Source organism: Schistocerca piceifrons, chromosome 3 (assembly GCF_021461385.2).
Source record: "Schistocerca piceifrons isolate TAMUIC-IGC-003096 chromosome 3, iqSchPice1.1, whole genome shotgun sequence".
NCBI classification, from domain to species: Eukaryota; Metazoa; Arthropoda; class Insecta; order Orthoptera; family Acrididae; genus Schistocerca; species Schistocerca piceifrons.
In genome coordinates this window covers 790,305,689-790,594,046 of record NC_060140.1, presented here as the reverse complement: position 1 = coordinate 790,594,046, position 288,358 = coordinate 790,305,689, and the positions used below count along the sequence as shown (strand labels likewise).

General features: G+C 40.2%; 1 protein-coding gene across 1 annotated transcript; it reads right to left on the bottom strand.

The window, feature by feature from the left end:
* Nucleotides 1–95,249: 95,249 nt before the first annotated feature.
* Nucleotides 95,250–233,287, bottom strand: LOC124788278 (rac GTPase-activating protein 1). The gene is made up of 12 exons (XM_047255505.1): nt 233,143–233,287; nt 232,857–233,059; nt 210,415–210,601; nt 207,218–207,381; nt 194,462–194,657; nt 165,153–165,330; nt 159,242–159,368; nt 116,160–116,306; nt 111,392–111,642; nt 111,025–111,157; nt 106,493–106,674; nt 95,250–96,570 (listed from the first exon to the last, which is right to left on the bottom strand). The coding sequence occupies exons 1-12, from the start codon at nt 233,246–233,248 to the stop codon at nt 96,519–96,521; spliced, it is 1,926 nt and encodes a 641-aa protein (XP_047111461.1). The 5' UTR covers nt 233,249–233,287; the 3' UTR covers nt 95,250–96,518.
* Nucleotides 233,288–288,358: the final 55,071 nt, after the last annotated feature.

Below are 288,358 nucleotides of genomic sequence, written 5' to 3'. Positions count from 1 at the left end.
CGGGCCGAAGATAGTAAACCTCCCCTTAAGGAAAACTTTTGAAACTGAGCGTGATGGCTATAGACCAACAGTGAGAGCAACTACGTCCACATTCTTATCGTAATTGGCAGTTCTCAGTAGATGCATATTGTTGGATTCATTGTGAACCAATAGTATTACAGCACAAAACCAGAAAAGAGAAGAGATGCATTTCAGATGGGGTGATACGTGATGCTTAAAATTAACTGAAACAAGAAATGAAGATGTTCTTCTCGAGTCGTTGAGGATGGAAGTTTTTTGGAAAAAACCGGCTAGAAGAAAGAATAGAATAGTAGGACATCCACACCTACATCCATAGTCTGTAAATCGTTGTGAAGTGTATGGCACAGGGTACTTCCCATTGCACTACGTATTAGGATATCTTCCCATTGCATTCGATTGTAGAGAGCGAGAAGGATGAGAGCTTTAAACGCCTGTGTGCTTGCCATAATTCGTATGAAATTGTCTCCGCGATTTCCTCGCGGTTGACAGGCTGTAAGTCTTCAAGCAACTACCAGTACAGGTATTTCACCATTTTCGTGCTGCTCTGTCATGGTTCAGGCAAACCCGTGACCAAAAGAGCTGTTCATTTTTGTACACATTTTACGACTCATGTTTGTCCTATTTGGTACAGGTCATACACATTTGAGCAATATTGTAAAATGGGATGCATGAGTATTTTGTAAATAATCTTCTTTGTATTTTCCCAGTATCTTGTCAACGAATCGAACCCTGTCATTCGCTTTACTTAGAACTGAGTCTGTTTTCAGACATCAGGGTATACCTTACGCTACACTACAAGGCACTGTAGACGACTTATATTGGAATATACACAATCATTTTTGTGCCTAGTGCGAGAGGGAGCTATTACGCATCTGTCAATTAACAACTAGTGATTTTTTACTATCACTCAGCTTTTTGGAGTGAATATGTCCACTAAACATTTTGAAAATGCAGAAAACACTGAATGTCAAAGATTATAATTTTTTTAAAGAAATAAAATAGTTATGATATTATATCTGTGTTGCAAATGAACAATTCGAAGCGTAATGATCAGATGTTACGAAAAAATTTTGAAAATACGACTAATTCGACAAACATTAAATCTGCTCAGAGTATTCATTGTTTCATGTACTGTTTGCCGGTGTTAAACATTCATGAAACGTATGGTAATATGGTCGAATGAAAGACACCATGAACTACGCATCTTGCAATATCAGGGCTGCAACGTTGCTTCCTTTGGGAAAAAAATGGTAGTAGCTCACACAGCACTGTTAAGGTCTAAGAAGGTACAGCTTTAGAATGTCCTCAGTCTATAGAACTTTGAGTAATTTACTTTTTTCTCATTCTTCCAGTTTTCATGTGGGTTTTTGTAGAATAAGACATTTCTTTGCATTTCGGGTCTTCCCAACATTGACTGAGGTATTTATTTCCATTCCGTATTCATATGACAATTAACTTCATGTTTTCTAATATTCGAAGATTGTAATGTCCATTTCCCTGTCGTATGACTCCAAAATAAAGATGAAATCACGAATATTGCACATTTTGTCATTACAGAAAATGAAATAATAAAATAGTAATATATAACACATAATCTCACCAACTCGATGTGAGTCTTAGTGATGATAAATATTTGATTCTATGACCTGCCAGCTAACTCCTAACATACACAAATTTAATGGAATGCCTGTAAGTTAAAAAGAGAGACGCAGAGGTGTTTCACGTTCTCAGTTGTTGGGATGTATAGGCGTGTTGATATTTCTACCAAATAAGTAATTCCATATGTAGGAATAAAAGTCCATCAAAGAAAGCTGATGAAGAGAAAACATTTGATGTAATAACTCAGATTTCATCAAGAATGTGACTGAGTCTGTAACTTCCCAGCTCTTGATTTGCTCATGAAACTAATACAGTTACCTCATCACTATTACGTAGCTAAGTGTATGTTTCCGCACACAATGGGATTTTGTACACATTGCATATTGTAACGCCGGAAATGCATATACTCCCATTTCCATCTATTGCACTATACATTTTTTCCTTATTTTGTTACCTCAAGATATGACATTTCTGTGTCTTTATAAGTTGTAATTGTTTTACTATTTGTATATATATATATATATATATATATTTATATATTTATGCATTTATGTCGATGTATAATTGGTTTGTTTTGTAAATATTATTTGTATTTTTACATTGGGTCTGGCCTAAGGGAAACTATACCATCGAACGATTACATCGATAGGTTGTGTGGAGAATCGAAGTGTTTAGGATCTTTGGTAGTGTTAACTCTGCTGCGTGGAGCGCGGGCAGAGAGAGTCTGGCTGGAGTAGTGCAGTTGAGCAGGTGTGTTGTGTGACGCTCCCGCGAGTTGCCGCGCTTTCGGGGTTTGGCAGCATGTAATTGTGCTCGACTTGCTATGATAGTTTCTGACACGGTGTTGCGGACGGGAAGCATTAGCTGGCGCACATCAAGAGCCCGTTTCGCCTGGTGACCATGTCGAGAAGGAGGCGCGCCAACATCCAGCTTCTGCAACAGCGACTGCCGACAATGAGTGACTGTCGCCACCTCCTCGATCTACATCTACATCTACGTCCATACTCCGCAAGCCACCTGACGGTGTGTGGCGGAGGGTACCTTCAGTACCTCTATCGGTTCTCCCTTCTATTCCAGTCTCGTATTGTTCGTGGAAGGAAGGACTGTCGGTATGCCTCTGTGTGGGCTCTAATCTCTCTGGTTTTATCCTCATGGTCTCTTCGCGAGATATACGTAGGAGGGAGCAATATACTGCTTGACTCTTCGGTGAAGGTATGTTCTCGAAACTTCAATAAAAGCCCGTACCGAGCTACTGAGCGTCTCTCCTGCAGAGTCTTCCACTGGAGTTTATCTATCATCTCCGTAACGCTTTCGCGATTACTAAATGATCCTGTAACGAAGCGCGCTGCTCTCCGTTGGATCTTCTCTATCTCTTCTATCAACCCTATCTGGTACGGATCCCACACTGCTGAGCAGTATTCAAGCAGTGGGCGAACAAGCGTACTGTAACCTACTTCCTTTGTTTTCGGATTGCATTTCCTTAGGATTCTTCCAATGAATCTCAGTCTGGCATCTGCTTTACCGACGATCAACATTATATGATCATTCCATTTTAAATCACTCCTAATGCGTACTCCCAGATAATTTATGGTATTAACTGCTTCCAGTTGCTGACCTGCTATTTTGTAGCTAAATGATAAAGGATCTATCTTTCTGTATATTCGCAGCACATTACACTTGTCTACATTGAGATTCAATTGCCATTCCCTGCACCATGCGTCAATTCGCTGCAGATCCTCCTGCATTACAATACAATTTTCCATTGTTACAACCTCTCGGTACACCACAGCATCATCTGCAAATAGCCTCAGTGAACTTCCGATGTCATCCACCAGGTCATTTATGTATATTGTGAATAGCAACGGTCCTATCGACGGCTTCAAACCTTCAATCAACCAACAAGGAAGACTGGAAGCACGTAAAGTTTTAGAACTGTATGGCAGACCTCAGCTTTTAAAACTATTGCATCACAAAAATACAGCAACTTAGCATGAACCTTTGTTGCTCATTTCCCCAATTGCATTACCAAGTAGGGCCCCTTCCTTTTCTGGAATGAATTTAGATTACACAAGCACAAATTAAGAGTGCGAGTTTTGTTAGCATATTTTAGCTTACCTGTGACTGCAGCTCAGCTTGGTACATACTAAATGTTAATATTGTTAATTGTCCAGAATCATTTAATTCAAGTTCAAAGTTAAATCTCTTATTTCTAAATTGCGTAGATTTAAGTAGCTTTTGAAATGATTGTTGAGGTAGCCCAAGACTAACCTTATTTTATTGAATTTCGTAATGTTTCAGAAACAAAGTTCACTGTTAATTTCAGTCACTAAATTAACTTTCAATTTTCCGGTTTTATTAATTCTTTTCCTAAATTAAGTCAGAGTGACCGAGCGAGGTGGCGCAGTGGTTAGACACTGGACTCGCATTCGGGAGAACGACGGTTCAATCCCGCGTCCGGCCATCCTGATTTAGGTTTTCCGTGATTTCCCTAAATCGCTCCAGGCAAATGCCGGGATGGTTCCTTTCAAAGGGCATGGTCGACTTCCTTCCCCGACCTTCCCTAATCCGATGAGACCGATGACCTCGCTGTCTGGTCTCCTTCCCCGAAACAACCAACCTACCTAAGTCAGAGTGTAGCGAAATTTATTACTTCTGACAAACATTCAGTTTTCACACAACACGTGTCAACCTTCAGTTGCCACGCTGTAACCTCCCCACACAAAAAATAATTTTAAATATTATTTGGTTAATGATTCTAATTTTTGTGTAACCTCACAAAAAAACTTAATTAATAATAATAATAATATGATTCTAATTTTTTGTGTAACCTCTGAACAAAATTGGTTCCCATTTAATGTACCCACAAAATTCTTTTCTCATTTAATATAAGCTCGAAACAGAAAAATTCCTAAACCTCGTAATAAAAAATAAATTCAGTAACCTGGTAAAATTTGGACGACAGCAGCGCTGCGTCATGGCCCTGTAAGATCATTCTGAATAAAAAGCAAAAATTCTCACCTCGATAAAGTCGGCAACTATCTGCTCTTACAATAGCTCTTTTCCGGCACAGCTATATGCAATGTTGGCCTATACATTTGTTATTTATGAAAGGAAGCAAATGATTTTTCTTTTGCAATAATCGGAATGATCATGCATTAAAAAAAATATTAAATTCTTTAAATTGAAGTGAATGCTTGTTAAAAATTAGACAAAGATTATTATTAGGACATTTTAAAAGATTTACATGTGAGTTTACATAATATTACTAGATATGCGCGAGGCTGCTTTTTTACCTTATACAATAATACTCAGGCTCCGGCATCGCTGCACCGCCACCGGCCCAGCCAACATGATACACCAGACAGGACTGACAAGCGCAGACAGGCTACTGCTCGGTAGCAACAACTTACTACTACTGCTACACAGTTCGTACTGCAGTCAACACTGCTCTTTGGTCTCAGATTCTCTTATAGCTTACATATCGCAGGCAGCACATACCTCTTACATAACCCTCCACTGGGGGGCCAAAAATTTGGCAGCAATGGTGAGTCAATTGGACTTGGCATGAGCAATAAATTTTTCTAAAATCTACTTAATTAACTAAGTTGACAGTCACAGAGTATATACATATATATAAGTACAGAACATAAAATGAAATAGAGTGCACATGCACTGAGTACAGAACATATCAAGAAATCACAAAATATATACGCAATTTTTCTTAATTAACTAAGTTTACAGTCACAGAGTATATACATATATATAAGTGCAGAACATAAAATGAAATAGAGTACACATGCACTGAGTACAGAACATATCAAGCAATGACAAAATGTATACGCAATGAGTACAAATCATATTAACAAATGACATAAAGGGCATACACACTGTAGTACAGAACATATCAAGCAATGACAAAATGTATATGCAGTGAGTACAAAACATATTAACAAATGACATAAAGTGCATACGCACTGTAGTATTTTTTGTTACCATTCTACTAGAACTAGGATAGGAAATGGAAGGATTGCATCATGGTTGTAGCACATTAGGTTGCACATAGCTGCACTGAGAGTCCATATCTTTCTACAGAAGCACAACACCAAGTGAGACAATCTGAAGTTCTCTTCCCTAAAGTATTAATCAGTATAGCCAAGACACTGAAATGTCGTATTAATATTCCATGTTATCATTTTGGTAGTACATTAGGTACACCAAACAGTGGAACCATAGTAGCATCTCCATTGTTCAAGGTGGTGGACACGATGATGTGTCAACACCACACTCATTCACCAACGTAGAATTAGTGCAGAAACCAAATATAGTGCTCCATGATCATAAGGATAGACAGGACAAACGTATATTGCAGTAATTTCTGGTAATTAGGTCAGAAGGTGAAGTACATTAAGTCTAATGCTAGTCATCATTGAGAATTACACTAATCTATCAACCAATTTGACTAATTGTTGGCACTCATCGCCAAGTTACTGAACACTTCTGTACTATGTATGAAGTATTACAGAATAATGTTCATAAATCATCATTCAAAGCAAGAGTTAATTAATTACATACCATTTACATAATTCATCTAGTTATAGTAATCATTGGCACTCATTGGCCAGTTACAAATCATCAGAAGTCATCATTCAAAACAGGAGCTAATTATGGCATAGTATTAACATAATTCACCTAGTTATTGTAATCATTGGCACTCATTGGCCAGTTACAAACCATCAGAAGTCATCATTCAAAACAGGAGCTAATGAATGACATAGTATTAACGTAATTCACCTAGTTATAGTAATCATTGGCACTCATTGGACAGCTACAAACCATCAGAAGTCATCATTCAAAACAAGAGCTAATTATGGAATAGTATTAACATAATTCACCTAGTTATAGTAATCATTGGCACTCATGGGCCAGTTACAAGCCATCAGAAGTCATCATTCAAAACAGGAGTTAATGAATGTAGCATCAAGTTATTGGTATTCATATATATAATAGCATGTAGGTGACATAATACAAAATTAAAATAAGAAACAGGGCACTCATTGGCCAGTTACTAAACATATAGCAAGTATTGAATAGTACAAAACATTTTTTATCATTCAAGTGACATACGACATATTTAAAATAATTATTGGCACTCACTGGCCAGTTACAAAGTATTCTTATATTTTTATAAAACCTTATTCAGTATTATTCAGAAGTTATCATTCAAAATGAGAGTTAATTATTGGCATAGCATTTATAGAGTATAACAAAAATATTATTTACAGAAATTATTGGCATAGTATTTATGCATTATTACAAAGCATAATTCAGTATTACTTAGAACTCATCATTCAAGTGACATAGGACATATTGAAAAAGTAACACACTGTCTATTACTCAAGGTCTGTGATTAGAAAACAGCATTCAGTATTACTCAGAACTGATCATTCCAGTGACATAGGACATACTGAAAATATAACATACTGTAACTATTATTCAAGGTCTGTGACTAGAAAACATCATTCAGTATTACTCAGAACGCTCTTAAACTGGTAGCATTATTTGGGACTGGTAATACATTTTTTTTTTTTTTTTTTTTTTTTTGCTAGCAATGCATTGCATTGGGATCGATAATTAATTGCTGGGGGATGAAAATATTTGCTTTTGACTTATTGCTGCAAATGAGGATAGGTAACGTCATTCGTCATGAGTCAGCTGTAGCAAGGTTATGAAACAAGTAGAGTATATGTGATTACATTCATGAATGACACACACAAATGGGTAAAAAATGCAAGTACTAGAACAGGTTTAACGATTAACTGCTTATAGCATATTAATTTCGTGAATAGTTCTCCTAGAAAAAATACAAAATGGATTATTAAGCTGAAAGAAGAAACGCATATTATGCTGAAAAGTAGTGAACTTCGAATTAACAGGTAATGAAATGTGTACTCAATACATATGTACTCTAGCTGTCCTTTCCAAAACCTTCAGTCATTGTACCATACGACATAAGACATACTGTCAAAACGAACTGCAACAAGTACTTAAATAACTACATAGCATTTCTTAACTAACAGTAAATATATAAACTTCATCATTATTCTCATCTGCAAAGAAAAACTTAAAAGTGGTGCGTTTAGTGGCCATATAAAATTTATCACTATCATCACCTGTTAACAAAAACTTCATTATTCATATCACCATAACTTCATTATTATCATCACCTGCAAAGAAAAACTTCATTATTCATATTACCATATTCTTCATCACTATTCATCATCATTCATTTATCATCTGCAAAAAGACACTTCATTATTCATTATTCATATTACCATTTACTTCATATAACCTTTCATAGTATAGAGTTTCTTATTTCTAGCATAATTCATCACTAAAACTAAGATGTGTAGTTCTGTTTGACAGCCTGCATCAGTCGCCTCGTATTCTGAAAGAAAAAATTAGTTAAGACTGCTATCATACGATGTGTATAGTATATTCATGTTAATGTTTGTTAATTCTGATCCATTTACTCTTCGTGACGAGGTATTGCATCTTCTTTCGTTCATTCCGAAGGTGAAATTCCCATTTCATAATAATCCACTGTGGTTTGTTTCATTTATTTCTTTTACACGTTATTGCTTTCTGAAAATGATGAACAATGATTGTCTTGCATTTAAATCAAATACCCATTAAATAAAAACTGGTTTCTAGTGATATAATTAAGCATACAGCATAGCATGACGGAAAACGTAATATGTCAAAAACACAGACAGTGTGCAGGTGCAAAAATGTACACAGAGCATCATAATGTAGTAGCAAAAAAATGTAAAATAGTCACGATGTTGAGATATCATAAGGCAAAAATGTCAACGTCAACTGGTGTTTGTTATATCTTAAAGATTTCATTGTGCATTCAAAGAAACAGGAAAACAATTGTACATGCATAAAAAATGGAAAATGTGCACGGTCTGATATATAACGACAAGAAATGACTTTCTTTGTGTTCAGCTTGTATGTTGTGTAGTTGATAGAGGCGAGAGTTGAAGACTTTAATGGAGAGAGAATTTGATAAAATTAACATGTCACTAGATAGAATTGCATAATTGTTCATAAAATAATTAAGTTTATCTGGAAAACGTGCACGGTCTTATGTGTAACGACAAGAAAAGCGACCTGCTAACCTTACCTTGCCGGGCACTTGCCAAGAAAAAAATATAATAATCAACAGTAAGTAGTCACATTAATATAATTGCATAAGTGGTCACAAAATGTGTAAGTTTATCTGGAAAAAAGTGCACAGTCTTATGTGTAACGACAAGAAAAGCGACCTGCTAACCTTACCTTGCCGGGCACTTGCGAAGAAAAAAATATAATAATCAACAGTAAGTAGTCACATTAATATAATTGCATAAGTGGTCATAAAATGTGTAAGTTTATCTGGAAAAATGTGCACGGTCTGATGTGTAATGACAAGAAAAGCGACCTGCTAATCTTACCTAGCCGGGCACTTGCCAAGAAAAAAATATAATAATCATCAGTAAGTAATCACATAGATATAATTGCATAAGTGGTCATGAAATGTGTAAGTTTATCTGGATAAATGTGCACGGTCTGATGTGTAACGACAAGAAAAGCGACCTGCTAACCTTACCTTGCCGGGCATTTGCCAAGAAAAAATATGATAATCATCAGTAAGTGTTCATATTAATATAATTGTATAAGTGGTCATATAAAAATCAGGAAATGGCATTACAGTGTGATAAATCATAAAGTATGTTCATTCAATAAAGGGTTTAATATTGGAGACATGGTGATTGCCTTTACTTTTTCTGGTTCTCAGAGTTTCGACATGTACTACATTGGGGTGAGGAATGCTGCGAATTCTATATGGACCTGCGTATAGAAGCTCAAATTTACTACATCTACTCTTTACTCTGTTAGATAAATAGTGTGTACACACTAATATCATCTGTCCAATGTCAAAGTCACGACGTGCACAAATCTGTTTTTGCTGTCTTCTCCGGCGCTCTGCGGCACGTTTGATGTTGTTCAGCGCAATGTCAATTATTTCTTGGTGTCGTAGTCGACGAGATGTAGGAAAGGATACTAATTCTTTAATTTTGTTAGGTGGTTCAACATTTTTCAGTATAACAGTCGGAGATAGCATAGTAGATTCATTTGGTATGGTATTAATTACATCCTGGAATGAGAGTATTTGTATGTCCCAATCAATATGTCTTTTATGAGAGTATATTCTACACAGTTTATCAATTTCTTTCATTAATCGTTTACAAGGGTTCGAAGAAGCATGATACTTGGATATATAGATGGGAGAAATGTTTCTTGCTCGTAACATACGTGTCCATATAGCAGATCGAAATTGTGGTCCATTGTCGGAAATTACTTTCAATACATGCCCTACATGGAATAAAAAATCTTTTACAAATGCTTTCGAAACAGATTTAGCAGTAGCTTTGCGTAACGGAGTGAAGGTAACAAATTTTGAAGTGAGTTCAACAGCGACAAAGATGTAGCAAAAACCTCTATTAGTTCTGGGAATCGGACCAAAAATGTCTACAGCGGCCATGTGTCTCAATTTAACAGGTACAGTGGGATGTAACGGAGGAATATGTGAAGTCGTGTCTGACTTAGCTTTCTGGCAGATTTTACATGACGCTAAAACTCGTCGAATACGTTTCTCTATGTTGGTAAAATAACAGTTCTGTTTCAGTATTGGTAAACATTTTCTGGCTCCATACTGTGCGTAACTTAAATGAGTATACCAAATTAATTTGTTAACGAGCTCGTCAGGAATGCATAGTAACCAGTTGTTGCTGTCAGGGTGAGAGCGGCGAAACAGAATATTATTGCGTACAGTGTAATGGTTTCCAATGGTAACATTATTCCTATCTTGCCAAAGATGTTTTATTTCTTTCCATACGTTGTCTTTACTCTGCTCTTGTGCTATGTCTCGTAATGACGACGAAATGAAATTTTTAAATGCAACTTGTTGAATATACATGACGCTGAAATTTGCTTTGCAAAAGTTGGTTGCGATGTCTTGCTGATTGTTGCTGAGAGAACGGGATAGCGCGTCTGCTACAATATTTTGTGTACCGGGAATGTGAACAATTGTAAAATTAAATTCTTGTAAATAAAGTTTCCATCTGCTTAATCTGTCGTGTGTAAATTTAGCGGAGAGTAAAAACTGTATAGCTCTATGATCTGTGTAAACGGTAGTGTGTCTTCCATAAAGAAAATGCCTAAATCTCGTAAATGCCCATACAACACATAATGTTTCAAGTTTGTAACAGAATAATTGCGTTCAGCAGGTGACAGAATGCGACTCGCAAAAGCGATGTTTTTAATTACTGTAGTACCATCTTCTTCAATTTCCTGAAAAATGTGTATGCCTAAAGCGGTGTTAGAACTGTCGGTAACAATGGAAAAATTTCTAATAAGATCTGGATGTGATAAATGTGGTGCATTCAACAAAGCTTCTTTCAGATTCACAAATTCAGAATGTGCTTGGCTATCCCAGGACCAAATAGTGTTTTTACCCGTCAATTGACATAATCTAGGGGTGTCTAAAGCAGAGTAATGAATAAATTTACGAAAAAAGTTAATTAAACCCAAAGAGCTGCGTAGTTGTTTCTTCGTCGTAGGAACAGTAATGTCGCGTAAAGCTTGAAGTTTTTCCGGGTCAAGCGCAATGCCTTCTGCTGAAATTACATGTCCAAGAAATTTTATAGAAGCTTTGCCAAAGTGCGATTTGCTAAGATTAACTGTGAGTCCTTATGCACGTAAAGTTCGTAACAGTTGTTCAAAAATCAGATTGTGTTCAGACCAGTTAGCTTCTGCAATAAGAATGTCGTCTACATACGTTGTGATTCTGTCTTTAAGTTCTGTCAGAAGTATACTATTCAAACCGCGAATAAATGCTGCTGAAGAAATAGTTAAACCGAACGGTAATTTACAAAACTGATAACAGTCATCAAAACAAAGAAAAGCTGTGTACTTTCTGCAGTTCGGATGGAGCTGAATTTGCCAAAATCCCGATTTCAAATCTAACGTGGAATAAATAGCAGTACCATGAAATTTCTATAAAAGGTTTTCTAGTGTTTGAGGGCGATCTATTTCATTAATAATAATGTCATTGATGTGACGCGAATCAAGTACGAGCCGAAGTGAACCATCCTTTTTCTTAACAATATGTAGCGGGTTTATGTACGGACTAACTGCCGGTTCAATAATTCCTTGGTCAAGCATAGCTTGCAATTCTTTCTTAACTTGTTCTCTGTGAATATACGGAATGGGATAATGTTTGGCTTTAAATGTGTCGTGCTGTTTAACTTGAAATTCATACATAAAACCGGACATAGTACCAGGGACGTTGTCAAAAACTGGAGCTTGCTGTAAAAGAATTTTGCGTAGTTGCGTGCGTTCGTCGTCTGTATTTGCACTGCTCTGTTTAACTTTATCAGAAATCATTTGTATAACGTCTTAGTCAGCTTCGTCTGGAGTATTATAGTTATGTACGTACGTATCTGTGAACAATGTGGAATTACAGTCTATGTTACGTGATACGGAAATGACCTCTGTGCGATTAATTGTTTGTTCTTCTACAGATAAAGAGTGCTGAAATTCTAAAGCCAGTTGTACATTTTCATTCTTTAACATTAAATAGGAGTTTTGAAAGTCCATAATTGCGTCGTGTTGTACCAGAAAATTCGTACGTAAAGTAACGTCTGTTGTCAATAAGGGAACAATCCAAAAATTTGCGTGAAATGTATGACCTGCAATACAAAATGGTAAATGTGTCTGTAAATTTACATCTACTCCTTTACCAGATACTGCTCCTTTTACTTTAGTTTTGCCTAATGGTAACATAGGATAGGTATTCTCTTTGTTACATTCGTTGAAAGTTTCCTCATTTATCACTGACATAGGTGATCCAGAATCGATTACTGCTGAAAATTTGGATGATCCAATCTTTACCTCAATGAAATGGTTTTTTGAATAACTGGTCTTTCCTGCAAGAGAGTGTCTCGGATGTCGTCAAAAGTATTAACTTTTTCGTGAACAAGTTTCTGCGTGTCAAAAGTATTGCTTGCGTTGCTGGAAGATGCAACCTGTACTATATCTAGCCAAATTCTATCTGACGTGCTATCATTTGCGGGAGGATGCTGTGGCATTTCCACTATTTGTGCTGTTCTGTTATTTCTTCCTGACGTATTACGTTCGGGATAATATCTACTGTCTGGTTCATTCATGATAGTATGTTGTTGCGGATGATTTTGCTGCTGATAAGACCGACTGTTATTAAACGTACGCTGCAAATTGTGACCATTGTTTTTACGTCTGTCACGATAGTCATTGCTATATGGCGCGTTGCGATAGGAATTGAAATGATGTGTTTTCTGTACGTATTGATTTCCTTGTTGCTGTGCGTTACTATTTGGTGTGGCCGACGCTATACGTGTAGGCGACGAAACATTAAAGCTTGGTTGACCTTGCAGACTACATTGTTGGTTAGGTATGCTAACCGGCTGGTTTTGTTGCTGTTATTGGGAAAAACCTCTATTGTTACCAAAATGTGGTTGCTGATAATTTTGACAATTGCTCAAAATGTTGTACATACTGATGATTACAATTTTGTCTGTTATTAAAATTACGCCAGTAGTTGTCATTTCGGGAGTGTCTAAAGAAAACTGTCACTTTCGGTAAAACTTGTCTTATCAGGTTTTCTTTATACATCCTTAATCCTAGATAGACCGATAGTTGAAGAGCTGTTTTGATAGATGTAAAGGATAGTAGAAGAGAAGGCAGCAGTGCAGAAAACTAAAGATGAAATAGCACTACTACGGCTCGGGGCCCTGTGCACGCTACGGCACATATTCATCAAAGTGTAATGAATCCTCTGAGGTCAATTACGCGCTACAATTAAATTTTAGATTCTGTGTTACAGGCAATTGCGGTGAAAATTCAAAAACAAATTGTCGTATCCAGTCCAATGCTAGTTTCTGCATTACAGGCCAAGCTGATGAAAATACAAAAGCAAATTGTCGCATCCAGTCCAAAGCGTGAATCTGTGTTCTGTCATTATTAAGTACCTTAAATTTTTTCACGGATAAAAATTGCTTATAATCAACGTTATCGTCTCTGAATGTGTGAACAGGTTCAGGATTGCATGAGAATCTATTTGTCCGTGTCTGTTCGGATTCTAAGTCACGTAGTCTCTGTACATTACCTAAGTTACACTGGCTGTGTGAGTGTGACAAATGTTCACAAAGTGGCGTATGCTGTGATGTGTTAAAGGCTGAAACATTTTTCATTTCTGTCACTTCTTGCTGTAAAGTTGACAATTTTCTACGTAATGTATTATTGGACGAACCTATCTCACTGATCGTCTGCTGTAAATTATGAAATTCGGGTGTTTGATTAAACGAAACAGGTGACGTATCGTCTGATTTGGTGTCATCATTACTTTCGATAACATCAACACGACTGGCCAATTCATCATATTTTTCAGTCAGTGCTTTTACCTGATCATCGTCTTTACTATCACAAGCATTAATTTGTTTTTGTATTTTACGTGTGGTTTCGTTCAATTTTTTAACGTCTGCTTTGATGGCATCGGGATCCTGTATTAGTTCTAATTGTTCAAGTCTGTCGGTCATTGTCTGAAAGTCTACTGTGTGTGTGTCTGTTTTTGTTTTAAGATCTGAGATTTCATCATGTAATTTGGTGTTCAACTGTTTGATAGCATTAATTTCGTCTGATACTGTAGCAATATTGCTGTCTACGTATGTTTTTGCTTTCGTAAACAATTTACGTTTATCTTCCTGTCTCTGTGCAGTAATTGTTTCCATGACTTGTCGCTTTACTTTATTCTGTTCCTGTATAAATTTACGGTAACGCGTTCACTGTTTTCTAGGTGGTGATTAAAACGTTCGTCAATTTGGCTATTCTGTTGGTCAAATTTCGCGTCTACTTTCGCATCCAGTGTACGTGAAAGTTCTGCTGACATTGATTTAAACTCGTCGCGTAACTGTGTTGCGTTTTCAGAGCATTTTTTAGTGACTGCACTAATTTCATCTCTAAGTATTTTAGTTGTGGCTGCATGTGTATTACTTAATTCTTGTGCCACAGATCTAATTTCTTCACTACTGTTCCTAGCACAAGCCTTAATTTCCTCACATAATTGTTCTGTAGTATCATGACATTGCACGGCAATGGCTGTAATCTGTTCACTAAGCTGTTTGGAATTGTCTAATTTTTCATTGAATTGTTTGTAATTTTCATTAAGTTGTTTGAAGTTGTTATCTTGTCTTTCATTCTGTTGTTTGGAATTTTCATTAAGTTGTTGTTTGAAATTTTCACTAAGTTGTTTGTGATTGTCGTCTTGTTCTTTCTTCGACTGTTTGAAATTGTTGTCTATTTTTTCGTTAAGTTGTAGCAATACTGCCATAATTTGATCCAAGCCAAAATTAGCGACTCTTTTCTCTGAGCTATATGGTGGTGTATCTGAATTTGTCACGTTTTGTGTAACCATTTGGTCATTTTCTGATTCTTGAAAAGGTTCGCCAATTAGATGTGCACTGTTGGTCACTACCTCGGAATCAAATAAATCTGATGTACTTTGGCTACATTGTTCATCATCGTGAGAAAAATTTATCTGTTCACTATGCAAATTTTGCAAACGGGGTGTGTCAAACTGAGCAGCGTTCATTGTATTGGAACGTGCCGCATCATCAATTGTTAAATTTACTCTGGACATAATTGCATTTGTTCACTCATCATTAGCATTAAAATCATTACTAGTGATCGGTATGCACTGATTGTCTGTAAATGGAGGATTATCGCCATTACACTGAGTGCCACAAGTATTATCGGTCAAATTAATCGAGTCGGCAATTCCACTCATTGCACATCACGATGTACTGTTAAGAGTTTTTCGTGGCATTTTTTACAAATCAAAATTAAGCACAAATGAAACAAAGACAAAGCGAAATGAAACAAACAATTACAACAAAGAGCAATAAATTGCCGATGATCTGTGAAAGAAAGAGTGACAAATTAGTAAATGCGTTGCGCCAGATGCAAACTACATTTAAGTAAATAAGAGCAGATATATGACTACTTCTCAGAAATTCACAAAGGAAATCCCATCCTGGCAGGGTCGCCAAGTGTAACCTCCCCACACGAAAAATAATTTTAAATATTATTTGGTTAATGATTCTAATTTTTGTGTAACCTCACAAAAAAACTTAATTAATAATAATAATAATATGATTCTATTTTTTTGTGTAACCTCTGAACAAAATTGGTTCCCATTTAATGTACCCACAAAATTCTTTTCTCATTTAATATAAGCTCGAAACAGAAAAATTCCTAAACCTCGTAATAAAAAATAAATTCAGTAACCTGGTAAAATTTGGACGACAGCAGCGCTGCGTCATGGCCCTGTAAGATCATTCTGAATAAAAAGCAAAAATTCTCACCTCGATAAAGTCGGCAACTATCTGCTCTTACAATAGCTCTTTTCCGGCACGGCTCTGTGCAATGCTGGCCTATTATGAAAGGAAGCAAATGATTTTTCTTTTGCAACAATCGGAATGATCATGCATTAAAAAAAATATTAAATTCTTTAAATTGAAATGAATGCTTGTTAGAAATTAGACAAAGATTATTATTAGGACATTTTTAAAAGATTTACATGTGAGTTTACATAATATTACTAGATATGCGTGAGGCTGCTTTTTTACCTTATACAATAATACTCAGGCTCCGGCATCTCTGCACTGCCACCGGCCCAGCCAACATGATACACCAGTCAGGACTGACAAGTGCAGACAGGCGACTGCTCGCTAGCAACAACTTACTGCTACTGCTACACAGTTCGTACTGCAGTCAACACTGCTCTTTGGTCTCAGATTCTCTTATAGCTTACATATCGCAGGCAGCACATACCTCTTACAGTGCTAATTATATGTGCATTAATCTTTCATTTTCAGTTATTATAGTAGTTGTCCATAGGACTGGCGACCGTAATTTTCCCCAAATCTCAAATATCTAATTAACGCCAATTAATTGTTAACGTAACGACAGCACATTTACATTCTTTATTAATTTTACCCTTTTCTCAAAATTAATTTCCACCAATTTCATTTGCATTTTTCCTTTCATTTAGATGTAACCCTTTCCTCCCTCTTTACTGACAGATTAACTTCGGTGACGATTGCTTTTCTCAAATTTCCATTAGGTACACGCGGTTTAATTTTTCACTGTCATTGAGGTCGATAAGTGAGGGGGAGGTTACACGTGGCGACCTGGTGACAGGACAATCTTCGGATTTGAGGTTGTTCTGGACATGAATTTTGCATTGTGCAAATCTCGTAACAAAGTTCTGGTTACGAACAGGTCGTTACGTCAGCGAGAATAAGTAGTGGGAGGAATCCTAATCAGATTTGAGATTTGTCATTTATATTGAAAACCCGTAAAATGAGTGAAGGCAACAATTACCAAAATTTGGTAGACTTGGATACGGAACAATCGGTCGAACAGTGGGAAACGCGCACCGCGGTACCCATTGTTCAGGGCAGGCGGCTAGCGTGAAAGACGCGACCGCCGAAACGCAACAAAGAGCAGAAATGGAATTCCAAACTTTAGAAAATGTTTCGGAATCGGAAGTGATAATCAAATCTGAACCGCTTGATGACGAATACGGAGGGAGAATTAAAGAGGCACCCGCTATGGAAGTAAAACCGCCGGTTTCCGGGAATTTAGCTGATTTATTGAACGTTTTGATTAAAGAAATCAAGGCTCAGTCTAGCAAGATAGAAACTCAATCGGCAGAAATTAAAGCTCAGGCTGCCAAGCAAGAAAGTCAGTATGCCAAGCAAGGGACTCAGTCTGAAAAAAATTGACAGGAAGCTAGACAATCAGGACAAAGCTATTAATGTTGCTAACAACAATGTTGGACTTGTTAAGGCAAAAGATGATAAAATCAAAGAAGATATTTTTGTAATTAATACCGAAATCGGTAATCTTAAACAGGAAATGATAGGCGTTCAGGCGGAAATTGCGAGGATAAATACTCGTTTTGATTCCAAAATTAGCAGAATCGAGAAAAGTGTAGGAGAAGCAGTTGCTCCTATCATCGAGAATAAAGTGACGGAACAAATTCAATTAGTGAAAAAAGAGGATCAACAGAAGGCGGAAACTTTAAAGGCTTTAGTGTCCGAAGTAGATACTAAAGTGAGGAAGCAGGCTAATACCTGCGAAGAGAAAAAGAGGGAAGTGGAAACGCTTGTGACAACCACTTGCCAAGTAATTACGAGAGTGTCGGAATTAGAAAACAAACTTGACGAAAAACAGAGCTACGTGCCAATCTGTGCCCATAGTTCGGAATTGTTGACGAAAGAGGAGCGGTTCGACCCCATGAAAAAAGGCGGTATACAAGCGACAGATTTCATTAAAAGTTGTGAAAGAGTTTTACCCAGATCATGGACTAATGAGAGAAAAATTAATGCGGTTATTGACGTGTTGGCTGGTGATGCCAAGCGTTGGGGCTTGAACCTCAACATTACGGACCTGACTTTTGACGAGTTTAAAAATTTGTTTCTGGCTGAATACTGGTCAGAGCAAAAACAACAAAGTGTCTGGCGCGAATTTGTCGTATCGAGGCCTTTCGATGCGAATTCGCCTGGCTCGATGAAGGAGTTTTGTGAAGGCTGGATCTGCCAGCTGGAATATTTGCGTGATCGCCGCACGGAATCCGAAATAGTCTGGGAACTCTACAAGAAGCTTCCAGATGATACAAAACGCTATGTAGGAAGCAATTACAAGACAATCAACGATTTTCTGGAAAGAGTTGAGGACAAGGACAATTGGTGCAATAATCGCGACAGTGGTAGAAGCCGTGGTAACAACAACGGGTACCACAACAATGATAACCATGGGAATAATGCATACCGCAACCATGGCAGCAATAACAATAATGGGTCGGACAGTAATAACAATCGGTACAATGCAAATAATAAGAGGAATGATGGAAACCAGTATCATGCTAGCGTGATACGGACTTCGCAGAATAGTAATAACGCCAGAGGGTGTGATCAGCCGCCTCGGCAGCATCCGGAGAGCGTATCTGCTGGGACGAGACAGGGAACCATTAGCCGCGCCGGTGGGGGACCGACCGGGCGAGGAGAAATTTTCGCGGCCCAACAATAGAAAACCGAGGTGTCGTCGTTATGAAAATTCCGTATGGAATAATCAACGTCGGGAGAGTGCGACAGTGTTAAGAGAAAGGAGTGCGCCCACAAGTAGTAGATCAGCTGTAGACACGGCAGTAGAAAATACATTCACTGTCAGTGAGAACAATTTAAGTAGTGTTCCGGAAATCGATTATAAAGTGGCAGCTGTAACACCCACAGCGGAACTGGAGATTGAGTTTAAGAATGATTCGCAATTGTTGAGAGAAAATCAGATGTCGGATAACACGTCCGTCATCGAGCGAGGGGATGCAGAGAGGGATGACGTCTGGTTAAGGAAGCTCGGTCGCTTATACGACGAACTAAGAGATTATAGGGGCCTGTACGGGAGAAGTGTTTATGGGGAGCGCAGGCAGGATTTGCCACGTCTCGTCCCGCAGGAAGGTAGTGTTTGTGAAGTGATAGAAAGTTCTGGCCCTAACCGGCAGACTTTACCAGAAATAGTTAATGTTAATGGGGAGCACGAGCAAGACTCGTCGTGTTTCGTCCCGCAGGAGTTGGATGTTGAAGTAGTAATGGAAAATTCTGGCCATAACCGGCAGACCTTATCGAAAGTTATAGTGGTAGAAGTAGCTGACCCATCCGACGCAAACCTCCAGTTTAAACATTGCGAGAGTATTAAGGAGAAAGATTACGAAAATTTTAGTGATAGCCGGACACGATTGGTAGAAAAGCACGTAGATTACAGCGTGTATGAGGTTAGAGCTGACGTTATACGGTCAGACGGTAGCAGTGTGGGTTGCGCAGATCCAGAGGAAGTAATTGCAGATACTACTGGGCACATTCCTCCAGGTAGATTGGCAGATGAGATCAATATGGCCAAAGAGGAATCAACGATGGTGACAATTAGTGAATTGATAGCAAAGCAACACTCACAAGTTGACGAGTTACAGGAAAAGGTTTCGGTATTGGAGGTGAAGCTACAGACTAAGCCTCAGAACAAACGTGTTGAAATTAAAACTGTATGTGAACAGAGGCTGAAAAAACCGCCAGATAAGCCGGATTTAGGATCAAATCCCGATGGTTTTTTCTGGAATGACCTGGATATAGACGAGGATTTATTGTGGGAAAATAAAGAAACAGTCGAGGATAAGTGTAGACAGATAGTAGTGTCTGTTAATACGCACGGCCTACAACTAAACGTGTTGATTCACACCAATGCAGAATTGAGTGCTGTATCTGGGAAAATACTTCAGTTACTAAAAGACAGACCTGGTATCGTAGTTATGCCAGTAACAGGAGTGAAAATTATCGGTGCTACTGGGAAGGCCAGTAAACTGGTCACAAAACAGATTTTTGTCAACTTCGAGATATGTGGGGCACGATTTGAACAAGAGTTTGTCGTCGTGCCAGACTTAACTACGGAAGTAATTATTGGGTTAGATTGGCCATTAATGTACCGTGCAGTGATTAATTGCGAAAGCTTAACTTTGACATGTACTTCACAAGATACAATAGTAATTAGTTTTGACGAGGCAGGAGACGGTGTGCATAGGCAATACCAGCCTATACACATTGTTAACTGGATGGATGCCATTGACGTAGGCGTGAATTTGAACTACTGTGACGTGAGGAAATCAAGTTAGATGACAGAAGTAAAAGTTTAGTGGAAGAAATAATCAAATTCCCTCCACGGATTGACATTAGTATTGGTGTGAAAAAAGATCGTTTGCGAGAAATAATGAAGCTAAAAGCCGATGCTCGCGTATGTCGTCATGACGCTAAAGCGCGTTTTGCTACGTTTGGAATCGGAGACTTAGTACTTGTAAAAGTTCATGAGAAATCGAGCGCGATAGACAATGAAATCTATTAATTTAAATTTGTTTATAATGGGCCATATAAAGTCATTGGAATACCTCACACAAATGCTTATTGCTTAAAGTATCCAAGCTCTGGAAAACTATTAGGTATACGGAACATTGTAGACTTGAAATTGTACCAATCTAGGATTGATTAATACCACAGAATGGGTAATTTGTACAGTATGTAAATTTAGAGTGTAATATTTAACGATTTGCTAGATTGCCATGCTTTTGCCTGACCAAGAGGACATTAAAGAAGTTGTAATTAATAAGTAATTAATTTTGACTAAATGATTTAAGAGTAACTGATATACAATCAATTGAAAAATCCAAGCTGCTAGTTTAAGCTTTCAGCTGAGTCACAATAGACTAAGGAATGTAAATATGATTTTGTAACTAGCTGTAAGATTTCATAAATATGTGATTTACTAGTCATTGCCGATGTACTTAGACGCTGTTTTAAGTTTCGGGCTAGTACATGCGTGTGATGATGGACAGTGTTGAGTTATCCACTGTGATACGAGGTGTATTCAAGTTCTAAGGCCTCCGATTTTTTTCTCCGGACTGGAAAGAGATAGAACATGCACATTGCTTTAAAATGAGGCCGCGTTCATTGTCAATATGTCCCAGAGATGGCAGCACCGTACGGCAGATGGAATTTTACCGCAGCAGCGAGAATGAGAACTGTTTTAAATACTTAAAATGGCTACGTTTTCCTTACTTGAACAGCGTGCAATCATTCGTTTTCTGAATTTTCACGGTGTGAAACCAATTGAAATACATTGATAGTTGAAGGAGACATGTGGTGACGGAGGTATGGATGTGTCGAAAGTGCGTTCATGGGTGCGACAGTTTAATGAAGGCAGAACATCGTGTGACAACAAACCGAAACAACCTCGGGCTCACACAAGCCGGTCTGACAACATGATCGAGAAAGTGGAGAGAACTGTTTTGGGGGATCGCCGAATGACTGTTGAACAGATCGCCTCCAGAGTTGGCATTTCTGTGGGTTCTGTGCACACAATCCTGCATGACGACCTGAAAATGCGAAAAGTGTCATCCAGGTGGGTGCCACGAATGCTGACGGCCGACTACACAGCTGCCCGTGTGGCATGTTGCCAAGCAATGTTGACACGCAACGACAGCATGAATGGGACTTTCTTTTCGTTGGTTGTGACGATGGATGAGACGTGGATGCCATTTTTCAATCCAGAAACAAAGCGTCAGTCAGCTCAATGGAAGCACACAGATTCACCGCCACCAAAAAAATTTCGGGTAACCGCCAGTGCTGAAAAAATGATGGTGTTCATGTTCTGGGACAGCGAGGGCGTAATCCTCACCCATTGCGTTCCAAAGGGCACTACGGTAACAGGTGCATCCTACGAAAATGTTTTGAAGAACAAATTCCTTCCTGCACTGCAACGAAAACGTCCGAAAAGGGCTGCGTGTGTGCTGTTTCACCAATACAACGCACCCACACATCGAGCTAACGTTACGAAACAGTTTATTCGTGATAACAACTTTGAAGTGATTCCTCATGCTCCCTACTCACCTGACCTGGCTCCTAGTGACTTTTGGCTTTTTCCAACAATGAAAGACACTCTCCGTGGCCGCACATTCACCAGCCGTGCTGCTATTGCCTCAGCGATTTTCCAGTGGTCAAAACAGACTCCTAAAGAAGCCTTCGCCGCTGCCATGGAATCATGGCGTCAGCGTTGTGAAAAATGTGTACGTCTGCAGGGCGATTACGTCGAGAAGTAACGCCAGTTTCATCGATTTCGGGTGAGTAGTTAATTAGAAAAAAAAAATCGGAGCCTTAGAACTTGAATGCACCTCGTAGTGTTAATGGACTCCTTGAGATTACTCCGGAGTGAATTTTTCCGAAAGAATTAAGTGAAACGGACGTTCTGGAAATGCCGTTACACAGGCGAGTGAGATAAAGCGTGCCGCATAGGCGGGCGCAACAATACTGGCGAGGCGGAGCCGCTGTCGGCTCTTGTGCCGCTGTCGGCTCTTGTGCCACTGTCGGCATTCTTTGTACTGGCGGGTACGGAAGGCGGAGTTGTTTTTCTTCCCGGACAGCTGACATGAAAGAATTCTGCTGTCAATATTTATGTTTTTGTCGATCTGCTGTATATTATTTTCTTGTTTAGCGTTAATTGGACTCTCATGACAAGAATATTAATTATGAAAAGGTTATATAAAATGTGTATTCTATGTAATTAATTATTAGTGTGCCTATTTTGATATATCTGTTTTTATGACCATTTACTCTGGTTAATTTTGTAAATAGAATTCCATTTCTTGATATTGTTAGGAATTTTGACGATTTTAGAATAACTAAACCATTTTCTATGTTTTCTATGAATTTTAATATGTTGTCAACCTGTTTCCTTATGTGTAAATGACAGAGTGGAATAAGATTACGAGTGTCTCTACTCAATTATTATGGTCTAAAAATTGGTTTATAGTTAATCAGCCTAATGCAAAGATTTCCTGGTATTTTGAGCATATGCATTTCCGCTTTTTCTTTTGGATATTTTCTGAGTCTGTTTAGGTTACACGAACATCTTCAGACAATGAGGGGCACGTGTAACGCCGGAAATGCGTGTACTCCTATTTCCATCTATTGCACTATAAATTTTTTTCTTATCTTGTTACCTCAAGATATGACATTTCTGTGTCTTTATAAGTTGTAATTGTTTTACTACATATATATATATATATATATATATATATATATATATATATATATATGCATTTATGTCGATGTATAATTGGTTTGTTTTGTAAATATTATTTGTACTTTTACGCTGGGTCTGGCCTAGGGAAAATTATGCTATCGAACGATTACATCGATAGGTCGTGTGGAGAATCAAAGTGTTTAGGATCTTTGGTAGTGTTAACTCTGCCGCAGAGAGAGTCTGGCTGGAGTAGTGCGGTTGAGCAGGTGTGTTGTGTGACGCTCCCGCGAGTTGCCGCGCTTTCGGGGTTTGGCAGCATGTAATTGCGCTCGACTTGCTATGATAGTTTCGGACACGGTGTCGCGGACGGGAAGCATTAGCTGGCGCACATCAAGAGCCCGTTTCGCCTGGTGACCGTGTCGAGAAGGAGGCGCGCCACCATCCAGCTTCTGCAACAGTGACGGCCGACAATGAGTGACTGTCGCCACCTCCTCGATCGACGGCTTCAAACCTTCAATCAACCAACAAGGAAGACTGGAAGTACGTAAAGTTTTAGAACTGTATGGCAGACCTCAGCTTTTCAAACTGTTGCATCACAAAAATACAGCAACTTATCATGAACCTTTGTTACTCATTGCCCCAATTGCATTACCAAGTAGGGCCCCTTCCTTTTCTGGAATGAATTTAGATTACACAAGCACAAATTAAGAGTGCGAGTTTTGCTAGCGTATTTTAGCTTACCTGTGACTGCAGCTCAGCTTGGTACGTACTAAATGTTACTATTGTTAATTGTCCAGAATCATTTAATTCAAGATCAAAGTTAAATCTCTTATTTCTAAATTGCGTAGATTCAAGTAGCTTTTGAAATGATTGTTGAAGTAGCTCAAGACTAACCTTATTTTATTGAATTTCATAATGCTTCAGAAACAAAGTTCACTGTTTATTTCAGTCACTAAATTAACTTTCAATTTTCCGGTTTTATTCATTCTTTTCCTAAATTATGTCAGAGTGTAGCGAAATTTATTACTTCTGACAAACATTCAGTTTTCACACAACACTTGTCAACCTTCAGTTGCCACGCTTTTAGTGCTAATTATATGTGCATTAATCTTTCATTTTCAGTTATTATAGTAGTTGTCCATAAGACTGGCGACCGTAATTTTCCCCAAATCTCAAATACCTAATTAACGCCAATTAATTGTTAACGTAACGACCGCACATTTACTTTCTTTATTAATTTTACCCTTTTCTCAAAATTAATTTCCACCAATTTCATTTGCATTTTTCCTTTCATTTAGATGTAACCCTTTCCTCCCTCTTTACCGACAGATTAACTTCGGTGACGATTGATTTTCCCAAATTTCCATTAGGTACACGCGGTTTAATTTTCCACTGTCGTTGAGGTCGATAATTGAGGGGGAGGTTACAACATTATTCGTAATTCTGTAAATAATAAAGTTAAAATAATATGAAGTCTAAAAAATAACCTATCTTGATTATCAACAAAGAAATTGTCACCATTGAATCTTGTATTTGTACCCATAGTTCACTCTTTTTTTTCCCCTGCAGTTTCATTTCCAAGTAGCTCTTTTTAATGACATCTTATCTCCTGAAATGTGTGCTGTACAATGTTATAATTTCGTAGTTATTTCCAGTGGTATGTGTGCCTACTGTCTGTGAAATGCGTTGCGAATAGAGTTTGTAGTAAATAAATAATAAATTAAAACGTCATTCACGATGTGGTAGTTTTTCACGCATTTCACAAGTAGCACTACCCAAGCGCCATTCGCCGATCCTGACGCACTTCGAATATGTTGTAGTCTAGGTCAAAATATGAGACACGTATTTTTTTATAAGTGCCCGTACGGCTGCTGAAGTGGTGAAAACTCTCCCGAAGAAAACGCACTTGTTATCGTTCTGAGCACATATCGTCGAAACAGTAGGAGACATAACAAAAATGTTGAAACATAATTACATAACTGCTATTCTACAATTGTGCAATCACATCTTTAAACGTTTTGATATATTTCGAAATCCTCCCCTCACCTCACAATTTATGAAAGTTTACGTGTAGTAAATCTAATAGTATAACTAACAAAAAATTCAATCACATATTATAAAGTCACTTCCAGAAGCCGCAGCAGTCAGATATAAGTTGGAAGTCCCACTGTCAGTAATTTGTGTTTCCTACCTACCTATATAGTGATTTTGTTTCCTTAATCTTTCTGAAATTATTTTGGACTGTTTTCAAACTCTTATTCCTCTTCTTTCCACGCCAAAAGACAACTGCATTTGGTTTTATATTCCAAATCCATTATAATATTTCTATTCTTACTATCTTTCACAACGTCCTCATAACTGTCTTCAAACACCTCTTCCACTGCGACATCCTCAGGAAATACACTTTCGTCATCACAGGTCGAAGTGCTATAATAGCCTACAAATATCGGCGTTGATGAACTCGTTAGTCAAATTCGCTAAAGGTAATGCGAATGACGTTCCTTCGTCGGTAACAATAGAATCGATATCTTATTGCGGATGATGGAAGCTTTTGTGTGATACGTGTAATACATTATTTGGCTTCATCATGCTGAATTCAGAATAAACTTGTATACACTCAATCTGTTACACTCTGTTATATACGCTATTCGATTTCAATATGACGTTCGGTCTGCAAATTCCGACCGCCAGTTTATGGTAGCGGTGATTGCCGAATGGCAGTACCCAGTACGGGCACCTGTACGCACGCAGCTGAAGCGCATGCTTACATTAATGCATACGGATCCTACCGTCCGGCTGTCCAACACTTTCTGATCAACGTGTTTCCGCCGAGCGATTCGATGTCCGTAACCACCCCGCCGCATGACGTGTACTGAAGTAAACACGAGGCGGCCATGCACATGTGTGAGGCGGAGGTCTTGGGCAGACCGACGGCCGAGGGAGTCGTGCTCATCAAATGCCTCTGAGCACAATGGGACTTAACATCTGAGGTCATCGGTCCCCTACAACTTAGAACTACTTAAACCTAACCAACCTAAGGACATCACACACATCCATGCCCGAGGCAGGATTCGAACCTGCGACCGCAGCAGTCACGGGGTTCCGGACTGAAGCGCCTAGAACCGCACGGCCACACCAGTCGGCTCGTGCTCATCGCCGCCCCACTCCCCCCCCCCCCCTCAACCCTCCCCCGCCCCCAGAGTACACGGTCACACTAGGGGTCCAATATACATGTGAGCAGAATAAGTCCATATTAATGCTTCCTACATGTTCATAGTTATCGCAGCCTTTGTGATAATTCGTAGTATAGATTGGTCTTTCCCATAATACCCTCTTCTAGCGAGATATCACAAATACAGGGTGAGTCACCTAACGTTACCGCTGGATATATTTCGTAAACCACATCAAATACTGACGAACCGATTCCACAGACCGAACGTGAGGAGAGGGGCTAGTGTAACAGTTTAATATAAACCAAACAAAAATACACGGAAGTATGTTGTTTAACACAAACCTACGTTTTTTTTAATGGAATCACGTTAGTTTTGTTAGCACATCTGAACATATAAACAAATACGTAATCAGTGCCGTTTGTTGCATTGTAAAATGTTAATTACATCCGGAGATATTGTAACCTAAAGTCGACGCTTGAAACCTCCGACGTTCAGTTGCGTGTTGTAACAAACACGGGCCACGGTCGGCGAGCAGCATCTGCAGGGACATGTTTACGATGACGACCGTGTTTACGAGTGTGGCTGTAGTGCACTGTTGTGGTTTGGCCTAGCTGTCGCAGTGTCCGCATGTAGCGCTTGCTGCTATTGTTATTCTGCATTCGTCTCCGCACGCACACCAACTGTAGTACACCGTGTTACCAGACGTCTGTGATAGTGTAGTGTTATACGAACTGTGACCATGGTGTATTCGAACTCTGAAAAGCCGGAGATGATACTCATCTATGGCGAGTGTCGACGAAATGCAGCTGAAGCCTGCAGGGTGTATGCAGAACGGTACCCGGACAGAGAGCATCCAACGCGCCGCACATTGCAAAACATCTACCGCCAACTGTATGCAACAGGTATGGTCGTAGCACGCAAACGGGTCCGTAACAGGCCCGTCACAGGAACAGCGGGTGCACTTGGTGTGTTAGCTGCTGTTGCCATGAACCCACACATGAGTACACGGGACATTGCGAGAGCCGGCGGACTGAGTCAAAGTAGTGTCATGCGCATACTGCATCGTCACTGCTTTCACCCGTTTCATGTGTCGCTACATCAGCAATTACATGGTGATGATTTTAATCATTGAGTGCAATTCTGTCAATGGGCATTAACAGAGAACGCGTTTCAGTTCTACCTGTTTACCGATGAAGCGGGTTTCACAAACCACGGGGCAGTGAATATACGGAACATGCATTACTGGTCCATGGACAATCCTCGCTGGCTCAGACAGGTAGAGCGACAGCGACCGTGGGCTGTAAATGTATGGTGCGGAATCATTGGCGACCGCCTCATTGGTGCTCACTTCATTGAAGGGGCCCAAACAGCTGCAACGTACATCGCGTTTCTACAGAATGATCTGCCAACGTTGCTCGAAAATTTCCCACTGGAAACGCGTCGACGTATGTGGTATCAGCATGATGGTGCACCTGCACATTCCGCAATTAACACTAGGCTGACCCTTGACAGGATGTTCAACGGGCGTTTCATAGGACGTGGAGGACGCATAAATTGGCCAGCCCGTTCTCCTGATCTTACACCTTTGGACTCCTTTCTGTGGGGTACGTTAAAGGAGAATGTGTACCGTGATGTGCCTACAACCACAGAGGATATAAAACAACGTATTGTGGCAGCCTGCGGCGACATTACACCAGACGTACTGTGGCGTGTACGACATTCATTACGCCAGAGATTGCAATTATGTGCAGCAAATGATGGCCACCACACTGAACATCTATTGGCCTGACATGTCGGGACACACTATTCCACACCGTAATTGTAGACGGAAACCACGTGTGTACGTGTACCTCACCCCTCATGCTAATGTACATGTGCGTCAGTGAAAGACCAATAAAAAGGTGTTAGCATGTGGACGTAATGTGCTGTTCCAGTCTATTCTGTACCTAAGGTCCATCACCGTTCCCTTTGGATCCCTACGTAATTCGGTGCTCTCCGATACACACGATCGAACAGCGGAGGAGTGGTACTCAAGCGTCAACTTTAGGTTAAAATATCTCCGGATGCAATTAACATTTTACAATGCAACAAACGGCAATGATTACGTATTTGTTTATATGTTCAGATGTGCTAACAAAACTAACGAGGTTCCATTTTAAAAAAACGTAGGTTCGTGTTAAAAAACATACTTCCGTGCATTTTTTTATGGTTTGTATTATCGAATTACACTAGCCCCTCTCCTCACGTTCGGTCTGTGGAATCGATTCGTCAGTATTTGATGTGGTTTACGAAATATATCCAGCGGTAATGTTAGGTGACTCACCCTGTATATGGGATAAGGAAATTTCATGATGCTACTCCAGGCGGGTGTAAAATAAATGTGCGCAACGGAAAATAATAAACACTAAAATGAAGATTTGGCCCTGTCTGACTACCCCCTGAAGCAGACCGTACGATCTCTTAATTCCATAAATTACAAACTAAACATAAATGAATGATGAAGGCAACTAATCCTACTAAATGATAAACGTTGCTCGTGCTTATATATTTATTGTAGATTAAAAAAAAGCCTTTATATTACAAAGTTTACATTTCCTGAGTAAAATTACTGATCAATTGCCCAACTCTGCCCCTTATTATGACTGCGCGGTCTAATATCAATAGCCGGCCGGTGTGGTAGAGCGGTTCTAGGCACTTCTGATGACCTCAGATGTTAAGTCCCATAGTGCTCAGAGCCATTTGAACAATTTTCTAACATCAATAACGCGAAATGACTGACATTATCTACGTACCAAACACTAGAAGACACTACTTTCAAAGATGATCTACGGTGGTGTGGAACCTCAGTGGAAATAAATTAACGTGCTCACAGTTGTTTAGCTTTTATAGCCCTAATAAGCCGAAGCAATTTGCGATATCACCGTAAGTACTGCGTCTGGTGCGTCGAAGTGATGGTTCTCGTACTCGTCTGCAACGATGGAAGATCTCCAGCCACAAATAAACTCTTTCAAGCACTAGGACGGCAGAAGGCGGTCCTCTGACTAATATACTCTAATAATGTCTTCTCCTCTCTGTGTTCTACAGACGAGAAACGCGAACTCCCAGCCACAAGGACGGAGTTCAGATAACGTCTCAACGTAAGTATAGGCAGAGGAAGTGCTCTCAATTACTAAACGCTGCGTACGCATCGACGACTTCCAACCCGGAGGTGAAGTCCAGAATCGTATAGGTTCGCAACAGTACAGTTCCTAACTGTTCTAACTATCTTCCCTATTGAGAGCAAAGACAGCAAGTTCGTCTGCACCATCAAAAGCTGATATCGAGTGACCGTCACAAACAGGCACTGACAATGGAAGACCACGTCTCTCCAGCGCTGGCTTCCCAGAAAGGCTTAGCTCCTCACCATCGTAATTCCGAAAACGAATTATATTCCCGAAACTACGGAATATTCTCCCTCTCCACAGATTCTTCCGAACGCCGACCAACCATATTTTAGTCTTTTGTCGCCCAGCGCGGAAAGTTTGCGAGGATAAACCTATACTCGTACAATGATACGCTTCTGAGTAAAAATCCTGGGAAATAATCCAGCCTGCATGGTTTCCGAGATGCCGCTTCTTCGTTCCTATCACCTGCGTCCAAGATTTTCAGCGTTAGCAAGTATTATCCGGTTATCCTTCCGGCCCCTACAACAAAAGCGGCTGGCCGTCACCCTATTGTGCTCCAGAGCTCAGGTGCCACGACGTCTGTCTAGCTGCTTCCTGTGTTTAAGTAGGACCAACACCTGTGCGGGCCTTCCACCCAGAGCTTGAGTTCTGCCTGCCGTTTCATCGCCAGTAGCGTTCCAACCTCTACTAGTATAGGGAATCATTCATTACGCCGTTTTTGTAGTAAAGACACTCCGTCACCTTTCATGCAATAAGCGTTAACAATTATTTACAAGACGTACGTGACAATGTCACTCTCCTTTATATATTCATATATACGATGTACAACCTATCACATGATACATAATTGCGTTTGTAGATCACTGCAAAGTGTGTGGATGAGTTCTTGTAAGGTGCGAAATTATAGCCACCTTACTAAATAAGGACGTACAGTTTATAACGATTCCTGCTGGAACAACCGACATAATCCAGCCACTTAATGTTTACACATTCAGACATCGGAAGAATTTTCTGAAACTGTTCTCTGATGTAATCCTACTATAAAGCTATGATCAAAATTTGCACCTGAGGAATAATACGCTGAAAATTCAACCTTTGATTCATAATCAGTTTTCATCCCCTCGATTTGTGAACATGTTTAGATATGCCTGGTTCAAGAGCGGATACATCACAGAAAAACCTGATAAGCGCGAACCTTCTATTAATTACTGCTTTAAAACTTGTAATGCATGCTGTAAATTCGCAATAATATTTGCAATAATCAGATGTGCGTGGTGCACAATATGTACGTGTACGCAGCACTTCTTTGCAGTAGATAATACAACGTCCCCTCGTTATTGCACTGACTATTACAGATAGTGCAACACAACCTAAATACTGTAAAATAACAAAGCAGATGTGAAACGTAATATGCAAAACCAAACAACCAAAGAAACGAAATGAAACAAACCACAGACAAGTAAGAGAAGGACCGTGAAAAAACAAAACGCGAATAGCCTCTCGCCGCCTCCACGTCGGTTATTCCCAGACCCGACAGAGAGCGAGAACTTATTGTTTCAATTAAACCCCTCAGGAGCCCGTCTTTTATAGTTGCACTGTGAAATTGCAAACAGCGCTATCGCCATATATGACAAGCGTCATACGGCGGACAGAGCACGCGTATAGCGGTATATGGAGGTACTTCCAACTTACAGTCGGTTCCACAAGAAAGTGTACGCCATAATTTTAAATGTAACGTCCGCAACGACATCTCTGGTAGTCGTCTCTAACCTGTGATCAATGCGTTTTTGCACAGTGTATACATACACAGTGTGAGAATTGAATGTTTTGTTTTGTCGGTTGCAGTTTAAAATTAGTGCAAAATATTTGAAGCGTCACTTGTATTTATATTTTCATATTTGTCAAAAATGCCTTCTGAGGCCCGTTATGAAGCTGAATAAGGCAAACTGGGTGCTTCAGGAGGGTAATGATTCGAAAGATCTCAACCGTTTCTGTACAACGTGGAAAAAAGGCAATGGGGTGTCCACGATGGATTGACCTGCAAAGTCTCCGGACGGTAATCCGACAGAAAACGTTTGGACGTATATTAAGATGAAACTTAAAGGAAAGCCAATACAAACTTCGGCTAATAATAGCGAATAAATTGTTCAAGAATCACCAGAGGAGGAGGTATACTTGGAAAAGGCCGGATGATATAGGGAGATTTCAGTTAGATTACATCTTAGTCAGACAGAGATTCCGAAATAAGATACTGGCTTGTAAGGCATATCCAGGAGCAGATATAGACTCAGATCACAATATAGCAGTGATGAAGAGTAGGCTCAAGTTCAAAACATTAGTCAGGAATAATCAATACGCCGGCTGATGTGGCCGAGCGGTTCTAGGCGCTACAGTCCGGAACCGCGCGACCGCTACGGTCGCAGGTTCGAATCCTGCCTCGGGCTTGGATGTGTGTGATGTCCTTAGGTTGGTTAGGTTTAAGTAGTTCTAAGTTCTAGGGGACTGACGACCTCCGATGTTAAGTCCCATAGTGCTCAGAGCTATTTGAATAATCAATACGCAAAGAAGTAGGATACAGAAGTACTAAAGAATGACGAGATACGGTTGAAGTTCTCCAAGGCTATAGATACAGCAATAAGGAATAGCTCAGTAGGCAGTAAAGTTGAAGAGGAATAGACAAATCTAAAAAGCGCCATCACGAAGTTGGAAAGAAAAACATAGGTACAAAGAAGGTAACTGCGAAGAAACAGTGGGTAACAGAAGAAATACTTCAACTGATTGATGATAGGAGTAAGTATAAAAATGCTACAGGAAACTCAGCAATAGAGAAATACAAGTCGCCGAGGAATGAAATAAATAGGAAGTGCAGGGAATCTAAGACGAAATGGCTGCAGGAAAAATGTGAAATCGAAAAAGATATGATTGTCGGAAGGACAGACTCAGCATACAGGAAAGTCAAAACAACCTTAGGTGACATTAAAAGCAAGGGTGATAACATTAATAGTGCAAGGGGAATTCCACTGTTAAATACAGAGGAGAGAGCAGACAGGTGGGAAGAATACATTGAAAGCCTCTGTGAGGGGGAAGAGATATTTGTTGTCATAGAAGAAGAAATAGACGTCGATTTAGAAGAGATAGGGGATCCAGTATTACAATCAGAATTTAAAAGAGCTTTGGAGGACTTAAGATCAAATAAGGCAGAAGGGATAGATAACATCCCGTCAGAATTTCTAAAATCATTGGGGGAAGTGGCAACAAAACGACTATTCACGTACGTGTGTAGAATGTATGAGTCTGGCGACATACCATCTGACTTTAGGAGAAGCATCATCCACACAATTCCGAAGACGGCAAGAGCTGAAAACTGCGAAAATTATCGCACAATCACCTTAACAGCTCCTGCATCCAAGTTGCTTACAAGGATAACATACAGAAGAATGGAAAAGAAAATGGAGGATGCGCCAGATGACGATTAGTTTGGCCTTAGGAGAGGTAAAGGCACGAGAGAGGCAATTCTGACGTTGGGGTTAATAATGGAAGCTAGACTAAATAAAAATCGAGACACTTTCATAGGGTTCGTTGACCTGAAAAAACCGATCGACAATGAAAATGGTGCAAGATGTTCGAAATTTTGAAAAAAGTAGGGCTAAGCTATAGGGAGAGATGGGTTGTATACAATATGTACAACAGCGAAGAGAGAATAATAAAAGTGGACGACCAAGAACGAAGTGCTCATATTAAAAAGGGTGTAAGAAAAGGATGTAGCCTTTCGCCCCTATTGTTCAATCTGTACATCGAGGAAGCAATTATGGAAGTAAAAGAAAGGTTCAGGAGTGAAATTAAAATTCAAGGTGGACAGATATCAATGATATGATTCGCTGATGACATTGCTGTCCTGAGTGAAAGTGAAGAAGAATTACAAGATCTGCTGAAAGGAATGAACAGGCTAATGAGTACAGAGTATCGATTGAGAGTAAATCAAAGAAAGACGAATGTAATGAGAAGCAGCAGAAATGAGAGCAGTGAGAAACTTAACATCAGGGTTGATGGCCACAAAGTAGATGAAATTAAGGAATTCAGCTGCCTAGGCAGTAAAATAACCAATGATGGGCGGAGCAAGGAGGACATCAAAAGCAGACTCGCAATGGCAAAAAATGCATTCCTGGCCAAGAGAAGTCTACTAGTATCAAACATAGGTCTTAATTTAAGGAAGAAATTTCTGAGAACGTACGTCTGGACTGCAGCATTGTATGGTAGTGAAGCATGGATTTTGGGAAAATCGGAACAGAAGAGAATCGAAGCATTTGAGATGTGGTGCTACAGACGAATGTTGAAAATTAGGTGGACTGATAATGTAAGGAATGAGGAGATTCTGTGCAGAATGAAGTGAATATGTGGAAAATGCTGATAAGAAGAAGGGACAGGGTGATCTGTTAAGAAATGAAGGAATGACTTCCATGGTACTAGAGGAAACTGTAGAGGGCAGAAACTGTAGAGGAAGACAGAGATTGGAATAGATTCAGCAAATAACTGAGGACGTAGGTTGCAACTGCTTCTCTCAGATTAAGAGGTTGGCACAGGAGAGGAATTCATGACGGTCTGCACCAAACTAGTCAGAAGACTAACGACCCCCCAAAAAAGAAAAAAAAAAGAAACAGTCTTTTACCTATGGCTTCCCCGGTGTACCTGAAGGGTACATGTATTACATGTCTCCTCCACCTCACTCTCTGCTCATTTTCTTTTCGTCGACTGTTCGTCTCTTCTCCTCCATCTCTTCCTATCCCCCCCCGCCCCCTCTCCTCCTCTCATTCTTTCTTCCAATCCCTCTCTCTGTCCATCTCTTCCTACTCGTCTCTCTGTCCATATCCTCCACTGTCCCTGTAGCTCATACCTTCATAACTGTACACTCCATTGGTGGGTATATAAATGATTAGATTTGCATTTGTGTTGTTTGTTTCTAGAATTGTTTTAGGACTGACTGGGTATATGTAAGGGGCGTGAACAGCATCGGATGCTTAGTGATACGTGTGAAGGACACAAAGAAACAACTAATCGCGAGAGGCAGTGTTATCACCACGCAGCAGAGTTTGAAGGGGTCCTTATTGTGGATCTCCATTTGGCCAGCTGGTGGAAACTTGAAATATGGGGCCTTGTCACTTTGTGTTATCTACTTACCAAATGCTTATGCAACATTAGTTTCGGTGGCAGGGAACCTCCAATAATTTAGCAAATAGGTGTAGCACACTTGTTAGAACTCAGATTCGTGTCTAAATCCCAATAGGATCATTCTCTAAATTATTTTTGGAGTGTTACATATTGGTTCCATCAAGACACCCGCTATCAATTCCTCCTACAGTCTTGTAATATCTGATATACTGTTCTGTCTACTGGGTGACAATTATTTAACTACATGAGAAAAATACGTAGATTAGTTAAAAACTACAGCGTGCACACACGTTATTCAACATGTGAACGTCACTACATATGTTTAGATTTAGGTTATGACAAGTTCAATATGTATGCCATCATTGGCGATGATGTGGCACAGATGAATAGCGAAATTCTGATTGACCCATTGAAGTGTCAGAACATCAATGTTGTCGATTACCTCCTGAATGGCTGTTTTCAACTCATCAATGGTTTTGGGGTTATTGCTGAATACCTTGACTTTAACATAGCCCTACAAAAAGGAGTCGCATATGTTCAGATCTGGAGAATATGGTGGCCAATCGAGGCTCATGTCAGTGGTCTCTGGGTACCCAGAGGCAGAATGCGGTCGCCAAAGTGCTCCTCCATGACATGAAACACTCACCTACTTCTATGGGTTCGAGCTCTGTCTTGCATGAACCACATCTCAAGTCAAAATCAAGGTCACTTTGATATTGAGGATGAAATCATCTTTCAAAACCTTCACATCCCCTTCGGTAGTTATCGTGCCATCAAGGAATATCATACAATATCATACCGATCATTGCTTGACTGCACATTGCACACCACACAGTCACTCATTGGGGGTGAAGAGACTCTTCGATCATGAAATGAGGATTCGCAGTTCCCCAAATGCGCCGATTTTGCGTATTAATGAACCTATCCAAATGAAAGTGCACATACGCATACCAATTCCCATCAAGCTCCATGGCCAACTGTGCAGTTTGTGCATCCCTGCGCAAACCGTTCAGAAGTTATGACGATTTTATTTCATCTAGTATAATAATTGTCACCCTGTATAACAGCCATTAGGAAACCCTGAACTTACTTCCTTTTCTTCCACTTAAAATTTCATTTATATAGTATGTTTCCTTGATCTCGTTGTTGTTTTCAGTCCAAAGACTGGTTTGATGCAGATCTCCATGCTGCTCTATCCTGTCTGCAGCCCTCTTCATATCTGAACATCTAAAGCAATCTACATTCTTTTGAACCTGCTTGCTATATTCATCTCTTGGCCTTTTACCCCTCCCTCCAATACTAAATTGAGGATTGCTTGATGTCTCAGATTATATCAACGCATTCCTTCTTTTAGTCAACTTATTCCACAAATTTCTTTTCTTCTCAATTCAATTCAGTATGTCTTCAATGATTACATGATTTGCAAATCTAATTTTCAGCATTGTAACACCACATTTCAAAAGCTTCTATTCTCTTCTTGTCAGGAGTTTATTGTCCATGTTTCACTTCCATGTAAGGATACACCCCAGACAAAAATTTTTAGATAAGACTTCCTAACACTAAAATCTATATTCCATGTCAACAAATTTCTCTCCTTCAGCAATGCTTTTCTTGTCATTGCCAGTCTGCATTTTATACGCTCTCACCAGTCATTTTACTACCCAAATAGCTTAACTCATGTTATTTTTACTTGTTTCCCAATGTAATCCCCACAGCATAGCCTGATTTCATTTGACTACGTTCCATTACCCTTCTTTTGCTTTCGTTGATGTTATTCTTATACCTTTCTTTCAAGACACTGTCCACTCCATTCAACTTCTCTTCGAAGGCTTTTGCTGTCTCTGGCAGAACTGCAATGTCGCCAGTCACCTCAAAGTTTTTATTTCGTCTCCCTGAACTTTAATCCATTCCCCAACTTTTTCTTTATCACTCACTGAATGTACAGAATGAATGGGGATAAGCTACAATCCTGTATCATTCCCTTCTCAGTCAGTGTATCCTTTCCTGCCACTTGACATTTATCTGTCATCCGGTTTCCGTACAAGTTGTAAATAACTTTTTGCTCCCTACATTTTACCTCTCCTACCTTTGGCATTTAAAAGAGTGTCCCAGACAAAATTTCAGAAGTTTTCTCTAAGCCTATGAATGCTACAAACATAGGTTCACATTTCTTTAACCTAAGCACTAAGAGAAGTCGTAGTGTTGCCTCATGTGTTCCTGCAATTCTCCAGAACCCAAACTTATATTTGCTAAAGTTGTTTTCTACCAGTTTTTCCATTCTTCTGTAAGTAATTCTTGTCAGTATTTTGCAACCATGAGTTGTTAAACTGAGTCCCATTCTATCCACATTTGTCAGCACCTGCTTTCTATGGAACTCAAATTATTTCATTCTTCTTGACGTCTGAGTGTATTTCTCCTGCCTCACACATCTTGCACATGAGATGATATAGTTTTGCCATGACTAGCTCCCCCGATACCTATAGTTGCAAGAGAATGTCATCTGTCCTGAAGGCTTGTTTTATGTAGGTCTTTCAATGATTTATCAGTTCCTCCTAGCAGTCATCTATGTCCTCTTCTCTTTATGTGTTCTTGATGGGACTCATGAGAAAGAGACATATGGTATTATAGTTCTAATAGTGCTGAGTGCCTCCCAGCCTAGTGCAAGTTTTCCTGTCTGATGCTACTTCAAGTGGCTTGCATGTCAGTTTCGTTCAGTCTTTACTGCAATAACTCACCCCCCCCCCTCCCCCAGAACCATGGACGTTGCTATTGGTGGGGAGACTTGCGGGCCTCTGCGATACAGATAGCTGTACCATAGGTGCAACTACAACGGATGGTATCTGTTGAGAGGTCAGACAAACATGTGATTCCTGAAGTGGGGCAGCAGCCTTTTCAGTTGTTGCAGGGGCAACAGTCTGGATGATTGACTGATCTGGCCTTTTAACATCAACCAAAACAGCCTTGCTGGGCTGGTACTGTGAATGGCTGAAAGCAAGGGGAAACTACAGCTGTAATTTTTCCCAAGGGCATGCAGCTTTACTGTATGGTTAAATGATGAAGGCGTACTTTTGGGTAAAATATTTTGGAAGTAAAATAGATCTCCAGGGGGGACTACTCAGAAGGACATAGTTACCAGGAGAAAGAAAAGTGGCGTTCTACAGATCAGAGTGTGGAATGTCAGATCCCTTAATTGGGCAGGTAGGTTAAAAAATTTAAAAAGGGAAATGGATAGGTTATAGTTAAGATATAGTGGGAATTAGTGAAGTTCAGTGGCAGGAAGAACAGGACTTCTGGTCAGGTGAATACAGGGCTATAAATACAAAATCAAATAGGGGTAACGCAGGAGTCTGTTTAATAATAAATAAAAAAATAAGAACACGGATAAGCTACTCTGAACAGCGTGGTGAATGCATTATTGTAGCCACAATAGACACGAAGCACGTGCCTACCACAGTAGTTCTAGTTTATATGCCAACTAGCTCTGCAGATGATCAAGAGATTGAAGAAATGTATGATGCAATAAAAGAAATTATTCAGATAGTTAAGGGATATGAAAATTTAATAGTCATAGGGGACTGAAATTCGATAATAGAACAGGAAGAGAAGCAAAAGTAGTAGGTGAATGTGGATTGCGGGTAAGGAATGAAGGAGGAGGCCGTCTGGTAGAATTTTGCGCAGAGCATAACCTAATCATAGCTAACACTTGGTTTAAGAACCGTGAAAGAAGGCTGTGTATGTGGAAGAGGTCTGGAGACACCGGAAGGTTTCAGACAGATTATATAATGGTAAGGCAAAGATCTAGGAACGTGGTTTCAAACTGTAAGACATTTCCAGTGGCAGATGTGAATTCTGACCATAATCTATTACTTATGAACTGTAGATTAAAACTGAAGAAACTGGAAAAAAGGTGGCAATTTAAGGAGATGGGACTTGGATAAACTGGGAGAACCAGAGGTTGTAGAGAGTTTCAGAGAGATCATTAGGGAACGATTGACAAGAACAGGGGAAGGAAATACAATAGAAGAAGAATGGGTAGCTTTCAGAGATGAAATAGCGAAGGCAGCAGAGGATCAAATAGGTAAAATGACCAGGGCTCGTAGCAATCTTTGGGTAACAGAAGAATATTGAATTTAATTGATGAAAGGAGAAAATATAAAAATTCAGTAAATGAAACAGGTGAAAAGGAATACAAACGTCTCAAAAATAAAATCACCAAGAAATGCAAAATGGCCAAACAGGGGTGGGGAGAGGACAAATGCAAGGATTTAGAGACATATCTCACTAGGGGTAAGATAGATACTGCCTACAGGAAAATTAACGAGACCTTTGGAGGAAAGAGAATCACTTTTATGAATATCAGGAGCTCATGTGGAAAACTGGTCCTAAGCAAAGAAGGGAATGCAGAAAGGTGAAAAGAGTATATGGAGGGTCTATACAAGGGCGATGTACTTGAGGAAAATGTTGTGGAAAGTGAAGAGAACATAGATGAAGATGAAATGGTGGATATGATACTGCGTGAAGAGTTTGACAGAGCACTGAAAGACCCAAGTCGAAACAAGGCCCTGGGTGTAGACGACATTCCATTAGAACTATTGATAGTCTGGGGACTGCCAGTCATGAGAGAATTCTACCATCTGGTGAGTAAGACGTATGAGACAGGTGAAATAGCCTCAGACTTCAAGCAGAATATAATAATTCCAATCCCAAAGCAAGCAGGTGTTGGCAGGTGTGAAAATTACCGAACTAGCAGTTTAAGAAGTCACAGTTCCAAAATACTAACGCGAATTCTTTCCAGATGAATGGAGGAACTGTTACATTCTGAACTCAGGGAAGATCAGTTTGGACTTCGTAGAACTGTTGGAACATGTGAGGCAATACTGACCCTCTGACTTATCTTAGAAAGTAAGTTAACGAAAGGAAAAAACCTATATTTCTAGCATTTGTAGACCCAGAGAAAGCATTTGACAATGTTGACTAGAATACTCTCTTTCAAATTCTGAAGGTAGCAGGAGTCAAATACAGGGAGCGAAAGGCTATTTACAGTTTGTACGGAAACCAGATGGCAGGTACAAGAGTCGAGGGACATGAAAGGGAAGCAGTGGTTGGGAAGGGAGTGAGGCAGGATTGTAGCTTATTCCCAATATTATTCAATATGTGTATTGAGCAAGCAGCAAAGGAAACAAAAGAAAAATTTTTAGTTTCGCTATTTGGGGGGCAAAATAACTGATGGTTGTCAAAGTAAAGAGGATATAAAATGTAGACTGGCAATGACATGGAAAGCGTTTTTGAAGAAGAGAAATTTGTTAACATCGAGTATAGATTGAAGTGTGGAAGTCCTTTCTGAAAGTATTTGTATGGAGTGTAGCCATGTATGGAAGTGAAACTTGGACGATAAACGATTCAGACAAGAAGAGAAGCTTTCACAATGTGGTGCTACCGAAGAATGCTGAAGAGTAGATGGGTAGATCACATAACTAATGAGGAGTGATGAATCGAGAGATCACCAACTTAGTACTGGAGCGAAGCGTGGAGGGTAAAAATCATAGTGGGAGACCAAGAGATGAATAGCTAAGTAGATTCAGAAGGATGTAGGTTGCAGTAGTTACTCGGAGATGAAGAAGCTTGTACAGAATAGGGTAGCATGGAGAGCTGCATCAATCCAGTCTCTGGACTGAAGACCACAACAACTACTTGTTATTTGGCCACACGGGAGTAGGGTGGGATTTGGCATTCAGCCACTTGCCAAGGTCACATCCTAACTATTCTGACATACTTTCACTTTTAAGCTATTGCCTTCCACTGTCGTAACTTCAGTCATCATTCACTTGTAACCTACAGTCTCAATTATTCGATGGATGTATTCCAGTCTCTATCTCTGTCTACGGTTTTTACCCTCTACAGCTACCTGTAGTACCATGGAAGTTATTCCCTGATGTCTTGCTGTCTTAACGGTTGTCATACCTTTCTGTCCCATTTTCTTGTCTGTATTTTCCATGTATTCCTATCTTCTCCAATTCTGTGCAGAACCTCCTCATTCATTACCTCATCAGTCCACCTAATTTTCAACATTCATCTGCGCAACACATCTCAAATGCTTTGATTCTCTTGTTCAGATTTTCCCACAGTCCATGTTTCACTACCATACAATGCTGTGCTTCAGATTCACATTCTAAGAAATTTCTTCATCAAATTGAGGCCTATGTTTGATAATAGGAAACTACTCTTGGCCAGGAATGCCCTTTTTGCCAATGCTTGTCTGCTTTTGATGTGCTCCTTGCGCCATCCATCATGGGTTACTTTGCTGCATAGGAAGCAGAATTTCTTAACTTCATCTACTTCTTGACCGTCAGTTCTGATGTTAATTTTCCCACTGTTCTCATTTCTGCTACTTCTCATTACTTTCATTGTTCTTCGATTTACTCTCAGTCCTCATTCTGTACTCATTACTCTGTTCATTCCATTCAACAGATTCTGTGATTCTTCTTCCCAATCTTATCATTGGTATCCTTTCATCCTATTATTCCTCTTGGCTCTTGTACATGTTGTAAATTATCCATCTCTCCCTATAGCAGACTCTTATTTTCCTCAGAATTTCGAGCATCTTGCACCATTTTACATTGTCAAACACTATTTCCTGGTCAACAAATCCAGTGAACGTGTCTTGATTTTTCTTTAGTCTTGCTTTCACTATCAACCACTATGTTATAACTGCTTCTCTGATGCCTTTACCTTCCCTAAAGGGAAACTTATCATCATCTAACACATCCATTCTTCTCTATATTATTCTTGTCAGCAACTTGGATGTATGAACTGTTAAGCTGATTGTGCGACAATTCTCGCACTTGCCAACTCTTGCAGTATTCAGAATTGTATGGATCATTCTCTTCTGAAAGTTGGATGGTGTATCACCAGACTCATACATTCTACACACCAACGTGAGTAGTCATTTTGTTTCCACTTTTCCTAGTGATTTTAGAAATTCTGATGGAATATTATTTATCACTTCTGTCTCACTCGATCTTAAGTCTTCCAATTATCTTTTAAATTCTGATTCTAACACTGGACCTCCTCCCTCTTCCTTGCTGACTAATGTTTCTTCTTCATTCACATCAAACAAGTCTTCCCCATCATAGAGGCCTTCAGTGTACTCTTTCCACCTATCTGCTTTCTCCTCTCCTTTTAACAGCGGAATTCCCGTTGCACTCTTAAAGTTACCACCCTTCCTTTTAATGTCACTGAAGGCTGTTTTGGCTCTTCTAAATGCTGGGCCAGTCCTTCTCACAATTAGTTTGTTTCTGATTTCTTCATTTTTTCATGTAGCCTTAGCTTCACTGCAATTCCTATTTATTTCATTCCTCAGCAACTTGTATTCCCCCGAATACTCGCTTCATTCATCGATCAGCTGAAAGAAGGAAATACAAAAACATTCAGGGAAATTGAGGAAAACACAAAAGCAAGTGTTACCCCATCTAATAGTGCAAGTGAGCTAATAGTCCCCAAGGGCATGTCACATCACAACAATTTCACAACAGTGTTCAAGCTCTGGAGCTGGAAGGTTCAGGGTTCGATTCTTGGAATGTACAAGTATTTTAATTTTCATGTAATTTAATCGAGATTTCAAGACAATGTTTAATGTGGACAATTATGCCAAGTACTCCTAGTGCTATGTAGCTGCCTGGGTTACGAAACTATAGTACTTACCACTAGAGAACTCTTCACTGCATGTCTTTGACGCCTGCATTTGGAACAAAAAACGAAAAACAAGGTGGAGACACATTTGAAAGATTCTCTCAACGTTTATGTAAAGTCACTTGCTAAGTCGGGAAGCAAGGAGGGGATCTATACTAGGAGTCACCTGCTAAGCTGGGGAGCCGCAAAGTGAAATACACCATAAATGGCAGAGTGTTGACATTAAGCACATGGCAGAGGGTGCTTATAAGAGATAGCCAAGTCGGGAAGCAAGGAGGGGAAGCCAGTTCCAGTCTTAAACCAAGACTGTGGAGTACAAGAGGAACCGGATGGCAACTGCTTCCTATATGGTACAAACTATAGTCCATGTACTAACAACTTTCGTATGGACCAATTGTTTCGAGAAGGCATGGAACCCACATGGGGTCAGTAAGTGAACATCAGTGAAATTTCACTATGAGATTCCTGTAGAACGATACGAGCTGCAGAGTAAAAGGAAATTAGGGACTTCCAGGAGGCGATGGTAGTATCAATATTTCTGTTTGCTGATAACACTAGCTTGGTAGTAAAGGATGTTATGTGCAAATTGACTCTGTTTCAAATAGTGCAATTCATGACGCAAGTTCATGGCTTGTAGAAAATAAACTAATGCTAAATCACATTAACTCTCAGTTTTTACAGTTTATAACACACAATTCAACAAAACCTGACATTTTAATTTCACAGAATGGGCATACCATTAGTAAAACTGAACAGTTCAAATTTCTAGTAAATTGTCGTGGAAAGCCCATGTTCAGGATCTTGTTCAAAGACTTAATGCTTCCATTTTTAATATTCGAACAGTATCTGAAGTGAGTGTGTGTTTGAAACGAAAATTAGTCTACTTTCCCTATTTTCATTCGCTTATGCCGTATGGTATTATATTTTAGAGTAACTCTACCCGTTCTAAAAGGATATTTCTGGCTCAGAAATGGGCAATTCTGGCAATAATTGTGGTAAGTTCGTGAATCTCTTGTAGACCCCTGTTCATGAGTCTGGGTATTTTGACATTGGCCTCTCGATATATGTATTCCTTACTGTCATTTCTTGTTAACAATATCATCTTATTCCCAAGAATAAGCAGCTTTCACTCAGTTAATACTCGGCAGAAATGAAACCTGCATTTGGATCGGACTTCCTTCACTTTTGTGCAGAAAGGTGTGCAGTATACTGCTGCATCCATTTTCAATAAGCTACCATTAGAAATCAAAAATCTTAGCAGTAATCCATGTGCTTCCAGATCAAAACTGAAGAGTTTCCTTATGGGTCATCCCTTTTATTCTGTCGAGGAGTTCCTTTAAAAATTAAGCTGAGTCTTGTTGTATTGTTCATTGTGTTTACTTAAAATTATGGCTTGACTGTTTTCAGGTTCATAAACATTTTATTTTCATCTGTTATTTCTTTTATGTAGAAATTTCAGGTTCTGTCACGTTCCATGACCTTGGAGATTTGCTCCTCAATCTGGTCCTATGGAACTATATGTGTAAATAAAATAAAAGTAAATTACAGTTCCACTGAATAAGTAAGGAAGAGTCATCCAAACGGGAGGCAAATGGGCTGAAGTCAATTATACCACCAGATCACTACCTGCCACAGATAAGAATGGCGGACATCCAAAAACATGAGGTCAGACTCAGGTTGCTTGGGGTGGGGGAGTCATGCCTTCTGCCAGAGAGGCCTTGTCCTGGGACTACTACATCATCTTCTCCTCTTTCATAGAGTTAAGAACGAAGGTCCTGGAGAGAGAGCAGTCTTCAGTGAGATCTGGAACTGAGAGACAGTGGGCAACCCTGGGGTGCACGACTGTGAGGCCCATGACCAACCTGTGGCAGCAGGGTTCTAGTCTGGGAGCCACTGGAGACCAGGGGGGAGTGGGGGGGGTTGTGTCTCAGGATGGGTCCCCATCATCGTTAGATTCTGAAAAGGGGGACACCTCTCCAGCATGGTAGCGAAAGCAACACCCATAGGGAAGACACCAAAACTGCAGGGGGAGAGAGAGAGAGAGAGGAGAGTGGGAAAGGAGAAGGGGTGGAACTGGGATAAGGTGGGAGGGAGGGAAAAGGATGTAACAGAGGCATAGTTGGAAGTCACAGACGAAGCGTGAAGATGGTCGTATTTCTGACAGGTCTCTGTAAGGACAAATGATCAAGGGACTTATAGCCCTGGTCTTTTGCTTCTTATAACCTGGGCAGTAAGGCAAGAGTGATGGTCATGACAATTAAACAAATGGGCATCGGAACACAGAAGCTCCTTTTATAGAGTGGGTGGCCAAATTCACCATAGAGATTGTACAGCAGAAGACACACTCTAAACCCAAATCCTGGGAACACTTCATTGATGGCAGCATGAATGGCTTCACGTCACACCAATAAAACATAACTTCAATCTTCTCCAGGAGGGTATCCCCACTTAAACGGCAGAATAAAGGTGGCAGCATCAATGCGATTGTTCTTGGGCCTTTCTGAACGTGCCAAACAAAATGAACATCCCACTGTTCCACACTGGCCAGGAGTTGCTCATTAGTTTGAAGGATTCGGTCCCTATGAAAAATGACACCCAGAACCATATTCAAAGATTGGTGAATGGTAATGGTCACCAAGATGTCATCAAGATGCTCATGAGCACAAGGGGCCGCAGACTGCTGGGTGGCAGAAATAGTTTTGATCAATTGCATCTTACTCATAGAGTCTGTTTCGCCAGACTTCACTTCAATAGTGTCTATGAAAAACAATGGCTTGGTGGCAGCAAAACTCTCTTCTGGTGCAGACTTGGGAGTGCAGAAAAGTTTTCACCCAACCCAGTGAGCCTGGATCTGGTCCTAGGGAGTAGCCAGGGAAGGGAAGTCTGCAGGACCTTAAGAAGCACTATTAAAGGATCCAGTCCCAACTAATGAGACAGCTGTGAAGGAATGACGAGTTTATTGGAGCTTAAGACATTTCATACATAAAGCGTTCGCCATCATACCACCCATTCCAATCATCATAGGTTCTTCCAATGGGCGCTACCCAGTCACAGCAAGCGATGTCTGGCATGATGGCTGTTACTAGGACCTCTGATGCTCCAGGACAACAAGCAACCACACCAAGGCACACAAAGGGAGCTAACAGCTAAGCTGTAAGAAGTGTGATCCCTGTGTTGTCAGGAGGCTCAGCCAAAAGGATTCACAGATTGACTACTGTGCTGTCTATATAGCATTAACAGGACAATGGTGTCTAGTAGAAGATCAAAGAGGCAGTACCACCTCATGTTGAAAACACCAAGTAAGCTGTTCTTCCACAGTTGGCTAAGAACACTATGGAGAAAAAATTTAGAAGGGGAGATCAAACCCCAATATAAGGACCAAAAATGCCGGAACAGAGAAAGAACAGGAGGAAGAAAACTGTAAGGGATAGCAGAAACCAAGAGGATAGCTAGACCAGCATAAGCAAGGATACTGAAAGAGAGGGAGTAACAGGTACAGGTGGACAAGGAGGAGGAGGAGGAGGAGAAGGAGGAGGAGGAGGCAGAGGGGAAGAAGCGAAGACAGGGAGGGAGGGGGAGACTATATGAGAGAATTGACTGCAGCTTGGAAAGCACGAAATGGCTGCAATAGCTCAGGCCCCTGTGTGCATCAGACACAAATTAACGAAAGAGCCATGAGTCCTGCGGGGTTTGGAATTGGAAACTGAATTAATTTTGTGTAATGAATAATGGGTAACATGACATTGATATACTGAAGGAGAACCTGGACAAATGTGAAAAAATTAGATTTGCACTGGAAACTGTGGTATATGAGGTACCCTCCATCCCTACACCATATAGTGGCTTACAGAGGTTGAAGTAAAGGAAAATTATATCTTCCAACAAAACAGTAGTTCTGAGCATACTGACACTAATATTAATAAGTGGTTCCTGTAGAACATACCTAAACAGCTTAAAATAGTGTAGTTATCTGATTTAAATAAGACGAAATTACGTGGATCATCATACTCTCCTGCATTAAAAGCAATCGAAATTCAAATTAAAAAGTATAATCAAGCAGCTTCCATTAGCCTGGGGAAGAAAGCCTGCAGTGGAGACACTGAAACAATCAATATCAAACAGTGCTTATGAGTTTGTATGACACTGTGCACTTTCTACAGTGTATTTTTATCACAATTTCAGAGTTCCAGCCTAGTCTGTCTGTATGTAGCTGTTGTGGCAACAATGCATCTCCACACATCTTACATCAAATTAACTCCATGCAGAACACTTTTTTAGTTTCCATATACATTCAATACATGTGAGCACGATAATTCGACCATATGAACAATTAAAGAAATCTAAGTGTCCAAACCTGTGTCGAAAGTTTACGGTTTTATTTTGTTTGTTGCAGTGTTCCAGTTTCATTATTTTAGATACTTCATTTGTAAAATAAATATGACATCTAGAACCTACAGAAAGTTGTTCTTATGCTGTGATATATTCCCAAACAAGCTCCAAAGACAAAATATGTAAGTATTTACATTTTACACCAACTGTACATGACTATACAGAGTGTCCCAGGAGTAATGGCAAATATTCATATATGTGAGTGGGACAATCAATTGATGCAAAAAATCTAGTAAACATGGGCTATGAAACACCTGTCTTAAGAGCTATGAGCCCTATTTCATGTTCGATACTGAACAACCAATATCTTACACTACATGCCCCTTACTTGCCATATTTTGAGATGTTGTAGTATGGATAAAACAAGAACAAAATAACCAGTAAACATGGGCGCTGAAGTGCGTACCTTAGGAGCTATGAGCATCTGTTGATCTTCACTACTGTAAAACACATCTGCTCTACTGAACAAATACTCATAGCTCTTAACGTGTGCATTTTAGTGCTCATGTGACCTAGTCAACTTTGTCCATACTATCTCCTCCCAAATTCAGTAAAGCAAAGAGCTTACACTAGAAGAGATTTGATCCTCAACATCAAAGTTGCAGAAGTGCTTATAGCTCTTAAGGTAAGCATTTTAGAGCCCATGTTTACTAGATATTTTTGCTTTGAACTGTTATCTCTGTCATATCCCTGAATACTGATCATCCCTCTTGGAACACCCTGTGCAGCAAGGTAGGCAAGCAAGGGTGTAATTCCACAAGTATACTACAGTTAAAAGACTTCATCCTTAATGTAAGAGTTCTGTCTCAGAATGAGTAACACACTGCCATTACTTGCCATAGCAGAGCTACTGGATGATGCCTGCCTGCCTTGACATTTCTTCAAATGATGAAATACATATGAGGCACATCCAGAAAGTATCTTTCCCAATTTTGTTTCCTTCAAAGTAGACTATTTAGAGGGGAAAATTGCGCATGCGCAGCAGATCTATGACATGACAATCAAATGCCAACTGGACAGATCCCACCTGCTGCCAGTACCATGGCAGCAGTGCCCCGAAATGGTCTCTCTTATTCGTTCTCCCGCCACCTGCAAGGTTCAGTCAGTGATGAGATTCCTTAACGCGCAAAACACAGCACCCATCAAAATTCATCATTGGCTCTGTTAGGTCTACAGGCAGAACATCATGAGCAAACAGATGGTGCATCCGTGCTGTAGGCTTTCTTTCGAAGGTCGTCAAAATGACCATGATGAAGAGCACAGAGGGCGACTGTCCCTCCTCAATGATCACCTGGTACAGTTGGAGCGGCAGCTCATGCAGCAGAATCGTCGCCTCATGATTATGGAGCTCAGCAGCCATTTTCCACAGATATCGTGATCCTTGTTGCACGCGTATTTTGAGAACAACGAAGAGCTGAAGGTGGCTGTCACAAATTGGTTCCACTCACAGGTGGCAGACTTCTACAACATAGGAATACAAAAGCTGATCCCACGTTATGACAAGTGTCTCGGTTCTTTTGGTGACTACATCGAAAAACAGCTCAAACATTGCTGTTTCTGTTGTCAATAAAGTTTCTCATGTAACCATGTCATCTTTATTTTATAAAAACAGGAAAACTTATTTCCTGGACGCGCCTTGTACATTACACTGTAGCATTCAAAACTAGTACCTCTGTGAAAAATATGACATCCCAGTTTTTTGGGCACATCTGTGAAATACCTCATTATATCCAATAATTCCTTTTCAATGCATTAATACACACACAAAGTATTGCATTTAGTACAGCTCTTTCCTACTGAAACCACGCAGAAGATACATATGAAATGAAAAACACTTAGGTTTCCTCCAGTGCTGTCTGGCGTTGCAGGTTTACCAGACAGCATGTATGCTATTCATCTACACACATACTCCACAAGCTGTGATGGTCTATTTCTTCGTTCGTTGTCCTCAGTGTCGACGTACTGCGTTGCTATACTTACTGAAAAGTGGGGGGTGGAAATCAAACACGGACTACTTTAAACGAGGTAGCTGTCAGGTGCGCATTTGTATTTCACAGTTCACAACCACCCATATCACTATTAAAACTGTGTGCCGGACTCGGGACCTTTGCCTTTCGCAGGCAAGTGCTCTACCAACTGAGCTACCCAAGCACGACTCACACCCCGTCCTCACAGCTTTACTTCCGCCAGTACCTCGCCTCCTACCTTCCAAACTTTACAGAAGCTCTCCTGCGAACCTTGCAGAACTAATACTCCTGAAAGAAAGGATATTGCGGAGACATGGCTTAGCCACAGCCTGGGGGACGTTTTCAGAATGAGATTTTCACTCTGCATTGGAGTGTGCGCTGATATGAAACTTCCTGGCAGATTAAAACTGTGTGCCCGACCGAGACTCGAACTCGGGACCTTTGCCTTTCGCGGGCAAGTGCTCTACCATCTGAGCTACCGAAGCACGACTCACACCCGGTGCTCAGATGGTAGAGCACTTGCCCGCGAAAGGCAAAGGTCCCGAGTTCGAGTCTCGGTCGGGCACACAGTTTTAATCTGCCAGGAAGTTTCATATCAGCGCACACTCCGTTGCAGAGTGAAAATCTCATTCTGCAGTCACTATTGTTTAACTTTCGATGACCCTCATTAATAGTTGGAAGGCGAGCAGTAAAAACCTAACCACACAGTTCTTGAAGAATGACAAGGTACATATTGAACAGACACTGTCATTGTATTAACACACAGCCTAATTGTTTTACACTTATTTCACGGATGCATTGTTGTTGATCTAACCAATACAGGTTCCTCATCTGAAACTCAGCCGTGGACTGACTGTCTCAGGATCAAAAATCGGGCCTTATATATCCTCACAACAATAGGTGCCAAAACTAAATATTGTTCAAAGTTCCATTTACAGAAATTACAATTAAAACTTAGCTCATTAAATTAACTGAATACATCGAAAAATTGGTTCTTTTTACAGTTTCTTCTACTACAAGAGTTAGGCCAAATTATTTGTTTACATCATGAAATTAACAAATGATATTACACAAACAATACTTTTGACAAAACTGTTAATTACTTTGGAATTAATTAAGTGCTGGTTTTGTTAACATGTTTTCAAATAGAGCCAAATAAATAATTTAAGGATACTATTGTTTGTTTCTCCAAATGTTTATAATTAGTACAGATTTTATATTTGTTTATACACCGACAACAGACTTTAAGTCACGAAACAATCACTGATTTCACCGTATAATGAAATATGAATAGTAAAAATAAATTAGGGAACCAATTACATACATAAAACTAAGCACAAAATTAGATCTTGTGTTATATTCTCTGAAACTGAGGGCCAGCCTTTCCCTTTCATGAAAATGCAGATTGCACTCACATATGTTAATGGTAATTACTTAAACGTGAAAAAACAAATTTAAGGGGGCAGATGGCAAAACAAGAGGGGAAGTAAAAATATCCTAGATTGCTTCATCGCAAAGCGACCATATAGTGCATGGGAGAAGGTGCTCTGCACTACTACTACTACTGCTACTACTACTACTACTACTACTACTAGTCATTTACTTTCTTGTTCCACTCTCAAATACAGTGAGGGTAAAATGGCTATATGCCTTTGTATGAGTCCTAATTTCTCCTTTCTTTGTGGTCCTTATGCAAAATGTACGTTTGTAGCAGTAGACTCGTTCTGCAGTTAACTTTAAATGCCTATTCTCTCAATTTTATGAATAGTGTTCCTCAAAAAGAGTGTTGCCTTCTCTCCACAGATCAGTATTTGAGTTCCCAAAGCATCTTTGTAACACTTGTGTGCTGTTCGAACCTACAAGTAACGAATCTAGCAGCCAGCTTCTGAATTGCTTCGATGTCTTCCTTGAGTTTGACCTGGTGCAGATCCCAAACTCTCTAGCTGCACTCAAGAAAGGATCGTACTAGTGCCCTGTATGTGGTCTCCTTCACAGATGAACCACACTTCCTCAACACTTTCTTGTTCCACTCTCAAATACAGTGAGGGTAAAATGGCTATATGCCTTTGTATGAGTCCTAATTTCTCCTTTCTTTGTGGTCCTTATGCAACCACACTTCTCTCAAAAAACCAGACTGATCCATCCGCCTTGCCAACTACAATCTTTACATGCTCATTCCATTTCATACTGCTTTGCAGTGCTGCGCCTAGATGTTTAATTGATGTGACAGTAATCTAATATTAGGGGTTTGTTTTTCCTACTCAACTGCAATTTTCTACATTTAGAGTTAGCTGCCGTTCATCACACCAACTATAAATATTGTCAAAGTCATCTTGCATCCTTGTGCAGCCACTCAATGAGGACACCCTCCCACCACCACAGCAAACAGCCGCAGACTCCTATCCACCAGATCATCTGTGTATACAGAAAATAACAGCTGTCATGTCATACATCTCTGGGGGGCTCCTGACAATATTTCTTGTCTGTAATGGACACTTGGCACCGTAGACAAAATATCTGGTTCTAAAACTTAACACATTCCGGTCGTTGCCCTTAGAAATTAAAGATGTGACGTGATTTTCCTAACAGTCAGTGCTCAAAGAATTTTCGAGTGCAGCTTTCCTGAATGTTGCTTCATGATGCATTATTTCCAAGCAGTGATAGCTGGTAGTCACTTGTTCATTTGTATAGTATTTTGTAGAGCCGCTAAATGTATCTTCCTGCTTCCACAAACTGCTACGTGACATGAAAAACATATCACAGGCATAATCAGTTCCTGCACATTTGTTATTGTGGTGCGCTTCCATGACTGTCTAGACTGCGAATGTTTGTCATACAATATGGGACAGTTTGACAGTGAAAAGTTTTGAGGCCGTTTGAAGAATCTGGTTCCGAATCTTGACGATTATGTTTTTGTAATCTATGACAGTATATGCGAAACACATGGTAATCTGCTTGAATCTTTCATCTCATAAGCAGGGGCCACACTGAGAAGAGGAAGAAAAAGTTATGACATGTTGGAGACCGCAGCAGTCGCTATGGGCTGAATGGAATCTGTTAAGAAGTCTTCAAGCCACTCACATACCTGGAAACCTATTCCGTATGAGTTAAAAGAGTGCAGTGGGGCATGGTATCAAATGCTTTTCGAAAGTCTAGGAATATGGAATCTGCCTACTGCCCTACATCCACAGTTCACAGGATATTATAAGAGAAAAGGGCAAGATAAGTTTCACATGAGCAATGTTTTCTAAATCGTTGCTGTTTCATGGTCATAAGCTTTTCTGTCTGAAGGAAATTTATTATATTCGAACTCACAATATGTTCTCGAATTCTACAGCACACTGATAAGAATGTTTGTCTGTAATTCTGAAGAAGGCAAGAACTGACAAGATTGAGAATTATCACACAATCAGCTCATGCATCCAAGTTGTTTACAAGAATAATATGCAGAAGTATGGAAAAGAAAATTGAGGATGCACTAGATGATGACCAGTTTGGCTTTAGGAAAAGTGAAAGCACGAAAGAGGCAATTCTGACGTTGCGGTTAATACTGGAAGCTAGACTAAAGAAAAATCGAGACACGTGCATAGGATTTGTTGACCTGGAAAAAGCGTTCAACAATGAAAATGGTGCAAGATGTTCGAAACTTTGAAAAATTAGGGCTAAGCTATAGGGAGAGATGGGTCATACGTAGTATGTACAACAGCGAAGAGAGAATAATAAGAGTGGAAGACCAAGAATGAAGTGCTTATATTAAAAAGGGTGTAAGACAAGGATGCAATCTTTCGCCCCTACTGTTCAATCTGTACATCGAGGAAGCAATGATAGAAATAAAAGAAAGGTTCATGATTGGAATTAAAATTCGAAGTGAAAGGATATCAGTGATATGACTCGCTGATGACATTACTATCCTGAGTGAAAGTGAAGAAGAATTACATGATCTGCTGAATGGAATGAACAGTCTAATGAGTACACAGTATCGATTGAGAGTAAACCGAAGAAAGACGAAGGTAATGATGAGTAACAGAAATGAGAATAGCGAGAAACTTAACATCAGGATTAATGGCCACGAAGTAGATGAAGTTATGGAATTCTGCTACCTAGACAGTAAAATAACCAGTGACAGACATTGCAAAGACATCAAAAGCAGACTAGCTACGGCCAAAAGAAGTCTACTAAAATCAAATATCAGCCATAATTTGAGGAAGAAATTTCTGAGAATGTCCGTCCGGAATACAGCATTGTATAGTAGCGAAACATGGACTGTGAGAAAACCAGAACAGAAGAGAATCGAAGCATTTGAGATGTGGTACTATAGACAAATGTTGAAAATTAGGTGGATTGATAAGGTAAGGAATGAGGAGGTTCTATGCAGAATGGGAGAGGAAAGGAATATGTGGAAAACACCGATAAGGAGAAGGGATAGGATCATAGGACATCTGTTAAGACATGAGGGAATCAGTTCCATGGTACTAGAGGGAGCTGTAGAGGGCAAAAACTATAGAGGAAGACAGAGATTGGAATACATTCGGCAAATAATTGAGGACGTAGGTTGCAAGTGCTTCTCTGAGATGAATAGGTTAGCACAGGAGAGGAATTCGTGGTGGGCCGCATCAGACCACTCAAAAGAATGATTTTTTTTTTTAAAAAAAAGGAAGAACAGAATCACCTGCGCATTTTCCCCCATTTCTTGGGATTTTGCACAAGGCAAGAGATTGACGACGAATATAATCTAAGTAAGGGAGCAATGCCATAGAGCTCTCTTGGTAAAACCCATCTGATATTCCAATTCCATCTGGACCAGTTAATTTATTTGATTTCAACTCTTTCAGATGTTTCTCTACACCAGGGATGCCTATTACTACGTCCTCTTTAGGGGACACTGGGCAATTGTCGAATGATAGTAAGTTTGACAACCCTCCTACATGAACAATTTCGAAAGGCAACATTTAAAACTTAAACTTTCCTTTTGTTATCTTGTAATGTCACACAGCCTGGACAATGAGCGACTGGATAAAAGCCTTGGATCTGCTTAGTAGTTTTACGTAGGATCACAATTTTCTCAGGTTTTTGGCACTATTTGATGAGGTGTTAAGGTGGTGGTAGTTGTATGCTCCGATCATCAATATTTTTACAGATGCACAAATTTCTACAAACCTTAGCCTGCCATCATTTCTGTGTTCTTTTTTGCACTGAGAAAGCAACAGCCTTTGCTTAATCAGCGTTTTCAGAATTTCACTGTTAAACCAAGGTGGGTGTTTTCCATCCTTAATACTCGGTACATACTTCTTCACAGCACGCATTACTATCGATTCAAGGGAAGTAGTATGTGTCAAAAACAGATTTTATTTAATTTTTGCCTTAAAAATTCTCTTTAGCTTTTTAAATAAAAAAGTTTACTTCAAGGAAATTGTACTGAAGAAAGCCCCAAGATTAGAGGAATTTAACAGTGTCTGCACACGCAACAGTACCCCCACTACACATACAGCTCTGTTAAAAAAGAATTTTGTTCTCTCTTGTTTATTTTTGTCACTTTATAGTCTCCAATGTCATAGTGACACGTGATTATTGGAGAAGTAATTACATAGTAATTACCCATATAAGAGTTTTAAAAGCTGCATGGATACCAAAAAATATTCTGGTAGGACAAAATACCTAGAAACTACGTGTCCTGGATGTTCTGATACATTTCAGGGGTGGTGCAGTGTCAAGGTTTATGGTTATGGAATTGATGGGACTGCCTGGTCATTGGCAACAGGAGATTCTTCAAATTAGAGAAATCAGTGTTGGAATGCATCAATGAAGCAAGTATAAGGAGTAGTCTGAAAAAGAGATGGGAGTAGAACAACACCAAAAACAATATGGAAATGGACCTGGGATGCATTAATGTTATGCAAGTAGGTAAAGAAACTATGTGTAACTTTAACTAGAATTTCCTGCAAGTTCATGTTTTTGATGTTCTGGTTCACTTTGGTCATAAACCACAAAAGTTATAGGGCTGACATTTTTTATACTTTCTTAAAATATACTTCACTAGAAAGTAGACTATTCTTATGACTTAAATTTGAAAATTAAAGACTTTTTTGAAGAAAAACTATGAATTAACTACTGAAATTTTTGAAATTCACTGTTTAATGTTTTTAAAAATGATAATTTAAGACAGCGACAGTCTACTTTAAACATAAGTGTGTCAAGAACTTTCAGCAAAAAAATAAATAAATAAAAGAAATAAATCTTCTACTTTCTTATTTCGAGATGTGTACCTATGTTGTACATAAATAATTAAAATGCTTTGTTTTACTTGCAACACAAAATATAATTCAGGAGAGAGAGAGAGAGGGGGGGGGGGGGAGAGAGAGAGAGAGAGAGAGAGAGAGACCAAAAGCTGGGGTTCATATATCAAATTGTTCCCAAAAGATCTGTTGAAAGATGGCAAGCATTGCATAGGCTTACCACTCTTATTCTTTGAGCTACATTTATTTGAAAACCGTGAAACTTTTCAAGATTCCCCACCATGTTCACTAACTAGTCCCCTTAAGCATTGCCCATAATTTCTCTATGTCCATCATACTGCAACTAAATGTTATCAACAAGGGAAGGTCACAATACGTTATGCTAATAGAGCAACAAAATATACATACAGCATAAAATAGTTCTAAGGACTATTACAACAGGAGAGATTAGTAGTCAAATATGCCGTGAGAATACTGTAAGTATGAATGATTTATTAGACAAAAGGATTATTTGAGACAAATAATCAATAATGTGACCTGAAACATACAACAGTGTCTACTTATTCGACTGCCCCATAAGAGACAAAAATATGCAAGTCAGCAATACAATAAGAGCATGTTCAATGAGTTGACAGTGTGTACATTTGATGAAAGCAAACTGGTCACAGTTCTCATGGAAATTTTCTTCCGTTAATCCTTCTTCAAACCAGTACTCCAAGGGTGTCTGAAATGCATCAGGAAAGTCTTTGGTGTAGCTGCATTGAAAAAATGCATATTTGATGAGTTGGAGAAGCGTGCCAATGAGAACTGGAAATATACAAACAAACGAAAGTGTAGGAAGTGTTCTCTATGCCATATGTTAATGTCGCTGTGATAAACTGAAAAATTTGTTTTGTACAGGCAGAAGAAAATGTCAGCAGGTTGCACAATGCCTATGCACTTCATTGTAATCAGTTTCTTAATGAATTCAATGCCTTCTGAAACAGTAGAGTTGTATAGCTCGTGATTTCTATCGGCTCTCCAGGAGTCAACCAAAAGAATATCTTTTTTTTTTTCTTGTATACCGAGGTCCTAAAATTGTATAGGACCTCTTTTTACCCAGCACAGTGCACCAGTTCAATGTGACATTGACTCAAGTCGTTGGAAGCTCCAGCAGAAATATTGAGCCACACTGCCATCTATAAAGGCAAAAGTGTTAATGGTTATGTCCCATAAATGTTTGATAGGATTCATAACAAAGCAGCAAAATCATTCACTCTAATTGTCCAGAATGTTCTTCAAACCAATCGTGAACAATTGTGGACCACTGACATGGTGTACTGCCATCCATAAAAATTCCATTGTTGTTCGGGAACACAAAGCCCTTGAATGGCTGCATACGGTCTATTCCAGTCAATGATCATTTCAGTTGGACCAGAGCACAGAGTCCATTCCATATAAACACAGGCCACACCATAATGGAGCCAACACCAGCTCACATAATGCCTTATAGGCAGTTTGGGTCCATGGCTTAGGTGTGGTCTGCGCCACACACTAACACTACCATCAACTCTTATGAATTGAAATCGGACTCATCTGACCAGGCCACAGGTTTAAAGTCATCTAGCATCCAACTGATACAATCACGAGCCCAGGAGAGGCACTGCAGGTTATGTGCTGTTAGTAAAAGCACCCGCATTGCTCTGCTGCTGCCATAGCCCATGAATGCCAAATTTAGGCACATTGTGCTAACGGATATGTTCATCATACTACCCACATGGGTTTCTGCAGTTATTTCATGCAGTGTTGCTTGGTCTGTTAGCACTAACAAATCTACGCAAAAGCTGCTGCTTTCGGTCACTAAGAAAAGGCTATTGGCCATTGTGTTGTCTGTGGTGACAGATAATGCCTGAAATTTGGTAGTCTCATCACACTTTGACACTGTGGATTTCGAATATTGAATTCCCTACATTTCCAAAATGGAACATTCTATGCGTCTAGCTCTAACTACCATTCCAGGTTCAAAGTCCGTCAGTTCCTGTCGTGTGGCCATAACCATGTTGGAAACATTTTCACATGACTCACCTGAGTACAAATGACAGCCCCACCAATGCACTACCCTTTTAATACCTCATGTGCGCGATTCTATCACAATCTGTATATGTGCATATCTCTTGGTGGACTCCTATACAAGGACACGCAAATGGGGTAGCAATGTACCATCCATTACAATTATACGCATTATCATGTAAGAGGGGCTGCTGCTGTGGATGCAACTGCACCAAAGACGTTTTTGTTTCCCTTGAATGTGAGAGTCCCTCCAGATCGTAGCTATCAAACTTGATTGGATGGATTAATTAATTGATCTGGTGACATATTTTTCCTCAGTGAGATACCTTATTTACCTCACAAATTAATAATCCTTTCGCTGAATATCAGCAACCCTGCAACAGACTGCTTGCTAACTTCGTGGGTTATTTTGCAACGATCTTTTTCTTATATTTACATTTCTTTATCCACGAGTTGGAAGCTTTGAACTGCAGTGAACTGGGAGGATCAGTTCTCATCTACATTTTCAGTATCCAAAGACTCAATATACGTTCATGATTTTCGAAATTTCCCATCTCTTTGTTGTAAAACGACAACATAATTCATGCTTTATCATATCCTGCAGAATTTTTGGGTTTGACATATGATGATATATCGGCCTGTTTCCAGAGCATGATTTTTTTACTTTCGTTTTATCTGCAAAACTGTTGTAATTTCACATGCAGTATCATATCAACTGCTAATCCAGGATGATACAGAAGGGGAATTAATATTCCCATCTTTTTCCTAAGGTTGTTTTGTCCATATCTTGAACAAATCAGTCACACATCTTCCCTGGAAACTTCGTTTGTTTTCTTGGAGGTGATATATGTTAAGATCAAACACAACTTCCCTGAAATCCGCCACTGCTGACATAGCTACATCCTCTTCTGCCATGATACTGTTATTTCCTCCCCTTTTTGTCTCTTTATCTATTAGAAGTGTAGTAACCTGTGCTATTACAGCATTCTCTTCTGAGAAATGTTGCTTTATTTGGTGTTACATAACACACTCTTCTATAGGTACATTATCTGCCATATCAAAGTGCCCAAGCAACAGTTTCACTATTACTGCTTGTTTCACTGTCCAGGGTGAAAAACTAACACTGTAACGCACTTCCACATCATGAAGATAATCTTATCTACTCTAAGAGAAAACACAAACTCATCTGACATATTGTGACTACTGTACTGTTTGTGGAGATATAAGTAAATGGCGAGCTTTGGTGGAGAGGGGAAACCTATTACCACCCCCTCCCCCCTTCCTTATTTCCCTGTCAATACCACTGCAGCATAGCAGCTAAAACTTCACAGAGAGTTTTTCTAATCAGTGAAAAAATGAAAATAGTTTTGTTCTATTCTCTGCGACATTTACCATGACCTTCCCTTGTAAGTGGGATGCTAACAACTGCTTATCTGCTCTTTCAATCATAAATACTCTCCTAGCCTTCTTAATTTATTAACTTTAGTAACCATAGTCACTATGACATCATGGTCCTTAATCCCTGACTCTGAAAGGGTACAGTACCGCCCGACATTGAAAATAGGTACAACATACTTCATTATTCTTGTCAGAACAACATATTCTTTGTAAAAATAACTCAATTTCAATTAATACAGCGAAGCTGGATACCAGTGTGGGAGAAAATGACAGTTTATTTATTTAATTGATCACATGTGCACTCCCACAAAATAAATCCCTACATCCAGTTTCGTGAGATCTGTGAAATGAATGAATGTATGGTCGTCTGCTAACCGCAGATAGTGAATGTGAATATATGATCATCTTTGAGATGATCCTTCGGCCACCTTTGGTGGGACCAAAGAGATGAAATTTACCTGAGCTTTGAGTGCCTGAAATGTGGCTGAGCAATACGGTAGCAAGGTGCTCCCCCACTTCGGCAGAGGTGCGAGAGGACCTGAAGATCTGCCATGTTTCGGCACTCTGCCACTGGATCTTGTGCTGTTAAGACCTGTCTTAGGTGTGCTCCGTAAATACAAAAGAGTGGAGACATGGTATGCATGTGGAATATTTAAGAGTACTTTGAAATAATAATTTATCTACTTCAGGAACTTTTGTGGGGAGAATTAAATGCCAGGCAGGTAATATTAATGGGATCATAGTAATCTTCGGAAGTGACCAACGGTCACAATGACACCACGTGTAGCAATAAGTTGAAGTACTTCCGTGTGCTTAAGTTAAGCTGAATTACTAGCGTGTGTACTATAAGTTGAAATATTTAAGAAATAGCGTGTGCAGGACTTGAAATTAGAGACGAGTACTTCCACGTGTTGAGTACTGTGTGAGTCTCAATCTGTGTATGAGACAAAGGATAAAGAGAAGTACTCGTCCATGGTATCAGTTGAGGACTCATGTGTGTGATGAATATGTTCTTAATATTACTTTGGGTGATATGTTTCCGTGTGATGCTTGTTTCAAACTATAATACTCTGAGAGAGAAGCAAGATGAGTCAGCCGTCTATCCAGCAACGCCACTTGGCTTGCATTGCACGGGAAGACGTGCATATATCTCCAGAGTTCATAGTAGGAAAGTAGAATTACGAAGTGGGGCAGTGTCATGTGAAACTGGGATAAATATTAATTGAAGTGGGAAAGCTGAAAGTGATAATGTTGTGACTATTCCCTGTGTTGTATTTCATGTTGTAGTGTGGTGTATGTCATGTAATTTAAGTATGTGTGGTTTGCATGGGAGAGTAGCAAGGTAGTTTCAGAGGTAGTGGGTTATGCGTGTACCTTTAGTACCGCTCGGTCTGGAGGAAAGTTTCGTGATGATGGTTGTGAGAGTCGAAGTGTGAGATATAGCAAAAGATCCACCATCCTATCCAGGAAGTGCACTGTAGCGTTAAATAATTACGAGACCATAAGGTAGAGAATCACCAATGTAAAGCCATGCCCACTGGGCAGAATTTCTCATGTGTTATTGTTGTAGGTTATATAATTTGTGTGTTTAGGTTATAGAATTTATCGGAATAAGTAAGATAGTGAAAAGAAAAAGATTGGTGGCCCTTTCCTTCGAATTGTATGTTGTCATGATATCCAGAATTTATAATGTGTGCGCCACTCATATTCAGTGCGATGGCCACGTGTTGATAAAAGCCGTTAAATAAAAAAAAGAAAATGTGATATTGCCAGTGCGCAGTGAACAGTTAGAGTTCTGTAAATTACTGATAGATGTGCATTTCCGTTGCGAATTATTCATATAGGAGGATAATTTGTAACTTAATTGTAAGTGCGAGAGTTCATGTTACTCGATAAATAAGAATGAATCCACTCGCTTGGCAGACCACTCATCTTGCAGGCCTGACTGCTTGATGCCACAGTATGAGCAAGGCATGTGGGTGCCTCTCATAATTTCGACCCTGCCAGGGTATTGTGCCAGGATATTTTGCTGTTAGGGTTTGCTGTTAAGATTTTTTTATTTGATGGAATATATTGTGATAGCGCTGAGAAGTAAAATTTTTTTTGTTTGCAATTTCTTTCTGGATTGGTGAGGATCTTTTATTTTTTATGTAATTAATTGCTATAGCGTCCAATGCTGGAAGATCGTTGCATAATTTTTTTTGCGTAATGTCCGTAGTAACTAGGTCGCAGTCAAAAAGTGTAGTCACCATGGAGAATAGTGATTCTGGGGTGAACGTAGCAGTGCAGCAGGAAGTAGGTGTCGACCTTGGGTTAATGAGCGAGAACGGCAAACACTCGGAACAGGCTGAATTGTTCAGCGGACTGTGGCTAGGTGATCCTTTATGCGGCGGGCTTTGTCCACAACCGGGGGCTTTTCCCGATGACGCGGGCGAGCCGAACACTCGGAACAGGCTGAATTGTTCAGCGGACTGTGGCTAGGTGATCCTTTATGTGGCGGGCTTTGTCCACAACCGGGGGCTTTTCCCGACAATGCGGGCGAGCCGGGACTAGGTCAGGTATGCAGTGAAAGTGAAGCTACCCTTGGCGAAGCTACGGTTTCTCAGGCGAATGAGGTGAGCACACCGAAAGTAGCAAATGACAATGTGCTATTGCAGTTTTTACAGAGGATGGATAGAGATATTAAGGAAAGATTGGAAGCGATGAATAGAGATAATAAGGAAAGATTGGAAGCTATGAATAGAGATAATAAGGAAAGATTGGAGGCAAATAAGGAAAGATTGGAAGCGATGGATAGAGATAGTAAGGAGAGAGATAGGGAGACTAAGGAAAGTTTGGAAGCAAATAAGGAAAGATTCGAGGCAATGAATAAGGGAAATAAAGAGGCAATGAGGAAGCTACACACAGTTATCGATGAGCATCTGTCCGCAGTTAATAATCGGTTAGATGAGGGGGAGAAGAATCTGCATGCGTTGAACCAAGTATGTGACGCCGTGAAAGAAAAAGCCAATAATTTGGAGGTACGAATAAGTGCAATAGAGAGCGATATTACAGAACGTAGGGACGTGTCGCCGGATGAGCGAATCAAAGAGATAGTGGTGGACTTACTTGCAGATAAACAAGGGGCATTAGACAGCGTGGAAGCTCAAGTCACCCGGCAGGAAGTGGCGCTAAATAAACACAGGGATGAAGTTGCGGAGGTAGTGGTCAGAATGAATACGATTAGCACAGATGTAGAAAAGATCAGTATAAGAGGCGAAACAGGCTCTGACAGTACGCAGTGAGAGGTTTATGCCGACCAGGAGGAGATACAATCACTATTACAGTTTAAAGAGGCATAATTAGAAACAAATAGGAAACATAGGGAAGAACTAGCACAGTTGCAATTAGCGTGCACAAGCGAAGGTGAAACACCACCAGGTAGACTGCAGAGGGAGAGTGAGATAAATCCAAAAAACGAAAATAGGCAGAAAGAGGAAGACGAACTCAGAGAGTTAGAAGAACGGTTGTGTCAGATAAAACAGGTGGCAAACCCAAATGGGTATAGTCCAAGGTCGGAAAACATAAATGCGGAAGAAGAATGTAGGAGGCACTTCGTGTTGGTACAAACGTACACTTGTTTTCCGGATCCTGATAATTACCAACATCCATGCCTGTGGCTGTCTCAATTTCAGGATTCATTACCTTCATCGTGGGGACCGCTCCTCAAAATGAAGTTTGTGTGTAACCATTTGAGGGACGAGGCTAGAGCGAAAATGCAGGAAGTCATTAAAGACTGTAGTAGCTACAAGATATTTTGTGACAAGTTTTTAAATGAATTCTGGTCGAAAAGTAAGCAGGATCAGGTTAAGCAAAGCATATTGATGATGCCAAATTGTAACGAGGGTGGTATAAGAGATCCAATGTCGTGCTATCAGGAAATGCTGAGACGAAATAGGTATTTGGATGTGCCATACGAAACTGGGGAGCTCATTAGGATCTGTATAACGAAGTTGCCAGTGAGATTGCGCAGAGATATAGTGATAGCAGGCAGAGGCTTAGACGATTCCGCGTCATTTCAGCACTTGTTACAGGAACTGGGTAATGAGAGCAATATTGTGAACGGCGATACGACTCATAGGTCAGACAGAGTCGAGGATAGGAACGGCAGAAACTATCAGAATGACAGGAGAGCATGGAATCAGAGGAATGACGGAAATGGAAGATGGCGAGGAAATAGGGGGCAGAATTCATGGAGATATCGGCCGGCAAACCGGGAAAATAGAAGATGGGACAGGGATGGAAGAAGAAGGGAAAATGAAAATGATGGGCGAAGAGAGGATAGGCAGTCATTGGGTTCACGACAGGACAGTCACTGTCACAATGACGGAGGGACAAGAAGGTGACTACATGATAGGCGGGTACAAACCAGGACTATTAATGATGTAAATATTAGGTATATGGGTTACGGATAACTAAGGGAGAATCTGTTAGAGGAGGTAGGAGATGTGGGGAGTGAAGTCCACCCAATAATTAGCGTAGAAATAAATAATATAATCGTACCTTGTGTCATCGACACAGGCAGTGTAATGAGTGTTTTGAGGGAAGATGTGTTTAAGTGTTGTAGTCTTACAAAACCATGGCCAACGTTGCCATTGCAAAGGACAGCAGTGAGAGGGGCAGTTACAGGAAAGGGAATTGAGGTGAAGTTGCAAGCGCAAGTAGACTTTGTGTGCCAGGCGAAGAGGTTTAGTACAGTGTTCATGATTGTGCCATCTCTAACTGTTGAAGGGATATTAGGCGTTAATTTTTTGAACCAATATAAAGCAGTCGTTAACATGAGAAATGGTTCGATGGAGTTGAAACGAGATTCAGAGGAAATTACACTAAGATTCGACGATTGCTTATATGCTAAAGATGATGCACACTTAGCATTATATCTGGCGGTAAAGTCCAGTAGACAGGCACAGAATACGGGGTTCGAACAAGAGAAGGAGGAAATTGAAACGCGTACGTTTCAACCAGCGATGGCGAGGCATGACAGAATCTCTGACCAGAGAGTTGTTTATCGTTGCTAGTCTGCGCTTGACTGCGCGAGAGTTGAGTTCCAGGGTGGACGCTGTTGCGTGTTGGACTCAGTTCCGAGTCGGAGATGTGTGTGAGGAGTCGGCGGGCGTCGACATGGGTCTCTGGTCACGATTCAGGACGAGGTATATTGTTATCAAAGGTAATGAAGCAGCATTGCGCTCAGCCAATAACATCTGTTAATTGTAATTAATTTGTTCAAGAAATCCCCCAATAATAATTTTGTTTTCAAAGCAATCGTTTTTAAGAAAAGAATCATTCCAATTGAGACAATGTTTCCTATGCTTTTCATCCCAGAATCAATTTATCAGATCAGTTCTTGCATAGGGCCTAAGGTCAGCGATGCTGCCCTTCAATTTATCAGATTAATTATTGCACAGGGCCTAAGGTCAGCGATGCTGCCCTATTATTGTGGGTTTAATGATTAAATTTCATTTCTCAATTTTTGTGTCGAGTTTAATTTGGGTCATTATTATTCTATAATTTTTGTGGGGAGCAAACATTTGGCTCGTTTTCATTATCATAGAATTTTCTTTATTTATGCTGGGAGGTTACGTTTTACAGCACGATGTCCATTCTCATTTAATTATTATCTTTAATTTTTGTGGGGAGGTTACACTTAGCACGATGTCAATTCACATTTAAAATATTTTCATTCCTAAATTTTTGTGGGAGGGTTACACTTGGCGACATCCGGACCAGGATCGTATTTCTTTGAGAATCTTCTAAAAAGTAGTCAGATGTCTGCTCTTATTAACTAAAATATAATTAGCATTTGGTGCAACGCTTTTACTAATTTTATGACTTTCTTTCCACAGATCATCGGCAATTCGTTCTCTCTGTTGTATTTGTGTTTGTTGCTTTTTGCATTGTGCTTATTTCTTTTGTGAATAATTGTGACTATTGTAAAAATGCCGCGAAAGACTGTGAATAGTGCATCGCGAGGTATAATGAGTGAAATAACTGAATTAAACAACTTCACCGATAGTACTTGTGACACGCAGTGTAATGATGACAATCCTGCGTTCACTGACAATCAGTGCATTCCAACCACTAATAATGATGTAGATCTTAATGATGAACAAGCGAACTTAATTGTGTCCTCTGTTACTTTGACGACAATTGATGACGCGGGGTGCTCTATTGCAATAAGCGATGCCCAGCTTAACACACCCGGTTTGGAAAATTCAAGTAACGTACAGAAAAATTTTTCTAATGAAAATGAACAGTGTACTGAAAGTATGACGGATTCATTTAATTCGGAGGTAGTGACTAAAAGTGTGCATCCGATGGGCAAACTTTTTGGTGAATCACAGAATGACCAAATGGTCACACAAAACATGACAATTGCAGGTACGTCATCAAACAGCACAGTGAATAGAGTAGGTAATAATGGCTTGAATCAAATTATGGCAATATTGCTACAACAACTTAATGAAAATTTCAAACAACAGAATGAAAGACAAGACAAAAATCACAAACAACTTAGTGAACAGGTCAGACAACAGAGTGAAGATAACAAACGAGATAACAAAAAACTCAAACAATACTTTAATGAAAAATTAGACAACAATTCCAGACAGCTTAGTGAACAGATTAGAGCCATTGCCACGCAGTGTCATGATACTAAGGAACAGTTATGCGAGGAAATTGAGGCTTGTTCAAAAAAAAGTAGCGAAGAAAATAGGTCTGTTGCTCAGGAATTAAGGGATATGCAAACAGCCACAACAGAAACACTTAGAGACGAAATAAGTGCAGTCGGTAAACAATGCTCTGAAAAAGTTACACAATTACGCAGCGAGTTTAAACTAATGACAGCAGAACTTTCGCGCACAATGGATGCAAAGATAGACGCGAAATTCGACCAACAGAACACTCAGATTGACGAACGTTTTAATCACCACATACAAAACAGTGATACGCGTTTCCGCAAATTTATACAGGATCAAAATCAAGTAAAACGACAAGTAATGGAAACAATCACAGCACAGAGACAAGAAGACAAACGTAAATTGTTTGCGAAGGCAAAAACATACGTGGACAGCAATATTGCTGCAGTGTCCGACGAAATTAATACCATCAAACAGTTGAACACAGAATTACGTGATGAAATTTCTGATCTTAAATCAAAAACAGATACACACACAGTAGATATTCAAACAGTGACTGACAGACTCGAACAATTAGAACTAACACAGGATTCCGATGACATCAAAGCTGACGTTAAAAAATTGAACGAAACCACACGTAAATTACAAAGACAGATTAATGCTTCTGACAGTAAAAACTATGATCAGGAAAAAATACTGACTGAAAAATATGATGAATTGGCCAGTCGTATTGATGTTATCGAAAGTAATAATGACAATAAATCAGACGATACCGCACCGATTTCATTTAACCAAACACCTGAATTCCGAAATCTACAACAGACAATCAATGGGATCGATTCATCTAATAAAACCTTACGTAGAGGACTGTCATGTTTACAGAGAGAGGTAACAGAGATGAAAAGTGTTTCAGGGTTTCACACATCACGGCAGGCGCCGCTTTGCGAACGTTTGTCGAACTGACACGGCGTGCATAATTTGGGTAACCTACAGAGAGTACGGGACTTAGATTCCGAACAGACACAGACAAATAGATTCTCTTACAATACAGAACCTGTTCCGTCATACAGAGACGATAATTTCGATTACAAACATTTTCTATCAGTGAGAAAATTTTAAGTGTTTAAAAATGACAGAACACAGATTCACCCACTGGATTGGATACAACAGTTTAGCTTTGCTTTTCCACCGACTTGGCCCGTAACACATAAACTTGAATTTATTTGCCATTTTTTGGAAGGCGAACCGGCAACTCGTATGAGACCGATCGCGAGACAATGCTACTCGGTAGAAGAATTTCAGAATGCTTTTCTGTCAGTGTACTGGTCGAAGACGACACAGCGCGGAACTAAGGATCAATTAATTAGTTTGCCAAATTATGAGAACTCAAATTTTCCCAGTGTCACGCAATTTTTTGAGCACATGGCCCAACAAAATCAGTATTTAAGTGAACCTTATAGTGAATCTGCACTTATTCAACTATGTATCTCTAAATTACCACGATCATTAAGAGTTTCACTTCTAACGGGTCAGCAAAAAGAAAATATTTCGGCATTTAGAGATCTGTTACAGCTTCTGGAAGTGCAGCAATCGGATTATTCCTTTGTAAACAAAAATTTTTCGTATAATAACCAAGGCCAACAAACTTACAGTAATTACGATCAGTCACGCAATTTCAATAGTAAAGGTAATAGACGCTTCAGGAACGACAACCAACAGAACTTTAATAACAGGCAAAATTTTAATTATCGGTATCGTCAAAATTATGGGCAACAGGAACCACATTTTGGTAACAATAGACGTTTTTCACCACAACAGCATGAAAGTCAGCCGGTTAGTATACTTGACCAACAATGCAGTGTGCAAGGTCAGCCAGGCTTTAATGTTTCGCCGTGTGGACGTATAGTCCCTGGTACAACAAATAGTAACGCACGGCAGCAAGGAAATAACTACGTACAGAAAAGACAGTATTTCAATTGCTATCGCAATGCACCGTATAGGAATGACTATCACGACAGACGTAAAAACAATGAGCACAATTATCAGCGTACGTATAATAACAGTCGGTCTTACGAGCAGCAAAATGATCAGCAAGAACATATTCTCATGAATGAACCCGACAGTAGGTATCATCCAGAACGAAATACGTCTGGAAGAAATAACAGAACCGTTCAAATAGTCGAAATGCCACAACATCCTCCAGAAAATAATAACACGTCAGATAGAATCTGACTAGATAGTGTACAGGTCGCATCTTCCGATAACACAGGCACTACTTTTGACACGCAGAATGTTGTTCACGAAAATGTTATTACTTTCGACGACATCCGAGACACTCTTTCACAGGAAAGACCTGTTGTTCAGAAAACCATTTCACATCCTGTCATCGAAATTAAAATTGGTTCATCGAAATTTTCAGCAGTAATCGATTCCGGATCACCTATGTCAGTTATAAATGAAGAAACTTTTAATGAGTGTAACAAAGAGAATACCTATCCTACATTACCATTAGGCAAAACGAAAGTAAAAGGAGCAGTATCGAGTAAAGGAGTAGACGTTAAATTACAGACACATTTATCATTTTGCATTGCAGGTCACACATTTCACTCAAATTTTTGGATTGTTTCTTTATTGGCAACAGACGTTATTTTAGGTACGAATTTTCTGGTACAACACGACGCAGTCATCGATTTTCAAAACTCCTATTTAATGTTAAAGAATGAAAATGTACAACTGGCTTTAGAATTTCAGCACTCTTTATCTGTAGAAGAACAAACAATTAATCGCACAGAGGTCATTTCCGTATCACGTAGCATAGACTGCAATTCCACATTGTTCACAGATACGTACGTACATAACTATAACACTCCAGACGAAGCTGACTACGACGTCATGCAGATGATTTCTGATAAAGTTAAACAAAGCAGTGCAAATACAGACGACGAACGCACGCAACTACACAAAATTCTTTTACAGCAAGCTCCAGTTTTTGACAATGTCCGGATTTATGTATGAATTTCAAGTCAAACAGCACGACACATTTAAAGCAAAGCATTATCCCATTCCATATATCCACAGAGAACAAGTTAAAAAAGAGTTGCAAGATATACTCGACCAAGGAATTATAGAACCGGCAGTTAGTCCGTACATAAACCCGCTACATATTGTTAAGAAAAAGGATGGCTCACTTCGCCTCGTGCTTGATTCACGTCACATCAATGACATAATTATTAATGAAACAGAGTGACCACAGACCCTAGAGAAACTACTACAGAAATTTCACGGTACGGCTATTTATTCCACACTAGATTTGAAATCGGGATTTTGGCAAATTCAGCTTCATCCGAATTGCAGAAAGTATACAGCTTTTCTCTGTTTTGGTGACTGTTATCAATTTTGTAAATTACCGTTCGGCTTAACTATTTCTTCAACAGCCTTTATTCGCGGTTTGAACACAATACTTCCGACAGAACTTAAAGACAGAATCACGACGTACGTAGACGACATTCTTATCGCAGAAGCTAACTGGTCTGAACACAATATGATTCTTGAACGACTGTTGCAAACTTTTCATGCGCAAGGACTCACAGTTAATCTCAGTAAATCGCACTTTGGTAAAACTTCTATAAAATTTCTTGGACACGTAATTTCAGCAGAAGGCATTGCGCCTGACCCGGAAAAACTTCAAGCTCTACGTGACATTACTGTTCCTACAACGAAAAAACAACTACGCAGTTTTTTGGGCTTAATTAACTTTTTCCGTAAATTTATTCATCACTCTGCTTTAGACACACCTAGATTATGCCAATTGACAGGTAAAAACAGTATTTGGTCCTGGGATAAGCAAGCACATTCTGAATTTATGAACCTGAAACATGCTCTGTTGAATGCACCACTTTTATCGCACCCAGATCTTACCAGAAATTTTTCCATTGCTACCGACAGTTCTAACACCGCTTTAGGCGTACATATTTTCCAGGAAATTGAAGAAGATGGTTCTACAATAATTAAAAACATCGCATTTGCAAGCCGCATTCTGTCACCTGCTGAACGTAATTATTCTGTTACAGAACTGGAAAAGAACTGGAAACGTTATGTGTTGTTTGGGCTTTTACGAGATTTAGGCACTTTCTTTACGGAAGACATACCACCGTTTACACAGATCACAGAGCGATACAATATTTACTTTCAGCTAAATTCACACACGACAGACTAAGTAGATGGAAGCTTTATTTACAGGAATTTAATTTTACAATTGTTCACACTCCCGGCACACAAAATGTTGTAGCAGACGCACTATCTCGTTCTCTCAGCAACAATCAACAAGACGTCGCAACCAACTTCTGCAAAGCAAATTTCAGCGTGATGTACATTCAACAAGTTGCATTTGAAAATTTTATTTCGTCGTCATTACAGGACATAGCACAAGAGCAGAATAAAGACAACGTGTGGAAAGAAATTAAACACCTATGGCAAGATAGGAATAATGTTACCATTAGAAACCATTACACTGTACGCAATGACATTCTGTTTCGCCGCTCTCATCCTGACAGCAACAATTGGTTATTATGCATTCCTGACGAACTGGTTAACAAATTAATCTGGTATACTCATTTAAGTTACGCACATTACGGAGCCAGAAAATGTTTTCTTATACTGAGACAGAACTGTTATTTTACCAACATGGAAAAACGTATACGACGAGTTTTAACGTCATGTAAAATTTGCCAGAAAGCTAAGTCAGACACGACTTCACGTATTCCTCCATTATATCCCATTGTACCTGTTAAATTGAGACATATGGCCGCTGTAGACATTTTTGGTCCAATTTCGAGAACTAATAGAGGTTTTTGCTACATCTTTGTCGCTGTTGAGCTCACTTCAAAATTTGTTACTTTCACTCCGTTACGCAAAGCTACTGCTAAAACCGTTTCGAAAGCATTTGTAAAGCATTTTCTATTTCATGTAGGGCATGTGTTGAAAGTAATTTCTGACAATGGATCACAATTTCGTTCTGCTATATGGACACGTATGTTACGAGCTAGAAACATTTCTCCGATCTATATATCCAAGTACCATGCTTCTTCGAACCCTTGTGAGCGATTAATGAAAGAAATTGGTAAACTGTGTAGAATATACTGCCACAAAAGACATATTGATTGGGACACACACATATTCTCATTCCAAGAAGTAATTAACTCCATACCAAATGAATCCACTATGCTATCTCCGTCTGTTATACTGAAACATGTAGAACCACCTAACAAAATTACAGAATTAGTAAACTTTCCTACATCTCGTCGACTACGACACCATGAAATAATTAACATTGCACTGAACAACATCAAACGTGCCGCAGAGCGCCGGAGAAGACAGCAAAAACAAGTTTGTATACGCCGTGACTTTCACATTGGACAGAAGATATTAGTACGTACACACTATTTATCCAGCAGAATAAAAGGTAAGTGTAGTAAATTTGAACTTCTATACGCAGGTCCATATCGGATTCGCAGCATTCCTCACCCCAATGTTGTACACGTCGAAACTCTGAGAACCAGAAAAAGTAAAGGCAACCACCATGTCTCCAATATGAAACCCTTTATGGAATGAAGACACTTTATGATTTAACATACTATGATGCCGTTTACTAATTTTTATGATCACTTATGCAATTATATTCACATGACTAATTATTGATGATTATCGTATTTTTTCTTGGCAAGTGCCCGGCAAGGTAAGGTTAGCAGGTCGCTCTTTTTGTCGTTACACATCAGACCGTGCATATTTTTCAAGATGAATTTACACATTTATGACTACTTCTGCAATTATATTTATGTGACTACTTATTGATGATTATCGTATTTTTTCTTGGCAAGTGCCCGGCAAGGTAAGGTTAGCAGGTCGCTCTTCTTGTCGTTCAGAGAAACTTACGTATCTTATGAATAATTATGCAATTTTATCTAGTGACATATTAATTTTATTAAATTCTCTCTCCATTAAAGTCTTTAATTCTCGCCTCTACTAACTACACAACATACAAGGTGAACTCAAAGAAGGTCACATTTCTTGTCATCATTTTTTTATGTATGTACGATTGTTATCATATTTTGTTTATATGCACTGTGAAATAATTAAGATATAACACACACCAGTTGACTTTGACATTTTTGCCCTATGATATCTCAACATCGTGACTGTTTTACATTTTTTGCTGCTGCATTGTGATATTCTGCGTACATTTTTGCATTTGAAAACTGTCTATTTTTTTTTCATATTACGTTTTCTGCCATGGTATGCTGTATGCTTGATTATGTTATCATAAACCAGTCATTATTCAGTGAGTATATGATGTAAATGCAAGACATTAATCTTTGTTCATCAATTTCAGAAAGAAATGATGCGTAAAAGAAATAAATTAAACAGAAATGGGAATTTCACCTTCGGAATGAACGAAAGAAGATGCAAACCTCGTGATGAAGAGTAAATGGATCAGGATTAACAAGCATTAACAAGAATATACTATACACATCGTAGAATAGCAGTCTTAACTAATTTTTTCTTTCAGAATACAAGGCGATTGATGCAGGCTGTCAGACAGAACTACACATCTTAATTTTAGTGATGGAATATGCTAGAGATAAGGAATAGTTATGTAATGAGTAATGAAATGATTTTTTTGCTGATGATAATGAATGCTGATGAATAATGATGAAGAATATGCTACTATGAATAATGAAGTTTTTCTTTACAGGTGATGATAATAATGGAGTTATGATAATGAAGTGATGGATAATAAAGTTTTTTTCTTTACAGATGAGGATATTGTTGAAGTTATGTATTTATGCTATGTAGTTATTTAAGTATTTGTTGCAGTTTGCTTTGACAGCAGGTGTTATATTGCATAGTATAATGACAGAAGGTTTTGGAAAGGACAGCTATGGAACACATTTTTATACACATTTCACTACCTGTTAATTCGAAGTTCACTACTTTTCAGCATAAAATGCATTTCTTCTTTCAGCTTAATAATCTATTTTTTGTATATTTTTGCAGGAGAAATTATTTATGAAATTAATGTGCTATAAGCAGTTGTTCATTAAATCTATGTCATTTATGAATGTGATTACATATACTCTACTTGTTTCATAATCTTGCAACAGCGGACTCGTGACGAATGACGTTACACGTTTTCATTTACAGCAACAACCCAGAAGCAAATTTTTTTTCTTGCTTTCCCCTATAATTACCCAAAGCAATGCATTGCTAACAAAAAAAAATGTATTACCAGTCCCAAATAATGATACCAGTTAAAGAGAGTTCTGAGTAATGCTGATCAGCTATGAATAATATGTCACTTCAATAATGAATGCTACTAATTATGCTTTGTAACAAGGAAATGAATGCTACATGCTTTGTAACTGGGAAAATAATGCTACTGATTACTGTATTGAGATGATTACTGTATTTAAATGACCAATGATTAATTAATAATGCTTTGTAACAAGGAAATGAATGCTACTGATTATGCTTTGTAACTGGGAAAAGAATGCTACTGATTACTGTATTGAGATGATTACTGTATTTAAATGACCAATGATTAATTAATAATGCTTTGTAACAAGGAAATGAATGCTACTGATTATGCTTTGTAACTGGGAAATGAACGCTACTGATTACGGTATTGAAATGACCAATGACAATGTTGTCTGTAAATCAATTAATGAACATTTTTCTGTAATACTACATACATGGTACAGAAATGTTCAATAACTGGGCTATGAATGCCGCAAACTACTAATGTAATTCCCAATGAAGACTAGTATGTGACTTAATGTCCTTCACTTTCTGACCTAACTACCCTGAATTACTGTAATATCCATTTGTCCTGTATATCCTCTTGATCATGGAGCACTATATTTGGTTTTTGCACTAATTCTACGTTGGTGTGCCTTGTAAGAGCATGGTGTTGACACGACATGCTGTCCACCACTGTGAGCGATGGAGACGTTATTATGGTCCCACTGTTTGGTGTACCTGATGTACTGCCAAAATGATAACATGGAATATTATTACGACAAAATGGCTCTGAGCACTATGGGACTCAACTTCTGAGGTCATTAGTCCCCTATTACTACGACATTTCAGTGTCTTGGGTACGCTGATAAATACTTCTGGGAAAAGAACTTCAGATTGTCTGACTTGGTGTTGTACTTCTGTGGAAAGATATGGACTTTCAGTGCAGCTGCGTGCAACCTAAAGTGCTACAACCATGATGCAATCCTTCCCTTTCCTATCCTAATTCTTGTAACATAGTGAAAATCATTTTTTGCTAACATCATTTGTATTCATGGCCTATACACTTTTTTTTTTCGAACTACAGTGCGAGTGCACTTTTGTTATTTTCTAACATGATTACTACTCATTGTATATACATTTTGTGATTTGCTGATATATTCTGAATTACAGTGCGTGTGCACTTTTGTCATTTGATAACATGATTACTACTCATTGCATGTACATTTTGATTTGCTGATATGTTCTGAACTGCAGTGCATGTGCACTTATGTCACTTGTCAACATGATTTTTTGCCATTATGTTTATTTGTTGTGAAAATGCTAAAGAGTTTTTCAGTGCGTGTGCACTTATGTCATTTGTTAATATGTTTTGTACTCACATTTTGTCATTGCCTAATATGTTTTGTACTTGGTGCATGTGCACCATATTTACTTCATGTTCTATATCTGTATATATGCTGTAATTGTAAAGTTAATTAATTCTGAAAAAATTTGTTGCTGACGGCAAGTCCAAATGACTCACCATCGCTGTCAGCTGACTGGAAAGAAAACGGTATGGAATTGGGACCCTGTCGCGCAGGAAGAATATGAGGCATTAAATAAGGCACTGCTATCGGCACCTCTTCTCAGGCATCCAGACCTAGGGAAAGAGTTTTGTATGGCCACGGACAGTTCCCGTAGTGGACTTGGGGTAACATTGTTCCAAGAGCAAGAGCAAGGAGTAGAAGTAATACAACAACCTATTGCATTTGCGAGCCGAGTGCTTAGCAAAGCTGAGAGAAATTACACGGTAACTGAGCTTGAAGCTTTGGCAATAATATGGGGTTTTAGTAAGTTTAGATACTATTTGTATGGGAGGCATACTAAAATCTATACTGACCACAAGTCACTACAGTTTCTGATGTCGGCCAAACTTAACCATAGACGACTCGCTAGGTGGGCACTCTATTTACAGGAGTTTCAGTTTTCGGTCATGTATATTCCTGGGCCACAGAATATAGTGGCAGATGCGTTGTCAAGGAACCCAGTAGGTCATGGTCAAAGCTTTGATGAGGAGGTAAACGAGAACAGATATGATATATTGTATATGCAGGGCGTGCCGTTCGAGAAATACATAGGGGCGGTACAAATATCGCGAAAGAGCAGGATAAAGACGCGTCATGGAGAATGGTGAAGGACAGAGTTAGAGCGAACTTAGGTGCCAATATAGCGCGCTTTTATACAATTCAGAATGGGGTCCTTTTCTACCATAGAAATCCGAACACACAGGACTGGGTGTTGTCTATACCAAATGAAATAGTCAACAAGTTGATCTGGTACATGCACCTAAGTTACGGGCATTACGGGGCAAGGAAATGCTGTAAGAAGTTAAGGGAATCAGTTTATTTCATTAGTATGGAGAGGAGGATCAAGAACATGCTTGGTAGTTGCAAATTGTGCCAGAAGGCAAAATTGTTAACTATCTCATGCAAAGCACCGCTTTTTCCGATAGTGCCAGGTAGATTGAGGGAATTTGGAGCAACAGATTTGTTTGGCCCGCTACCTAAGTCAGTGCAAGGATATAGATATGTTTAAGTAGCAGTGGAATCGGTGTCAAAGTATGTGACTTTTACAGCATTGAAACGTGCGACGGGAAGGACAGTAGCAGCAGTAATCGTTAAAAACTTTTTGCGAGAAGTAGGAACTGTAGAAAAGTTCATAGCTGACAATGGACCACAATATAGATCCAGACAATGGTTAACCACACTGAAGAGAAGAAGGATAAAACCGGTGTTCATATCCCGATACCATGCTGCAAGTAACCCCAGTGAAAGAGTGGTAAAAGAACTGGGAAAGTTGTGTAAGATCTATTGCCATAGGCAACATAGAAATTGGAGTATTTTCCTCAAAGATTTTCAGGACATCCCAATGAGCTACCACATGGGGCAACTGGTTTATCACCAATTACGGTACTAAAGAATGAACTACCACCAGATTGAGTCAGGGAGCTGGTAGATTTTCCGTCATCAGGAAAGCAGAGGCACACGGAACTTGTCAAGGTTGCGATAGAGTGTATTAAGAAAGCAGCTAAGGATAGGCAGGGGAAGCAGAAAGGAAAGATCCGTAAGATCGAATTGGCAGTAGGAGACAAGGTTCTAATTAAAACTCATCGATTATCAAAGCAGCACAGATTCCTAACTAGCAAATTCTTTACGGTTTATAGTGGACCATTCAGAGTGAGGCGGGTTGTCCATGAAAATGCTGTACTGATTGAGACGATCAAGGGAAAACAATCTCATGGTCTTCATCACGTTTCTAACATCAAATTATGGAAAAGTTAAGGATAGATCGAAAGTAGGCAATTTATGGTAGATAGTCCGTGTATTTATTTGTGGTGTGTAACGTTGTGCAGGGTCAAATCGAACATAAGAATTTTCAGGCGGGATGTCAGGAAGTACGACGGAATAGACTGGTAGAATGAGTCATGAAAGGAGTCGACAGAGTGGTGTATTTACGTATTTTTTGTCATATGAATAAGGATCAAGCAGAAACGATGTGATGAGTAATGAGAGGATAAAGATGGTAGATAGTGAGAGAAGCGACGTGATAAATAGTAGTTGATAACGGTGATATTTAAGGAGAGAAGCGATGTGAAGCAGTGAGATTAATAAAGAAAGATTCGACGTGATGAAACAGTGGTAAATAAAGGTGAGTAGAATTAATAATGTGGAGATGTCTTAGATGTATGTTACAGAGAGGCCTGTGTATGCTGCAATAGAGATTGATGCCAATGGCGAAGGAAGACCAGGAAATGATGAAGTAGTGGACGGACGGAAAGCCAAAATACGAATGACGAGATGAGGACAACTGCACAGCGTGAAAGGACGTAAAGGGAGTATGAGATCCAGATGGTGAACGTTGTGGAAAACTGACGTAAGATGTAATATAAGCGTAAATCTAATTCTTACCATAACATTTACAATTTGGCAAAAATAATATTTTTTGTTGTTGTTGAAGCCTGGTACCAGTATAACAAATCAAAATGGTACCAAGAATGTGTACAGTTATTTTGCAGGATGAATAATTTGTGTATTTTTTGTTCTTAGATGAAATGTCGCAATTCTAAGTTGATATTTAGCGGGATGAATAATCGGTAAAGTGAATGCAGAGGTAAGCCGATGGAGAGAGGTGCCAGAGTGAAAGGACGAATTCGGAGACTGGAATGCTATATCCGAAACAACTTCATGTGTTATGTGGTTGAGTATAAGGGAGCAAAGGTATGGTATGTTGTCGTGAGTGTGGTGGCGTTATGAGTATAAGGGAGCAAAGGTATGGTATGTTGTCGTGAGTGTGGTAGTGTTAAGGTTAGACTTCTAGACCTATTCTGTTAGTATATTAATGGATTGAATGAGAAGGAAAATGTGATGTCTGGTGAGTGAGAGTCGTAGAGTAGTGTGATCAATGCGCACACTCCTGTAAAGGGGATGCTACCGATCCATAACTAAAACATTATTGTGCTTTATTGTTTGATTTGGATGAACCTCGATGGCAGGTCAGGATCTGACATCATGTGCATGGTACATACATGTCCTAGAAATGTTGTTATATACACTCCTGGAAATTGAAATAAGAACACCGTGAATTCATTGTCCAAGGAAGGGGAAACTTTATTGACACATTCCTGGGGTCAGATACATCACATGATCACACTGACAGAACCACAGGCACATAGACACAGGCAACAGAGCATGCATAATGTCGGCACTAGTACAGTGTATATCCACCTTTCGCAGCAATGCAGTCTGCTATTCTTCCATGGAGACGATCGTAGAGATGCTGGATGTAGTCCTGTGGAACGGCTTGCCACGCCATTTCCACCTGGCACCTCAGTTGGACCAGCGTTCGTGCTGGACGTGCAGACCGCGTGAGACGACGCTTCATCCAGTCCCAAACATGCTCAATGCGGGACAGATCCGGAGATCTTGCTGGCCAGGGTAGTTGACTTACACCTTCCGGTCCCAGTTCGACGGGCACGTGCACCTTCCGCCGACCACTGGCGACAACATCGATGTACTGTGGAGACTTCACACCCCACGTGTTGAGCAATTCGGCGGTACGTCCACCCGGCCTCCCGCATGCCCACTATACGCCCTCGCTCAAAGTCCGTCAACTGCACATACGGTTCACGTCCACGCTGTCGCGGCATGCTACCAGTGTTAAAGACTGCGATGGAGCTCTGTATGCCACGGCAAACTGGCTGACACTGACAGCGGCGGTGCACAAATGCTGCGCAGCTAGCGCCATTCGACGGCCAAAACCGCGGTTCCTGGTGTGTCCGCTGTGCCGTGCGTGTGATCATTGCTTGTACAGCCCTCTCGCAGTGTCCGGAGCAAGTATGGTGGGTCTGACACACCGGTGTCAATGTGTTCTTTTTTCCATTTCCAGGAGTGTATAATAAAAAGGTAAAATATATGAAGAGATACTAATTTCAGTCTGTCACAAGCACAAAGGTGCATTGTATGTTGTAGATTTAGAGTCATCAGTTTCTAAAATGTTTATTGTGTTAGGATGTTAAAGTAGTTTACTATTTAACAACATGTGGTAGGTAATTGTGAGCTGTGTAGATTATTTCTTTTTTTTTTTGTTAGAACACTTTCAAGGGGTATTAATTTCAGCCTGTCACAAGCACAAAAGTTCATTGTATATTGTAGTTTTAGAATCAACAGTTTCTAATATTTTCACTGTGATAGGATGTTAGAGTAGTCTACTATTTGATATTGTAATTATGAGCTGTGTAGATTGTTTCTTATTCCCTTTTTTTTTTTTTTTTTTTTTTTTTTTTTTTTTTTTTTTTTTTTTTTTTGATACTTTCATGTTTTGTATGAGGGACAACAGGTGCAATCAATAGCACAAGTGTGGGCTGTATATAGAAAAGAGATAAATGTTGTTGTATGTGTAGAAAACTAGGGTGTATGATTTTATGTTTTTTTAGAACAAAGATTCTTTTATTACCAATGTATCTAATAGATCATACATGTAATCAATGAGTATTTAAATACTGTAAGAATATCCTTTTGTCTGTAATGTTGCGAGATGCACGGAACGGTCTGACTGATTGGGTGTCGTAGCGCTGAGGTGCCCACGCAGAACGCGCCCGTACCTACACAAAAACAAAGCATGAGGCCAAGCTGACGTCGCCATGGGAGAGGCGACAGAGCCGCGGCGCTCCCCACTCCACAGTCGGTCGGGGTACACTCCATGCGCCTGCTACAGCAGTTCAACAGCCTGGGGCGCCATTCATAAGTTCCGCCACCCTTACGACTGGAGACAGTATCCCGCGGAGGCAACAGCGGGTGGTTTCTTCCTTCTTCCGCTCAACAGCTCGCGCGGCGGCGGTGCGACGGCAGAATGAACGATGCGTGGCAGAGTCCGGCGGGCATTTTTTAACAGCAACTATTAACTACTACTGGATTGTGGAGCCAGGAAACAAGATGACTGCTTGTGTGTCTCAATAAGTTGGAAAGTGAAGAACTGGTGTTTCCACGGTGTGAATGGTGGAAAAGATTTTGTCTTTAGCAGACAGGACGATTGTTTTGTTTTGTCTTGACTACTGAACGGTGGGATCCATAAACTTTTGGCAGTGACTTGTTAAGTGTGCTTTGTGAATTGCATGTGGGACGCTTGGTATACTTAAAGAGGATTGGTGACTAATTATTGTCTGAACGCAAAAAAACTAAAGTGGGACATTGACATTTGTAGTAGGAGACATTTCTTTAATTGGTGCGGGAATAAGTGCTGTTTGTTGGAACTTACGACTTTTAATTACATCATGAACTGAAAGGACACAACCGTGGGTAATAGTAGTTGTAGGGCCATTTCCGGACGACCAGATTCGTGTGGATGGTACTCTGAGAGTGACTATGACATTTGTGTTTAATGTGTTCAAAATGCTGATTTCAGTGACTTAAAGACTTTCGTCCGGGTAACCATGGGAGAGATTTGACACCGAGACAGTGTTTCTAGGAAAACTGTCAGCAACTTTTTGCCCCGAAGAAAATCACAGAATGAAATGATTCTGTGTGACTCGCAAGATAGAGAATAATGTATTTGTACTTGTAATTGTGTGAATTTTTTTATGTGTTTCATTCCTGAAGGGACAGCAAGTGTAACTGTATTTCATTAACATTTGTGTTTAGAATAGTTAAGTGTTTTTTTTTTTTTTTTTGTTTGTTCTGGGTTATCAAGTTCACGTAGCATGTTTATTAGAATATTTGGTACAATGATGCTTTAATTATTAGCCAGTGGCGATATACTAACGTAGCGGCTCTTGTTGCATTGGTCAGTAAGGTTGTCACAGAGGACAAGAGTGTGCATTGCACAACAAATATTGGGATTAACTGATGCATTTTGGCGTCGTCGACAGTAATGATCTTGTTGGTGTGTTGACTGAAGCCACTTATTTGCATCATCACAGTGGTGATATTTCACATTAAAGTGTAATGAAGGCTAGTCGAAATGCAAGTTCTTGTCGTCTGAAATATGTAACAACAGAGAAATGAGCAGTAGAGTAAGATACGAGAGCTACTGGTGGATTCAAGCACTTATTGCTAACTATTTACTGTGTGTATTGATCAAAGTTGATGGACTGACTAGCTCAGCAGCAGGTATTTGTACTGGTGGACAAGGATAAGGTTAAACTCACAGTTGATTAGTGGTGGCAATTGCTTAAGTGATGATAGTTAATTAAGTATGACATGATGTCTTAGATGAACTATATTATGTAAGCAGTATGTAACTTGTGGTATATTTCATTGTTTTTTTTTCTCAGTTTAATTTCTCTGTAGGTTTGATGTACATTTTAGGGTAATGGTATGGAGCCTGACATTCTACATGTAACTAGTGTACGCAACTTTTTTCTTTTGTTGATTTTGTTTTGTATTTAGACATTGCCATGTAAAGATATTTATGAATGTCAGATTACTTGTTCTGTGTTTGGATGGTGAGCTATTTAAAATTTTATGAGTACAATTAGTATTTTTTTTATTTGTTTTAGAATTATTGAAGTTTGGATTACTCCTAAAAATAACGGAGATCTCGGTAACCAAGCAAATTTTTATCTCACCATTATTTTTATTTGTATGATGTAATGTTTTATTTGTCATTTAGACTGATGTAAATTTGTGTGTGTACATTACTCCGGATTGTGGAGAGTACAATAATGCAACAACTGTGTCAGTAATTTGGTAAAGTAACAGCATTTGGTCGTCTATTTGAGGTCACCAGGGGCTAAGGTCTCCTCCTGGTTATTATGATGACTTGCTACGTTTGTTCTACTACAGCTTTCTTAAAAAAATTTTCGGAACTACACTCGCATTGCAAGGATAGTACCGTGCCATTTTTTTCTGCATGGGTAGCCGGTGGTGAAAGGGTACAGTACCGCCCGACATTGAAAATAGGTACAACATCCTTCATTATTCTTGTCAGAACAATACATTTTTTGTAAAAATAACTCAATTTCAATTAATACAGCGAAGCTGGATACCAGTGTGGGAAAAAATGACAGTTTATTTATTTAATTGATCACATGTGCACTCGCACAAAATAAATCCCTACATCCAGTTTCATGAGATCTGTGAAATGAATGAATGTATGGTCGTCTGCTAACTGCAGATAGTGAATGTGAATATGATCATCTTTGAGACGATCCTTTGGCCACCTTTGGTGGGACCAAAGAGATGAAATTTACCTGAGCTTTGAGCGCCTGAAATGTGGCTGAGCAATACGGTAGCAAGGTGCTCCCCCACTTCGGCAGAGGTGCGAGAGGACCTGAAGATCTGCCATGTTTCGGCACTCTGCCACTGGATCTTGTGCTGTTAAGACCTGTCTTAGGTGTGCTCCGTGAATACAAAAGAGTGGAGACATGGTAGGCATGTGGAATATTTAAGAGTACTTTGAAATAATAATTTATCTATTTCAGGAACTTTTGTGGGGAGAATTAAATGTCAGGCAGGTAATATTAATGGGATCATAGTAATCTTCGGAAGTGACCAACGGTCACAATGAAACCACGTGTAGCAATAAGTTGAAGTACTTCCGTGTGCTTAAGTTAAGCTGAATTACTAGCGTGTGTACTATAAGTTGAAATATTTAAGAAGTAGTGTGTGCAGGACTTGAAATTAGAGACGAGTACTTCCACGTGTTGAGTACTGTGTGAGTCTCAATCTGTGTATGAGACAAAGGATAAAGAGAAGTACTCGTCCATGGTATCAGTTGAGGACTCGTGTGTGTGATGAATATGTTCTTAATATTACTTTGCGTGATATTTTTCCGTGTGATGCTTGATTCAAACTATAATACTCTGAGAGAGAAGCAAGGTGAGTCAGCCGTCTATCCAGCAACGCCACTTGGCTTGCATTGCACGGGAAGACGTGCATATATATCCAGAGTTCATAGTAGGAAAGTAGAATTACGAAGTGGGGCAGTGTTGTGTGAAACTGGGATAAATATTAATTGAAGTGGGAAAGCTGAAAGTGATAATGTTGTGACTATTCCCTGTGTTGTATTTCATGTTGTAGTGTGGTGTATGTCATGTGATTTAAGTATGTGTGGTTTGCATGGGAGAGTAGCAAGGTAGTTTCAGAGGTAGTGGGTTATGCGTGTACCTTTTGTACCGCTCGGTCTGGAGGAAAGTTTCGTGATGATGGTTGTGAGAGTCGAAGTGTGAGATATAGCAAAAGATCCACCATCCTATCCAGGAAGTGCACTGTAGCGTTAAATAATTACGAGACCATAAGGTAGAGAATCACCAATGTAAAGCCATGCCCACTGGGCAGAATTTCTCATGTGTTATTGTTGTAGGTTATATAATTTGTGTGTTTAGGTTATAGAATTTATCGGAATAAGTAAGATAGTGAAAAGAAAAAGATTGGTGGCCCTTTCCTTCGAATTGTATGTTGTCATGATATCCAGAATTTATAATGTGTGCGCCACTCATATTCAGTGCGATGGCCACGTGTTGATAAAAGCCGTTAAATAAAAAAAAAGAAAATGTGATATTGCCAGTGCGTAGTGAACAGTTAGAGTTCTGTAAATTACTGATAGATGTGCGTTTTCGTTGCGTATTATTCATATAGGAGGATAATTTGTAACTTAATTGTAAGTACGAGAGTTCATGTTACTCGATAAATAAGAATGAATGCACTCGCTTGGCAGACCACTCATCTTGCAGGCTTGACTGCTTGATGCCACAGTATGAGCAAGGCATGTGGGTGCCTCTCAGCTCTATACTGACGCCATAATCGGTAATGTCAGGCTTGTTTATAGATTGAAGGTTTATTTATTTACATGTCAAGTTCCATAGGAGCAAACTGAGGAGTACATCTCAAAGGTCATGGAATGTGTCAGTACATGAAATTACAACATAAAAGTAATAACAGGTAAAAATAAAATGTTTATGAACCTGAAATAAGTCAAGCCATAAATCTAAATAAATGCAATCAATAACACAACGAGAATCAACTCCTCGAAAGAATAGGAGTGACCCATGGGGAAACTCTTCAGTTTCGATCTAAAAGCACATGGATTACTGCTAAGATTTTTGAATTCTAGTGGTAGCTTACTGAAAATGGATGCAGCAATTGTACCACTTATTGCTCGAACCGCCCGTTTCTGAGCCAGAAATAGCATTTTACAATGGGAAGAGTTACCCCATAATATAACACCAGACGACATAAGCAAATGAAAATAAGCAAAGTAGACTAATTTGCGTGTCGAATGATCACTCACTTCAGATACTGTTCGAATTGTAAAAATCCCATCATTAAGTCTTTGAACAACGTTCTGAACGTGGGCTATCCACGACAGCTTACTATCTATCTGAAAAACTAGAAATTTGAACTGTTCAGTTTCACTAATCATATGCCCATTCTGTGAAGTTAAAATGTTGGGTTTTGTTGAATTGTGTCTTAGAAACTGTAAAAAACTGACTTTTACTCTGATTTAGCATTAGTTTACTTTCTACAAGCTGTGAACTTAGCTACTGCACTACTTGAAACTGAACCAATGCTGCACACAACATTCTTTACTACTAAGCTAGTGTCATCAGCGAACAGAAATATTTTAGGGTTACCCATAATACTAGAGGACGTATCATTTATATAAATAAGGAAAAGGAGTGGCCTCAACACTGATCCCTGGAGCACCTCTCACTTGACCATACCCCACTTGGACATTTTGCTGTCTGTTGCTAAAGTAAGAGGTGAACCAATTGTTAGCTGCACCCTGTATTCCGTAATTGTCCAACTTATGGAGCAATATTTTTGTGATCAACACAATTAAACATCTTAGTTAAATCAAAAAATATGCCTAGTGTTCGAAACCGTTTGTTTAACCCATTCAGTACCTCACAGAGAAAAGAGAATATAGCATTTTCTATTGTTAAACGACTTCTAAAGCTTAACTGTACATTTGATAGCAAATCAAGTGATATAAATTGATCAATTACCCTTACATACACAGCCTTTTCAATAATTTTAGCAAACACTGATGGCACAAAAACAGATCTAATATTGTCTACATTATCCCTTTCTCCATTTTTATAAAGCGGCTTTACTACCGAGTATTTTAATTGTTCAGGAAACTGAGAATTCTTAAAGGAAAAATTACATACAGGACTAACATTTGCAGCACAGTACTGTAAAATGGGGTGAATAGCAACAAATCTGAACTTTGTCAATTTCAAACAAAAAAATACTACCCAAAACTCAGGTCTGTATTGTTCTTATCAGCTTATGATATCAACAAATTATTTTCTTTCAATAAATTAAAGAAAAAATTAAACATGGTGTTTCTAATCACCCCACAGATAGGGCTGAATAGAAACAGTGTTATAAAACTATCATCATTTCTTATAAAAGCAAAGTGAGGTTGATAAAAGCTATGAAATTACTTTTTCCTATAATAAAATAAACAGATAAACATTTATTTCAAAAGATAATGGTTTATTAATTTTAAAAGTAAGTAAAATGTACAGAAATGTTTGTCACATGACTAATCTATTCAAACTTAAGGTGAACAAACAGAACACAGCTGTTTGCCATGAGCTTGGTACTGTATTATTATTAAATTGTTAAACCAGACAGATCATCCTCAAAACATGTCTTTGAAATGAGTACTTGAACTGAGAACCAGTGACAACAATTTTAGGATGACATCGTTTCTTGAGACAAAATATTCTTCTTCAATCTTTGTCAACTTTTTGGTTTGATGAACTCTTTAAAAATGTTCGAACAAAACCGTTGCCAACAAGGTAATTAACTTTGCAAACATAACAACAATAAGATGAAGTTTTACCATATACTTTGACCACCATATAGTCACATTGGCTTATGGAGATACCAGTATTTTCATCTTGATCTGAAGAATCTGAAGAGGACAAAATCAAGTCATCACCAATGTCCTGCAATGCGTATGCGTCTTCATCCTCTGATAATGAATCAAGACTTTTCTGTTTTTCTTGGTATTTTTTCTTTTTTTTCGTTACCTTGGCTTGTTCGGATGTACAGGGGTTTGGAACACTGTAAAGTAAAGAATTGGGTGTTACATCCTTCCCATCCATGTCCTCAGTCATCAACACTAGCACTTCCACCAGGTTAGACATTAACTTTTGTCCTTTCTTGCCTTTGTTTAGGAGTCTGGTCTTGTCTAAGACACTGTACGAGTTCTATAAAACTGTTGTCAACAGCATTAGTGGATTCTTCAAGATCGTTCTTATCCTTGTTTTCATTTACCAGTACCTGCGAGCATTGACAACATTCATTGCAGTCTAGAGTCATACTCCCACGTTTCCTAAAACCTGCAATAACATTTTTTCCTTCAAGGTGTCACACAACTTTTTCAAAAGCAGAGGAAATTTATTCTTAGGAACTGTTGCTTCATTTCTTCCTGAGCCTTTCTTCCATTCTTCTAATATTTGGCGCCAAGTACTTTTAAAAGACCCAAAAAATGCCACATGCAGTGGTTGTGTCAGGTGTGTTGAATTTGCTGGCAGGAATATAAATCTTATGTCACTGTCCTGACAGCTAAACTGATTCTATGGACAGATGCGAAGATAAATTGTCTCCAATGAGAAATTTCTTACCTTCCAGCTTTTTCAGGTATGGGACAACTGTAAGGACCCAATCGTTTAAGTAGAAGGAATTGAACCAGACAGATTTTGTCTGATTGTATCCTGCATATTTTGGCCCACCTTCAATATAAATGCAAAGCCTTATACACGACATAAGGGGGTAGTATAGTGCCATCTGTAAACATTACGGAGATTGATGTCTTTGAGGAGTTCAAGACCCTTTCAGCATATTTAGTTCCCCCCGTGTGACTCCCTTTGGTTTTCTTGGATCATCTGTAAGGTTTGCCTCATCATAATTTATTATATTAGATGGCAGCACATTCTCTAATTCCTCTGACAGTTCATCGAAGTAACTTTGATAGTTTCTGGTGTAACACCAGCTCCGGAGCGTTTTATGTTTTGGCACATTCACACTGCTAACTGATCTTTGTGTCGCCTCCTAAATGATTCCACAAAATCATGACCAGGGAGATTATTCGTAAGCCTTCTCACTTCCTTCCCCCTTCTGTCTAGAGAATCCTTTACTAGAAGTCTTAAGGTTGTAAAGTTAATAGAACAGCCCATTCACTGTATATTTTCAATCTGTCTACAAACAGCTTCTCTTCTTCAAAAGACACGGCAGTTTGTCCACCGTCAGGTTTAATGTCGGTGCCTCTTTTTCGGTGTCTGTATAGTATGCTAAAATGAATCCCATGTTTTTCAGCTGCTTTCCACAAGCTAACCCCCAATTTGGTATCAGAGAGGGCACTGTTTACACAGTTAGGTCTGTGTTTATTGTAACCACCTCCCATGATGGATTTGTATTTCCGTGACATATTTGAACAGCAACTCTGAAACAAGGAAGATATGTTAGTTGTGCATGTAACATTACTAGAGAATTATGTAGTATTAATACGGCATACTAATATATTTTTTTTTATTTCATTATTGAGGGGCGAATAAACACCAGAATTCATATGTCTCTATTAACCGCGCAAAGTTTATGAATATAACCTAAAAAATTTGAAAATTCACAGACTGATTTCATTGAAAGTGAAACAAAACCAGCCCTTACTGTTTTGTACAGAACTTATACCTAGTATTTACAATGCCATTAACTGTCATATGTAGAATACATGTTTACTTACCAGAAAAGTTCGAAGCACGTAGGAAAACTATCGACACAGACACAAGGGTAAACATCAACATACAATGCTGCCAACACAACAAAACATAATTTCCTTGTTAGTCTGAAGTGTTGCCAACCCAAAAACAATAATAGTTAAAAATTAATGTCCAGTACAACCTTATAGTATTCAAAGTAATTAGGTATCAGCATGTATACGTGAACAAGGAAAAAAAATTCCCGGATTTTTCCCGGTTAAAAATACATTTTTCGCGGGTGGAAACAGACTTTTTCTGTCTTAAGGGACAGTATATTTTCCCTAGGAATTGCAAAACTTATCAATCCTTTGAATGGTTATGGTTTTGGACACGGGCGTAGAATTTCCCTGCACTTTAGAAAACAAAACTCAGGGAAATAAATACACGTTTTGGAAATATATTTGATGTGCAGCAACATGTACGCTGCGTATTTTCGTATTACGAAAGTATACATTGTAATTACACCAAACACCGCATGTTACTTTCCGAATCACTGAAATCAAGATTGCGATGCGCTTTTGTAAGCCAGTCATAGCTCATGTCATGTGATCTCGCCAGCCGATGACAGAAAATATTTAGAGCATAGGACGCATGAAGTAGTCAGCCAATAGCAACATCATTGTTAAGTAGCGGTAACACACAAGTTAATGGTTTAAATTAATATACGCAGTGTTGCTACAAGAAAAGCGAAGCTTCCCGCATATGTTGATTTTCTGGCGCGTATTACACTCTTAAGATACATCACACAAATGTGCCAGTAAAATTTTTAATAATGACGTAAATGTCTGATCTTCAGGGTTCGAAATTCTTCAAATGGCTCGTCATCAAAGAAATGATTTTTAAATGAGTGCCAAACGCTTTGTTATTTAAGAAATTCATGGTACATTCTCGCGCATAGTCCAACTTACGTTAAAGGATATTTACTTTGAAAGTAACGCTTTTCAAACCAGCATTCGCAATATTTTCCCGTGACCTGTTAGAAATAGGTTCGTTTCAGCAGTTGCCAGATAGCGCCAGGTAACGGGCGACACCGCGCTTGCGCAGCTAGCATGACGTAGGAAGCCCGTATGTACGTACATGTAAAACATTAAAAGATCTTACATTATGTTGTAAAAGCAGCAAGACATCACAGGGTACTCCAAGAGCATAAGAATTTCTTGAACCATAGTAAAAAGTGCACATTTAAACTGCAACTTAAAGAACACATTCGTATGTCCAGATTCCCAATGAAGTAGACCTCGACCTGATATTAAGCTTTTCAGTGTGGTTTTCGCGGTGTAAATTTTCTTGGAGCACGTGTCCTATGCTCTAACTGGTTCTTTATTATGGCATAATGTCATACGCGCTAGAAGATGAAAACGTGCACTTGAAATGCAGCGAACAGTTTAAATTAGCCAGTACTGTGGAATTAAAAAATTCGTTTCAAGTACATTGACTGCCTCTGCGGAAAAGGTTAATAAAAGCCAAATTTCTTTACGAAACACACAAAAATAGCATTCATTGTTCTGCAAGGCGATTAATGCTTGACTGTCAGAAAGGGGGAAATAAAATCTGAAACTAATAATGTATTTTAGCCTTCTTTAATTGTGTGAATGTATTTTAATTCACTTGATACCTCCGAGCCACAGATATCCGCTTTGTTTTCATTTGACGTGAGAGTAAAGGAAGGGGAAACAGCAAAATTACTAAAAGTGAACTCGGGTCACGTGGCGTACTACCCACAATAATTCTGGCTGCTCTGCGCATCTACGATATTTGCGAACCGGGTCAATACAAAAAAATCGAATTTTCAAAAATATGTGCATCTTGTAGAGCACATCATTCTGAAAAGTTTGAAACATGAAACATGTGTGTTCGAGAAAACTTAAGGCATGTTATTTGGTCTTTAAGTGTGCCACAGTGCAGTGCCACGCCTGTTCATACAGCATTCTTCTATCACGTGTCACTGTATTTCGCCCCGTGGAATTGAAAAGTGTATATTTTGTAAGCGATGCCATCAAACTATATTCAGCACAGTGGAAACTGAAATGTCCTGTAGTGCCTCTCCTGATCCCAGTCGGCAGGTTTGACAGCCTGCCCCTCTTTTTTATTTTTTTTTTAACTCGCCATTAATAGTGGATGGGATTATTTGTAATCGGGAGAACAAGAACTCTTCAGAAAATTTGCACTCTTCATTGTCTACTAGCAAATAACTTGCCGTTTTGTGTGACATAAAATTAAATATAGGATACACAAAACCAATATAGACAAGAGACAAGCAAGAAAGAACATTTCTTCAATCCTTACCTCCCAGCATTTTTTTCTCTATCAACTTGCTACAGCTTTACATGACGTGCTTTCCATTCTGTGCAAGAATCTATTACCTCACCAAAGTTCGTCAAACGTTTTGCTACATGAAAAATCGAAATTTCGTTATCTAATACTGAAAAAGCTGTTAATACAAATAACACCCAAGACTGGTGCGGTTTCTCTATCTGATTACGTCTATTTTGTCACTATATGATAGATAAAACAAAATAGGCCTTTCTAACATTGCAGCAATTTTGTAACACACGCCAAATAAGCGAGACTACTTTGGCACAAATGGTCATTTTTGTAACACGGCAGAATATAATTCACGAAGTACCAATATCAAATGCCTATTAGGCCTACTACAAGAAAAAAGCTTTACGTTAGGAAATAGTTTCACATTTCATTCATATGCACCAGTTTCTCAAGCATGAGATCGAAAAGTAGTATTACGAAATTTTTATATAAATTTGGAATCGTCTATTCCTCCATAATTTGTGTGATGTTCCCGTTTCTTCTGCTTCCTCGTTCTAACAATCTGTCATCGCCAATTCTGTAGCTATTCCTTCCATTGTCAAAGTTTGTTCGCCGATTAACTTTACTAACCCTGCCAGAATCACCGGTTTAGTTACCCCGCGATCATTCTGCGGTTAGGCGTTGTTACATATTCGTACAAAACGTTTTCTGCGTTACTTCCAAAATAGAACTTAGTGGCTGCTAGCCGGGGACTGTACAACTGGTCCTTACTAGTGTAGCGATCTGGCCAAAAATTTTCTGTCAAAATTTCATTTTCTTGGATACAACGAGAAGATAAATACGTAACCTTTCTCACTCGTTATTCCTGTAGTCGTTTGTTTCTCTTCTGGTAGACTGAATCTACGGATTTCGCTATTAATTATAACAATGCTGATCATTCGAAAACCCAGTCAACCACATAATGCGACAGCGATTGGCATTCATCCGTTCGGCTTACTCCGCTCAGCTCGTATCGCCCCATCCCCTTTTGTCTGCGGAAAGTTTATTTCTGGATGCGACGAGGATTCTCCTGACAGACATCACGTACACTATACACACATTCAAAAATTAACTTATAATTCATTCAGAAATGAACTTAAAATGTGTTCAAAAACCAACAGGGATGGGTTTCAAAATCACATAAATGATCGATCGATCAACGTGCGCTGGATGCTAGGCGCTTTGTGAAAAAAGTTTTTTTTCCCCTCGAGAATATGAATTTGGCGCCCCCTTTTCCCGGCAGCATCTAGCTGCTTACACAGCCAACATTCCCGTAGCCAGAAGCGGGAGAATCTACTACACAAACGCGACTCAACAGCGCATGCGCCCGCTCGTAACTGCTAACACGAATCAAATGTTAACAGTTGTGACTTCACGCTCATCGGAGGGGATTCGTTGTTATGAAGTATTGCATAGTCTTCCTAAAGCCTTTGACACATTTGCTGTTGGCAAACACTTGCATGAGGACTGTGTGTCGTTTTTGGCGCATTTCCTTTACAATTTAAGTTGTTTTCCCTTTTTCTATCTCGTTTATGTTTTATTGTTGAAGTATTATTCTGCAAAAGCGGGATATAGTAATATCATTTGTTGGAGTAACTGTTCTTACCGGTCAAAATTACAAAAACTTAACTGAAAACTAAAACAATGAAAAATTTCCGGAATTCTAAAAATCCCTGGTTTTTCCCGGATCGTATACACCCTGTGTATATGAAGTTTTGTTTCTATTCACCCCACTTTATGATACTTTAGTATTCTGCAAGGCACTCCATCATATCCATGAGAGTCCTTAGTCTTCAGCGATTTAATTATTGACTCAATTTCCCCCTTGTCTGTATCACAGAGGAGTATTTCAGAGATCAATCTCGGAAAGGCATTTGCCAGGAGAGTTATACGATTCCCTGTGGAAACTACATTTTTATTTAATTCACCAGCGATGCTCAGAAAATGATTGTCAAATACTGTACATATATCTGATTTAACAGTAACAGAAATATTTTTGCCATGCTGACACTTCACAACTGACCATATGGTTTTAATTTTATCCTGAAAATTAGCTATTCTGTTTGCACACCACATACTCTTTGCCTTCCTAACAACATTTTTAAGTACCTTACAGCACTGTTTGTAATGGGCTACTGTAGCGTGATTGTGACTACTTTAAGATTTTGATTTAATTCCTGCTTTGTTCTACACGATATCCTTATCACACTAGTCAGCCACACAGGCTGCCTTTTACTGCTAGTGCCCCATTTAGAACGTTTTAAGGGAAAGCTACTCTCAAAGAACATGAGAAATGTGTTAAGAAAAGCATTATATTTGTCATCTATGTTTTCAGCACTATAAACATCCTGCAACTCTTGTTCCTTGACAAGGTTTAAGAAACACTCTATTGCTGTTGCATTAACTTTCCTACATAGTTTGTAATTGTATGTGACATTTGTTTGAGTAGGCCCATAAAAGCCTTTAAGTGTTCAAATTTGCGCACCATGGTCTGAAAGGCCATTCATCTTTTTACTAACAGAATGCCCATCTAGCAATGAAGAATGAATAAAAATATTGTCTATGGCTTTGCTACTGTCCCCCTGCATCCCAGTTGGAGAAAACACAATCTGCATCAGATCATACAAATTTAGGAGATCTACCAACATCCTTTTTCTTGCACCTTCATATACAAAATTTATATTGAAGTCACCACATATAACTAATTGCTGGTACTTCCTATAAAGTGAATCAAGAAACCTCTATCTTGAACAGAAATGCTCTGAAGTCGGAGTTAGGGGACCCATAGACAACAACAACTAGAAGTTTATTTTCACTGAATTCAACTGCCCCTGCAAAACATTGATATATCTGTTCAGTGCAGTGCCGTGATACATCCATGAACTCAAATGGAATACTTTTTACGTACATGGCCACTCTCCTACCCCACAAGGAACTCCTTGAAAAACAGCCAGCTAATCTGTATCCAGGTAAAAGAAGACTCTGAACTGTCACATTACTTAAGTGGGGCTCCGATATACCAATAATTTCAGAGTCAACATCTATAAGCAGTACACTAACTTTATCTCTAATGTCTCCCACACTTCGATGAAATATGCTAATTCCTTCTGTACTTGGAAACATGATGTCCCCTGAAGGTGAGCCCTTAGTTAGAGGGACTTCCTTTAAGCAGGTATAAGTGTCAGCTGACATCAATCTAAAAAAAAGTACAGCTCTAACACCAACTACTACAGGAATTTTTCCATGAGAGGTTTAAAATATTTCCATTGTGTGTGGGCTATTGAATTAGCTTCAAGGCAGTTTTCAGAAGTACTTCGTTAGACTGCCTCTGTGCCTGCTGCAAAGAATCCATAGAAGTCCCAGTCTAAACACAGTAGGTTAAAGTTGCCTCCAACTAATACTGCATGGTATGAGTATTTCCACACTAGTGACTGCAGACTTTCTTTTGGATGACTCAGGACTTCAAAATTGGACTCAGGTGGCTGGTAAAATCATACATAATGTCAACAATGTAGCAAAAGCTAGATTTCTACTTACTGTAAAGAAGACATGTTAAGTTTCAGATAGGAACAGTTAAAAGACACACGCAGCTTTTGGCCACATCCTTCGTCAGCAGAAGAGGAACAGAGAACACACCATTCATACACACAAACAAGCACACCTCACACACATGAGCGCCAAACCTGCTTTCACGTAGACCTGTTATATTCGACCAGACAACTTCACTGTCACTCTCAATACAAACCTCAATAGGGACAATATTTTTGTCAATTGCAACGAACACCCCTCTCCTATTGTGTCTAAAATGCCTTTTCGATATGTTTCATGAATTACTAAATATCTATGAGCTTTCTACTTTGGACTCAAGTATGTCAAACTACCACTTAACCTAAAAACCCCCAAGTGCATTCATAAATTCTCTGCTACCCAAATAGCTGCTTCCTTTGTGTAGTGCACCCTCTGACCTATTGAGAGGCATCCTGCAATTCCTCACTCAATAATGCAGGTCCAGTAATCTGCACCCAAGCCTGTCATTTGATGAAGCCTTTGGTCAAGATCCTCCACTTGTCATCAAAGCAAAGGACCACAATCAAATCTGGGAACAATGCTGCAAATTGCGAGCTCTACTTGCACCCTGTGCGACCAGCCAGTAGCCTTCACCAGCTGCCTGTATGAACTGAGGATGACCTCTGAACACAAGCAACAGGTGCCAATGTGAGACACAACTTGCAGACAGCTGCAGGCAAAGCCTCCTTCTGACCCCGACCCGCTCCCCGCAGACGTACTAAGTGCACATTGGCTTGCTTTCTTGCCCTGACCATTACGTTCCTAAGGAGCTTTACAACATGCCTAACATTGGAACTCCCAATAACTAGCAAACACCTGCCCCCGTGTACTTCCTCCTATCGTGCTGAAGGAATGACTATCTGTCTACTCTCAGGGTGAGGCCACGCGGTCAGCTTGAACATTGGCCCTCTGCTTATATGGACTTGAACGCGTCATCACTTGCAACTCACCCTCCCACAGCATCTGGTACACTGGATGATGCCTCAGATGCAGAGCCTGTGACATCTGAGGTTTTCCATATGCTGCATCAGATTCTCCATCCCCATTGCACCCCAAGGCAGCAGCCTGAAGTGGCTGACCACAGCCAAAAGTGCACTGAGCTGCGAGCTGCTGGAGTAATGTAACCAGCTACTGTGTCTGCACACATCCTAGCAGGAATAACTGAAGAAGTAAACTGTAAAAGTACCGACAGAAACCTAGATATGCAACTTGTTACCATCCTGAAGTGTCACCAATGCAGGCAGATGCCTGAGCAAGCTGTTCAGAAGAAATGACGACTATGCTACAGACTGATTCTACACTTAACAATTACAAAAACACAGATTATACCTCAAACAGAAAAACATGCAAAACATTTAAGACATATTCACAATATAAGGGCACTCGTCTGTTGACTCACTGTACAGCACTGCAATAATTTTTGGACTGTGTATTGAGTGCCCTTTAGTAATTCTGCAGAGTAGTATTTCTGCCTAATTCCAGCAGTTACACGAGTATTCTTTTAAGTTCACAGTAAGTAAACGTGCCATAGTTTTTAAAATCAAGTTTGCAAATACTCTGATGCGATAATGCTAAATATTATCACCTATGTGATTTATTTATTTTTGAACCAAAAAAGGGTTAGTTCGTTTCAGAAACAATCTGAAAGAGATTTAAAAAATCATCTTGATATTGCTACTGTTGAACTATGATTTTATTAAGTGCATTTTGCATAAGAAATGCAAAAATATTTCTATATTAGTACTATTATCATGACTGAAGTGCGGCTTTCTTTTTGCATGTATCTTCTGGCTATACTTTTAGCTTTTTTCAAGGGCAACAAACATTTTTTCCTGATGTAATCAGAAGGGGCCTATCTTTTCTTGATGGGCATAGCTAACAGAAATCTTACAGTCAGAGGTTAAAAGTTTTTTGAACATTCTGGTTGAAACTGTACATATGCCACCTGTGACATCCGCACTTACTCCAAGAAGTTTGATAACATTTGCAGAGCTCAGCTTTGAAGAAATGCACTTTTTTTGCTTCCATTCATTAGGTCATCACAATAAAGAACACAGCACAGGTGTTACCAATCATTAAATTTTTCCTGTACCAATGCATGTTGCATTTATACAGCCTTGTGGATCTTATTTTAAGATGGACAGTTCAGAGAACAATGCCAAGACATGACAAACCTGATTTAATTCTGCCCGTACTTTTCATTGGCTTTGAGAAGGTAAGTGTATTAAGTTGCTTTTGAATCTCATTCTGCCGTACTGGTAACAACTTGTGGGACCTTTTGTTGATTTAGTTGCTCTTGGTTTCACCCTAACAACCACGCCACCACCAATAATTATACATGGACGTGCTAACAGCTGAAGCAAATTTGTATGCTCATCTATACTAGAGTGGTAGCATGATCTTTCTTTAGAATTTTTTTACATCTTCCAATTACTTTGCCCTAATTCATTGTTTGTGATTAGATGTAGAGGAAACAAAAATATTGAAACATTCACTTCAGTAAATTCAAAGCTTTGTAACTTTGATGGGTGGCAGAACATACACACTCCGTATTTTAAAAACTTTTATTCAGTTTTAGCTGGAGAACTTTCTTTTTTACAGCATGTAATTAATAATGTCTGGACGGAATTACCCGAATATTTTTTTAAATAATAGTAACAATGATCTTTTTTACGTTCATTACACAGAAAGGGTAGGAAGAAATGATTCCAGGCAAACATATTACTTCAAACTAAAGCTTTTGCTGGACACAAGGGAAAGTAATAAATCTACCGCACAATTCACTGGTAGATTTCAACATAAAAATTTGCAGTAACTCTTCAGTTACTAAACGGGAATTTATGAAACTTGGCTCAGAATTGATGTTACTGATAAGAAAGCAAATCAGACTTAGTAGTTTGAAGGATGTATCATCAAATCATACACATACATTATGGAAGTGTAACAACCCAGATACCTACAAGCTGCTTCAATTATCAACTTAGAATGTGAGTAGTCTCACATAAATTTCTGATCAAATAGGTTATGCAATGCTCAGATTTAAATGGAAATAATGCATTAAAACAATATTACACATAATTAATATTATTTTACAATATAATGTTATTTCTAGTTATCCACCTCGTCAAGAGTTACTGTATATTACACACACAGCAAAACTAATATAATGTACACAACAAATCGAAGTAAGAGAAACAGCTAGAACACATAGGTACATTTTGTGCTTTTACATGATTAACTTTACTGTGCAAACTCTTATAATTAAAAATTACCATCTGATGTGATAAGCAATTTAGACAATGTGATAGTTTACACAGTTTAACAACATCCTTCGAAATGTACAACATACTGCATAACTTCTAACTGTACAAACAGAAGTTCAACCACACTTCCCGACCAGTTCATTTAAATTATGTAATTCAAGCAACAGTAAGAGCTACAGCCGAGGTGGAGGAGGAGTGATTTTCTTCCTTCTTGAAAGTGCCTGTCTTTCTCCTAATATACATATTTACAGTCACAAGGCAGTAATTAATACTGTTATCAATGTGATTAGTTCAGCAGTAGTGATTTGTAGTCAAAATACTTCACAGATGCAGCCTGTAGCGGCAGCTTCTGCCTGTTAATGTGTAACTTGACACTAATTCTACATCCATGAACGTTCTCCTTCACAATGAGATTTATTGAACATGATGTGTGAATGAATGAACGAACGAACATATCCTGACAACTGTTTGGTGTAATAAAATTTAGTTCATTAAAATTAAAGTTTGTACACTTTGTTACACATTTCAGAACAAGGAGCTATATTCCTTCTGCCTCCTACTCCTTCTGCATGGGCGAGTCCGTGAAGAATTTTTTGCCTCCAAATGGCCTGGTAGACAGAAAGAAAGAAATAACAGAATTAAAACAAATTCAAAACAAAATATGTATGGTACAGTTCAATGGGTTAGATTATCTACAACACTGAAATGAGGGAAAGAGAAACAATTACAAAAGCATACTCCACATCTAGTGGCAAGAAATTATATTAACCAAAACGGTAACTATAACCACAGATAAATAATGCTGAAAACATTTGCATTTTGAGTGGCAAACAAGAATGTATTTACAGAAGTGGAGAAATGGTAGGTAAACTGGCAGTGACACGAATAGTTCAACACTAAGGAAATAATTAGCTCCTCTTCGTGAAAGATAAACCCTGTGAACTGTAGTCCATGACAATGAAGCGAAGTACTACTTACCACATCAGTGCTCTCTAAGAAGACACTTGAGTGTGGTGACTGATGGCATAGCTGAATTGATACAAATCTGAGGACACTTAATTATTACTAACCTCACTTATCTCTGTTCTAGTTTACCAATATAATATAGTGTGTTAATTATTTTTAATTTCTCTCTTCACTGATTTTGGGTAGCTCAAAAAACCTAATCAATTGCAGAACAAGAAACGAACATACTTCACTAAGCACAGTGAAGACATAACAGAAATGTAACAACAATAACAGTGTATGCCCCATTTCTGCTGGACTCGTAGTAACCTGAATGAACTGAACAACTGTTTGAAATATTAAACTATCTTGTGACTCCTATTCCTGCGACTCCCATCATCCATAATGCCATGTGTCTTCCTGAAGAGCCCATGTAACAATCTTTGGCAGCTAGAATAAGACCATCAATAAAATGATGGGTGGTATTTAACAGTGCTGCAAATGAGACTACGGACGACTATTCAAAGACCTCTGTTAAACATAGGCAACTAAAAGTTTAAGGACATCCACCTCTATTTAACGAGAACAGAGGTATGAAGTGCTGTTATTCTGTAAGTTTTCTGTGGCCCTTTGGAACTTTATATCCTACTATTACTTACCGATGTAACACTTTTCAGCGGGCTTTCTGGTTCCGAGTTCATTATAAATGTACACACAAATTACCACCCACTACAAGTCAAATTAAGTTTTTAGTGACCATAAAATCAAGAGTTGGTCTACCAGACACGAAGTTCAACAATATGAGCAACTGCAGCCAAATATCTGAGTGACTCAAGTAGAAAACAGACTTCAAATCTCAAACAGAAATGAAAATTCAGAAAAACGATAGTTGTTCGAGAATCCTGCAGTAACGTACCTCACATTTATGTGCTATAATTTTGGTTAAAGAACAGCAAGAAAAAATTGTTGGGAGCATGCCATATAATGGAATACATGACAAGTGACCAACCACGAGCAACAACAGAAAAAACCTGATTAGTCATCATGGACAGTTAAAAAAGTAAAAATGTACTGAAAGTATGTTTTTACAAGAAAAGTGTGAAAAGCAGGTGATACAAAACTAAGTGCACTGAAGAATTTTTCTTGGCTCCTTGAACCAACACTTACAACTGGCAAGCTCAGCCAGTAAAAGCAAAAATATATGAGCAAATCCCGAGCACGTGCTCACAAGTTTTATCAGTCTATATGAATTTGCCAGTTATGAAATGAAAAGAATTGAGGGGTGCAAAGAGGGAGGGGTTGTAGAGAGTTGAAATGTATGTTCACTTTCAGTCTTGTCAGATTGCTTCTAAAATCGGAGGGTAAAAAAATGTGCACTTTGACTTTCTTTACACTGAATTCAAACTGGTATAATAAGTCTCTAGTTATTTCATTTGGAAGCAGTACCTTCAATATTAGGAAAAGAATAGATTGCTACAAACTGTAAAGGTGACTTGTGGAGTTTCAGACAGGCACAACGAAAATTCTGTTACAGATTAATAGCTTTCAGCCAAAGCCTTCATCAGCAAAGAAAAAATAAACATATTCCCACAAGCAGAACTCATGCACACATGACTGCCAACTCTGGCAGCGAGTATCACATGTATAGCCATCTGGAGTGGGGTGGGGAAGGGGGAGGTAAATCAGTTGAAGCAGATGGGGGAGGAGTTGAGGTTCTGAAGAAATGATGATAGGGTGTCTTGGCCCAGAGTTCAGATCGAGGAGGTATCGTCAACAAACCAGACCAGGGGTTTGCGGTTTTGGGAGGCTAGGAAGGTTTCCTCTAGAAGACCCGTAAACAGGTTGGCATAGGAGGGTGCAATGCAGGAAAGTATACAAACAAATCAGTGGCACAGTCATGGGCACCCACATGGCATCCTCCTATGCCTCCTTAACCCAGCATACTGTCGTCTTAGATGTTCATCACTTCCTCCCTGGTGGCTCCATCCACACTTCTGTCCACATTAAACCCACTAACCACACACAGTTCTTACATTTTGACAGCCGCCGACTCTTCAACACCAAAAGAATTCCTCCCATACAGCCTTGCCATCCAGGGAAAGCGTATCTGCACACTTTCCCAGCATGCTGAATGTCTCACCAAGGCCTTAAAGACAAACAATATCCCCAGGACCTATTCCTCAAACAGACTTCCATGCCATTTCCCGCATACAACTCAATCCTCCCACGACTCCCAGGAGCCAGCTACAAAAGAGTGCCCCTTCACCACCCAATACCACCCTGGACAGGAACAAATGAACCACAACCTTTGTCAGCCCCCCCCCCCCCCCCAATGCCAGACAGCACTCCTCTCCACCCACCCGCACCCTGCCATCCCTCCCCTTCCCCACCCCACCCCACTCCAGATTGCTATTCAAGTGATAGTCACAGTTAGGTCACAGCTGCTGATGGTAGCGGTGTGTGTGTGTGTGTGTGTGTGTGTGTGTGTGTGTGTGTGTGTGTGTGTGTGTGTGTGTGTGTGTGTGCACGCGCGCGCACAAACTTTGCTCAAGAAGACTTTGGCCAAAAACTATTTATCTGTAACAGACTTTTCGTTGTGCCTGTCAAGAAGAAGAGAGAAATGGATAGGTTAAAGTTAGATATAGTGGGAATTAGTGAAGTTCGGTGGCAGGAGGAACAAGACATTTGGTTAGGTGAATACAGGGTTATAAATGCAAAATCAAATACGGGTAATGCAGGAGTAGGTTTAATAATGAATAAAAAAATAGGAGTGTGGGTAAGCTACTACAAACAGCATAGTGAACGCATTATTGTGGCCAAGGTAGACATGCAGCCCACGCCTACTACAGTAGTACAAGTTTATATGCCAACTAGCTCTGCAGATGAAGAAATTGATGAAATGTCTGATGAGATAAAAGAAATTATTCAGGTAGTGAAGGAAGACAAAAATTTAATAGTCATGGGCGACTGGAATTCGACAGTAGGAAAAGAAAGAGATGGAACATAGTAGGTGAATATGGATTGGGGCTAAGAATTGAAAGAGGAAGCCAACTGGTAGAATTTTGCACATAGCATAACTTTATCATAGCTAACACTTGGTTCAAGAATCATGAAAGAAGATTGTATACATGGAAGAACCCTGGTGATACTAGAAGGTTTCAGATAGATTATATAATGGTAAGACAGAGATTTAGGAACCAGATTTTAAATTGTAAGACATTTCCAGGGGCAGATGTGGACTCTCATCACAATCTATTGGTTATGAACTGTAGATTAAAACTGAAGAAACTGCAAAAAAAAAAAAAAAAAAAAAGTGGGAATTTAAGGACATGGGACCTGGACAAACTGATTAAACCAGCTGGACAAACTGATTAAACCAGAGGCTGTACAGAGTTTCAGGGAGAGCATAAGGGAACAATTGACAGGGACGGGGGAAAGAAATACAGTAGAAGAAGAATGGGTAGCTTTGAGAGATGAAGTAGTGAAGGCAGCAGAAGATCAAGTAGGTAAAAAGACGAGGGCTAGTAGAAATCCTTGGGTAGCAGAAGAAATATTGAATTTAATTTATGAAAGGAGAAAATATAAAAACGCAGTAAATGAAGCAGGCAAAAAGGAATACAAACGTCTCAAAAATGAGATCGACAGGAAGTGCAAAATGCCTAAGAAGGGATGGCTAGGACAAATGTAAGGATGTAGAGGCTTATCTCACTAGGGGTAAGATAGATACTGCCTACAGGAAAATTAAAGAGACCTTTGGAGAAAAGAGAACCACTTGCATGAATATCAAGAGCTCTAATGGAAACCCAGTTCTAAGCAAAGAAGGGAAAGCAGAAAGGTTAAAGGAGTATATAGAGCGTCTATACATGGGCGATGTTCTTGAGGACAATATTATGGAAATGGAAGAGGAGGTAGATGAGGATGAAATGGGAGATATGATAATGCGTGAAGGGTTTGACAGAGCGCTGAAAGACCTGAGTCGAAACAAAGCCCTGGGAGTAGACAACATTCCATTAGAACAACTGACGCAACTGACGGCCTTGGGAGAGCCAGTCCTGACAAAACTCTACCATCTGGTGAGCAAGATATATGAGACAGGTGAATTACCCTCAGACTTCAAGAAGAATATAATAATTCCAATCCCAAAGAAAGCAGGTGTTGACAGATGCGAAAATTACCGAACTATCAGTTTAATAAGTCATGGCTGCAAAATACTAACGCGAATTCTTTACAGATGAATGGAAAAACTAGTAGAAACCGACCTCGGGGAAGGTCAGTTTGGATCTGTAGAAACGTTGGAACACGTGAGGCAATACTGACCCTACAACTTATCTTAGAAAATAGATTAAGGAAAGGCAAACCTACGTTTCTAGCATTTGTAGACTTAGAGAAAGCTTTTGACAATGTTGACTGGAATACTCTCTTTCAAATTCTGAAGGTGGCAGGGGTAAAATACAGGGAGCGAAAGGCTATTTACAATTTGTACAGAAAGCAGATGGCAGTTATAAGAGTCGAGGGACATGAAAGGGAAGCAGTGGTTGGGAAGGGAGTGGACAGGGTTGTAGCCTCTCCCCAATGCTATTCAATCTGTATATTGAGCAAGCAGTAAAGGAAACAAAAGGAAAGTTCGGAGTAGGTACTAAAATCCATGGAGAAGAAATAAAAACTTTGAGGTTCGCCTATGACATTGTAATTCTGTCAGAGACAGCAAAGGACTTGGAAGAGCATCTGAACGGAATGGACAGTGTCTTGAAAGGAGGGTATAAGATGAACATCAACAAAAGCAAAACGAGAATAACGGAAAGTAGTCGAATTAAATCGGATGATGCTGCGGGAATTAGATTAGGAAAGGAGACGCTTAAAATAGTAAAGGAGGTTTGCTATTTGCGGAGCAAAATAACTGATGATGGTCGAAGTAGAGAGGATATAAAATGTAGACTGGCAATGGCAAGGAAAGCGTTTCTGAAGAAGAGAAATTTGTTAACATCGAGTATAGATTTAAGTGTCAGGAAGTCGTTTCTGAAAGTATTTGTATGGAGTGTAGCCATCTATCGAAGTGAAACATGGACAATAAATAGTTTAGACAAGAAGAGAATAGAAGTTTTCTAAGTGTAGTGCTACACAAGAATGCTGAAGGTTAAATGGGTAGATCACATAAGTAATGAGGAGGTATTGAATAGAACTGGGGAGAAGAGGAGTTTGTGGCACAACTTAACCATAAGAAGGGATCGGTTGGTAGAACATGTTCTGAGGCATCAAGGGATCACCAATTTAGTACTAGAGGGCAGCGTGGAGGGAGACCAAGAGATGAATACACTAAGCAGATTCAGAAGGATGTAGGCTGCAGTAGGTACTGGGAGATGAAGAACCTTGCACAGGATAGAGTAGCATGGACAGCTGCATTAAACCAGTCTCAGGACTGAAGATAACAACAACAACAACTCTGCAACTACTACCTTTTTTCTTAAGAGGTCTCAGTGAAATATGTTTTTTACGTTTTCGTGGGGTCCAGACTTAAAAACTGCAAAATTGAGGAAAACATTAAAGCTCCCAAAATAAGAGCCTAAGAATGTGATACGATTAAAACTTGTAACCCTTACCAACACAGTGTATATAATCTGTATAAGTGAAGGAAATTAATTGTGCAATACAATGTTTATGCAATAATTTGTGGTAAGGAATTTCCTCTGTTCTTTAAAAATCACAGATGTGTAACATCAAATAAAAACTCATCAAAAAATTGAAATAGATATCTGGGTACAAGGTAACAGCACTATTTTCCGACACGTGACAACCACAAAATATATGTCAAAACCCATCTTTGAGACATCTTTCCCTTGCATTCACCTGCAAAAAAGAAAAATATCAATGAACATGGTGAATTAAACAAAAACTGTGAAATATGGTGAAAGATGTCGGAATTTAATGGGAGTTGAGGGGTGGGGTGGGGTTCCCTCCCATAGTCAAAGGCAGTTTTATTTGGGCGAGTAGACTTCAAACCACATACACACAAAGCTTCAAATACATTTTTGAAACATGTTTCTGGCTACTTGATGTGGACACCATTTGGAAACATCTTTCAAAACATGGGAACATCTATCCATAGCAGTGTCCGTACAGATCATAGGGCCGGCCGGAGTGGCCGTGCGGTTCTAGGCGCTACAGTCTGGAGCCGAGCGACCGCTACGGTCGCAGGTTCGAATCCTGCCCCAGGCATGGATGTTTGTGATGTCCTTAGGTTAGTTAGGTTTAATTAGTTCTAAGTACTAGGCGACTGATGACCTCAGAAGTTAAGTCGCATAGTGCTCAGAGCCATTTGAACCATTTGAACAGATCATAGGAAACGATGTTCTGGGCAACTACGACACGCCACTGCTGCATGGCCCAAGTGTACATTTGTGTGTCGCATTGTGTCTCCACTGTATACAGTTGTTACATGTTTTGTTTTCTCTTGCTGTATGAATGTTTTCCGGGAGCAAAATGAGGGGTGGGGAGTAGCGGACGAGGCAGCAGACTGTCGAGTTGTCATTGTTGTACCAAGCTGACAGTTGCATATGGAATACACGAAACAAGCAGTACAAGAACAGCAATAAAACAAGATGTTCCACAGAAAACTACTGCTACATTTGGTAGAATACTGAGAAAGACTACGTAGAAAACAAAGTAATGTCGTTTGTTGCAGATTGCTTCGAAATGTGGAATAAATACTCAAGGCTCCGGAATGCATCTCCTGTTGAAAAAAAAAAAAACTAATACTAACAGCGAGTCTGGTTGGGATTGCTTTCCCGAAATTTCTATTTCTTTTCTCGTTAAAAAAAAAATTAAAAAAAATAAAATAAAATAAAAAAATAAAAATGCCACAAACTCTTAAAAATACGATATCCAAGTGAAATTATGAAAACTAGAACTGTCTTCCATATTCAGTTCCCATATGCAGCAAGTTTTTCCCACCAGTTGTTCTATAGTATGTTTTCGCTCACCAAAGAAGACGACAGTATCCAAACCAACAAATCGATTTCTTACACCAACTTATCCAATTTTATCAACCATGAACAACTAATCCAATTTTATCAACCTGTAACAACTAATATACGAGTTCTCCATCAAAATAATATCATAGTTTTAAAACCGATTACAGCATTCTTTATTTAATAAATGCAACCTTGTTCTGTATAACAATGAAAGAGAGAGATGCTTATGGCCTTCACGTCACAAGTAACAATAAATAAATAAAAAAAGAACGAATAACGGCGATGTCGCCTTTCATTGTGACTGCGTGAACCTTTGAGTATAAATAATGCAGCAGCGCATATTACAATTTCCTCATCTCTAAACATCATGAGGTAGACAATACGTAAACAATGCAACAAACAGTGTTGTACACAGTGTGAATACACCGAGAAATGTTTACTGCCAGTGTCGACAGAAACAGAGACAAGAAACAAACCCTGAAACAGATGCGATACACTGTAAGAAATGATGTTTCCAATGGCAGTGTGGATGCAGCTTCACACTACTTTTTGCAGTTGTGACGTTACTAGTGGGCTGTCAGCTATAGAGTTTTGCAAACCCTTGTAAAAACCACCTGTGTGAACTCTTTGCATTTCGATTATTCATTTCCTTCATAGTGTGTGATGTACACGCAAAGTATGCTGTTTCAAACCAATGGTGCATTGAAAGTATATCTCTCAAATACGTCACACTTATCATTAAATGTCAATTACAAAGCATCAACAATGTAAGGCTTCAGGGATTTTATGATAGCTAATGCGCAATACAAAATTCAGATCAGTGAGTTTTAATGTAATGAATAACGACGTGGTTAGCTGACTTACAGGTTATAGGCTCGCAACTCACTGTGTGATAATATTTTCTTTAACTTAGCATCGTTATCACATTCATTATGATCATAATACAATACGTTCTGCAATATTCGATGTTGTCAAACATTTCTGCCAAGTTAGAGAATGAACCATGAAATAAATATTTGCCTGTTTATTTCTGAATCTGTGAGATTTCTGAGTATGTGCTTAGGCAGAAATCCAACAGGGTACCTTACACTCCTGTGAGTTAAGTGAGCAGCAATAAAGTTCATATTGTTCCTTGTCACAAATACTTCACTTTTCATTTCCAAATATGTGGCAATTTCTGAACATGTGGTTAGGCAGGAACCTAAGAGGACAGCTTGAATTGCTGCAAAGTGAAACAATGAGCAGTAACATTCATACTCTTCACTGTCACAAATATTTCGCACGCTGTGCAACTACAAATATATTTCCCCAAAGAGTTTGTGACGAAGCAAGTTGGGATTTCTCTACCTCCTTTCTTGTTTTTCCATCTGCCGCCTCAAATTCATTTTATTTTCATTTTTGCAGAATTTCCATAAACATGCACAAGTATGATCTGCATTTCCATAAACGAGAAAGGTTGGCCCTCAGTCTTAAGGAATATATGCACTGGGTCTAATTTTGTGCTTAGTTTTGTGTATGTAATTAATTTCCTGATTTATTTTGACCATTCCTAGTTAATACTTGTTATGGGGTGAAATCGGCAATTGTTTCCTGACTTCGATTATGTTGTTGACTTAAAAACAAATATAAATTATGCACTAATTATGAATATTTGGAAAAAGAACTACTAGGATTCTTAACGTATTTATTTGGCTCTAATTAAAAACATATTAGCAAAGCCAACCCTTAATTAATTCCAAAATAATTACCAGATTTGTCAGAAGTATTGTTTGTACAATTATATCTGTTAATTTCATTATTTAAACAAATAATTCAGCCTATCCTTTACGACAGAAGGAACTGTTACAAAGAAGCAATTTTTCGAAGGTATTCAAGTAACTGAATGAATTATGCTTCAATAGTAATTTCTGTAACTTAAACATAGAACGATGTATAGGTTCAGTGCCTATTATTGTGAGGACAGATAAAGGGCTGAATTTTGGTCCCAAGATAGTCAGCCCATGGCCGATTTTCATTCGTATTGGTTACAATAACAACAATGCATCAACTTAACAGTGGAATTAGTGTAACACATATTGAGCCTGTGTTAGATCAAGTAATGACAATGCCTATTCAAGTAATTTCAGAAATGGTGCCACACATACTGTATTATTTGGCAAGAACTGTGAACAGTGTGGTTAGGCTTTTAATACTCATCGATGTTCAACATCAAACTATTGTAGCAGTACATTGATGTTTGCCTGCAACCTATTAATGAGGCTTATCAACATTTACCAACAGTGAACTGGCAATATAACTCATTCTGGAAACATCCCCAAGGCTGTGGCCAAGCCATGTCTCCGCAATATCCTTTCTTTCAGGAGTGCTAGTTCTGCAAGGTTCGCAGGAGAGCTTCTGTAAAGCTTGGAAGGTAGGAGATGAGGTACTGACGGAAGTAAAGGTGTGAGGATGGGACGTGAGTCGTGCTTGGGTAGCTCAGTTGGTAGAGCACATGCTCGTGAAAGGCAAAGGTCCTGAGTTCGAGTCTCGGTCTGGCACACAGTTTTAATCTGCCAGGAAGTTTCATAGTAAAAGTGGTTCATAATGCACTAGAGCTAGGCTTAACAAGATTTATTACCTGTTGCCTCCATGTGGAGTATTAAAGAACCTCCTTGTTGAAGAACCTGAATGCTGCCATTTTAATGATGTAGCTGACGGTGTAGTAAAAAGTGTGTCAGATCGAGAACTAATTGGTGTTGAATTATTATTCACAAAATGTGCCCAGTATTCTGAAGGTAAACTCATCAAATTTTCAACAACCTGTAAATAAAAGATCTCAATTTAACTACCAAAATTTTGAAGCAACAACACTTAACAAATACTACATCTAAAGATCCACCAGTAATTATAGAAGACTACCATGTGGCAGTTGACGAACTTACCAATTATCTCATGCAGACTAATTACAATTAACAAGGAATATAGACGTACACAACCATCAGCACTTGACCAAGTCCTTTTCCACGTAAGGGACATTAATAAACACAAGACTGCCGTCGTGGGTATGAGCAATGCTGAATAACTGTACAGTAGAACTCTCTTATTACTTTAAGAAGCCACATCACATACTCTCATGGGGAGTGGGGGATGCATATCGATCTGTTACAACTACCAGGCATAAATTAATATCAAACTCAAAATTTGAACATAGCCACAAAAGCATGTAAAACTAATTATGTAAACAAAATCAGGTGTTTCCGTACGAATGTGCAAAAACGTAACAGGACATAGAGAATGGTCCACTGAACAATACGAGTTAGGGAACCTGCGGTGACAGAAGTCAGCTTAAGGAGATACGGAAGTAAACTTGTCTTCTGCTTTGTCTAGCATTACTGTTTTCTGGCTTTTTTACAACTAACATTCATACAAGTTCACACTTATTGTGCTATTTACATACATGTACATTCTCTATTTCCTGCAAGGAAAGGAGGAGGATGATCCTGATTACTAGGAAGTCATGATGCAGGTTTTGTTTACTTGACTTGTCCACAAGGTGGCTCTTTTTTTATTGTATTTACATTTTCCCCCGACAGAATGTGCTATGAATCAATGACAGACCCATTCATTAGTCACTGCTTTTCAGAGACGTACAGTACAAGTACTGGTACAACTTCGCAGAACTCCCACACACGCACCTTGTTCATGGGGAAGTATGCTGCAATGCTTCCACTGCTGAAAGGCTGTACAAGGAACAATTTTCTAACAGGTTTCATCTGTCACAGCAAGTGTTTATTTCTCTCGGTTGACAGATAATAAGGGAGACTGGTTCATTGGAAGAAAGAAACCAGGCACCTGCCAACATGAGGACCACATGCAAACCCAATTTTGAAGAGGAGATGCTGGAACATGTTGCAGCGAACGCCACTGCAAGTACTTCTTGTACTGCACGTGAAATGGATGCTGTAGACACTAGCACGTGTCAAGTACTCCACGAACATCCATAATGAGTCCGTGCAATGCTTGTGACTGACTTTGCACCAGGGGTCGCATTGTGTCAGTAGTTGCTCCAACAAAGGATTAATTGACTAGATTTCCTCCAAATCGTGTTACTTACTGATGAGGCCTCATTTGATTATGATGGTACTTCGAACAGCAGGAATAACCATCTGTGGGATGAGGAAAGCTCTCATGCTATCGTAGACTCACAACATCAAGTACGATTTGCTGCGAATATCTGGACCGGCATTGTAAGTGGCGATCTCACTGAGCCGTATCTTCTACCTGGCCTTCTGAATGGCCACCTGTACTTGATGTTTGTGCACATAGTTCTAACTGAGTTGTTAGAGAAAGTGCCCTTGGCCGTTCATGAGAGGATGTGGAAACAACATGACAGTGCACCACGTCACTTCAGTGTGGATGTCTGCAACAATCTCAATGCTATATTTCCTGGTTGCTTGATTTTAAGAGGGGGTCCTATTCCATGGCCTGCGATTTCCTATGGGGGTACCTGAAGTCACTTGTGTACGAGATCCCAGTGGCTACAAAGATGGAATTAACAGTAGAATCTCGCTTAAGGAGCATCTCCCATAACGAACAATTTGCATAACAAGCAAAACAAGTTTTAAAAAAATGACTCACTTAACGAGCCATGTTTCTCATAATGAGTGGCAACAATTTAGTGTGACATCATCAGCTGTTCGATCAAGACGAGAGAAATGTTCAACAATACAAACAGTTTTCACTGTTGGCAGCGGCATATGAACAATGTCTTTAGTACATACTACTGTCTGGGTTTAGCGCTCTTTCTGCTACCATCTTACGGCGGCTTGTGATCAAACATTTTTCTAAACTTGTGTTCACACTATTATTTTTTGAGTGCAAATTTTAATAACCATCGTAGAAATCTTCCCAAAGATAAAGCTGCAAGATGACAACCATATGAGAAAGAAAATTACCTTAGAAATGAAATGTAAAATCACTGAAAAACACGAATATTGTGCGAGCTTTGCTGGTTTAGCATGCACAGACATTCGCTCTACATCAACTATTTGCACTATCCTCAAAAAAAGCACACGATTAAGGAACAGATGCTTCAAAGCAAGTGAGAAGAGTATCTACACAACAATTTCATATTAGGAACAATGTTGAAAGTTTGCTCCTTATATGGATAAATGAAAAGCAATTGCAGGATGACCCTATTAATGAGATCATCATTTGTGAGAAGCTGAGAATGTTTTTTGCCAACCTTGTTAAGAAAACACCAGTATCATCAGTGGGTGAAGAAGTGTTTATGGGGAACAGTGTGTGGTTCGAGATGTTTAAGAAAAGAACTGGCATCCACAGCGTTGTGAGGAACAGCAAAGCAGCCAGCTCCAACACAAAGGCAGCAGATAACTTCATCAGTAACTTCAAAATGCTCGTAGATTCTGAAGATTATCTGCCGCAACAGGTTTTTAATTGTGACAACATGGGTCTATTCTGGAAAAAGATGCTGAAGCGTACCTTTGTAACAGCAGAGGAGAATGCACCACCCAGTCATAAGCCAACGAAAGACTATCTCATATTGCTATTCTGTGCCAATGGAAGTGGTGATTCGAAAATTAAACAGCTGCTTGTTTACAGTTCAGAAACTCCTGAAGTCTTCAAGAAGTGTGAAGTACAGAAGAGCAGGTTAAAGGTGATGTGGAGGTCTGACAAAAAAACCTGGGTGACAAGTGATCATTTTTGTGATTAGATGAATGAAGTGACTGATGCTTGGGTGAAAAGATATTTGCTTGAGATGACTCTGGCACTCAAATGTTTTGCTTGTTATGGACAATGCACCTGCCCATTCTTCAGGCCCACAAGACCACCTCCTTGAAGAATTTCAATCCATCAAGGTGCAATTTCTGCCTCCCAAACTACTCAGTTACCCCAGCCTATGGGCCAGCGGATTATTTCTAACACGAAAGCTCTATACTAGAGCACTCTTCGAGCATTGCTTTGGGTTGACTGAAGTTACCGATCTCACTCTCAGAGTTCTGCAAGTATTCCCTTTGACACCATTGCCTGCATCAAGATGATCAAAAAGGTGTGAGAAGGAGTTACATCGAGAACTCTCACTTCTGCTTTGAAGAAGCTCTGCCTGGAGTGTGTTGTCCAATGTGACTCTGAGGCATTTGAGTCAGTACCTGTGGAGCCTGTAGTCAACAAGATTGTGTCTTTGGCCAAGAGCTTGGGACTAGGAATGGTTAACAATGATATCAATAAGCTTGTGGAAGATCACAACCGAAAAATGACCACTGAAGAGCTTATGGAGTTGCCGTATGTTTCACAGCAGGAAGTTTTGGAGAGGAGCTTTTCAAAAGAGGAGAGGAGGTGGAGGCGGTAACAGAAAAGTGGCAATCTTCTGGCACAATAAGAGAAATACTGAAAGCATGGGAATCGATTGCATCATACGTTGAAAATCATCACCCCAATCAAGCAGTGGCTAAGCGCACTACAAATTTATTTGACGATAATTCTGTGTCACATTTATGCAAAGTGTTGAAGCATTGGCAGAAACAAATGACTATAGATAGCATCCTAGAAAAGAGAGAATTAGTTATATATCATGTTTAATGAAGTACATAATACTGTATGTATAATTTTCTATGAATAAATGGCACGAATAAGACAAAACTTTTAGTACTTGTTCCGCATGGAACACTTTGTCGTATTTTACATTAATTTATACGGAATATATAGTTTCGCGTAACAAGTTTTGCAGTATGAGTAAGATTCTGGAACAGTGTAGTTGCCAGAATTGTAGCTGCCTGTAATGCGATTCAAAACACACCAGGGATATTTGTATGGGTGCATCAGAATCTGGTTCACCAATGTCATGCTTGCATTGATGTTGGTGGCCATCAGTTTTAGCACATTTTGTAAGGTACAGTTATGTTCATTGTGTCAGTGATATTATTTGTAGTTAACTGTAACTAATGTAAATAAAAAAAGTACACAGCAATGCGATTTTATTCCTATTATCTCCTTCAGTTGGCTTTTCTGACGCCAGGTTTCCTGCCTGAAATTGTTCAATGGAGCATCCTTTATGTCCTGTTAGTTAAATTTTTGTGCACTCTTGTGTAAACACCCTGTAGAAATCACATCTACAAGATGTAAAACTGTCTTACATAAAGTAACACTTACTGGAACTAGCTGCTTTGATTCTGTCATCACTGCCATTGGTTCCGGTTCTTGAGAAGAGAAACCAATTAACGTAGGACCAAATACCTTGGCAAGATTTGATGCAGGCATTTTGCACTCTGGGCACTCTGACACTCTGCAACCAGATTTTGTCACAATTTAATAATGAAAACTTAGCTTTAGTAGTCACACTACAATGTTCTACTCAAATTCCTCCTTGCCCCAAACTTCAACACCTAAACCCTCACACAATGTACTGTATAACTATCACGCACCAACGACTTAACACTAAAATATTCCAAACATTGTTCCTTAATGGAATGCCTTGAAGCAGGTAACAGGTGCAAACTACTATTACAGCTGTACTTACTTTTGAAGGTGCAGAATCATAAATGCCAGTGTATCTCTGTTGGGCTGTGGCAATTCTGAAATAAGTTGATATAATGCTGAGTTTCTTTCTGTGAGATCTTTTATATCCACAGTCCGAATAAATTCTGGCCACAGAGAGTAGGTTACAAGTGGTTCCTTCAACGAACGTAGAAAATCCTTTATTGTCCCACAGATAACAGGAATTTCAACCCCAGAAAGGTTTGGGACGCCTCGTGCACGTAAGAATTTCTCCTGCATAAAGATATAAATGCATATCAACAACCTCTGGCTTACAATTATCAGTGTAACCCATGGTTAAAAACAATAATTTACAAAATGATAACTACCCAAAATTGATATAAAAATAACATAAAACAACATTCTATAAGTGAAAAAATATCATTAGTGTGGCATATAACATGAATTTTAGTTACACACAGCAGCAAGCATTCTAGTAAATGAAGTGAAGATTATAAAACCAAGCTAGAATTTGTGCAGATTAACAGCCTTGTCCGCCCCTGGTAGCGCGATGGAATGTCATACCTAACGGCCAGGGTACGATTCCCGGCTGGGTCGGAGATTTTCTCCACTCAGGGATTGGATGTTGTGTTGTCCTTATCATCATTTCATCTCCATCGCCACGTAAGACGCCGAAGTGGCGTCCACTGAGAAGGATTGCACAAGGCGAACGGTCTACCCGATGGGAGGCCCTAGCCACATGGCATTTCCATTAACAGCCTTGAGATGGAGAGGGGGTTAGGGCCACAGGTAATAAAAGTTTTCACACTGGAATAGTGTGTGTTACAACTTTGTTATGTAAGTGTTAGAAGACTGGATAATCAATAATTCTGTTATTTCAAGCAATAATGGATAGCAATATGATCCCATAAAGGTGTATAGACAAAAGCTCTGATTATTTTACTACAAATTAGTTCCAATGTATCTGTATTTATGGAAAACCTTTAGACTAATTACACAGGGATCTTGCCGGCTGAAATGACATACACGGAGTGGCATAGTACAGTACAGAATATGAAGAGCATGGTCTACTGACTACAAATGATACCTTCCAAAAAATTATTCAATGGTAATATAATTAGAGTACTAAGAGGAACTTAACATCAGTGACAATAGGATTCCTGCCTTGTGTAAATTTAAAATGCCAGCACGCTTCAACATCTCCGTGCTGTGCAACACTGACATGGAGATTGAGTATGGCAGTGCAGTATCATCTCTGGTTGTTTCAGTATACACAAGTTTCCTGTGCTAAGGGGAAGGTTTCTAAATGTAACACTCATCAGGACATATTCTTTATACAGGATAGAAAACAAACACACACACACGGAAACTTCATTAAGAGAATAATGTCGAGTCCAGCCAATATAGCCAGACGTGATAATTTCGCCATGCTGGTAGTGCTATATCCTACTATATTGAGTGTTTTCAGTGCACTAGTTCCATGGAGTATGTTTGGTTCATAAGTCTTAATGACACCTTTATTAAGATATTTCCAATAGTCATCACCTCTTACTTGTAATAAGTAAAGTAGTTAATATGTTTGACAAGATAAAATGGAATGATTAGACAGAGGAAACCAAGTTCACTTGCGGAGTGCAACTGAAGAAAAACTAGAACAGTTCAAAAAAGATCAGTGTTCATTATGAGGGCTGAAGTGCACATATCCAGATGTGGAAGCACACTTGCTTGATTTTGTAGTGCAAAACAGGAAATGTGAGTATGCTGCTGCAACTGAAACAATTCAAATAAAAGGTTGCAAAATGGCACGTAAAAGAAACATTTCGCCACTGGAATTTAAAAGTTCATATGGGAGGGTTTGGCAATTTATGGAATGAAGTAATATATCCACTAGTCACAGAACTACAACTACGCAAAAACTGCCTCAAGCTTACAAAAAGAATTTTATATCTTTCCAGCATTTGGGGATCTTACGCGGCAAAAATTTTTATTTACATTCCCAAATAAGGGAATGCAGACCGAACACTTGTCTCTCGACATGCTAAACAGCACTACAGTAAATAACATAGGGGAATGTAGTGCGCAAAAATGTACAGCTGTTGCCGAACAGCAGCGGTTTCTTTTTCAAGAACAGCTACTATATCTGCGAACAAGGTATACCTTTTCCTGCTATTTTCGTCTTAAGTCTTTGATGGTTTGTAAAAAGTAATTGCAGTAACTTGTAATGGTATTAGTTTCAATAAAGATGTGTGTATATGTCATTCTGAAATTGATGATTTATGATCTGAGGGGAACAAATCTAAATTACAGGCCACACCATGATTTTTCAAGACAAAAGCAAGGGAAGAAGTGTGGTGTACATTTGCGCAAATACGGGACATAATATTTTTAATTGAGATTTTAATTTTTTGTAGGTACATGTCTGCAGGCCTGGTACACTGAAATCCTCATACCACAGGACCACAGAATACCAATACAGCACGCAAACAAAACAAAATAGCACTGCCCATTCATAAAGTGGTGTATAATGCTGTAATTCATGTTTGGCAGCACTGGTAATGTTGCAGCTCCATCAAGCAATCCAGGAGACGTCTTTTAAGAGTTATGGATTGACTGGACAACTACAACCATTTCCATTACTGCCAGAAACAAATTACAGCATGATACTCCATTTTATTGGTGTACAGCAAACACAAGATTTTTCCAAGCTTGACTGTGGTTAAAAACTTTTGTTGCTATATCCAGGTTTTGTCACGATCAGATAACCCAACTGACAACTTTGCTCAACTTGGGCAAGATGGTGTGACAGCATTTTTACTTTTGAGTAAAATTATAATGGTCTAACTGTTATTGTCTGGAATTTTGTAACCACAGGGTTCACTACAGACCTGTTACATGGCAACTGGCATACACAAAATTGGTGAAATTCCACGTCTTTGCTTCATGTGAGAAATGTTAACCATGCCAGAGCTGCACCCATTGCTGAAGACTATATGCGTCTCGTCACCTGTAGTGTTTAAGCTCAGCCACTTTGTAGCAATTCTGGATGTGTAGAGTGTTGCATTGTCCTACTGTAATTGCTCAAGTACATCAGAATGCACAATGGACATGAATGGATGAAGTGATCAGACTGGATGCTTACGTACCTGTCACCTGTCAGAGTTGTATGGTGGTTTTGTTGGGCCCAGACAAGGCGAAAAGCTTTGTGTTGTGCAATTATCAAGGGTACACAAGAGGGCCTTAGGCTCCAAAAGCACATACTGATGATTTTTCTGTTGACTGTTTCGCACGCTGACACTTGTTTATGGCCCAGCATTGAAATCTGCAGCAATTTGTGGAAGGGTTGAACATCTGTCATGTTGAATAGTTCTGTTCAGTTGATGCTGGTCCTGTTCTTGCAAGATCTTTTGGCTGCTGCGATGGTGGAGATTTGATGTTTTACCAGATTCCTGATAGTCACTTTACACTCGTGAAATGGTTGTACGGGCAAATCCCCATTTCATCGCTATGTCGGAGATGCTGTATCCCATCACTCGTGCGCCAACTATAACACCACATTCAAACTCACTTTACTCTTGATAGCCTACCATTGTACCAGCAGTAATTGGTCTAACAACTGCACCAGACACTTGTCTTACATAGGCGTTGCCAAACGCAGCGCCTTATTCTGCCTGTTTACATATCTCTATATTTGAATACGCATGCCTATACCAGTTTCTTTGGCACTTCAGTGTATATTAAGGTAAAATTTACATGCATATGTTTGTTATGCTTTGAAGAACTGTCAGATAGGCATTTTATCATCCAGCCTTCCATGTACTTTTGTAGGGAAAGAGTAATTAAACAATCACCTAACTTATTAAAATAACTCTACATGTCATGAATATTTAAGGATGGTCAGCAAGGCTGGTGATGCAACTGAAACATGACAAAATTTTAGAGAGGCCACAAAATTCTAAAGGTGTGGAAAAAATCTGTGGTATGTGCACTCTTCTGCCAAAACTATTAGCGGCTTGTTACACCAACAGTTAAGTGCCACATTGATTATGCTGGTAACTGAGTATTGTATTGGCAAATTGTGTGGACGCTTGCGTGGTTGCAGCTTTGGCGTGGTTTACAGTCCACACACCCAGTAAAGACATGGAATTACAGTAATTTTGTGCATGCCAGTTGTCATGAAACAGGTCAGTAGTGCACCATGTGTTAACAAAATTACAGATAGTAACAGTTAAACCACTAAAATTTTTCTCAAAAGTAAAAGAACGGAATGTACTGTCTTCTAATGATCTTCAAAAAGTTAACAACAAAACAGTAACACTAAGGCGTGAGCCAAAAAGGATTATAAAATATAAACTAGACCATGCTCTTTGTGGCTTGTAAGTATGGAATTCAAACATATCATAAAATTATTTACTTTGCAATCATTAAAATAGAAATGAATGACAATTTTGCCAAAAAAATACAGAGAATACTAAAATGGTTTTATTGTGTCACCTTAAAATGTATACCATAAGGATCAAACTATAATATTGTCAAAATCACTATTTTTTCAAAGAGAGAGAGAGAGAGAGAGAGAGATAGAGAGAGAGAGAGAGAGAGAGAGAGAGAGAGAGAGAGAAGCTGGTGTATCCCAACAGCTATTGGAGAAAACTAATAATCCAAGAGCAAACTTGTTCAACACGTTATGTACAGCAACCACCAGAATAGTTACTGACCAAATATACCAATATTTTTAATAGAGAACAGCACTTAAGAGAAAATTTCTTATTGGTTCAAACTAAAAATAATTTTACCCTTAGCATTCGAACATCTCTATCAGAACCAGGAACACGGTAGAGTCCAACTTCATTCAATCCCCTTGCTTCCACTTCCTTCACACAATGCAGAATGAGAGCTGGTATCATCGGTGGTGTTGGTGGCGCGAAATCCGCAATGGAGCCCTAAGAGAGAATGCAACAATATGAAATGCATTACTAGTCTTTACATCATCCAAAGTAAAGAATGCCAATTGGTTCAAGTTTTCTTAATGGCGTAAAATCTTTTCCCAAGGGGATAAAACTGATCAGTTCAATGCACAATCTGATTCAACTAGCAGGTACTCATATGAGTTACCTCAAGAAATTATTCTAACATTTTAAACTTCCAAACAGATTAAAAGTGTATTCCAGAGCATGGCTAGAACCTGGAACAGGTATTGTCAAACTTTTTTCTCAAGAGCCAATATTGACACCGTGGGGCTGCACTTCAGGCAGCATATATCCAATCTTAGTATTAACTGGTGACCTGCACAATTTACTATGTTATGAATCACAATAGACTAGATGTAGTAATATTAATCTGCACCATTTGGAACACTATGAGTGAACTGTTCTTTGTTTAAGATTACTGTCACCCTCAGTAATCCAAAGTTTTGACACTGTAGTTGCCGGATTAAGTGGTGTACTGTCTGTGTGGGGAAAATTATTGATTAATAAAAGTAATTATATTTAAATGCATTACGTCTTATGTGACACAAACATAGATGATGAAATTCCCTCTACCTTCTAGCTGTGGCAAGTGATTTAAAATGCTTGAGCTTTTGGCTGAGTACTTCTTAGCCATTGTCAAGTAGCATCACCATGGCTGAGGAGTATCGGATAAAAGCTTATGGATTTTAAACCATGTAATGCGGCTGGAAGCTTGAGAGAATTTTATAAGTATATCTACCTGTGAAACCATTCAGTCATATATAACAAGCATAAATGTTTACTACGCACGTTCAATGTAATTTTTGTTCTACCCATTGCATTTTATTACAACAACCATAATAGTTTCACATTCCTTGCTACAAATATGTATCACTTTCTTTATAAAGCACATTAGAGAATCAATGTTATTTAAATGTCAAAATTTATACCATAGCACCTCATCAGTACGAGTCACACACACCTGTGATTTATCATTACTGAAAGATGAACAACAAAACAAAATACCTCTCACTTCCTCTAACCCTGCAGTAGCCACACTATGTACCCCTCTGCCCCTGAAAGAAGTGGTCAACTTGACTTAAGCCCATCTTAATATATTACACCCCCCCCCCCCCCCCCAGTATTTTTGTTTGTTACTGAGCAGGGAAGGTACAAAAATGGTACGCTCAATCTTAGTTGACCTAGGATTGATTTGACTGTTAGTTGCTATATGCAAATTTCAAGGCATGTATTCAAATTAAGTACTGCTTCAGAAAAAAAACCTCATAAAAACATTTTCATTACATGTTTATTTTTATTTTAATGCCTTGTGCACTGTCCACTACTGTTTCAAGACTGTCACTACTTTACAAGGTGTATTCTTTTTCCTGCGATCAGAAGAAAATTATCTCAGTAGAGCCGTGGTACCACTGAGTTAGTGGACTGTTGTCTGGCTCCACTGGCTGAAGTGTAGTATCGACTATCCCTCTTGCGGCCCCAGTTGGTATCTGCGAGTTGTATCCTTAGAAGGTCTTTGCTTGCTGTTATATATAAGGGGTTCGCGGGCCCCAGAGGCAGGTATGAAGTTAGGGGATTGGTGGTAGTGTTGCAACAAGAGGTGGTCACGAGGTCCGAGCGGCCGAAGCCATAAGCTGCCAAAGGAGGGCCTGTGCAGAGCCAAAATACCGGAGTACTTCACCGGAGTCAGCATCTACAAGCAGCAGACCAACACCCTGTCGGTTGGGTAGCACAACATTCATGTTGGGCGACCGCTCCATGGCCTCGCTGCTCTCTTCTACCTGGCTTTCATCGGCACCACTCAGTAAAGGCTGCGATGCACTCTGGACCCACAGACCTGCTTGCTGATAAAGGGGAGTAACATTCTGTAATCCTCGTGGTGATTTGTTTCATTGACTATCTGCCCGACTTCTTATTTTCTGGTTTGTACCCAACCCTAAATGTTCTAATTGTTTGTAAATACAGCCAGGTCAATTTTACTAAGCACAGGTTGCTGTTAAAAGAGGGACCTTATGGTTAGATTTAGCTGTTAACCAGTTCAATTATTTGATTGTAATTGCATTTATCAGTCATTACTTATAATCTGATCAAGCTGTTGTATTAAACTATTCGTTTCCGTATTTGAAAGAACGAGTCATTATTGGTGTATTTTAGCTTGTGGTTCCGTCGAGTGAGTTCTCTTGTAATAAGTGTCCACAAGTGATGTTTGAACACGTTTCTTCAGAGCAGTCTTAATAACTGACTATCAGTTTAACCTTGAAAATATTAACAACCAACTGTCACCAGGGCTTTAGTCAACTGTCAGAAGGGAGGGGTTGGGGTCCAGTCGCATCTTGGTTGCCGACTGAATATAAGAGGTTGGTTGCTTTGAAGTAGGCCTTATCATTGTCATATAGTTTGCTAATCTGTTTAACCTTTAAGCACAGGTGTCCACCTTAGCCCCGAACCTTTCGACATACAGCTTTCAAATTAAAAGTGAAGTAATTTGTTTTGAGTAATTGAATCACTCTTGTCAGCAATGGTGCTTACATAGTTTTCATGTGTTGCAGAGGGGCAGTTAAAAAGACAGACAGTGTCCAGCACAGCAGTAAACACCGATGTTCACCCGATAATGGGCGGGCTCCAGATCCAGCCATCTTGTAATCATTGTCATTTTGGAATACAGCACTTCAGATTTCTTTTTCAGAGATTAAAAACTTATTCACCTTAAGGTTTAAGGTCAAAAGAATTTTGCAAATTTGTTCATTTTGTTAAAAAAAATTATGGTTAAAAGCTTCGATTATGTAATAGAAACTTCCCCTTCAAGGGAAGATGGGGCAGCCTTCCCGGGATAAATGCTTAGGGGAGCTTGCCCTGCATTTCCTAGGTCCATATTCCATTGTCAAAATTCTAAGCCCAGTCAATCTTTTTGTCAGGGACCTGGGAAAGGGCAAGCTCATAAGGGTTCATCTCAGTCAGTTTAAACATTCTAGCAGAGTGAGGGGTTCTCAGCCCCTTGCTAGGGTTCTGAAGATGCATCATAAGCAGTGCACTATTGCAATACCACCGGAGATAATAGGCATTAATTTTCAAGCACAGAATACTCAAATTTTTAGGTTCTTAGTATTTAAAACATTTTACGAGGATGAGACGACAGGAATTATTTCCTGTACCAATAACTGATTCACAGAAGTTGTCCGAAAAGAAACTTCCCATATTCCTACAGAGATAGTACCAGCAAAAAATAGGTAACCGTTGACTCATCACCAAGCCACTTCTTGTAGAACTGGAAATATAGTGAATAAACTGATGGCAAGACAATAGGTAGTTTCTTATTACCTGTCACAACAAACTTACACATGGAACACTTTGAAGCAAGGGCACTAGAAGCTGCCACGTTGAAACCTTTGTGTTTCTATTGGTGTGGCTACATGGAGTGTAAAAGCTTCAAGATTTCCTAGAGCATTTGAGCACTATCCACTGTAACATAAAATTATCCACTGTAATGTAAAATTCGTAATGAAGCTTGAAAAGTGAGCTAATTAATTTTCCTCGATGTGTCAGTTAAGAGAATACCGGATGGATCCCTGGGTGACAGAATATACACAAAAATTACACCTACAACTGGTGATCCAAAGGAATGGGTACTAAGAACATCAAACTAAACGGTTAACAATCAAAATGAAGAATTGGGGGGGGGGGGGGGGTAAGGTTTCAGACAGACTGAGGAATGGAAGCCCAAAAATCACTTATCTACCTTGTGCTGGCCCAATATCTGCAAACATTGGTAGAATACTGTGGAAACATGGCATCCAACGTATTTTTTCCTTCAACAAAGATAAAAAGTATTCTTTGTTCTATTAAAGATGATCTATCCGTGAAATATGGTGAGACCAGTGCTGTGGTGTAAACACCAAGTTTCTGGGACAGCGTAATTAGAGTCTATCGAAATAAAAATATCAGAAAACCTAATAAACACGAATGGAAGTTTCATTTAAATATTACTTGGGGTCTGGGACTCCATTTATTAAAATCTCGCCAACTGCCACACACGAGTCTGAAAACGCAGAGGGAATTTGTGTTTCATGGAGTATCAGTGTCTTCTCTGTAAAAACAGAGTATCAAAGGGCTCAGCAGACATCAGGACTCTAACTCTGCTTTAAACGGCAGTTTGAGACCAACAACAGCTCACAGCCTGGTTGAGCCCAGGCAGTGAGTACACACAGCAGCAAAACTCGCAGCACCTGAAGAAGAGTTTACAAAACAGTAGCCAAAACTGTTATGCAGAGACTGTCAACAGTCATTCCTTAATTTATTGATGAAGGTCAGTCGCACAGTCCTGGGGCAAGTATTCTACAGACTAATTGAATACAAAGATATAAAATCAGTAACTTCCACAACTATAATGAGAAGAAGCTTCTCCCCTCCCCCATTTTCCCCGACTTTCATAAAACAGTCTGTCAAGCTCCAACAGACAATTTTCTTAACATTCCACAGAGTCAATCACAATCACCTGATAATAACAATGAAGAACATGGATCTCATTGACAACAACATGGAAGTGTTGACAAATATGATAACTGGAACTACATGAAAATTTATGTAAATGGATGATCATCTAAAGAAATAAGAATAAAATGTCAAGACCCCAAAGGAAGTCTTCTATCAATATCAATTTTTGTTATCTTACCACAACTTATGATCATAACAAAAAATTGTCACAAATAACAATTCTTGAACAAAATTTCAAAATGAGAGCTTATGCAACTGATGTTCCAGTGTTAATAAAAATGCTGATGGCATGGATCTTCTTGAGGAAGAAGGAAGGAACTGTTTAACAACAACCTGCACACTCCATGCAGACAGAGGGCGGCTTGAGCTCAGTATCCACGATGAACGAGCAGCGTGTATACAAATAGAATAAATCGCGCTTTAAAAAAAAAAAAAAAAATACACAGTGTATTACAGCACAGCTCTTTGAAGCATCAGCTCCGAAAAGTTTGCTAGATCTAACAGATACAGAAAAGAACTATTACGAAGACCCAAAGGGACTTACTATAGAGGGCTAAGTTATTTAAAATGCTGTATGATAGGAAAACTAAACAGTACTACAAGAGACATCAATAAGGATTTGCAGGACTGAAGAAGGACATTGAAAACTAGTTTGTAAACATAATATGGAAAATGGTCTGAGAAAATTGAAATACCCAGATACATGCAAAATCTGCTTGATATAAGGCTATAAATAACATAATAAACACAAACGAAACAAATTGTGTCCAGCACACAGTTTTCATCCGCCAGAAAGTTTCATTTCAGTGCGTACCTCGCAGCAGAGTTAAAACTTTGTTCTACAAATGGAAAGCTTTACTGGACTGGACTTCTTAGTGAAACAGACAAATGTCACAAATACTCCTTAAATTATATTACATTTCACCCATCCACATGCAAGTCCTTTGTGTACTGGCCAGGCCGGTAATTCTCTCATTACTATGTCGCTTTTGAATGGTGCATAGCCCCATGTTATATCTTTTTTTGACTGACTGACCTCCCTGGCCCACAACCACAATTTTAACTGTTGTGTGGTCTGCTGGTGGAGCTACAGGTGTCTTAGAAACTAGTCATGCAATATATGATGTATCATTCGCAACTGAAGCGTACTTTCAATCTAATCAATATGATTCTCAGTTGCAGTTGTTCTTTGAATCTGCTTTTATGTCATATGGAGGAGTGGAAAATTGGAAATGAATGAGGAGAAATACAGCACTCAGCAGATGTACATATCTGGCTCGGAAATAACTATCCAACATACTTTGACCTCAAGAAATTTCCACCCGAAGAACACAAATTCAATAATGTGGCTAATGGGACAATATGTAATTTCACAGTTAATCATCATGAAATGGACATTTTCATTGACTTCTTGATGTACTATTTCTGCTAACAAAATAAGAGAAGATAAATTGTCTCAACTGGACAGCTGCTGACGCATTTCATAGCCTATCTTAAATTGCACCACATAGTGCAATGTTAAATAGCCATTAATGCAGAAGGGTGTAAGATGGAATGTAACAAGGACCACCACTGGACAGACATCAAACACCTATAGAGAAATTTATGTTCAGACAAAACTTCCCAAGCAGTACAAATCATTTTGATATTATGAGTGGTGCATTTAGACTCCATCTATGGCAACCTAGACTCAGCTCCAGAACACACACTGTCCTAAAGGAGCCTGAGGCATCTGGCAGATATCTGGACTGGGAAAACTCTTAGATTAAGGAACGCGGTAAAAAGGACGAAAGTATCTATGGGGCAATGGACCCTCTTTAGGGGGACCAAATCAATCTGCGTGCCTGCAGAGAACCACAAACTATCCAGCACTTATACATTAAATTCCAAGAGTGTAGTTGCATAAACTATTTCTTCTAATATTTTGGCTATACACTTTCCTGTTATTTTCCGGGTGAGCCGGTGCCAGAACACTACATTACAATTGCTTCTTTCTCAATCGAGTCCAAAATAGGTGAAGCCAATGCTAGAATTAATGTACAGCCTACAAATGATGCACGGAACACTGTAAGTTCACCCAGCTCCTACAGCCCAGTATGTCAGTTGTGGAAACTTATTGCCGTCAATCAGTGTCTCTGGTGCTTGCTCATCTGTGGCTATATACAGGGCTATTACAAATGATTGAAGCGATTTCATAAATTCACTGTAGCTCCATTCATTGACATATGGTCACGACACACTACAGATACGTAGAAAAACTCAAAGTATTGTTCGGCTGAAGCCGCACTTCAGGTTCCTGCCGCCAGAGCGCTCGAGAGCGCAGTGAGACAAAATGGCGACAGGAGCCGAGAAAGTATGTCGTGCTTGAAATGCACTCACATCAGTCAGTCATAACAGTGCAACGACACTTCAGGACGAAGTTCAACAAAGATCCACAAACTGCTAACTCCATTCGGCGATGATATGCGCAGTTTAAAGCTTCTGGATGCCTCTGTAAGGGGAAATCAATGGGTCGGCCTGCAGTGAGCGAAGAAACGGTTGAACGTGTGCGGGGAAGTTTCACGCGTAGCCCGCGGAAGTAGACGAATAAAGCAAGCAGGGAGCTAAACGTACCACAGCCAACGGTTTGGAAAATCTTACGGAAAAGGCTAAAGCAGAAGCCTTACCGTTTACAATTGCTACAAGCCCTGACACCGGATGACAAAGTCAAACGCTTTGAATTTTTGGCGCAGTTGCAACAGCTCATGGAAGAGGATGCGTTGAGTGCGAAACTTGTTTTCAGTGGTGAAGCAACATTTTTTCTTAATGGTGAAGTGAACAGACACAATGTGCGAATCTGGGCGGTAGAGAATCCTCACGCATTCGTGCAGCAAATTCGCAATTCACCAAAAGTTAACGTGTTTTGTGCAATCTCACGGTTTAAAGTTTACGGCCCCTTTTTCTCCTGCGAAAAAAACATTACAGGACACGTGTATCTGGACATGCTGGAAAATTGCCACAACTGGAGACCGATAGCGCCGACTTCCTCTTTCAACAGGATGGTGCTCCACCGCACTTCCATCATGATGTTCGGCATTTCTTAAACAGGAGATTGGAAAACTGATGGATCGGTCGTGGTGGAGATCATGATCAGCAATTCATGTCATGGCCTCCACACTCTCCCGACTTAACCCCATGCGATTTCTTTCAGTGGGGTTATGTGAAAGATTCAGTGTTTAAACTTCCTCTACCAAGAAACGTGCCAGAACTGCGAGCTCGCATCAACGACGCTCTCGAACTCATTGATGGGGACATGCTGCGCCGAGTGTGGGAGGAACTTGATTATCAGCTTGATGTCTGCCGAATCACTAAAGGGGCACATATCGAACATTTGTGAATGCCTAAAAAAACTTTTTGAGTTTTTGTATGCAATGCAAAGCATTGTGAAAATATCTCAAATAATAAAGTTATTGTAGAGCTGTGAAATCGCTTCAATCATTTGAAATAACCCTGTATAAGTTAGCGTAAGGAGGGCTATGCGTGAAGTGTTCAGTGAATTCGAAAGTAAAATTCTATGTACCGACTTGACAGAAAATCCTAGGAAGTTCTGGTCTTACGTTAAATCAGTAAGTGGCTCGAAACAGCATATCCAGACACTCCGGGATGATGATGGCATTGAAACAGAGGATGACACGCATAAAGCTGAAATACTAAACACCTTTTTCCAAAGCTGTTTCACAGCGGAAGACTGCACTGCAGTTCCTTCTCTAAATCCTCGCACGAACTAAAAAATTACTGACATCGAAATAAGTGTCCAAGGAATAGAAAAGCAACTGGAATCACTCAACAGAAAAAAGTCCACTGGACCTGACAGGATACCAATTCAATTCTACACAGAATGCGCGAAAGAACTTGCCCCCCTTCTAACAGCCGTGTACCGCAAGTCTCTAGAGGAACGGAAGGTTCCAAATGATTGGAAAAGAGCACAGGTAGTCCCAGTCTTTAAGAAGGGTCGTCGAGCAGATGCGCAAAACTATAGACCTATATCTCTGACGTTGATCTGTTGTAGAATTTTAGAACGTTTTTGGCTCGAGTATCATGTCGTTTTTGGAAACCCAGAATCTACTCTGGAGGAATCAACGTGGATTCCGGAAACAGCGATCGTGTGAGACCCAACTCGCTTTATTTGTTCATGAGACCCAGAAAATATTAGATACAGGCTCCCAGGTAGATGCTATTTTTCCTGACTTCCGGAAGGCGTTTGATACAGTTCCGCACTGTCGCCTGATAAACAAAGTAAGAGCCTACGGAATACCAGACCAGCTGTGTGGCTGGATTGAACAGTTTTTAGCAAACAGAACACAGCATGTTGTTCTCAATGGATCGACGTCTACAGACGTTAAAGTAACTTCTGGCGTGCCACAAGGGAGTGTTATGGGACCATTGCTTTTCACAATATATATAAATGACCTAATAGATAGTGTCGGAAGTTCCATGCGGCTTTTCGCGGATGATGCTGTAGTATACAGAGTAGTTGCAGCATTAGAAAATTGTAGCGAAATGCAGGAAGATCTGCAGCGGATAGGCACTTGGTGCAGGGAGTGGCAACTGACTCTTAACATAGACAAATGTAATGTAATGCGAATACATAGAAAGAAGGATCCTTTATTGTATGATTATATGATAGCGGAACAAACACTGGTAGCAGTTACTTCTGTAAAATATCTGGGAGTATGCGTGTGGAACGATTTGAAGTGGAATGATCATATAAAATTAGTTGTTGGTAAGGCGGGTACCAGGTTGAGATTCATTGGGAGAGTCCTTAGAAAATGTAGTCTATCAACAAAGGAGGTGGCTTACAAAACACTCGTTCGACCTATACTTGAGTATTGCCCATCAGTGTGGGATCCGTACCAGATCGGGTTGACGGTGGAGATAGAGAAGATCCAAAGAAGAGTGGCGCGTTTCGCCACAGGGTTATTTGGTAACTGTGATAGCATTACGGAGATGTTTAACAAACTCAAGTGGCAGACTCTGCAAGAGAGGCGCTCTGCATCGCGGTGTAGCTTGCTCGCCAGGTTTCGAGAGGGTGCGTTTCTGGATGAGGTATCGAATATATTGCTTCCCCTACTTATACCTCCCGAGGAGATCACGAAAGTAAAATTAGAGAGATTAGAGCGCGCACGGAGGCTTTCAGACAGTCGTTCTTCCCGCGAACCATACGCGACTGGAACAGGAAAGGGAGGTAATGACAGTGGCACGTAAAGTGCCCTCCGCCACACACCGTTGGGTGGCTTGCGGAGTATAAATGTACATGTAGATGTAGATGTATATATAGCACAGTTCATGCATATGTTTAAAAGGATGAAGAGCGTGTTGCAGCTTCAGACTGTTGGCCTGCTCCAGAGATGGCCAAAATATTGTAAGAGACAATTAAAAAGTTTCCATTCAAAGACCATTCTGTCCAGAATCAGTATGCCAATCAGGCAAAATCACCTCGAGCACTGAAGCAATCAATCCAACGCTTTGGCAGGTTTTAATATACCCATTTGGTAAAACATTGTGTCCTGCTGTACAAAGAAGTCTGTAACTACCTGCTGCATACCCTCATCTGACAGGAATAGTTGACTCTTAAGTGACCACAGGTGTGATAATCATATGGGGAGAGATCAGGACTATAGGGTGAATTCTGAAGTGGCTCCCATTTTAACTTGGTGTAACTTCCGTGTTACAAGACCTATGACGTGTAATATGAAGCAGCAGCACCATTCTGCAATGGTGGGTTTCTACAGACATTTACCGCTATACACACTGTTTTTCTCCGATGGATGTCTACTGGTCGGCAGCCAAGATTAGATTACAAAAATGTAATTAGAAAAACTCAGAGTTTCATTAATTTTAATGATCCTCAGTCATTATCATCATCAGTGTTCTGCCTAAAGGCAGGTTTTCACATGGTAGTTCTCCAGGTTGTCCTGTCTTCCGCCATCCTCTTCAGGTCTGCATAATTTCCTCTTCCCTTTATGTCATCTATCATCTTGTATCTCTTTCTTCCTCTCAGTCTTATGCCACAAACCAATCCTTCCAAAGCATCTACTAGCAAGCACTCCCTTCTCAATGAATGTCCCAACCAGTTCTTTTTCCTTTCTCTTACAACCTTCAGCAGACATCATCTCTCACCAACCCTTTCCAATCCTCAGTCAATAAACAGTAAAATTATGTATATGAATTAAAATTAAACTTCTAATATTTACAGGTTTAATACTTACATCTGCTTTAATTAAATCCGTCATTCACACAGTAACTAGTTACTTGGCTATTACAACCAAGTTTGTCAAAATTTAAAGTATAATAAACTTTGATTAAAATGGTCTACTGCACTTGTTGAGAAATTCATGGATGGAATAGGAGGAGTTGGCCACCAAAAATTCTTTTAAATTATGTTTAAATTGTGCCTTGTCTGAAACTAAACTCTTAATGGTTGCTGGTAACTTATTGAAAATGTGTTGCTGAATACTGGACTCCTTTCTGGGAGAGAAGTGATTTTAAATCTTTCAATATATTGTTCTTATTCCTAGTATTGATACTGTGTACTAAGCAGTTAGATGTAGAAAGAGATGTATTATTTGCAACAAACTTCATAAAGGAATAAATATATTGAGAAGCTGTGGTTAGTATGCCCAATTCTTTGAATAGGTTTCGACATGATGTTCTTGGATTTACACTACACATTACTCTTATTATACACTTCTGTACCCTAAAAATTTTTTCTTGGTTTGTGGAGTTACCCCAAAATATGATACCGTATGACATAATGGAGTGAAAATAAGCAAAACATGTCAGTTTTTTTTATCTCCTATGTCTGACATCATTCGCATTGCAAACACAGACTTGTTTAGGTGCTTTTGCAGTTCATTAGTATGTCGCTCCGATCTGAATTTATTATCAAGTTGTAATCCCAAGAATTTTACACTCTCAACTTCTCTTATTTCCATGCCGTCATATTTTATACACACACTAGAAGGAAATCTCTTATAAGTTCTGAACTGCATAGAGTGGGTCTTTTCAAAGTTTAACGACAGTGAATTGGGCTATGAACCACTTATTAATGTCAGTAAAAATTTGATTAGCTCCACGTTCCAAATTTGTATCTGCTTTACTATTTATTACTATTTGTATCATCTGCAAATAAGACAAACTTAGCATGTGGTAATGTAACAGATGACAGGTCATTAATATACACAAGAAAAAGTAGTGGACCTAGTATGGAACCTCGGGGAAACACCAGATGTAATTTCTTCTCAGTCAGATGATGTCTGATTGCCTACTGCTGAAGTGTTACGTAATGACAAATGTTTTCTATTAGTAAGATGTGACTGAAACCACTTTGCAGCACTACCAGTGAAGCCATATTATTTTGATTTACTTAAAAGAATGCTGTGATTCACACAGTCAAAAACCTATGACAGGTCACAGAATATTCCAGTTACCTCCAATTTGTTGTCTAATGAATTAAGGACATTTTCACTGTAAATAGCCTTCTCAATATCAGAACCCTTAAGAAACCCAAACTATGACTTTGACAGTACATTATTTTCACTAAGGTGCTTCAGAAGACACTTGAACACAACCTTTTTAAAGATTTTTGAAAAGCTGGCAAAAGTGAGATCGGTCAGTAATTTGACAGCATTTTTTTGTCCCCTTTCTTGTGGAGGGGTATAACTTCAGCATATGTATGCCAGTCCAGGAATGTTCCTGTGATAAGTGATTGATTACACGAACAACATATGACTAATCTCACACGAACACTCTTATTAACTTTGTTGGTATGTTATCATAACCACTAGAATGCTTTGATTTCAAGGACTTTATGATGGATTCTATTTCTTTGGGCGAAGTAAGTGTCCATTCCATTTTACTGAGATTGCTTGTGTGCACTGGTCTCAGATATTCCACTGCATTATTTACTGAACCTGACAACCCCATGCCATCAGTAACATAGACAAAATATTTGTTTAAATGGTTTGCAACACAACATGCACTTATTACCAGGGTTTCATTTACTTTTAGAGCTATTTGTTCTTCTTTGTTTCTGGTCCTACCTGTCTCTAACTACACTCCTGGAAATTGAAATAAGAACACCGTGAATTCATTATCCCAGGATGGGGAAACTTTATTGACACATTCCTGGGGTCAGATACATCACATGATCACACTGACAGAACCACAGGCACATAGACACAGGCAACAGAGCATGCACAATGTCGGCACTAGTACAGTGTATATCCACCTTTCGCAGCAATGCAGGCTGCTATTCTCCCATGAAGACGATCGTAGAGATGCTGGATGTAGTCCTGTGGAACGGCTTGCCATGCCATTTCCACCTGGCGCCTCAGTTGGACCAGCGTTCGTGCTGGACGTGCAGACCGCGTGAGACGACGCTTCATCCAGTCCCAAACATGCTCAATGGAGGACAGATCCGGAGATCTTGCTGGCCAGGGTAGTTGACTTACACCTTCTAGAGCAGGTTGGGTGGCACGGGATACATGCGGACGTGCATTGTCCTGTTGGAACAGCAAGTTCCCTTGCCGGTCTAGGAATGGTAGAACGATGGGTTCTATGACGGTTTGGATGTACCGTGCACTATTCAGTGTCCCCTCGACGATCACCAGTGGTGTACGGCCAGTGTAGGAGATCGCTCCCCACACCATGATGCCGGGTGTTGGCCCTGTGTGCCTCTGTCGTATGCAGTCCTGATTGTGGCGCTCACCTGCACGGCGCCAAACACGCATACGACCATCATTGGCACCAAGGCAGAAGCGACTCTCATCGCTGAAGACGACACGTCTCCATTCGTCCCTCCATTCACGCCTGTCGCGACACCACTGGAGGCGGGCTGCACGATGTTGGGGCGTGAGCGGAAGACGGCCTAACGGTGTGCGGGACCGTAGCCCAGCTTCATGGAGACGGTTGCGAATGGTCCTCGCCGATACCCCAGGAGCAACAGTGTCCCTAATTTGCTGGGAAGTGGCGGTGCGGTCCCCTACGGCACTGCGTAGGATCCTACGGTCTTGGCGTGCATCCGTGCGTCGCTGCGGTCCGGTCCCAGGTCGACGGGCACGTGCACCTTCCGCCGACCACTGGCGACAACATCGATGTACTGTGGAGACCTCACGCCCCACGTGTTGAGCAATTCGGCGGTACGTCCACCCGGCCTCCCGCATGCCCACTATACGCCCTCGCTCAAAGTCCGTCAACTGCACATACGGTTCACGTCCACGCTGTCGCGGCATGCTACCAGTGTTAAAGACTGCGATGGAGCTCCGTATGCCACGGCAAACTGGCTGACACTGACGGCGGCGGTGCACAAATGCTGCGCAGCTAGCGCCATTCGACGGCCAACACCGCGGTTCCTGGTGTGTCCGCTGTGCCGTGCGTGTGATCATTGCTTGTACAGCCCTCTCACAGTGTCCGGAGCAAGTATGGTGGGTCTGACACACCGGTGTCAATGTGTTCTTTTTTCCATTTCCAGGAGTGTATATCCCATATGGTTTTTATTTTATTGCTGGATGTATTTATATTCTTCTCATAATGCAGGTGTTTAGATTTCTGGATAACCTTCTTCTATTATTTTGCAGTACTTTTTGTAATGAGCTATAAAGCTAGTATCAAAGGTGTCCCTACATATCAGATAGTGTTTCCTTTTTGTCTCACATGGTATCTTTATCCCTTGTGTGATCCATGGTTTCTAATTCGACTTCTGCTTAATTTGAGTTACCTTCAGTGGAAAACAATTTTCAAATAAGGTGCTAACTTTATTAATGAATGTTTTTCCATTTGTGTTTTGGCAATAAATTTCTTTGAGCAATCTCCTAAATATCTCAGTTTTTGACTGTTTTATTGGCCTTCTGTACTCAGTTCTGATAGAAGTTTTACCCTGACAATTTTCAAAATTTGATGTTAGGTGTTGAATGTTATGGTCAGATAGCCCATTTACTACTGGTTTTGTAATGTGGCTTAGTTGCCTAGAATAGTCTATAAAGATATTATCAATGGCAGTCTTAGAACATTTGCATATCCTAGTTGGGAAATTTACAGTAGAAATTAAATTGAATGACAATGAAACTGATTTCAGTAACTGTTCACAGACCTTGTTTTTCAGGACATCTGTATTAAAATCACCAGAAATTACTAGGTTTTTTTTTTTTTTTTTAGGCGAGATAATAAATCTTCAAGACAATTTTTAAACAGGTTGAAATTTCCTGAAGGTGCCCTGTATATGGCTACTATTATAAAGAATCTATTATGAAATTATATCTCTGTTGCACATGCCAAGAAAAAATGCCAGCATGTTGGTCCTGTTTGAATGCATTTTGTAATAATGACACCATAGTTCAGGTTTCCACATTAACCACACGCACACTGGGAAGACGCGAATGTGACACTAATCCCTCTTCTACATGCTGGTGGGCATAAACCTGCATCGGAGTTGCACTATGTTGCACATAAGCAGCAATTCCCTAAAAGAAATTTTTTGATTGCCTCTTATAGAAATGAAGTTTATAAGGCTGCGCTACCAAAATTTAGTGGACCAATTAATGTGTCAAAACCATGACAAGGTGTATGCAGCATTTTCTCTCCTGCCTATTTGTGTCTGACATGTTCACTGGAATATTTTCATTTCACCACACAACTTTACACAGATTAATTAGCAAAGTTTCAAACAATTTTTTACTGTTCTTGCTAGCCTCTTTCTTGTAAGTTTTTTTGATGCTGTTCAAGTACTCTGGCTCATTATAATTTATAACTGCAATTGATACTGTCATGTGGTATTACACAAACATAATTCATTGGTTGCTTTGAGAGAAAAATAGTGAACACAGCAGAGGATCAGAGAGACAAAAAGTTAAGTCCAGTAGAATTCTTTGGATAGTGCAGGATACATTGAATCAAATTAACGAAAAGGGAATTATAAAAATACAGCAAATTAAGCAGGCAAAATGGAATATAGGCATCTAAAAAAAATGAGACTGACAGCAAGTGCAGAACAGCAAAGCAGGAACAGTTCGATGAGAGATGAAAAGATGTAGAAGCATGTACAAGTTAAGAAAAACAGATACCATATGTGGGAAAATTGAAGAGATCTTTGGAGAAGAGAAGTGCACTGAGAAACATTAGCTAACATTCCCTCAGAATTTTTGATACCCTTTGGACAGTAGGCCATGACAAAACTGACCCACCTGGTATGCAAGAAACACGAAAAAGGAGAAATATCCTTAGACTTTACTTAGTATGTAACAATTCCAGTTCCAAAGAAGGCAGGTGATGACAGGTGTGGATATTACTGAACCACCAGTTACGCAAAAATGGAGAAACTCATAAAAGCCAACGTAAGGGAAGATGAGTCTGTCTTCCAGAGAAATGCAGGAATACGTGAAGTCTTACTAACTTTGTGACTCATATTGCAAGACGAGGTAAGAAAACGCAAATCCATATTTATTAAAGCATTAGTAGTTTTAGAGAGTGTTTCTGAACGGAATGGAATTCTAGAAGAAGCAGGGAAAAAAACTTAAGAACCAAGAGGTTGGTTACAACTAAAACACAAACCAAGCTGCTTTTAGAAGAGAGCGAAACAGAGTTGTAGACTGCACCTTATGTTATTCAACCTGTAAATTGAGCAAGCAGTATATGAAAAGAACAACAAACTTGGAATGGCATTAAATTTCAGGGAAAAGAACACTAACTGGAGTTTCACTGACTACATTGTAATTCTGTCAGACAGCAAAGGACAAGTAAATGGCTGTACAGTGTCATGGAAAAAAGGTACAACACAAATGTCAACAAAAGTAAAGTAGCATAAGGGCTTTGCTATTCAAGGAGCAAAATGACTGATGATGGCCAGTTCCTACTATCGATTCCATATTCCCCCCACAAATCTGTCTTCTATTACCTTCCTCATCACCCACGATTATGAGATTTTAACTTTCTTTCATACACTGAAATGTATGTTCATTATCTTAGTGTTCATACACTTCCATATTATCTATTTGTAATGTTGGCAAGTATACTTTAACTATTGTTGTGCTGTTTGTTCACTGTCCATTCTGACGAGAATAATCCTATCACTGACTATTACAGTAATTCACTCTCTGCCCTACTTTCCTATTCATAATTAATCCTCCAATTACGCCATTTCTGCTGCTGCTATATACCCTATATATGTCTGTGCAGAAAGCCTTTTCTACTTACCATTTCGCATCAGTGACTGCCATGATGTCGAGACTAAGCCTTTTCACACCCCTTGCCAGATATTTCAGGCCCCTACTGTATTTGAACTTCTCACATTACACACCCTAACTCCTCGTACTTTACATTCTCATGGTTTATTCCATCTTTTCTCTTGGTTGCCTTCCCTTCTGCTACTCCTTCCCAGTGATCCGAATGGGGTCTAAGCCACAAGCTTTTGCCACTGGAGAAATGATCATAGCACTTTTTCAATTACAGCCATATGTCTTGTGGATGGTAGCACTATGATACTCCTGAAGAACTGAGAGGAACAGACAATGAAAGCTCATGGAGATGACAATCTTCAAGGTCCTTGAAACACATCTGGTGTAATTCACAGTATGGGCACTAACCAGGAAAGGGTAGGGTGGAGGTCATGGGTTGGTGTGGTGTGATGAAACATGGAGTATGTTGTAAGAGTTTGGGTAGAGGTTCTGGCAGAGGTTCTCAAGGCACACTCTAACTGATAATCCACTAGAGGGTAGGTATCAAGTGGCCCCTTATATGCAAAAGGAATATGGTAATCGAATTTCATTGCAGAAGTGAGCTAGAGTGGGTAACATCTGAATTGAAGAGGGAAGATCCCCAATTCAGCAAGAAGACTACCTTTGGGAATAGTCTGGAAGGCGCCGGTGTCCAATCTTTTGGCACAAGAATGGACCCGGGTCCAACAGTTTCAAAGCTAAAGGTGCCACTGAGCCATGAAACTGTCAACCACAAGCCAACTGAGACGAGACAAGGACCCAGTAAATTTGGAGAACGGTAGCAGGTTCTGCATTGTAAGAAGTGTGGGCAATGAGACACAAATCTTTAAACTTTCTCGTGCAGCTCGTCTAGTTGACAAATACGGAGCAGTCATATCAGATACTTACTAAACAGAAGTTCCAAAAATAGGGACTGTGCAAAGTCCAAGCATCTGGGTCAGGATGGATTGTGGTATGAGATATATGCACGACTCATATTTTTGCAGATGAGAATTGGAAGCCATGGCAAAGGGTCCAAATTGAGGCCCTTCGAATGGAGCCTACAGCTTAACATCTGCCACTGAATCAAGACCAAAGACTGGTCACTATACCACTTGGAAAAGTCGCCAACAAACAGCACAACACAAATCAAAACAGAACCAGATGAAGTTAACAGAGACTCTGTGCCATTACTGAAGTCCATTTACTTTAGGATTAATGAATTCAGCCATCCGCGGTGGTCTAGCAGTTCTAGGTGCTCAGTCCGGAACCGCGGGACTGCTACGGTCGCAGGTTCGAATCCTGCCTCGGGCATGGATGTGTGTGATGTCCTTAGGTTAGTTAGGTTTAAGTAGTTCTAAGTTCTAGGGGACTGATGACCACAGATGTTAAGTCCCATAGTGCTCAGAGCCATTTTTAATGAATTCAAACTAGGTTGGACAAGCAGCGATGATGAAGCGTGAGGTCACAACACAGGAAACCGCTGATATGGTAATGCAAGACCACCAAATAAAAATTTGGGAGATTACCAAGACTGTATGCATCTCAACCGAGCTATGCATAAAACCTGCATGGAGAGTTAGCTATGGAAAGTTCTGAGCAAGGAGCCACCGCAATTGCTCACAGTCAACCGAAAGCCCATGTGGCACAACAGTTCAACACAATGTCTGGTGATGTTTAATCGCAATGTACAAGACTTTTAGACTGATTTGTGACAGTTGAAACCTAGAGTATCATTAAGTGCCAGAGACAAAACTGCACTGAAAACGATGGACAAAGGTTGGTGAAAACGCACCAAAGGAGGCAAAGACCATTTTGTCAGGTGGTTTTTTTTGGGGTTCCTCACGATCACTTGGAAAAATACAGAACCATAAGAACCCTATTATGCTTCCCTGTTTGAACACTTGAAACTTGCACTGGCTGAAAAAAGACCACCAAGGTTGACACACGAAAAAGTGCTCTTTTGGCCAGGACAATGCACAGTTCCAAACATCAGCAATAAATCATAAAAAGTGTGTGAACTGGGCTTTAAATTGGTTGCTTGTCCACTCTATTCACCAGACTTAGCCCGTCTTCCTGTTCTCTAACTTGAAACTTTGGCTTGCTGGGAAGAAATTTTCAGCAAATGAGGAAGTGGTAGTTGCAGTCATAGAGTATTTTACAGAATTTGACAGAACTTACTTTCCCGATGAGAGGAGAAAGCTGTAGGTTCACTGGATCAAGTGTACATGCCTCAAAGGAGACTGTCAAAACGTAAGGCGAGTTGTATGCAAAAGAAACATTTTTCTTGCTTTTATACTTAACTTATCAAACCACCCTCTCAAGTATTCATCAGAATTAATGTTCAACACAGCCTCTCTACCAGTAACAATAATACTGAAGTTAAATTACATGGCTATATATGAGACTGTAGGCTTTCCTGGCGTAAACTGTTGATGAAGGTTTCTCGGGTCTCCAGCCGGGTGGTAGTGTTTATAATCGTGACGTTTCGGGAAGTGTCATACTACCCATCTTCTAGTGAAGTGTCAAGATTCATGAGGAGGGGGTATTTATACGTGCGGTCAGCCCCCTCCACTAGACCTTGGGAGGCTGCGGTGGGCAGCAGCGAGCGCGCACTGGCGGGGGTAGCATTTGGTTCTCTGTGTAAGCATTCCGTCTGCATCTGCAGCGGAGGATGTTGACGGGTGCGCTCCCAACGGATTGCCGCTATTGCAGGGTTCCATGCTGTGCTGAGTTCGTATCCGTCATGCCTGTTGACCAGGTTGTCGTGAATCCTTATTTCTAGGGATTCTTTGATAATACTTCCCCAAAATCCAGATGCTCCACACAGCATCTTCGTGTTTTCGAAGTTGAAGGTGTGTTCTTCATTTATGCTGTGTTCTGCTATGGCTGATTTTTCTGTGTGACCTAGTCACACACATCTGGTATGTTCTTCACAGCGTTCAGATATACAGCGCTGTGTTTGTCCAATGTATTGTTTACCACATTCGCATGGGATGCTGTATATTCATGGTGTGTTATGCTTCAGCAGGTCTTTGGCAGAACCAGGGAGCTCCCTCGTCTTCGGTGGTGGGCGGAGAACGGTTTTCACATTGTATTCGCCCAGAAGTGCAATTTTGGCTGAGAGCGGATCCACATACGGAAGGAATGCACGTCATTTGTCTTCTTCTTCTTCTGGAGTTGTCATTGCTTGCTTCTTCCATTTAAGCACCCTGTTGATCTGCGTTTCACTGTGACCATTTTGGTGGAAGACTTCCCTCAGGTGTTGCAGCTCAGATGGTAGGCTGTCTTTGCCGCAGATGGCGTGCGCCCTAAGTTCCAGGGTGGTCAGTCCTGTTTGTCTTTGTCTTTGTAACAAAGACCTGAATGCTAAAATCTGAATGCTTCGGTCGATCTCAACGATCGACATTTCATATAGAAGAGCATAATTAAAATGATAAATGTTGTAAATATCTATTCTGTAACTTTATTTGTTTAAAAGATACAGTAAATTTAAATTATTAGTATTTTCAGTTAAGCATCAGATCATCATTTCCTCCACACAAAACGCATTGAAAGATGGCAGCATGACACCTTATTGAATCAATAGGTAATAGAACATTTGTTGTAAAGTTTAGTGCATAATAGTTACTTTTGTTCTTTATTTAGTTATCAGAAAGCACATTTGTGCAAGGCTACTGGCTGTGGCATTAAAGCTAAGAAGGAAATTGTATTGGTTTCATGTAAAAGAATTTAATATTTATTGTGTAATTGATATTATTGTTACTTTATTTAGGAAGTGGTCAAGCTTTGATTGTTTAAATATGATAAAATGTAGAATAAACTGTAGCCAATCAGATGGACGGCTTCAGGAAAGGGAACTGCCCAAGTCAGTTGAGCGAGGATGTTCAGCGTGCGGGAAACGTGGCCGGGAACGGGCAGAGGGACAGTGCTGGTGGAGACGCGAAAGTGGACGGTCAGTCCTTAGGTAGCTTGGAAGTGAAACGACTTAGAAAATTTCACATTGTGCGGTATTGTGGGACTTAGGCTCTGAACGGTTAGCAGCCGTGTGCCTGGTATGGACTAACTTTTTGAGTAGTTAACGAGGTGGAGTATTGGACTTTTAATTTGCAATGAGATTGTGAATGATTGAACTGTGTCAACGGATATAATGTAACAGTAATTCTAAATACGATCACTTTCGCTATTAGTTTGCTTTCTGAATAAACATTATTCTAACCAAATCGCAACTGTGTGGCCTACATAATTTATGGATCATTAATTTAGCTCCCAATATTAATATTACTGTTGTTGTATGTTACATACAATTTAGCACACTTGCCATCAGCCACACAATTTAACCAAAGGGTCACAAGTATCTAATTTAGGGCGTGTAATGCGACACATGCGGTTCAGTGCCTAGACGACTTTGAGCCAAGACATTTCAACAAAGAGGAACCGCATGTAAGCTCGAACACCTTTGGGATGTTAGCTCGCAATGTAACCAAGAGAGTGGTAATCTTATTCCATGTGGGAAATGGAAAACACAGTAATGTCCTACAGTTTACCAAATTATGTTAATCGGAAGGTATGTGTTGTGTAAATTGCTGGGCATGTCATACATCAAGTACTATTCCATTTGGGAAGATAGCCGAAATGACTTGCAGACATGCAATCATTCATAAGGACAAGGGATCACAGTAGATCTCGCATAGTTTGCATGCCAGATACTGAGGTGCAAGTATTGTAAGGTGTAGATCATGATATTTCTCCAACAAGTGTGTGTAGAATTAGAACTGCTGAGGGTGAAACTGCTCTTGCATCGTCAATTCTGTACAAGTAGTTACTTTATCATCACCACTTACACTACGTGAGAGCTTTTAGGGTGTGAAAGAGTCCGTGCAATACACGTTGACTGGTGTGCAACAACCAATTTGTGTGTTAAGCGCTGGGCATGTTCATTTGTCTGTTCGGAAGGAGAGGCAAAGATTGTCTGCCCACTTACTACCGGTCAGAGGTGCGCTGAAATTACAGTATCAAGACGCACGCTCTGTTGTCTCTCTCAAATGTATTTTACAGAAACTATTTGGTAAAAAATTTCAGTAATCTATCTTCAGCAACTGAAATTTTATATAATGAAATAATAAGCAACCTGTTGCATAAAGGAAATTTAATTTCTTTTCCGGCTTCTTGTTGTTGACACTCGCAAATAATGCAATAGATGTACCCTTATGAAGAAGGGCACTAAGTGCCCGAAACCAGTAAAGAAATTAAATTTCTTTTATACAACTGGGTGCTTATGAATTAGTCACAAAAAATTTCATTTTTGCGTTACTTACAGCTTTATATGTCAGCCTCATGAAAATGTTCCCATCATTTTTTTTAAGGGTCACAATTATTTTAGTATTTGCACTGAAGACATTGCACGAAAATCGAAAAAATTTGCAATGAAAAATGGGGGTCACAATGATTTTGCGTTTGGTGCATATTACGCAATATGTTGTCGGGTATGAAATTTAGCTAACCTACTGAATTTTTGTTTAGACTTTGATAGAGGTCTCTGCCTGTCACCAATCTCAAGAAAACTGATCTTACGTAGTGGACCCATTTGCAACCTCAAGTGCCAATGATAAAGCCAGAATGAAATTTCCATACCATTCCTCACATCTCAAATGGTTTGAGATACTGAAATGATTTTGCTGAATGATAGCCCGTGAAGTTAGAGTATTTTGCCACATGGTTATTACGCAACACTTCATTATCTACCATGTGGTTCCACAAACTACAGACTTTTTCGATGAAAGAATGTAATTTTTAATGGCCACTGACAGCTAGTTAAATGAGAAACATTGTGGGTTTTGAAAAAACTTAAGTAAAGACATTACGCGTTTATTTTTGTGCCAAGACGGTGCTTCTTCATAAGTTATTGACCTTGTTCTCAGTTCCTCACTCAACACTTTAACTGCCTGTGTCAAACTGGCACACAAGGTTACTTTCCTGCCAGGACAAGTGCATAAAATAAATACACCATATTTCAGGCTGCCTGTGTAATTTGTGAACACAGCTACATTGAACTCAAATGGATACACACAATGAAGAAAAATTCGCACACTCTGGCTTCACAGCGCGACTCCTCACATACTGGCAATACAAAAGTCTCTCTCTCAAAATTTCATCCTGCGCATATATTAGGCAGTAAATGGACTTTAAAGATTGGCAATCTGGCAACACTGTAATCACGTGTATACTAACTACCGTTTTCAGGATATAGCAGTAGTGCTCTGCAGTTGGCACAGTGGATAGCGTTTAGGGTTAGCATTCAGAAGGTTGCAGCTTATTTTGTTTTCAATTGATGAAAGTATTCTGCAGATATGGTATCTGGTGTCTTAATCGTCATACAGTGGGTCTTCTACAAAACATTTGCCGTTACGTACTTCGAACAAAGAAATGAAAGTAAAATCTTTTTCATTGGTCAGCTTTTATAGAAGCCTTTTGCACGTTGTGGATGTTGATTTTTTTTCACGGCACTGCATCTGCTAGATTCCAACCCGTTTTCTCTATATACACTCCCCCAAACGGTCCCATCAAAATTATTTGCAAAGCACGTTGCTAACCCTACTGGTGAGGTAAGGCTCTAACAAAATGTAATGAACCTGAACGTCGCAAGAACAACCGTTGGTATTAATAGATGGGACCACTGGAGAGAGGGTCCACACGAGTTTAGAATCTAGCAGATGCAGTATTGAGTCATGACATACAAAAGGTTTCTTTAAAACCTGACCAATGAAAACAATTGTATTTCCAGTTCTGTGTTTGTAGAACTTATCTTATGTAGAAGACCCACTATAATCACTCTATGTTGATTGAGATGCCAAATACCGTGCCACGTAGCCTACTTTTAGCAAATAAAAACAAATAAGCCTCGATCCAGAATCAAACCATCTACCTTCTGCATGCTAACCCACAACGCTATCTACTGCACCAACTACAGAGCACTGTTGCTATATCCTGACAGCGGCAGTTAGTAAACATGTGATAACAGTGTTTCCAGATCACCAATCTTTAATGTCCATTTACTGCCCAAAATACATGGAGGATGAAATTTTGTGACGTTTTTGTATTGCTAGTATACGAGGAATCGCGCTGCAAAGTCTGAGTACGCAAATTTCTCTTCACCCTGTATACCTCCCCAGCCCTCTTGGACAGGTTTGGTTCTGAAATGTGTTGATGGATCGCCTCCATATTTGCCATGTGGTTACTGACAGCTTCTTCTCAAGGTTGACAACTATGTGCACGGGTTATCCAAAACAAAAGCTCATGTGCTTGGACTGTCTTTTCAGTATTCACACTTGTAAAGCATACAAATTATTAATGAATTGAAATATGTTTTTACATCTGCTACGAAATTTTAAATCGACTTACTGAAGCATAACAAATTCAGCATTTATGTTATTTTTCCTTTATTCCTGCAAAAATAAGTGTCATTCACCTGAGCCTTTATTTGTAATTGAAGAATGTTCATATACATATGTCCGAGCAGGAATAATATTGAAGAAATTAACTTCAAAGCCATATGCCTAACAATTACACAGATCTGAAAAACACCTCAGCCTGGTACATAACCTTGGGGATTAACGTCCAGCAACTAAGGTATTAATACAGGGTGTATACGTGGACATCGAAGAAACATTCCCGGATTTTTCCCGCATTTCCCGGTTAAAAATGCACTTTCTCACAGATGAAAACACACTTTTTCCGTGTTATTAAGTGACAGTATATTTTCCCTCTGAACTGAAAAACTTATCAGTCCTTTGAATGGTAATGTTTATATACACGGATGTAGAATTTCCCGGAACATTAGAAAACGAAACTCAGGGAAGAAACTCCGGAAAGAGTTTTGATGTGCAGCAACATGTACGCTGCATATTTTCGTATTACAAAAACATAAATTCGTATTCCACCAAACATCCCATGTTACTTTCCGAACCATTGTAATCGAGATTGCGATGCGCTTTTGTAAGCCAGTCATAGCTCATGTAACGTGATCCCGCCAGCCGATGACAGCGGTTAATCAGACCACAGGACACGTGATGTAGTCAGCTAATGGCAACATCACAGTTAAGTAGAGCGGATACACCAGCAGGAAAAGTTAATCTTTTAAATTAATATACATAATGTTGCTACAAGAAAAGCAAAGCTTTCATATATAATATTGGTCTCTAAGGTTAATAAGCCGCAAGGGAAGCTAAGTTTTCACTTATAATGTTGATATTTTTTGCGCGTTACACTTTAAAATATATCACAAAAACGTGCCAGTAAAATTTATAACCGAGTCCAGTGATCTGTCCTCAAAGTTATCCACAAATAAATTAGCTACCACAAAGGAGAGAGACCTTCCCGTAGCACTACATCAATTTGCTCATAATAACGACATGAATGTCTGATCTTCTGGGCTCGAAATTCTTCTAAATGGCTCGTCATCAAACGCTCTTTGATTTAAGAGATTCATCGTACACTCTCGCACATAGTTCAACTTGCGTAAAAGGAAATTTACTTTGAAAATAACGCTTTTCAACCAACGATTCGCAATATTTTCCCGTGACCTGTTACAAATAGGTTCGTTTCAGTAGTCGTCAGAGAGCGCCAGAAAACATGCGTCACCGCGCTGTGGCAACTGCTATGATGCATGGAGTCCGTATGTTCGTACGTGTAAAACATTAAAAGATCTTACAGTATCTCATAAAAAAAAACCATCAGAGGATACTCCAAGAGCATCGGAATTTCGTGAACCATACTAAAATGGCACTTTTAAAATGCATACTTAAAGAGCACATTCGTATGTCCAGATTCCCAATGAAGTAGGCTTCAACCTGATATTAAGCTTTTCATTGTTGGTTTCGGAATGTAAATTTTCTTGGAGTACCAGTACTGTATTAACTAATATTTGACTCTTTATTATGGCATAATGCCTCAAGCTAGAAGATGAAAAAGTGCACTTGAAATGCAGCAAGCAGTTCAAATTAGCCAATAGTGTGGAACTGAACACTTTGTTTCAAACACATTGACTGCTTCAGTGTAAATTATTAATAAAAACCAAATTTCTTTAGCAAACCGACAAAAATAACTTCATTGTTCTACAAGGCAATTCATGCATGGCTGTCAGAAAAGTGGAAATGAAATCTGAAACTAATAACCTATATTAGCCTTCCGTAATTATGTGAATGTATTTTAATTCACTTGATAGCTCCCGCCCACAGAAATCCATTTTATTTTCATTTGACGTGAGAGCAGTAAACGAAGAGTAAATAGCAAAATTACTAAATGTAAACACAGGTCACGTGGAGACTACCCACTTCCCCACAATAACTCAGACTGCTCTGCACATCAGCCCCGGACATACGATATTTCCGAACGGGGCAATACTAAGATAGTGGCTTTAACCCCCCACCTCGAGCGTTTGAGATACATCAAAAATTTTAAAAAATCGAATTTTCAAAAATATGTGCATTTTGTAACACACATCTTTCTGAAGAGTCTCGTAAGTAAAACATATGTTCGAGGAAATGTAAGACATGTTATTTGGTCCTACGTGTGCCAGCGTGCAGTGCCACCCCTCTTCATACAGCATTGTTCTATCGCACGTCACTATTTCGCTCTGTGGAACTGAAACGTGTATATTTTGTATCGGATGCCATCAAACTACATTCAGGACAGTGGAAATTAAAATGTCCTGTGCTCCCAGTAGCCCGGTTTGACATCCTGCCCCTCTTTAAAAAAGTAAGTAAATAAAAATAAAAAACACGCAATTAATACTGGTAATACTGGATGGGATTATTTGTAATCGGGAGCACAAGAACTCTGCAGGAAATTTGCACTCTTTATTGCCTGTTAGCTAATAACTTGCTGTTTTGTTTGACATAAAATTAAATATAGGATAGATAAAACAAGTAAAGACTTTAAGTCCTAGCTTTTTTCCCTCTCTAATCTTGCTACAGCTTTACATGGCGTGCTTTCCTTTCTGGGATAGAATCTATTACTTCATCAAAGTTCGTCAAACTTTTTGCTACATGAAAAATCGAAATGTCATTGTCGACTTATGAAAAAGCTGTAAATACAAATAGTACCGAAGAGTGGTGTATTTCTCGATCTGATTACGTGTGTTTTATCACTGTCTGCTAGATAAAACGATATAGTCCTGCCTAATACTGCAGCAATTTTAACACACACCAAATAAACGAGACTGTTTTGGCACAAATGGTCATATTTATAACACGATATAATTCACAAAGTACCAATATCAAATGCCTATTAGGTCTACTACAAGTAAAAAGTAGTATGTTAGAAAATAGTTTCACATTTCATTCATAGGCTCCAGTTTCTCGAGCATGAGATCGAAAAGTTGTAGTACGAGATTTTTATATAAATTTGGAAATGTGTCATATTCTTCCCTAATTTGTTTCATGTTGTTCTCCTTCCTTGTTCTAACAAACAATCTTGTGATGACTAATTCTGGAACTATTCCTGTCTTCGTCAGAACTTATTTGCCGGTTAACTTCGCTAACCCTGCCAGAATCTCCGGTTTAGTTATCCCTGATAATTCTCCAGTTAGGCATTGTTATGTTCGTACAAACCATTTTCCGCGCTACTTCCGGAATAGAACTTCAGCGACTGTACAAATGGCCCTTACTTGTGTAGCGATCTGGCCTAACATTTTCTGACAAAGTTTCATTTTCCTAGATACACCACAAGGATAATACGCAATCTTTCTTATCTGTTGCTCCAGTTAGTCGTTTATGTCCACTCTAGTAGTCTGAATTTACGGATTTCCCTAGTAATTGTAACAACCCTGATCATTCGCAAACCCAATCAAAAACATCATCAGACAGCGATTGGTGTTCACTTGTTCGGCTTTACTCAGCTCAGCTTGTATAGCCCGGTCCCCTTTTGCCTGCAGGAAAGTTTATTTCTAGATGCGACGAGGATTCCCATGACAGAGACATCACGTAAACTATGCGCGCATTCAAAAGTCAAATGATATTTTTTTAATATGCCACCAAACTGGAGTTGTCATCGGTCCCTAGGCTTATACACACAAATTAATCTAACTTACATTAAGGCCAACACATACACCCATGTCTGAGGGACGAATACTTTCGATGGGGAGAGCCGCTCAAACCGTGACAAGTCGCCCTAGACCACACGGCTACCCGCGCAGCTTATGATTCATTCAGAAATCAACTTACAGAGTGTGTTCAAAAACCAACAGGAATGCGCATGAAAGTCATACGAGTAGTCGATAGACCACTGTGCGCTGGGTGCTAGGTACTTTGTGAAACAAGGTTTTTTCTCCTCAAGAATATGAATTTGGTGCCCCCACCCTCATAGATCCGGGCCCACTACACATGCGTGAATCTGAGAGCTTGGGCACGGCAGTAAAATTTTTCCTATTTGCATCTAGCCGCTTGCTGCGACTGCTTACACAGCCAACAGCCACATTTCTGTAGCCAGAAACGGGAGACGATACTACACATACGCCACTGAACTGCCCATGCGAATGAGCCTGCTCGTAACTGCTAAAACGAATCTAATGTCAACAGTTGTGACGTCACGTTCATCGGAGGCAATTTGTTATGAAGCATTGCGTAGTCTTCCTAAAGCCTATGACATATTTTGCTGTTGGCGAACGCTTGTATGAGCACTGTGTTTTGTTGTTGTATATGGCAAATTTCCTTTGCAATTTATGTTTTATTTTCTTTTTTTTTCTCGTTCACGTTTTATTGTTGCAGTATTATTCTGCAGTAGCGGGATACAGTAATATCCTTTGTTAGAGTATCGATTCTTAGCAGTCAAAGGTACAAAAATTTAACTGAAAATAAAACAACGAAAAAATTCCCGGAATTCTAAAAAATTCCCGGGTTTTTCCCGGTTTTCTCCCGGGTGAAAAAATTCCCAGATCCCCCGGGTCGTATACACCCTGTAATGAACCATTGTTTCAGAATTCTCTTCCAACTGGCGTCTGCACTACATGTTAGTGAGCTGACATTGTGTAAACTCAGCTGCGTTTTGGCAAAAGAAGCAAATGCTAACATGGGAACAAGAGGAGGTTTTAAGCCAAATTCAGCACTCATTATCCTTCTCTGAAAGTTACAAATGATTAAGTTAGGTGAAAGCAAATTGGAGTTTGTGACGAAGCAAGCTGGGATATCTTTATTTCCTCTCTTGTTTTGCCTTCTGCCTCCTTAAATTCATTTTATTTTCATTCTTGCCGAAGTACCATTAACATGCATAGGTATAATCTGCATTTCCATAAAAGAGAAAGGTTGGCCCTCAGTCCTAAGGAATTATGCATCGGGTCTAATTTTGTTGACATAATTAATTTCCTAATTTATTCTGACCATTCATTCCTAGTTAATACTTTTGTTATAGGGTGAAATCTGTAAATGTTTCATGACAGATTCTATTGTTGGCTTAAAAACAAATATAAATTATGTACTAGCTACAAACATTTGTAAGACGAACGACTAGGATCCTTGAAGTATTTATTTCGTTCTATTTGAACGAATTATAAACTAATTACCAGGTTTGATAAAAGTATTGTTTGTATAACTCTATCTTAATATCATTATTTAAACAAATAATTAGGCCTAACAGTAGAAGGAACTCTTAAAAAGAAGGAATTTTTCCATGTATTCAGTTAATTGAATGAGTTATGTTTTAACTGTAATTTGTGTAATGAACACTGTATAGTTTCAGTGCCTATTATTATGAGGATACATAAAGGATCAATTTTTGGTCCTGAGACAGTCAGTCAGTCCACAGCCGATTTTCAGACATGAAACATGTATTGGTTACATTAACAACACTGCATCGACTTAAAGAGTGGAATAAGTGTAACACAAATAGGCCACTTGTTAGAACAATTGATGACAATGTTTGTTTAATTTATTTGAACAATAGTGTCACAGGTACTGTACAATTCTGCAAGAACTGTGAACCATGTGGTTAGGTTTTTACTGCTCATAGATGTTCAACAGCAAACTATTGCAGCAGTATGCTGATGTTGCCTGCAACCTGTTAATGAGGCTTATCAACATTTGCCAGTAGTGAATTGCCCATATAATTGTGTAATACTTGGGGGGGGGGGGGGCTGTGAACACTAAAGTAAGGAACTGTGAAACGCAATTGTGCAACTGACAGCTACATCATTTACAGTAGTCAGTGCTGAATTTCCACACCCTTTTTTTCAGCCAGTATAACAAAGCTGTACATCAACACCGAGGACTATCAATGAAGAAATTAAGCAGGTGAATGTCGCAAGTTTTTGTTGCATATTCAGTTGAATTCATTTATGTACTAACCGAAGCAGAGGTGACAGTAGATTTTTTTGGGTGGTCACCGTGCCAATCTGATGTGGAGTGACTATAATTAATATTTACGGAAAATATGAACATAAGCTTCAGTTTGGAATGGTACTTCCCCTCCACTGGTTGACATTTCACCTACAGTAGGCGACCACCGACCCGCAACACCAACCACTACTGCTCTCCTCACGCCTACCCTACTGACTGGGCATGTACCACTCACATTAAGCTGCATGCAATCTACATAGTTTTGCAGCTAGCATTTATGGATTATGGAAGGTTCACAGTAAGTGGGATACTAAATTACCCGAATTTTCAAAAAAGAGCAGATAAAAATTCACAAGCATTCATGGAAGAAAGGCCTCATTATCTCCTTAGCACCATTGTGGCATGAAGGATTTGTAGAGCCATACACTTTACAAGATAACTTAGTACAATTTATCATCAATTACTATGCAACAAATTATCTGCACTATTTGTAAACATTACCTTTGTAAATTGTCATTTATGCGCAATGGAGGCAGCAACCTCTATTTTACAACTTGTAGGACAGTCCCATACATAAGAATTTAATGCATTATGAATAGGTAGAGTAGTATAACTTTCCCATTCAGCTGACCACAGTCTCTCAGATTTCTGTCTATGGAGACATTTAAAGGCATTTGGGTATCCCATACTCACTAACATTCATACATTAAATGGACATGGGTAGCATGCATGATCTGAGGGCAGCTGATAATGTTTGTAGGAGAAAAAGGGCTGAAGGATTTGTAAAAATGAGAGGTAGCCACATTGAGCACTTACTGTACTGGCAGACATGTGGCTGTCATACAACTAAATAGCTCTTATTTGCATTCAGACATATGTCTGCAGGACTTCTCTAGTCTTGTCCGGAACCATCCCTTTAAGAATATTGGACTTTTTTCAAACATCCTGTACAGTACTAATCAGAAAAACAGGATTAATTTTCTTTTCTGGAGCATAATTCAAACACAATTCAAATTGAACGAGAGCTCAAATAAAAGGCAGAATTTTATAACAGGTTTAAATTTTTTCCCATCATTACTTAAGATGAATGGTAGGTAACTTGTTGATTACTAACTTATTCCAATGACCACGTAACGTAAGATGCAGGGCTCAACACAAAGGTGTGTAGACATTTTTGAACAAATTCTAGTTTTTATTATTCCCAAAGCTAACATGAATAAAGTCATTCAAGAAACAAAGGGCAAGCAAAATGAAAGTAATTAGGCCCAACACAACTCAGGTGAGCACTGATCTTGTCCATGCATTGCGTAGATTGAATGGGCGGAGAGGGAGCGAGGAGTGTGTGTGTGTGTGTGTGTGTGTGTGTGTGTGTGTGTGTGTGTGTGTGTGTGTGTTCTATACACCTTCAAGTGCTACACAATTGTGTAGATTGAATGGGCGGAGAGGAAGCGAGGGGGAGGGGGTGTTCTATACACCTTCAATTGCTACACATAGAAGAAGAGAGTTTCTTGCACCTGGGTTCTAGAGAAGCTTCAAGTGACCACGTTGTCTCATTTTAAGTGAGAGCTTGCAGGTAACCCCTAAGAAATAACCACACAGTGAAAGATCTAGTGAGCAAGGCACCTACTCCTTAATTCCACAGCAGTGGACTTAAGTGTCCTTTAGAAATTTACTAATGTAAGAAGCCATGGATCTTCTTGAGTTACGACAGGTGTTAACTACACACCCTAAAAATGCTCTGTGCAAAGACTAATGTGAGTAGAAGAAGGGACAGACATTTCAAGTCTACAACTGGACCAGTATTCATTTGTTCTGTGTCATTGCCAACCTCAGTCCAACATATAATCCAGTCTACACTGGCACTGCTGTCAACATTCTGTATTGACTTTACTACACTTTAGTTTTCTTTTTGGAGTTGTTAACTGTGCATTACATCTACTTACATATGAGGGGTTCAGAGCACAAGTGGCATAACTCCACTTTTCGCTGGAAACGATTTACCCAGGTATTCATTAACAGAGACATCTAAATGTGTGTGAAATCTTATGGGATTTAATTGCTAAGGTCATCAGTCCCTAAGCTTACACACTACTTAACCTAAATTATCCTAAGGACAAACACACCCACCCATGCCCAAGGGAGGACTCGAACCCCCGCCGGGACCAGCCGCACAGTCCACGACTGCAGCGCCTTAGACCGCTCGGCTAATCCCGCGCGGCAACAGCACACCTACAGTTCAGAGCTATAAATACACACTGAAGTTTCATCAACTGTGCATAGAGTTGGGCACTGTGTTAGTGCCTTTAACTGTTTCCCGCCTTTATTCAGAGCACAATGTACATATCTCCATGCACATTAGCGGAAGATGGAATGTAAAGATTTTTGTAGTGGCCATATTATGGAGTGTTGTACAGAATATCCACCAAACAAGGAAAACGTTCCTATGAATGATACTATGACAGGTAAGCCACACCAATAACTATTAATAGTATTATATATGTAGTCAAAATGGATAAGATACTGTTTCTAACCTAACCTGTCTAAGGGTGCTGCATTTTACCATTACATATATACCCCAACAGAAGTGCAATTTATAACAATTGCATACTGTGTACCGTATTTACTCGAATCTAAGCCGCACCTGAAAAATGAGACTCGAAATCAAGGAAGGAAAAAAAAAAAAAAAAAATTTCCCCGAATCTAAGCCGCACCTGAAATTTGACACTTGAAATTCAAGGGGGAGAGAAAAGTCTTAGGCCGCACCTCCAAATCGAAACAATGTTGGTCTATTGTAATATGAGCCACAATTTAGGTCGAATGAATGACGATACAGCTACAGTAGTTCGGTTCGAGTCTTAAGCTTAGCAGTTAAGCTTTACCAGGTAGCCATTGCTATGCGTCAGGCGCTCCGTCCGTATTTATACGGATACCCTTCCTTTTTCAAGTGCTTCGTCTGGTTTGAATCGGTTGCATATTTTTCTTTGATCTAATAAGTGCCGTTCACTTTGTTAAAGGTGTTTACGTCACTCTAAGCTGAAAATGCATTATTGTACTGTGCCATGCATTGTTTGTCGCATTCTGATAATGAGTGTTTACTGGATTGCTTTTGAGCGCGCTATCACCGCTTACAATAATAAAAAAAGAGAGGAATTGTCTCATTAGCGAAACAATGGCAAGAGACTGCTATTTGTTGTTACTTACACTATTGCTTTCTTTGATAATGATCAACAAGAACCAAATAATAGACTGCGTATGATAGAAGATGTTCTGAACGAGAGTTTAGCTAAGAATTTTTCTGTTTGAAAATCTTTGCAGACGCCTCTTTTGTGCATTGCATTCTGCACAGAAATTAGAGTCATCTTAGATTTAAGAATGTAGTTAATTGCCGTGCTTCATTTCAGATTGTATCACTATTAGGCATAAGAATAATACAAATATAAACATGACATGATATGTATATTCTTCCGTATTTGCTGTTGTCTCGCACTAGTTTCGTAGGTTATAAGGCAGACAGGATTTAAATGAGATAGCAGCAAACACGAAAGAATACATGGCAAAATGTTTATATTCGTATTATTCTTATGATGAAGAGAATACTGCATGTGATTCACAATTCATAAAAGTTCCTATTAGCAACCATCTCTTCTCACAAGTAGGAAAAAATTCGGAACGTAGAGTTGGCCATATTGACAAACATCCCAAATAGTCTTGCCAGTCGGATTTTTGTAGTACATCGAAATGCTGCTACATTCGAAGGTGAACAATACGGAATTTGTATTTACTTCGTTGGATAATGTATGAAAATGCAGTGGTCGAAACTCGGGGCGGAGAAAAGAGCTCGTCTTCCACCTTTTTTTAAATTTATTTACTGACGCAGAGGTTTTGGTGCCAGTATTCATCTTTGTGCCTGCAAAGCATGCCTGTGTAGCGCTACATACATTTGACAGCAAAAGTTAGTTGTGGCGGCACCTACCAACATTTTTCAGAACTTCTGCATACTTTGCACTCGATTCTAAGCCGCAGGCGGTTTTTTGGATTACAAAAACCGGAAAAAAAGTGCGGCTTCGATTCGAGTAAATATGGTATACTATGAATATACAACAACTGCATAGTACAACAGAACTGCAGAATTTGACCTAACTTTATCATACTTTTAGGTTCTGAGGAAGTTGGTAGGGGCCATAAAAGCACAGTAACTCCCAACGCATGGAAACAGAACATCCATAAGAATAACAGGAACACAGGACTATTGAATACAGTATATCTTGTAGTGGAAAGAAAGTTCCAGAAAAGATATTTGAGGACAAGGAGTGTAACTGCAGGACGGAATATAATGCAAAAATTGAGGCAAGTAAGAGGAAAGAAATATTCGAAAATTTTTGGAGGAGGAGGAGGAGGAGGAGGAGGAGGTTAGTGGTTAACGTCCCGTTGACAGCGAGGTCATTAGAGACGGAGCGCAAGCTCAGGGTAGGGAAGGAAATCGGCCATGCCCTTTCAAAGGAACCATCCCGGCATTTGCCTGAAACGATTTAGGGAAATCACGGAAAACCTAAATGAGGATGGCTGGAGACTGGATTGAGCCGTCGTCCTCCCGAAGAAAATTTTTTGAAATTAACAGACTACTCCAGACAGAATGTGTATATTCGGTGACTTGTTCCGTCAAACTCAGTACAAAGAAAACACTTGGAAGAATGGATGTCATTCTCCAAAAGCAATCACATACAAATACTTTCTTAGGGTAGGAAATAATAGTACACAGTTGTGCAAAAAGCACTCTTAGGGACACTGCAAATAAACGGAGATTATATAGATGTATAGGAAAGGAGGAAGTGTTTGCTGTGACTGATTCACGCAGAAGAAAAACACCTGAAAATAAAATAGACGACAGTAGTGTTCAAGAACATATTAAGTTGTTTCCATTATACCAGAAAGGTACTCCCCATTGACGATATCTCAGCCAGGACATCACAGTGAGAAAAATGTATGAACTCTATATTCAATGGTATAGGATCACTCGCAAAGAACCGGTCAATGCAAAATATTACTATCATGTTTTCAGTTCAAGATTTAATCTACATTCAAGCCTCCATCGACAGACACTTGTAAAACATGCGACGAACTACAGCTGAAGACTGCAACTGAGGATGCTGTACAAAAGAGACGTAGGTTGCAAAACGAGAATGACGAACACCTAGCACAGGCTGAAAAGCAAGAGTGTCGATGAATCAAGGCGAAAACTCAGTAACTAGTGACCACTATGTGCCTACACTTGATTTACAAAAGGCATTCCACTTTCCAAAACTGCAGATGTCTGTTGCCTACTATAAGAGAAATTTATACGTGTGTAATCTGGGATGGCATTCTTTTAATGATAGAAACGGATACATGTACATGTGGGATGAAACAGAAGGAAGTTGAGGTTCCCAGGATTGTGTGTCCTGTGATGTGAAACACTTCGAAGAATGTGCGAAGACATACAAAGTAATAACTTAATATACTGATTCATGTACAGGACAGAACCATTAATTGTAACTTGTGTTTCCTTCATGAAATTAGTGCAAGACCCAGATATGAAAGTGTAAGTAATAAAACACAAATTTATGATACCTTGCCATAGATACTTGCCTGAATTAGCCAGTAAAAAAAAAAGTGTTACAAAAAGGTACGGCTAAACTTTCAGGAAACACTCCCCACACACAAAGAAAGAAAATATGTTATGCGGACATGTGTCTGGAAACGCTTACTTTCCATGCTAGAGCTCATTTTATTACTTCTCTTCAAATCACATTAATCATGGAATGGAAACACACAGCAACAGAACGTACCAGCGTGACTTCAAACACTTTGTTACAGGAAATGTTCAAAATGTCCTCCGTTAGCGAGGATACATGCACCAACCCTCCGTCGCACAGAATCCCAGATGCGCTGATGCAGCCCTGGAGAATAGTGTATTGTATCACAGCCGTCCACAATACGAGCACGAAGAGTCTCTACATTTGGTACCGGGGTTGCGCAGACAAGAGCTTTCAAATGCCCCCATTAATGAAAGTCAAGAGGGTTGAGGCCATGGAATTGGTCCGCCTCTACCAATCCATCAGTCACTGAATCTGTTGTTGAGAAGCGTATGAACACTTCGACTGAAATGTGCAGGAGCTCCATCGTGCATGAACAACATGTTTTAGTCGTACTTGTAAAGGCACATGTTCTAGCAACACAGGTAGAGTATCCCGTATGAAATCATGATAACGTGCTCCATTGAGCGTAGCTGGAAGAACATGGGGCCCAATCAAGACATCAACAATGCCTGCCCAAACGTTCACAGAAAATCTGTGTTGATGACGTGACTGCACAACTGCGTGTGGATTCTCGTCAGCCCACACATGTTGATTGTGAAAAGTTACAATTTGATCATGTTGGAATGAAGCCTCATCCGCAAAGGGAACATTTGCACTGAAATGAGGATTGACACATTGTTGGATGAACCATTCACAGAAGCATACCCGTGGAGGCCAATCAGCTGCTGATAGTGCCTGCACACGCTGTACATGGTACGGAAACAACTGGTTCTCCCATAGCCCTCTCCATACAGTGAGGTGGTCAACGTTACCTTGTACAACAGCAACTTCTCTGACGCTGACATTAGGGTTATCGTCAATTGCACGAAGAATTGCCTCGTCCATTGCAGGTGTCCTCGTCGTTCTATGTCTTCCCCAGTCGCGAGTCATAGGCTGGAATGTTTCGTGCTCCCTAAGACGCCGATCAATTGCTTCGAACGTCTTCCTGTCGGGACACCTTCGTTCTGGAAATCTGTCTCGATACAAACGTACCGCGCTACGGCTATTGTCCCGTGCTAATCCATACATCAAATGGGCATCTGCCAACTCCGCATTTGTAAACATTGCACTGACTGCAAAACCACGTTCGTGATGAACACTAACCTGTTGATGCTACGTACTGATGTGCTTGATGCTAGTACTGTAGAGCAACGAGTCGCATGTCAACACAAGCACCGACGTCAACATTACCTTCCTTCAATTGAGCCAACTGGCAGTGAATTGAGGAAGTACAGTACATACTGACGAAACTAAAATGAGCTCTAACATGGAAATTAAGCGTTTCCAGACACATGTCCACAGAACATCTTTTCTTTATTTGTGTGTGAGGAGGAATGTTTCCTGAAAGTTTGGCCGTACCTTTTTGTAACACTGGTGTAACTTACCAAACGAAAGTGTTGGTATGTTGATAGACACACACACACAAACACAAAATTCAAGTTTTCGCAACCCACGGTTGCTTCATCATAAAAAAGGGAAGGAGAGGGAAAGACGAAAGGATGTGGGTTTTAAGGGAGAGGGTAAGGAGTCATTCCAATCCCGTTAGCGAAAAGACTTACCTTAGGGGGGGGGGGGGGGGGGGGGGGGGGGAAGGGACAGGTAGACGCACACACACACACACACACACACACACACACACACACACACACACACACGGGGGGGGGGGGGGGGGGGGAAGGACAGGTAGACACACACACACACACACACACACACACACACACACACACACACACAAGTAGACATATGTAAAGGCAAAGAGTTTGGGCAGAGATGTCAGTCGAGGCGGAAGTGAAGAGGCAAAGATGTTGTTGAATGACAGGTGAGGTATGAGTGACGGCAACTTGAAATTAGTGGAGGCTGAGGCCTGGTGGATAACAGGGAGAGAGGATATATTGAAGGGCAAGTTCCCATCTCCGGAGTTCTGATAGGTTGGTGTTAGTGTGAAGTATCCAGATAACCCGGACGGTGTAACACTGTGCCAAGATGTGCTGGCCGTGCACCAAGGCATGTTTAGCCACAGGGTGATCCTCATTACCAATAAACACTGTCTGCCTGTGTCCATTCATGCACATGGAGAGTGTTGCTGGTCATTCCCGCATAGAAAGCTTCACAGTGTAGGCAGGTCAGTCGGTAAATGACTTGGGTGCTTTCACACGTGGCTCTGCCTTTGATCGTGTACACCTTCCGGGTTACAGGACTGGAGTAGGTGGTGGTGGGAGGGTGCATGTGACAGGTTTTACACCGGGGGCAGTTACAAGGGTAGGAGCCAGAGGGTAGGGAAGGTGGTTTGGGGATTTCATAGGGATGAACCAAGAGGTTACGAAGGTTAGGTGGACGGTGGAAAGACACTCTTGGTGGAGTGGGGAGGATTTCATGAAGGATGGATCTCATTTCAGGGCACGATTTGAGGAAGTCGTATCCCTGCTGGAGAGCCACATTCAGAGTCTGATCCAGTCCCGGAAAGTATCCTGTCACAAATGGGGCACTTTTGGGGTTCTTCTGTGGGAGGTTCTGGGTTTGAGGGGATGAGGAAGTGGCTCTGGTTATTTGCTTCTGTACCAGGTCGGGAGGGTAGCTGCGGGATGCGAAAGCTGTTTTCAGGTTGTTGGTGTAATGGTTCAGGGATTCAGGACTAGAGCAGATTTGTTTGCCACGAAGACCTAGGCTGTAGGGAAGGGACTGTTTGATATGGAATGGGTGGCAGCTGTCATAATGGAGGTACTGTTGCTTGTTTGTGGGTTTGATGTGGACGGATGTGTGAAGCTGGCCTTTGGACAGATGGAGGTCAACGTCAAGGAAAGTGGCATGGGATTTGGAGTAGGACCAGATGAATCTGATGGAACCAAAGGAGTTGAGGTTGGAGAGGAAATTCTAGAGTTCTTCTTCACTGAGAGTCCAGATCATGAAGAGGTCATCAATAAATCTGTACCAAACTTTGGATTGGCAGGCCTGGGTAACCAAGAAGGCTTCCTCTAAGTGACCCATAAATAGGTTGGTGTACGAGGGGGCCATCCTGGTACCCATGGCTGTTCCCTTTAATTGTTGGTATGTCAGGCCTTCGAAAGTGGAGAAGTAGTGAGTCAGGATGAAGCTGGCTAAGGTAATGACGAAAGAGGTTTTAGGTAGGGTGGCAGGTGATCGGCGTGAAAGGAAGTGCTCCATCGCAGCGAGGCCCTGGACATGCGGAATATTTGTGTATAAGGAAGTGGCATCAATGGTTACAAGGATGGTTTCCGAGGGTAACAGATTGGGTAAGGATCCCAGGCGTTCGAGAAAGTAGTTGGTGTCTTTGATGAAGGATGGGAGACTGTATGTAATGGGTTGAAGGTGTTGATCTACATAGGCAGAGAGACGTTCTGTGGGGGCTTGGTAACCAGCTACAATGGGGCGGCCGGGATGATTGGGTTTGTGAATTTTAGGAAGTAGGTAGAAGGTAGGGGTGCGGGGTGTTGGTGGGGTCAGGAGGTTAAAAGAGTCAGGTGAAAGGTTTTGTTTTGTATGTAGTGTTGTCTGAAAGCTGACGCAGTCCCTCAGCCACATACTCCTGACGATCAAGTACCACGGTCGTGGAACCCTTGTCCGCCGGAAGAATGACAATGGATCGGTCAGTCTTCAGATCACGGATAGCCTGGGCTTCAGCAGTGGTGATGTTGGGAGTAGGATTAAGGTTTTTGAAGGATTGAGAGGCAAGGCTGGAAGTGAGAAATTCCTGGAAGGTTTGGAGAGGGTGATTTTGAGGAAGAGGTCCCGCTGTGACGGAGGACGGAACTGTTCCAGGCAGGGTTCAATTTGGATAGAGTCTTGGGGAGTTGGATCATTAGGAGTAGGATTAGGATTATTTTTCTTCGTGGGAAAGTGGTATTTCCAGCAGAGAGTATGAGTGTAGGACAGTAAATCTTGGACGAGGGCTGTTTGGTTGAATCTGGGAGTAGGGCTGAAGGTGAGGCCTTTGGATAGGACAGAGGTTTCATATTGGGAGAGAGGTTTGGAGGAAAGGTTAATTACAGAATTAGGGTGTTGTGGTTCCAGATTGTGTTGATTAGAATTTCGAGGTTTTGGGGGGAGTGGAGCTGGAAGTGGGCGATTGAGTAGATGGGAGAGACTGGGTCTGTGTGCAATGAGAGGTTGAGGTTTGCTTGAAAGGTTGTGGAGGGCGAGCAGTTGCCTTTCTGAAGGTGGGAAACCAGCAGATTGGATAGTTTTTTGAGGTGGAGGGTGGCATGCTGTTCTATTTGCGGTTGGTCTGTAGGAGGATGCTCTGAACAGCCGGTGTTGATGTGGCAGAGGAAAGATTGAGGACTTTTATTAAGGATAGGAGTTGACGGGTGTGTTCATTGGCTGAGTTGATGTGTAGGTTAAGGATTAGGTGGGTGAGGGCTATGGATTCTTCAGTTTGGAACTGGTATAGGGACTGATGGAAAGAAAGGTTACAGCCAGAGATGGGAACTTTAAGTGTGAGGCCTTTGGAGGTAATGCCAAATGTCAGACAAGCCTGAGTAAATAAAATATGGGAGCGTAATCTGGCTAGGGCGAAGGCATGTTTACGGAGGGAATGTAAATAAAACTTAATGGGGTCGTGGGGATGTTGTGAGGGTGACATAGTATTAGAAGGTGGATTTTTGTAAGCACATGTTAGGCAGACTTCTTCAAAGCCTTGCATCAGTGACACAAAGACGAGTACACAAGACCAGGCGGACTGTGATAACCAACAAGAAGAAGGATATGCTTGATCTTCTAAAATTTATTCCTCCTGTATATCGCGAATTCTTCAAGAACTTGCCTATGAAGGTGACTACTCAACGTTCAGATTCCCGGGATCACATTTCGGATGAGCAACGAACCTGTATTCACACAATGTATTTGAAGTTAAAGTAGATGACTGACAAAAGGGTTCCCTTTCTTTTTTGTTAAACAAGTCATTTCCTGTATGATATTCTGTTTTGTTAATATATTTACAGACTTTAGTGCATATTATCACATATTCATCAATACAAATAAATTATTAACATTAATAATTGTTTATACACTTCTTAATTAATGCTCCTCTTACTCAAAACTATCGTAGGTGGAGTTACACCACTTGTGCATTTTCCATGTTGTCTGCTTTTGTACATGAGGGGTTCAGAGCACATTTGGTAACTAAGTAAGGCCAGGTGGACTGTGAGGAAATGTCAGCGTTGGTCACGTAATTTTGATTTGTGTCAATTCAGCTAATGACCACACCGACTCTCTTCAAGGTCTATTTAAATAACTCTTCATTATGTGTATAAGCAACTGGCCATGCTATTCCAAGCTCAATATGGCGAGGGAGAAAGAGTGCTAGCCAAGATCTCGCTATACGCACTTCAAAATAAATAAAAGCAGTGAACATATCACAAAAAAGCAACAGTGTCTCTATTGTCAAATGATGGAAGGAAGTCTGCCTTGAATTCTGTATATTTTTCTGCATTGTCTTAGTAAGGCACAATTCTCTTGGAAAGGGAGTATCAGTAGCTAAAGAAGAGGGGGGGGGGAAGAAGAAGAAGAAAACGAGACAGCAAATAAAATCACACACCAGAGCTGAAGCTGATTTTCAATATCACAAGAGAGTAAGAATGGGGTAGAGAAGTAATTATTGTTTGTGGCATTTTGGCAGTCCATAAATACATACTGCCATTGGAATCTTTGGGAGACAGTACATCATGTTTGCTTCACAACAACTGCAATAAGATCTGCATTGATCCATTCTTAGTAGGAACACGATAGTGGCTGCACTGTCTATGAAGATAGTAGCTTTACTTTTGTTTGTACACAGCAGTAAGAATTTCATTTCACCTACACTCAGACAGCTTTTGTTTTGCCACGAGGGATAGTGATGATTTTTAGACTGGCATATCATAAGCTTCCAGTACGCTGTGTATTATTTTGATTAGTGGTTTCACAAAGTGGAACTTCATCAAATTTAGGCTCAAACACATTAGAAAGCAAATTTAGGTAAGGCACTTAGGATCAATGCCGGCATCATTTTCTTTCTTCTTGGTAACCGTGTCACATATGTTCTTTTACATTTATTTTCACCTATCATACAGTTAGGACTGGGTAAAAATAAATAAAGAAATGCACTGAAATGTGACTAACAGTGAAAGCAGCTTAAGTTGGATATTTCTTTTCTTTATTGTGAGTGACAAACGAGGTGTTGTACCCATCAGCAGCAGAAACAAAATAATCAAACAGCATTACCGAATTATTTGAATATACTCCTTCAATTACTGATGTTGGATACAATGGCTGAATACTTCAGAAAAATATTTATTTACATAACCTTTGCAGTTAACTACAGCACAATGAATTTTTTAACAGTTCACACCCATTTCAAAATTGTGAAGTTTATCGTGTCAGTCACAGAGAGCATAAAATATTCTTTATTTCTTTGCACTAAATGGTGATTCCAGTTCTAAATTTTTCACATGTATCTTGAAATACATATATATCACAAATACTAGAGCATAGAATACAAACGTTATATATACATTTTTGTCAGCCATTAAATTACATTATTCTTTTTTTCACTCCCCCAGGCCTCTGAGAAGCTTAGTGCTTAGTCCGCCACTGTAAATGGTATATATAACGAGAGAGAAAAGGACAACTACATCATTATGGCATTGCCTTTAGTGTCTGGTGATAGTGATGTGAAGTCTTTAAAAATATGCTAGCTGAAGTAACAGTGTCAGCAAAACTGGCAGTATCTGCACTTAAAACGGTGCACATTAGCAGATTTGCGTTACCATTAGTTGATAACCGTACCCATTTACAGTACAAAAAGACTCAATCTGAAAGGCAGAATAGTCGATTGCCAGACTTAATCTGTCTTGGAAATCAATAGTGTAAAACCTCTATAATCCACGACATATTTTTATGATAGTTGTAGGATAATGTTACACAAATTATGACAATTTGATAAGAAAAGAAGACAGAATTGATTGAATTCACCAGTTGAGATCTAAGATCAAGAAGTAAAATAAATAAACTTTATCAAAGTTTTCAATACTCACAATAAAACCTTTCCCTGTAGGTGTGTTCGTAACTGGTACACACGGCAATGGAAGATTATCTTTACAAGTCAGATGGCAAACTCCTCTGCAGTCACGACACTTGAGTGCTATTTTACCAAATTTGATTCTGAAATGAACATAAATTACTTTTAACTGATGATATGCAAACTGACTTACAGTGAAACACTTATTTTACATTTTCTTGAGGTCCAGACTTAAAAACCATAGAAGTGAGGGGAATGCAGAATTGAGGAAAACGTTAAAACCCCACAAAATACAAGCATAAACATATGTAATCGGCATCTATGATAGAAAATAGTAATCCTCCCCAATACAATGTATAAAATCTGCCTAAGTGAAGGAAATTAAACATACAATACACTGTTTATACAATGATTTGTGATAATGAATTTCATCAGTTCTCAAAAAAAATCACAGCTGTGTAACAGCAGGTAGAAACTCGTCAAAAAATTGAAATTGGTATCTGGGTGCAAGGCAATCGAGCTGGTCTCCAACATGCTACGACCACAAATTATACATCAAATCACGCGTTTTTGAGACCTATTTCCTTTGTGTTCACCCAGGGAAAGTAAAAAATTGATGAACATGGTGAATTAAACCGAAAACTGTGAAGGCAGTGAAAGGCATCGGAATCAAACGTTTGGTGGCTTGTGTTTTCTTTCAGTAGCGAATGGCAGTTTAATTGGGTCGAATAGACTTCAAGCTGCGTACACACTAAGCCTGAAACATGTTTCCTGCTACTTGATGTTGACACCATTGGGAACATCTTTTGAAAAACAGAAATGTTTATCTGTAGCTGCGTCGGTACAGATCAAAGGAAACCATGTTTCAGGCCAGCTACTGCATGTCACTGCTGCATGAGGCAAGTATGTGTTTATATGGTGTATTGTCTCTTCTGTGTTATAGAGTTGTTAGTTGTTTCATTTTCTCATGCTGTATTAAATATTTCCATGGGGGTGGAGGGGTGAAATGCAGTGGACAAGGCAGCAGACTGTAGTGTTCTTATACCTGTACCAGGCTGACAGCTGCTTGTGGAATATATGAAGCAAGCAGTACAAGAACAGCAATAAAACAAGATACTCTGCAGAAACTGCTATTACATTTGGTAGAATACTGAGAAAGCTTGCGTAGGAAAGAAAATAGGGTCATTTGTCAAAGCTTTCTTCAAAATGTGAAATAAATACTCAAGGCTATGGAATGAATCTCCTGTTGGCATATAACTAAGACAACAGCATGTCTGGTTGTAATTGCATTCCCGATTTTTTTTTTAAGGAATGATGATATATGTCAGAAATTCAAAATCGTTAGATGATATCCAACTGAAATTACACGAACTAGAGCTGTATATACAGTTCCCACACACAGCTAGTATCCCACCAGTTCTGTAGTATGTTTTTGCTCACCAAAAAAGACGATTGTATGCAAAACAACAAACTCATTCCTTACAACAACTAACCCTATTTTCTCAACCATTAACAACTACTATACAAACTCTCTATCAGAATACTGTCATAGTTTTAAAACCAACTACAAAATTATTGTGATAAATGTGACCTTATTCTGTAAATCTACGAAACACAGAGATGCTTATGGCCAACGGGTTACGATAAATAAATAAAAACAGAATGAATGACAATAATGTCTTTCTGTTTTGTTTGCGTAAACCTTCGAGCATTAATAATGCAGCAGCACATATTACAGTTTCCTCATTTCTATATATACCATGGCAGACAATATGAAAACAACACAACACACAGTGTCGCAGACGATGCAGATACACTAAAAGATGTTTACTGCAAATATGGACAGAAACAGAGCAAGAAACGAAGTCGGAAACTGATGCAGTACATTGCAGGAAATGTTTCCAACTGAAACATGTCTCCAGTGGCAGTGTGGACACAGCTTCACACTGCTTTTTTGCAGTTATGACATCACTAGTGGGCTTTCGACTATCAGCTTATGCAAGCACTTGTGAACTGTGTGCATTTCAATTGTTCATTTCCTTCCTAATGTGTGACATGTATGTGCACAGTACACCATCTGAAAGCAACGGTGCATTTAAAGTCTATCAAAGATACCTTACACTTATCATCGTTAACTGACAGAGGATTTGTTCATTATAGTCTTAATACAATATGTTCTGCAATATTTGATGATGTTAAACGTTTATTTATGGTTTGAGAATGAATGATGAAATATATATTTGCCTGTTTATTTCCAAATGTGTGGTGATCCCAAGCGTGGTTACACAGAAAACTACGAGGACAGCTTACATTCCTGCAAGTTAAACGAGCAGCAATAAAATTCATATTGTTCCTTGTCACACATACTTGGTTGTTTATTTCCGAATATGTGGTTACGAAGGAATCTAATAGAATAGCTTAAATTGCTGCAAGTGAAACGATGAGCACTTCTTCCTTGTCACAAATTTCACGAACATATTCTTCTAAAGAGCTCTTGCTACAACTGAGATTCTCCTGTCACTATCGCACCCATAAACATCAACCTAATGCTATAGCGACCAATAACTCAATAGACTCATTCTAATTGCTTCCACATTGCCACCACATTATGATTAAGTCAGTTCCTGAAAAACGTAGTGTGAAAAATGTACTTGACCCATCATCACTGCGCGGTGAAGCCAAACATTACAAGTTGTGTCGGCAATGCTGATAGTGAGTTATGTCAGCATTTCCTCTCTCTGCAACAGCCTGAAATTTCCATTAACTGCGTTCATCCAAGGTGCAAACTCCTGTCTTTTGGGCCACTTCTAACTCATTTAGTCACATCAGATGTCAGTAGGAAGAAAACGGGACAAAGTCAAGTGAGACTTTAAGTAAGAATGTAGAATCAATATATAAGGATTGATTTTACGAGTTTTTCACAGGGGCTATGAATTTATCGTGTAGGATCGTGAAATACATAAAATTGGAGAACGTAAAATCAAAGTTCCACTGTAGTTTCTTTTTATATCTATTTACTTCTTTCACTTATTATTCAGGAACAGAAAACAGCAGAAACATCAGAACAGTAGTCTGACACATAAATTAACAAAGATGTCTCAGTTTTAATTATCAGCTTAAAAAATAGTTATGTAATTAATTTTTGTTTATAGCAGCACGTCTACTGTCCTGGACAAATTAAAAAACCCTGTGCCACAGTATAGTAGCACATGCTAGAAGAACCAGACCTAAATGTTTCAGCCCATTTCCAATTTATCGATGGAAGGCAGAAAACATAGGTGCTGAAAGGAAGGAAAAAATTGATGGAAACTACGTACTAGGCAAGAGATGGAGTGCATGGAACTAATGGTGAATGTCGTATGGTATCACAGGTTAGTTGTAGGACTGTTGATATTTTTAAAAATATAGGGAATCTGATAAAACAATATTTAAACAAATATCATTGGCCCTTGTTATACTGACAAAGTATCGACATGGCAAAGAAAAAAATATCAATGTCTCATTCAATAAAAATATCATTATTGAACCATGTTGGGTCTTTTCCATTCTTTATCCACTTACTAGGTACGCAACTCTCCAGATCATGATTTACAATCTGCTTAAACTTTGCCCATAATTCCTCTACATCCATCTTAATGTAACTAAGTGATGCCACTTCACTGTCTAAGTGAGATTTTAGTAACTGTTTACTTGCTCTATCTACCAGAAACACTCTCCTAGCATTCTTTACTTATTTATTAACTTTCAGAATCATAGCTGCTATAATGAATCTTTATCACTAATCCTTGTTTCTATACTGACACTGTCTATAATGCCCAGCCTATTTCTAGCTAAAAGGTCCAAGTTATTTCCATTGCGTGCGGGCTGCCGTGTTAGCTGCCCAATACAATTTCCAGAAAATGTGTTCAAAAGTATTTTGCATGACTGTCTGTGCTCTGACAATGCATCCATAGACATCCCCGTCATACTTGGCAAGTTGAAGTCGCCTCCAGCTAGTATTGCATGATCTGGGTATTTATACACTATTGAACGTAGACTTTCTCTGAATGACTCTAGAACTGTAACAGTGGAGTCAGGTGGCCAGCAAAAACATCCAACAATTAACTTAGTTTCACCAACAGCTGTTGTATGTCACCAGAAGACTTCATGGTCACACTCAACTCAGACTTCAATAGAGAGAATATTTTTGTCAACTGCAATGAACACTTCCCTTCCTATGGTCTCTAATCTGTCTTTGCGATGTATGTTCCACAACTCACTAAATCTCTCAGAGCTTTCCACTTCAGGTTTCAGCCACCTCACAGCACAAGAATAATTTGAGCACGAAACTTTCCCGGCGGGGCAGCAAATTCAGGAACTTTATTATGAGTTCTTCCACAGTTTACTGATAAAAATCTGACAGTCGAAGCGTCTCTATCGTGAACGCTGTTTGACTTCCCTAGCTGTGGATCAACTGGTGATTGTTCATCAGAACACCTCAGTCTTACAGCCTTGTCTAAAAAAATCCTCGTGTGCACTCCTCAAGTACTCTGCTTCATTTGTTTTGAGCACGCCTGACCTATTAAGGGGAGCCCTACTAATCCCCACACGAAAACTTAAGTTTAGAAATCTGCAGCCAAGACTGTCACAAAGTTGAAGCCTTTGGTTGAGAGCCTCTACTCGGCTCCAAGCAGAAGGACCCAAATCCACTATGGGAACGATGCTGCAAATTTGGAACTCCGTTTGCACTGTGTGTGCGAGGCCAGCAGTCTTCACCACCTCCACCAGCCGCCAGTACAAACTGAAGATTGCCTTAGAACCCATGTGACAGGTGTCGCCGGTGCCGACGTGAGCCATAACTTGCAGACAACTGCACCTGCACTCTCGAACGCGCGCAAGCAGCTTAGCACCTCTTTGAACAGAGGTGCACGATATTTGTGTTTGCTGTGAAAGACGTCTAAGAGACTTTTTAGGGGAATTCTCCAGGCAATGTCATCGAGATAAGCTTCAGTGAGCACAGTACATCATTGTTTATGCTTCTTGTCTTACACACTTCCTGTTTCATGAAATTTATTCACTAATTTGTGAACTGCATCACAACTCTGAACTCTGACACCTGGAAACTTCTGTTCTTGCCATTGTTGTGGCCGACAAGACAATATGTCTGCGTGGCCTTCAGGCTAAAAAACTGGGGCAGGTGCAGCTTCCTTGGCCGGCCTGCAATACCCCGGTCACGCTGACATCAGATAAATGGAACACCCAACATTACCACAACCTTGTTATTTTCTCCGTTTAATAGAGGTAAAGTTAACAAGATCCTGAAAATATGGTGTCTTCTCAACAGACGCAAAGTTTTGCACTGCCTGTTACCCGAACGTCAACTGGCACAAACCACAACAAGATGAGAGTCCCATTATCTGGAACCTCAATTTGCTTCATTGTAGTAATTTAACAAATGGAATGTGGAAGTATATACTGTATTATATGTGTGTTAAAGTCATTCAGTTACTGGCTGACCTTCATAACATTAACTTCATGTTAGTACGGTAAAGGTGGTTTTTGAAGCTTTTGTATGAAAAACAAGAGAATAAACAGTGTAGTTAAGTTACTTATAAGGAAAATTTTGAACTATTTAAGAAGGAAATATATTAATTTCAGTCTACAGGAACAGAATTAAGAGTAAAGTCTTTCATATTCAGCCTAAAAAATTGATGACATTGAAATACAAGGAAAATAGAACGTCCACAATTTAAAAGTGCGAACCATAACATATAAATTCTGAAGAGCACAAATTGGTCATTAAAGTTTGTGAATATTTAAAAGAGATCTCATGCTGTAAACAGCACCAAGTTCTCATCCCTGGTCATCTACTTATTTAGATTTATGTTACCGAGCATTAAGCATTACCAATCTATTAATCAGTGAAGTCCCTCAATAAAGAAACTTACTTTTTACTGCAAGGTTCACACATCTCTGGGCGAATAATTGTCTTTGAGCAAAATGCATGAGGCCTGTTATTAATTATTTTATCAGCACCAAAATTAAATCCACCAACATGAGGACTCGGTTGTATGGATTGCTTGCGACTGGTTTTTGGTGTCATTGAATCATCTGTATCAGAAGACACTGGAAAGAGAGAACAAGAAATTTAGTATTTCCGTAATGGGTAGCACACACAAGTAATACTAATCATTACTCAAATTAAAAAAAAAAAAAAAAAAAAAAAAAAAAAAAAAAAAAAAAAAAAAAAAGCTAACAATATTTTTAATGCAGTTGTTACTCAGAAATAAATGCATCATTAGAGTGTTGTCACGATGCAATGCAATCTCAACCAAACAGATTTAAAAATGGTAAACTGTAAACCAACTGCATGAAATTGCCTGAAAGTGTGGCAATGGGGGTGGTCCCACCGCTGAATCTATTAGAGATTCATGTATCACATATGAGAGATTATTCATGAAACTGAATTACAATTTTCATTGTGAAAGCTTCTTAAAGGTGTCAAAAATCACCATCACTGTCTGCCCACACACAATTTTCTATTTCTTCCTGTGAGAGTATACGAAAATCACTATTTTGATACTTTATCTGCAGCCCCAATCCCAAAGGAATGCTCATTACATAAATTGCTCAGGAAAATAAATGCATAATGCACAAATATGTAAAATTTTGATTTGTAATGCATTGTAAAAGTGATATAGCGTCAGATGATCAACCACAACAAAATAAAATGTGCATATAGTAGTTATTAAAAATAAAATACAAAACCAATCACAATTTTTGTATAACAGTCGACAGAAATAAAACGACCCACTGAAGATGATATACAATTTGGAACACGTTTGAGTAAAAAGTAAAACAGAGAAAGCTTAAAATTTTGGAGAGTGTGAAGTATTTAAAACACCAATTTAATTTGCAAACATGGGATAGACAGCAACAGGTTGTTTCACCACCAGGTGTTGTTATGAGCATATGCATAGAAGTACAGGGTTATTACAAACGATTGAAGCGGTTTCACAGCTCTACAATAACTTTATTATTTGAGATATTTTCACAATGCTTTGCACACACATACAAAAACTCAAAAAGTTTTTTTTAGGCATTCACAAATGTTCGATATGTGCCCCTCTAGTGATTCGGCAGACATCAAGCCGATAATCAAGTTCCTCCCACACTCGGCGCAGCATGTCCCCATCAATGAGTTCGAAAGCGTCGTTGATGCGAGCTCGCAGTTTTGGCACGTTTCTTGGTAGAGGAGGTTTAAACACTGAATCTTTCACATAACCCCACTGAAAGAAATCACATGGGGTTAAGTCAGGAGAGCGTGTAGGCCATGACATGAATTGCTGATCGTGATCTCCACCACGACCGATCCATCGCTTTTCCAATCTCCTGTTTAAGAAATGCCGAACATCATGATGGAAGTGCGGTGGAGCACCATCCTGTTGAAAGACGAAGTCGGCGCTGTCGGTCTCCAGTTGTGGCAATTTTCCAGCGTGTCCAGATACACGTGTCCTGTAATGTTTTTTTCGCAGAAGAAAAAGGGGCCGTAAACTTTAAACCATGAGATTGCACAAAACACGTTAACTTTTGGTGAATTGCGAATTTGCTGCACGAATGCGTGAGGATTCTCTACCGCCCAGATTCGCACATTGTGTCTGTTCACTTCACCATTAAGAAAAAATGTTGCTTCACCACTGAAAACAAGTTTCGCACTGAACGCATCCTCTTCCATGAGCTATTGCAACCGCGCCGAAAATTCAAAGTGTTTGACTTTGTCATCGGGTGTCAGGGCTTGTAGCAATTGTAAACGGTAAGGCTTCTGCTTTAGCCTTTTCCGTAAAATTTTCCAAACCGTTGGCTGTGGTACGTTTAGCTCCCTGCTTGCTTTATTCGTCGACTTCCGCGGGCTACGCATGAAACTTGCCCGCACGCGTTCAACCATTTCTTCGCTCACTGCAGGCCGACACGTTGATTTCCCCTTACAGAGGCATCCAGAAGCTTTAAACTGCGCATACCATCGCCGAATGGAGTTAGCAGTTGGTGGATCGTTGTTGAACTTCGTCCAGAAGTGTCGTTGCACTGTTATGACTGACTGATGTGAGTGCATTTCAAGCACAACATACGCTTTCTCGGCTCCTGTCACCATTTTGTCTCACTGCGCTCTCGAGCGCTCTGGCGGCAGAAACCTGAAGTGCGGCTTCAGCCAAACAAAACTTTGTAAGTTTTTTCTACGTATCTGTAGTGTGTCGTGACCATATGTCAATGAATGGAGCTACAGTGAATTTATGAAATCGCTTCAATCATTTGTAATAGCCCTGTATATAGAGCAGTACGATATGCTGCGATCACTGCTAGATAACCCAGCCTCTCGTTCGAACTAACATACCTATGCCACACCAAAAGTGCTTGAATCCCAATCTTGAATGACTGAGTGAGCAAGAAAATGCTGATGGAAGTTTGGGTAAAGAGGTACAGAAATTCAAGAAGAAAGCAAATACAATCCACTATCTGAAAGGTTAGAAAACTGCAAATCACAATATAGTGTTAAAACACTATGTAACATTCAGCGCTAATCAGTATTATTTCTTATATGTTGAGTGGAATATATGAAAAATTAACAGCTGATCATCATTGTGACTGGTAACACTAGTAAACATAATAAATGTTAATGATGTGTGCGCTGAATTTAGAACCTTTGAGGAGGTATGTCTGGCTTTTTGTTTTAACGTTACGTGAAAGTTCTTCAGGTGTATAAGTGAATGCAGCTGATCAAGTGAATAAGAAGATGCAGACTGGGATTATGTGCCTGTAGAGGAAAGCAGTTCATAACTGAGAAAAACATTTCCGTATAAAAAGGGGAAGTAACAAACAACAAAAAACATGAAAACGCTAAAAATAATGCATGAAGTTGTCTGAAGTAGGAGACAATGGAAGATTACAACAAGCAATTAAGAAACAAATATACCAGAATGGGTATTTCACTTTGTAGAAGAGTGTAGGCTGTCGTGGAACTTTCTGATTGACTATGCGCTGTAACGGAACTTTGACCCAGACATTTGGCTTTTGTAGAGATTGCATACCACTAGATGCTGTGGGGCATGGTTGGACAAGTTTACAGGTAAAAACATTTTTCACCAAAGTAGATGATCCTGGTTAATGTCTACATCTGACAAACAGCTTATGAATGCCATGAAGAGTCAAATTAATACTCTTTTTAACTACTTTGGGTTGAAGCTGGAAAGTAAAACAAAAGTTATGTAGGTATTTGAAAGTTCATTCTCACCAAGAATAGAGCGCAAATTACCACCCTTGCTAACAGCTGCAGCCTCAGGAAAAAATTACCAAGCAAAATTGAACTGCCGTGCATCTTTATCCATACCCTATAAGTATCACATACTACAATGTATGAGACCATACAAAGGTTAAAGGAATGTACAAGCTTTCACAGCCAGCGAGTCCTTATTCTGTCAGAATGGTTGAAGGGGAACGATAGGGGATGAAGGGAAAGGACAACTGAGGTCCAGGAAATTGGGAGAGTTCTGATATTGACCAGAACACCAGGTCAGGGGAGACTTATCAAAAAATGTTCAAATGTGTGTGAATTCCCAAGGGATCAAACTGCTGAGGTCATCGGCCCCTAGACTTACACACTAATGAAACTAACTTATGCTAATACACCCCCCCCCCCCCCCCCCGCCACACACACACACACACACACACACGCACGCACGCACGCACGCACGCACGCACGCTTGAGGGAGGACTCTAACCTCTGGCAGGAGGGGTCGCGCAATCCATGACATAGCACCTCAAACCGCATGGCCATTCCGTGCGGCGGAGACCTATTAAATGTGATGAGAATGATGAGAAGGAAAGATTAACTGCTGGAGATTGCATTGGACAAGATTTGAAAATCTAAAAGCTTGAAGGTGGAAGATGGAGTAATAAGCGTGAAAGAAACTACTGACAAGCTGGTAGAGTTCATAAGAGTGGAAAGCTAAGGGCATTATATGTTGTATAGGTGCATGATGGGAAAAATAGACAGGTCAGAAAAATAAAACTAAACGGGAATGAAGAAAGGAGTAGTTACTGAGAAGAAATGCTGACACCGAGGAAATTAAAGAAAATAATGAACGTGAATTAAGACTAGGTGGGTGGCACCAACCAAGGACTTTTAGAGCCAGTTCCCACTTGTGAAGCCCTAAAAAACTGGTGCCTGGTGGAAGAATACAGATGGCATGTGTTGCAAAACAGGTACCGAGGTCATGACTCATGTTGTACAGCAGGATCTGCAACAGGACACTGAGTGACGCCAATGTACACCCTCTGCCTATACCCATTCATCCTAAGTAATAACTTAGTGATAGTCATACCAACGTAGAAAGCTGAACACTGTTTGCGGTACATACGTAATTTCACAGGTGGCTCTCCCTTTGATAGCGTATGTTTTGCCAACTAACGGGCAGTCACAGGCACGAGCCACACGGTAGGGAAATGGGTGCAGAAGGTGCACAGGGTGTGACCAGGTTTTTTAACTTAAACAGTTTTCAAGTAGGTTTCATGAACTTTCCCAGTTCAATTTATTGTTTTAATTCTTTCTTATCATATAGTCCATTTTTCTTGGGAGAAATTCTAGCCCACTCACTCGTCCTTAAAATTTTCGTATGAATTTGCCTACATTTTTCCCATCCTTTTCCCCGATTGTTTCCCTTACTTCCCCCTCTGCTTTTTTGCTACTCCCACCATCTACACTCCTGGAAATGGAAAAAAGAACACATTGACACCGGTGTGTCAGACCCACCATACTTGCTCCGGACACTGCGAGAGGGCTGTACAAGCAATGATCACACGCACGGCACAGCGGACACACCAGGAACCGTGGTGTTGGCCGTCGAATGGCGCTAGCTGCGCAGCATTTGTGCACCGCCGCCGTCAGTGTCAGCCGGTTTGCCGTGGCATACGGAGCTCCATCGCAGTCTTTAACACTGGTAGCATGCCGCGACAGCGTGGACGTGAACCGTATGTGCAGTTGACGGACTTTGAGCGAGGGCGTATAGTGGGCATGCGGGAGGCCGGGTGGACGTACCGCCGAATTGCTCAACACGTGGGGCGTGAGGTCTCCACAGTACATCGATGTTGTCGCCAGTGGTCGGCGGAAGGTGCACGTGCCCGTCGACCTGGGACCGGACCGCAGCGACGCACGCCAAGACCGTAGGATCCTACACAGTGCCGTAGGGGACCGCACCGCCACTTCCCAGCAAATTAGGGACACTGTTGCTCCTGGGGTATCGGCGAGGACCATTCGCAACCGTCTCCATGAAGCTGGGCTATGGTCCCGCACACCGTTAGGCCGTCTTCCGCTCACGCCCCAACATCGTGCAGCCCGCCTCCAGTGGTGTCGCGACAGGCGTGAATGGAGGGACGAATGGAGACGTGTCGTCTTCAGCGATGAGAGTCGCTTCTGCCTTGGTGCCAATGATGGTCGTATGCGTGTTTGGCGCCGTGCAGGTAAGCGCCACAATCAGGACTGCATACGACCGAGGCACACAGGGCCAACACCCGGCATCATGGTGTGGGGAGCGATCTCCTACACTGGCCGTACACCACTGGTGATCGTCGAGGGGACACTGATTAGTGCACGGTACATCCAAACCGTCATCGAACCCATCGTTCTACCATTCCTAGACCGGCAAGAGAACTTGCTGTTCCAACAGGACAATGCACGTCCGCATGTATCCCGTGCCACCCAACCTGCTCTAGAAGGTGTAAGTCAACTACCCTGGCCAGCAAGATCTCCGGATCTGTCCTCCATTGAGCATGTTTGGGACTGGATGAAGCGTCGTCTCACACGGTCTGCACGTCCAGCACGAACGCTGGTCCAACTGAGGCGCCAGGTGGAAATGGCATGGCAAGCCGTTCCACAGGACTACATCCAGCATCTCTACGAACGTCTCCATGGGAGAATAGCAGCCTGCATTGCTGCGAAAGGTGGATATACACTGTACTAGTGCCGACATTGTGCATGCTCTGTTGCCTGTGTCTATGTGCCTGTGGTTCTGTCAGTGTGATCATGTGATGTATCTGACCCCAGGAATGTGTCAATAAAGTTTCCCCTTCCTGGGACAATGAATTCACGGTGTTCTTATTTCAATTTCCAGGAGTGTATAATAGTCCAAACCCACCTCTTTCACCACAATGAATCCCATCGCCTGCTTTTGAACTATCACAACTGATGTTTCATAGTGTTTCTTGAAATCTGCTTGTCCCTGGGAGTTACCCCCAAAATAAGGCCCTGTTTCTGGATGTAATGCTGCTCTACACCAGGCCCTTTTACAGTTTCAAATACAGCACTCTCTTGCACTTACCGAGTTGATCTGTGTCCTATATGCCTTATCTGCCTATTTTCTTTTTACCGCACTCCTCTCCTACAAAATCCTACAATTATCTGCCCCTTGTGTGTCCTCTGATGGTCTCATCCATCATGCCAACTTGAAACTGGAACAGATCAGATCACACTTTACCCTCTCCTACAGAATGAACTTGGCCAACTTGCTCATCATTCCCCAGCCTTTGCCAATGCCTCGCTGGGCAATGGCAACTTATGATCACAAGAACCGGCCACAACAGTACAGTGTTCTCAAACTCTCATCCAAGTCCCTCTCCCCTCATGAAATATCTATATTATCCAATGGTTTCACTTTCAGCACTAAACCTGCATTTACTCATGATTTTGACTGATTAACTGAGAGGGTTTATGGGACCAAACGGCCAGCTCATCAGTCCTGCAGTTCCAAAGTTAGGCACAGAAGAAAGAGGGTCTGCCAAAAGTGGATGGATCCAGTCAGTAGAGTAAAATTATAATATAATGAAGTTAAAACACACACAGTAAAAGACACAGAAGGTGAGAACAAATCTAGAAACTGGAAAAAAGGGGCATCTTTCTGTGGGGGAGTGGTCATGAGGTGCCAGACCGAGAAGACAAGCAGAGAGGTCCCAACCACAACCATCCTGCCTCTGCTTGAAGAGTAAAGTAAAACCTTATGTCTGGAAATAAAAACCACTTTCACGGAGGAAACTGAGGACCAGTTCAACGATCCGTAAATAGTCTGCTAATATTATAATTAAGGAAACAGGAACACTATACTTAGCACAAAGGGGACATTCCATGAACACGTGGGATACCACCCGTCTGACTCCACGACCACATTATGGGGGCAGTTCATTACTGAGGAGGAAACGATGGGTGAGCCTCGTATGACCAATGCGTAGACAGCATAAAACAGTGGACTCCTGAGAAGAGCGGAAGGAATATTGCCAAACTGCAGTAGACTTCTTGAGTGTGCGGAGATTATTACTATGAGCAGTAGTGCACCAGATGTCATTCCACTTTTGGACAAAGACAGATTTGACATAGATCGGCATTTCAGCAGCTGGAATCATGAAAGGGAATGGGAGGCAAGTATGTGCTTCTCTAGCCAAACTGTCTGCCAGTTGTTTCCCTGAGATGCCCACGACTTTGGGAGGACCCAGAAAATAACAATTGAGCAGGTGGCACAACCAAGGGCAGAGAGACGATTATGGATAGCAGAGATCAGATTATGGATAGCAGAGATCAGATTATGGATAGCAGAGATCAAAGTGTGACAAAAGTAACATCGGTCGATAGCCTGCAGGCTGCTTATTGAGCCTGAACAAATTAAAACACTATGGGAGGGGGGAGGGAGGGGAAGCCTAAGAAACATAATTGAGGGTTTTTTGAATGGCTAGAAGCTCTGCTGTGAACACACTACACGATCCCAGCAATAAATTATGTTCTAAGCCAGTAAGAGACATGAAAGCATATCTCACCTTATCAATTGTCTTAGAACTATCAGTGTAGAAGATGGTGGCACCCTGGAACTCTGCAAGGATGGCACATACAAGACGCCAGAATACCACAGGGGTGACACAGATCTTAGGACCCTGGAATAGGTCGGTCCCAATCCGTGGTCTAGGCACCATCGAGGTAGGATATGTGAGGAAATATATGGGGTGCATTCTAGCGAGTGGAGATGGAGATCCCAAGAGAGGGAAGTGAGACACATGCCAACCGGCCGTCCCACCCGTGGGCAGGTGTTAGGAGGGAGACATCCCTCATTTGCAAAGAGGCTAGGGGACACAAAATGGTCAGGACACTGGCAAATGGCAATTGCGCAAGAAACCATGAGTTGCGTCCATCGTATTTGTAGAGGGGGAATCCCCACTTCTGTGAGGAAACTTTCAATGGAACTAGTACGAAAGGCACCAAAAACCAGATGCACCCTACAATGGTGAACAGGGTCAAGTAGCTGCGAAGTGGAAGGAGCTGCTGAGCCATAAACCTGACAACCATAATCTAGTCTGGACAAGACCAGATCTCGATAAAGATGGAGAAGAGTGGTACGGTCTGCACCCCAAGATTGTGGGACAGGATGCGGAGAGCATTAAGCTTCTGCATGCTTGTAGTCTTTAGGCAGCAAATACAGGGCAACCATGTCATATTTTTATCAAAAATAAGGCCCAAGAAACGGGACTGCTACAACATCAATGAGTGGTTGCCTAAATAAAATTCTGGTTCGGGGTGTACAGTGGGTTGACAACAAAAATCTGTAACACACTGGAAGCCATGGGAGGTGGCCCACAAAGAGGCCCGTCAGATGGCACCTTGGAGTTGGTGCTCAGCAGATGCTACCGAGTAGGGGCTGCACCAGATGCAAAAATCATTGACGTACAATGGCGAGGTAACCAGAGGCCCAACAGAGTTTCAAAGCCCATTGACGGCTACAAGGAAGAGTGTGACACTTAGCACAGAACACTGTGGGATACAGTTCCCCTGAAATCGAGGGGCATTGAGTGAAGTGCCAACTCTAATCCAAAAGAGCCGGTTACATAAAAACTTGCGGATAAAAACTGGAAGGGGACCACGGAAGCCCCAGCAGTGGGGGTAACTATAATGTGATGGCACTAAGTCAAGTCGTATGCCTTGTGTAGGTCAAAGAAGACTGCAACAAGGTGCTGCTGGTTAGTAAAAGGCTGTCAGATGGCTGTTTCCAACATCAGTAAATGGTCAGTAGGAGATCGTCCTGCCCGGAACCAACACTGATAAGGGTGGAAAAAAGCCCCGAGATTCGAGTGCCCAACATAAACTGAAGCCAACCATCCTCTCAAGCAGTTTGCAAAGTACATTCATCAGGATAATTGGGCAGTAGATGTTGCGAGAAGTTGTGTTCTCCCTGGGCTTAAGGCTGGGGATAACTATACTGTCTCGCCATTGTGACAGAAAAGCACCAATGAGCCAAATGCACTTGAGAACACTGACGAGACGCTGCCTCTGGGGAATGTCCAAGTGTTGGATAATCTGCTTGTGGATGGAATCCGGGCCTGGGGCAGTGTCTCATGTAAGGATTCCCATTCAGTGAAGGGCTTAGTATAGGGCTCAGCAAGGTGCGGGATGAAACAGAGGGGTCTGTTCAACTTAGGGTTTCTGCCAGAGAAAGGTAACAGGATAGGAAGAGGACGCTGACATGCACAGAGCACCTTGGAGGTTAAGACCCTGGACTGGCAGCCCAGAGGGCTACAGAGCTTGGACCAAACCTGCAATGAAGAGTGTAATGTAATTAACTGTCGGAGATAAAGTTTATCTCATGTGAAAAGTACGATGCCCGCAGTAATAAGTTAAGGTAATTTCATTATGTTGCCAGAAAATGTGTTTAATTTATTTAATTATGAATATTTTCTTCTATGATAAATAATGGATTTGTTTGAGATGTTAAATACTGTATATTTATATGTATTTATTCATATGTATCTTTGGAGTTTATTAAGGTCAGTAGACCAAAGAATCTAGAATGCAGGAATGTCTGCAACTTCCGGGCACATGTTGGCTTGCCCGCCACTTCTTTGTCTGTATTGGATGGAGATGGACGTGTTTATGTGACAAGTGCAGTATAATGTATTTAAAGTATCAATGTTCATAGTGAAAATGGCTTAGTTACTAACAAAAAGTACAAATAAATATAATGTTTAGCTGAAAGTATTTCAGATTCAGTAGTGTTTATTTCAAACAAGAAGAAAACCCAGGCCATGCTTGTTGGAATTATTAATTTTGCAGACAAAACTTTGAGAACCCCCTAGACAAACGAGATCTGCAGTGTGTAATCTTTCAGCAGCTACTAAAAAATAAGTCTTGCTGAAATTGTGCTGGAACTACTCATACTATTCTCATTCAAAAAACACGTGGTGAGTGTGTGGTCCTACCACAATATACCACGTAAGATTCCACAACTGTGCAGTTATCAAGAAACGAAATAGGTAACACCCAGTACAATATGGTGGCGTCGTCCAGAATTATTGAAAATGTTACCGAAATAAATTACCACCGAGATTGCGAAGAAAACTACAGAATTCGTACATCCTGGATGAAAATGTTCAAGGAAGTCGTATGCTGATAGCTTCAAGACAACGGAATGCAGTTACTGGAGCAAGAATAATGGCGCAATAAGTCAAGAAAGAAGAAAAATTGTAAAGTGTTGTAAAAAAAAAAGGGCAATATTTATAACTGTATTGTTTCAGTGTTGTGAATTCCATCACGCACCAATCAACAAAGAAGATGTAATAAGATAAGAAAATCAGTAAACAGTAAACTGGGAGTAAGATAATTTAGTATCCTTTAGAAAAGATAAATTTATTGTATTTTGTTTATTCCTGTGTAAAAAGATGACTATTGTAAAAGAGGAAAGTATTGACGACGGTGTCGCCAACGCTAGTACCGATGTAAATTTATCATACGAAAGTGAATGCAACAGTAATAGTCTGGATCCTGTAGACCAAGTTGAAACTCTTATGGAAAGACAGGATGAAGTTAAAGACATGTTATCAACAATAATAAATTATATGGAGGGAAAATTTAAGGCAATTGATGACACTAACAGACAAAATGGGCAGTGGTTAGGAAATATTAAAGATAGACTTGATGCTAATGAGATTCGTTTGGAACCAAAGGAGCAAAACAACGCTGCTCAGTTAGACCAGAATCTTAAGCTCATCAGTGATAGATTTGAAAAACAGTTCAAAGAATATGAAAATAAAAATGACGATCACTTTCAAAAAGTAGAAGCAAAGATTTCCAGTTTGAGTTGTAACATGGTTAATATCACTGGTAAGGTCAATTATGTCGGGAGAAAAGTTAAAAACGTAGATGCAAAAGTAAAAAATCTGAAAACTGAAGTTAGTACAGGTAGAGAGAAAATCCGTAATGCGTTTAAAGTTGTGCATTCAGATATCAAACATGTAGAAGAAACAGTATCTGATTGTATTTCTATTGTAGATGGTAAAATTCTTCAAGTAGAAAGCAAATTTGAACAAAAGATAGGAATTATTACTGAAAAAAAAAAGTAAGTAACCGGATAAGCAAAAATGAAGTCAAAAGTTTATAAAGTAGTATTGAAGGCATCACTAAGAAACTTGAAAGTGTTAGTAGCAATATGGGCATCCGGTAGATTTCCTGTAGCATTGCAAAGATAACTTTTTTCCAAATATGAATGATAATTTGAAAATTAAATTTGTGAAAAGATTTCTAGAAGGTGAAGCATTGTCATGCACTAATCATTATTGTACGGAGGGAATGGCTTTTGCAGAGTTTGAGGAGAACTTCTGAGGTAAATTCTGGTCAGAGACAGAACAAGCAAGAATAAAAAGAGAATCTGTCAGGAAGTTTCAAAAAGAGAATTCTTGAATGGACCTGTTTATAAACATGAGTTTGGTAGCATGAAGCAATTTTGAAGATATCAGTTAAGGAAACTCACTCACCTAAGCAAACCTTTTGATGAACTCACTCAAATCGATGCACTTAAAAGGAGACTAACGTATGAACTACAGTGGGAGTTAGCTTATGGTCCAGATGACACAATAGATCAGTTTTTGAAATATGCTGACAAACTAGACAGAATTAATGAGAAAACGGGTAAACCACCACACCATAGTCAAAACCATTTTCAAAAGACAGGGCATACAAATTGGGGGAACACACTACACGATAAAAAGGAACCACACAACTTTTGAAGTAGGGATTCTCATCAGAGAAATCACCAGTGCAACTTCAAGGGGTCACAAGGACACAATTTCCATTACAAGGGTCAATATGGAAATAGTCATAATCAATTTGGTAGCAGACACTTTGGAAATAAATCAAAGGAATGGAATAGTCATAATGGTATGGGGAGAACTGCAACAGGAGTTAAAAAACTGAATAGGGCTCCATTGGCGGTCCACAAGGTAGGAGCTACTTATACACAAATGGAAAGGGCCAACCCAAACTGTCAAACTAAACAGAAAGATAAGTAAAGATGAGTAATTATTTTAAAGAGAAATGTTATCCCATAAATGTAGTATCTGTTACAAATAATATATGTCATACAAATAAACCAGAAACAAAAGATAAGTTATTTAAAGACACTGATTGTTTAGAAAACTGTGAAGAATTAAACTTAGATTCATTCTATGAGTGGGCTGAGAGGGGCACCTTGCTGGAAAATAGTTGTTCAAATGATCAAAGAGTATTAGGAATTAGAGAACTTATGGAAGAGTCTGGTGGGCTAGGAATGAAAAAGAGCACCTAGTAAAGATGATTTAAATGTGTATCTGCATACTGAAGGTGAGGGTGCAGAGGATCAATAGGATAATTTTTGTGATGTTGATTAAAAGACGATAGTAATGAAATTAGCGAGGTACACATGAACACAGTTGACAATTTGAATGATAAGGATGCCAGAATTTTTGTCAATGAGTTATTTGATCTTGATACATGTAAGAAAAACGAGAAGGAATTGACAGCAGGTAATCTTAACAGCATTAGGGGAGTAGATGATGAAATGTCTGATAGTGAGCAATTTTTGTTTAACTTACGGGTTAACAGTAGTGCCATTAAGGATGATGAAAATTTCAGAAAGGTGACACTTTATATATGTTAAACTTTGTATCCAGAATGGTGGCATAGAATTAAGTATCACATTGCACAAATGTTAAGAGATAAATATAAAGGAGAGACACACAATAGCACAAATGAATGTAGTTGGATTAATGAAATATTCAGGAATAGTAATCAGGCCAAAGAAAACGCAATTAGGGTAATAACAGCATATAACTCTGGTAGTAATGATACAGGTAAGGACACTGGAAAGGGATATAGATTTAGTGAAATTGAAGATGACTTATTACATGAGAATATTAACAAAAAATTTGACTTTGATGTAAGCAGTCCGTTTATTGATGTGCAGATAGGATCATGGAAAGGAAAGTGTTTAATGGACACAGGAAGTCAAGTATCTGGGATATCAGAATCATTAAGGAAAAAACTGAAAACTAATAAGGATTATGTTGAGTTACCTGTAGTAGGAATTAAAATAAGAGGTGCTACTGGGAAGCACAGTAAATCAATAAGGAGTCAGGCTTTTATTACTTTTGAAATTGAAGGAGTATCATGGTCACATGGGTGTCTCGTCATTCCTGATCTCACAGAGGATTTTATCCTAGGCATGTCTTGGATAACAAAAGTAAGTGCAGCACTTGACTGGGCCGGACAGAAATTAATGATGACTCTACCAAGTGGTGAAGTCATTGCTACGAAACTTCTTACATCAAATGTGTTCTGTATGAATAAGACTATGAACAGTATTGAATTTACAAAAGAAGGTAAGTACATTGAAAGCCATGTCACAGATTTTGATACAGATGAGATAGAGTTTGAAAAGTTGGTAAATGAAAAAGTAGCCGAAGCTAGAGAACTAACTGAGAACCAAAAACAAGATTTGAAATTATTTTTGTGGGAATATAGTGACGTATTTAGCAATATACCAGGTAAAGTAATTGGATACCAATGTACTTTACAGTTGAAGCCACATGAACCTTTCTTTACAAAACCGTACAGTATTCCAATCTCGAAAAGGGTAGTACTGGAGAAAGAATTACAAAAGATGGAAGTGTGTGAAATCATTGAGAGGAGTATAAGCCCTTATAATAATCCCTTAGTCATTGTAAATAAACCTAATGAGCAAGTCAGGTTAGTACTAGATTCCAGACAGTTAAACAAATGTTTATACAGAGAAACTGACCACCCAGAGAACATCGATGAGTTGTTATACAAATTTAAAAATATCCAAATTATGTCAAGCCTTGACCTAACTTCAGGTTTTCATCAAGTACTTCTTGCAATTAGTTCTAGAAAGTACAATGCTTTCTTATACAATGGGAGATCTTATAGGTATTGTGTAGTGCCTTTCGGATTAAACCTATCAGTCACTGAATTTATAAGGGCACTAGACTATGTACTTGGCCAAGAAGTTGTGTCAGAATTAACGATTTATGTAGATGATATATTAATGTCAAATCAAAGTTGGGAGGATCATTTGAAGTTATTGAAAAAGGTGTATGAAAAACTCAGAAAGGGGGGGGGGGGGGGGGGGGAAGGACATTAAAACTGGAAAAATGTAAATTTGGTGTGTCAGAACTCAAATTTTTAGGTCATGTCATTACTAAGGAAGGGATAAGCACACATCCTGAGAAAAGAAAATCTATTGTAAACTTTCCATCTCCTAGAAACTGAAAACAATTGAAATCTTTCTATGGACTCTGTGGATTCTACCGAAAATATATAAATGGACAATGAATTAATGTAACATGTTTAAGCAACTTACTTAGAAAAAATGCTACATGGAATTGGTCTGAAGAGTGTCAGAAAGCATTAAATAAAATTAAGAATGAACTTTGTAAGAACAGTCTTTTACACAGACCAAATTTTAGTTTGCCATTTTGTCTTCACACTGACAGTAGCGATTATGGACTAGGAGCAGAACTGTTTCAGGAGAAAGTTGTGAATGGAAAAAAATCTTCACTGTACTATTGCATTTGCCAGCAGAATGTTGAAGTTCTCTCATGTTTAAGTAACAGTCACAGAAAAAGAACTACTGGCAGTACACTGGGTGTTTACAAAATTTAAAACATACCTGTTAGGACACAAGATAAAAGTGTATTCCGACCACAAAGCTTTAAGTTACTTGCAGGAGTGTGGACTATATCACAGTAGATTAACTAGGTGGGCAATGTTCATGCTAAAGATTGACTACGAAATTGTGTATATTAAGGGGTCAGAAAATGTAGTAGCTGATGCTTTATCCAGGTTACCAGTAGGAGGAGATCTGGAAATGTTTGATCAAGAAGAAGAAAAGGAATTTAAAATAAGATACATGAAGGGAATCCAAGATGAAAAGCTCATAAGGACACTTTGCAATAACATCAGGAGGGGACAAAATAACGATCCTAATTGGAAATTGGTTAAGGACTGTTTAGGCAAAAGAGGGTATGATAAACTTGACAAATACTATAAGATCTTTAAGGGAACACTCTTTAGAAGAACAGATGTGGACTCTGACAATTGGAAGCTATGTTGGCCAGAGTGTGAGGCAGACAAGTTAATAAAGTACACCCATGAGAGTTATGGTCACTGTGGAATACAGAAATGTGTAAAAAAGTTACAAGAAAATATCTACTTTTATAACATGGTAAAGAAGGTGAGGAAAGAAATATCAACATGCGACAAGTGTCAGAGAGTAAAAGTGAGCAACAGAACATGTCAGGGAGAAATGCAGAATATCATTCCAGATAAGCCATTAGATTTAGTAGCTGTAGACTTTTATGGTCCTTTATCTAAACGCAAAGGTGGCCATTGTTTTATATTCGTCATGGTTGATGTATTTTCCAAACTAATTAAACCTTACTCTGTTCGAAAAGCTACGAGTAAAGACATCATTTCAAAGATTGAGACAGATTACTTCAAGAGTGTAGGGAAACCTAAAGCTATACTATCTGATAATGGTTCACAATTTGTTTCAAAAAACTGGAAAGCATTCATGGAAAAAACTAACACAAAACACATCTTGATATCTGTGCACAACCCATCTTCAAACCCAGCAGAAAGGTACATGAGAGAAATAGGGAGACTTTGCAGGACATATTGTAGTCACAAACACCCTAGAAGTTCCGACCATGTAAACAACTTCGAGGATATCATGAACGGCTTGCAGCATAGCTCTACTGGGTTTTCACCATATGAAATTATGTTTCAATCTCAGACCAGCAAATCTTATTTCTGAATTAATAGACTTTCCACAATGTAGCTCAATATCAATGAAAGAACGTGAAGAGATTGTAAAGAAAACCATGAAGAAACTAAGTGACGCTAGGAAAATAAAGGCCACCACATTCAGAGTAGGCGACCATAAGAAGTTCTTTGATATTTACATTGGGCCATTTGAGATTATTGAGAACCCCCACCCAAATGCATACCGATTAGTATAACCCAAGTCGAGAAAGCAGTTTGGTCTTAGAAATGTTGTTTCTTTGAAGCCATATATTGAGAAAAGAACAAATTGAGCCTACGAACATGCCCGTATCTGCAAAGAATTTTACTGGGGGAAAAAAAAGAAAAAAAGAAGAAAAAAAAAAGAAATATCAAAATGCTGTGAGATAAAGTCACGGGAACAAATTTCAGTCACCATACTACGCCACGTAACACATCTCATGCAAAATGATGTATCTAGACTGATTGTCACTTAATTCTATTGTAAGATTAGATTTCATGATTCCAACATGCTTGTTTAAGCAATTGTACAGTATTTAATGAATTGCAAAATATGTAAACTTGATAAATGAGGGATTTTATTTTACTGAGGATGCTTGGAGACGGCTCATGTCACCCACCCCAACAGTTTGAGAATAGCAAATCTCATAATTTGGCAAACCTTGCTCAGTCACTTAAATAGACCATAATGCTTATAAAATATGTTCTCTAGTTAATAGACTATACTTTCTTGTATATGCAAGTGTGGTTTTGTTTTACATCATGCTCACCATGATAACCAATTTTTGTTCAGCTATGTTGATAACATAACACAGATACTTTGCTTATTTCGCCTCTTACTCTTGACATATATCACATAATCTACAAGGCTCATGACAGAATAGTATTGTTGAACTGAAATACTTTTGCAACCTCAGTGATGATATAGGAGTTAATGATATGTCTATTCTAACATGAGAAAATGTTTTAACTTTAGTATTATTTTACAGTAAATTTCTGGGCAACAAACCGATGTGTGTGTTTATGTAATTTATGTTGTGACACAAAGGAGGAAGTCAACGGGTGGGGGGGCTATCTGCAGCAGCAGGGGATCTTCTTTTCTCTCTCTTGTAAGCTGGGCAATCTGGTGAGTGAGGGGAGTGGCCGTCACAATAATTGACACTCACAGGTGGCGGAACACAGGGGCTGCATTTATTCATGCTGCTTTGGTGAAAGACTTACTTTCCTTCACATGTAATGCCAACTCGAAATATCATTTTGCAACCCAATCCCAAAGGCTTTCCAACAGCAAACCCAACATTGTGGTTCAATGTTCACAGTTCTGGCCACGGTTCCAACCTCATCCACCATTAAAACCTCAAAATCACCCCTTACAAGACTTCCAAGAATTCCTAACATCCAGTATTACTTCACAATTCTTTCTCAGGTCCCTACAACACGACTCTGAACTGTCTTCTGCACAACTCATTCACTCTGGCCATCCCATTGTTGCTGGCTTCAATATTCCCAGTGAATGTACGTCTGCCCAACTTGATGAATACCTGCAACCTACAGTACTGGTTTGGTGCACAGGTTCGTAGCATTTTACCCCAAGTTTAATAAACACATCAGAAACACATTGACTCATCATCAATAATATATTCTCCATTATTTACAACAGTCTGCCAATGCTGGGGTAACTTTTCAATTCTGTGACTGTAGACACCGTGTGATTTTGAGGCAAAGAACATGTCGAGCCCTGTTTGGAGTGTATTTTCAACCGGAAATGAAGCTCCTTGAAGGATGATCAATAGGGAGAAAAAAGTATGAAAATCTGAGAGTGCAAGATCAGGTGAATAACGTGCGTGTAGAATGACCTCCCAAACCAACACCAGTATATTACATGATCTGCCTGCTGCTGAACATTACCTAAAGCAGCACCGACCAGATTCCTGAACTATAGCATCCTTCCTGCTCACCTTAAACAACTTTTACTTACCAATAACTACTTTATCTTTTAGGATCAGAATACAAACAGATCGGGGGCACAGCCAAGGTAATCATTATGGCTACTTCATACGCCTATCTTTTCACCCCTGGTTTGGTTTGAATACACTGATTGCATCTTCGCCGTATGGATCCATGATGATTACTTATTAGAATTTTTTCAATCTCTAAATACATTACCCTATAATTAAATTTCACATGGTCCTATCCCGAATCCTATGCCTCTTTCCTTGATGTTGTCCTTGTCCTCATCAAGTCAGCTAAAGACTTCTGTTTACATTAAGCCTACTTACGAGGAACAGTAATTACATTTTGACAGTTCCATCCTTTCCATGTCAGATCTCTCCTGAACAGCCTTAGCATTTGAGGCAAACATATCTGTTCAGATGCAGACACTTCATGGCAACACAACACCATTCTCCCTCAGCCTTCACTGGACATAATTGCCTCACCAGCTTAGTTCAAAAGCATATTTCCTGGGATATCACATCCTGTCCTGGTACTTCTGATCCCTCCAAAAAACAACTTTGGAGTAAACCTCTTGTCACTCATTGTCACCTTGGTCCTGCATGTACTGATCAGCTAATTCAACAAGCTTAAGACTTTCTACAACCACATTCTAAATGTGGTCATTCTGTCCAACATTTGGCACAAACCTAGAGTAGCTTTTCATGACCCCCCGAATCTCCGCAATATCCTTGTCCGACCATACGGTCCTTCTGCACCTACTTTCCTCCCCTATGGTCTTTCCCCTTGGAATGTTACCATTGGTTTTTGCTGTTGGAGAGGTCTTAATCAGGGTACCAATTCCATGAATGTGACCTGTCAGTCGTATGTTCGTAATTATCTGTACCTTTAAATCTTCTCTTTCTGCACTCATGTCACTCCTTGATGCTGTGCTCTTGCTATGCAGTGCCAACTGTAGCTGTATCAAACTTCTTCACCGTCTGCAAGGATGCACTGTGATAATGGAAGATTATGTTTGCTATCCACTAGCTATGAAATTAAGTAACCATTTCTTTTTAAGATTCTTCTGAATAACATTTTCAATGTATCAGTTAACTTTCACAGTTAAGCTCTTAATAACCAAACTTGTAGACAGACAGACTGTTGCACGCGCCTTCACTTAGTTTTGCTTTGTTTTTCTTCTGTGATCTCTCTTAACGAACAAACAAGCTATGTCAGTCTTGTGTAAAATTCTGTGTCTGCTAGGTTAACGTCATTAAATGTGAAATCTATTGAGGACTACTGTAATTATTTTAATTCTAACGAATCTCATTCGGTGCAATCACTCTTTTCTTCTCATCCTCTCCGGTATGTCTACCCTCGACTCAGGGGTCTGGTCGACTTATGAACTCTTCCCACTTCCTAAACCTCATCAATCCTTTTCCTTCCCCTTCAACTATGCTATTCTGCCAGAAGGAACCACTGCCTCTGAAAGGTTGCAAATTTCTTTAACCTTTATAGGTCAGTATTTCTTTCTGCTGATTTTTGAAAAGGTTATCAATAAAGCTCGTGTGCGACCAAAAACTCCACTGATTTTTGACATATCCTGGCTTGAGAAAAATAATAATACTTCTTACAATACTATAATTCAAGCTGTAAACAGGATACTTCAATGAAATCACAACTACTTACATCATAGGCTAATTAATACATGAACATAACAGTCAAGAAGACATCAATGTTTAACAGCAGCAGGTATTGTGAATATTGGTTTGGAGCATACATAACATGACTTCATTTGATAAACGCAGCAGATATGCAATAACTGAAAACGGCTTTACACAATGAAACTTGTTTAATGTAACAAAGGCAAGAAATAATATAATACACATTGGAAATCACATGCTAGTTCGACTTTACAATCACAGTTGCAGCCTTTTTAGCTTCCCGCAAAAAGTCTTTAAAAAATGTTTTGTCATAATAGGGTCCAAAACTCCTGGTCTTCAAAATAGAAATAGACTCCATAGATTCAGTGGACATGGATAATCTGGACTCTGTTCTATTTTTCTTCACAAAGCTGAAAACGCATTCACATTCTGCGTTGCTTTGGGGTAAAGAACATTACCCTGGAGAGTCAGTTATATTTAAGAAGTCTATCGGCTCCACAAATTCTTGATATTTGTTCCCAAATAGAATCACTTGCATCATCTTGATTTGTAGCCATAGTGTTATCTACCCGGGGAGCAGTGAACTCCCTCTGAAACTCATTCACCAACTTATCTGTAGTTTCATTCTCTTCCTTGCAGAATAAGATGGGAAAAATTTCCAAGAAAAAAATAATGGAAGACAACTGTTGAGGTGTAGCGCCGTATAACGATCCTGCCCTGGAGGCGGTTAAGTGGGAGATGTATCTCAGACCTGGATAGCGACAGATGGTGACGCGATACTGGACGTGCACGTGGTTTATGTATCAGCCGATAGAGGACAATATTGGATAGGGGGACTGTGATTTTAGTTTCGATTTGTGCCCAGTAGAGTGCACTAAAGTAACAGAATGTTTTTCATACACTGTTCTAGTATTTTCAGAAAGTGTTGTTATGTCTTTTTGTGTATGTAAAATGTTATAAATGTGCTTTAGCAGTATGAATGATGCGTGAGTGTGGTTTAAGGTTAATATGAAGATAATTGCTTAACGAGTTATGTAGTAGGATTTAGTGTGGGAACATTTCAAAGAAGTATGGATGTGGACAAAGGGGATTTTTGTAGAATAGATTTGTAAAGTAAGTTTATGGTAAAGAGAAAGTTAATTCAGGTATAAATAACAATAGTAAATAACTTCATGCATAAACGAAACTTCAGCATATTAGATAATTACGTCGGTAAAAGGTGCAGTCGTTAGATTTACTATTTTGCCATTGGTTACTGATGAAAAGCGCAGACTGACGCGGGAGAGTGTTATTTTGCTATTGGCTGTTGAATAAACTGACCAATGGTAAAGCAATATTCTACGCGCCCCTTTCTCTGCTGGAAGAGCAGCATATTAGATAATTTGCGGAGAAGAGCCTGCTGACACGTAAGATTCATATGGAAGAACTGTTATCCCGCCTTTTAATAAAATTCCAATGACGACACAAACATCACATGGTTAAAAGTACCAATCATATCAAAGAATAAGTTATTGACAATTGTAGACAACTGTACATAAGTGGGGTAGTTAACATTTGACAACGTTTCAAATTTTTGTCTGAAGTCGTAAAATGACACTGTCCATACGTAAACTGCAGTGAACCCCTATTTTATCTATTCGTGGGGTCCAGACTTAAAAACCGCAAAACTGAGAAAAATGCGCAGTCTAGGAAAATGTTAAAACCTCAAAAATATGAGGACAAACTTATGTAATTGGCAATTATGATAAAAATCTTAATCACCACCAATACATTGTATAAAATCAGTACAAGTGAAGGAAATAAGAGGTACAATACAATGTTTATACAATAATTTGTGGTAGTGAATTTCAACAATTGTTAAAAATTCACATGAGTAACAGCAAGTAAAATCTCCTCAAAAATTTGAATTGGTATCTGCCTACAAGGTAATCGAGCTATTTTCAGACATGCTACGACCATAAATTATAGATCAAATCACACAACTTTCAGATATCTTTCCTTTGTTCACCCAGAAAGAAGCAAAAATTGATGAAATTAGTGAATTAAACCAGAAATTAAAGTACAGTTAAAGGCGTCGGTATCTAACTCTGTGTGTGTGTGTGTGTGTGTGTGTGTGTGTGTGTGTGTGTGTTTTGTGCAGGCAATGGCAGTTTACTTGGTTCGAGTAGACTTGAAGTCATGTACACACTAAGCTTGAAACACATTTCCAGCTATCTGATGTGGACACTATTTGGAAACATCTTTCAAAACACGGAAAGATGTGTCTGTAGCAGCATCAGTACAGATCAAAGGAAACAATCGATCAGGCCAGCTACTGCATGTCACCGCTGCATGCGGCAAGTGGACGTTTATAAGCTGCATTGTGTCATCTGTTGTATAGATGTTTTGTTTTCCAGGGTGTGGGTTGAAATGCAGTCAACGAGGCAGCAGACTGTCTTGTTCTTATACTTTTACCTGGCTGACAGCTGCTTGTGGAATTATTGAGGAAAGGAGTACAGGAACAGCAATAAAACAAGACGCTCTGCAGGAAACTACTGCTATGTTTGGTAGAATACTGCAAAAGTCTGCGTAGAAAAGAAAATAGGGTAGTTTGTTGTAGCTTGCTTCCAAATGTGAAATAAATACTCAAGGCTCTGGAATGAATCTCCTGTTCAAAAGTAACTAAGACTAACAGCATGTTTGGTTGTAATTGCTTTCCGGAAATTTATATCTTCTTCTTTTTAAGAAACAGTGATGCATGTCAGAATTTCAAAAATCTGTTAGACGATATCCAATTGAAATTACATGAACTAGAGCAAGTTCTTCCCACAAGTTGTTCTATGGTACGTTTTCGCTCAACAAAGAAGACAACTGTATGCAAACCAACAAACTGATTCCTTACAACAACTAATCCAATTTCATCAACCATTAACAACTACTATACAAACTCTCCATCAAAATAATATCAGAGTTTTAAAACCAATTACGAAATTCTTTGATAAATGCAACCTTACTCTGTAAATCTATTAAGCACTGAGATGCTTACGGCCATCGGGTTATGATAAATAAATAAAAAAAAGAATTAACAATGACATCTTTCCTTCTGTTTGCATAAACCTTTGAGAATTAATAATGCAGCAGCACATATTACAGTTTCCTCATCTCTATATGTGACATGGCAGACAATAAGAAAACAATACAACAAAGCTTGTTGCAGACAATGTGAATACACAGAAATGTTTGCTGCTAGTGTGGACAGAAATGGAGACAAGAAACAAAGTCAGAAACAGATATGAAATGCTGTAGGAAATGATGTTTCCAACAGAAACATATTTTCAGTGGCAGTGTGGACGCCACTTCACACTACTTTTTACTGTAGTGACATAACTGGTGGGCTTTCGACTGTCGACATTTGGAAGAGTTTATTAACGAACCCTGTATGAAGTGTGTGCCGTACGAGTGCAGTATGTCTTTTCAAAACAATGGTGCACTGAAAATACCATATCACAAATACATCACACTTATCATTAAATGAGAATTAATAAAGCACCAATGACGTAAGGCTTCGATAGAGTTTATAATCACTAATGCACAACACAAAATTCAGATGAATAAGTTGTAACAGCTGACTTAAGAGGTTAGAGGTGCCAAACTTGCTGCATGCCAATAGTTTCTTCAACGTATTAACGTTATCACTTTCGTTATAGTCTTAATACAGTATGTTCTGAAATATTCAGTGTTGTTAAACATTTCTATCTAGTTAGAAAACGAAGGATGAAATAAATATTTGCCTGCTTATTTCCCAATGTGTGGCGATTTCGAGTGTGTGGTAAAGCAGGAACCTAAGAGGACAGTTTAAACTGCTACAAGTGAAACAATGAGTAATTCTTCCCTGTCACAAATGTTTCGCACACTGTGCAACCATTAACATATTCCTCTAAAGAGCTCTTGCTAAAACAGATTCTCCTGTCACTAACACGCCCATAAACATCAACTTGATGCTATAGCGGGTGACAAATCAATAGCCTCATTCCTGGTTGCCTTCATAGCGCCACCATCTCACAATTATGTCAGTTCCCGCAAAAAGTGGTGCAAAACATATTCGACCCATTATCATTGCGCGATGACGCTAAACACTGCAAGCTGTGTTGGCTACACTGATTGTGGATTATGTCAGCATTTCCTCTCTTATGTCTCCCCTCTCTGCAATAGCCTGAAATATTCTCTTAACTCTGCCATCATCCATGTTGCGATTCGTTTCTCTTTTGTACCACTTACAGCTCATTCAATGACACCAAATGTCAATAGAAAGAACGCGGGATGAAGTCAAGCGAGACATCAAGTAAGAACTAAAATTGAGTAAACTTCACTAGAGAAACATCTCACTAGAGAATGAGATTTTCACTCTGCAGCGGAGTGTGCGCTGATATGAAACATCCTGGCGGATTAAAACTGTGTGCCGGACCGAGACTCGAATTCGGGACCTTTGCCTTTCGCAGGCAAGTGCTCTACCAACTGAGCTACCCAAGCACGACTCACGTCCCACTCACGCCCCGTCCTGACAGCTTTACTTCTGCACACACCACTGCAGAGTGAAAATCTCATTCTGGAAACATCCCCAGGCTGTGGCTAAGCCATGTCTCCGCAATATCCTTTCTTTCAGGAGTGCTAGTCCTGCAAGGTTCACAGGAGAGCTTCCATAAAGTTTGGAAGGTAGGAGACAAGGTACTGGCGCAGGGTGTATACGTGGACAAGAAAAAAAAATTCCTGGATTTCCCGGTTGAAAATACACTTTCTCCAGGGTGAAAATACACTTTTTCCATGTTAAATGACAGTATACTTTTCCTTGACACTGTAAAACTTATCAATCGTTAGAATGTTTATTGTTTTCTACACAGACGTAGAATTTGCCGGTATTTTAGAAAACGAAACCCAGAGGGGAAAAAAAAACACCTTTTTGGAAAGATCTTTGATGTGCAGCGACATGTACGCTGCATTTCTTCGTTTTACAGAGGTATAAATTCGAATTCCACCAAACAACGCATGTTACTTTCCGAAGCAATGAAATCAAGATTGCGACGCGCTTTTGTAAGCCAGTCATAGCTCATGTCACTTGATCTCGGCAGCTGATGACAGCACGACACATAGTGTAGTCAACCAATAGCAAGATCATTCTTAAGTAGCGCGAACACACAAAAAGAAAAGTTAATGGTTTAAATTAATATACATAGTTTTGCTAGAAGAAAAACAAAGCTTGCACAAATAATATTGGTCTCTAAGATTAATAAGCTGGAAGAGAAGCTAAGCTTCCACATATAATGCTGATCATTTTGCACGTGTTACACTTTAAGATAAATCACACAAATGTGCCAGTAAAATTTTTAATAACGACGTAAATGTCTGATCTTCTCGACATTCTTCTAAATGGTCGTCCTCAAAGAGCTGATTTTTAAATGAGAGTCAAACGCTTTGTGATTTAAGAAATTCATTGTACATTCTCGCACCTAGTTCATCTTGCGTAAAAGGAAATTTAACACTTTTCAAACCGCCATTCGCAATATTTTCCCGTGACCTGTTAGAAATTGGTTCGTTTCAGCAGTTGCCAGAGAGCGCCAGATAACAGGCATCACTGCGCCTGTGCAGCTACGATGACGCATGAAGCCCGCATGTTCGTACGTGTAAAATATTATGTCATATATAAAAAAAAAAATAATAAATAAAAAAAAATAAAAAAAAAATAAAAAAATTGAAAGGATACGTCAGGAGCATTGGAATTTCGTGAACTATACTAAAATGCATAATTCGGCTTAAAAAGCACAATCGTATGTCCAGATTCGGATGAGTACCAGTACTGTATTATCTCGTGTTTGGTTCTTTATTATGGCATAATGCCATACGAGCTAGATGGAAAACGTGCACTTGAAATGCAGCGAACAGTTAAAACTAGCCAACAGTGTGAAATTAAACATTTTGTTACCTCAGCGCAAAATATTAATGAAAGCCAAATCTCTTTAACAAACCGACAAAAATGACTTCATTGTTCTGCAAGGTGATTAATGCTTTACTGTCAGAAAGGTGGAAATAAAACCTGAAACTAACAACATATTTTAGCCTTTCGTAATTATGCGAACATATTTTAATTCATTTGGTAGCTCCTGGCCACAGAAATCCGTTTTGTTTTCATTTAATGTGAGAGCAATAAACGAAGAGGAAAGTGCAAAATCACTAAACGTAAACACAAGTCACGTGGAGACTACCCACCTCAAGACTACAACTCAGACTGCTCTGTGCATCAGCCCTGGATCTACGATATTTCCGAACCGGAGCAATTTAGATAGTGGCGCCCAGCCACACATCTGTAGCCAGAAGTGGGAGAAGGTAGTACTCATAGGCGACTCAACTAGGCATGTGCATGAGCCCGCCCGCAACTGCTCAAATTAATCAAATGTAAACAGCTGTCATGTCACGCGTATTGGAGGCAATTTGTTGTTAGGAAGCGCTGCATATTCTTCCTAAAGCCTTTGACACACTTTGGTTGGCAGACGCTTGTATGAGCACTGTGTTTTGTTGTTGTTTGTGGTGCATTTCCTTTGCGACTTAAGTTTTATTTTCGTTTTTTTCTCTTATTCATGTTTTTTTGCTGTAGCATTATTCTGCAGAAGCGGGATACAGTAACATCCTTCATTAGAGTATTGGTTCTTACCAGTCAAAATCACAAAAATTTAACCGGTAACTGAAACAAGGAAAAGTTCCTGGAATTCTAAAAAATTCCCGGGTTTTTCCCAGTTTTCGCCCGGACGAAAAAATTCCCAGGTTTTTCCCGGATGTCCCGGGTCATATACACCCTGTAGCGGAAGTAAAGCTGTGAGGACGGAGCGTGAGTCGTGCTTGGGTAGCTCAGTTGGTAGAGCACTTGCACGTGAAAGGCAAAGGTCCCGAGTTCGAGTCTCGGTCCGGCACACAGTTTTAATCTGCCAGGAAGTTTCGTATCAGTGCACACTCCGCTGCAGAGTGAAAATCTTATGTTTGGTTCTTCATTATAGCATAATGCCATACATGCTAGAAGTTTAAAATGTGCACTAGAAATGCAGCAAGCAGTTGAAAGTAGCCAATAGTGTGGAATTAAACATTTCATTTCAAATACATTGACTGCCTCAGCAGGAACGATTAATAAAAACCAAATTTTGCGAGCAAACTGACAAAAATACCTTCATTGTTCTGCAAGATGATTAATGCTTGACTGTCACAAGAAATGGAAATGAAATAAAATCTGAAACCAATAACATATTTTAGCCTTCCGTAATTATGTGAATGTATTTTAATTCCCTTGATAGCTCCCGGCCACAGAAATCCGTTTTGTTTTCATTTGACGAGAGAGCAGTAAACAAAGAGGAAACAGCAAAATCACTAAATGTAAACATGGGTCATGTGAAGATTACACAATTCCCCAATATAATTCAGACTGCTCTGCACATCAGCTCCGGATCTACGATATTTCCACACTTAGGCAATACTAGATAGTTTGGTTTCTCGATCTGATTACGTCTATTTTGTCACTGTCTGATAGATAAAACAAAATAGGCCTTTCTAATATTGCAGCAATTGCAACACACATCAAATAAACCAGGCTGTTTTGGCACAAATGGTCATTTTTGTAACACAATAGAATATAATTCCAACGTCAAATGCCTATCAGGCCAACTATAAGCAAAAAGCTTTATGTTAGTTTCACGTTTCATTCATACACTCCAGTTTCTCAAGTCTGAGATCGAAACGTAGTAGTACGAAATTTTTTATATAAATTTGGAATCATCATATTCTTCCATAATTATGTGCTGTTCCTGCTTCTTCTCCTTCCCCATTCTAACAAACAATCTTGTTGTCACTAATTCTGGAACTATTCCTGCCACACTCAAAACTTAATTCACCGGGTAACTTCACTAGACCTGCCAGAATCACCAGTTTAGTTATTGCGCTTTTTACATGTTCGTACAACTCGTCTTCTGCGCTACTTCCAGAATAGAACTTAAGCGGGGACTGTGTAACTGGCCCTTACTAGTGTAGCGATCTGACCAAAAATTTTCTTTAAAATTTCATTTTCTTGGATACACCGAGGAGATAATATGTAATCCTTCGTACCTGTTAGTAGTTTATTTTCACTTTGGTAGACTGAATCGATGGATTTCGCTATTAATTATAACAACACTGGTCATTTGCAAACCCAATCAACCACATAATCAGACAGCATTTGGCATTCTCCCGTTCGGCTTCACTCCGCTCAGCTCGTATAGCCCCATCCCCTTTTGCCGGCTGGAAAGTTTATTTCTAGACACGACAGGGATTCCCCTGACACAGGTATCTCACACACACACACACACCACACACACACACACACACACACACACACACTATGCATGCATTCAAAAATCAACTTACGATTCATTCAGAAATCCGCTTAGAATGTGTTCAAAAACAAACAGGGATGTATTTCAAAATCATATAAGTAATCGATAGACCAAGAAGTGCTGAATGCTAGGTGCTTTGTGAAACAAATTGCCCCCTCCCCCGGGCCCGATTGGCATGCGTGAATCTGGCAGGTTGAGGGTGGGAGTAAAATTTTTCCGGTTGCATCTAGCTGCTTGCTGTGACTGCTCACACATCCCACTACCACACTTCTGTAGCCAGAAGCGGGAAAAGGTACTACTCATCTGTGCATGCGCACGAGTCCGCTCGTAACTGCTAAAACGAATCTAAATGTAAACAGTTGTGACGTCACACTCGTTGGAGGCAATTTATTGTTATGAAGCATTGCATGGTCTCCCCAAAGCCTTGACACATTTTGCTGTTGGCAGACACTTGTATGAGCACTATGTTTTGTTTTTGTATAATGTGCATTTCTTTTGCATTTTATTTTTGTTTTTTTCTCTCTCTCTAGTCCATGTTTTATTGCTGCAGTACTATTCTGCAGTAGCGGGATACAGTAATATCCTTTGTTAGAATATCGGTTCTTACCAGTCAAAATTACAGAAAATTAACTGAAAACTAAAATAATGAAAAATTCCTGGATTTTTCCCAGTTTTCTCCCGTATGAAAAAATTCCTGGGTTTTCCCGGATTGTATACACCCTGTATCACTATATCAAAGAGCAGTGGAAACAAAAGGAACAAGTGATTATATAAGATGGAGACTGGACACAGTTCTGAAACTGCTACCATCTACTACCAAGCAGCAGCCAGCGGAATCAATGTGCTGCCTGAAAATATGGAATTCAGATGTTAATGTTGATTGTCTGGCACCGTTCCGCTGCCTATTTTCCATTTAAGACTTTCATTATTGCTACAATTTAACTATCTAACATATTAGTGAATTTAAAACAATGTTTAAAAAACAACACTTTTATACATACTTAAAGTATTTGTTTGAAATTGTGTACACCAAGTAATTAATTATTACAGCATAGAGTAAGAAAACTGTGTACACCACGACATTTAATTATTGCAGCACAGAGTAACTGAGGATTACTTACAGTCTGTCGGTTTTGGTGGAGCTGATGCTACAACATTTTTTAGAGGTGGCACAACTGGTGTTGAAAAAGAACTTTTGGTTTCAGATGATGGTACAGCCTCAATTCTGGAAGTTGCAGATATGGGACCATCACGCGCCATTTTGAAAGTAGTTGTTGCAACAAGGTGTTCATCAGGTCCTGCCTCCACACCATCAATCTAAAATGCCAGTAGTGTGGATACAATAAAATATGGCATAATTTAAAAAAAAATAAAAAAAAGATTTTGTTTCCAGGTGAAGACATACTGAAGCTCAATAAAACTTCTCAGTTATATTCTTAAGTATACAAATAGTAGCAACAAACGAAGATGATGTGACTTACCAAACGAAAGCACTGGCATGTCGATAGATACACAAACACAAACACACACACACACAAAATCCAAGCTTTCGCAACCAACCGTTGCTTCGTCAGGAAAGAGGGAAGGAGAGAGAAAGACGAAAGGATGTGGGTTTTAGGGGAGAGGGCAAGGAGTCATTCCTATCCCAGGAGCGGAAAGACTTACCTTAGGGGGAAAAAGGGACAGGTATATACTGGCACACACACACACACACACACACACACACACACACACACACACACACACACATCCATCCAGCCGCACATACACAGACACAAGCAAAATGTCAGCTTGTGTCTGTGTATGTGCAGGTGTGTGTGTGTGTGTGTGTGTGTGTGTGTGTGTGTGTGTGTGGGCGCGGGCATGTGTATACCTGTCCTTTTTTCCCCCTAAGGTAAGTCTTTCCGCTCCCGGGATTGGAATGACTCCTTACCCTCTCCCTTAAAACCCACATCCTTTCGTCTTTCCCCCTCCTTCCCTCTTTCATGACGAAGCAACCGTTGGTTGCGAAAGCTTGTATTTTGTGTGTCTATCGACATGCCAGCCCTTTCGTTTGGTAAGTCACATCATCTTTGTTTTAAGATATATTTTTCCCACGTGGAATGTTTCCCCCCCCCCCCCCCCCCCCCCCCCCTCTCTCTCTCTCTCTCTCTCTCTCTCTCTATATATATATATATATATATATATATAAACAGAGACAATAAAAAACACACACACACACACACACACACACACACACACACACACACACTAGGTGATTGCAGCCTACGAATATTCTCGACGAGTTGACTGAGGGGTGTTGCAGAATCTACGTAAGGTGAATGACATGAACTAGTGCTGACTAGTTTCTGGTGATTACCAACTTCACCTAGGAGAGAGAAATGTATTTAGTGCATCTAACTACTGTATTTACTCGAATCTAAGCCGCACTTTTTTTCCGGTTTTTGTAATCCGGAAAACCGCCTGCGGCTTAGAATCAAGTGCAACGCAATATATGTAGTGCTACACAAGAATGCTTTGTAGGCACAAAGATAAATACTGGCACCACATCCTCTGCGTCAGTAAAAAAAAGTGGCGGTAGCGCGCACAAAAGCAAGCAATGCCGCGAGCGGCAACAGGCCATAAACACGCACTATAAGAATGTGACAAACACTGCATGACACAGTACAGTAATGCATTTTCAGCTTAGAGTGACGTAAGCACCCATAAAAAAGAAAACTGAGCTTATAAGATCAAAGAAAAATAAGCAATTCAAACCAAACTAAGCACGTGGAAAAGGAAGGGTACCCGTATCAATACGGACAGAGCGCCTGACGCATATCAATGGCTACCTGGTAAAGCTTAACTGCTAAGCTTATGACTCGAACCAAACTACTGTAGCTGTATTGTCATTCATTCGACCTAAATTGTGTCGAATATTACAATGGACCAACTTTGTTTCGATTTGGAGATACGGACTATAACTTTTCTCTCCCCTTGAATTTCGAGTGTCAAATTTCAGGTGCGGCTTAAGATTCGTGAAAATTTTTTTTTCCTTGATTTTGAGTCTCATTTTTCAGGTGCAGCTTAGATTCGAGTAAATACGGTACCGTAACTGCAGAGTCTCAAAAAGTTAATGAGTGCTGAAACTGTGTGTGTAACTGAGCTCATAATCATTTATTGACCCATTCAATGAATTAAAAACAGAAAAACTGAAGTCAGTAACGTACGTACGTACGTACGTACGTGTGTGTGTGTGTGTGTGTGTGTGTGTGTGTGTGTGTGTGTGTGTGTGTGTGTGTGTGTGTGTGGGGGGGGGGGGGGGGGGGGGGTACTAACAGATGCTCAACAGCAAAGTTATCAGTGCCCCCACAAACATTACATGAAATGAATGTGAATAAACCAGCAAAAATGTTAACATACACGCTAACACAATGAATAAATACTAAAATGTGATATACAGGAGATTGAAACACAAGTAAAACAACAGAGGAGCTAAAAGAAAAGCACAGGGAAATGTGACTTGCTGACCACTTATAAAAACGTAGGTGAGCCAGTTACCCTGTGAACACATTAAAATCATTCCCCTAAATTCTTGGGGAAAACATTGGACTATTCACAAAACTTTAAAAATCTAACCACATTCGTTTGAACATTATGTAAAACAGAGAGCAGATCCTGTGGCAAATCCGTCACGGCCTGCTGGTTAGAAAATAGAACACATTTCAATAAAATGTGGCACATAATGATCTGTGTGCCACAAGCACCACACGTCAGAGGGTCCTTTTGCCACAGCAAAAAGCTATGTGTCACAGGGCTGTGGCTGATGAGATGAAGATTAAGAAGGACTTCGTCTCTTCGATGTGGCTGCAAGGAAGTATGCCACAGCCGAGTTGCGGGCTTTACTACACGGAGCTTATTGTCAGTCGCTTTCAGCCGTTCGTCTTCCCCTCGATGCACAACTTTGTACCTCAACAGCGAGGTGCTAGCATGTGGGAGGATGGTGCACTGAAGGAACTGAGGATCACAACACACCTCCTTGGTTGCTAGATCCGCTCTTTCGTTCAACACAATACTCATGTGCCCTGTTATCCAGTATAAAGACACCTCCTTCCCCAGTCATCCTAGTTGGAGGAAGGCATTCTGGATTAATTACCCATTGGGTACAAACATTGGATAGAGTGGAATGCACTCGGATAATTTGAACAGACAAGAAATTTACCACTGGAAGAACATCTCATCTGATCCAGTGTCCACAAGAACACACATAATTCGGCGTCAAAGACAGTGAATTCTTGAGGCAGTTGAACACTGAGGACACGATCCAAAAAACGACAGAGCAACCAATGGAGTCCCCAACTTAGACCAATCCATAAAGACAGCTACGAAGGTGAGATGCTCATAGAAAATGTCGCATTAAAAACAGAAGCAGGAGTACTATCTCCCCTGTAATGCACTAAATCTAAAACTGTACCGGGCCCCTGCAGTAACTAGGATGGCAAATGTTTAAAACCCTTGATTTGGGGATGTACTCTGTCCACGCGAAGTAACTCCAGTAGACACTGCACACGGATCTCAAACAACAGTGTGGCTCGTGGATAGTTGGAGAAAAGGTGTTCCAGAGGTGGAAGAGCAACAGCATGGTATGCGGGAGAAGTTGGAGCTGCAAGGAACTTACATGCCCTACATTAGAAGCTGCCACGGGACGGTGAGTGGTGGTTCCCCAGCCTCAGCACAGAGATTCAATACGGGATTGGTCTATAAGCACCCATGGCGAGCCGAATCCTATTGTGGTGTACAGCGTCAAAGATCTTCAAATAAGGCCTCACTGATCCATACACTGTGCACCTATAGTCCAGCCAAAAATGCATGAAAACCCTGTAACCATGGAGTAGACATGCCCTGCCCACTCTCCAAAACGTGCGGCTAAGATACTTTATGATATCTAGTGACTTCTGGGTCCTCAGGGTTCTGACTTTCACATCCGTCAGGTGTGGCAATGAGGCCCAGAAACCTCCCCGAGTCTCTAAAACAGAGTGGCGCACCTCATAGTGAAAAAAAATTCAAGAACGATGAAAACGTGTGTGCGACACACACACACACACACACACACACACACGGTAACACTTAAAACAGTGCTGTAAGGGACACCATTCTCCTGCCCAAAACGATCTAACAGCTAGTCACCAACTCAAGTCCTAAGGAACTGCTCAAACAGGAAAGACCATGTGAAGATGGGGAGGTGGCCACGAAAGCCCCACTGATGCAGTTGTGTGAGAATACAGTGTCTTCAAGCAGTATAGTACACTTTACTGACATCTAAGAATATGCAAATGCAGTGATGTTTACATAGGAAAGCCTGCTGAATAGCTGCCTCTAGCAGGGTAAGGTTGTAGGCAGTGGACCGAAATCTCCGGGATTCACACAGAGTGGCAAAGGTCTCTAATAAACAGAATAGGTGATGGTTAGTGATATGCTCCAGGGTCTTCACCACATAACTACTGAGACATGTGCGGTCCTTTCCGGTTTGAGGAGAGGTACCAAAAGTGCCCCCTTCCACAAGCTGGGAAAGTCCGCCATATAAAATTAAAACATTTGAGGAGGATTTCCTTTTATGCTGCTGCAAACTTCTACGCATACAGTGAGGGATTTGGCTGAGACCAAGTGCAGTATTGCAAGTTTCAGACAGGGCCGATTCCAGCTCACACATAGAGGAAGGGTAGCTGTAAGTCTCAGAACTGTTGGATCTGAAGTTTAATCTTCCATCTCTACAGTAGTATGGCAGTCACGAAATGCCGGATCCTGGCTGGCACTGGCAGCAGTTAGTGCAAAATCCTCCGTCAGCATTTGAGTGAAGTCTCCGGGCACTGTTTGGAGATATCCTTGTTTCAGCACTGCTGCTATTGGTAAACAGCTGCGTTTGCCATAAATCCTCCTGATGGCTTCCCATACTTTCATAGAACAAATGGAATGGTTGATAGAGTACAGGAACACTTATCATGACCTCTTCTTGCTCTCCTAACTACGTATCGAGCCTTGGCTCTTGCAACTCAAAAGGCTGTGAGGTTATCTGCTATAGGACAGCATTTAAATCGTCTGTCTCAGATAGCTGAATGGCACTCATCGGTCCACCAAGATACAGGTGGCCTCCTAAGATGACCTGAGAACTTTGGGATGGTTAAGTCAGCAGCATGATGGATCACTTGTGATATGTAATCCACTCAGTCCTGGACACTGTTGTGATGTACAAATGCAGCCAGCTGACTGAATGGCATCCAGTTAGCCCTGTTGACCATCCATGATGGTAGCTTTTCTTCTGGTAATGCTCTATTCAAAAGGTGAATGCAGTCACTGGAAATGAAGGTCGTCAATGACCTCCGATTGAACAGAGTCTGCAAGGGCCGGAGAGCAGAAAGAGAAGCTGAGGATGACCCAGAAGCAGTGCAGAAATGAACGTGATTACCCGTGTTGAGGAGGCACAGCTTATGAGATGTCATGAGGCTCTCCATAACCCGACACTGAGGGCAAGTAGAGGGAGAGCCCCTCAAGACATGATGGACATCGAAATCTACCAGGAGAAATGGTAGCGGGAGTTGGCCCACAAGGTCTATGAGAATCTCAGAGTCTGTTGCATCTGGCAGGGGTAAATACAGCTAGCAAATGGCGATCCTTCGACATCCATGAATTTTGACAGCAACTGCTTGCAGGTCAATAGCCAAGGAGAGAGCAGTGGAGTGAAGCAGATTATCGACGAACACAGCAACCCCTCTATTGGCTCTGTCCCAAGTCAGATCACCCTTTCGGTGAAGGATGCCCTATAACACCGGGGTGTCAGTGGCTTTAATGTTCTTTAAAAAAAAAAAAAAAACACCACACAGGCACAGGGGGCATTCCTGCACTTGCAGTTTCAGTCCCTCCACATGTGTCCTGAACCCATTAATGTTCCACTGTAACATGGGAGCCACCTATCATGGGGGTTGCTCATTCACCGTGTTTCCGTCGTGGAGGGGAGCCTGTAATGGATGGGGGTGCGATGATTGCCCCAGACAATGGAAAACAATATCGGTTTTCTGATGTTCGTCAGTGTGTGAGTGTCACTGAAGCACATTTAAAGGACTCTGTGAAAGAAATGAAAGGGAGACTAAAGAAACATGTTTGACATTAAAACAAAAATTTGCAATAATTGAAAGATTTGAGAAGGGGGAAACCAAGTGCTGATCATGGTACTAAAATGCGATTCTAGTTCTGGACTATCTGCACAAAAAAATCACTAAGAGATCTACATTTTATGAATTAGATGCTGCTCTTTTGCAGTGATTCAGCCAAAACAGAGCAGAAGGTTCATTAGTTGAGGCACGGTTTGTGTCGAAAAGGTACGATTTTTCTCATCAAGCTCTAGGGTTAGAGGGAGAATTTATTGTCTCATCTGGATGGCTAACCGGGTTCAAAAACCATCATGTATTTTGTGAAATTACTGTACAAAGACAGAGGCTTAGTTCAAATGTTGCAGCTGCTGATCCCTTCCAGGAAGAGTTCCAGAAATTTGTGGACTAGAATTTTACACCAGTCCAAATTTACAAGGCAGATGAAACTGGTGTATTGGAAATGTCTACCAACCAGAACATTGCTTTTAAGAGCGCAGTTCATGCCATTCTGATGAGAGGATTCTCATATATGATGGTGATCTCATTGTAACTAAGTTTTTACACACTAACTTGACTGCCATTACACAGCCAGCGGACAAAGACATAATTGCACCAGTAAAACAGCACTAATGGGCTCATCTGCTGAGATTGTTACTTGGTGAGGAAAATTTGGTGGCGTTCTGGAAGAAGATAACAATTCTAGATGCCATGCACGGGATTTGTGATGCCTGGCCACATACACTAGTTTGATCATGAAGGAAAATTCTTCCATATATAGAAGAAACTGATTTCCCAGGTTCCAGTGATAAAGAAATAACACCTGTTCAATTAATGGATCTGGCAACCGGTTTAAATGGTTTTATAGACGTCGAAGAAAATTTGAATGATTGGCTGAAGGTCAGCACATACAAACCGTTTCCAGTACAAGAGTGACACTGAAATTGTCACGGATCCTAAACAAAACAAAGAAGACAGTGAATGTGAAACTGGGGATGAAGTCAGTGACCTTGTCAATCACTGCACCATGTTGCAGTCTGCTGATACTCTTCTAGATCATATGGGCCAGAGGGTGTTTCAGCACAATGGCATTACTGCTGCAAGAAAAATTTGAAATGCTGTGAGGAAAAATATAAATTCCTCTGGGGAGCAGATCAACATCACAGACTATTTTAAGAAATAATCAGGCATGCTGTACCTATGCACAGAAGTTCAATAAACTTTTGAAGAAAGAGTAGGTATTTGAAAATATCTCTATTATTCGTGCATCCCCCCCCCCGCATTACCCTATCTGATTTTGAAGCCATCAAAATTTAAAAAGTTTTGGTTTGGGAAAATTTTTTATTATAATGAATTTGATCAAGCAGCACGTATTTTAAAAGCCTATAATAAACTGAATAAATTGGTATACAACTCAGGTCAGTATGTCAAGTACTTTGAGGCATGGTCATTTTATTAGTTTTAAAAAGTGGCAAAAATTGCACATTTTCGGAAACTTCAAAAACTAGCAACTCAAAAACAAAATGTCCACAAAATCTTAAATTTTATCTTATTTTGTTAGGTAGAATAAAATTACAAAAAAATTAAAAATTCTAAATCATTAAGGTTCAAATTTGTGTTTTTACTGGTTGATTTTATGTGGAGTGATACCCAAAAGACAAAAATATTTACTATCAAATAATTTAAATGAAGTCAGATCCCAACAAGAATTTCACCACAAAAAAAAGTAACGCATTCAGAAAACAAGGACATTGTAAGTTCATTTTAAGGCGGCCTTTTAGGCGCCAACACAACCAGTAATAGCTCGTGATGAGTATGAAGTTGATTCAATTTCCACAATCAAAACATATCTTTCCTCATCTCTCACTAGTTATCTAAAACAATCCTCCCAGAGGTTAAGTAGAACAAACCAGTTGCCACTTATACAACACAAAGGGGAAGTACTGGCTGGTATTACCTCTGTTATTAACTTGAGGTCAAGACAAAGCAATCAATAAAGTGCTGCCACTATATGCTTTATCACACTTAGCCGCCCAGCCATCATTCTGCAACAAAAACTGTTTTAGATCATTAAATGAACACAGAGGGGGAGTGATGTTCTGGACTAGCTAATTCCAGAATGTAAGATCTGTTGATTCAGCCTATTTCACCTGGTCTCCTAAATCATCGGATATTATGACCTCCTATGGGAATTAGTCAGGTAAGTATATTTTACCAATGTCTGAATGACAAACTATTTGAAGACTAACCACTTCCACAATCACCAAAGCTGATTCCAATAAGGCGCAACAAGCGTGGACGAAGATGGAATACAAATTATGTATGTTTACCATGCGATAGTTTGTATGGGAGGGCATACATGTGGAGATATGGAATATTTGTAGTATTTTGGAAGACGAACGGCAAGTTTTAATTAGCAATAATTAATTCCAGTTATAACCCAATTAAAAACCTATGTTATTCTGATGTAAATAATTTTCTTGAAAGAAAAACATCTGACTATACTATATTTTTTCCTTTGATTGAGAGCTCGGAGGGTGGGGGGTGGCAACGACGTGGGCTGGCAGTTCCCTTGCCATTAACGAATCACACAATGAAATAAATTAAGAAACATATTTTTAAGTTACTGAATCACGAAAGTCACAGTTAATGAAATATTATGGGCTATTACACCATGGTCAAACAGATTTTATATTAAAACCCAACATTTTGTCCCATCTATGGACGATATTTTCAAGGAGGATCATAGCATCTTAGTATCTAATTCACACCCTGGCTGCTGACTGCAGCAAAATTCCATTTACATGTGCACCCGTGCAAAAGTATGACATCACCTGCTTTGAATAACCGAGCGCAATTGGGCATTGTCAGTTGACAATGTCCACTGTTGTTATCTCTACACGGTGGGCAACTAATACACATCTTCAGCACCCAGATCCAGATGTCTCAATTTCATGCCGTCCTTCATACTGAAATTCTGGGGTGTTTTACAATATGTATGGCCTCTCTGTATAGCCTTTCATGGTATCCACTTGTGGCTGCCAGTACTTCTATCAAAAAGGATGTGGTAGTCTCCTGTCTGCAAGACACTTTCTGCAACAGCTAAATCTGTCAATCTCCCCTTTCTGTAATTGCCATTGTTTTCCTACTTGTTTTTTGACTATTCTTTTTGTTGTATCCACACACACGAACTCGCAACTACACGGAAGCCTATAAATTCCTCCCCACTCCCCCTCCCTCCCCAAGCAGTTTGCAAGCAACCTTGGCCAATTTTTGGTGATGCTGTACTTTCCAGGTTGATCTGTAGATTACCGCTTTGTCAAAAATCTTTTTATGTGGTCAACAATGTCCTTAATAAAAGGCAGAAAAACTTTCCATTTCACAGAACTTGTGCACCACTACGATTTTTGTGGTGGTCTTAATGGTCCTTTTACGTCAGCGGAAAAATAACCTATCTTGAGCAATGAATTGGTGAGGTATTTTAATACTGTGTCAAGCAGCTATGGTTTGCAGATGTTCCTTACTCTATCTGCCAATGTTCTTATGATGCATCACTTTTGTTGTATGTTGGTGGAGGTTGAAATTCCAGCATAGATAACGCTCTGTGTGTGCGAGTTTTCGATAAACTGTGTGGCCTGGGTCATTCCATGTCAGGTGGCCTAAAAGGGTCCCCACTCGACCATCTCCAATTTCAATGAAATTTTTACAGGATGCACATATAGACCTAACATGAAGCACTGCCAAATTACAGCTTCACAAGTAGTATGGTGGGGCCACTAGACACCTTTTCATAAATGCTCGTTTTTTTGACACTGCAACTGAAATGAATAAATGATCGACTTTGTTTTACCATTGTTCAGGATCTAAGAGACCTGTTGAGCTGAAACTTTGTGATCCTGTTCAACTTTTTGCGTACAATAGCTTAGTTGTAGTTCTAAAGGTCAAACTATGGTAAATTAATCATAGTGTGCTATCAAAGTGGCTCATAAATCTTGACGTACCAAACTTTGACTATACAGTACTTCATTGCCTTGTATCTACTGAATGTATAGCTTTCTGAAGCTGATACTTTACTTATCTGCAACCTGTCAGCATATCATTAAACTCTGCAAGTGGCATCCAGATTGCTCAAATAATAACTGAGTTAATAAACCAAAGAAGTGAGATATGTCTTACTGAAAATCCACAAATATGCTTTCATCACAAAGCAATATTTGTGGACAAATATGACTTTCTACAGAGATCTTGTTGTAATCCTTTTGGTGCAAAGAATCATTCTGTTAAAAAGGGTTTACCGATTATCAATGTGGAAACAGCAAAATAATTGCAAGCCAAGACTAAGATCAATGTCAAACCTGGTCAGCCCAACTTGCAGAAAACAATTTTTAGCAAAGAAAGCAGGAAAATCACAGTCCACTTCAAAGCAGTCAGAAGATGAAGCATATCCAGAAGTATCAATCGATTGAAGTCTGACTGCTTTTGGGGTCTCCTCTGTAAAATTTCAGAGAGTATCAAAAAGGGATGTGAAAGGTTACGCAAAATGAAAAATAAGCAAAGTTCAAGAGGAAATTGGGAGTAACATTGCTGCTCGAGGATTCAAACACCTAGCACAAGCAAGACATGCCCTGATTGTGAAGATTATAAGCAGCTGATTAAAGAATTGAAAAAGAAGTTGCAATTGTCAAGGCAGCCTGAAAAATTGCAAATACTGACATTAGTACCACAAAGCTGAGCTATAAAAGAGACAATGCAAAAATTTGGTGTTTCAGACAGGATGGTAAAAGCAGCTAGGAAGTTACGGGCAGAAAATGGTGTATTAGCTCTGCCAAAGAACAACTGTGGCAAGAAGATTCCAGATGCCGTAAAAGAAAGAGTGGTAACATTTTTTCAGAATGAAGAATTTAGCCGAATTTGTCCAGGTACAAAAGACCGTGTATCAATTAGAATAGAAGGAAAGAAAGTTTTGATGCAAAAATACCTTCTTCTGAATAATTTGAAAGAAATGTTTGCTGCATATCAACTTCAGCATGGGCCTGAAATTTGATTTTCCAAATTTTGCAAATTGAGGCCAAAATGGTGCATCACTGTGGGTGCCGCAGGAACCCACTCAGTCTGTGTTTGCACTTTACACCAAAATGTGTAACTGATGCTTGCAAGCACTCCAATTAAAGAAGGTTATAAGAGTCTGACTGCTAAAACAGTGTGTGCTTTGGAATCCAAAGACTGCATCCTTCATCGCTGTGAAATGTGTCCGGGAAAAGAACTACTTGGAACGGTTTTTAGAAAGTAGTTTTGAAGACAGTGATCCACATGATACCATTGAGTTCAAACAGTGGGTGCACACTGATAGAGATACATTAGAAACCAAGCAGATGACCACTGAGGATTTTATTGAAGATCTGATTGTCAATTTTTGAAAACTTTCCACTCATTATTATGTTGCAACGCACCAGAGCAAGCACCTAAAATGGATAAAAGAAAGCTGTAAGCCAACTGAACTGATCATATTAATGGACTTCACTAAAAATTATTCCTTCACTGTCCAGGATGCAGCTCCAGGTTTTCACTGGAATAACAGTCAAGTAACTTTACACCCATCTGTAGTGTACTTCAGAAATAACTTCGACATCAGCAGCATCAGCTACTGTATAATAAGCAACAGCCTGAAACATGATGCAATCACTGTACATGCTTCTATAGTGAAATTAATAGAAGATCTAAAGTGTCTCCTTGTAAAAATAACACACATTTACTACTTCAGTGATGGGTCAGCAACACAGTACAAAAACTTCAAAAATATTCTCAATCTCTGCCACCATCAAAATGACTTTGGAATCTCAGCTGAATGGAACATTTTTGCTACAAGCCACGGAAAATCTCCATGTGATGGAATTGGAGGAACTGTTAAGTGCCTGGCAGCAAGAGCAAGCCCTCAAAGATGAACTGAGGACCAAATTTTGACACCAACTGATTTCTTTAAATACTGTACAAAGAATATCAGAGGAATCCAATCTTTTTCTTTTTTCCCTTCCAAAAGAAGAAATTGAAACATTAAAAACTGAGCTATCCAATGATACAATTTTTTTGTGGCAAATGTTGACCAAAGCCAAGCAACAGTTTCATTCAGAAATATTACTACCTTACAACCAGGCCAATACATTGCCTGTATATATGATAGAAAATGGTGGACTGGTAATGTGTGTGAAGTTTCAGAAGAAGAAAATGATGTTTTTGTCAGTTTCACGCACCTCAATGGACATGCACATTCATTCTGTTGGCCCGCCAGCCGGAGTGGCCGTGCGGTTCTAGCGCTACAACCTGGAGCCGAGCGAGCGCTACAGTCGCAGGTTCGAATCCTGCCTCGGGCATGGATGTGTGTGATGTCCTTAGGTTAGTTAGGTTTAATTAGTTCTAAGTTCTAGGCGACTGATGACCTCAGAAGTTAAGTAGCATAGTGCTCAGAGCCATTTGAACCATTTCTGTTGGCCCGCTAGGCAGGATGCTTATTGGATTCCAAACCAACACATTATTTCTGTCATTCCAGCTCCATCAGCAACAAGAATGGGCTGACATTATAGCTTGGTTGAATCAACTGAAATTGCTATTAATAACACATTTCGGCAAATGAATTAATAAGAACTGAACTTTTTCCCCCACTAGAAGCAAGAAAGTTCAATACAAAAGACTTGTTTTGTCTTTATTAGGTACAAAGATATTTTTTGATGACATTGTAAAGCAGGAAAATAAACAACTTACCTCAATAGTCCTATTTGATTTTCTACGGCGCTTTGGCACATGATCTTCCACCTCATCTACAGTTATGGAAGGACGATGCTTTCTCCAAGATCTAATAGTACGGACCACGTCCACATCAAGGTCATCTTCAGACCGGGAATAACTTAAATCCGATAGCAGCGAACCTTAAAGAAAAACTTTTATGACCAACACTACAAATTATTATTTATTTATTTGTATACGATACACATTTAAAACAAGTGAATAATAAATCATAATTTTCATTTACACCTTGGGGTATCATTGCATGACTGTTAATGGACTTCAGATTTGATGGATGTAAGGATAAAAACAGGATGTCCTGCCACAACCCATCACATAAACACAAGCTGCACTCCCAATAACACTGATGAGAAGCTTTAATGAGTCTATCAGTAAAACCGCTTTTAAGTTTTCTTATGAAAAGGTTTTTTTTTTTTTTTTTTTTTTTTTTTTTTTTTTTTTTTTTTTTTTTTTTTTTTTTTTTTTAATATTGCCCTCAGAACAATATCGCCAACTGCACAGACAAGCTGCTTAAGTTATTTCAATGTTGTGATTTAAGTTGCAAACTTTTTCCCCCTTGTTCTTTGACCCTCTCAACCTATGAAACAATGGTGGCTATGGACTTAGTTTTCTGTTAAGTGTTTTACACATTATGCAAACAACACAGAAATGCCCTAACATTGTCACCAGCATTTCAGTAATGAAATGACACTGTTCATCTGAAGAGGATGAAGTGACACATTAACCCCTTTGTAGGCCATGGGGGATACACTTACCACTGTCTGTGTTTCCTTACTGGATTTAAGGGAATACATTGTATCAGTTCTGCAAGTGTCTGGTGTATAGTAGTAATCTGCTGCAGTTTGTTGTGAAATGTCCCTTTTAGGTCTATGAGAAGTACATATCAAACCAAATAACATTTTAATTTTCAAGGGAATAATATTTAGCACCAAGCCGTTTCTCAAAGAGACTTGGGCAGCATGTATGTATTGAAGTGGGGAGTTAGAAACGACAGAGAGGTTTCATCCCCGCTGTAGCCCTCAGCGGTACACAGTCCAACAACAGGCTACAGCAGCCCATTCAGCCCACGGCCACCCCAACGTCCATTCAGCCCACGGCCACCCCAACCCCGTGTTATTGTGTGGTTCGGCCCCCAGTGGACCTCCTCGGGAACGTCTCATTCCAGACAATGTTTGCGTGGTAGAGTAATTATGGTGTATATGTACGTGGAGACTGTTTACGTAGCAATTGCTGACAGTGTAACTGAGGCAGAATAAGGGGAACCAGCCCACATTCACCGAGGCAGATGGAAAATGACCTTGACGCTAATTTGCAGATGGATTCGTGCCGGGGACTGGCACTAATTCCCGCTTGGGAAGCAGTGCGTTAGACCGCACGGCTAGCAGGGAGGTATACTAACCACAAAATTTGTTTGTCTTCTGTTGACCTTGGGAAGCACACTTTTCACCAAATTAGTGGTTTTACAAAGCTTCTGTGAATAAGTCTTACCATGTCTGGATGTGCCAATCATCTTGTGGTAAAAAAAAAAAAAAAAAAAAATCTGCTTTATTTTGACATTGACTCGCTACAAAAGAATGCGCCCATGAAAGTGTTAAGAAATAAATTTGAAGGTGAATGTGGTGTGTGCAATTTGCATCAGCTACAAATGACTTTACTCATTTCTCCACTGTTACACCATGCTGACAGTTGCTGATAATTGGTGGCCCAACTGACTTAATTGATAACTGGGTATATAACTTTATGTAAGGTGAATCTCAACTTCTCCTGCATTGCAAGTTCCTGAAGAAACTTTGCACCACATCAACATTTTCTTTCTATCTGACTGGGTACTAGTGGTAATTTTTGACAGTTCCTTACAGAAACTTGCATCATCTGTGAAAAGTCAGATGCAATTAATAATTTCTGTGAGGCCATTAACATACAATGTTGACACTGGCGATAGTAAGACTTTCCTGGAGTGCACAAAAATTTTTTCTGGCTTTGGCTGAATGGTCATCAAGGTAACGAGCAACATTTTGCCTGTCAAAACATTTTCCATGAGCTGCAAACTTGGATAAATATCAAACAGAACTATTTTATTTAGTAGGCATCTAAAGCACTGAATCAGAAGCTTCAGTCCGTCTAAAAGCATCAAATCCACTGAGCCATCTCCATCCACGGCTTCCAGCAGATATTACATCCAATGTGTTACGTAATTTCAGAATAACGAAAAGGATCGTTGCTACTCACCATGTAGCGGGCATGACAACACGCAGAAAGGCACAACAAAAAGGCTGTTACACAATTAGCTTTGAGCCAACAGGGCATTTGTCAAAATTAGACAACATACACACACGCACACACTCATGCAAACGCAATTCATACAGACATGAGCACAAGCTCTGCGGGTGGTGTTTGCTTTCAACAAAGGCCTTGTTGGTCGAAAGCTAATTGTGTGACAGTCTTCTTCTTGTGCCTTTCTGTGATTCAACGTCTCCAGGTGAGTAACAACTATCCTTTTCCTTATACTGTTATACTCCACCCTGGATTTTCCACTTTTCACTCAATTTCACACAACCCAGATTTTCAGAAATCACTGGGAAAAGTTGTAGCTTTGCTCATCCAGAAAAAAATACTTTTTTTTCTCTTTGTCTTCTGTGGCTGTGCTAATGTTCTTGCACAGACTTTTCAGTTGTTGCTGTACTACATGTAATGTGTTAGTGTAAAAATGTACTTTAAGGCCCAATTTTCTGATGCTGCTGGAGATCAGCGACTACCCACATCAAATTTGTGGTACAAATCTAACCTGAGGCGCTGCCCCCCCCCCCCCCCCCTCTCTCTCTCTCTCTCTCTCTCTCTCTCTCTCTCTCTCTCTCTCTCTCTCTCGATGATGCAGGACAATAGATTGCATGAGCAGTGGATAGCCTTTTGAGACTGTGGGATGGCTTATGGGCAGTACATTCCACATTTTCAAATATACCCTTTCCTCCCCGTAACCACCTCCTCTCTCTTCATTGGACAATATAGGTTTTGTGTGTGTTTCCTGTATAAGTTAATTCTGAAGGACATCCTAAAGCTCTGTGACATTTTAAGTCTTGTTTAGGTGCCTGTCAAAACCACAAAAAATACAATGAAAGCATAAATCAAACAACTTGGAAGTGGTCCTGTATTGGTACCTGTAGTATCACAGTCTTCTTTTATTGCACTGAGTCTCTGTGCTTCAAGGATGTTAGTATCTTGTCTCCCTATGCTGACACGACTGCGGCTGGTAGTGTTATTTAAGAATGCAAGTCTTTCCTTTGTTTCATCATTTATTCTGTTTTCTATGAATACTACCTCTCTCACCAGACCAATCTGCTTCTCCTGGAAAAAAAAAGAAAGTTTTTGTTCTAACATAGCACAAGCTACATATCACTAAACTAAAATGGAAATAAAATAAATGAAATTTTTTAGACCTTAACAGCATGTACCCGGTGGTTATACTTAAACTGACAATGTTCTGAGTGGTGCAGTGTTGGCTGTATACATCACAGGATGCTGGAACATGGTAGCGTGTTTCCTAGGGGTTGAGTTGATTTTGGTGAAGGAGACCAGACAGCAAGGTCATCGGTCTCATTGGATTAGGGAAGGACGAGGAAGGAAGTCGGCCGTGCCCTTTCGGAGGAACCAACCCGGCATTTGCCTGTGTGTTTCCTAATCGGTGTACTTATGAAGTATGCTGAAAAAATAACACTTCCACTTTCTGGCGCCAGGTGAAAAGATGATGCTATAAGCAGTCAATGTGGTTTGGGTGCAGCAAAAGGGGAGGAACAATCAAACACATGACAACCCTAGATTTGGAGCATGGTTATTACGATATTGTCACATTTTACAATATGTGTTTAATATCATTCCTGACTCAGGAACATGCCGCATCTCTAACACAGCATGTCTGACAGTAGCTCGCAGCATATCTGGTGTAATCAGAGCAATATGTCACCATATGATATCCTTCAGGTCAGGAAGTGTCCAGATACATCCCTGATAGACATGACCTTCCAGATATCCCCACAACCAGAAGTCACATGGATTGAGACAGGGAAGTCTGGAAGGCCAAACACCTTGAAACTGCCTAGAGATAATGCAGTCATTACTGAAGGTTTCTCGAAGCAAATCTGTCACCTGTCAAGCAACATGTGGTGTCCCCCCACCTTGGAAGAATATATTGGTGTGGACACAGTTGCATTTATGTGAAGCTGTCATCATGTGCAAATGTCACTGTACACCTAACTGGCCAGCGATGTGTCATATCCTTGAAGAAAAACAGACCAAGAATGAAATCACACCCACCAGTCACATAACATGAGTGCTGTGGATGTTGCACAACACATGGTTGGTTGGTTGGTTTAGGAGAGGGGGAGAAGGCACCAAACTACCATCAGTCCCTTGTTCCCAGTAAAATAATTACACAACGAAAAGAACAAAAGAAAGGAGATGTACAGCACAATAACAAGAGAAAGGAAGAACCAGAAAAATGAGAGGACAACCAACACTACGGTGGACAAAAACAGGAAAGGAAAACCACAGAGAGAAGCAAGAAACAGGTAGAAGGGGTAAAACCAAGAGAGCAGATGACTGTAGCCATGAGAATAAAAAGGAAAAGCCAGCCATTATGCGACACATTAAAACATCCACCCTTAAAGTATTAGAGTGGAGAACACAAATGGGACAAAGGACATGCGCTAAAACATATTTAGAATGATAAAACACAACGTCGCATATAAAACGTAAAACTAAATTAGCCGATGAGGCCTTGTCAGCTAAAATTAATGGCAACGAGACCTGTAACTGAAGAGCCTGTTGCAGGGCATCCAAAGAAGAATAGCTCACCAAGACATGGGCCACTGTCAGCCGGGAGCCACACCGAGACTGAGGTGGCTCATCACGGTGCAGGAGGTAGCCATGTGTCACCCAAGAGTGGCCAATGCGGAGCCAGCAGAGAACCTCAGTGTCCCCACGAGAGGCCCACATGGAGTACAGCCACACATTCATAATCTCCTTCGTGGCACACAGTTTGTTGTGCATGCTGAGGTTATGCCATTTCGTCTCCCAAAGCTGCAAAACCTTATGGTGTAGTACTGAATGCAAGTCAGTTGCAGAGAAGCCAATCTCCATAAGTGGTTTCTGCGTAGCCTGTTTGGCCAGCCTGTCTGCAAGTTTGTTGCCTTGGATTCCAACATGACCTGGGGTCCACACAAACACCACAGAATGACCGGACCATTCCGGTGAACAGATGGCCTCCTGGATGGTCGCTACCAAAGGATGACAAGAGTAGCACTGGTCGAGAACTTTTAGGCTGCTCAAGGAGTCAGTACACAGAAGAAATGCCTCCCCAGGACATGAAAGGATGTGCTCAACAGCACGTGATATAGCCACCAGCTCGGCAGTGAAAACGCTGCAGCCATCAGGCAAGGAATGCTGTTCAATATGTCCTCCATGGACATACGTGAAGCCAACGTGGGCATCAGCCATCGGTGTAAACCACTTTGTGGCCTCTGTACTTGGCAAGAATTGAGGGGAAGTGGCAGTGGAGAGCTGTGGGGTTAACAGAGTCCTTTGGGCCACGTGAAAGGTCCAGGCAAAGCTGCGGCCTAGGTGTACACCATGGAGGTGTACGTGAATGGACCTCAAGTATAGGTGGTAAAGGCAAGGACTCCAGTTTGGAAAGAAAGGATCGGACACGAACTGCAATTGGAAACCCTGACCTGGGCCGCCGATTCGGGAGATGAACCACCGTGGGTGGGAAATGGATATGGTGATTCAGATGCGCAGGAGAACTATGAACGTGTGCTACATAACTGGCCGGCAGTTGTGCACGCCTCACCTGCAATGGAGGCACTCCGGCCTCCACAAGGACGCTTGTCATCAGACTCATCCTAAAACGTTCCGTCGCTAGGTGAACACCACAGTGATGCACTGGGTCGAGTAAACGCAATGCTGAGGGCGCCGACGAACCATAAACCAGACTCTCATAGTCAAGGCGGGATGGAACAAGGGCTCTGTAGAGCTGCAGCAGCATAGAGCGATCTGCACCCCGGTTGGTGTTGCTCAGGCAGCAGAGGGCACTGAGGTGCTGCCAGTACTTCCGCTTAAGGTGAGGAAGCCAAGACAATCAGGTGTCAAAAACCAGTCCTAAAATTCGATACATCTCTACTACAGTAACAGGATCGTCAGTAAGGTAAAGTTCTGGTTCCGGATGAACGGTACGAAGCCGACAGAGGTGCATAACACGTGACTTTGCGGCCGAAAACTGGAAACCGTGGGCTAGAGCCCATGACTGTGCCTTGTGGATGGCTCCCTGTAGGCACCACTCAGCAACACCAGTACTGGTGGAGCAGAAAGTGCAGTAGTTGTCTGCATATAGAGAGGGTGAGACGGACGGCCCTACAGCTCTGCTAGACCGTTAATGGCCACTAAAAATAGAGATACACTCAATACAGAGCCCTGCGGGACCCCTTTTGGATATTGGGGGGGGGTCTATGGGAGGCACCAACTTGTACACAGAAAGTACGAAGAGACAGAAAAATCTGGAGCGGGTCTCTGATACCCAACTCTTATAATGTGCCAAGGATATGATGGCGCCAGGTGGTGTCATACGCTTTTCATAAATCAGTAAAGACTGCAACAAGGTGCTGGTGTCTGGAAAAGGCTGTTCGGATGGCAGACTCGAGGCTCGAGAGACATCAGATTATCAGTGGTAGAGCGACCCAGGTGGAAGCTGCCCTGGCTCAGAGCCAGTAGGCCACATGACTCCAGGACCCAACTCAACCGCTGTCACACCATACATTCCAGCAGCTTAAAAAGAACGATGATGAGGCTGATGGGCAGATAGCTATCCACATCGAGTGGGTTTTTGCCGGGTTTGAGCGCTGGTATGACAGTGCTTTCCTGCCAGTGCGATGGAAAGACACCATCGAACCAGATGCGGTTGAAGATCAAGAGGAGATATCACTTGTAGTGAGACAAGAGATGTTTAATTATCTGACTGTGGATCCGATAGGGCCCAGGAGCTGCGTCAGGGCAATGTGCAAGGGCACTGAGGAGCTCCCACTCTGTAAATGGGGTGCTATAAGGTTCACTGTGGCGTATAGTGAAAAAGAGGACTTTCCCTTCCATCCGCTGTTTGATAATGCGAAAGGTTGGGGGGTAATTCTCCAACGCTGAGGCACGAGCATAATGCTCAGCAAAGTTCTTGGCAATCGCATTTGGGTCGGTAAATAACACACCATTTATGTTACATCTACATCTACATCTATACTCCACGAGCCACCTTACGGTGTGTGGCGGAGGGTACTTATTGTACCACTATATGATCCCCCCTTCCCTGTTCCATTCACGAATTGTGCGTGGGAAGAACGACTGCTTGTAAGTCTCCGTATTTGCTCTAATTTCTCGGATCTTTTCGTTGTGATCATTACGCGAGATACATGTGGGCGGCAGTAATATGTTGCCCATCTCTTCCCGGAATGTGCTCTCTCGTAATTTCGATAATAAACCTCTCCGTATTGCGTAACGCCTTTCTTGAAGTGTCCGCCACTGGAGCTTGTTCAGCATCTCCGCAACGCTCTCACGCTGACTAAATGTCCCCATGACGAATCGCGCTGCTTTTCGCTGGATCATGTCTATCTCTTCTATTAATCCAACCTGGTAAGGGTCCCATACTGATGAGCAATACTCAAGAATCGGACGAACAAGCGTTTTGTAAGCTACTTCTTTCGTCGATGAGTCACATTTTCTTAGAATTCTTCCTATGAATCTCAACCTAGCGCCTGCTTTTCCCACTATTTGTTTTATGTGATCATTCCACTTCAGATCGCTCCGGATAGTAACTCCTAAGTATTTTACGGTCGTTACCGCTTCCAATGATTTACCACCTATGGCATAATCGCACTGGAATGGATTTCTGCCCCTATGTATGCGCATTATATTACATTTATCTACGTTTAGGGAAAGCTGCCAGCTGTCGCACCATGCATTAATCCTCTGCAGGTCCTCCTGGAGTACGTACGAGTCTTCTGATGTTGCTACTTTCTTGTAGACAACCGTGTCATCTGCAAATAGCCTCACGGAGCTACCGATGTTGTCAACTAAGTCATTTATGTATATTGTAAACAATAAAGGTCCTATCACGCTTCCCTGCGGTACTCCCGAAATTACCTCTACACCAGGAACACCTGTTGGGGTCCGGTACCCAAAACCTCATTTGATCTTTGCCCAGACTTGGGAAGCTGATGTATGGCACCCGTAGGTCGAAACGTACCAAGAGGAAGGCACCGGTAGCAACCCTGTTGTCTTTGGGTCCCCGGTAAACAAGCCAGATGACATGAACACCCCGACATTCCAAATTCGCGCAGAGCTCGTCGTCAGGCTGAAAGAGGTGGTCACGATGGAAAATAATCCCCTGGACCATGTTGAGGCTTTTATGGGGAGTGAGGGAAACAGGAGTATCACCCAGCTTGTCACAGGCGAGTAAGGCTCGGATTGTGCTGGGGATGCTGTCTGAATCAAGACCGGGTCGTTTCACATCTTGGACAGCTCTGTCACTCCTCCGAACTTATCCTGAAGGTGTTCAACGAAAAACTGAGGCTTCGTCGGCAGAAAAGAGTCCCCTTTGGTTCTGCTACAGACTAAAAACAGAGGCGAATATGGCTCTCTCCATTTTGTAGCTCTACATACCTCCCATGGTGTATCGAGAGAGGGAAATTATTTAGGGTCATATCTGTCAGCATGGTATTCTATCTTTCCCTTCTTAGAGACTGCTGGTGCCATACGGTCACCAGCAAGAAATGACTTAGTCAACTTGATTAAGGGTCATCCGCCCTGATGCCACCCACTCCGATCAGGGGCTCTCCCCACATGCGCCACCGAGCCACAGCAAAGGCCAACTCACATGACGGCCGTTGCCGGGAGTCCTGACACCCCAGAAAGACACGCAGGTACATGAAGGCCCCACCACAATAGACTGACTACTGTGCTGGATATTGGGTGCAGAGAAATCCAATACTGTCATGGGGCGAAACAGGACAGGTGACAATGGAAGAAGATGACATACTCCTGAAACTGTCCTCACACAAATAGTTGAATCGCAGGTGGAGATGCAAAGCCATGACAAGAGATTCAGGATATTTAATCTAAGGGCACTCTTACACCACATAAAGCATCCTTACCCATATGGCCCACACTTCTGTAGAATTTTGAAAGTGGCACGTCAAACAATAGAATGGGACCTGAACTCATAGGGCCGAAAAGTGAGAGACTCCTTTTTGTTGCCTCTTACGACAGGCAGGAATACCTCAGGCCTATTCTAACCCCCGGACCCGTAGGGGGGAACAGTATTGACAACATGCATGTAAAGACTGGCTCTGTTAGCAGAGCCAATGATTCCATTGCTGGCCACAGCTTTGTTAACCAGCTGCTCAAGTCAGAGATGTTAACAGCTTTATATTGAACAAGTGACGAAAGAAAAGGTATCCACACTTCTATTATGTACTTGGCCATAATCTCTATTTAGCATGAGAAGGCACAAAGTAACTGACCATTACCATAGCAACAACCAATCAGAGGATGAGCTTGGCCCCACCAATTCGGTCCATCACTGTCACTAACCAATAGTTGCAGCCAGAAACGCAAAAATTTACTCCTCCTCATTATTTTTCTGTGTGGTGGTTATTTTACAAGAATGTATTAAAATACCTGCAAAAGTACGCAGAAAAGTTTTAAATTGAGCCATGTGCCAAGATAACCCAATAACGCACATTAAAGGGCAGTGTGAGAATGTATCTAGGAAACACCCTGCAGCCATATTGTGTGTACATACAAATGTGAACCAACATGCTTGAATGTCCATCACTGTTATTTTCATTAAGGTATAACTGAGAAGACTGTCCACAGTTTGAAGCAACACATTGAAATAAGGGAAATAAAGGTTATGTGTGATCTACAAATACTGGAGAAAGCTGAAGGGTCATTCCACGCATTGTCCCCAGGGGATGATACTGTGACCATCTCAGAATTTAGTCATATTTGGTACAAGGATACCTATATGTCTTAACAGTAAAACTCTCAAATAGCAGTGTCCTAACTAACCTTTTTGAGGAAAATCAGTTTTGAATGCTCAAGGGTGTGTAGCTTGTCAGCCAGGCACGAATTTACAAATTTTCAGAGATCTACTACTTAGTATGTAGATCTCAGTTTTTTAATGCGCCCAGTACACAGGCCATTAAGTTCATACAACGTATAAAAAGTAGGATGCATCATACAGGTTGTTCGCAGAAAATGTTGAAACATTCATTCCCTTTTTCAGGCTGTGCAAAGATTCCATGATTCTTGTAAAAAAAAAAAAAAAACGTAACTTCGTACAAGAGAACAATTCAGACCCCACCTTGTGCTCTTTAACTCTTAATCATAGTGTTAAGTATAAATTACAGTGAAAAGCATTTCACATTGCAACAAATTTGACAAACTTCACAGACCTGGAGGAAGGGGGTAGGGGCGAGGGCAGGATGTAGACAACTGAACCTCAGCTTGATTTTTTGCTGAAATGTTTACATACCTAATAGAATATTCTTCTTTGTCTTGACAACTGCGAACGCATTTTATTCAATGACAAAGAATAAAATGAAAATGCCACTCCACATTCACCACTAAAGAGAATTGTAATTCCTTGAAAAATTGTTCCTGAAAGATATGGTTGATCCAGGATACTAGAGATGTTTCCATCACAAAAAGATGTGTGTGGCACTCACATCAGCAACTGTGTTGTGCCAATTCATTCTCCAGGCATAGGAGACAAATTACAAATAAGCAATTTCATCACTATAAATATTATTTGTGTAATTAGTACTGAATGTGAAGCCTGTAATTGGTGTCTAAAATTTACGTAAAACAGAGGTTTTACCATCAGCAGTTTCAAATAAGTCTTGTTTTAATTAATCGTGCTATTTCATTTTCTCCCAAACAGTAAAGCATGAAACTTTCTCTTTTACACAAGTCATGCATGAAGTGAATGAAGCTGAATGTGAAGCTGGCCAATATTTGTGTTGTACCTGCTTCAATACTGCTGAAAGGAAAGAAGTCAGCTCAAGAGATTCAGACGATGCTCATGACCCATCCAGTATTCTTCGTCAGTCCCTGAACAAATCTGACACCCTGCTCAGAATGTTACCACTGAGGTCAGTTCCTGCCAGCTACGAACAAGCTTATGGAAACAAATCACATCAAATCAGCTGAAGTAAGAAATGCAAGTCCATGAGAGCAGGGCAAAGATTTTTCTGATGTAATGGACCGCCTAATTTGGACATGTAGAACTTAAACTTGCAGTGAACATATTCAAGTTTTAACACTTGCCCCACCTTCGTGGAGCACTGCCAGAGTAACAGCTACTTTTGGTGTCACAGGGCACACTGTATACACAGCAAGGAAAGTTAACAACAGTAGTCGTGTATTTGCTTCTCCAGAATGCAGGAATCGTCAAATTATGTTACCTGATACTGTGAAACAAGATGAGAAGTTTTATTAAAATGACGATTTTTCAAGACTTTGTGCAGGAAGCAAAGATTATGTTTCCAACACTGTAGATAACATGTCCAATGTCCTGGAAAGACCACTGTATAAGAATTCGATGGACATCAGATGGACCTGAAAGATGATTGTAATAAGATGATAAATTCACTTCGATACCCAGGAATTCAGAACCACTTAAATTGGAAAGAATGCACAGAAAATGTTGTGGGGAAGGTGAACCAAAGACTGCTTAGCAGAATGCTTAGAAGATGCAACTGGTCTACTAAAGAGACCACCTACACTATCAAATGTTTTTCATTCCAGTCTTTGCTCATACTACCAATTCTTTTGATGCTGATCGGTTTCAGTCTGTTATGACCATCCTCAGATCTTTTCAACATCATGTTCTAAAGTGATAAAGTCATAATGGCACTATGCCTATCCATCCTCTTTTGGAAGTACTGCGGCATGGTGAGAGATCTTTAGGAAGTCCGAAGAAGAGCAGCAAGTTTTGTACTATCGAGAAATAAGGGACAGAGTGTCATGGACATAATACAGGAGTTGGGGCTGACATAATTAAAACAAAGGCTCTTTTTGTGCTGTGGTGGAATCTTCTCACGAAATTTCAATCACTAACTTTCCCTTCCGAATGCGAAAAATTTTTTCTGACATCATCTTACATAGGGAGAAATGATCATCAAACTAAAGTAAGGGAAATCAGAGCTCACACAGAAAGACATAGGTGTTCATTTTTCCATGCACTGTTCAAGATTGTAATAATAGAGAATTGCTGTGAAGGTGGTTCGATGAACCCTCTGCCAGGCATGTAGGTGTGATTTGCAGAGTAGACCAGCTTGTGTAGATGGATGCATATGGGCAGAACCACCATAATAAGTTTCCAACTGCCTGTCAGTGAACTCTGTGAATATCTAGCCAAGATGGTTGATGATCTGCAGCAACACCATTACACAGCAAAAGTGCAATCTTCATAATTACAATACTGCATGGAAAATTCGGCCCATTCTGATATCCTAGTTATTCCAGAATTGACTGAAAATTATAGTTTCTTGATACAAGGCAAGTTGCAGAACATTAGTGCGATAATTCTCAGGCAACTCTGATTCCATTTGCAGTACACTACAATTCTGTAAAATATCTGAGTATGTGCTGTATACACAGGCACCGACTCCATGGGGCCCGAGGGGGACCAAGCCCCCTCAAAAATTCGTTTCAGGAGGAGGTCAAAGCCCCCCGCCCCAAATAATTTAAGAAAATTATTAGTTATATTATATTATTATTATTCTTTAACACTCACTATTCGACGTGTAGGCAGGGAAATCAGGACACGCTCAGTGTAAAGACACTTCAGCTATCAAGATATTAGCAATAAATTTTCAGAGTGTTCGGAATAAAGTTCCTGAATTTACTGCCCTCCAGAAAGCATGTGGTGCGCAAATTATTCTTGGGACTGAGACTTGGCTTAACCCTGAGATAGGAACGTGTATCGGAAAGACAGATTAGACACCGTAGGAGGTGGTGTTTTCATTGGAGTTGACAAAAATATTGTGTCTACTGAGGTCGAAGCAGAGTGTAATTGTGAAGTTATCTGGACTCATTTAACAGGGCTAGGGGAAATAAAGTTAATTGTGGGGTGGTGGTGTCGGCCACCAGGTTCCACCGTGACAGTTCTAGAATCATTCACAGGGAGTCCACATTCTGTATCGCATAAGTACCCAGAGCATGCTGTATTAGTTGGAGGCGACTTCAACCTACCTAGTATAGACTGGGATGTCTATGGATTCATTACAGGTGGTACAGACAAGCCGTCGTGTGAATTACTTTTGAACACATTATCCGAAAACTGTCTTGAGCAGCTAAATCAACAGCCAACGCGTAATGGAAATATTTTAGATCTAGTAGCCACGAACAGACCAGACCTAATCGACAGTGTCAGTGTTGAGACAGGGATTAGTGATCATGATGTAGTCATTACGACTATGGTTGCGAAAGTTAAATAGTTGGTCAAGAGGACTAGGACAGTATTCTTACTAGAAAGAGCAGATAAGCAGTTGTTAGCATCCCACTTAGTAAATGAATCGACTTCATTTACTTCCGCTACGATAGACGTGAAAGAATTATGGGCAAATTTTAAACACATTGTAAATCACGCATTGGAGAAGTATGTGCTGAGAAAGTGGGTTACGGACGGAAAAGACCCACTGTGGTTTAACAGCGCAATTCTGAGAATGCTCAGGAAGCAAAGACAGTTGCATTCCCAGTACAAGAAAGGTCGGGCGAATGAGGACAGGCAAAAGTTAGTTAGAGATTCGCGCTGCTGTAAAAAGAGCGATGTGCAAAGCATTCAACCACTTCCACCGTCATACCTTAGCAAAAGATCTTGCTGAAAACCCAAAGAAATTCTGGTCTTACGAAAAATCGGTAAGCGGGTCGAAGGCTTCCATCCAGTCACTCACTGATCAAACTGGCCTGGCAACGGAAGACAGCAAAACGAAAGCTGACATTTTAAAATTAGCATTTGAGAAATCTTTCACGGAGGAGGATCGTACAAACATACCGCTGTTTGAGTCTCATACAGATTCCCATATGGTTAAATGATGATGGTGTCCTCTTGGGTAAAATATTCCGGAGGTAAAATAGTCCCCCATTCGGATCTCTGGGCGGGAACTACTCAGGAGGACGTCGTTATCAGGAGAAAGAAAACTGGTGTTCTACGGATCGGAACGTGGAATGTCAGATCCCTTAATCGAGCAGGTAGGCTAGAAAATTTAAAAAGGGAAATGGATAGGTTAAAGTTAGATATAGTAGGAATTAGTGAAGTTCGGTAGCAGGAGGAACAAGACTTTTGGTCAGGCGAATACAGAGTTATAAATACAAAATCAAATAGGGGTAATGCAAGAGAGGGTATAATAATGAATAAAAAAATAGCAGTGCGGGTAAGCTACTACAAACAGCACAGCGAACGCATTATTGTGGCCAAGATAGACAAGAAGCCCACGCCTACTACAGTAGTACAAGTTTATATGCCAACTAGCTCTGCAGATGACGAAGAAATTGAAAAAATGTATGATGAAATAAAAGAAATCATTCAGATAGTGAAGGGAGACGAAAATTTAATAGTCATGGGTGACTGGAATTCGGTAGTAGGAAAAGGGAGAGAAGGAAACGTAGTGGGTGAATATGGATTGGTGCTAAGAAATGAGAGGGAGCCGCCTGGTAGAATTTTGCACAGAGCACAACTTAATCATAGCTAACACATGGTTCAAGAACCATAAAAGACGGTTGTATACATGGAAGAAGCCTGGAGATACTGACAGGTTTAAGATAAGTTACATAATGGTGAGACAGAGATTTAGGAACCAGGTTTTAAATTGTAAGACATTTCCAGGGGCAGATGTGGACTCTGGCCACAATCTATTGGTTATGAACTGTAGATTAAAACTGAAGAAACTCCAGAAAGGTGGGAATTTAAGGAGATGGGAGCTGGATAAACTGACTAAACCAGAGGTTGTACAGAGTTTCAGGGAGAGCATAAGGGAACAATTGACAGGGACAGGGGAAAGAAATACAGTAGAAGAAGAATGGGTAGCTTTGAGAGATGAAGTAGTGAAGGCAGCAAAAGGTCAAGTAGGTAAAAAGATGAGGGCTAGTAGAAGTCCTTGGGTAACAGAATAAATATTGAATTTAATTGATGAAAGGAGAAAATATAAAAATGCAGTAAATGAAGCAGGCAAAAAGGAATACAAATTTCTCAAAAATGAGATCGACAGGAAGTGCAAAATGGCTAAGCAGGGATGGCTAGAGCACAAATGTAAGGATGTAGAGGCTTATCTCACTAGGGGTAAGATAGATACTGCCTACAGGAAAATTAAAGAGACCTTTGGGGAAAAGAGAACCACTTGTATGAATATCAAGAGCTCAGATGGAAACCCAGTTCTAAGCAAAGAAGGAAAAGCAGAATAGTGGAAGGAGTATATAGTGGGTCTATACAAGGGCAATGTACTTGAGGACATATTATGGAAATGGAAGAGGATGTAGATGAAGATGAAATGGGAGATAGGATATTGTGTGAAGAGTTTGACAGAGCACTGAAAGACCTGAGTCGAAACAAGGCCCCGGGAGTAGACAACATTCCATTAGAACTACTGACGGCCTTGAGATGTACGAGACAGGCGAAATACCCTCAGACTTGAAGAAGAATTTAATAATAATTCCAATCCCAAACGAAGCAGGTACTGATAGATGTGAAAATTACCGAACAATCAGTTTAATAAGTCAAGGACGCAAAATACTAATGCGAATTGTTTACAGATGAATGGAAAAACTGGTAGAAGCCGACCTCAGGGAAGATCAGTCTGGATTCCGTTGGAACACGTGAGGTAATACTGACCATATGACTTATCTTATAAGCTAGATTAAGGAAAGGCAAACCTACGTTTCTAGCATTTGTAGACTTAGAGAAAGCTTTTGACAATGCTGACTGGAATACTCTCTTTCAAATTCTGAAGATGGCAGGGTAAAATACAGGGAGCAAAAGGCTATTTACAATTTGTACAGAAACCAGATGGCAGTTATAAGAGTCGAGGGCCATGAAAGGGAAGCAGTGGTTGGGAAGGGAGTGAGACAGGGTTGTAGCCTCTCCCCGATGTTATTCAACCTGTATATTGAGCAAGCAATGAAGGAAACAAAAGAAAAATTCAGAGTAGGTATTAAAATCCATGGAGAAGAAATAAAAACTCTGAGGTTCGCTGATGACACTGTAATTCTGTCGGAGACAGCAAAGGACTTGGAAGAGCAGTTGAACGGAATGGACAGTGTCTTGAAAGGAGGATATAAGATGAACATCAACAAAAGCAAAACGAGGATAATGGAATGTAGCCGAATTAAGTCGGGTGATGCTGAGGGAATTAGATTAGGAAATGAGACACTTAAAGTAGTAAAGGAGTTTTGCTATTTGGGGAGCAAAATAACTGATGATGGTCGAAGTAGAGAGGATATAAAATATAGACTGGCAATGGCAAATAAAGCGTTTCTGAAGAAGAGAAATTTGTTAACATCGAGTATAGATTTAAGTGTCAGGAAGTCGTTTCTGAAAGTATTTGTTTGGAGTGTAGCCATGCATGGAAGTGAAACATGGACGATAACTAGCTTGGACAAGAAGAGAATAGAAGCTTTCGAAATGTGGTGCTACAGAAGAACGCTGAAGATTAGATGGGTATATCATATAACTGATGAGAAAGTATTGAACAGAATTGGGGAGAAGAGAAGTTAGTGGCACAACTTGACTAGAAGAAGGGATCTGTTGGTAGGACATGTTCTGAAGCATCAAGGGATCACCAATTTAGTATTGGAGGGCAGCGTGGAGGGTAAAAATCGTGGAGGGAGACCAAGAGATGAATACACTAAACAGATACAGAAGGATGTAGGTGGCAGTAGGTACTGGGAGATGATGAAGCTTGCACAGGATTGTTTGATCTGACATGTTCCACATCCTGGAGGACCTCCTCACTACAGATCAATTGGAATGAAAGTAAATCGAATCCAATAGTAGCATGGGGAGCAGCATCAAACCAGTCTCAGGACCGAAGGCCACAACAACAACAACGGATTCCCGTATGGAGGACATAGTGATAAACATCCCTGGGGTTAAAAAGCAGCTGAATGGGTTGAAAAATAAATAAATCGCCATGTCCTGATGGGATTCCAATTCGGTTTTACAGAGAGTACTCCATTGCACTGGCTCCTTACTTAGCTTGCATTTATGGCGAATCTCTTGCCCAACGTAAAGTCCCGAGTGACTGGAAAACAGTGCAGGTGACACTTGTATATAAGAAAGGTAGAAGGACAGATCCTCAAAATTACAGACCAATATCCTTAACATCAGTTTGCTGCAGGATTCTCGAACATATTCTCAGTTCGAATATAATGAATTTCCTTGAGACAGAGAAGTTGCTGTCCATGCATCAGCACGGCTTTAGAAAGCATCGCCTCTGTGAAACTCAACTCGCCCTTTTTTCACATGATATCTTGCAAACCATGGATGAAGGGTATCAGACGGATGCCATATTCCGTGACTTCCAGAAAGCGTTTACCTTGGTGCCCCACTGCAGACTCCTAACTAAGGTACGAGCATATGGGATTGGTTCCCAAATATGTGAGTGGCTCAAAGACTGCTTAAGTAATAGAACCCAGTACGTTGACATTGATGGTGATTGTTCATCGGAGGTGAGGGTATCATCTGAAGTGCCCCAGGGAAGTGTGGTAGGTCCGCTGTTTTCTATCTACATAAATTATCTTTTGGATAGGGTGGATAGCAATGTGCGGCTGTTTGCTGATGATGCTGTGGTATACGGGAAGGTGTCGTCGTTGAGTGACTGTAGGAGGATACAAGATAACTTTGACAGGATTTGTGATTGGTGTAAAGAATGGCAGCTAACTCTAAATAAAGATAAATGCAAATTAATGCAGATGAATAGGAAAAAGAATCCCATAATGTTTGAATACTCCATTAGTGGTGTAGCGCTTGACACAGTCACGTCGATTAAATATTTGGGCAATATAAGTGGGACAAGCATGTAATGGTAGTTGTGGGGAAGGCAGATAGTCGTCTTCCATTCATTGGTAGAATTTTGGAAAGATGTGGTTCATCTGTGAAGGAGAACGCTTATAGAACACTAATATGACCTATTCTTGAGTACTGCTCGAGCGTTTGGGATCCGTATCAGGTCGGATTGAGGGAAGACATAGAAGCAATTCAGAGGCGGGCTGCTAGATTTGTTACTGGTAGGTTTGATCATCACGCAAGTGTTGTGGAAATGCTTCAGGAAATCAGGTGGGAGTCTCTGGAGGAACAGAGGCGTTCTTTTCGTGAATCGCTACTGAGGAAATTTAGAGAACCAGCATTTGAGGCTGACTGCAGTACAATTTTAATGCCGCCAACTTATATTTCGCGGAAAGACCACAAAGATAAGGTAAGAGAGATTAGGACTCATACAGAGGCATATAGGCAGTCAGTTTTCCCTCGTTCTGTTTGGGAGTTGAACAGGAAGAGAAGATGCTAGTTGTGGTACGAGGTACCCTCCTCCATGCACCGTATGGTGGATTGCGGAGTATGTATGTAGATGTAGATGCTTTGTAAAATCACAAAATTATGTTAGAATTTTTTATTTTCCTTGTTTGAGGATAGCACTGTCATAACTAACCTTGGCGTGAATTATGATAGTGTTACGGTGCTATGGGCACACTTAGAATTTGTCCTAGTGCTCGAACCTACAGGGAAAGTCTGGCGCCGGCAGGCCAGCGCTGTGGTCGCGGTGACATCAAAAGAACTACAGCAGAAGCACCTGGAACCCTCCACCTCGCGTCGCCTAGACACTTCAAGACATTACAGTGCCGCGGCTATATAAAGCCCACCCTGCTGATGCAGTCATTCAGTGCGGATAGTTCCGTTCAGTGCATGCTGTAGATGTGTTTAGTGTTCCTACTTTAGTGTCTATTGCTCTATTTTATACAACTATATTTTATTCGTTTACTTTAGTCTCTTTAGTGTATTGTGAATTAAGTTTGCAATGGATTAATTTGTTACCTAAAAGGTGTGCTTGGAAGTTGTTGATACTGCAAGTCAACCTCCAACAATTATTGTGTCGTCAACTGCTTTGTCATCTTTAGGCGAGAACCGTTCAGAGCCGAAATCTGGATAATACGGTAAGGGAATATTGTTTCAGAAGTCTTGGTTGATCAAATATACATGGCTAGAATATGAAGCATCAACCGAAAAAGCTTTTTGCAAAACCTGCAATGAGGCAGATGCTGAGAATCTGTTACAATTTTCTTCAATAAAAGAAGATGCATTTACTTTCATATTGTTTTCTAACTGGAAAAAAGGTTTTGGAAAAATGCCATCTTCTTCAAAATACATTTACGCGTAAAGAAAGGGTTCTGAAACTAAATTCTATCACTAACCCAATTGAATGAACAGTTACATAGTGACATGAAGAAAGGCCACTTAGCTCTTGAGAATTTTTACTACCGTACAATTTCTATGCCGACGAAGACTAGCAATTTGAGGGCACGAAGATGTAAACGCAATTTTTTTTTTTCAATTGTTGGAGCTCCGAAAGAATGACATACCTGAGTTTAAAGATTGGTTAGGGCGTTCGGGATATAAGTGGATGTCCCATGATATTCATAACGAGAGCATTGATCTACTACGAAAGTCTGTGTTGAGAAAGGTACTGGCTTCAATCAAGAAGATGGAACATTTTTCTATTATGGTTGGCGAACAAGTGATTGTTTGATTCATGAACAAGTGTCATTTCGTATTCATACTGTCGATGATTCCTTAATCATCAATGAAGACTTTACTGGCTTATACAAGACCCCAACACTAAATCTGTTTAATATTTTAAAAGATGTTTTTGCTCGTCTTGATTTGTCACTGGATAACTGAAGAGGACAGTGCTATAATGGTGCCTCAAATATGAGAGGTAAGTTCAAAGGACTAAAAAAGTTAATTTTGGATATACAACCAACAGCATGTTATGTGCAATGCACTGCTCACAGTTTGGGCTTGGCAGTTTAAACAGTCTCCGCCATCTTACGTCCATGAGGGATATTATGGCTTTAGCCACGGACTTAATAAACACCATAAGGGAATCCAACAAAATGATAGGACTTTTCAGAAGCATACGCTGTGAGAGCGCCAACGACCAAGGTGGTCTACGACCCCTTTGCCTGACTTGATGGACTATGCGAGCTTCTAGTATCTTGAAAATATTGAAAAACTTTGAAGAACTTCTAGAGTTTTTTTTAAACATTTTCTGCAGAGGACGAAACAGAGGCAGGTTACAAATGTGCAGGCTACCTGAGTCAATGTTACAATTCAAGACTGACTTCTTTTTATGTCTTTATCGCCAGGCAATGAACCCACTAGAGGATGTCAATGAAAAAACTCAGTGCCCTTATCTAAGAGATGCTGATTTGGAAAAAACATATGAGGGCTCGATTTGTATATTGAATGGACGGCGTCATAGTTCTGAACACTTTTGGGAATTGTGTCTAAAAGAAAAACCTTCACAAGTTGATGATCCTTCGCTTCCTCGGAATCTAAGTAGACGAAAGAAATACAAAAAACAACGAAGCCAGCTCACGGCACACTTTCAAAACCTCAAAGGAATACTACAAAGCTATTTACATTGTAGTTTGTGAAACAGTGCAATCTTGCATTACTGAGCGGTGTGCCTCAACTGGACTCACAAAGGTCATAGTAGTTGAACATGAGTGCTTGCTTTTAGTGAACAGAGGTGAAACAAATTTGGAAAAATCAACTACATTTCTCAAAAATGACCTAGACATTGAGAGACAACGCTTACACTTTAATATGTTAGCTGATATCGCTAATAAAAAACAACTGAAACTTCCTGGCAGATTAAAACAGTGTGCCCGACCGAGACTCGAACTCGGGACCTCCGAGTGAAAATCTCATTCTCAAAAAATAACTGGTCATAAAAACATGCATGATGTAAGAAAGTACATTACACAAGAGCCTGCAGTTGGAGAAATGTTACGTGAAGTAGTGAAGTGCATTAAGCTTCTCCAAGTAGTTCCAATCATGACAGCAACAGCAGAACAGTCATTTAGCACCCTTAGATGGGACAGAAGCGACAACAACTTGGCTGTTCTTCATGCCCACCGACATGTTATGGACGAATTGGATACCCGACCAGTCATCAACGACTCCATATTCAGTAATCCAGTCAGACGGTCGACATTTGCACCTTTCTAAAGACACTCTAGCCCTAATAATGGCATTTAGAGCAATCTTGAAAATCTTTATAAATTAAAGAATTAAAATACATGCATAACGTTAAAGTTTCAGTTTCGAAATATTAGTACTAGTTTAGTACTATATTAGTTATTTTTTAATACTTAAATATTTTTAGGGTGTAAGAACCAATTAAAACCCGCTATTTACATACTTTTTGACTGAAAGTATTAGGCATACTGTATTAACTTAATTAACTGTATTAAAGCATTAACTTTGAGATATTGTTTTTATTTAATGAACCCTGAGCCTTATTCAAAGTAAGTTTAAATTAGCTATTTCAGTTATTAATCAAAGTGCTGTTACTGTGTGACAGCAATATTTTATGTTTTATTCTTTTAAGGATAGTTCAGGATTTAAATAAATATAATTTCAGTCTTTTCAGTGCGATGTATTCACTGCTCTGTAATAGTCTATAAGACTGATTACTACTGTAAATTAAATTAGCCTTTTACAAAAATACTGTGCGTGTATGTTTTGTTACTTTTTTCAAAGACAAAAAATGTGTCAAGCTTGTCGAGTTATCGAGAGTCCAGTTTTCGGGGCTGTAATGTTGGTAATCTGAACCTAAAATGCTCTAAAAAAGTTAAAACTCACTATTTTCCCATCTAAAATTTCCAATTTCCCGGGGCAAGACCCCCTCCCCCAATATGTTTTATAAGTCGGCGCCCCTGGCTATATACCTGATCAAATGCAGCACAATACCACAGCTGTGAATGTGCTTCTAAAACATTTTGTCAACAATGTCAAACTGCAGCTTGCAGACAGGCAGTTTATTTTATTTTTTAAAATTATACTTCAGTGATGGTGCTGTGACACACACATCCTCACAGACCCAATTTACAATCAAGAAAATTTTGGGATTGAAGCAGGATGACCATTTTTGCTTCAGCCATGGGAAAAGTCCCTGTAATGATATTGGTGAAATATAAAATGCCTAGTCAGAAGAGCTATTATCATCATCCAATAATGAGAGTAAAGCTCAAAAGATTGTATTTAGTTTGAGAGATCCGCCAGCAGAAGACTTCAAGAATAGTGTTAAGTTCTTAAGTATTGTTATAGATACTAAACTGACTTGGGAGCCACATATTAAATACATTAGTGCAAGGCTGTCTAGAGTGGTGTATTTGTTAAAAAACTTAATAAACCATGTACCTGCGGCCTATGTAAGATCAGCCTACTTTGCTTTTTTTCAAAGTATTATACCTTATGGGCTTTTAATATGGGGCAATAGCTCACACCTTCAGGACATTTTGGTACTTCAGAAGAAAGTAATTCAAATTATCACAAACAGTGATAAACTGGCCCACTGCAAACCACTGTTTATCAACTTTTTATTAACTGTGATAAACATGCATATTTACACTGCCCTACTGCATATAAAGAGCAACTTATCAGAAATGGCTCTGAGCACTATGGGACTTAACGTCTATGGTCATCAGTTCCCTAGAACTTAGAACTACTTAAACCTAACTAATCTAAGGACAGCACACAACACCCAGTAATCACGAGGCAGAGAAAATCCCTGACCCCGCCGGGAATCAAACCCGGGCGTGGGACGCGAGAACGCTACCGCACGATCACGAGCTGCGGACACTTATCAGAATACCAGCGTAGAAGAGATGTACACTCTCATGGAACCAGAAATAGTAGCAATCTTGACATACCTTACTACAGATTATCCAAGTCATTGAACAGCTACGAAGTGGTGGGTATGAAGATGTTTAATAATTTGCCACTAGAATGGGTAGAAGCTCCATTTGATTTATTTAAAGACAAATTGTTCAGTTGGTTAGCTGCAAATCCATACTACTCACTTCAGGAATTTTACGACTAAAATATCATGGTGGTACCGATTTGGAGAGTGCAGCATAATTTCTTTAACTGAATCAGTTATGATGCAATGCTTTCATATTATTTCATTTTAAATATTGCATTTTATGTAAAACCTATGTCACATATTGATCTTTAACCCACGTATATATGATGTATAACTTGTATATATGCAACTTGACTTTGTCAATTGCTGTAATAACTGAACGACAATAAAATTTCATTCATTCATCTTCACACCTGAAGATCTGTAAACATTGGTATTCCACAAACTACTGACTACTAATAGGTTCTTTGTCTCTTCAAAGGCATTCAATCTTATGAAGATTTCTTGCAACAGAGGCACAGTACAGTAAGCAACACAAGTACAGTACAGCAAGTAGTTCCAGATTACTGCTACTAAACACTATTCTAATGAAGATTTTGCACAGATGTAAATGGAAGAACTGTTGCTATGCTTCATCTGAACAGCTGCAGGTTGAACAGTATGTGGCTTTCAAATACATTGAAGACTGGCACATATGACATTTCCAGCTTTCACACGAATTGGAAGATTATGTGAGTCAGCAGGAAAGACGCAGTTGATCTCAATTCTTTTTGTGACTTAGTGCCAAAGATCGTGTTTGGGTCTCTTCCTCCAACATTATATGCTAGGTGGATGTTCAGTTATTACCAAGGCACAGGGCACAGTTGTATGAACTCAACACCAAATGCTATGAAAAGATCTTATTTCTTACCTTGAAGTGCATTACATTTTTTGATCAGGATGTAAAGGAAAACAATGGGATATCCAAGGTGGAAGAGTATTTAAAATACAATTTCTTTCTTTATATTTGAATTTGTTAATGAAACTGTTCTTTGCAGTATTCTGCTGTCTATATATACTGCTATACATGTAAAAAATTATTATATGTTTATTATTACTGCTTGCATCTTATACTTCACTGATTTTTGTTTGTAACTTGCAACAACATAATAAGGATCTATCGCCAAAATTGGGCACCCAACCTGCCTCTTAATTCTTTACACCGAAAAGAAAACAATGCAATACTGCATAAGCATCAATCTCTTATTTGTTTACAGTTCTAAGTTACAGGTTAACCACATGTTTCAGGAATAGTTTTTCAAGGAGTACACATTGTTTACGATTACCAATTCCCAGCAGTGTTGGATGTCGGTGGTATGTGTAAATTATTTGCCAATGAGTAAAGTGAGTTGGGTGTTGTTCTTTGCACCGAAGATTGCTGTCATCAGATATTTACATATTTCAGTATAAAATCAAGTGGAGATTCGATTGTCTTGTTTTGTTGTTTGTGACAACATTCCCAAAACAGAGATGCAGAACAATAACAATATTTACTGAGCTTCTATATTATTTTGGAGTGTATGCTGTGGTCACAGAATGTTCTATAGATTACCCTGAGGCCACATTAGGATGCAAGGTAAAGGCTTATCATGCATTGTGTGGTGTCATGAGAATAACTGATGCTTGTTTAACACACATTGTCCTTAGGCAAATCATTATGTTCACCATTTGAATGATTGAAGTCAAAACAGATTGATGGTACTGGCAAGTTCAATATTTTCACAATTATTGAGCTGTACAAAATCGCAAATATCTACAAATGCATAGTAATTCAAACAAAGATGTAAAACAGAGTACTTTTTTTTTATAGTGAAGGTGTTAGAAATGACTGATTGCAAGAATACGATTTACATTAGTAACAAACCATATCAACAAAGAGAAAGAGGAACATACCTGTTGCCACTGCAAGATATTTGACAGAAATAAGAAATCATTACTCTCAATTATAACTGTTTCTTAGCAGACCAGTGGTCAGTGAAAATTTATTTCAATCTTCCCATATCACCACAGTAGATAATGAGAGCAGCCAAGAATATGAGCATGATCGTTATCTTGGACTACAGAAAAATAGGACCATTATATTTTAGAAGGTGCTGGTGAAAACACTTGTGACAGGAACACAGTTCTGCTTCCAGGTCATGGCAGTGTAATGATAAAACCACTATTTATAGAATACAGCTTTCTTCGCAGTACTGTATCACTCGACACACGAAGTGCAAGTTCAATTATCTCCTTACTCTTAAAATACATTAGCTCTATATAAACATTGTATTGGTGGATATCAAAAAAGAAAACAGATAATACAATTAGGTTTTGATAATTGGTGAACATTCATATTCCAAAGGCTTTATCATAGCCTCACAAAAACTGACAAACTCGCCGATGAACGAGGATGGGGGGGGGGGGGGGGGTGCACAACTACACACTCAGCTCAGAAATGACGAAGGAGGGTGGGGGAGGGTGTTCACTACCAGTCTACCGTGCAGTGGTGCAGTAGAGGGACGGGAGCTGGCAAAGGCAACAATATAGCACCTTACCAATGAGTCCCGCTCTTCTTCCGCTTGGCGTCGCTTTTTCTTTTCCATGTCAACAATTCGGCGTGCCATGCTTAAATTCATCTCTAGGTTCTCCTTCACTGCGTTCAGCTTTTCCAATTCTAAGCGAAGACGTTTGCATTCTAGTTCCGATGCCAGCCATCGTTTCCGACATTCTTCTTGGTTTAACACAAATTTGATGAACTCTGAAACAAAATAACACTTCGTTCAACTCTCGAAGAAAAGACATCATACACGTACCCTCAAGCGTACACTGCATGAAAACTACCTGGCTCACAGCCTCCTCCTGTAATCACATTAGTGCACCTTATTAAATCATCATATTGAGCAACAAGTGACGCAGCCATATCGCTTGCTAACCCACAAACAACCATCTAACGATGCAACAATTTTAAATTTCAACCGCCATCAGAGAGTATGTTACAAAGCAAAGAGTATAGCTGCGCTGGCCCATCAGGTAGATGGATCGATACGTAAGTTAGTTCAAAGTCCATGGAGCTTTCGTACGACAAACCGTAGTTACATGGAACGAGTTCTTTACATTACGTAACAAATTAATTTGTAAATATGCCTACATGTTGACCATTTACAAACGTATTTTTTCGTTATACAGTTGTAAGTTAGTACTCCTCTTAACAGAAACACTTTTACGAAACAGAAAGGGTTCTCAAGGAGAAACTTTGCACCTTGTTTGTAAATTCTACTTTGGTGTCTGTCAGACATTTTATATGACTATGTAACTTCTCAAAACTTTTGAATGCAGCACTATGCACACATGTTTTCAAGACAACCTTAATGTAAAGTAATGAACTCATTTTTGTATGTTATTGTAGTTACGTAGATTATTGTTCCTTTTGGACTGCAGTGGATTATTTACCACAAACTTCTTGAGGGCATAAATATTCTGAGAAGCAGCAGTCAGAATGGCCAACACCTTAAACAGATGTCTAAAAAATGATGAGTTACCTGAGAACATAAATCCAAAAGACAATAATAAATGAAAATAACTAGAATACCTCAACTTACTGATTTTCCTCTCCCCAAGATTTTCAGTGGTTCTGAGTACAAATGTGGCTGAAGTAAGTTGTTTTACGAGTTCCAAAATGTTGTCTTTCCGATTAAATTCTCATCAGTGTGGACACCTAAGACTTTTGAAGTTCCCACCCTATTTACTTCCTCCCCATGTGCTACAAACATCATTGGTATGGTACCCTCACATGTGCAGAACTGAATATGTTGTGTCTTTTTAAAACTGCAGTTGAAACCATTTGCAGAAAACCAGTCAATGATATTTTTAATAACTTGCTTTACTATTTCTTCTGCTTCTGTGTGTACGTTTGGATTGATTAGAATATTAGTGCCATCTGCAAAAAGAACTAATTCTGCTTGTTGTATATTAGATGGTAAAGGATTACATATAATCAGTATTATGCCTCTGGACTGTATTATTTGAATTACTAAGTACAATTTTATACATTCTTTTGTCTATATATGACTTTATGCGTTGGTTGGCTATATAATCAAGCCCACAAAAATATCTAATTAAACGTCTTAAACACGTCACAGAAAATACCAAACTGTGATTTCCTGGGGATATTATTTTTGGTAAAGTGTGATACTATTCTAGAACGCATCACCTTCTAAAAAATTTGGAAAATGATGCCAGTGGTGGAACAAGTCAGTAGCTATTGACATCTCTCTAATATGTCTTACATTTCTCTCTCTAGCAATGGCATATTTCAGATGCAGACTAGTCTGAAAACGTTTATTTCATATGCAACTTGAAACTCCATATCTACCTGCAGTGGATATCTGATTATGGATAAACTCTGAAACATGTCAAATGAGCAACAGACTCATTCCTTACCTGATGTTTGACTTTTACCATTGTAACCCACTCAGCCTGAATGCAGAGCTATTGACTGTTTTAATTCTAAATTTGATGTCAGATAACAAATACAAAAAGAAATATTTTTCCATGTGATATAATTACATATTAACAATTTTCGGTTTTTTCCTTTAGCTGTACTTTGAAACTTTACTTCTTGCCAAATTTCACTGTTGTAGATCAACAGGAGTACTCTTTAGGCTTCGATGAGTGAATTTGTGAGAATCAAAACGTGACATAATTCTTCAATTAAAACAATACCAGTCATGAAAGCATACATTGTATGATGTGACATAATTGGCCATATCTCTTTATTCCATTGACTTAAAAGCTAACGTTTATTATACCGCCAAGAGACCATAGACTTTACGGTATGACATATGTGAAACTGTTCCTGAGAAAAAGAGGTCTTAATAGACAGATGAACACATGGAGAGTCAGATAAGAAACGATAAAAATAATTTCTTGTGGTACATTTACAAATTAATGGATTCGAATTTTTTCCTTTGATTGTACTGTTACACCTTCGTTTTTGCTGAATTTCATCATTCTAGGCCGACAGAAAGTATCCCAAACGTTCTGATGGGTGACTTTGGGAATATTAAAATTGTGACTTAAATGGCCAGATCTTTGTATTGCATTGACTTAAAAGCTATAATTTTTAACATTTCCACAGGACCGTAGCCCTCACTTAGTATGTGACATAGACTTGATATGTCTACCCCTTACTCAGAAAAAGGGTTTTTATCAGTTGAACAGACAGACAGACAGAGAGATAGCAAAGTGATCCCAAAACGATTTTCTTTTACCAATTGAGGCACAGAACCCTAAGAAGAATTTCATTCAATCATTTATTCATTTGTTCATTCATTCATTAACTAACATACATTAAGAACTTAATTCGTTCAGTCATTCATTAAGTAATATACATTTAAGTAATATTTAACTTTGACTTGAAGACAAACATACCCTAATAACAGGAACTTAATTGAGAACAAATTTCTTGACTATTTAAAATCTGTCTTTGCAACTAGCAAAAAATATGAATTTATTTTATTATATTTTGCTTCATTCATTTTAAACAACATCAGTGGTCTGGGACAGAAAATGTTTAAAATTTGGTTTGGTTCTAGATGTTTTTATACTCACAAAAGGCATGATGAAACCTCATCCTGTCATCACGTTTGTCAAGAGTGTATTGATAGGAAACACCATGCTTCTGTTAATGTAATTCAACTATTTTGTTTTCATGATTACCAGGGGTGTTATCACATAACATGAAGTGCTCACATCTTTACACAATTGATGTGAGCATAGTGACAACAAAATTAAATGTAACCAAAAACTCTCTTAAAACAGATGTTTTATATTAGAGGTTTATCCAATTCACATACATTATCTGACTTGTACCTTGATAAACTTGTAATACACATAAAGGAAAGAAAGCAACTTGTGTTTTCTAGAAGTAAAATGTATAATGCAGAAAACAGACTACCTCAATTTCAGTCTTATGATATTCTCAAACAATCATCCTTTCCCTTGTCTGTTGTTATAACCAGAGAATTGTGACAATTGGTGATGAGGGACGACTTGTGGAGCCACTAAGTTGAAACGATCTCATCTTTTAGCAGCGATTCACACTTGCCAAGAAGAAACAAAGCGCCAAAATATATCCTTAATTATTTCAAATGGAGACACTCACAACCCATTAATGGCACAGAACAGAACAGATCATCAAAGCCAGTTTTCTCTGGAAGAAAATATGATTAAGCCATTTCACCAGAAAATAAAGGGCAAAACAGAGAAAAAAAATGAAATTTAATTGAACAGAATCTAAGAGTCCTTAGGCTTAAAATCAAAAAACAAGACGTGATACATTGGGAAGAGACTCTTCACTAAAGCACAATGAGACATTTTATCTACATCTACACCTGTATCACTCTTCTGCAGTTCACACTTAATTACCTGTTAGCCAATTCTTTGAACTCCCTTCAGACTATTTCTTTACCACTCCTTCAATAACAGCTTGTGGAGAAAATGAACACCAAAATCTTTCTATATGAGCTCTGATTTCTCTTATTTTACTATGATGATCATCTCTCCTTATGTAGGCGACAATAAAATATTTTCACATTCAGGGGAGAAATCTAGTGATTGAAATTTCGTGAAAAGATCTCGCCACAACACAAAATGCCTGTGTTTTAATGATTGCCACCCCAACTCGCTTATCATACCCATGATTCTTTCTCCCTTGTTTCACAGTAATTCAAAACGAGTTTCCCTTCTGTGGATTTTTTCTATGTTGTCCATCAGCCCTATATGGTAAGGATCCCTTATTAGATAGAAATACTCTAGCAAGGGTGAATAAGCATAGTGTAGACAGCCACTTTAGTAGACCTGTTGCACCTTCTAAGTAAGTAAATACTTTTTCCTACTATCTCGATATAATATGCCCAGTAAACAAGATTATACCAAAATTATCAATAGAACAAAAATGGACAGCAAAAGGTATTTCGATCTCCAGAAAAAAGAGAAAAATGGTGCACTGGATGTATAGGACTAGAAATGACGCAAACTTTTGAGTATATTACTGAAATTAAAAAAAAAGAAATGTGTCAAATTCTGCAGGCACCCAGACACCTAGATGTAAAACCTTACATAAGTACTGCCAACAACAAATGCAAGGTTTGCTGGAAAATTATCAACAGGAATCATACACCATCAGACTCACAGGAACATAGTAAAAGCAGTTAACATTCAGCAAATATAAGAAATCTATAACTGGACAGAACAATGATGTAAATCCCTTACTGATCATGTTTCCACAGTAGACAGAAGTGTAAGAGAAAGAAAACAAATACTAAATGCAATGACAAATGAAAAACATCCATTAGTCACCACAACAAATCTATGGGAGTGTTTACACTGATAGAAGAAGGAACATTACAGGTAATAGAAAACCTGAAAGAAACAAACTCATATGGAACTGGTGGAATAGCTTGTATATAAAACAAAATTCTGTATGCAGAAATTCAAGAGACCTCATATAACAACTAAACAACACAACATTCTTGGAAGAAATTTTTCCAAACTGCTTGAAGATAATGTTGATAAAACCCAGAACATGAAAAGAGAAATGAATACAAACCAGAAAATTGTACTCATAGCTCCACTACCAGTCACTTCAAAAATATTTGAATGAGTTTAAATAATGTAACTTACAGCAGTTGAAGATAAAACATTAATGAGTAAGAACCAGTTTCGCTTCCAGAAATGTACCATAATGCAGTCACAGATCTCACTGAGAATGTCATAACCAACTTCGAGTATACAAATAAATGTGTAGGAATATTTATGGGTCTAACAGAGGCATTTGACTGTGGAGATCACAAAATACTATTAGATATATTAGGACTGTGAGCTACAAAAGGAAATGCAGGAGTTTGAATTCTATCATACATGAAAAAATGGAGCCAGCGTACAGAAAATACAAAAACGCCACAGGAGAAAATAAGATCTGAAAGGAGAATTTTACACTTCTCTTTCCAACAGGAATCCAGTATGGCTCATTGCTTTTCATTTTACACACAAATCACATCTCAGATTTTGTTAACACTGGGAATATAGTTATTTATGCAGATGACACAAGGGTAAAGACACAGTATATCTAAAAATAAAAATCAAGTTCGAGTTAAATACCAGTAATGTTGACTGAAGATTTACTGAATTAAATGTACATCATATTGTAACTAAAATAGTTTGTCTAAATTTCAAACTGTCACAATAAAGATACCATCATTTACATAGGTGAGTTGGTACAGAAAACTCAAAATACACAAAATTCCTTGGAACAATATGACATTTTGGAAAGAAAAGGTCCTGAGTAACTGCAATAAGTTTAATATTCTTTATTGCAACTGTTTCAGCTTTATTAACATTCTTCAGTAACGCATAGTTTGATTTGATGTCCATATTGCATCTATAGTAAACTGTTTTTGTCTAATTCATAGAGATTATGTGACATGTAGTAATTATAAGTGTGTGGAAAACATTTTGACACTACTCTGATAGTTTGCTTACTACAAAATACGATTTGACATTTATTTGACAGGTCATTTACTTTGATTCTTGCAATCATTATTGTACATAATCATAATGTGCTAAATTCCAATTATTAAATAATATTTACTTATCAGTAACACCATATCAGCTGCTCCATAAATATATTTTGTCTACAGATCCAGTTCAAATAAAAAAGTAAATGTTAATGTTGGTGGTGGGGCAGTGGGATCATCTACTAATGTTGGAGGTTAACACATTCTCATTGGGCTCACACATGTTGTAGCTGTGGATTCCATGAATTTGCATCTTCTTAATCGTTATTTTATTATCTGCTTTGCTTCATGACACATTGTAAAGGTTCCATAACGACTTGAATATTTTTCCTATTTCTTCCACAAATAATGTCCCATACCTGATAGTGAAATTGTTGTAGGTTTTACATACATGGGTAAAGAAAGAACTTAGCTTGTGTGTAAGTAAGAACATAAATTAATCAAACAATTTTCAGTACATGAAATATTTTAGTCAGAACCTGTCAGTTCTGTTGAAGGATAAAATATAATTTTATTTCATTTCGTTTGGTACTTTGAGAAAAAGACAAAATTTAACGTAAAAGGTATTACATACATCCTTCTAAATATTGGTTACTTTGTGTGAGTGAACATATTTCCTCTATGAAATAAATGTTGATGTTCTGAAAGGTTTGGGTGACTCCTTTCTTATTGTTTCATCCTTCAGCTGTGTGCCATGCAAGATATGTGAAGAACATCCATTATGAATATTGCTTTTGTATAGTTAAATTCTGATACTACATTCAGCCCTTTTCTATCACAAATGGTGTCTCATAACCTCACTGTCTTGGATGGGCATAAACTGATAAGTGGATTCTTCTATTGAGCACCAGACCAACCACCTGATGTAACAGAAAACTCTCTAGAAAATCTCATTTCATTAGTACATAGGTTCCTCAATCATATTGTAATCATCAAAGGAAATTTTATCCACCCAACAGTCAATTGTACAATTACAGTTTTATTGGTGGTGGGCATGACAAGACCTCCTGTGAAACATTATTGAATACCTTCTCTGAAAACAGGCTAGAACAAATTGATCAGAACCCCTTTCACAATGGAAATACATTGGATGTAATGACTGCAAAGACATCTGACCTCTTTGAGAATGCCCACGTTGACTACAAGGCCGCTGTAATGATTACCAAAGCACATAGAGTACCAAAACAAGTAGACACCTTTATATGTTCTTTAAACTACATGAAAAAGGCTTAGTGTCATATTTCAGTAAGGGACTTGAAACTTTAGAACAGACTGGAGTGTGCAGAGAACTATAACCCAAGTTTAAAAGAATAGTTGAGCGTGCACTGAACAGATAAGTAAGTACCTACTACAACAGTTCATAATGGGAGCTTCATGATATATAATCACTGTAATGGAACTTTTAAAGAAACAGAACTACTGCATACTAGTTACAGACAAAGTATAGTGATGGTAGACAATGAAAATCTCATAACTTCATTTTGTGAAATTGTACAAGAGAAGCAAAAAGGCGACATAAAAAGTAATATAACGTGATACAGGTAATCTTGCTACATATGTATCTATATAGTAGAATTCTAGTTATTGACAGACTGGAGAAATCCATGCACTTTCAAATCTCTCTTTCATAATGGAGTTGCAGGTTACTGGAATTACGAGGTTTTCACAGACAGATGGATTTGTGAGGTTTCCATAGAGGGATGCGGAATGAAACGTATTTGGCTGTCAAGGGAGTAATGCATGAAGCCTTTAATGACTACCATGGCAGAATATTGTCAACAGATCTTTCACAAAACCCAAAGAAATTATAGTCATATGTAAAGGCTGTCAGTGGCACTGAAGTTAGTGCCTAGTCACTCATAGAAAAGACAGAAACTGAAACTGAGTGTGGCAAAACAAACTCAGAAATACTTAACTCAGTTTCTAAATGTACCTTCACAAAGGAAAACCCAAGACCACTTCCCCAATTTAACTCCTGTACTGCTGCAAAGAAAAGTGGACTACAGATTTGTGTCAGTGGTGTTGAGAAATACCTGAAATCGTTAAAAGTGAACAAAACTACAGGGCCTGATTGAATCACTATCAGATTATGTTTTGTTGTTGAGTTAGTCCCTCTTTTAACCATAAATTCCGGTGAGCCTTCGAACAAATACTGTTCTCAGTAGCTGGAAGAAAGCACATCCATTTGTTGTAGGATCTTAGAACATATTCTGAGCTCAGATGTAATGAGGTATTTTGAACAGAATGACCTTTATACCAATCAACATGGATTCATGAAATATCGAGCTTGTCAAATCCATCTTGAGTGATTCTCCCATGACGTCCAGAAAGCCATGGTCAAGGCATCCAGACAGATACAGTGTTTCTTGAGTTCAAAAAGGTATTTCACTCATTATCACACATGAACTAATATCGAAAGTGAAATCATATAAGGTATCAATCGAGATCTGTGACACAACATATTATCCTGGATGATGAGCCATCCATAGTTGTAGCAGTAACTACAGGTGAGCTCCCAGAAAGTGATTTCGGATCCTTGATGTTCACTTTGTATGTTAATAATCTTGCAAACAATGTTAATAGAAATATCAGACTTTTAACAGATGATACATCTATATATATGAATTACCGACTGAAAACACTGTGTAAATATTCAGTCAGATCTTGATAAAATTTCAAAGTAGTGCAAAGATCGGAAACTTGCTTTAAATGTTCAGAAATATAAAATCGTGCACTGCATAAGACGAAAAATCTTATTACCCTGTGACTGCATATGAATTAGTCTCAGTTTCAGTTGGTCAGCTCAAAAAAATATCAGGGTGTGACAATTCTTAGGGATATGAACGATCTCACAAGCTCTGTCATAGGTAAAGCGGGTGCCAGGCTGGAGTTCATTGATAGAATACTAGGCGAATGTAATCAGTCTACAAATGATACTGCACACAAAAGAGTTGTATGATCTACCTACTGTAATATGTTGCCCGTGTGTGCTGGACCTTTGAGAAATAAGTTAGTAAAGACAGCAGAGAATCGTGTAAGTAACAGGAGATTCTGAATTTAACTGATGAGAGGACAAAATACAAGAAGGCAACAAATAAAGCAGACAAAAGGAATTAATAAAAATGTTGTTTACAGAAAGCGCAAAATAGCTAAGCAGGAATGGTTAGAGGACAAAAGTAAGACTGTAGGAGCATGTATAAGTAAGGGAATGATAAATATCGCCTATTGGAAAATTAAAGAAGCCTTTGGAGAAAAGTGAAGCAAATATATGGATTCAAAGAACTGAGATGGGAAACCAGTACTAAGCAAAGAAGGGGAAGTTGAAAGGGGTGGGGGAATTATATAGGGGCATGAAAATGAAGGCAGTATTATAGAGAGGGAAAAGAGGTAGATGAAGATGAGATGAGAGATATGATACTGCAAGAAGAATTTGACAGAGCACTGAAAGACCTAAACTGAATCAAGTCTCCTTGAGTGGATGGAATTCCCTCAGAACTGCTGATGTCCTTGGGAGAGCCAGCTGTGACGAAACTATTTCACCTGATGTGCAGTATTGATGAGATGGGGGAAATACCCTCAGATTTCCAAAAGAATGTAATAATTGCAACTGCAAATAGAGGAGGGGCTGACTGATGAAAATATTAAGGAATAAGCAGTTTAATAAGTCAAGGGTGCAAAATACTGACAGCACCTATTTGAGAAGAATGGAAGAACGTCTTGGGGAGGATCAGTGTGGGTTCTGGAGAAATGATGCAATATTGACCCTCCAACTCATATTAGAAGACAGCTTAAACAATGGCAAACCTACGTTTAGAACTGTTGTGGACTTAGAGAGAGCTTTTGACAGTATTGCCTGGAATCCAGTATTTGAAATTCTGAAGAAAGCATGGTTAAAATACAGAGAGCTGGCTGGTATTTCCAGCAGGCAAACACGACTGGAATAGTTAGCATGGGTGGCATAGTTAGTGTGGCTGCTATCACAGTTGACATGGCTGGCTGGCTTGCATTTCTGGCTTGGCTGCAGTGACTGGTATTGATGGCATGGCTCATATGACTGGCATAGTCGCTATAGCAGGCAACACTAGAAGGCATGGCTAGCACATATGGCTGTCTGCCATGTCTGACATTGCTGATATGGCTGGCATGACTGGTATGGCCAACATGGTCAGCTGGCATGGTTTGCTGACTGGCATAGCTGCCATGGTAGGATGGCATGGCTAGCTGGCATGGCTAGCTGGCATGGATGTATTGCCTGGTGTGACTGACTGGCTGGCTGGCATGACTGGCATTGCTGGCATTACTGGCTGTTGTGGCTGACTTATATGGTTGACATGCCTGTCTGGCAGACTGGCATGGCTGACCAGTATGTCTGGCAGGCATGTCTGCCTTCGTGGAATGGCTGGCATGACTGGAATTGTTGACAGGGATGGCTGGATGGCATTTGGTATGAAGAGACTTCAGTCTCCATGATACAGCTTATGTGTGTGGAGTTGGTAACAATAAGGTAGAATCACTGGGGACAACACTGCTCACTTTTAGCATTGGGATCGAAAAGTTTACAGAGTATATGGAGGTACTGGCACATGTGCAATTCTCAGTACTTGTTTTCTAAAGAAGAAGGAAAAAAAATACCATGCAATAATTGATCTTTTGTGGCATACGATCAAAGTGATGTAACTCTGTTGCTGTCAGGGAGAAAGCTGCTAATGAAACAATATCACAAGGTGCACGTGTAATCAGTGTAGTACTGGCTAACTATATACATGTACACTGTGGGATGTATCATCAGGTATAGGAAAATTGATCTGGGTTAGCGTTGGTTCAGACTTATTGAGATACTTGTTTGGCATGGTAGAACCACTGGCATGCACAAAGCCTTAAATAAGTTGTATTGTATGGTGCATAGGAGCACAGTAGACATTATGGATATAGATGAAGGATTTGATTTGAGACTTCGTATGGTTCCTTCTAAGGTCATCAGTCCTCTAGAACTCAGAACTACTTAAACCTAACTAACCTAAGGACATCACACACATCCATGCATGGAGGATTTGTGGTGCCTGACAATTTTGGTATAGACAAGGTGAGTCTTACAAATGGCCTAGTGGTTGCCTATTTGAATGTCAACCATATCATTACCATTTCTGCTGTAAATGATAAAATCAAACAGTTGCAAGGAAAAAATTGAGAAGACATGGAAGCTTTATTGATTAGATTCACAGATTTGATTAAGCCAGCAGGTCTGTTACCAGTGTCTCCAGTCACACAGCATATAATACCAGTTGGCCACGGTGGCTGAGCGGTATTAGGCGCTACAGTCTGGAACTGCGTGACAGCTCCCGTCGCAGGTTTGGATCCTGCTTCGGTCATGGATGTGTGTGATGTCCTTAGGTTAGTTAGGTTTAAGTAGTTGTGAGTTCTAGGGGACTGATGACCTTAGAAGTTAAGTCCCAAAGTGCTTGGAGCCATTTTTTTTTAAAAAAAGCATAGGATACCAACAGGAAGCAATGCTCTGGTGTATAAGGAACAATATGAAGTCTCAAATCAATTACAACAGCTAATGAAGGAATTCATTGAGCAGCAAAAGAAATTTTATGGTGCCAGAGACTTCTCCAAGTCCCAAACATCTGTGATGCAGGCTGAAGCAAAGAATGAAAACTTGAACCAAGACTGGGATTCGAAGCAGGTCTTCTGCTCACTAGGCAGGTGTGCTAATCACTATGCCTCCCTGGCAAAATGGTTTTGCACAACTGGAAGGAATACTTTAGCATGCCTCCTTCCTCAGTATAAATTGCCCTTCATGCCTCAGCCCACTTGGTATCACTCCTAAACTCAAACAGCATTACACAGGCTCTCCAACTGTATTGGGATAGCACCTCAGCATCAAACGAGACGGAGGATTCTGCCTGAGAGCCAGGCATAGATGCTTTATTCAAATGAAACTCTGTGGTTCCATAGACCTTTCCAAGTCTCAAACATCTACGATGTATATATACAGACTAAAGTGACAAATGAAAATTAGTATGATGGCTGGGATTTGAACCTGGAACGGGGCAGATGTGCTAACCACTGTACCTTCATGGCACAGTGGCTTTGCACAACTGTACCGATTACCCTAGCACCCAGATTCCTATTCACAGCTCAGCCTATTTGGTGTTCCCCCAAAACATGAATAGCACTTTAGCATGTGGCTGTGTTTCAGGCACAATCCCCTATTTCATTTGATGCTGAGGTGCTATTCAAATACTGTTGGGTGGCCTTCGTTATGCTGTTTGAGTTTAGAGGGAATACCCAGTGGGCTGAGATGTGAATGGGAATTTGGGCCAAATAGGGACTTGTGCTACAGTAATTCCATCTAATTTTGCAAAGCCATTGTGCCACACTTTCTGGGGTGGTAATAGTTAGCCCAAGTTTCTAGTGGGTGGGAGATCTGGATCTGAATCCCGATCTTGGTACAAATGTTCGTTTGTCACTTCAGTCAGCATGTATACATCATTGAGGATATTGATAGTAGAGTGTAAAAGTTATTATTATGCTCCAAAAATCATCAGATTGTGCCAAAAGAAAGATTCTGTTGCGATTATCACTTCTTAAATGCAAAAAGTGTCACTGAAGTGTATCTCATCCCGAACTTTGTGGAGACACTCTACAATCAGGGTCAATGTAAGTATTTTTCGACTATGGATTTGAAGAGTGGCTACCATCAGCCTGAAGCAGTTCCACAAAACCGGCCACATACAATTTTTGCCACACTATAGGGACATTAACAGTATAGTTGAATGCTGATTGGACTAAAATGTGCTGTGGCTAGCTCTCAGAGACTCGTGATGGAGTGCTTCGCTGTTTGAAACCTCAAAATGCTTGTTGTAAAATGATGACATAATCGCATTTTCAAACAAAGTGTAAGAACATGTGAAACAGTTGCAAGAAATCCTTAAATGACTAAGGGCAGCTTGCTTAACACTCGGTGCCAATAAGGGCCGTTTCACTCAACAAAAGTAAACCATCTAGGGCATGTAAATAGACAGGAAGGAGTAAAGACTAAGCCGCATTTAATTTCAGCAGTTCGTGATTTTGTGCCACCACAAACTACAAAACAGTTACAATCAGTTTTAGCTTCTGCAATTATTATTGGAAATTTCAAAGAAATTTTTCAGGAATTGTCGAGCACTTGAATCAAACCTCAAGTGTCCGTGCCGATTTTTGTAACACGAGTGGGTGCACAGCGCACTCTGTACACATTTAAAGAATAGTTGTCTTCATGTTACCAAGGTAAACATGAGTGAGCAAAATCGCAGATTAACCTTAGTTTAATTAAACAAAGATAAAATAAACTCATATTATATGCGCTAAATCTCTGTTTAATTAAAAAATAATGAAATAACCTTTGATTTTATCATTGTGATGCTGTATAAAAGTAATGACACTCTCTAAGCATTGAACTGCACTGTTGCATCAGATTCCAACCAACCATTTATTCGATTACTAATTATCTCATAGACAACTGCCTCCTTGTGAGACTGTGTCGCTAGCTCTGAATCTTAGTCGTTCTTTTGCATGGATCATACATTTTTCCTCAACCAGCATGCAGTTTATTTTATATTACTGCTGCTCAGTTCGACGTATGACAGCATAACTTAGCACTGGATTAGCTGACGCAATAATGAAGGAATAGGTATGGGCCCACAGTTGTAAAACAACAATGGAACATTACAATACAATGTTATTTGTGGTTGGCTCACTTTATACAAAGGTGCGTCTGCTCGAGGGTTAAGAAAAGGAGTAAAATTCGAGTGGTCAGTAGAGTGTCAAGTCGCATTGGAGAGGTGCACAGCTTATCCTGTTACACAAGCAATACGACAGATGGGTGTGTCTCGAACGAAATCGTGGATAATAATGAACGTGAAGTGGTTTATGCATCGAGACCATTGAATAAAGAAGAAAGCAATTATTCAACAACAGAAAAAGATATGCCAGCTGTTATTTATTGTGTTATCTACTTTAGCTGTTATTGTTTAAGGACAAACATTTAAGGCAGTGGCTATTGGGACCGAAAAACCCTCCAGTAGGTTAACACGATGGACATTGAAATAAAGCAAGTTCACTTATGAGATAGGGCACAAATCTGGGAATATGCACACTAACACAGACACATTAAGTAGGAAAACTGAGCTCTGTAAGCACCAGACAAAAGTTTGTGAGAAAGGCGGAAAGCAGAAGGAACAGACACAAGTCGTCAGGCTTCCCGTCCACAGCAACAGTTTTTGATACATTATGATTTGCTGTGCAGAAATACAAAGTGAGCACCATGTGTGGTGGTTCCGGCATTATTTTGAAATGAAGTGTTGCAACAGGCTCATAATCACCTGATGACAGATCATGAAGGACATGAACGACAGATAGATGCATAGCAGGAAAGCTGTTGTGGATAACCAGGAACCAAGATGTGACTAGTACATGACAGATTGTGTGTCATGTGCGCAAAGAGCAGGTTTAAGTCACTGATGTGCACAATTTCAGAGATTAGCAGAAGCGACGACACCTTCTGAAATATTTTCTTTAGATATTCTTGGACATTTCAATAGGACAGCAGCTGGTTACACGTATATTCTAAGAGTAATAGATCCTTTTTTCTGGTTCAACGCAATGATGGTAATTCTGGACAGTGAGCAAGCACAGCAGTAAACACATTGCTTACGACTTAGATACTAAAGTTTGGTTTTCCTGATTCTTTAATTGCAGATCAGGATATAAATTTTATGTCAGACCTTCTGAAGAAGTTGTGTCACCTGTTCCTATATGAAAACTTTGTACTATTCCTTTCCATCCATAAGCTAACGAGTGTACTGAATGGGTTCACCAGACAATTTCAAGGGTTTTAAGGTACCCTCCATGAACCATGGACCTTGCCATTGGTAGGGTGGCTTGCATGCTACAGTGATACAGGTAGCAGTATTGTATGTGCAATCACAATGGAGGGGTATCTGTTGACAGGACAGACGAACATGTGGTTCCAGAAGATGGGCACAAACCTTTCCAGTAGTTGCAGGGACAACAATCTGGATGATTGACTGATCTGGTATTGTAACAAGAACCAAAACAGCCTTAATGTGCTGGTATTGCGAACAGCCAAAAGCAAGGAGAAACTACAGAAGTAATTTTTCCCGAGAGCATGCAGCTCTTCCGTATGGTTAAATGATGATGGCATTCTCTTGGGTAAAATATTCCAGAGGTAAAATAATCCTCTATTCAGATATCCAGGTGAGGATTCCTCAGGAGGATGTTCAAGAGAAACAAAACTGGTGTTCTATGAGTCAGAGTGTGGAATGTTAGATCTGTTAATTGTGCAGGTAGGTTAGAAAATTTAAAATGTGGAATGGATAGGTTGAAGTTATATATAGTGAAAATTAGTGAAGTTGGGTGGCAGGACGTCTGGTTATGAGAATAGAGGCTCATAAAACCAAAATCAATCAGGGGTAATGTAGGAGTGAATTGAATAATGAGTACGAAAATAAGAATGTGGGTAAGCTACTACGAACAGCATAATGAACATATTATCGTAATCAGGATAGACACAAAGCCAACAACTACCACAGTAGTACAAGTTTATGTGCCAACTAGCTCCACAGACGATGAAGTGATTGAAGAAATGTATAATGAGATAAAAAATATTCAGATAGTTATGGGAGATGAAAATTTAATTGTGATGGGTGACTGGAGTTCGACAGTAGGAAAAGGAAGAGAAGGAAAAATTGTAGTTGAATAAGCACTGGGGGCAAGGAATGAAAAAGGAAGCTGCATGCTAGAATTTTGCACAGAGTATAATTTAATCATCGCTAACACTTGGTTTAGAAATCGTGAAAGAAGGCTGTATATGTGGAAGAGACCTGCAGACACTGGTAGAGTTCAGATTGATAATATAATGATAAAACGTAAATATTTCAAATCGTAAGAAATTTCCAGGGGCAGAAGTGACCTCTGACCACAATTTATTGGTTATGAACTGTAGATTAAAACTAAAGATATTGGAAAAAGGTAAGAAATTAATTAAATGGGGCCTGGACAAATTGAAAGAAACAGAAGTTGCTGAGAGTTTCAGAGCGAACAGTAGGCACAGAGTGAGTACTACAGGGGAAAGGAATGTGACAGAAGACGAATGGGCAGCTTTGAGAGATGAAGTAATGAAGGCAAACGAGGATAAAATGGATAAAAAGACAAGGCCTATCAGAAATCCTTGGATGACACAGGAGATAGCGAATTTAAATTATGAAAAGGGGAGATATAAAAATGCATCAAATGAAGCAGTTGAAAGGGAATACAAAAGCCTAAAATCAAGATAGAAAAGCCAGCTGTATGAACATTAGGAGCTCAGATAGAAAATTAGTCCTAAGGAAAAAAGGAAAAGCTTGAAGGCGGAAGGAGTCTATACAGTGTCTGTACAAGAGAGACGAAGGCAGTATTACAGAAATCGAAGAGAACATAAATGAAGATGAGATGGTAGATATGATACTGCGAGAAGAATTTAATGGAGCACTGGAAGACCTAAGTCGAAACAAGGCACCAGGAATAGACGACGTTGTGCCAGGCTCAGGCTCAGGAGAGCTAGCCATGAGAAAACCCTTCCATCTGGTGAGTAAAATGTATGAGAAAGGCGAAATATCCTCAGATATCAAGAAGAATGTAATAATTACATATCCAAACAAATCAGATGCTGACAGGTGTGAACACTACTGAACTGTCAGTTTAATAAGTCACAGTTGTAAAATACGAACACGAATTCTTTACAGAAGAATGGAAAAACTGGTGGAAGTTGATCTTTGGGAAGATAGGTTGGATTTCGGAGAAATCCAATAACACGCAAGATAAAAATGACCCTACGACATATCTTAGAAGATAGGTTAAGGAAAAGCAAACCTACGTTTATAGCATTTGTAGACTTTGGGAAAGCTGGATTACTCTCTTTGAAATTTTGTTGTTGTTGTGATCTTCAGTCCAGAGACTGGTTTGATGTGGTTCACCATGCTACTCTATCCTGTGAAAGCTTCTTCATCTCCTAGTGACTACTGCAACCTACATCCTTCTGAATCTGCTTACTGTATTCTAAAATTGTCCCTCACTTGCACAGCTGCTCGTGATGATGCATTGTATCTCTTTTGTAAATTGTCTTGTGCTGTATTTGGTATATTTCAGTATACACCTTAGAAAAATGCCTCCTCTGGCTCATTAATTGAGTCAAGATTACGGATGTTGTTGTATAATAGACTTATAGCTTTAACAATATGTACTGCATTTGCCACACTAGTTTCGATAGGTTTATGCAAAATTCTAGATTTAGATGTTATAGAACCAAATGAACATTCTATCACCATTCTTGCCCGAGATAACCGTTAGTTGTATGTCTCTTTACCATCACCTGCAGTCGTTGTGCTTTCTGCTAAAGGCCTTATTAAATATTCCCTTAGTGGAAATGCTGCATCATGTAGAAAAACATACTGACACTTGACACTGGATCCTGGCAAAAATTCTTCTTCAGGTAGTTTTAGTCTTCCCTTTTCTACTGCATGTCGGAAGGGGCATTCATCATACATATCTGGTCAGTGTCTTTGCCGTAGGAGCCTACATTCACCATGACAAACCTAGATATAATTTGCGTTGGCGACGGCTAATAATCCAACGGAAAAGAAGGATTTGTAGCACTAATACATGGAACCAGATTTACTGGGTTTTTTAATACAAATGTGTTTCGCATCTATACTTCCAAGACAGTTAGGGAATTGCCAACTGTCCCAAAAACATTATGCTATTTTTTTAAAGTCATCTTCTGTTGGCTCAGGCATATGATTCATTAAGAGTGTTGTCTAGATAGCTTTACAAACCTCTGCAACGATTGTGGAAATAGCTATTTTAGAAATTCTGAATGAAAAAGCGGGTTGGCAGAACAGTATGCCCATGGGTAAGTACATGGAATGATGAAAAATCTTTGTTAATTTCTTATATTTTTTAAATTTGTTTAAAAATGGGGTTGGTTGTAAATTGGACAATATTATTTGTTTCCTTTTTACGTATGTAATGTGATATATCGAACGTTAACAGATAACATAGTTATTTGTATAACCTGTCCCTTTCACAATTGATGACAACAGAACAGTGAGCTAGTCTTTGTTTACACACTAACGAGCTCAAGATTATAGTCACTATAGATTTCAGAGTGATATACTGCCATTATGTGCCTTTAACATCTTTTGAAAGAGATTGTCAACAAGCTGTCAGTTGTGATATAGAGCGATTCAGTGGAAAAGCAATTATAAATCATGTGGGTCAAATCTGCCTGTGGAGGAAAGTCTGCAGCATCTCATCAGTTATTATCTTGTTAAACAGTTGCATTAATTTCCTACACTTCTATGTACAAGGATGAATCAGTAGTATGGAGAGTTTGATATTAAATTTGTCTCATGTTCGCTCAGCTCATATAGTGTACGGAAAGTTCCATTTTCACTGAGCGCGAATATACCGTTAGCCATCAATTCTAAACAAACAAGTCAACAATTCGTAGCGTTCCCCACTGAAACGGCAATTGTTAAAGAGACAGGGTAACAATCTTTTAGTACCATTACGCTTTAAAGACTTTTTCTTTTTAAATTTTTACTTTAGGTGATGTGGCAAACAAAAAAATGGAAAAATATAAGGGGCACGTTTGAAAAGAATTGAAAAAAATACCTAAGCCTCGTTTTGAAGCTGATGCCGACAGTGAATCGGTTTATAGAGGCACATGGCCATATTTTGAGTCCATGCTACTTTTAAAAGATGTTTTAGCACAACGAAAAACAGAAGGGAACATTTAGCCAGAACACTCAGCAGCGAGCACGTCTTCAGATGTTTTGGACTCTACATGTGCTACTACTCTGGAAGACGAAATGGATGTGAGGGACACAGAAAATGCCTCTGAAAGTGCTATTGTCAATATCAGTTATGAGACTCAGTGTTGATAACAACGATGACCTGAACTTCAGGCTCCTGTAGTTGAATAGCCAGAGCAGGCTACACTGCTGATTTTCCAAACAACAGACACTACCCGCAATGATAGCATCCCTTCACGCTCGATAAATCTACCGGTTGCAACAAGAAGTAAACATAAGCAAAAAGATAGGCTATATTCATTTCTCCAGTTACAGACAGACAAAATTTAAATAATGCATCAAGACCAAAAAGATAACAATGTGGTTCAAGACACTATTGCCATTTATCAAACAGTTGCCATTATTAAATAAATTACATTTTAAAACACAAATGCAGGAGTTTTTATTAAAGGAGTTGTTGAAGCTACAGGTGTCACAAGTTGATCATTCAGATATTACTAATGTTCGATAAATGTAAAAGATTAAGTACATACAGTTATTTGAATAAAGAAGTAAAAGGATTGATTTATTATTTGTTTGTGTTCTTACCTTAAAGTCACCATCAATCGTTCTTCAACTGAAATAGGTCGCTGGAAATTAGTTGAATTGAATGGCAGAACAGGTTTTATAGCATCCACGATATAATCAAAAGTTGTAGGTAACATTCGAGCATACTCCTTGAATAGCAAATGCTGACATTTCAATTCTTCATACAAATGGTGAAATCTCCATGAATATGCCTTTCCAAATATATAATATTAGTTTTACTCTTTTGTTGTAGGCAATATTTCTTCAGTATCTGATACTTGAGATACGAGTTTTCCATTAAAAATGCAGTGTATTGAAAGGGTGAGTGTGCTGACACCAGAATAACGCGTCTGCTTCCACAAGTATTCACGACTGACCTGCAGGCTACTTGCTGGTGGTGCACTCAGACAGCACGCTCGGCAGCTGCGCTCTCGAATTAAAGTACTTCAGCATCTTTCTTCATGCTGTAATGAGATATGGCTTTTGTTTCGGCTTTAGAAACAATCGATATGTCAGCTACATTTTATATGCAGGAACATATCACCTAAAATTAACCAAAGGTGAAACAGCCAGCGACCACATTTTTCACTGTAAACACTCTAAATTTGATGTGATTGCTTACTTAGAAATTGATTATCACAGTGAATATGACAAATATCGAAAAAATTGACACTTCATCATCAAGCTGCTATATGATACTGTAAGATACGGAAAAATCAGTTCTTTGCAACAATTAGTTTTCTTATAATTGAATGAGAAGTGTTATACAGTGAAGAAAACTTCCAAAACCGAAAGAAGCGGCTTTCAATTTTTTAAAGGAGGAGGAGAATCTCTACCAAAAAACTAACTATGGGAGTTGATGTAGCCCTGCTCCATTAACATACAGTGTTTTTTACTGCAAGAAAATCGGATAAAACTTTTTTCTCATGAGCTGTCATCATCCGCCGCGCAGCTGACAGCTCACATAGGAGACAGAACGAGCGAACCGCACTGCTTCGCAATGTGTCGCTCTCCTGTTCACGCGGTCCGGCGGCGCGCCGCGTTCTCTTTTGACCGCTCACGTAGGACGTGGTGTAGCGGTCTGTTCGGTCGGGTCGGGCGGGAGAGGCAGCGGCGACAGCAGGCAGTGGCCGCGACCCCGGGTCAGCGCCAGAGGCTAGGAGCGGCGGCGCGCGTGCCGTGCAGTATTGATCTCTGGCGAGGCGCGGAGTCTCGCTCACAACAGCACCACACGACACAGCACAGCGCACACCTGTTGCCTGCCTGGCGCTGGCTCCACGAGGCCTGTGGCGCGCGAGCGCTAGCACACACACACACACACACACACACACACACACACACACACAACTTACTGCTGCTGGCTTAGGGGCTTCGCCTCAAAGGTAAATACCTGGTTCATCGCCCCACGCTATTATCTAGACATCTATGGTGGACATTAATACGAGATGTATCCATGATTCTCTTTTATGATGGCTTGACTCTGGATACTTTCAGGGAGGTGTCTAAATTTCTATGGAGGAGGAGCAACCTATTCTTCCACTAGATCCAACACGTATCGCCTCAGAAGTTCATGTCTGGTTCTTCGCCTCACTATATTATCTAGACATCTATTGCTGGACATTAATAGGGATGTGTGTCCATCCTTCACCTTTATTACAGCTTCATATCTGCTGGGGACACTTTCAATCAGGTGTTTGAGTGCCTGTGGAGGAGTGGCGGCCCTTTCTTGCTCTAGATCCGACACAGGAGACGCTAACAATGTAGGGCGCTGGAGTCTGGAGCAAAGTCGACGTTCTGTCTCATTCCAAAGGTATTCCATTTGGTTCAGGTCAGGACTTTGAGCAGGCCACTCCATTTCAGGGATGTTACTGTCCACAAACGATTGCCTCACAGGCGCTGTTTTACGAGGGGTGGATCGTAACGCTGATACTGTGGTGTCATCATAGGACACGTCCGCGGCTCGTGGTCTTGCGGTAGCGCTCTCGCTTCCCGCGCACGGGGTCCCGGGTTCGATTCCCGACGGGGTCAGGGATTTTCTCTGCCTCGAGATGACTGGGTGTTGTGTGTCTTTCACCATCATTTCATCCTCATTCACTCGCAAGTCACCGTAGTGAAGTTAAAGAACTTGTGGAGCGGCAGCCAAACCGCCCGGCGAGGGTCTCCCGGCCACCAATGACATACGCTCATTATTATTATCATAAGACACCACTCATGTGCTGGTCGTCAAAAGCCCACCAGAACGAACATCAGTACCTGCGGATCTCGAGGGGTGGCGCCAGTGAGGCAGTATATGGAAATCGGGCGCCCCTCCTCCCCTTTCTGGGAAGACTACAAGATACTGGCATCCTCTCTGGCGTTGCCATAAAGAACGCCGACGACAGCGCTCGGGGGCCAGTTCGTCAGCGCACATCGTCTCCTCAGTTCGACAGCTCGGCTCCACGGGACAGCAGCTGCCTACCTCATAATTAATTAGGTCTGCAAGAACTATAGTTGAATTCTTTTATCTTGGCGGCTCGCGCATGCCCGCCCAGACGCGGGAGATTGCTGCGTTGCCAGTTGCACACGACGCACGCGCCAATAGAAGCAGCGCCATAGTATAGCATAGTTCGCAAGCTTATGTTTAGGGGGGAGCGCGCAGTTCATGAAGTAAAGCCACCAAGGCCGCATTAACCCTTTCGCTGCTACAAAGACGTGCTCCCTGCATTCCGCGCTGTGCGCGATTTTGTCACTGCACTGCTCGCCTGTGCAGACACATCGTGTTCCGACTGCTTTGACACACTTATCATTCGATTCCACAAAAACTATTTGGCCCAAAAATTAGATTTTTACACAGCTTATTGACTGATACCTTTCCCCAATAAATGACTTAATTTTGTTTCGATGTTCAACGCAGTTATTATGCAGCATTAAATATAGTAAACCATTGCAAGAAATTTTGAAGAGTTTGCGGAGGTAAAAGTCCATAGAGTATACTTTCCGTATCGTCGATTTTAGTTGCCACGATGTTGAGAATGAAATGTGGACAAGATACCTAAATTTCATATAAAATTTACTGTATAACAATATCTCATTTATGTACCACATAGGTGTCGTATGTAATATTGAGAAATATTCCGTCTTTCGCGACTGTAACAAAAGTTTTATTTACACTGAGCACGTTTGGCTTTATTTTAAAGCACTTCAATCAATCAAAAGGAAGTAGACAAAATACATTAAACAAAACTGTGGACTTACAAAAACATTAGGACTTGAATATACCGTCTATCATTGAAGTGCTCTGAGCTACGTCAAATATAATTTTTGTGTGTGGCACACACAAACATCATTTATTTGCTAAAACACTGATCAGCCAACACAAACGTTGAATATTGTGTTACCGCAGCACAAAACTACGAAAGGTGACTCTGCAATGGAGGAGACAAAAAACTGTACACTGAAGATGCTTCAAAAGAGAGAAACGTGTCTGGTCTAAATAAGTCGCTTATTACAGTTGCAGAAGAGGAATATATTTCAGTACCATTGGTAAAACTGCGACTGTGGAACAAAAACAAGAAAGAGAACATGAGTACCATTGTGTATGTGCCATACCTTTCATTGAATGAAGTGCTTTAAAAAAAGCCAAAAGCGTCCGGTGTAAATAAAACTTTTATTACAGTCGCGAAAGACGGAATATTTCTCAATATTACATACGACACCTATGTGGTCCTTAAATTAAATGAGATATTTTTATACAGTAAATTGTATATGAAGTTTAGGTATCTCGTCCACATCTCATTCTCAACATTGTGGCAACTAAAATCGACCATACGGAAAATATACGCTATGGACTTCTACCTCTGCAAACTCTTCAAAATTTCGTGCAATGCTTTACTACATTTAATGCTGCCTAATAACTGCGTTGAACATCGAAACAAAATTAAGTCATTTATGGGGGAAAGTATCAGTCAAGAAGACGCGTAAAAATCAAATTTTTGGGCCAAATACTTCTTGTGAAGTCGCATGATAAGTGTGTCAAAGCAGTGGGAACACCATGTGTCTGCACCGGCGAGCAGTGCAGTGATGACAAAATCGCGCACAGCGCGGAATGCAGGGAGCACGTGTCTGCAGCAGGGAAAGGGTTAATGAAGAGACAAAGCACTAGAAGTTTCAAAAAATTGCATTCAAGCGAATATAATTCGTGAAGTAAGGCACTTCGATATTGTTTTTAAATAATGAAAATGTTAATCACCGCACAAGGTTTGAACTCATCACCTTTTGGGTAAAAAGCCCAACACCTTAACCGTTACGCTAACGCAGCTCGTCTGATTGTAGTATGCCATAAGGACTCTAACACGTCACGCAAAATACTGACAAACACTGTTGGCATGACTATGAATTACTCACGCTTCGTCGAAGTACAATAGGAAATAAACAATTACCGCTGTTCTTTATTGGGAAAAAGCGGTTCATGAGATTGATACAAACACCTTTCCTTGCTATCGCCTGAATTAGGAGTCTTATTGCTTGTTTGGTTTAATTAATTAAGAGAATATGAAGCAATTGGTATAAAGAATGCTTTTTCCAAACTTTCTATAAAAGAAAGTCTGCTATCAAGACATTGCTTTTGTTCTATTACTTTATTTATGACTGAACGTTTCTAAAACTCAAGACACTCGTTCATGCTCTGCACTGCAGTCGAGATATGGCAACGTCGTTCTCTGTTCATTGGCTGACTTTGTTTTGTGACGTCAGATGCGCAGAACGAACTTAAACTCGGCTGCCAACATAAATGACGCGCGCTTTAGTGCAGCTAGAAAGATACGAGGGTAAGTCAATTATTATCCACAAATTAGTTATAAAATTTTATTGTAATCAAGTAGGAAACTTACAAGAACATCATTTTTCGACATAGTCTCCTTGCGTTTCAACGCACTTGGTCCATCGTACCTCATAAAAGAAGGTTCTCGGTTGAGTTGCGAGCCAGGAATGCACTGCTTCTTTCACTGCTTCGTACGAGGCAAATAGTCGGCCCCGTTAACGCCGGTTTGAGTGGATCAAACAAGTGACAGAAGGGGCAAGATCGGGACCATATGGAAGATGGTCCAGTACTTCAAATTAGAGTTTCTGGAGCGTTTCAGCAGTGTGGGCAGCAGTATGCGGACGGGCTTTGTCGTGCAACAACACAACACCTTTTGACAGTAATCTTCGGTGTTTGCTTCGAATTGCAGGCTTTAGCCTGGCAGTAAGTATCTCACTGTAACGTACACTGTTTATTGTTGTGCCCCTTTCTCCATAATGTTCCAGTACTGGACGTTGCGCGTCCCAAAAAACCATAAGATTCAGTTTTCCTGCGGACGGTTGGGTCTTGAACTTTTTCTTCCACGGCGAATTTGGATTTTTCCATTCCATACTCTGCCGTTTACTCTCCGGCTCGTAATGATGGATCCATGTTTCGTCACCAGTAACGATCCTGTCTAAGAAGGTGTCCTCTTCGTTACCATAGCGATCCAAAATTTTTTTCCAGATGTCCAAGCACGTTTGTTTATGCAGCTGTGTGAGTTGTTTTGGCACCCATCTTGCACAAACTTTTTGAAACGCAAGTCTGTCATGGATGATTTCGTAGGCAGAACCGTGACTAATTTGCAGACGATGTGCCACTTCGTCAATAGTTAATCGTCTAAGGGAACGATTTCACGTGAACGCTCAATGGTTTCTTCATTTGTGGCGGTACACGGTCGTCCGGCTTCTTCATCGTGCGAAACACTTTTGCGACCATTTCGGAATTTTTCCGTTTGTTTGGCAAAACACTGTTCCCGTACTGTACCGAAAGTCTTCGATAAATTTCGACCCCTGATACGCCTTCCGACAACAAAAGCGGATGACTGAACGTTGCTCTTCTATGGTGCAAATAGACAGTGGAGTAGCCATGATTAACAGCACGGCAGCGATAACGAAACTAACCTAGCAGCTTGAAAACCGCAAATACATAACAACAAATAAACAAAGCATGCGCCATCAACGTAAAACGACAGTACTACCAAAATAAACAAAACTATAACTAAATTGCGGATAATAATTAACTTACCCTCGTAGTTTGCTGTTGAAATGTCGAACGCAAACACCTTCAGTCGTCTAAATTTCCAGTATTTTATTTGAGTAGCCAGTTTCAGCGCTACATTTCGCCATCTTCAGGCCCTCTGATCGACATGCAGGAAGAATCCTGCTAGAGATAGGGCGTTCGCGAACTAACGAGTCCAAAGGAATGGTTCACCAAGATGAACGGAACGAGCGAGGAACGATTTCTAAGGAACGGTCTTTCATAGTTCACTTCGGCCGCGACTTTCTACTTATAGTTCCCGGGAATGGGAAACGGTCGATCTCGTTCCCGCAACGGCACGTCGGCCGGTCTCCTTCCAGTCTCGGTCCCGTTCCCGTCGGTCTCGGTCTCGTTCGGTCGTACTCGTCCTTCTTCGCGTGGCCACTCGTCGCAGTTCCACTGCCGACTGGTCATAGTTCAGTATCGAATTGCTGTTCGTTTCGTTCGCTGCGCACGCCCGTTCTAGATCTGTTTCAAACCTTTTTTGAACTCTGAACTTCTGGTCCTTTTCGTATTCTACTCAGGGTCCACGACCGGTAATTAAAATGTGTTTTATAATTACGTAAATTACATAAAAATTACGTGGAATGTAATACATACATCTTTTCTGGTAACAAAAAGGCTTATCAGCTTACTTCACTATTTCGATAAACAGCAGAAGAAATACGTGTTAAAAGGCAAGATTTTGTTGTTGTTACACATGCAAAGGAAGTCTGGACGGCACACACGAGTCGCCATTTTCCATCTTCTTTTGATCCAAGGTAAAAGGGCATGTTCATTTTTATGGGAGGTAGACCGATCTACAACCGAATGAAGCCCGAGCTCCACAAACGAGTGTCTGGTGTCACATTTTGTAAAGAAAATATAACTTCTACAATATTATTTCAGTGGTACAGGGTGGCGCACGAAAAATCGCCCCCGAGTACTAGACTGCTAATTGTCGCCCACCAGTCCTCATCTATTGTTTCTAAGTTGTTGTCTGCATTAGCTTACTTGTTATTTCTTCACTGCCTAATTATTACATGTTTATCTATTCTTCTCGGAGTGGTCAACAAATCATGCATAACTGGCGAGCAGTCCGTACTCGGGGCCGGTTTTTATTTCACTACGATCAACCACATAACGCTACAGTTGGCTAAACGAGAGGTTTTGCAGAATCACGAAAATTACAAGTGTGTGATAATTCTGTTATGAGTAAAAACTCTGTACTCCCGGGGGGAGGCAAGTGCCCCTCTTGGCGCCTTCCATCTTCAGTCACCTATGCTACCAATTTTCAGTTTTTCAAAAGAACCACATACCAAGCACAAATGAACGGTGAACGAGTAAAAATAAACGGTTCCCCAAAAAAGAGGGATCACCAGTGAACTAGTTCCCAAGGATGAACGAGTTTGCCCATCTTCAAATCCCACCTCTGATCCAGTCAAAGTAGGGGCCAGCACTCAATGACTGGTATCCATAGATGTTTGACACAGCGATCCCTTCGGTCATCACTTGGCATATGGTCAGAAAGTGATGAATGAAGATACCATTCACTGAATGCTGACACCTATTTTGGCATCCAAAATTTTCGCCGTTTAGTATCCGTTGATAACTTACACTGTACTTTCGATTCTGAAACTGTAATCTGTATTACGGAAACTATATTTAATACGTAATCGATGTACTAATGTATTTATTTCTGCTGTGTGTAATTGATTGTTATTACAATGACAATATTGTAAATTGTTGGGCAATAGCCAAGGGAGCTTAATTGAAATATATCGATAACAATGACAAAATGGTAGTAGCTGTACCGTTGTTTATCTTTGCGTATGGCGAGTCTCTGTCGCGTTGCGAGCAGAAAGGAAGCAGAGCAGCCTGAGTGATGTGCAGCTGTGCTCGCGTCAGTGTAGACGCGCCTGATTTGTACCCGCGAATATTGAGAACTCGACAGGAGTGGACAGGCGGAGGAAGCTGCAGTTCCATCTATTGCCTGTCCCATAGTTATCAATGGCTCTGGATACGACTCAGGGTTTTTACTGAACAGCAGTAGCAACAACATCGGCTGCTCAGCATTGTCGTCGGCTACATTCTTCGTCGTCCGCACAGCTACAACATCGTAAGACTGTTATGTGAAAAATTATGAACTCACGTTGGCAGAGTCCAGCAATATTTCTTTCGCAGAGTATAAATAACTTGAATAATAACTTGCAATAGTTAAAACTTGTAGGGAATCGGCGTTGTCATTGCCCTCAGGCATTGTTACCAAGCAGGGTCCTTTTCCTTTCCATGCAATCACCGAGTGTCGTAAGAATATCAAAATTGATTAAATATTTACTGCCAGTTTCGTATGTTTGCTAATGATCAGTTTCAGTCTAAATTTGCTGCCTCAGTAACCGTTCGTTCTTGTATTGCGTAACAGAAGCTACTTAAAGTGAAGTAAAATTTCACTGGCAAAACTAATAACCAAAGATACAGCCCAAATTAAGAATGTGCAATTTCGTTAATTCTATATTTAGCTTGGCCAGTGACTTCTGCTGTCTTAGTATGCATTTCATTGTTGTTATTTTAAAAGTAAAACCAATTGCTCATTTGCTTAAAGTAAATGCAGTTCAGTCTTTCAATAATCAAAAATAAATTGCTTGTTTTTTTCTAAATTTTGCTTTATGTCACACTGAGGTTACTGAAGGTCTTTTTTCTTTTTTTTTTGCGTAACAGAGTTTAAGTTACGCCAGTCATTCATTTAACTAGTAACTCCATTTAGTATTACCTTCAAAATTTAATATTTCAGAATAAGTAACTACAAATTCAGTGCTTTCTGATTCATTTACTTTCTCATGAACTGTTGCACTGTTGAAAAGCGTGACAACCTTCTTTTGTCACGCCAGTGCTTAAATTTCGTTGCCATTACCTTTTTCGAGATTCTGGAGATGCATTGCCCTAGCGGGCTGGCGACAGTTTAATTATCCCTTTTTTGGTAAATCGGTTTTTTCTTTGTGTTATCAGTGATTTTTGTAGTATATACTGCATGGTACCCTTTTCCCGCCCGAGCGGTTCGTGAGCGATTGTACAATTTCCCACCCTTTTGAACTTATCATCAGTATTTAGCTTAAGCTTAAAATAGATTCTTCCTTCAGTAGAGTCTGTTGTAAACTTTCCTCCGACTAACCGGCGTTACTTTCCTTCGGTAACGAAAGCCTTACTCATTGTAAAATTTTAATTAGGCATATGCGATTACGGTCAGTTACACCGGAGTCTAGTAGGCCGATTAGGAAGTGGGAGCTTACAAAGGGTTCTCGGTTGTTACGTTGGCGTTACTCTCCGTGATCCTGTACGAAGGAAAATGGACTATGCTTTCCAGTGGATACCTTTTTCGTCAATTCAGAAAATTACACTGATTATTACTCCTCATTTTGTATTACTGTTTAAACATGAAGGCAGATTAAGTATAGTTGAAAAGTTTTACTATTAGACGTACACAACAGTAAAAAAGAGGAGAAACCCACATGACAACGCAAAAATGGTGCAATCGACACGGGAAGCCATGTGCTCCAAGCAAGAGTCACATAAGCTGCGAACCAGTCCACTCCTGTCTGAACTCAGTACTCATATAAATTTTTCGTTGTATGGTGGCTTTTTCGTATCGCCCTCCTCAGTTTCTCTCTCTGCTTCTTCTTACCTTTCTTTAATTCTCTTACGACATTTACTATGGTAGATCTAGTTCTTTCTCTTTCCATGTAAAAGATACTCGTTTCATCGTCTTTTTTAAGTTGGTCTATGTTAGAGTTAACAACATTCTCGTCCACTTCTGATTTCTCATTTGACCCTGTTACTGTTATTACAAATAATATCTGTCCCCTCACTTTCTGTTAGATCTTCAACTAAATCGGTAATTTATACGCCGCATTGCTATCACTAATACTATTACCTTTATATTATCTAACTCTTAGTTCTATTTTTCCTTCCTTTCTTCGCTCACACCTACTTTTATTTCCCTAGTAATGCTAAGTTCCTGAGAGGGGAGCTAAACACCCCTCAAGACCTTGACCCTACTGAGTAAAGAATGATCTAGGCCGTCGCAAACCAGTGTTCTACTAAATCCCCTGCCAATCCGGCAAAGCACACATCGGGGAAACTGTAGGCACGGTAGAAAAGACCTGCTATGAACATACACACCACACTGAATCACGCCAACCCACTTAAGCCGTGGCCGACCACAATGTCAAAACTGACCATTCTATAGTTAAAACATAACAGAGATAGTTAAGCAGTCTTCTTCCTTCTGGGGTTGCTTGATTAAAGAGGCCTTTGAAATTCCAATGAGACGAGAAAAAGAAAACCGTTCCTGTACAGTATGCTCTGCACCCGACGATAATAGCACGGACACAGCAACCGGGCTTCGCCACCCATGCCACCACCACCGCTCACAGCAAAGGGCTTTGAGAAAAGAAAAAATCCACAGCTGTAATTATTGATCTATCGTCTGCCTATGACACAGTACGGAGACAAGGAATGCTGCTGAAATTCCTAAGCATCGTACCTTTTAAATAACTGGCTACACTACTTACAACGTGCTGGAAAATAGACACATCGAGGTAAACTTTCGTGGCAAGAAAAGCCGCAACTACCAACTCAATGCCGCACGGAGTGGCTGCACGGTTTGAGGCGTCATGTAACGGACTGCGCGGTCCCTCCCGCCGGTGGTTCGAGTTCTCCATCGGGCATGGGTGTGTGTGCTGTTCTTAGCATAAGTTAGTTTAAGTAGTGTGTACGTATAGGGACCGATGACCTCAACAGTTTGGTCTCTTAGTAGTTCACACACACTCTTCAATGTATACATATATGACCTACCAAACACCCACTCTAAAAAGTTCATTTACACCGACGACATATGTTTAATTTGCCAATCTGTCGACTTCGATACACCAGAAAATACTCTTGAAAACGACATGAAAAAGATGGATGAATATTTCCAAGTATGGCGACTTAAATCCAACGTCATGAAGACAGAGAGAGCCTGCTTTCACCTAATCAACAAGCAGGCTCACTATGCACCCAGAATCGCTTTCAGAAACCAAATGTTGACATACAACCCTCAACCAAAATACCTGGGAGTAACGCTTGACCGCGCTCTCACCTTCGGAGCCCACCTGAAGAAGACGGCCTGCCAAATAAAAACTAGAAATAACATAATACAAAAACCGACAGGAAATGGCTGGGGAACGAATGCGATAACCCTCAGCTCATCGGCCCTTGTTCTTGTCTATTCAGCAGTAGAATACTGCAGCTCTACGTGGTTAAATAGCGCCCATACAAGAGCAGTAGATACTCAGTTCAATAATACATTGAGGTTGATATCGGGAACCATCAAGTCAACACCAGCCCAGTGGTTCCCTGTTCTGTCCAACATCCATCCTCCACACTTATGAAGACAGCTAGCACTGACAAAAGAGTGGCAAAAATGCCTAGAGAGCCGTCAAATTCCTATAAATCAAGACCTCATCTCCCAATCGACTAAGGTCTCGTAAACCATCATGGAAGATGGGAGAGGGTTTAGTGAGAGACAATTTTAACATTGACGATGCTTGGCACCGAGAATGGTCTTCCTCCAACCCAGACTCAAATAATCTAATCAAAATCCGAGCCAATGCCCTGTCGGATTTGAGGTACCAAGGAGATCCTGGACATCACTCAACCGGTTCCGAACAGGGCATGGAAATTGTCCCTACTGTAGGCATAAATGGGGCCTGGTTGATAGACCTGACTTCGACTGTGGACACAAGAAACAGACAGTATAGCACATCGACACTGAATGCCTTTCCAGGACCTTCATTTGCTTAGGAGAGAAGTTACCGCCTGGCTGAAAAGACTGGACATCCATCCTTGAACAGTACAGTAATGCCAACTACATGGTCACCTTATGGAATTATACATCACTTATTCTTTTATTCTATGTGACTTGATATTATATACATTTGTCGTTATCAGTATTTTATCTTATAATCAGTATGTACTGTACATATATCTTTTATCTCAAAATGTACCAGATGTAATCTGATGCTGTATTTAAAGCCATACGAAATAAATAAATAAAACAGCAAAGGTTGCGTTGACAGCGACGGGATAAGAGTGGTGGAGGGGGTAACAACCAACGGAGACAGGACGCCGACAAGAGTGAAGCAACAGTGGTTACAAACTACCTGACGATGATAGCTAGTCTGTCTGCGAAATATCGCGGATAACTTGCGACATGAACCAGGCAGCCATCCAACAACTCTACAAATTAGATATGTATCAGGCAAACGTCAGATAGTGTATTCGCTATTACTAATTGAAATTTATTTCAGAATTCATTTAGTGTTTCTCGTCTCACTCCTACCACGAAACTTATATTCTCCTCTAACTATATATTCTATTCCTGCCCCTACAACCGCGTTACAGTCCCCCATGATATTCGATTTTCATCTCTCTTCACCTGCTGAATTACCTGTTCAATATCCTCATACACTTCCTCTGTTTCTTCATCTTCCCTTGCGATGTTGGCATGTATAGGTGAACTATCGTTGTCGGTAGTGGTTTCTTGCCGAGTCTGATGAGAACACTCTTATCACTGAATCGTTCATAGCAGCTCACTCTCGGCCATACTTCCCTATTTACAATGAATCCTACTCAAGTTTTACCATTTTATGCAGCTTTTGATATTACCCTATATTTGTCTGCCCAGAAATTCTTTTCTTCTTTCTATCTCACTTCACTTACCACCGCTGTATCTAGATTGAACATTAGCATTTTCCTTTTTGCAAGGGGCGTTCAATAAATGATACAACACATCTTTTTATGAAAGCAGGTTGGTTTCCCTAAAGTTTAAAATACACCATATTTTTCCCACTCTTTTGGCTACAAAATGCGAAGGGCGTACGCTACCATACTGGGAAGGCCTGTAGCCCACATGGTACTACTCTGTTGATCGACGAGCCGGCCGCAGCGGCCGAGCAGTTCTAGGCGCTTCAGTCAGAACCGCGCTGATGCTACGGTCGCAGGTTCGGATCCTGCCTCGGGCATGGATGTGTGTGATGTCCTTAGATTGGTTAGGTTTAAGTAGTTCTAAGTCTAGGGGACTGATGACCATAGATGTTAAGTCCCATATCAGAGTCATTTGAACCATTTGTTGATCGACGTCGGAGCCAACGTCTTGTTGCATCAATAACTTCCCTATCTTTTACGTACTGTTTTGCGCCAAGTACATCCTCCATTGGTTCGAACAGATGGAAGTCGGAAGGACTGAAGTCGGAAAGTGCGAGATCCCAGGAAGAAGGGTCCAATGAAGTTTTTTGAGCTTCCCTCGGGTGTGCAGGCCTTGCGCTGTCATGGAGAAGGAGAAGTTCGTTTGCATTTTTGTGGCGACGAACACGCTGAAGTCGTTTCTTCGATTTCCTTAGAGTAGCACAGTACACTCCAGAGTTGATCGTTGCGCCATGAGGGAGGACATCAAACTGAATATCCCCGTCAAATCCCCAGAACACCGTCGCCATGACTTTATCGGACTGAGGGTTTGGTTCTGAACTTTTTCCTCGGAGGAGACGCCACTCCATGGATTGTCGTTTGGTCTCCAGTCAGAAGTGATGAACGGACATTACATCGCCTATGAAGATGTTCAACAATAAGTGTTTATTCCCGTGGCATCTGATCCGTAGTGCCGGAGCTCGCGGCAACCCAAACGATAACTAAAGAACTTGTGGCTGGGCGCTGACACATGCATCAGGGAATCAACGTGGCGTAAGGAAGGGTATAGTGCTCAACTTTGGGGTGTATGTGCTGGATAAAATATTAGACCAAGGTCCCGCATTATCCGTCAGGGAAGCGCGCTGTTCCGTATCACCTGCAATGTCGTGGTAAAGGCACTGCTGTTCCATCCCCGCCATGTAAAAGGACCATGGTTAGACTAAACGCTCGAAGCGGCGACATCGGCCGGATTTTGCGTATGGAGGAGTCAATCTGTGCAAAGTGCGACTGGGTGACAGCCGCCAACCTTTCGACGGGAAGGTCATTGGTGTACTGCATTCTCAGTAGCAGAACGATCAGCGGATGGGTTAAACCCACTAAGTCTGCAGCGGCTGCCATGTCAGAAATAGTCCTTTAAACAGAGGTAGACTACGTGGAACAAAGGCCGCGGAAAATGTTCTTCCTAAATGCTCGTTGCCATCTGATATATCTGGTTCCACGGAGACATCCACTTAGGTAGTCACATTAACTCAAGTATATTTCTCTAACACATCGTTAAAAACATCCTTAATGGAATATTGAGGTAAAATTCCCTTAAATCTCAAATTAAACAAAATTCTTGCACAGGCGAACAAACAAAATAGTTCTTCAATGACAAACAAATTGCAAGTTCCTGAATCACAAAAACAATCAAGTTGCTTTACAAGTGGAATAATCACAACACTCTTTAAAGGTGAGCCAAATCTTGAAATCTGGATAAAGTTCAGTTCAGCATGAAACAAACAACGGAACAAAATCCGCACTCTAGCTTAAGTAGCGAAAACAAAACATCTTCGAAATATCTCACAGCAGCAGTTCACAAGAGAAGTGGTTAAACAGTTTACAAAAATCAAACATAGAATGTCTTGCTGGTGAAGAAAATAAACAGTAGAAAGTTATACCTAGTCCCAGCTAGCATGTCGCTGATCACTCTTTGTCCAACTGGGGCAGGCGGCGTGCCGCCCAGGAATATGACATGAGTCCAGAGGAAGGCGCAGCGGAGACCTTTCGGTAGGCCGCTCACTACGCCGAATATCCTCTGCTAAGCACGCCCTCTGGCCTAAATAACTGGTTCAAAATGGTTCAAATGGCTCTGAGCACTATGCGACTTCAGTCACCTTGAACTTAGACCTAATTAAACCTAGCTAACCTAAGGACGTCACACACATCCATGCCCGAGGCAGGATTCGAACCTGCGACCGTTGCGGTCGCTCCTAAATAACTGCCCCATGGAAGGATCTATCTGGGCTTATTTTCGGCACGTGAACCCGCAGATGAAGGAATGCAGAAAAAGGTGCGATAGGTCAACGACCTTTACCGTCGCCATGCAAGCCGCCTGGCGCCTTGGCCGAACGCTGTTATCGCCACCTGCTGATCTGGCTGTGGAGCTCCCGAGGCATCCGTTCCGTAGGGGCGGAGCTCCAGGCAACCCAATCGACTTAGAAGTTGTGCGGGGTGCAGTCCGCGCCTGAAGTCTAGGGCGCCGCGGCAGTATTTTCATGCATGTCTGTAACAGCTTAACATCTGTTCGGAAGGCAGGTCTTTCAATTAGGATGTCGTTCACACATATTCTTGTGACATAATCAGTGCAGTAGAAACGTCCCACTGTAATGCTCAACATAATATAGTAAAATGGTTAAATCTAGATTTACAGCATTAACTATTTATCATATTAAAATGTAAAGCACCCAGAAGTTGTCGGATACCAAAGAATTTTTGTACTCATACACACCATCGGCGGAATGTAAATGATCGGAGCTGCAATTCTCTGTGACAGGTAAAACGGCCACCAGAATGCATTAATGTTGTCTGTGGTTAGTGTTGTTACCAGGGCTGGTAGGGTGTGTAAGGAGTGTGAACAGCCTCAGACGTTGGAAGACCAGCGTGAAGGATACGGAGATGCCGCGTACTCCTTCTAGACAACATTATCTGCACTGACAAAGTTTAAAAGGTGCCTCGTTGTGGGACTTCATTTGGCCGGCTTGTCGAATCGGGCTATATCCAGATACATGGTGCTTTCAGATGTGACAGTGGCCAGATGCTGGACGTCATGAGAACGTCAGAACAGGCGAAGTAGTCATCAAGGACCTAGTCGATCAGCTACGGCCATCACAAGGGAGGATCTCCTTATTGTGTACCAAGCATATCGTAACCCATTTAAATCTGCTCCTGCCATTCGAAAACGAGTATCGGACCTTCAGCAACCTTCTGAGTCATCCCACACTACTGGTCGGAGATGAGCTACAACCAGACTGGGGAATTACTGTCCCATGTGTAGGCTGCCATTAACACCTATATCTACATGGATACTCTGAAAATCACATTTCATCTACATCTACGTCTACATTTATACTCCGCAAGCCACCCAACGGTGTGTGGCGGAGGGCACTTTACGTGCCACTGTCATTACCTCCATTTCCTGTTCCAGTCGCGTATGGTTCGCGGGAAGAACGACTACCGGAAAGCCTCATTGCGCGCTCGAATCTCCCTAATTTTACATTCGTGATCTCCTCGGGAGGTATAAGTAGAGGGAAGCAATGTATTCGATACCTCATCCAGAAACGCACCCTCTCGAAACCTGGACAGCAAGCTGCACCGCGATGCAGAGCGCCTCTCTTGCAGAGTCTGCCATTTGAGTTTGCTAAACATCTCCGTAACGCTATCACGCTTACAAAATAACCCTGTGACGAAACGCGCTGCTCTTCTTTGGATCTTATCTCTTCTGTCAACCCGACCTGGTACGGATCCCACACTGATGAGCAATACTCAAGCATAGGTTTTGTAAGCCACCTCCTTCGTTGATGGGCTACATTTTCTAAGGACTCTTCCAATGAATCTCAACCTGGCACCCGCCTATCCAACAATTAATTTTATATGATCATTCCACTTCAAATCGTTCCGTACGCATACTCCCAGATATTTTACAGAAGTAACTGCTACCAGTGTTTGTTCCGCTATCATATAACCATACAATAAAGGATCCTTCTTTCTATGTATTCGCAACACACTACATTTGTCTATGTTAAGGGTCAGTTGCCACTCCCTGCACCAAGTGCCTATCCACTGCAGATCTTCCTGCATTTCGCTGCAATTTTCTAATGCTGCAACTTCTCTGTATACTACAGCATCACCCGCGAAAAGCCGCATGGAACTTCCGACACTATCTACTAGGTCATTTATATATATTGTGAAAAGCAATGGTCCCATAACACTCCCCTGTGGCATGCCAGAGGTTACTTTAACGTCTGTAGACGTCGATCCATTGAGAACAACATGCTGTGTTCTGTTTGCTAAAAACTCTTCAATCCAGCCACACAGCTGGTCTGACATTCCGTAGGCTCTTACTTCGTTTATCAGGCGACAGTGCGGAACTGTATTGAACGCCTTCTGGAATTCAAGGAAAATGGCATCTACCTGGGAGCCTGTATCTAATATTTTCTGGGTCTCATGAACAAATAAAGCGAGTTGGGTCTCACACGATCGCTGTTTCTGGAATCCATGTTGATCCCTACAGAGTAGATTCTGGGTTTCTAGAAATGACATGATACGCGAGCAAAAACATGTTCTAAAATTCTACAACAGATCGATGTCAGAGATGTAGGCCTATAGTTTTGCGCATCTGCTTGACGACCCTTCTTGAAGACTGGGACTATCTGTGCTCTTTTCCAATCATTTGGAACCTTCTGTTCCTCTAGAGACTTGCGGTACACGGCTATTAGAAGGGGGGCAAGTTATTTTAAGTGCCTGGCAGAGGGTTCATTGAACCACTTTCACAATTTTCTATTATTCCAATCTCGAATAGCGCGTGGAAAGAACGAACGCCTATATCTTTCCGTACGAGCTCTGATTTCCCTTATTTTACCACGGTGAACGATTCTCCCAATGAAGGTCGGCGTCAACAAAATATTTTCGCATTCGGAGGAGAAAGTTGGTGTTTGGCATTTCGTGAGAAGATTGCTCCGCAACGAAAAACGCCTTTGTTTTAATGATGTCCAACCCAAATTCCGTATCATTTCATTGACACTCTCTCCCCTATTCCGCGATAATACAAAACGTGCTGCCCTTCTTTGAACTTTTTCAGTGTACTCCGTCACTTCTATCTGGTAAGTATCCTACACCGTGCAGCCGTCTTCTAAAAGAGGACGGACAAGCGTAGTGTAGGCAGTATACTTAGTAGATCTGTTACATTTTCTAAGTATCCAACCAATATAACGCTGTCTTTGGTTAGTCTTTCCCAAAACATTTTCTATGCGTTCCTTCCAGTTTAAGTTGATCATAATTGTAATTCCTAGGTATTTAATTGAATTTACGACCTTTAGATTTGACTGATTTGTAGTGCAACCGAAGTTTAACGGATTACTTTCAGCACTCATGTGGATGAACTCACGCTTTTCGTTATTTAGGGTCAATTGCCAATTTTTACACCATAAAGATACCTTTTATAAATCGTTTTGCAATATGTTTTGATCTTCTAATGATATCAATAGTCGATAAACGACAGCATCATCTGCAAAAAACCTAAGACGCTGCTAGATTGTCTCCCAAAACGTTTTTATAGATAAGGAACAGCAAAGGGCCTATAACATCGGGGAACGCCAAAAATCACTTCTGTTTTACTCGACGACTTTCCGTCGGTTATTACGAACTGTGACCTCTCTGACAAGAAATCACGAATCCAGTCAGATAATTGAGACGATATTCCATAAGCACGTAATTTCACTACCAGCCGGTTGTGTGATACAGTGTCAAAAGCCTTCCGGAAATAATGAAATACTGAATAAATTTGAGATCCCTTGTCAATAGCGCTCAACACTTCATGAGAGTAAAGAGCTAGTTGTGTTTCACAAGAACGATGTTTTCTAAACCCGTGTCGACTGTGTGTCAATAGACCGTTTTCTTCGAGGTAATTCATCATGTTTCAGAATCTTTCTGCATATCGACGTTAATGATATGGGCCTGTAATTAAGTGGATTACTCCTACTACCTTAATTGAATGTTGCTGTGATCTGTGCAGCTTTGCAGTCTTTGGGTACGGATCATTCGTCGTGCGAACGGTTATAGATGATTGTTAAGTATGGGCTGATGCATAGCACACTCTAAAAAGAACCTAATTGGTATACAGTCTGGACCAGAAGACTTGCTTTTCTTAAGTGATTTAAGTTGCTTCACTACTCCGAGGATAGTTACTTCTACGTCACTCATGTTGGCAGCTGTTCTTGATTCGAATTCTGGAATTTTTACTTCGTCTTCCTTTGTGAAGGCATTTCGGAAGACTGTGCTTAGTAACTCTGGGTTGGCAGCACTGTCTTCTCCATTACTAACGCGCAGAGAAGGCATTGATTGTTTCTTGCCGCTAACGTACTTCACAATCGACCAGAATCTCTTTGGATCTTCTTCCAGGTTTCGAGGCAAAGTTTCGTTGTGGAAAGTGTTATAAGCATCTCGCATTGAAGTCCACGCTAAAGTTCGAGCTTCTGTAAGAGATCGCCAATCTTGGAGATTTTGCGTCTGTTTAAATTTGACATGTTTGTTTCGTTGTTTGTGCAACAGTGTTCTGACTCGTTTTGTGTTCCAAGGGGGATCAGCTCCGTCGTTTGTTAATTTATTTGGCATAAATATCTCAATCGCTGCCGATATTATTTCTTTGAATTGAAGCCACATCTGGTCTACACTTATATCATTAATTTGGAAGGAGTGGTGATTGTCTATCAGGAAGGCGTCAAGTGAATTTTCTTCTGCTTTTTTGAATAGGTATATTTTTCGTTTATTTTTCGAGGATTTGCGGGTTACAATATTCAGTGTCGCTACGACATCCTGTGTTCAGTAATCCCTGAATCCGTTTTGATGCTCGTTCTTAAGTGAGGATTATTTGTTGCTAAGAGGTCAAGGGTGCTTTCACAACCGTTTACTATTCGCGTGGGCTCATGAACTAACTGCTCGAAATAATTTTCAGAGAAAGCGTTCAGCACAACTCCGGATGATGTTTTATACGTACCTCCGGAATCCCCCCCCCCCCCCCCCCCTCTTCTGGAGTGTTGGTGCTCATAATGAGATCTGCATGAGATAGGATTGACGGTGGACCTCGAAAAAGTTCAAAGAAGTACAGCTCGTTTTATATTATCGTGGAATAGGCTAGAGAGTTCCACATAGATAATACGTGAATCGGGGTGGCAAACATAAAAACAAAGGCTTTTTTGTTGCAGCAGGATCTTCTCGTGAAATTTCAGTGACCAATTTTCACGTCCACTTGAGAAAATATTTCGTTAGGGCACACCTGCGTAGGCAGAAATTATCATCATAATAAAATAAGATCTCGCGCAGAAAGATTTAAGTGCTTATTTTTGACGCGCGCCGTTCGAAAGCGGAACTGTAGAGAAATAGCTTGAAGGTGGTTCAATGAACCATCTGCCGCGTACTTAATTGTAAGACGCAGAGTAATTATGTAGATCTAGGTGTGTCAGTGGTAACTATAGCCATCATTATGGAAGACTTCTGAGAGAGTTTCATTTAGGTAGAGAGGTTTTTCCAGTCACTACTGACCCGTGTTCTGTGAACAGGAGACCTCACAATAGTGCTGCGCTGTGCCGGCAAGATGCATACAAATGATCTGTCCAATTATATTGTGTCAGGACCCGGTGCTGCACATGCCTTTTTTAAAATGTAGATCAACTGAAACTGAATTTCTTTCATGTGAACAATGTGGACAATACAGTAGGAGCACTAGCTCAGATGAGGATGAGGTAAGAAAGAACTAGGGTTTGTTTAAAGAACAGTAATTCGCTTGAAGTGGTACAGTAAAATGGTGGAAAAATTGAATGTTGTGTATTATTCTTTTCTAAAGGATGATACTACATTCTTGAAAATAGTAATTGATGGTTGTAATAGGTCAAGAAATTCATAAGGAAACGGCTAATACCGCATTCAGCTAAAGGTCGCCGGACTAAGGGTGGTATTTGGCGTTGACTCGCTCGTAATCACACTTATCTTCAATCGGGTAAAGTGATCTCGTTTCGGCCAACGACGGAAGAGTGTGTTACGGTGCAAATATCAATTTACATGCATGACGGACAATTAATTTTCACGTGTTTATTCAAGGTCTAGAAATAATTCCAGCAAAATAAATTAGTTTTCCAACATTAATTAATGCGTTTGTTTGCAAAGTGCCACACTTTTGTCTCGTACAAGGTAACCTGCCCTACGTTTCCAACAGTTTTACTGTCCAGCTATGCTGTACAGATCTTGGCAGTCAGCGTATCTGATTAGTTAGGACTGCAGGCAATGAAGTATGTTCGGTAAATAATACGTGACACATGCATTTGAGAGAGAAAAACTATACCGATGTTAAGAAAGGAACGAAAATAAGCGTGTTAAGCAGTTTGTTTTTGTATTGCAGTCTTCCAGAGGAAAGAGTGCTCAGCCTGGTGATAATTTTCTTCGAAATGCTCGTCACAACTTTGTCGTCATAACTTTCTTAATGCAGATTAATTGAACACAGAGGAATAATATGTTTTACAAGATATCGTGCAACTGTGATTTACTACAAAGAAAGTTTTGTCTAAAATGTAGCAGTTATGCATCTAATTCTAAGTGACTGTGCGACTAATAAATGTCTCTTTGTTGTAAAAATATTTGTGTTTACTCTCATGTAATCTGTTAACCAGTATTGCAGGATTCAATGAATAGTTGTAAAAAGAATTACGCAGCATTGTGTTGTACTAAGCATAAATTGGTCTTTATTTCTAGAAGACCAAATATTCTTTTAATTCTTTTGTTGTATTTCACTTAGAAAGCAAACAACGACGTTAATAAGCTCATCTCTAGATTACCTCTGTTCAAGGCGAGCTTTTTCCGAGTTCTTTACTCATACTATCCAAGAGGTGCATGAAACCAGTTTTCAGACTTTGAAAACAGTTCGTCTGTCTCTGTTCATCATCCTCATACTTTTAGTGCAGTAGCAACTTCTTACACCGATTGTAACAGCAACACCAAATGTAGCGGGAAGAGGTAGAAGGAACCGTATGAAGACCGAGCTTTCCAAGTGATTTATTGTTTACAGATACAGTGCCGCATTCCCCTCAGTCTGCATCACCGAATCCCGAAATGCTGAGGACGCCTCCTCAGAGACCCGACAAGCGCTCTGCTAATGTGTCAGCCTTGTACGGCTGCGGTGATATGATGACGTCAGGGCTGCACCGGCAGCCGACTATGCAGATTTCGTCCTGCGCTGCCACAGCGCCGCCCGTTGACGACTGCAAAGTGGCCTGCGCCATGCTCCCTCGCCGGCGTGGCTTGGGTCGCAGCGACAACAAGCGCCCATGACCTGGCAGCTGAATCTGTGGCCCTCTCAATGGATGTCTCTGGTGCATGTTGGGACCCAAGACGACTGCCCACAGTAGCGAGCCATGAGTGGCCCGCCACTGGCTAGCTATGGACCCTGTGTCAGTCTCAGAGGGTCGAACCAGCGACCCACTGTGGACTGAAATGCTGGCGCCCCATCTGCTGCTGTGTGTAGACGGTGGTGTGACATGCCCCGCTGTCCAGGAGAGCTGCTACACTTGAATGCTTTGTTAGTGAACGGACAACTATTTATATGCAGCTGTCTAAACATTCTGCGTGGTGTCTGTTTGTTCTATATCGTGTCTCCCTACCACTTTCACGCAACGACGCTCTGAGCGTGTTTTTTAGGAAATTGACTAGTTTGAACCTGGGATCTGTTGCTGGTAAGGAGACGCCAGACCACACATGACATGTAGAATTCAGAAGAGTTCAGTGAGACTAGCGATGATATAACCAAATACTTAATGATTTCAGCGTCAGCTCCACTGCACTCCCTGTAAAAGAATCTTAATACTAACTAAATTTAGTGGAAGGGGTTCAAGGGTTTCCTATTTTTAGTTACCTGCTAAAATAACATCGAAAAAGCAGTTAAGTTTACCATTGGAAATTTTATTCTACTCACAAAACGTTGTTTCTAAATTGCACTATTGATAAAAGGAAATGTTTTAATACAGGATGGTAAAAACAACTGCGTTCAACAAAAATGTGAACGAATATTCCCTGAGTGGGTTTCCAAGTTCTACAATGGATCGAAGGATGAACTATGCCATATCACATCTGTAATCTAGATTTAAATTAAGTTTCACAAAAGAGAAAACTATCAAAATGGTCTACAGTGACCCTCAATTATCTTTAATTACTTATCTAACTTGTTGTAAATTACAGTGGCTGATGTGGCTTCTCAATAACTATATAACAGAAAAATCATTGCGTTTCAGATTTTTACTTCAAGTGGCAAATGTGAACACCATGAGCTTTAATTGACGATCGAAACTAGTATTACGCAAAAAGGGGATGTAACAGATGAGACTTCTGCAGTTCTCAGTGAAGCCTTATGCGCTCAAAAATGCGGCATCACGTGCGTTCATTACCTTGTCAGTGTTCGTCAGGGGGCGGCGGGCAGCACAGCTCCGCTCACCTCGCCGTCTCGGAATCAACTCTGTCCTAACTTCTCTTTACTACAATTTACCGAAGTTGGTTTAAAAAAAAACTATCTGGCTGTGTTTTCATCTGACCAATCAGTGTCTCAATGTTAACCTTAAGCTCCGCCTACAAAAATTCTATCCATCCAATGAGAAACGTTATACTTTTCGTGGTGGGGCAATGTTTTTAAAGTTTGCAACGTAACAGAGACGCGAAAAAGTCTCACGCTAAAACTTGCGGGTGGTGTAGCCCTTTTTGTGTTATCGTAAGATCTATACTGTTCTTCTGGAGGGCTCTAGCTTTCAACATGGCTGGGGGGTAGTCCTAACGTAACAGAGACGCGATAAAGTCTCACGCTAAAAACTTGCGGGTGGTGTGGTCCTAGCAGTTAGCTGGCGACGTGGGTGTCCGTCCGTTCCTTATCGTAGGGCCTTCCAGCTTAACACGGTTCTGCTCTCGGCTTCTGTTCTCGTTTCTCCCCTCGAAACTGCGTCTGTCTCACGGTGGGAAGGTATGACATGCATTTAGGCATTCTTGTGTTAGTCTGTGGTATTCCATTTGCTCACTCGTTACTCGTATTACTTTGGTTAATTTAATGTCACGATTTATTCGGAGCTATGTGACATACTACTGGATTTGCTTATCATGTCAGGGTTTTCATGGAAGGTGTTGGATTTGCCTGACACCTTACAGCTGTGCGCCTCTGTTTTGCTAAACGCGCTGCTCCGTGTCGTGTACTCATAACAGGTTTGCCAGTGGGCCCCTTCTGCCTGTAACTTCCACCATGCAAACTGCTGCATGTACTTTTTGTGGCAGTTCTATGCCCCTGTGGCCTCTATTTTACTTCGTAACTGCTGGTAAGTGTAACTCACTGTAAACAGGCCCGCACCTGGCTGTAACTTGCACACTCAGCAGGTTAAGTGGTAAAAAATTGCACACGTATTTGGGAGAACGTTGATTCAAATCCATCTCTTACCAGTAATATTAAGGTTTTCCGGGGTTTCACTAACTCACTTGAAGAAAATGCCGGCATGGTTCCTTTGACAATGACGCTTCCGACATCCTCCCGCAATTGGTGCTTGTTCTACGCATCTAATGATCTTGTCGTCGATGAGACTTTAAAGCCCAGTGTTCCTTCCTATTTCTACTGACTCCAGTGCGTATGTTACTATCATTAATTTCTGCAGACTCTGTTGAGCTCATTTAAAAAGTGCTCGATTACCTACTTTCTCACTTAAAACTGCATCCTATTTCAGTGTCATGGTGCGTAACTGTATTAGCAGACCCTTTGCTCTGATGACAGTGGGGCAGCAAGGCATTGGGCCCATAAAGTACCAGTAGCTGATCCGTGGCCACTCAAGATGAGCTCGCACATTGTCCAGGGACGTCGCACAACGCGCTAGACATTCTCGACAGTATTTTTGTACGTTTTTCTTGAATAATTCACTAACTACGGCCTCTAGCGAAGTCGTAGCCCAATACAATACTCCTAGAAAGAGGTCCCGGTCATTGACTCTGCAGGATTAATAGTTGACTCGTAGCGAGCGAGAGAATCTGGAAACCTTGAGTGTTGTGTTTCAAGGCGTTGCAGGTTGCATAAAACTCATGGATAGGGGCAACTGAATCACCACATACTGTATGTTATTAAACAGTCAATTGCTTTAGTGAACAAATGAGATGTACTGAGGTGACAAAAGTCATCGGATAGCGGTATGCACATACACAGACGGCGGTGGTATCACATACACAAGCTATTAAAGTGCAGTGTATTGGTGGAGCTGCCATTTGTACTCGGGTGATTCATGTGAAAAGATTCCAACATATTTATGGTCACACAACAGACTCTAAATACGGAATGGTAGTTGGAGCCAGACGCATGGGACATTCCATTTCGGAAATAGTAGGGAATTCAATAGTCGTAAATCCACAGTGTCAAGATTCCAAAGATACCAAAGATACAAAAATTCAGGCGTTACCTGTTGTAATATAATAAAATAAAAAATGTCTCTGAGCACTATGGGACTTAACTTCTGGGGTCATCAAGAACTACTTAAACCTAACTAACCTAAGGACATCACTCACATCCATGCCTGAGGCAGGATTCGAACCTGCGACCTAGCGGTCTTTGCTATACGTGTAATGTAATAGAATGAACATGAGCCGTGACTTATATAAAAAAGAAACACACATAATGCAATGGCTCAGCATAAAAGAGAAATAACTAATGTAGGAATATTATTAACAGTGTAATATGTTGTTTAATTTAGCCCGACGTGTATAAGCACTGAGTAAACTAGCTCAGTTCTCAGGGTAGTTACGTAATCGTCGATAATTAATTGTCCTTTTCTTCTTTACCCAACACTACAGATATAATTCCAGGCTCGTGAGAAGTCGTGTGCTTATTGCACCAGAGAATATTTGCGAAGTCTGTTCGATGTACACTACTGCAATACGTAACTTAATATCGTGGTTTCGTCTCGATTCCCCAATATAAGATAAGAGTAGCATCTACAAATGAAATCCTGTAATGGAACTGGAATCCTGTGACCAGACCTTTTCTGATTGGGATGTTATCTCGTTATACAGGGTGTTACAAAAAGGTACGGCCAAACTTTCAGGAAACATTCCTCACACACAAATAAAGAAAAGATGTTGTGTGGACATGTGTCCGGAAACGCTTAATTTCCATGTTAGAGCTTATTTTAGTTTCGTCAGTATGTACTGTACTTCCTCGATTCACCGCCAGTTGGCCCAATTGAAGGAAGGTAATGTTGACTTTGGTGCTTGTGTTGATATGCGACTCATTGCTCTTCAGTACTAGCATCAAGCACATCAGTACGTAGCATCAAGTGCAGTCAGTGCAATGTTTACAAATGCGGAGTTGGCAGACGCCCATTTGATGTATGGATTAGCAGGGGGCACTAGCCGTGGCGCGGTACGTTTGTATCGAGACAGATTTCCAGAACGAAGGCGTCCCGACAGGAAGACGTTCGAAGCAATTGATCGGCGTCTTAGGGATCACGGAACATTCCAGCCTATGACTCGCGACTGGGGAAGACCTAGAACGACGAGGACACCTGCAATGGACGAGGCAATTCTTCGTGCAGTTGACGATAACCCTAATGTCAGCGTCAGAGAAGTTGCTGCTGTACAAGGTAACGTTGACCACGTCACTGTATGGAGAATGCTACGGGAGAACTAGTTGTTTCCGTACCATGTACAGCGTGTGCAGGCACTATCAGCAGCTGATTGGCCTCCACGGGTATACTTCTGCGAATGGTTCATCCAACAATGTGTTCAAATGGTTCAAATGGCTCTGAGCACTATGGGACTTAACATCTGTGGTCATCAGTCCCCTAGAACTTAGAACTACTTAAACCTAACTAACCTAAGGACATCACACACATCCATGCCCGAGGCAGGATTCAAACCTGCGACCGTAGCGGTCACGCGGTTCCAAACTGAAGTGCCTAGAACCGCACGGCCACACCGGCCGGCAACAATGTGTCAATCCTCATTTCAGTGCAAATGTTCTCTTTACGGATGAGGCTTCATTCCAACGTGATCAAATTGTAAATTTTCACAATCAACATGTGTGGGCTGACGAGAATCCGCACGCAATTGTGCAAACACATCATCAACACAGATTTTCTACGAACGTTTGGGCAGGCATTGTTGGTGATGTCTTGATTGGTCCCCATGTTCTCCACCTACGCTCAATGGGGAGAATCCGCACGCAATTGTGCAATCACGTCATCAACACAGATTTTCTGTGAACGTTTGGGCAGGCATTGTTGGTGATGTCTTGATTGGTCCCCATGTTCTTCCACCTACGCTCAATGGAGCACATTATCATGATTTCATACGGGATACTCTACCTGTGCTGCTAGAACATGTGCCTTTACAAGTACGACACAACATGTGGTTCATACACGATGGAGCTCCTGCACATTTCAGTAGAAGTGTTCGTACGCTTCTCAACAATTGATTCGGTGACCGATGGATTGGTAGAGGCGGATCAATTCCATGGCCTCCACGCTCTCCTGACCTCAACCCTCTTGACTTTCATTTATGGGGGCATTCGAAAACTCTTGTCTACGCAACCCCGGTACCAAATGTAGAGACTCTTCGTGCTCGTATTGTGGACGCCTGTGATACAATACGCCATTCTCCAGGGCTGCATCAGCGCATCAAGGATTCCATGCGACGAAGGGTGGATGCATGTTTCCTCGCTAACGGAGGACAATTTGAACATTTCCTGTAACAAAGTGTTTGAAGTCATGCTGGTACGTTCTGTTGCTGTGTGTTTCCATTCCATGATTAATGTGATTTGAAGAGAAGTAATAAAATGAGCTCTAACATGGAAAGTAAGCGTTTCCGGACACATGTCCACATAACATACACTCCTGGAAATGGAAAAAAGAACACATTGACACCGGTGTGTCAGACCCACCATACTTGCTCCAGACGCTGCGAGAGGGCTGTACAAGCAATGATCACACGCACGGCACAGCGGACACACCAGGAACCGCGGTGTTGGCCGTCGAATGGCGCTAGCTGCGCAGCATTTGTGCACCGCCGCCGTCAGTGTCAGCCAGTTTGCCGTGGCATACGGAGCTCCATCGCAGTCTTTAACACTGGTAGCATGCCGCGACAGCGTGGACGTGAACCGTATGTGCAGTTGACGGACTTTGAGCGAGGGCGTATAGTGAGCATGCGGGAGGCCGGGTGGACGTACCGCCGAATTGCTCAACACGTGGGGCGTGAGGTCTCCACAGTACATCGATGTTGTTGCCAGTGGTCGGCGGAAGGTGCACGTGCCCGTCGACCTGGGACCGGACCGCAGTGACGCACGGATGCACGCCAAGACCGTAGGATCCTACGCAATGCCGTAGGGGACCGCACCGCCACTTCCCAGCAAATTAGGGACACTGTTGCCCCTGGGGTATCGGCGAGGACCATTCGCAACCGTCTCCATGAAGCTGGGCTACGGTCCCGCACACCGTTAGGCCGTCTTCCGCTCACGCCCCAACATCGTGCAGCCCGCCTCCAGTGGTGTCGCGACAGGCGTGAATGGAGGGACGAATGGAGACGTGTCGTCTTCAGCGATGAGAGTCGCTTCTGCCTTGGTGCCAATGATGGTCGTATGCGTGTTTGGCGCCGTGCAGGTGAGCGCCACAATCAGGACTGCATACGACCGAGGCACACAGGGCCAACACCCGGCATCATGGTGTGGGGAGCGATCTCCTACACTGGCCGTACACCACTGGTGATCGTCGAGGGTACACTGAATAGTGCACGGTACATCCAAACCGTCATCGAACCCATCGTTCTACCATTCCTAGACCGGCAAAGGAACTTGCTGTTCCAACAGGACAATGCACGTCCGCATGTATTCCGTGCCACCCAACGTGCTCTAGAAGGTGTAAGTCAACTACCGTGGCCAGCAAGATATCCGGATCTGTCCCCCATTGAGCATGTTTGGGACTGGATGAAGCGTCGTCTCACGCGGTCTGCACGTCCAGCACGAACGCTGGTCCAACTGAGGGGCCAGGTGGAAATGGCATGGCAAGCCGTTGCACAGGACTACATCCAGCATCTCTACGATCGTCTCCATGGGAGAATAGCAGCCTGCATTGCTGCGAAAGGTGGCTATACACTGTACTAGTGCCGACATTGTGCACGCTCTGTTGCCTGTGTCTATGTGCCTGTGGTTCTGTCAGTGTGATCATGTGATGTATCTGACCCCAGGAATGTGTCAATAAAGTTTCCCCTTCCTGGGACAATGAATTCACGGTGTTCTTATTTCAATTTCCAGGAGTGTATTTTCTTTCTTTGTGTGTGAGGAGTGTTTCCTAAAAGTTTGGCCATACCTTTTTGTAACACTCTATATAAAGAAAATCTGTAAGTAAAATTGTTAAATTATTAGTAGCTGCCTACGGTCTCGTGGGATCTGACACGTCTCGTAGATGAGCTAAAAGAAAAATGTTAAAGATTTTTCTAAGATGGCGCCTAACAATGAAAATTATTTGTTAAGGCCCATATCTACTTAAGACAATCCACGTATCAGACTACCAACTGATTGACCACATGACAAAATAACCATTATATTTTTCGGCTCTTAAGTACAACTTACATTATCAGCTGGTACAGCAAGATGAGCTTTATACAAGAACGTCCTCTTAGGTCCGAATCCAAGCAGATAAGATTAATGAAAGACATAGGAAAGATAGTTCATGCATATAAGTGCAAGAGTCCATGGAATAACATGTTCATTGCAGTTCTATTTCTTCTTTGGCGTACTTGTCGATTATTTATAAAATTTACCGTAATATTTAGTTTACATTTTTTTAAACCCAAGTCCACCCAGGAGAAACAGTACACTGTCGCCACGGACAACGGAGTGGCCGACGGCCTTCACGTAACGACCGAGGGAGGGGGCATTTACGTAGAGTTGTCAGTGCTAACTAACAAACAACACTGCGTGAAATAATCACAGAAATCAATGTGGGACGTACAACGAACTTATCCGTCAGGGGAGTGCGGAGAAATTTAGAGTTACTGGGCTACGCCAGCAGACGACCCGACGCGAGAGACTTTGCTAACAGCACGGCATCACCCGCAGCGCCTCTCCTGGGCTCGTGGCCATAGTGGTTGGAAAACCTTGGCGTGGTCAGATGACTCCCGATTTTAGTTGGTAAGAACTGATGGTAGGGTTCGAGTGTGGCGCAGACACCATGAAACCATGGACCCAAGCTGTCAACAAGTCACTATGCAAGCTAGTAGTGGCTCCAAAATGGTTTGGGCTGTGTTTACATAGAATGGACTGGATCCTCTGGTTCGTGGACTGTGTTTACATGGAGTGGATTGTGTCCTCTGGTTCAACTGAAACGATCATTGACTGGAAACGGTTACGTCCTAACACTTGGAGACCATCTGCAGCCGCTCCCATGACAATGCGGCATGTCATCGGGCCGCAACTGTTCGCGATTTGTTTGAAGTTCATTCTGGACAATTCGAGGGAATGATATGACCATCCACATCACCCGACATGAACCCAGTCGAACGTTTATGGGTCATAACACAGAGGTCAGTTGATGCACAAAATCCTACATCGACAACACTTTCTCAATTACTGACGGCTATAGAACTAACGTGGCTCGATATTTCTTCAGGGGACACGACTTGTTGAGTGCACGCCACATCGAGTTGCTACGCTGTGCCGGACAAAAGGAGGTCCGACACGGTATTAGGAGGTATCCCATGACTTTTGTCAGTTCAGTGTATTGTCTTTCTGCCTGCTGCCTAAGGTGGAGCACTGAAGTAAAACAGATCATTGGTGGTGTTGTTCACCTAAACGACGTTATGACAGGCGTAGTACTCCCCATAGGCCAACGGCCTTGCCGCAGTGGTAACACCGGTTCCCACTTGGATGGGTGACCATCCGGTCTGCCGAACGCTGTTGGCAAACCGGGTGCACTCAGCCCTTGTGAGGCAAACTGAGGAACTACTTGATTGAGTAGTAGCGGCTCCGGTCTCGGAAATGACATACGGCCGGGAGAGCGGTGTACTGACCACAAGCCCCTCCACATACCCATCCAGTGACGCCTGTGGGCTGAGGATGACACGGCGGCCGGTCGGCACCATTGGACCTTTATGGACTGTTCGGGAGGAGTTTTTTTAGTATTCCTCATAAACATAAGAGGATATCATTAAAAATGAGAGCTACACTCTGCTGAAATGAGGTTACTGTCGCCTAACGCAGTCTGCAGTGAATGCTTCCAACATACATAGTGTTTGAGACGTTTCCACACCTTTCTTAACTTCGTACAATTTGGAGAAATACATAGTTATTCTATTGGGCATTGAATCCGACAGGAAACATTGCTGTTAGCAGTGTACTGTTTTTTTTTCAGTATTGCAGTGTTTCAGTAATGAGGCAATGGTTAATGTGGGTGGACAGAGTTACACTGTGGATGTAAAATATTAAACCTCTTGTTTTCTTACATATATTTGGCATTGTAAATTTCTGGCACTTAAAAGAAAAAAAAAATAATTTTTTTTTACAACGTGTTAAATAAAGTCTTTTCTGGGGGATAAGTTAAGTTTTTGCATGACGGCATTTTACCACGCCAATCTACTTGCTTGCAGAAATATTTCAGAGATAGTGTGTTGTTGTGTTACAGAATAAGGCGCGGAGTTGCGCTTCGGGTAATGCGTCTTCACAGGCAATTGGAGAGTCACGTGCTTTGGGAGAGCAGTTTACCTGAGAGCTACTCTCTTTTACCTACGTTCGGATAACGATCGGCTCTTGAGGCAGAAGACCTACGTCCTCTCATCGCAGTCTCTTTGCTGTCGAGAGGTCGGTAACGACGCCTGCGGGAAAACACGGCAGCTATACGCGGTCGTCCCGTGCGGTTCGCTGTGTCACTGTGAATACAGACACAGCGTGGTACTAGATGGTTACAGTTAAACTAGCTATACCCGGCGAAGTTCGTTCCGCCTCTGAAAATCTTTATATGTTATAGCTGACCGGCAAACGTTGTTTTGCCATATAAATTATCTCTAGTCTATAAGAATAACGTATACGTGTGACACAATGTATATGTGTAACACAACAGCCGTTGTTGGCGAGAGCTCGTGACACAAACAATAATAATGGCCAAAAACCGTGTAGGGAATGAGAAAAGGCTTAGGGGAAAGTCCGGCAGTATCGGGCACTATTATGTTTAGCGTTTCTACGGTAGATCGCGCTGATTTAACAATTGAAGCCGATACACTGCTCGTCCATGAGCATACAAACATACCGGCAGTTTCATGTCGAAACGTGTTCGCCAGCATTATGAATAAGGCCAAGCGCATATGCATCGATGTTTATCGTACGTAAAAATATTGTACGATTTAATTCTTTTAGAGGAACAAAGGAGAGCATAGGAACTTCTTTGTTCCCCTAGGAGAATTCGATCGTACGATATATTTCCGTACGATAAAAATCGATGCATGTGCGCTAGGCCTAAATGTCGGTTTAGCGAGTGACGCGTGCTACCTAGTTAATCTTCTAGGTATTGTTACGTCGATTCGAAGAAGGATATTCGAGTCGTTGCTTTTGGTACGTTTTCTTCAATTACCTATCTATCGAATAGTGAAAGACTATCACCGGTAGACACCTGGCGGGGATAACTGATCAAGTGATAATTGAACAGTTATCGACCGGAGTTGAAAATTATTATTATTACTAAAATCGCTATTAAAAATAGGGGTTGGTGATAGAAGGGTGAAAATTTAGGGTTGTGTATATTTTGTAATGCCACATAATAAAAAAGTAAAAATAAAAAGTTCTGTCCAAAAAATAAGAAAAAATTTTTTGGGGTGGACCACTCTTGTCACTTAGGAGTAGGGAAAAATAGATTACGACTGATTCTCAGACCTACATGTAAAATTTCATTAGAATCGATCGAGCCGTTTCGGAGGAGTACGGCATCTAACACCGTGACACGAGAATTTTATATATAAGGATTGCAGCTCCTCACGGATTTCCAATGAGGGCTGTAATTATCGTATGGCAGCGAAAGGTGGTAGATATACTAAAGAGTTAATGCGGATTCGATTTATATTGAAAAAAAAGTTCCAATTTTGGGCGCCAGGTGCAAATCTGGCGCTGTAGACTGATTGTATGATGATATAACACCCATGCTCTCATATGACAGCCAGCCGTGGTGGCCAAGAGATTCTAGGCGCTTCAGTCCGGAACCGCGCGACCGTTACGGTCGCAGGTTCGAATCCTGCCTCGGGCATGGATGCGTGTGATGTCCTTAGGTTAGTTAGGTTTAAGTAGTTCTAAGTTCTAGGGAACTGATGACCTCAGATGATAAGTCCCGTAGTGCTCAGAGCCTCTCATTTGACAAGCCTCAGTACGGCTATCGAGAAGAGGGATCAAGCGCTGTCAGTGAACGGCAATAATTGCAGTGCTACATTGAGAAATTATCGCCAACTGAAAGGTCTGAGGGAAGACCTGATGTTATTAAATCGTTTAAAGGCCAACATACATGAACACGTCTTTCACGGACGCAACATCTCATCGATGTCTCCGCTGTTGATATTGAACAAATTGTGTAAGAGGCGGTTAATACTCTACTGGCCATTAAAATTGCTACACCACGAAGATGACGTGATACAGACGCGAATTTTAACCGACAAGAAGAGGATGCTGTGATATGCAAATGATTAGCTTTTCAGAGCATTCACACAAGTTTGGCGACGGTGGCGACACCTATAACGTGCTGACATGAGGAAAGTTTCCAACCGATTTCTCATACACAAACGGCAGTTGACCGGCGTTGCCTGGTGTAACGATGTTGTGATGCCTCGTGTAAGGAGGAGAAACTTTGATAAAGGTCGGATTGTAGCCTATCGCGATTGCGGTTTATCGTATCGCGACATTGCTGTTTGCGTTGGTCGAGATCCAATGACTGTTAGCAGAATATGGAATCGGTGGGTTCAGTAGGGTAATACAGAACGCCGTGCTGGATCCCAACGGCCTCCTATCACTAGCAATCGAGATGACAGGCATCTTATCTGCATGGCTGTAGCGGATCGTGCAGCCACGTCTCGATCCCTGAGTCAACAGATGGGGACGTTTGCAAGACAACAACCATCTGCTCGAACAGTTCGACGACGTTTGCAGCAGCATGGACTACCAGCTCGGAGACCGTGGCTGCGGTTACCCTTGACGCTGCATCACAGATAGGAGTGCCTGCGATGTGTTCTCAAAGACGAACCTGGGTGCACGAATGGCAAAAGGTCATTTTTTCGGATGAATCCAGGTTCTGTTTACAGCATCATGATGCTCGCATCCGTGTTTGGCGACATCGCGGTGAACGCACATTGGAAGCGTGTATTCGTCATCGCCGTACTGGCGTATCACCCGGCGTGATGGTATGGGGTGCCATTGGTTACACGTCTCGGTCACCTCTTGTTCGCACTGACGGTACTGTGAACAGTGGACGTTACATTTCAGATGTCTTACGACCCGTGGCTCTACCCTTAATTCGATCCCTGCGAAACCCTACATTTCAGGAGGATAATGCACGACCACATGTTGCAGGTTCTGTACGGGCCTTTCTGAATACAGAAAATGTTGACTGCTGCCCTGGCCAGCTCATTCTCCAGATCTCTCACCAACTGAAAACGTCTGGTCAACGGTGGCCGAGCAACTGGCTCGTCACAATACGCCAGTCACTACTCTTGATGAACTGTGGTATCTTGTTGAAGCTGCATGGGCAGCTGTACCTGTACACGCCACACAAGCTCTGTTTGACTCAATGCCCAGGCGTATCAAGGCCGTTATTATGGCCAGAGGTAGTTGTTCTGGGTACTGATTTCTCAGGATCTATGCACCCAAATTGTGTGAAAATGTAATCAATGACAACATAGTGCATTACAGGAACATTTTATGATTTCTTGTCAGCATTACTCCATAATAAATAACACGAACACACGAACATGTAAGTAGATTTCTCTTATCCTTTCTTGGTCTTGTACATAGATGATTCCAGTATCATGCATTAACCTGTGTAAGTACGTGTGTTGGTAAACGTCGAAAACATTCACCCAGCCTCATTTGCGAGCTGCTTATCTAACGGCTTCCAGTGTCAACAGAGTTTCATGTCCCAAAAGGTAACGTGCGAAAATACCGTTTTTCACGGGGTTCTGTTACTCACAGAAATAAGAAGTGAAGTGTTCTGGATAGCCTGTGGCCTAATGACCATTCATATACCTATCGGAAGAACGGGCATACTGTAGCGACTCTAATCTAAGGGGTCAAAATTTAGACATTACACTCTTCCCCCACCCCAGACAAATTGAATAACTCGTTTGGCTTTTTTTTTGCATTGGGTGTAATGTAAGGTGGTGGACCTTGTGTATTATAAAAGTACAATGTGTTCATGGACGGTACCCGAGAGAACCCCAAAAGAACCACGATTTTTGGGGTGCGAAAAATACCAACTGTGAAGATGGCCGCTTCTATTATTTCTGTTCATTGTAGATCGTCGAAATGTTTGCCATATGTTCTTAAGATGATATTTCGAGGAACGTCGGAACTTGTTTCGATATCATTATTCGTTACCGAGAGCCAGAGGTTCAAACTTTCCCGCTACTAAGCAGAAAATCGAAAAAATCGGTCATTAACCGTTTCTGCACCGTCTGCAGTAATATTATTTAAATAAATAACGTTAGCAATGGCCCAAATTTTAACTGTACATTCCTTTGAAATTCATCTATTCACCTAGAAACGCCATTTTTCCGTTTTCGAAATCTTCATTCGTTATCAAGATAATGAAAGTAACCATGAGTTTTGGGTACCAAGAGGACCAGTTGTGGGGACGGCCACTACTTTAGCTCCTATTCATGGCAAAGCTTCGAAATGTTTTCCATATATGCTTAAGATGGTGTACTCGGGGAACCTTGAAACGTTTCCCGATATTATAGTCGGTTACCAAGATCCAAAGGTTCAAAATTACCGTACTTACGCGCGTAAAATATGCATGTAATATCCGGTCTGAGGTGTAAGTGTTGTTTTAACCGACGTAGTAACAGGCTTCTGAGGTCCTGACCTTGTTTATAGTTGGCATTTTTTCACCAATAAAACTTGCTTGGTGTCTCTGTATAATTGGCCTTCCACACCTACAAACTTTCTTGGTGTCACACCTATGCAAATATACCCGCAGTGGTACTACAGTGACAAAAATGGCCTAAAAAGG

Bases quoted from the DNA above. Each gene is read 5' to 3' on its own strand.
- LOC124788278 (XM_047255505.1), bottom strand. From the start codon at position 233,248: ATGGTTGTTTGTGGGTTAGCAAGCGATATGGCTGCGTCACTTGTTGCT. The intron at 207,382-210,414 runs GTACCAATACAG...TTTTTCTTTAAG, and splicing joins AGAAGACTGTGATACTACAG to GTTCGCTGCTATCGGATTTA. The intron at 165,331-194,461 runs GTAAGTAATCCT...CTCTCTTTCCAG, and splicing joins TCCACCAAAACCGACAGACT to TGTCTTCTGATACAGATGAT.